The following is a 288,358-nucleotide window of genomic DNA, read 5'->3' as shown; positions in this document are numbered from 1 at the left end:
GAGATGCAGGGAGTTATGACAATGTTTGAAGAAATTTTGGTTTTGGAAAGGTAATTCAGAAACGTTTCAGAATTCACTAATAGACTGCTTCGGAGTGCATATCATGGCGTACTTGAGCCAAATGATGCAACTGGTCAGATTGAGTGCACAGTACACTGTAAATTATTTATTATTCAGCACTCTTGTCCAACGTTGATTAGCATCGATGTGGATGATTGCATTGACATTATGGCCTTGATGGAAACTTGGCTGACTGATGACACCTTCCCCCTTAATGAAGCCTCCCCACCTGGCTATAACTTCCACCACTTGCCCTGCCCAGATTGCCGCAGTGGCGGTGTGACCATTATCGGTGTCAAATTTTGTTGCATAATTGCTCATGTGAAGCACCATGGGGCATTTTACTACGTTCAAGGCGCTATATAAATGTACGTTGTTATGTGATCTAATGAAAATTGGACTGAACGGTATTAACAACAATTCCCTGGGGAATTCAAGTAGTTTTTTTTAAAGAGTTGTGTTTCAGTCAAGGACACACAGAACTGTGTGGGTTATGATGTAAAACATAAGTATTGTTTAAGAATTTCAGGTGGCAGAGAGATGGGTAACAACTGTACATTTTTGCACCAATCCTCCTACACTACCAAAAAAGTTGATCCCGATCACATGTAACTTAAATTGAGAGTGCCCAGGCTTTCAATATTTCTATGTAATATCTCTATAACACCATTAATGGTCCGTACAGAAAATGTGGTTGAACAGTTCAAGAGGACAGCGCCCTATATTTAACAACATCATCTTTTTCTCCTCCCTCCTCTCTTCTCCTTTCCTTCCCCCCCCCCACCCCCCCCCAAAATAAAAATTATAAAAGCCTGATCATGATATGCAACCCCGGGGGGAAATGGTGTGAATGTTGATTAAGGTTGAGATTTCAACTCTGTTCTCCTGTTTGAGAGTTGAGTGCTCTTGCAATATAGTTGATGAACTCCCCCCAGTAATTCTCGTTTTTAAGACTGTATTTCAACAACAGGTTGAGATCCATTAAGACGGTTACTTCGATTTAACAGAGGTGAAAGCTTTTAAATATTGCCCATACCTGCACTGCAAGCACTTGCAATTTCACCCTCTCTCACCTCCCCTAAAATCAACTCCTATGTCCGTATACTTTTCTGTTTCAGCTGCTAGATTTCAGATTCAGATGTGGTCAATATATCATTTAGAAGTTTTCTCCAGAGTTGCTCTTTAAAGGTGGGTGAACAGGTGTGAATTAAATTGGGATTACCTGTGGGAAATGCGTCACAAAGGGAACACAATTAATCAGCTGTGTGCTTCCAAATCTTGATCTTCACTACAAAAAAAATGCATCTTTTGAAGAGATTGAGGTTTTATTCTGGAGGGAATGGAGATTATTTCCCGAGGTGTCAGCCGTGGCTCAGTGGACGCACTCTTGCCTCTGAGTAAGAAGGTCTCCTTTCAAAGACTTGAGCACATAATCCAGGCAGATACTTCATTGAAGTACTGAGGGAGTGCTGCATTGTTGGTGGTACTGTCTCTCGGATGAGACGTTAGACCGAGGACCCGTCTACCCCCTCACATAGATATAAAAGATCCAGTGGCATAATGCGAAGGACAACAAGGGAGTTTTGCTGGTGCCCTGACCAACATTTATCCGATAATCAGATTATCTGGTCATTTACCTCATTGCTGGTAGTGAAACCTTGCTGTGTGCAAATGACTGCCATGTTTCGCTACATTAACAGTAACTGTATTTGAAAGGTACTTAATTTCTTTCTTTCCTTTCATCCTTTTCTTTCCTTCCTTCCATTCTTTCTTTCATAAGTGTCTAGTTAAAATAACCAGTACCCTGGGAGTGAGTGGGTTTAAAGTGTACTAGTCTCTGGATTGATGCCTTCAATTCTACTCTCAACTTGTCTTTTATATCTGCAGTAACTCGTTTTAATCAACAGAAATTTCAGCTATTTTGGCTTCAAACCAGCTTATTTTGGCATAGTTGAAGTACTGTGTGTACACACACCAGGTCTGATGATCTGGATTCTGTTCTACAGAACATCACTTAAGGTGGTTTAATAACACAAACAACTCAGGCTGATAATTTATCAACTAGGCAGTCAACTTGCATTTGGCTGAAAAGGGTAAACTAACAGCTTTGACTCTGTTCAAACTATCAGTTCGCTGTGTAAGATGTTGACTGCATTTTCAATTATATAGTGCTTTAGTGTACCATGTGGTGATCGTTTATCAAATATGGATATTCAACTGATCAGTTGCTATATAAAAATAGGAGAAATTAGTATGATTGACAAGCAAATGGTGAGGATTAGAATTGAGCTTCAAGTAGATTTCATTGAAGCTTCTTAGTTTTGGTGAAGGCCTGTGCTTCTATAGGAGTTGTTCTCTTTACTGGGCAATCACTGGTAAAATAAATATGGCGAAGTCACTTGAACAGCATTGAATCAAACGTGAGTAGCCATTTAGGGGTTACCACAATGACAGACTGTAGAAGCCACCTAATACACATTCATTTATTCATGCATGCTGATGAATATTTTTGTTACTTTATAATTTTGTGGTAAGGCCACATTTGAAATATGGGATTTTTGGCTCCTGTACAAATTATGTAGATATTCTTTCACGTTTGGCAGTACTGGTCACTCCCCTAAACAGTCCCTACGTCTTAAGCTCAGGAGTGCATCCAAACTGCCCAATATCTAATACAATAGTGTAACCTAGGAACGTAATAATAGTACCCCCTTGTGATCGGAACTGAATATCATGTCTTTCACACTTGCGTCCATGTGCTTCCCCAATCTTTCAGTAGGCTGACTTGAATCGTTTGTGAGATGAGGGCAGATATGAATCATTAAGCTGCTTTATTTTACAGACTGCACGTGAACATACAGAGTGACCATTATAATCAAAACTCACTTCATTTCAAACTCCTTTTCGTTAAGAGAGAAAATATTAAACCATGTGAGCATGTCCTAGTTAGTGAGCTAAATACACTTGCTTTTAGTCTGTTTCAGCTTGAAACAGACCATGGTTTACACAGGCTTGGTTGGCACTAGTCTTCCAATAAACTGCCTGGGTCTTCATTGCCTTTCTCTCAGAGCATGGTACATTGGCGAGACCATGCAGACGCTGCGACAACGGATGAACGGACACCGCGCAACAATCGCCAAACAGGAGGGTTCCCTCCCAGTCGGGGAACACTTCAGCAGTCATGGACATTCATCCACCGACCTTCGGGTAAGCGTACTCCAAGGCGGCCTTCGAGACACACGACAACGCAAAATCGTCGAGCAGAAATTGATAGCCAAGTTCCGCACCCATGAGGACGGCCTCAACCGGGATCTTGGGTTCATGTCACGCTACACGTTACCCCACCAGCGAACAAATGTTATCTGTTTTTAATATAATGGGTCATTTGCTGGCTCTCTCTGCCTTCCGGATGTTTCTGCCTCTCTCTGTTTTTCTTCTCTTTTTTTTCCCTGTTTGTTTTTTTGTTGAATGTGTATTCGGGGGTTCTGCAGGTGACACCTCTCTGTCTGAACACGGTGATTGCCTTGGCAACAGGCAGTTGCAGGGGCAGTCTGTAAACACCATGTATTGTTCTATATGTATAAATGCGTAGGCTTCAAGGAGATCCTGGAACATTTACCTGAGTAAGGAGGAAGTCTCCGAAAGCTTGTGAATTTAAAATAAAATTGCTGGACTATAACTTGGTGTTGTAAAATTGTTTACAATTTCTCTCAGTAGACATGCCCTCCAGACTGACCTACAACATTGAGGATTTTTTCCTTCATGTTTTGGTACCAAGATGACTTTAAGACCAATTTAGATTACAAAATGTAGACACTAGATTTCTGGTCCACATAGGTGAGTTAGGGAAATTATTTAAAAGGGGCTAGAGTCAACCTAGAAAATCAAATGCTGTGTGGCACACTGTGGGTCTAGTTTGTTGGGACATTAAGAATGGCATCTACAGGATGGCGCTGATCCGGGTTAAGTATCGATTCTGCTATTAGAATTATACTCTGACGTCCTTGCTCTTCAATGATTGAGGAGGCTTCGAAATATTATCACCTTGGAACTCTTCACCTCCCTCAGCTGAGTATAATGGGAAAATCCATTGCACGATAAATTGACTGTGGGTGATAGAGGGAGCCCCTCTGCTTGATTAGTGAAAGGGTCTTCATGTTTTCATATGTTGTACTGATATTTATTCTCCCTGAAATGTGCTGATGGCATGCCAATTTGTCCTTCATTCATCCACTTGTATTATGAAACTGATACTCCATTCCTACACACTGTAGTTAGAAGGGCAGTAAGACTTTGATCTATAAATGTGGCTTCAGTGCTTGAATGGAGTTCTAAAGTTGAAGCTTTTGTTGTGGTCACAATTCCTCTCTAGTGCCTGGAAGCAATTTATACAGTTGAGCAATATCCTGTTTTACTAAAAGCAGGAAGGAAAGAGACTGGGGCATTTTAATAACCGTTGCAACTTAAAGGTAATTGATTTAGAAAGTGGCATTTAAAATTGTGAACTGATCATTCTAAAAGCTTTATGGTATTTTAAGGATGCTGTGTGATAGCTAATAGGCCCATCTAGTGGCTAAAATAGGTACTGCCCCACCAAATTATTTTAAAAGTAGCAAAAGCTCTAAATATGCTTCACACTTTTGGTAAGAAAATACCCACAGCCAGTCACGTAACTATAGTTTGAGAGGATTACTGTAGCTGGATCTGTAACTACAAATTAAAGGACCTGAAATTGAGCAGTTCTATAAAACATTCTGCAAGAATGATACCTTGCTCTGCCTACCTCTGGTATGTTGGGATTTGTTGTTGCTGCCTGTAGTATAACTATTATAATTGATTCATTGAATTTCTGAAAAAATTGCTGTGGAAAAGAACGCTGGGCACTATGGAGCTCAGTGATAACTTGCTGTCTCTTTTTTTAAAATGTCCATCAGTCTCTTACGTTGTCATTACGTTCCTAATTTCCTCAATTTTATTTTAATAGATGCAAACTAACTGTAAACCTTTTTTACTGATTTATAAATGTGTGAGAAAGAGTTCCACAAAGTCCAATAAAAATCTGAGTTTTAACAGTGTGACTCTTCCTTTCAGCCCCGCATGGACCAGTATTTCAATCAAATGGAAAAGATTGTAAAAGAAAGGAAAACATCATCTAGAATACGTTTTATGGTACAAGATGTGATCGATGTGAGAATGGTATGTAGTCCACTTCTTTTTCAATGCCATTGCTGTTTAAAAGGGGTAAATTCCTTCTGTACCAGAATAGTGGTCTGTACAATATTGCTACCTTAAGTTGGTCAGACATTTCTAATTAAACATTACAAAAGTACCTTCTGATGCATTGAACAGCAGTTATTATTTGGTGATGATTAAGGGTGATCACCCATCTGAAGCCTGTTGAAATGCTGGTTTGTTTTTATTCATTCTCTGAATATGGACGTTGCTAGCAAGGCCAACATTTATTGCCCATCTCTAAAGTGTTCTATGGTGTTGTGAACTCCAACAAATGAAAAGGTTTTGAACAGTGCTGTTGAGCGAGAGCGACATGTATTTTCTTCATGAAGAACAAATTACTTGATGAGAGGCAAATCTGTGTGCTAATACAGTAAATTGTTATTCCTCCTCTCTTTCTTTCCCCTCAAATGCCCAGATTGGTGAGAGAGCATGCAAGAGTAGAGCTCTTTCAGAAGCATACCAACCAAACTGTGTATAATTGTGAGAGTTTTAAAAATGGCCTCTGTGGCAAGAACTCCTGCAGCTATATGTTTTAATTCCAAAAGTAGAGTTTTGAAGTTCTGCTCTGGAAGAAACGATAGATTCTGGATCTCAGACTAAAAATTAATCTTTATCCTGTCGTCATCCATAAGAAGACTTGTTTTTGTTAAAGTGTATGCTTGTCATGGTGAGGATTTGTTGAGCGATGGAAACCTTTTCTCCTTTCGATCCTGTGTCCCTTTCAAGCATTCCCCTCTTGGGTACAAGTGGATATAGAGTAAATACATGTTGGTGACTGGTGATTTATGAAAAATATTTATGCTTGTTGTGTCACAAGTGAACTTGCTATTTAGTTTTGGACTGTTGCAGCATTTAACGAATTTGATGGTATGTGTACCACATGGCACTTATGCATCACAGAAAGAGAGATCTAAAGATAGTTGGAAATCCAACCAGAAGAGATGTGGTATTGACATCAATAAATTACATCATAACATGGAAATGTCTAAATATATGGTCAAATAATGTCTGTCCATGGGTTTCTACACACACTGAATATATTACATTCATCCACAGAAAAACTGGGTGTCACGTAGGGTCGAACAGGGGCCAAAGACCATTGAACAGATTCATAAGGAAGCACAGATTGAAGAGCAGCAACAGCAGCTGAAGGTTCATCAACAACTATTGTCCAAACAAGACAAGAGGAGAACAGGTATAAACCAACTGCTTCTGGAACTGCCTTTACAGATGTAATAATTTTATATATAAGCTTGCAGTTGTAGTGCTTCATATCCTATCAGTGGTAATGAGCATATTGACTCATCTTGTCATGTCATGTCTTGCTTTGCTCAAGTAGAGTCTATCCACTTGAGTCCTCTACTTCCCTTTAGATGGGTAGCTGCCTGTTCAGGTAATAGAAAAAAATGGTTCCTTGCAACCACTGTTATCAAGATGGTCAGAAGAATCACTTTTACTGTGTTGTTACAATGAGCGATGACCAACTTGTACTGATAAATGAAACAATAGCTCACGCTGTTTACTGGTCTGTTCGTGCTTTTTGAAGCTTAGCTGCACGCTGACTTCCTTTGTACATCTGTCCGCTAAATTACACACCTGAATTACTTTTTTTAATTGTAAACAATCTTACAACACCAAGTTATAGTCCAACAATTTTATTTGAAAATCACAAGCTTTCGGAGGCTTCCTCCTTCGTCAGGTGAATGTCAGGAAATCCATCACCGGCATCTCCACATCATACTTTTTTTAAAACAGGGCTAGCTTGTTTTGTGGAGAATAGGTGCAAGATATTGAAGCACAGATCAGAAAATAACTCTTGTTTTGGGGTCAAACAAATTTTTCTGCTGTTGGGGAGTTAGTTCAGTTTTAGAAACCATTTTAGAATTTAGTTAAAATGGAGGAATTACTTACATATGTATGGTTTGATTCCAAACCATCTGAGAGAGAATTCCTGGTGTTCTGGAAGAATATTGGGTCCTGGATTCAAGACCCAAAGAAATCTCTTTGATCCATATCCCCATCCCCATTGGAGTAGGAATGTTAAACAGATGTGATCACATTACCCAAATAGTGCATGTTTTAGCAGTAACTGTTGATGTTTGCAGGTGGAGGACGACCTACAGAAGAAGCTTGGAACACCGTTCCAGTGACGAAGAGCAGCAGGACGATAGACCCCAGCAAGTTCCCGAAAATCACCAAAGTACGGATATTGTTACTGGTGCAAGTACCTGAAATTTTGTTGCTGTAATAATTTATAGACAAACTGAGATAAAGTAGTAAATCAAGGGCATGCTAGTTACCTATGCTGATTGTAAAGAACTTAAGAGCATAAGAAATAGGAGCAGGCATAGGCCATACGGCCCCTCGAGCCTGCTCTGCCATTCAATAATATCATGGCTGATCTTCGACCTCAACTCCAATTTCCCACCCTGTCCCCATATCCCTTGATTCCCTTAGTGCCCAAAAATCTATCAATCTCAATCGATAATTAACGGCTGAGCATCCACAGCCCTCTGGGGTAGAGAATTCCAAAGATTCACAACCCTCTCAGTGAAGAAATTTTTCCTCATCTCGGTCCTAAGTGGCTGACCTCTTACCTTGAGACTGACCTCTAGTTTTGGACTCTCCAGCCAGGGGAAACAGCCTCTCAGCATCTACCCTGTCAAACCCTCTCAGCATCTACCCTGTCAAACCCTCTAAGAATTTTATACATTTCAATGAGATCACATCTCATTCTTCTAAACTCCAGAGAATATAGGCCCATTTTACTCAATCTCTCCTCATAGGACAACCCTCTCATCCCAGGGATCAATCTAGTGAATCCTCGTCGGACCCCTCTAAGGCAAGTATATCCTTGCTTAGGTAAGGAGACCAAAACTGTACACAGTACTCCAGGTGTGGACTCACCAGAGCCCTATATAATTGCGGCAACACCTCCTTACTCTTATACTCCAACCCCCTTGCAATAAAGGATAATGTACCATTTGCCCTCCTAATTGCTTGCTGTACCTGCATGTTAAATTTCTGTGATCCGTGTACAAGGACACTCAAGAATAGAACAGTCATACCTTTAGCGTTATCACTGTACAGATTGGGTGATTGTTACACTATACAGGAGGTTTGGACACAAATCGGTTCTCCAGAAGTTTAGCCAAACTCGTCGTCCAGTTATTTTCACTCATCACCCCTGTGCTCGCTGACCTACCTTGGCTCCCGGTCCATCAATGCCTCAAATTTAAAATTCACATCCTTGTATTCAACTCCCTCCATTGACTCACCCCTCCCTATCTCTAACTTCCTTCAGCCCTACAACCCTCTGAGAACTCTGCGTTCCTCCAATTTTGGCTCCTTGTGCATCCCCCATTTCCTTCGCCTCACTATTGACGGTCGTGCCTTCAGGTATATAGGCCTTAAGCTCTAGAATTCTCACCCTAAACCTCTGCATCTTCACCTGCCTCGCCTCCTTTTAATACGCTCCTTAAAGCCTACCACTTTGACCAAGATTTTGGTCACTTGTCCTACAGACCCTTTGGTGTCAATTTTTGTCTGATTTTGTTCCTCTGAAGTGCTTTGGGATGTTTTACTATGTTAACGGTGCTCTATAAATGCAAGTTTATTTTTGGAAAGCACTTCAATAAGGTGTTGTGTAAAAATTAAGGCCTTCGGTATTGCAGAGAATGTAGCTAAGTGGATAAAAAGAGCTGGCACAGGGACAGAAAGTGATGAGTGGAGATTAATGGATGTTTTTTGGATTGGAGCGTTGTGGATGAGCCCCAGGGATTTGTACTGGGACCTCTTGTTCCATCCATGTATTAAAAACCATATATCTGCGCACACGTCTTATCAACTTTTGCCATTATAAATTCCAGTGTACACATTTATAAATGGAAACTGCTAACGTAAACTTGTCACCCTGTAATCACCGCCTCCCACCAGCATGATGAGTTTACACAGGCATTTTCCATTATAAATATGGAGATATGAGCCTATAATGGAAATATATAAAAATAAGGACCAAGTGTATAACATTAAAATGAGGACTAAATTATGTCTGCACACTCTGGTCCAATTATCCCCCTCCATCTAACCCCACTTCACCTGAAGATTACCCTTGACTCCCCGTATGCATAACCATAGGAGATTGACTAGTTTGTTTCAATGATTTGGAAATGGGCACAAGAGGAATGACATTGAAGTTTGCTAATGACACTAAATTAGGGGGCATGAGAAAGAATGTAGGAGTTTACAGGCGGACCTGACAGGTGCAGAGAAATGTGAAGTAGTACATTTTTGGGGGGAGGGGTGGGATTAAGAATGAAAGGAAGCATACCCTAAATGGTAAGACTCTTAACAGAGTAATGAAAAAAGGCTGTCAAGGAGTGTAGGTGCATACTGTAGGAGTACAGGTAGAAAGGGCCAGAAAAAAGGCAAATATGATTCTGTATTTCATATATTGGGCATTGAATGTAGATGTTATGAAGTAATGTTGAATTTGTACAAGATGTTGGAGTATTATGTGTGGTACTGGGCACCCCATTATAGCAAGTATGTTAGAGCTAAGAAAAGTGTATGGCAAAGATTCGGTAGAATATTACCAGGTATGAGATGTTGTAATTATTGACGAAAATTGAGTCTTTTTTTCCCCACTGGAAAAGAGAAGGTTAAGTGGGAATCTAATGGAGGTTTTTAAAATTATGAGAGGTTTTGAGCGAATAAATAGTGGAAGATTGTTTCCACTGTTCAAATCTAACAATGGAACGTAAACTGAGGATTATCATCACTAGAAGAACGAAAAGGGAAGTTAGAAGAATTTGTTTTCACCCAAAGGGTTAGTGAGGTAGAGACTACATCATTAAGAGGGAATTGGATATGTATTTGAAAAGGAAGATGATAAGGGATGGGGAAGTTGGATTAGAGCAGACATGTCCTGGTGAAGAGCTAGACTGGCACAAGCACAATGAGCTAAATGGCCTCCTTTAGCACGGTAAATTCTACAATTGTAACTGTAAAAGCTTTAAAATGCACTTTATAACTTGAATATCTTAGCCTTTTAGAAACATAATATGTCTGCGGTGCGTAGACTGATTAGATGACCCAGCTGATTACTTCTCTTTGGTCTAAAGACTTGCATGCCAGATTTGTTTTGACAGTTGAGTGAGTAAGATTAATAGTTTTTAATGCCTTGGATTATTTAATGGATTGGAGAAGAGGAAGAGAGTGAGACAACAAGTACATGATGCTTTTTGCTGGTTAACGCCTAACGCAGTACATATGAATGAAATGAGCCTGTACCTCAGCCAAAGGTATGTTTTGATCCATTCTGCAAGGCAAGGCCAGTCCTATAAAAGCATTAGTCACAACTGCAGTTATGGTGATTTAATTTGTGTTTGATGGTGAATCTTTTTGTACTGTTCAGATAAGAAATGTAAATGCTGGAAATCAACATTTTTGACGTCCATTGTCACTTTCGAGCACTACTTTATCGGGTATAGCATAAATTAAATGCAGAGGAAAAGTCCCTCTATTCTGGCCCAACAATGTGCCGTAATCCTATCCTCGAAGAGTGCCTCTGTGTGAGCGGTGTGAATTTTTCCCATGCCAGCCATTCTCAACTCCTCTTAACAGTGAGCTTGTCTGTCCTTCAAAATCACACCTCCAAGGAAACTAGGTTGAGACTACATAAACCCTTTCAGACAACAGGTAAAGCGAATTTTATTCCATTAGCCTGAGCTGGATTCAAACCCTAGTCCCAGAGGTGAGAAAATCTACCATTCTGCAACAGTTATGCTTAATTAACTGTTTAATTATGGTGCAGGTTTTAATCTTGGCATTAATTTGGAATCAGCCACAAGAGTATAGTACATTCTCCACCACCTCAGGCTTCAAGGTGTAAGATTATTTTGTCTGCTGTGATGATGGAGCAAGCTGATACAGGATGCTACAGTACAGAGAAATGCTTATCTTATGTCTCCCTCAACTTTTGATTATTTTCAAATGATCCTATTTGAAGCCTATATTGACAGACACCAGTACATTGAGACTTTGAGAGTGTAGATAACTTGCACGTTATAAATGGTACCTTCAGCAAGGCTTTGAAGGAGGGGGCAAAAAATAGTAGATGGTTGGAAGCTGAGTGATTATTTAAACGTAACATCGGGACAAATGGATCAAAATGCCATTAAGGCCATTAAGCCTGGTCCTTCCACAGGCCACATACAGCCAGCTTCATCTTGGCATCCAACCCAATTAGTCTCCTGAGAAAAGCATCTGTGAGCTTCTTCCTGCTTCCCAATAGTAAATCAACCGAAGCTTCAAAATGGCTGTCCAGCTTTGCATCTGATGCTCTGTATTCTCAAGTGGTTATCTTCCTTTGTAAAACATTTCCATGGTTCCACCAACTCAGGAACCATTATGCCACTCAGCATTCGACCATCTATTATCTATACTTAATTAACTAACCCTTGGTCCATTTCCCAACCAGATATTCACAAATTTCTTTTGAAGGATTTAATCATAGCAGCAATGAGTGCTTTAGCCAGGAGTCTATTCCATGCAGTCACTACTCTGAGGAGAAAGAGTTCTAGTCTTTCCTTGCTTCAGACTTGTTATTAGTGAACTTGTCCTCTAGTTCTGTGCTGACAATCCCCAAATTAAATAAATTACCTGGACCTACAAATTCCATTCTTGGTTAGCACATGGACTTTAAAACAGTCCACCAGTTTCTGAGATCATTTTGTGCAGTGGGCAAAATGAATTTGAAAAACACACTTGATGATCAGCTGTGCTGTTAAATTCTGTTTGTCCCAGATGCAACTAAATCTCTTGACAGATATGTCAGATTACCTTCTTACACTATAAACAAGCTGGTTTTCAGACTGTGCATTAGTTATTTTTTGTGTTGCTCAAAGCAAAGTGAGACCATATACATCACCGCAATCTGATTTTAAAATTTGAGAACTTGTAATGACTAAAATGCGATCCAGGTTGCAACAACCTATTGACATACATGTGGGCTCATGGATTGTCCATGTTAATTAATAGGGTGTTCCTCTTATGGGATCCATGTTAATTAATGGGGTGTTCCTGTTATGGGATCCATGTTAATTAATGGGGTGTTCCTGTTATGGGATCTATGTTAATTAATGGGGTGTTCCTGTTATGGGATCCATGTTAATTAATGGGGTGTTCCTGTTATGGGATCTGTGTTAATTAATGGGGTGTTCCTTTTATGGGATCTGTTTTAATTAATGGGGTGTTCCTGTTATGGGATCCATGTTAATTAATGGGGTGTTCCTGTTATGGGATCTGTGTTAATTAATGGGGTGTTCCTGTTATGGGATCTGTGTTAATTAATGGGGTGTTCCTGTTATGGGATCCGTGTTAATTAATGGGGTGTTCCTGTTACGAAGTTTGAATTAACAGAACCATAAATGCACAGTTCAGCATGAAGTTTATCGTCCCCTTTTCTCCCTATTCTCTTGGAACTGTTGATACATCCACGCATATGGTTACAAGGGTGTCAGCAGCCCAAGTGAACCTCACCCAAATGGTTGTTCATGGTTGAGCCTCGCAAGTGAGTATCGGTAAACTACTGGACCGTGGGACATTACAGCCAAGCTCCAATTTGCCCACAAGTGCGCACTTTGCAGCAGAGATCAGGAGCAGGAACTGAGGCTGTTTTTTTATATATCTTGCTGGGCACTAATAGCACTCCTGCTATCCCAGCTGATACCTAATTTAGCACTAAACCAATGATTGAGCCTGGGTCCTTCTTTGTCTGTATGACTTGGGTTACACCAAGCCAGTCCACTGAGCGGTTGGACAGCGGATATTTCCTTGTTCGAAGGAGAAACAATCTTTGATGTCGCACCTTTATCTGAGTGGCAAAATCACATCTGTCATGAGCTTGTAGCACGATGATAGGAGCTGATAACGTAAAAATGGTGGAACAATGCACAGGTTTTGGAAATGTGTCTTATAAGTATGGGTGAAAGGGAGGAGTGAGAAACTAGCAAGCATTTTGGCCTGATCAGTATAATCACCAAACAAGATCCCACTTTTCAGGATTCTGAAAGTGTTCTTTTGCTTTATTCTGTCCCATAGCCTGCCACTGATGATAAAATTCAGCTGGGTCCAGGCAGCCGATTAGGCAGCTGGGGTAAGGGCAGCAGTGGAGGAGTGAAAACTAATGAATCTGGTAAGTGAAATGGTACTCGTTTCTCCGTCTTTTCTTTGTGATAGTTTTACGCAGACGTGTTTTTTTTGCAAACCTGACTTTAAAGAACGAGATTATACATTTTCCAACACACCCCTCTAGTCTCGTAATCACAGTGCTGACAATTTATTGCTGGTTAAGAAATTATTTAAAACTGGATCTTTCCCCCTCTGGAAATGCAAATTAAACTCTATAAAAGTCTGTGTGGTTTTGTGATGCCAATCAACATTTTTTTATTGTGTTTAAAAAAATTTTTTAAAAGACAGTCACCCTCATTTGGATGAGTGGCTAGTGGCCTTAACCCAAACCTATGCTGGTGCTGCCGGTTCAGTGCCAAGTCTGTGCCCATACTGCCTGCTGTGTGAGAAATGTCCAGTTCCTGTTTGGGATGTCACTGACTTACGGCTTGGAAAATAATTTTGTGGTTAATCACAAACCACCTACTTTATCAATGCTTTGAAAAAACAAACACTACAAGGTTACAGGTTGACCTAAAATTAATTGTGCAGTTAGGAATGGAGATCTACATCAAAGTCTGTGTCATGACCTTATTTTTAAAAAAAATCTATTTTCTTATGTGTTTTATTTACAAATGTGTATCTGGAGTACACTGACATGAATTAATCTGCAAGAAATGGGTTTATTAAAACAACGGAACTGGTGGAAATTGAGTTTTTATGTATGTGTGTTCACAAATCTCTTTGCTCCTCTACCCCATTTAGTTTCTTACCTTCCAAGTAATTAGTGGCCTCTTTATTCCTCCCACCAAAATGAACCATCTCACCACTATATTGAATTTCATTTGCTATTTATCTGTCCACTCCCCAAGCCTGTTTATGTCTTTCTGTATTTTGTTACAGTCCTCCACATTATTTCCTACCCCCACCCCCCCCACCTCCAATTTGGTATCACCTTGGAGATGTTATACTGGTATCCCAGCACAACTCCTCCAATCCCACTCCAGGCCTTGAGCACATCATCTCGGCTGACACTTGAGTGATGTGCTGCATTGTTGGAGGTGCTGTCTTTCAGTTTAAATGTTAAATGTAGGTCCCACCTGCCATTCAAGTGAGCATAAAAGATCCCATGGCCCTATCTGAAGAACAACTTGATGTTTTACCGGTGTGCTGGCCAACATTTCCCCCTCAACCAATCCTATCAAAAAGAAACTGATTAACTGCTCATTCATCTCATTTGCTGTTTGTGGAATTTTGCTGTGCAAATTGCCTGCCGTGCTTGCTTCCACAAGTCAGGGCACTGGATGTGAAGCACTTTGGGATGATGCATTGAAATGTAAGTTTGTTGTTGAAAACCTAGGGACTGCCATCACTGTTCAATCTACATAGCATAAAGCTCAATGTTTTATTTCAGACTCGCCACGAACGACAAGCTTGAATAGATTCTCTGTACTACAGCAGTCCACCCCTCCCTCTGATTCAGAAACACGCAGGACAATACCTAGGTGAGTGCTGTTGAAGCTAATGAAAGCAATCTTGCATTTTTCATTGATTAGTTTCCAGTAGAATATGCCAGCACTGATGGTCACTTGATCTCCAGGGCTATTGGTTTTGTTTCTGGTTTATTTTATTCTGCAGATGGTGCCTGGTGCTGCATATTAATCTGACTTTATGTTAAATGCATGCTTCAGGAGAGCAGTAAAAACAGAAAATGCTGGAAACACTCAGCAGGGCAGGCAGCATGTGTGGAGAGAGGAAGGTAGGGTTAACGTTTAAGGTCGATGACCTTTCGTCAGAACCACACAATCTGAAATAGAAAAAGACAATGCTGGAAACACTCGGGTCAGGCAGCATGTATGGTTCTGACGAAAGGTCATCGACCTTAAACGTTAACCCTACCTTTCTCCACACATGCCTGTCCTGCTGAGCGTTTCCAGCATTTTCTGTTTCTATTTCCGATTTCCAACATCTGGAGTATTTTGCTTTTCAGGACAGCAATGCCAAAATGACTACTTTGCACCACACCCCCAGGTATATATTCTTGACCCAACTCTCGTGTAGGCCCCTTGGAAGCCAATTTATAAGACGTGCGCAGACCCTTTCCCTTTTCTGAATGGGCCTCCAATCAACCTACGGGAGAGCAGAGGCAAGATCGGAGGTTGTTCAGATGGCATGTCGGGAGCCCCACAATAAAATAGGTCTCTGCTGCAGCCGGGAGGAGGTTGTTTAGGGTCCTTTATATTTTCGAATACGGCAGGTGAACTGTGCGTTTATCATTGGCTGCACTCTTGTAACATAAATGCGTCGTTAGTCAAAACATATCAGGAAATTTGAAGTGCCATCTTCATCAGTTAACAGTAGGAGCTGTGCAGTTGGACTTTTGAGCTATCGTGACTGCAGCCAGTATAGATGCATATGCAGGCCTTTAACTACTTGTTCAATACAACTCCTCTCTGCAACAGGGCCAGATATAGTGATTGTTATTAATGAGCAAGAGACTCTTGGTCAACTTGGCAGACAGTGAAATATATAGAAAACAGATCAACACCTTCCCTTATAAGCATGCAAAATCAGATTGTATATGGTTTTGATGCTGGCTGATTGTTTGTTTGTTTGTTTGTTTGTTTTTCTTTATTTTCTTTCCCTTCTCTTCCCTAATACCAAATACCATTCCTAGGGAAGACAGATGGGCTAGTTCTAGCCTCTCAAGGAATGTAGCTCTTGTGCAGTCTGCTGGGAGGTGTGCAACATCAGCCCAAGTTGACTGTCTCTCTTGTTTTTCCCCATCACCACAGGAAAGAACCTTATCTGTAGACAATACCAACTTTCCTGACCCACAAATGATGACTCTAACTGAGATTAGTATCTTGGGTGTGAATCACAACCAATAACCCACTATTTGTCATTCTGTAATAATATAAAGAATAGTCAGCACAGATTTCAGAAGTGAAAGTCATGCTTGACCAACCTTATTGAATTCTTTGAAGAAGTAACAAAGAGTAGACAAGGGTAATGCAGTAGATGTAATATATTTGGATTTTCAAAAGGCCTTCGATAAGGTACCACATTGTAGACTAATGACTACGGTCAGAGCGTGTGGAGTCGGGACAGGTAGCAGAACGGATAGCAAGTTGGCTACAAAACAGAAAAAAGAATAGGGGGTTAAGGGTAGCTACTCAGACTGGCAAAAGGTGGAAAGTGGTGTTCCACAGGGATCAGTGCTGGGACCATTGTTGTTCACAATTTACATTAACAATTTTGACTTGGGAATCGGAAGTACAATTTCAAAATTTGCGGGTGACACCAAATTGGGGGTTGTAGTTAATACAAGAATGCGTCAAAATGCAAGCGGACATTAATAAACTTGCAGAATGGGTGGATAATTGACAAATGAATTTCAATATAGGCAAGTGTGAGTTGGTGCATTTTGGTAAGAAGAATAAGGAAGCCACATACTGCTTGGATAATAGTCTAAATGGGATAGAGGAGCAAAGGGATCTCGGGGTACAGATACACAAATTAGTAAAAGTAGCGATGCAGGATAAAAAAGCCATAAAAGAGGCAAATCCAGCAGTAGGGTTCATTTCTGGAGGGATAGAATTGAAAAGCAAGGAAGTTATGTTAAACTTGCATAGAACCTTGGTTAGATCACACCTGGAGTATTGTGCACAATTCTGGTCTCCATATTATAGAAATGATATAAAGGCACTTGAGACGGTGCAAAAAAAGATTCACAAGGATGATACCAGAACTGGGGATACTCTTATCGGGAAAGGCTGAACAGGCTGGGGCTCTTTTCTCTTTTTAAAAAAAGAGAAGGCTGAGGGGTGTCCTAATAGAGGTCTTTAAGATAATGATAGGGTAGATATAGAGAAAATGTTTCCTCTTGTGGGGGAGTGCAAAACTAGAGGTCATAAATATAATATAGTCACTAATAAATCCAATAGGGAATTCAGGAGAAATGTCTTTACCCAAAGAGCGGTAAGAATGTGGAATGCGCTACCACAAGGAGTAGTTGAGACAAATAGCATAAATGCATTTAAGGGGAAGCTAGATAAGCACACGAGGGAGAAAGGAATAGAAGGTTTTGCTGATAGGGTTAGATGAAGTAGGGAGGGAAGAGACTCGTGTGGGGCACAGACCAGCTGGGATGAATGACCTGTTTCTGTGCTGTAGTTTGGATGTAACTGTAGTACATCAACACGTTGAATTGTTCTCACCTGCCACTCTTTCAAAGTGTATTAAGCTACTGTCCATACTTTTTGTCTAGAACACATTATTTACCGTAGAATTTTGGATAAGCTGCATTATGTTTCAACAGAATCCAAATAAAAGTTGTGCTTCAGTGGCTGAAGGCCCCATGTGGGAATGTACAGTAACATCGAAGAGTTTTGTTTGGGGTGCAATATTGGTTGTTAGGCTGGATTAACTCGAGTACTGAAGAACTTGTCAAAACTGCAATTCTGTATTATCCATGTATCTTTCCATTTATTTTTAGTGGCAACTGTGAAACGTTTAATAGAAGTGCATCAAAAGCACAAACTTTATTTTTAAAAATTAATAGGTTACTTGACATTGTTTTATAGTATGGTATAGTGCAAGTAAACAGATGGTACCAGCAACTAGTGTGTAAACGATTAACTTGTTCAGTGCATCAAATTGCTTGTGATAGGAGATTGTGATAATTCTGTTTAGCGGAGTTAAATCTTGAAGATTTCCAATATTGTGTGCAGTACACTGATAAAGCCCAGATAATCTTGCCTGCTACTTAATAAACCTATATGCATCTTGAAGTTGACCATTAACAAGTAAAGTGCACCACAGAATTTATTGGACATATTCCCTGATGATGTGTGTGGTTATGGTTGGTTGCTGTCAGGCTGTAAAACTCATTGCAGGAGCAGTGAAGCCCTGATCTCAGCAACAGAAACTCCAGTGACTTCAGGTGGATTCCCACCTTAAACTGACATTCAGTTTCTGCTTTTACAATTTTGCCTAGTTTAAAAGATCACTATTCATTTTTAGAAAAAAAAGCCTTTGGATGTTAAAGGAGGATAGTGGATATGTTCAGATTGGTATTCTGGAGAATGAGATCAAACGAACTGAAGGACCTTTCTCGTGCAATCCTATCTTGTGAAGTTGTTAATTAGTTTTTTTTTGTAAACTCCCATTTACCTGGTTCTGATACTTTATGTAGTTTCCTATTGAGATGTGTTGACCAATTTCAGTATGTAGTCTAATTCTGGAATTTCTTCTTCTCTGGTGAAGTCAGAAAAAAGAAAGGTTGCTTCAAACAAAACCTATTGATTTAGGTTTACTGACTGTATCCTACAATTCATCAACGTGTCAATTCAAGCGGCCATTTATTTAAGACAATTTACAATTAATTTTAGAATTTGTAAACAATGATGAAGCTATCCTCAGCCATGGTATTGAACCTAATGGACAGCAGGCACTGCTCAACAGTTTAACATGGGGAAATAATGGGAGAACATTGGTTTCGCGAAGCATTAAACCATTAATGACGCCAGCCCAATTCATTCAGGCCTTTGGGGCTTATGAATTAGTATTGCATTATATCACTGTTATTTCCTTCCTGCTTTATAATCATCTGCTCAATCTATAATGTGTAACTTTGTAATACAAAGATTAAGTAATCTTTTTCTCCTTTTCCCCCATCGCCCAAATAGTCGAAGCAGTACTGGAAAGGAGAAGAACGATAAGCCAGCTCGGCCAGCCATCATACGGGTGAGCAGTAACAAGGAGCTGCTTGATGATCGAGCACGAGAAGAGGAGAGGAGAGAAGCCCTCGAAATCGTACAGCAAACCACAAGTACCTCCGAGGAAAAGAGTGCGGAGGGAGACAGGAATCGGACTAAGGAAACTGGTAATTTGCAATTCCTGCCTCTTTGTGTACAGCTTAATAGCACTGGCTGTTCGTTTTGAATGAGGAAAGCCATTTGGATCTTCACGTTTGATCCATTCATTAGGAAATCAGTGGCATAATTAAAAATGCATGTGCAGAACTAAACTAAACAAAGCTGCACTCTATGCACTGTTAATTTTGGCAATATTTCACATCCAGACCTACAGTATTTTACATACAAGGCATGGTTCTGCCGCAAAGCAGCATTTATCACATTTGGTCACCCTGATGAGAAAAAAATATTAACTGAACTACCTCAAATAACTTGCTGCGACACTTCTAAAAGTATTCTTTGGCATTGCTCTTTGTTTCCTCCCCCTAACGCTCCCATACTTGCAACCATAAAGGCAAGCGAGCATCCGAGTTGTGGGCCTTTGCCAATACCACTCTTAAGCCAGCTGTCAGGATGTGCCGTAGAGAATAATACAATACTTAAACATTTAGTGGTACTTGTGGACTAGAGATTCCAGCAACTGACCTAGAATTTATGTAGATTTGATTTTATGTAAATTTATATTTTTTAACAATTGTCTGTTTTACATGATCTGATTGGTCTGTGCATTCCATTGGTCAGAAGGAGTTTATTGGAGGGCCTATTGACCAATGAGGTAGGAGATGTGACGGAGCCTCCCTCAGCAATTGGGGTGGAGCGCATCATATGGAAGTTTCAGTATTTGCTGGCAGCCTCCTGGATTTGAAGCCTGGGGCTCGACTCCACGCTCCTCCAGGCCTGGTCAAGTGCTCTCTGGTCTAGTCACTCCCAAGCCCCACCATCTAGTGTTGTTTCCTGAGATTTTCTAATGAATACTCTGCTGCACCTATTCAGCAGTTCCCCTTTCCACCCTCCAATCCATGCATGCAGCTTTCCTTACTCCATTCCAGTGCCCCTATTTCTCTCAGTTGCATGTTTTGCACAGGTGTCGAGCATCCCAGTACTGGATCCGTTGCAACAACACAGGAAAGCTATATGACTTAAGATATATATCCCAGCCCTGCCTTCTCTCTCCATCCCAACACCCCCCAGGTTCCAGTTTCTAATCTTTGCATGTTGCAAAAGTTCCCAAAGGGGGCTCCGGCCCCATCCCCCTGTAGCCGTCTCTAACATGGTACATTATGGCTGCTATCTTTCTGCATACATTGAGCTTTAGAAAATGTGAGAAACAAATTGAGTAAATTAGCAAAAGAGCTTATGTGAGAGGCATAGAATCATAGAAGTTACAACATGGAAACAGGCCCTTCGGCCCAACATGTCCATGTCGCCCAGTTTATACCACTAAGCTAGTCCCAATTGCCTGCACTTGGCCCATATCCCTCGATACCCATCTTCCCATGAAGAGGAGAGAGGAGACTGTGGACAAAAACAGAACAAAATCAAGAGCATGCGAAGAGAAAGACAGAAACAATGAAAAAAAAGATGAGGCATACAGAGGGAGACAAAGTAAAAGGCTTCAGGGAAAGAAGAGAGTAACACTTTTTATATTTGTCTATTAGAAACACCACAAAAGATCATTTTATTTCATTTATAAAAAGGGCCCCAGTGACTCAGTTGGTAAAAGCTATGCCACTGAGCCACGAAGACTAGAAAGTTCCAGGTCAATTCATTGTCCGTGCTGACTTAGTTAATCTCGGGTAAGGTAACAGTAGGGTGATACAATTGGGTTCTATGCCCTTTGGCAAGGGAGGGCAAAATCAGCCAGGGTTCCTGCTCACTATCTAGTGGTGCCTTGCTGGACTGGAAGTACAGCTTGTGGCTGTCAGATGAGGGCCAGATTGGGCTTGGCAGTATCCTACCCTCTTCCCCCCCCCCCCCCCCCCCCTTCCCCCTTTTTCCACACGTATTGAACTAGGCCTCCACACTCAGTAGGTTCACACTTGAAGAATGGCCCTTGGGCAAGGTGGTAGAATGCAACAGGTGGCTGTGGAGCCATACCGAAGCATGAGTCAATAACCTCTGGAAATGAGGAGTGGGGAAAAGTAACCTGTTAGTCTTTTCATGCCTTTTTTGGCTGATGGACAGCTTTGTGTTTTTACTATTGACTAATCTGCAACTATACAAACTCCACATTCTTCACTGCCAATGAAAATAACTGATGTGTATTATTTATGTTGCAACAGCAGTTGCAACGGTAGAGGATTTATTTATCAGCCTTTAATTCCAAGGATTTATAAACATCGATAACACGGACGTATATTTGCATGATAAAATCTTCCTTCAGAGGAAATTAGAGTGTCCAGGATACTCTGCTCTTGTGCTGGGCAGGGAGGTGCCTGGTGAAGTCGTTGAGTGCAGGAAGGAGAAAATAGCTGCTCTGATGCCAGCACTAAGCTGGATCGTATGGCCTGGTGACATCTCTGTGACAAGCTGCTGATGTCATAAAGTATAATTACAACGGGAAACTGGCAATGTCTTGAGGGCTCCTCCTTTCATTATTCTGACCAGTAATGTGAGTAAGACCGAAACCAATGTACAAAGTTGTTACAATCTCTGTTACAAGAACACTATTATTTATTTTAAATTCTAAAATTTCGTGATCCATCCAGGTGGGTAAGAATTTGCAGCAGTTGTACGTCGGCTGTAGCAGACGGACTTCATTTAAAAAGAAAAGTGTAAAAATGGAGATGCATTGATATAACTTGAATTTATAGTAGCTAACCTGTTGCTTTCCTTTGAGAAACCTGTCTATGGTTAATTAGCTGCCGACAGTATGTAAAGGGCCTGTACACTGATGGAGATCTTTTTCAAATTTGATTTTTTTTCAGTGAAGCCTGAATTTCCTCCTGGTGCTTCCCCCAAACCTGCTCTGTCTGACGAGGAGATGGAGAAAAAATCAAAATCCATTATTGATGAGTTTTTGCACATTAATGATTATAAGGTGAACACTTGCAGGATTTTAATTACTATAATTCAGCAACCAACTGTTAAAAGAAGTTTACATTGTTACTGACTGTAATATTGCCCCATGGTTTCCATGAGTAGCATTGTTTCCATACATTTAAACGGTTGGCTATGGAGATTTCTGGTAGTCTGTATTCTATAGCAGATTCCACTGAAAGCTCAGCATAAAAATTGTCAAACAGTTCTGTTCATGTTTGATTCAACATAATATCTGACAACTTTCTGTATACTCAAATTTAGAAATGGGGTTAACATTTTGCAAGATGCTTTTTCAAGGAATTTACCTTTAATCCTGAACACTGAATTTTCTTGGAAATGCATATGAAAATGTATATATCGTATTCAAAATTCTGAGGCCACATTTTTTGACCATGGTTACTTTTATTTGTTGTTATTAATGCCAAAATGCTGGCAGATGTCTCCAAAGTTGTTGCACCTTAGACAGGAGCCTGCTGTTTGAGGTGTTCCCCTCGCATCTCAGTGGCCAGAGTTTCATCCTTCCTGCTGCATGTTTTGAGTTTTTGTCATTCTGAAATGTAATGAGGCAACTCCTGTCCATATTTGCTTTGTCAATGGGCGCCTCTAATCTGCCGACAGGGACAGTATACTCTGAACGTCTGATTATACAGCCTTTTATGTCTAGCACAATGGATAGGGAAGGATGGAGAGGAAAAAATTTTAAATTCCCATGACAGATTGTGAAGAATTGGGTATTTTTTTCTGCCTTACAATTCTATTGAATATCCCTCCTAATCGTAAAACCCTTACTTCACATGTTTATTTGTTCATCTCCAGTCCCATCATACTTAGTCCTCAGCAAAGCCACTTGGCCCATTCCATTCCAAGTTCTTGTCTGTCATGCCCTGCAGTAACTGTGCATCCTTTAGTTATACCACCAGATAGAATTGGCAGTTGAAGGAAAGGTTAGTCTCTCCTCCAGCCATCCTCCACTGCCCTTCCGCCCTGCAATTTTTAAATTAAAGTTAACTTAAATTTTGATGTCCACTATTATTTGAAAACTATGGTGGAGCAGATAACGAAAGGAAAGGAAGAAAATAAATACTTGCAGTGAAAATTTTAATATTCTAAATTATCACTGTTGCACGTAAACATAAGGAAGCAACTTGAGTTCACATTTTGAGAACTGGTTTCTGATGCCCCAATCTAAATTTTTGTTCAAAAACATTAATGTGCGTTTCTAAAGCAAGTCTTTGCAATGGATAAAACTGAAGGCAGATGGAGAAATGACAAAAGGAAATTCCATTTGGTTAGAATTGTTTTCTATTTCCAGGAAGCGCTCCAATGTGTGGATGAACTGAATTCGCTGAGCCTGCTCCATGTCTTTGTGAGAGTTGGTGTAGAGTCAACATTGGAGAGAAGTCAAATAACAAGAGAACACATGGGTCAGCTTTTCTTCCAGATGATACAGTCGGGAAAACTACCCAAGGATGAATTCTTCAAAGGGTGTGTGATACTTGATGAAGAAAAATAATGTGCAATGAAATCTTGCACAGATAATATTGGGAAGGGTAAAACTTTAGAAAGGAAGTGAGATCTGGTGGCAGTGTGCAAAAGCAAGCAGACAATTATATCATAACAGCTACATCTGGGGGTGGTGCCAGAGGACTGGAGGATTGCAAATGTTACACCCCAGTTCAAAAAAGGGAGAGGGATAAACCCGGTCAGCCTAACCAGTTGGTGGTGGAGAAACTTTTGGATTTAATCCCGGATAAAATGAATTGGCATTTCGAAAAGTATGGGCTAATAAATGAAAGTCAGCACTGATTTGTTAAAGGCAAATCGTGTTTGACTAACTTGTTCTTTGATGAAATAACGGAGGGGGTTGATGAGGGTAGTGCAGTTGATGTTGTGTATAAGGACTTTCAAAAGGCATTTGATAAAGTACCACAATAAACTTGTAAGAAAAATTAAAGCCTATGTGAATAAAAGGGACAGTGGCAGCATGGATACAAAATTGGCTAAGGGACAGAAAGCAGAGAGTAGTGGTGAACGGTTGTTTTTCAGACTGGTTTCCCAGGGGTCGGTATGAGGACCCTTGCTTTTTTTGATCTGTATTAACGGGTATACAGGGAATAATTTCAAAGTTTGCAGATGACACGAAACTTGGAAATGTTGTAAACAATGTGGAGGAGAGTAACAGACTTCAGGAGGTCATAGACAGACTGGTGAAATGGGCAGACTCATGACAGATGAAATTTAACACGGAGAAGTGTGAAGTGATACATTTTGGTTTGGAAAAATGAGGAGAGGCAATATAAATTAAATGGTACAATTTAATAGGGATACAGGAACAGAGAGACATGGTGTATGTACAAAAATCTTTGAAGATGGCAGGACAAGTTGAGAAGGCTGTTTTTAAAAAAAAAGCATATGGGATCCTGGGCTTTATTAATAAAGGCACAGAGTACAAAAGTAAGGAAGTTATGCTAAGCCTTTATAAAACACAGATAAGGCCTTAGCTGGAGTATTGTGTTCAATTCTGGGCACCACACTTTAGGAAGGATGTCAAGGCCTTGGAGAGGGTACAGAAGAGATCTGCTAGAATGGTACCAGGGATGAGAGACTTTGGTTATATGGAGAGACTAGACAAGCTGGGGTTGCTGTCCTCAGAGCAGAGAAGGTTAAGAGGAGAATTGATAGAGGTGTTCAAAATCATGAACAGTTTTGATAGAGTAAATAAGGAAAAACGGTTTCCAGTGGCAGAAGAGTCAGTAACCAGAGGACACAGATTTAAGGTGATTGGCAAAAGAACCAGAGGCGAGGTGAGGAAACATTTTTTTCAGAGAGTTGTTATGATCTGGAATGCTCTGCCTGAAAGGGTGGTGGAAGCAGATTCAATAACAACTTTCAAATGGGAATTGATAAAATACTTGAAGGGAAAACATTTACAGGGCTATGTGGAAAGAGCAGGGGAGTAGGACTAATTGGATAGCTCTTTCGAAGAGCTAGCACAGGCACGGTGGACTGAATGGTTTCCTTCTGTGCTGTAACAAACTATGATAGATTTGTGGAATGCCTTCCACGTTAAAATGTTACAAAGCACTTTACACGGCTAATTACATTTTGAGATACAATGATTGTTACATTGGCAAATGTGGCAACTATTCTGCGCCACCACTGAGGCACAAAGTGTGATCGAAATGACCAGTCGTTCTGAGGGGGGAGTGTTGGCCAGGACATCGAGAACTGCCCAGTCCTCTTCCATTAGCGCCACTGATCTTTTATGTTCACCTGAGCCACAACTTCAGACAGAGGCCGCATGACACCTGATTGTTTACCTGGACTCCTTACAGAGGCAAGTACTGAGCAAAGCTCTGTGTTATCACAGGACCAGGAATTTGACTGGATATTAAGTTCTTCACTAGTCAGTTACATATTAACTGTAAGGATGAACAGAGATTGAGATTTGATGGACTGAGAATTTAATTGTCGCTCCAGTCATGTTGGCAGAGTCAACATGGATTTATGAAAGGGAAATCATGTTTGACAAACCTATTGGAGTTCTTTGAGGATGTAACTCGTAGAATAGATAAGGGGGAACCAGTGGATGTGGTGTATTTGGATTTTCAGAAGGCTTTCGATAAGGTCCCACACAGGAGGTTGGTGAACAAAGTTAGAGCACGGGGAATTGGGGTAACGTACTGGCATGGATTGAGAATTGGTTAACAGCCAGAAAACAGAGAGCAGGAAAGATGGGTCTTTTTCAGGTTGGCAGACTGTGACTAATGGGGTACCGCAGGGATTGGTGCTTGGGCCCCAGCTATTCACAATCTATATCAATGATTTGGATGAGGGGACCAAATGTAATATTTCCAAGTTTGCTGATGACACAAAACTAGATGGGAATGTGAGTTGTGAGGAGGACGCAAAGAGGCTTCAAGGGATATATTCAGGCTAAGTGAGTGGGCAAGAACATGGCAGATGGAATATAATGTGGAAAGAAGTGAAGTTAACCACTTCGGTAGGAAAAGCAGAAATTCAGAGTATTTTTTAAATGGTGAGAGATTGGGAAATGTTGATGTTCAAAGGGACCTGGGTGTCCTGAAAGCTAACATGCAGGTGCAGCAAGCAATAAGGAAGGCAAATGGTATGTTGGCCTTTATTACAAGATGATTTGAGTACAGGAGTAAAGATGTCTTTCTGCAATTATATATGGCCTTGGTGAGACCACACCTGGAGTACTGTGTACAATTTTGGTCTCCTTACCCAAGAAAGGATATACTTGCCATAGAGGGAGCACAACGAAGGTTCACCATACTGATTCCTGGGATGGCGGGATTGTGGTATGAGGAGAGATTGAGTAGACTAGGCCTGTATTCTCTAGAGTTTAGAAGAATGAGAGGTGATCTTATTGAAACATACAAAATTCTTACAGGGCTCGACAATAGATGCAGGGAGGATGTTTCCCCTGGCTGGGGAGTCTAGAACCAGGGGTCACAGTCTCAGAATAAGGGGTAGGCCATTCAGGACTGAGAGGAGGAGAAATTTCTTGACTCAGAGGGTGGTGAATCTTTGGAATTCTCTACCCCAGAGGGCTGTGGAGGCTCAGTCATTGATTACATTCAAAACAGATATTGATAGATTTCTAGATATTAAAGGCATCAAGGCATATGGAGATGGTGCAGGAAAATGGCATTGAGGTAGAAGATCAGCCATGATCTTGTTGAATGGCGGAGCAAGCTCGAGGGGCCAGTTGGCCTACTTCTGCTTCTATTTCTTATGTTCTTATGTCCAGTCGTTCCCTTTGCTATACATACTGCAAAGTAATTTTCTTTATATTACCACGGTACTTCATTTGCAAAGATAATTTTTAGTAAATTACTGGTAAATTTGGAGGGGTGGGGCCGATTAGGGACCATAAAGGAGATCTACTCGTGGAGGCAGAGGGCATATCTGAGGTACTAAATGAGTACATTGCATCTGTCTTCAAGGAAGAAAACGCTGCCAGAGTCTCAGTAAAGGAAGATATAGTTGAGATACTCGATGAGCTAAAAATTGATGAAGAAATAGTACTTGAAAGGCTAGCTCTACTTAAAGCAGAAAATTCACCCGGTCCGAATGGGACGCATCCTAGGTTGCTGAGGGAGGTGAGAGGAGAAATTGCTGAGGTACTGGCCAGAATCTTCCAAACATCCGTAGATACAGGGGGTGGTGCCAGAGGATTGGAGAATTGCAAATGTTATACCCTTGATCAAAAAAGGGTGTAAGGATAAACCCAGCAACTTTAGGCCAGTCAGTTTAACCTCTGTGGTGGGGAAACTTTCAGAAACCAGGACAGAATTAACAGTCACTTGGACGTGGGTGGATTGATTAAGGAAAGCCAGCACAGATTTGTTAAAGGCAAATCGTGTTTAACTAACCTGAGAGTTTTTTTGATGAGGTAACAGAGAGGATAGATGAGGGCAATGCAGTTGATGTGATGCATATGGACTTTCAAAAGGTGTTTGATAAAGTGTCGCATGGTAGGCTTATCATCAAGATTGTGGCCCATGGCATAAAGGGGGCAGTAACAACATGGATACAGAATTGGCTAAGTGACAGGATACAGAGAGTAATGGTCAATGGCTGTTTTTCAGACTGGAGGGGGGTGTACAATGGTGTTCCCAGGGGTCGGTGCTGGGACCTATGCTTTTCTTGATATATGTTAATGACTTGGACTTGGGTGTACAGGGCACAATTTCAAAATTTGCAGCTGACACAAAACTTGGAAGGATGGTAAACAGTGAGGGGGATAGTGATGGACTTCAAGAGGATATAGACAGGCTGGTGGCATGGGTGGACACGTGACAGGTGAAATTTAACACAGAAAAATGCAAAGTGATACATTTTGGTAGGAAGAACGAGGAGAGGCAATATAAACTAGAGGGCACAACTCTGAAAGGGTACAGGAACAGAGAGATCTGGGAGTGTATGTGCACAAATCATTGAAAGTGGCAGGGCAGGTTGAGAAAGCGGTTTAAAAAAAAAGCATACAGGATCCCGGGCTTTATAAATAGAGGCATAGAGTACAAAAGCATGGAAGTCATGATGAACCTTTATAAAACACTGGTTCGTTCTTCAAAAGGGAACTGAATAAGCACTTGAAAGGAAAAAATTTGCAGGTCTACTGGGATAGGGGAGGGGGTCTAGCTGGATTGCTCTTGCATAGAGCCGGCGCGGACTCGATGGGACAAATAGCCTCTTTCCGTGCTGTAACCTTTCTATGATTCATTTTTAGGTTTAAAGTGTAATTAACGGTGCGAAACTAATTCCACTCAAGTTACAGTATATTTTAGTGTTAATTTCTCCAGTCCTCAAATCGATAATATCAGTAGTGGGTGCAAACCAGTGATCAGAATGTATCGTGCTTCATGTACACCAAGGGCTGACCATGTGTGTTCAACAGCAGTAATAACCCAAAATAGCAGAGGTCTGTGTCTAATGATGGGCACTCACTACACATGTAGGCTGAGTTTACTGTGTACCATATATGCTTGAACATTCATCTATTACCTGGGGAACCACTCATGTACCAACATGGGTTACTTTTCTTTTGGTGGGGGGGCGGGGGGTGTGCGGGGAAGAGGAGGGTAAGAAGTTAGCACATTCGAACCTGCTGTCCTTACCCGGTCTGGCCTATATGTGACTCCAGACCCACAGCAATGTAGTTAATTCTTAATCGCCCTCTGAAATGGCCTTGAAAGCCACTCAGTTGTATAATCTCACTACAGGAAGTCACAATAAGAATAAAACTGGACAGACCACCCAGCATCGGACCACTGAGCACCAGACACGACAAAGCAAACCAAGCCCAGTCGACCCTGCAAAGTCCTCCTCACTAACATCTGGGGACTTGTGCCAAAATTGGGAGAGCTGTCCCACAGACTAGTCAAGCAACTGCCTGACATAGCCGTACACACAGAATCATACCTTTCAGCCAACGTCCCAGACTCTTCCATCACCATCCCTGGGTATGTCCTGTCTCACCGGCAGGACAAGCCCACCAAAGGTACAGTGCTATCCAGCCAGGAGGGAGTGGCCCTGGAAGTCCTCAACATTGACTCCGGATCCCATGAAATCTCATGGCATCAGGTCAAACATGGGCAAGGAAATCTTCTGCTGATTACCACCTACCGCCCTCCCTCAGCTGATTAATTAATCCGCCTTCATGTTAAGCACCACTTGGAAGCACTAAGGGTACCGAGGGCACAGAATATACTCTGGGTGGGGGACTTCAATGCCCATCGCCAAGAGTGGCTGGGTAGCACCACGACTGGCCGAGACCTGAAGGACATAACTGCCAGACTGGGCCTGCGGCAGGTGGTGAGTGAACCAACACAAGGGAAAAGCCTACTTGACCTCGTCCTCACCAATCTACCTGTCACAGATGCATCTGTCCATGACAATATTGGTAGGAGTGACCACCGCACAGTCCTTGTGGAGACGAAGTCCCGTCTTCACACTGAGGACACCATCCAACGTATTGTGTGGCACTACTACACTAAATGGGAGAGATTCAGAACAGATTTAGCAGCTCAAAACTAGGCATCCATGAGGCGCTGTGGGCCATCAGCAGCAGCAGAATTGTATTCCAACACAATCTGTAACCTCATGGCCAGCCATATTCTTCACTCTACCATTACCAACAAGCCATGGAATCAACCCTGGTTCAATGAGGAGTGTAGAAGAGCATGCCAGGAGCAGCACCAGGCGTACCTAAAAATGAGGTGCCAACCTGGTGAAACTACGACTACATGCATGCTAAACAGCAGAAGCAACATGCTGCAGACAGCTAAGCGATTCCACAACCAACGGATCAGATTAAAGCTCTATAGTTTTGCCACATCCAGTCGTGAATAGTGGTGGACAATTGAACAACTAATGGGAGGAGGAGGCTTCATGAACATCCCCATCCTCAATGATGGCAGAGTCCAGCAAAAGACAAGGCTGGAGCGTTTGCAACCATCTTCAGCCAGAAGTGCCGAGTGGATGATCCATCTCGGCCTCCTCCCGATATCCCCACCATCACAGAAGCCAGTCTTCAGCCAATTCGATTCACTCCACGTGATATCAAGCAAAGGTTATGGGCCCCGACAACATCCCAGCTGTAGTGCTGAAGACTTGTGCTCCAGAACTAGCCATGCCTCTAGCCAAGCTGTTCCAGTACAGCTACAACACTGGCATCTACCCAACAATGTGGAAAATTGCCCAGGTATGTCCTGTCCACAAAAAGCAGGACAAATCCAATCCGGCCAATTACCGCCCCATCAGTCTACTCTCAATCATCAGCAAAGTGATGGAAGGTGTCGTCGACAGTGCTATCAAGCGGCACTTACTCACCAGTAACCTGCTCACCGATGCTCAGTTTGGGTTCCGCCAGGACCACTCGGCTCCAGACCTCATTACAGCCTTGGTCCAAACATGGACAAAAGAGCTGAATTCCAGAGGTGAGGTGAGAGTGACTGCCCTTGACATCAAGGCAGCATTTGACCAAATGTCGCACGAAGGAGCTCTAGTAAAATTGAAGTCAGTGGGGCTCGGGGAAAACTCTCCAGTGGCTGGAGTCATACCTGGCACAAAGGAAGATGGTAGTGGTTGTTGGAGGCCAATCATCTCAGCCCCAGGGCATTGCTGCAGGAGTTCCTCAGGGTAGTGTCCCAGGCCCAACCATCTTCAGCTGCTTCATCAATGACCTTCCCTCCATCATAAGGTCAGAAATGGGGATGTTCATTGATGATTGCACAGTGTTCAGTTCCATTTGCAACCCCCAGATAATGAAGCAGTCCGTGCCCGCATGCAGCAAGACCTGGACAACATCCAGGCTTGGGCTGATAAGTGGCAAGTAACATTCACGCCAGACAAGTGCCAGGCAATGACTCTCTCCAACAAGATAGAGTCTAACCACCTCCCCTTGACATTCAATGGCATTACCGTCACCAAAACCCCCACTATCAACATCCTGGGGGTCACCATTGACCAGAAACTTAACTTGGCCAGCCAGATAAATACTGTGGCTACGAGAGCAGGTCAGAGGCTGGGTATTCTGCGGCGAGTGACTCACCTCCTGACTCCCCAAAGCCTTTCCACCATCTAGAAAGCACAAGTCAGGAGTGTGATGGAATACTCTCCACTTGCCTGGATGAGTGCAGCTCCAACAACACTCAAGAAGCTCGACACCATCCAGGACAAAGCTTGATTGGCACCCCATCCACCACCCTAAACATTCACTCCCTTCACCACCGGCGCACCATGGCTGCATTGTGTACCATCTGCAGGATGCACTGCAGCAACTCGCCAAGCCTTCAACAGCACCTCCCAAACCCGCGACCTCTACCACTTAGAGGGGCAAGGGCAGCAGGCACGTGGGAACAACACCACCTACACGTTCCCCTCCAAGTCACACACCATCCTGACTTGGAAATATATCGGCGTTCCTTCATCGCTGGGTCAAAATCCTGGAACTCCCTACCTAACAGCACTATGGGAGAACCTTCACCAGCAGCGGTTCAAGAAGGCAGCTCACCACCACCTGATCAAGGGCAATTAAGGATGGGCAATAAATGCTGGCCTTGCCAGGGATGCCCACATCCCATGAACGAATTTTAATGAAAAATTCAAGCATAATATTACATTGTTTTGATTTTTATGCTACCGTTACATTAGTGTGATAGATTGAGGTGATCTCATCGAAACATATAAAATTCTAACAGGACTAGACAGACTAGATGCAGGGAGGATCTTCCCGATGGCTGGGGAGTCCAGAACCAGGGGTTACAGTGAACCGAGATGAGGAGAAATTTCTTCACTCAGAGGATGGTGAACCTGTGGAATTCTCTACCACAGAAGGCAGTGGAGGCCAAGTCATTAGATGTATTCAAGAAGCAGATAGATATATTTCTTAATGCTCAAGGGATTTGGGGAAAACGCGGAAACTGGGTACTGCGTTAGACGATCAGCCATGATCATTTTGAATGGCGGAGCAGGGCCGAATGGCCTACTCTTGCTCCTATTTTCTATGTTTCTATTGTATGTTATGAAATCGTGAATTATTTTTTTCTTGCTAACAAATGAATGTGTTTATTATGATGTATGAAATGTTGTGCTCAAGAGTATTTATTCTGTTTCTTCTGCTCAGGTTTTTAGAACTCTTGGAATTGGCAGAGGATATGGCCATTGATATACCACATATATGGCTGTACCTGGGTGAACTTGTGACGCCCATGTTACAAGAAGGAGGAATCTCTATGAGAGAATTATTTACGTAAGAAACCTTAAGAAAATCAAGTAGTCCATTGCACAGCAAATACGTGTACTTACATCAGTTATTCATTGATGTTAAAAATGTTTTAATTTCTGACCTCAATTGGTTTCATCGCTGATATTTTACTTTTAACAGCTATGCGTTATATTCTGTAGATGTTGAGATTCTTTTTATATATAAAAAAATCTGCTTTCAGATCAGTTCTTTGAAGATTTTCATGTAAAACACTCAATATGAATCCAAATTTGTAACGGGATCTGTAAACCTGCTACTTGAAGTATTTTGTTGATTGAATTTTGTTAACATTTGCTACATTCTTCAATTTGCAAATCTTTTCAATAATAGTAGAAATAAAAGTAGGTCATCTTGAGTCAGTGAAGATGAAGATGTTTTGCAAGACAGGAAGCAGCATCCTGTCTTGAAAGGTTGGACAAAATTGTGTTTTATTTAAGATCTTGGAGTGCAAGAACAAAAAAAACCGGTCCAGATGCCCGTTGAGGATCTGGTCCAGATGCTAATTCCTACCAAAAATCCATATCCTATGCTGAATCAAGAACTGAGTTGATATGTACAGAACTGGATGATGGCTTGTTCCATAAATCCCTGTAAACCTAAAAAAGGTTATTTGTTGTGGCTTTCTTAGTTTATAATTGTGCCTTGTGGTTTTACTTCAAATAACTCTCTACATCCACTTTATTAGTTCCCTTCATTATTTTGAGAACTTGAATCATTCCCCATTTTTTTTCTTCTAATGTGAAGCAATTTAGTTCTCTGCAGCATTTTTCACAACTCTGTGATATAAAAAGCTATGTTACCATCCTCTGAATTTCCATTGCCTTACTATCTTAAATTTGCTGCAGCAGAGCGCACAATACCCTGCGTGGTCTTACTAGTGCTTTATTGTATGTCAGTAACATTTATTTGGACTAGTATTCTATGGATCTGATTATACACCTGAACATTTTATTTACCTTTTGTAACCATCGCCATATATAGAGAATCCGTATATATCTTTGTATATTAAATTTGGCATGTGGAGCACATATTTCATTGTAAACTCATAAGTACTAACAGAATTTTATCACCCATGGGCTATATATTATTTCATAGATATTGAAGATGTCACATTTCCTGGTCACGCACAGTAGCGATTATTTTATAATGAGAATTTATATTGTGATTGTACAGTCTGGCCATTGGGTACCCATGAATTGCTCAAAATGCTTTCTGATTTTTTTTTTTGTCTCAATAACTGAAATTTCTAATGTCCAGAATAAGGGTTTAAACAAATTTTTAAAATTCAGTATTTCACGATAACATGATTAAACATGAATTGCCTTTTAGATCTTTCAATGCCTTCATTAAAGTTTTTACTTGAAGAAGTCAGCCTTTCCGAAAACCTTGGACTTGGACTTGAGTTTTTGCCCAGTGTTGTTTCTGTGAGATGGATTTGGATTGTACAATATGGCCATGTACAGTATGTCCAATTTCCCAGGATGCTCAGTACTATTCAGTCAGATGTACTAATGGAATATTCCAGTAGTTTCTGCTTAAAATGTTTTCAAAATTATTTGAGGCAAAGCCAAATCTCACTATTCTCTTATCAGTCCAAAGCATCTACAAAAGTTGCATCAATGAAACTTCACATACTCCAAGACAACATTGTCACAGCAACCCATGCCCCTTGTACACAGAAGTTAAACAGAGTTGATAATTATTTCTGAATGAGGTTTGTCCATTGATACAATTTATCAGTTCTTCTCTGCTCCCAGCATTAACTAGGATCAAGCAAGGGAGAAAGGAATAGAAGGTTATTCTGATAGGGTTAGATGAAGTAAGGTGGGAGGAGGCTCGAGTGGAGCATAAACACTGGAATGGACTATTTGGGCTGAATGGCCTGTTTCTGTGCTGTACGCTCTATGTAATTTTGCAAGAAATCTGCCCTTATTGTAGTTGTCTCTAGTTGCGAGTGTGAAGACAGAGGTCTGGTCTCTAGGCTGCTGGGCAATTAAAAAAATTTTTTTTTTCCCTCCTCTTGTAGAGAACTTAGTAAACCTTTACTTCCTGTGGAGAGAGCAGGGGTTCTGCTTGCAGAAATTTTGCACCTTCTATGCAAACAAATGGTGAGTAGAAATGGAGCCTTTCATTCGTAGACTTTGTTCACAAACTGGTATCGCGCATAACTGTAAACGGAAAGAACATCAAAGTCCTATTTGTTCTCCCAATTGAACATTTTTCAAATGGAATCTGAAGTGAGTATTTGCCTTTTATTATTAATAGAGCCATAAGAAAGTCGGGGCCTTATGGAAAGAGGCTGGCCTAAATTGGAAGGATTTCCTAACTGAAGGAGAGGATGTCCAGCACTTCATTAGTGATAAGGTGAGTCTGCATTTGATTTTGAGCCTCAACTTATTCAGTTTTTTAAAGAACAAATCTAGCGTTACTGCAGCCAAGTAGCTACTCGTCTTAATCATCACTATTTTCCTGGCTCTGTCTCCAGCACCTGCCACATGATGCAATCAGGAACCCAACTTTAACATAAGCTAACCTTTGGACATGTCCACTAGTGTCATTCTGTATTGAGAGTGGGCAGCTGTACACGCAAGCAGTTTTTAAAAATCCTTAAAACCCCAGAATGACTGACATTCAGAAAGCGAGGGATGAAGAATGCTCAAGGTTATCTCAATTTAAAAGTCAAACCATCATTGCTGCATATCTGAATCTTTTCAAAGTTCACTTTTGATCAACAAATAGAAGTGGTCCAAACTTGCAAAATTGTGTGGGTTATGAAAGCGTTTATGAACAACACAAATATTTTACTACTCATTGAGTTAATCAGATGAGGAGGTCCTGTCCGAAATCTCGGCACATTATGATGGATGTGGTTTCCTCGTTTATGTCCTTAGCAATGCTAAACACAGAGGACGGGACGCCTGTGAATTCCTGGCGTGCAACGGGGGGAGGGAAGGGGAGAGGAGAGAAAGTCCAAGGCCGGAGATCGATCGATTTGCTTTGCCCAACCTGGCAGAAAAAGCCGGGGTACTTTTAATAAATGTTTGCTGAAGGTTCTGGAGCCCTGTGGACCTGCAACATTCTTTTCTCCCCTGGCCTGTAGCACGGAAACAGTGCAGCTGCCTACCCAAGATAGTTAAACTAGCCTGACCCCGGCATTCTCAGTGAGGTCCAGGTCATTGACAGTAAGTGGGCGGAGGCACTTCTCCACCCAGGATCTGTCTCGCTGATTGCCCAGGAATTCCTGGGCAATGAAAATAATATTTTCATCATTTTGGTTATGACTGAATTAGCAATCAAAGGTACGTGCAGGAATCTTTTTAAACCAATTCTTGATATGTGCCTATAACAAGCTTTATAAGAATGTATTATTCAGCTTATGTAATGGGTCATGTTTTTTTAACCTACGGAATCCCATTTCTAACCACCTTATTGAAATTAATTAGAACTCCAGAGGACTGGAAGATTGCAAATGTTACATCCCTGTTCAAAAAAGGGCAGAGGATTAAACCTGGCAACTACAGGCCAGTCAGCCTAACGGTGGTGGGCAAACTTTTAGAGACATTAATCCGTGACAAAATGAATTGGCACTTGGAAAAATATGGGTTAATAAATGAAAGCCAGCACGGATTTATTAAAGGCAAATCGTGTTTGACTAGCTTGATTGAGTTATTTGACGAAGTAACGGAGTGGGTTGATGATATGTATATGGACTTTCAAAAGGCATTTGATAAAGTATCACTTTTTAGCAAAATTGAAGCCCATGGGAGTAAATGGACAGTGGTAGCATGGGTACCAAATTGGCTAGCGAACAGAAAGCAGAGTGTAGTGGTGAACAGTTGTTTTTATCAGACTGGAAGGAAGCGTGCAGTGGTGTTCCCCAGGGTTCGGTGTTGGGACCACTGCTCTTCTTGCTGTTTATTAATGACCTGGACTTGGGTATTATGAAGAGTTTTGGTAGAGTAAATAAGGAGAAACTGTTTCCAGTGGCAGAAGGGTCAGTAACCAGATGACACAGATTTAAAGTAACCAGAGAACCAAAAGAGGGGACATGAGGAAAAAAATTTCTGCAGCAAGTTCTGATGATCTGGAATGCACTGCCTGAAAGGGTGGTGGAAGCAGTTTCAATCATAACTTTCAAAAGGGAATTGAATAAATACTTGAAGTGGAAAAATTTACAGGGCTATGGGGAAAGAGCAGGGGATTGGGACAAATTGGATAGCTGTTTCAAAGAGTTGGCACAGGCACGATGGGCCAGATGATCTCCTGTGCTATATTATTCTATGATTCTAACTATGCTAACCAAACCGTCTGTGCATTGAGACTGGTTTAGCAGTGGGGCTACCAGTAAATTACTTAAAATACTAAATTTAACATTTTGCAGTTTCTAAGTTCGGGATGTGGAACTTTGGATACCATACTACAGGTTTCAGTATCATCCTGTAGAAGGTCTTGGAAGAGGGAGACTGTAATTTGAAATTAGTTGTGCGTTTGTTTAATCAAGAACTCACCTTTAGTTGAACATGTGCTATAATTAACCAGAAATGCCACCACTTTGTCCCATGCAGTTTAACAATTTTACACGTGGTCCAGGTTGTTTTGAGGCAGTTTGTGTGTGTCAGTAAAAGATGAGTCATTACTATGGATACGTTCTTAGTTCTGTCTGTGCAAGTGAACAAAGGATGCCTGCAGATTATTACATTCGGCACTATGTACAGTTTTTAAATCAATAAGCTTCCTTAATGGTTTTATGCATAAAGGCACCACCCAGTGTAGTAATAGCTCACATGGCAGAAGCTCTTATGTTCACTGTCTGCTGTTTTGCTGAGTTAACTCATAGCAGCCGTGGTAGCACTTAGGGCATTACAACTGGTCCCTGTACCCTGGGCTAGGGAGTGGAAAAAACCCAGGATTCCCGCTCCTGATTGCTTCCAAGTGAGTCTTGCTGGAAATGCATGTGTGTGGGGACAGGATTGGGCTTGGCTGTGGTGCCCTCCATGATTAAGTAGCTTGCTGGTATTCAATGTCTTGGCTCACTAGTGGTCGCTTGGGCAAGAGACTGTGGGCTGCTGGCCCCTGCTGAACTGAACCTCAGCACATTCAAGAGAGGAGGAGAGAAACTTGACAAAATAAAAATCAAGAAATGCAATAAAAGTACTGCAAATTAAGTTTAGTTGTTTCATTGTCGGGATGGATCATTGCACTGTTCCTACATTAATAGGTAGGTTAACAGTGGATTACTTTTACCAGACAAATCATACGTGCATTGTGTTCTGGAATATAATGATTTTAGGAGGTATTTGGCTCACTTCTGAATGTAGTTTCAAGCCCTTTCTATAACCTTATAATCCCTTTGTAAGGTGGTCTGCACCTTAGCTTTGATGGCTGTTTTTTCAGTGCTATTGCATTATTCACAGGATTACAGCAGACTCTACTACTTAAAACTAGAACAGAGATAAAAGTCTAAATTTTTCTGGAAGTAATAAAAATGGCGATCAGAGCAGTTATGAATGTGAGGATTGGCGTTTTATCATTGTACAGCTTTCGAGTATTTTTATCATTCCTGTTCTCACTTGTCATTTGTAAATATGGCAACCACTGGAACATCTGTAGACCTAAATTAGATAGTGGTCTGTATCAGATCGTAAATCTGTGCTTGACACCCTTAACCTCCAAGGTATTCTTCCTGTTCTGACTCAATAACCTTGTGCTATTTCAAATTGTGAGATTCTAGAACCCCAGGCATCTTCTGTTCAGCATTTTTTGAACTCCTTTGTTGAATCACCAACGGTTGCAGATGTACCACTGTGGCAATAAGATCAGAGAGCCGTGGCTTTTACCATCGTTTCTGTCTAAAATCTAGCTTTTAGTAAAAGTGAATCCCCAGACAGATGAAATCGTTGGTAATTATTCTGAATTTCCAAGTGCAAATCAAATAGTCGAGATAGGTAGAGATTATATTTCAGAGAATAACCAGGTTTTGCTTGACTTGTGGTGTAAATTTTGGCTGATCTTTCACCAAAGATTGTGAATATTAATACTATTATTGTGGTTCCTTTGCAGAAATTGGAGTTCACTGTATCAGATGTTTCTAGTCCTACTGAAGCACTTTCAAAAATGGAGCTTTCCGCTGAAGAACTGAACAAGTGGCTAGAAAAACTTATAATCGAAGACAAGGCTAGCAATGAGCAAATCTTTGACTGGGTAGAAGTAGGTTGAATTCTTGGTCTGTAAGATTAAACCATTCTGTGCTAACTTGTTACATTGATCATAATGCTAGATTTACAACAAGGGTAATTGTGTTCTGAACAAGACCATTAAACTAACTCACCATCACCCTGAGAAATGATATACTTGTGTCTGGTTACCTTTGTTGATCTATAATAGTTAACATGTATGCTTTGGCAGGAGCAATAGTGTAAATGCTCTTCTTTCCCACTTAATGGGTAAATATATAAGTACAGCAACTACAAGAGCACTTGCACATGCATCATATTACAAATGAAAGTTATCATTGCTATTCAAATATGTGAACAACTGTAATTGTTGTTTGTGTGAACATTATATTACAAATGAAAATGCATAAACTTGAACAATAGCCAGTCATGTTCCAGCATCTATTCAGGACTCTGAAATCGACTTTCAATTTCCTTCCCTGCACGGGTTTACGTGACTTATAATATGATGCTGTTGGCTCTTTTGTTTCACAACACTAGCATGTTGCATTAAATTTTATTGGTACGTTATAAAGGGCAGAAAGTGCACCCTGCATCAGGCAATCAGAGATTCTACATGTGTAGACTTCTCAGTAACATGATTCAGAGACGGTTAAACATGGCGTTCGGTTTCCATGCATGTCAGATACCCAGCTGACACATTCAATCACAAACACTGACTGAGGCCTTAATAAATTGAAGAGGAGTTTGAATGTCAATTATTCATAGAGGTGACTTCCTATCCTCAAACACCAGATTAGCTGAAAAAGTAACATGGTGGGAACTTATTATTATTTCCATACTCTGTTTATTGCAAAGTTGTATGGCAAGAACAACATACAGATTTCTATAATATAAAACTAAAATAGCAGAAACATATTTTGTAGCCAAAACACTAAAATACGTTTGCAGTAGTGTTTTATTTCTAAAAATCAGACCCATTTAATTTAGTGACATTTGCATCTCTGACTCTCCATGGCATTGTGACTTTTGCGTGATTTCCAAAACAACTTTTTAACTTAGTTTTTTATATAATCAATGTACACATTTGTTGGTTGTTTTTAACAATCTTGAATTTATATTCAGAGCTGTTAAAATGATAAATGATTAAAGGTGTCAGCCGTGGGTCAGTGGTAACATTTTCACCTCTGAGTCAGAAGGTTGTAGGTTCAAGTCTCACTCCAGACACTTGAGCACATAATCCAGGCTGATACTCCAGTGCAGTACTGAGGGAGTGCTGCACTGTTGAAGGTGCCATCTTTCGGATGAGGCGTTAAACCAAAGCCTTGTCTGCCCTCTCAGGTGGACGTAAATGATCCCACAGGACAGTTTCAAAGAAGCGCAGGGGAGTTCTCCCTCGGTGTCCCAGCCAATATTTATCCTTCAACCAACATCACTAAAACAGATTATCTGGTCATTATCATGTTGCTGTTCGTGGGACCTTGCTGTGCGCAAATTGGCTGCCGCATTTCCTACATTACACCAGTGACTACACTTCAAAAGTACTTCATTGGCTGTGAAGCGCTTTGGAATGTCCTGAGGTCGTGAGAGGTACCATATAATGCAGGTCTTTCTTTTTAAAGATGCAGGAACATGTCTTTGCTAGTATATTTCTCTGCATAAGCCACCTAGTCTAATCCAACACCTACTCGCGTTCCAGACCCTTTAATATTCCTCTTTTTTAAGCAACTGTCTAATTGCCCTTTTAAAGTATTTTTGGACTCCAGTATGATTTGTGGCACAGAATTCCACGTATTAACCACCTGCATACAGAAATTTTTCTAACTTCCCTTTTAATTATTAAATTTGTGCCCTGTCATGACCTAATGATTGACCAATGGAAACCATCTATCACTATTAATGTTCCATAACTGCTGCTGTAAAAGTTTTCCTTTTTTAAAAAGAAAGGAACCATCTTAAGTCACTAAGTGAAGCATTGCAACCCAAGTAAACTGAATTCTAACAAGGACCCTTAAAATGGAATTCCTTTGCATCGTAGCTGTCTGCCCTTTGATTTCAAGTGCTGTACTTTAAGCTAGGTTCTTGCATGCAGACTTCAGATATGGAAGAGGTCCTTGGTTCTTTGTGCTGTAATTAGTTTTAATACAGATGTGTTTTTTTTAATTGAGAAAGCAGGATGAAGGACCAGGTCCATAGTACAGAACAACACCAAAGTTGAAAATCAGGAAGTGAATGTTGTTCATTAATGTCCAATTCTAAAATGATTTCTTTTTCTCCCTATAGGCTAATTTAGATGAATCACAGATTGGTTCATCTACATTCCTTAGAGCTTTAATGACAACAGTATGTAGATCAGCTATTACAGGTAAAAAAAACATCAGCAGCCTCTTAATGATACCTTTCTAATTTACAGTGTACTTAAGTGCAGTTATAACTTTATTCGGTGATTCATATAATATTGCTCGAGCATTATAGATCCTTGAGGGAGGTCATATGTCCAGATTTAATTTTTAACCTTTAGGAATGGTCGATGTCTTTATTAAACACCAAGGCCCCAACAATTCTTAAGTTGTAGTTTAGATACTTGAAAATGTAAAAGCAAAACTCTGGGCTCCATGTTCATTGTAAAGCAAACTGTTTAAATGCTGGTGAGCACTGATACTGTTTGCCATAACAAGTGTGGAACCATGCTAAATTTCATTTATAAACAATTTTACAACACCAAGTTATAGTCCAGCAATTTTATTTTAAATTCACAAGCTTTCGGAGACTTCCTCCTTCCTCAGGTAAAAATTTCATTTAGACAGTTAGTAGGAGCAGTCACTAACCGCAGGAAGATTTGAGTTTACAGATTCTGTAAGGTCCTCCCTTTCGATCAATGTAACTCCTTGAACACGAGAGTCGATATTATAAGCTATCAGCATAAAGGCCTAACACCTTTAAAAAGTTGAACAAAAATTAAATGGAATTTCAGAAATGTCTTAAACCAGCTCCAAAGATTAGTTTTAACTCATTGCATGAATAAAAGAAGGATCTTGGTGCTTCAGAGAAAAGTCAGTAATGCAAGCAGCAACTGATCAACTCGGTGTAGCTAATATTTTTCAGTGAAAAGATCTCGTCAGTGGAGGCTGAGAGGCAGTTTGAAGTGGTGAAGGATCGCAGACCTGTACAGTGGGCTTCTAATCTCATCAAAGCCATCTTGTGTAGCTGTGCCACTTCCCCGTGCAAGGGGAATCTATGGGTGGTGAATCAGTGCGTCTTTCAGCAGTTAATGGGGGTGGGTTGACAACAGCCCGGGAACAAATCACCTTTCCACTTATTTTGCGATTGAACGTTGCCTATACTGTGTAAGGGAGACTGCTGTCTACTAAATGGGAACTGGCGAGGGAGGAAACAGCAGGAAGAAATGCCAGTGAAACAATCAGTCTTGAGTGGTTTGCGTTTTAGCAAATCCCAAACAAAATGAGGGGACTTCTGTGAGTTGCATGTTCGAACTGTTCCTTCATGCTGTGTGCAAGTGCAGACTCAAAAATAAAACATGAGGGTAATTTTTTTTTGTGCAACTCTTGAGTCATCCATTGAGCGTTATCAGATTTAATGTTAAGTATTTGAAGTATTTTGCTTTTTACAGAGAGATGCTTTGTGTCTCTTTGAAAATCTGGAGAATGTAGAACCCAGTGGGAAATTATTAAATGGAATGGAAAGCACACTGGAAAAACATATAAAAACATACAAATTTAGAATATATTTTATAGAATTGATGTGCAATATTAGTGTAGTCCTGGTTGGGTTTAAGTAACTTTATCTCTTAATTAGCATGAACCTCACTGGAGTTATTTGGAATAAACCTCCAGCTTATCAGATCTCCACCCCAGTGTGTGATTGTTCTTTGGGTGAAGAGACCCATATTGACAATAATAATGTTACAATTGTGATCAGAGCAAGCAAGTAATGACACAACAGCTCCTTTCAGTCTGAAGGTTCATAGAATAGTTTTTGTGTTCTTGCAACACTACATAAATTTATAAAAATTAAATTGGATCATAAATGGTCTTTGGTGCAAAGCAAAATGGGGTTGCAGATACTCATTATTTGTAGGTGCTACATGGGGAGGGGGACTGTGTGGTCTTTCTACATGAGAACAGGATTCAGCCCCTCTATTCAGTTAGATTGTGGCTGACCTGTATCTCAACCCTATTTACCCAGTGTTGCTCCATATCCTTTGATCTTTACCTGATGCAGATCTATCGATCTCAATCTTGAAGATGTGACTTGACACCCCGACCCCCCCTCCCCCCCGCATCATCCACACCCTTTTGAGGGGAGAAGAGAATTCCAGATTTCCACTACCCTATGTGTGAAAAAGTCCTGATTTAACTCCTGAATGGCCTCGCTCTCTGGATGGATGAAGTAAGATGGCCTTCCTCGTTTTTAATTATCTTGTGATCAGGACCAGAAGAGGAAGTCAGGCCAATATTTCATTTAAAACAGCCACACTATCTGTTGACAAGGGACCTGCATCTGTGAAGTGTAATTGAACAAAGATAAGCAGAGCAGTGTGGTTTATACTGCTCAGCTGAAACAGGGTTTGTGTCTTGTTGGATATCTGATATATTTTAAAACTGATGTGGAAGATGAAATAAGAATACTTGTAAAATTTACAGAGTATTTTATGTAGGCTTGCTGTAAAATCATACTACTTTAAACATTTTAAAAATGCTCATGGATATAATATATTTGAAATGTGCTGTGTATTCTGAGAAAGCTATTTTGCTTAAGTCAAGTGTTGACTGATGCTATTGCCATCTGCGGCTGTGGTGTTAGATATTTCTGGTACTTGTGTTCTTTTCCAATATTGTGTTTTTACCTCTAGGAGAAGGAGCTCCAAGTCGAGTAGATGCAAACATTATACAGCAGAGATTGCGATTATTACTCAAGTACCTTAACTCCGATACTGAAAGAGAATTACAAGCACTTTATGCACTACAAGCATTGATAGTAAAACTTGATCAACCCCCTAGTAAGTATTGTATACACTTGTATACTTTTGGTGCAGGTTAATCTAAATTTTGAATTTTATGGAATGCAATCTCGCTTTCTCTCTCTCCCCCCATCTCTCTCGCTCTTCGTCCCCGCTCGCGCGCCCTCTCCATCTCTCCCTCGGCCCCGCTCGCGCGCCCTCTCCATCTCTCCCTCTCTCCCCGCTCGCGCGCCCTCTCCATCTCTCCCTCTCTCCCCGCTCGCGCGCCCTCTCCATCTCTCCCTCGGCCCCGCTCGCGCGCCCTCTCCACCTCTCCCTCGGCCCCGCTCGCGCGCCGTGTGTTCGTTCTCTTTCTCTTGAAGAAGCATGGGTTAATAAGGGCCAGCCAGCATGGATTTATTAAAGGCAAATTGTGTCTGACTAACTTGATTGAGTTCTTCGAAGTATCAGAAAGGGTTGATGAAGGTAATGCAGTAGATGTGTATACACGTGCTTTCAAAAGGCAATTGATAAAGTACCACATAATGGACTTATTTGGAAAATAGAAGCACGTGAGATTAAAGGGACAGTGGTATCTTAGGTACGTAATTGGCTACGGGATAAGAGGCAGAGACTAGTGATGAACGGATGTTTTTCTGACTGGAGAGAAGTATGCAGTGGGGTCCCCCAGGGATTGGTATTAGAACCTTTGCTTTTCTTGTTATTTATAAATGACCTGGACTTGAGTATAGGGAGTACAATTTTGAAGTTTACAGATGATAAAAAAAACTTGGCAACGTAGCAAATAGTGAGCAGCATAGTAGCAGACTTTAGGTAGACGTAGACAGACTGGTGAAATGGGCAGACGTATGGCAGATGCAGTTTTTTGCGGATAAGTGTGAAGTGATGCACTTTGGGAGGAACAACACGGAGTGGCAGTATAATCTAAATGGTACTATTTTAAGGGGGTTGCAAGAGCAGAGGGACCTGGGGCTGCATATTCACAAATCTTTGAAGGTGGCAGGGCAAGTTGATAAGGCGATTAAGAAAAGCATGTGGGATACTTGGCTTTGTAAATAGGGGCATTGAATACAAAAGCAAGAATGTTATGCAAAACCTTTACAAATCACCTGGTTAGGCCTCCGCTGGGGTAATTTTTTATTCGTTCATGGGATGTGGGCGTCGCTGGCGAGGCCGGCATTTATTGCCCATCCCTAATTGCCCTTGAGAAGGTGGTGGTGAGCCGCCTTCTTGAACCGCTGCAGTCCGTGTGGTGACGGTTCTCCCACAATGCTGTTAGGAAGGGAGTTCCAGGATTTTGACCCAGCGACGATGAAGGAACGGTGCTATATTTCCAAGTCTGGATGGTGTGTGACTTGGAGGGGAACGTGCAGGTGGTGTTGTTCCCATGTGCCTGCTGCTCTTGTCCTTCTAGGTGGTAGAGGCCGCGAGTTTGGGAGGTGCTGTCAAAGAAGTCTTGGCGAGTTGCTGCAGTGCATCCTGTGGATGGTGCCAATTAAGCGGGCTGCTTTATCTTGGATGGTGTCGAGCTTCTTGAGTGTTGTTGGAGCTGCACTCATCCAAGCAAGTGGAGAGTATTCCATCACACCCCTGACTTATGCCTTGTTAGATGGTGGAAAGGCTTTGGGGAGTCAGGAGGTGAGTCACTCGCCGCAGAATACCCAGCCTCTGACCTGCTATCGTAGCCACAGTATTTATATGGCTGGTCCAGTTAAGTTTCTGGTCAATGGTGACCCCCAGGATGTTGATGGTGGGGGATTCGGCGATGGTAATGCCGTTGAATGTCATGGGGAGGTGGTTAGACTCTCTCTTGTTGGAGATGGTCATTGCCTGGCACTTATCTGGCGCAAATGTTACTTGCCACTTATGAGCCCAAGCCTGGATGTTGTCCAGGTCTTGTTGCATGCGGGCTCGGACCGCTTCATTATCTGAGGGGTTGCGAATGGAACTGAACCACTGTGCAATCATCAGCGAACATCCCCATTTCTGACCTTATGATAGAGGGAAGGTCATTGATGAAGCAGCTGAAGATGGTTGGGCCGAGGACACTACCCTGAGGAACTCCTGCAGCATTGTCCTGGGGCTGAAATGATTGGCCTCCAACAACCACTACCATCTTCCTTTGTGCTAGGTATGACTCCAGCCACTGGAGAGTTTTCCCCCTGATTCCCATTGACTTCAATTTTACTAGGGCTCCTTGGTGCCCTAGTAAAATTGCTGCCTTGATGTCAAGGGCAGTCACTCTCACCTCACCTTTGGAATTCAGCTCTTTTGTCCATGTTTGGACCAAGGCTGTGATGAGGTCTGGAGCCGAGTGGTCCTGGCGGAACCCAAACTGAGCATCGGTGAGCAGGTTATTGGTGAGTAAGTGCAGCTTGATAGCACTGTCGACGACACCTTCCATCACTTTGCTGATGATTGAGAGTAGACTGATGGGGCGGTAATTGGCCGGATTGGATTTGTCCTGCTTTTTGTGGACAGGACATACCTGGGCAATTTTCCACATTGTCGGGTAGATGCCAGTGTTGTAGCTGTACTGGAACAGCTTGGCTAGAGGCGCAGCTAGTTCTGGCGCACAAGTCTTCAGCACTACAGCTTGGATGTTGTCGGGGCCCATAGCCTTTGCTGTATCCAGTGCACTCAGCCGTTTCTTGATATCACGTGGAGTGAATGTGTACAATTTTGGGCACCCGTCTTTAGGAAGATAGCATGGCCTTGGAGAGGGTGCAGAGGAGGTTTACCAGGATGATGCCAGGGATGAGGGACTTCAGTTATGTGGAGAGATTGAAGAAGCTGGGATTGTTCTCCTTAAAGCAGAGAAGGTTAAGGGGAGACCAGATAGAGATATTCGAAATAATGAAGGGTTTTGATGGAGCAAATAGGGAGAAACTGTTTCCTCTGGCAAGTGGGTCGGTAACCAGAGGTCACAGATTTAAAATAATTGGCAAAAGAACTAGAGGGGAAATGAGAAGCAATGTTTTCACACAGAGGGTTGTTAAGATCTGGAATGCACTACCTGGTGGAAGCAAATTCCATAGGAACTTTCAAAAGGTAATTGCGTATGTATTTGAAGAGGATTAATTTGCAGCGTTATGGGGAAAAGACTGGGGTGTGGGACTAAATTGGACAGCTCTTTCAAAGGGCCAGCACAGGCACAACGGACCAAATTGGCTCCTTCTGTGCTGTAAGATTCTATGATTCTAATTTCCCATCCTGATTACTATGTAGTGATCCCCACTAGAAAGTGTGGGTGTCAGGTGAGCGTGGAATTGGTTAAAAGGTGTTTAATATCTTGGATCATAAAGATTTTAAATGTTTAATTACTCGATACAAAAAGAAACTATTTTGTGCTATCGTTGCATAGAAATTACAACAGATTGGCCATTCAGCCCAACTAGTCCATGCTGGTGTGTATTCTCCACACGAACAGTAGTCCCAATCTCACCCTGTTCCCATATCCCTTTATCCTCCTTTCCTTCAACCACCTAGAGTCATAGAGTTATACAGCACGGATAGAGGCCCTTCGGCCCATCGTGTCCGCGCCAGCCATCAAGCCCTGTCTAATCTAATCCCATATTCCAGCATTTGGTCCGTAGCCTTGTATGCTATGGCATTTCAAGTGCTCATCCAAATGCTTCTTGAGTGTTGAGGGTTCCTGCCTCCACAACCCTTTCAGGCAGTGAGTTCCAGACTCCAACCACCCTCTAAGTGAAAAAGTTCTTTCTCAAATCCCCTCTAAACCTCCCGCCTTTTACCTTGAATCTATGCCCCCTTGTTATAGAACCCTCAACGAAGGGAAAAAGCTCCTTAGTATCCATCCTATCTGTGCCCCTCATAATTTTGTACACCTCAATCATGTTCCCCCTCAGCCTCCTCTGCTCCAAGGAAAACAAACCCAATCTTCCCAGTCTCTCTTCATAGCTGAAGCGCTCCAGCCCTGGTAACATCCTGGTGAATCTCCTCTGCACCCTCTCCAAAGCGATCACATCCTTCCTGTAGTGTGGCGACCAGAACTGCACACAGTACTCCAGCTGTGGCCTAACCAGTGTTTTATACAGCTCCATCATAACCTCCTTGCTCTTATATTCTATGCCTCGGCTAATAAAGGCAAGTATCCCATATGCCTTCTTTATCACCTTATCTACCTGTTCCGCCGCCTTCAGGGATCTGTGAACTTGCACACCAAGATCCCTCTGACCCTCTGTCTTGCCTAGGGTCCTCCCATTCATTGTGTATTCCCTTGCCTTGTTAGTCCTTCCAAAGTGCATCACCTCGCACTTTTCCGGGTTAAATTCCATTTGCCACTGTTCCGCCCATCTGACCAACCCATCTATATCGTCCTGCAGACTGAGGCTATCCTCCTCGCTATTTACCACCCTACCAATTTTTGTATCATCAGCGAACTTACTGATCATACCAGTCTATTCTTAAAACTTGCCATGGCCTCTGTTTCAGTCACTAATTCCACTAGTACATTCCACAGTCTTACTGTGTTTTTTAAAAAAAAGTTTCTCCTGCTCTAAATCTCCTACATTTAATCTTGTACCTTTGTCCCCTTGTTCTAGACTCCTCAATCACTAGAGAGAGTCTGTTTCCATTTGCTCTGTCCCTTCTTTTCATGGTTTTAAACAATTCCTATCAAATCCCCCACAATATGGATAGATAATTGTTTTTCCCCTTGAGCTGCAAGATACTAACGTGGTGTATTTCTTCTCCATTTCTCCCCTCCAAACAGACTTGTTAAGAATGTTCTTTGACACTTTGTATGATGAGGATGTTATATCTGAAGATGCATTCTACAAATGGGAAAGTAGCAAAGACCCAGCAGAGCAGAGCGGCAAAGGGGTAGCGCTAAAATCTGTCACGGCATTTTTTACATGGCTAAGAGAAGCTGAGGAGGAGTCAGAAGATAACTAAAAAAACAAAAAAAAAGTCTTCGCCAATCAAAGTGCAAAAAGGCCAATCATCGCAACAAATATGCACGGATATACAGTCAGCGATCATGATGAAAATTATGGTACACGCACGTAACGAAAAGCCGCGGTGATGTTAAAGAACCATGGGTGGGAGCACTAAAAAAATGTATTATTTATAGAAAATATTTTTGTTTTAAATTTTAAGCTTTTTTGTTATTTTTAAAAGGACAGATGGTTCCATTTTTCTGTGCAGCAAAAAAAATAAAAAAAATTGAACACTTTAATTTATTTTTAGAACTGCAACGGTGATGTCATTTGAGTTTGCAGTTACTGTAAACAGAATGTAACATAGAGGAAAAGAGACCCGGACTCTTGCCCACAAGGCCATTTCAAACAAATATAGGGCATCAAAATTTAGTATATGGGTGGGGGGTAACAATGATGACTGAAAGTAGTAATATGTACCAGTAATTCTTCCTGCCTGCTTCAGCTTGCTCTAGAAATGTACATAACATTCAACTGGAAGATGATGCTCCCCGAATTTCCAAGCCGTACATTATGAACTGCAGAACATGGAGAACTTGTACAAAAAAAAATTCAACTTGAAGTGCTTGTAATACTTTCAAACTATAGAGCTACTCAAAAGCTTGTAAATACATAAAGAGAAATATTTAAAAAGAAATGACTCATTACTATCTTTTCACTTTCAAAACTAAATAAAAACAAACCGTGCAAGTTGAAAAATTAAATACAAACTGCTGTTTATCTGAGAATTAATGATCACGCGACCTGTTCTACATGAGTTTGAAAACTAGTTTGTCCTATTTTGTACTCAAGTTACCTCATTGTAATATACAGTGCAGTGGATGCAATGCCCAGTGTTGTGACAGAAGACATCATATCGAATAGCTGGCTGGCTGACACTAGCCGGTTGTTGGATTGTGGCAGAAGTTTTTAAAAAAAACACGTGCTGCACAAATGAGGATCCTTTCACCTTCCAGACTTGCTATCAGTGGTTTGAGACGGCTGTCAGATCTTTCTTTGTGAAAGAATTGTAAAACCCAGGAGGTTAGAATCTCTGAAATAAAGGGTTACGTTTCCCACACACATGCAACTTTTCACAGAAGCCGCTGCCTTGATGCTATGTACAGCAAATCGAGGATATTACCATGTGAAAACAGCATTTTTCTTATACTTGTGTGGTTGATCTCGAGAGTTACTGGTTTGATCTGAAAAGGCGTGTCTCAGATTAACACTGTAGATTTTACTTGTACAAGTTTGTGCATTTATTTGAAAATTGGTTTTGAAAAACCAAGTATAACGTGGATCAGCTATGATTTTAAAACTTGCTTCAGCGGCAAGATGGCTATTGGAATGCTTAATGAAGATAATGTTCCAAACTATGAGATGCCATTAAATAACTGCATAACTTGAATTAAAAACTGTTCTAGGCTGGTAATATCTGCTGGGTTGGATTTTTTTTTCCTGCTTTCGGGATCTACGCATGTCCAGTGGTCCCATTCTGGACTGCAGCTGTCGCACTTAATCACCCCATTGAGTGTTCACATGGGTTCATTGATACAAATGCCTGGGTGTAAGGGGCATGTGAATTAATCAAAGTGAGGGATGCCAATGTTGACGACTGGACTGTTTTAATTTGTTTCAATTCGGAATGAGTTCCTTGATGAGCATCAGCCTGAAGGGAGCATTACTCTCTGTGTACATCATAGATTGAAATGTGTGCAAGTCCAAAAAGCTGGAATAGACTCTGAACCAATGGGTTTTTCTTGTCCTGTGTTTTCTTCCAGAAGACATGACCTAAGGAAATGGTAAATACCAAGTTAATGTAAGAATATAATCGGTATTTTCTGTGTAAACAACATGGAGACTCAAAATGACCATCAGACATCTTGGGTACATATTTGAATTGCTAAAACAGTAGATATGAGAATTGAATAAGCATTCTTCGTTCTTTGAGGATCAGTAAAGAAATTTTGGTTCAAAAAGAGCATTAAAAAATAGCCACTGTCTGGTTTGTGTAAGACTTGTGTTTGTATGTTGAATGATTCTGTATTACAGGGGTCTTGCTAGGATTTGGTAGGGTCCAAGTCGCTCATTAGTCAAATCCGACTGTGGTATTGCGTGAAAACTTGACCTATCCAAAAGCTGAGATGCCGTTGGTTTGCTTTGTTCAGTAAGTACTTGATGGAATTAGCCTGATTCTCCATTCCTAACAACAGCTTAGATGCTGCAGTGTGAAAGTTCTGGGGTTATCTATTTTATCAGAACATATGCGGTTATTTCTCAGTTGTGCATGGGATACTTCATTACAAATCAAGAAAAAGTGAGTATTTGTGCATTTTGTGATTTACCATATTAAATAATTAAAAGTGAAGGGTAATTAATCTTATCACAAATCCTTTAAAGTCTGAAGAACCAGAAAGTACTGCTGAATGCATGAATGGTACTTCATGAATGTTCCAACTGTATAAAGCAGACTTGTATCCTATTATCTTTAGTGTCTTCAATCAATTGTAATCCTTTGCCATTATAAATGCCATTGTAATTGAGCGGCACATCAGTGATGCACTTGTGTTCTCTAATTGGATTGCAATTTTACAGTGCGAGAACAATTGGGCACAGATAACTACGCAGCTTCCTTTATTCAAAGTATATAGAGTGCTGAGGAAAAGGGTGTGAAACATTCTATTAAAACAAAATTTCATTCAGTCTCAGAATCTGAGTATTCTTCAGTAGAACATCAGCTATAAATTCAAGAATCGCAGACGGGAACCAAAAATCAAATAAAATGTGCACTTAATCTAACAGCAATTGGCTCAAAGGTGTACTTGCAGCTGCTTATTGTGAGCAGGATAATGATTGAATGTTTCATGTAATCAGAAGCTTTAATGAGACTGATTTCAGTTAATGAAGGGTTTACTGCAGCTTTTAATAAGACCAGGCTTATTAAGCAGTTTGAGATGTAGCAGCATTAAGTACATGACAAAATGTAGTTAATCACTAATGGAAGCATAAAGGCCTTTGAATTGGACAGTGGGATCCAAGTTTTCCTGTTGGATTCATTGAGTGAAGAGAGTCGCAATCATTTTTCTAAGTTGTACAGTAAAATTAAGATTTATGATTTGACTTCCTTCAACTACAAGGAAGCTGAAAACAGTTACTCACTGAATTGCCTGAATACCAGAACGTGTTCAGGTACAACCATGTGAAATAGTGTCACACCGTTATCTTTGAAGTCTAGGGTCTGCCTCATGCCAATAGTAACAGAAATTTCCACGTGCAGATTTTTCTTGAACTCTGTGTCCTATTATTCCATCTTATTATTAAATTTGACACTGTTCTCCAAAAATGGGTTTACATCCACAGTTTGTAAACTTCCTAAAATTGCTTTTACCCTACTGAATATTTATTTGACACCAGTTTTATTCTCACTCAAAATGACTTTCAGTGGTGCGGACAAAATAATTCTATCAAATCTAAATCAGCAGTGCAAGTGGCAATGTCTTTCCCACAGGCAGGATTTTAAATGTTTATAGCTACATACAAACTTGTCATGTTCAGGAGTTTTGTTGGTTAAGTGGCATCATCTTGATGGTCTGATTTTTTTTCTCTCCTTCCTTTCCGGTGACATTCAGTACTTTTGGGCAAATGTGACCTGTAACCAGGAGTCTTAATGCCATGGACTCTCTGATCTCTCTCCCTTTATAGAAGTATCTCATTTTTGCTTAGTGTCTTCTAGATGGTCCAGCTGAGTTTGAGAACTCTGGGAAAAATAACTGTAAACCTAGACCATCAAGGTTGAACACCTTGTAATACCCATTTTTAAGTTGAGTCATTAAATATACTGAGTAGAGCTGCTGAAACCCATGCTGCAAGTTCCTTCGATCTTGAAGTGGTTTAGAAACTTTCCTCCCATTTCTCTGACACTGGGGAGGACAAAAGCCCATCCTGAGAGGTTACATGAATGAAGTTAGCCAATTAATTGTGTGGTGTCTGCACCATTAGCAATTGACTGATTAAATAGAAACAAGTGATGGTCATGTTGCATTGCAATGTGATGCTGTACGTTATTGCATAACGTTATTGTACCAATAATTCACACCACTGGCCAGAATACAGTTTTAAACTAAAACTTTGAGGTGTGAACAGGTATGGTAAAAGCAGATTATAAAGCTTGAGGCAACATACCAAATTGTCACAAGTTGAAAGTGTAATGGTATATTGGTTGCTTAGCCATCTGCCCCTCTACTTGAATTGCCCCCTGAATGTGTGTGTTCAAAATCAGAACCTCTGTTTGATTTATTGTCTTTGTGGTATTTATGATATATTGAAAGTCATGTGTATAACACTTAATTACTGTCATATTTTCCCAATAACTTTCCCATTGTCATAAAGTGCCTCTTTTTACCCAGTGAACAATGCCACAGGCTGGTGTATATTTAATAATAGTATGCTTTTAAAACTTAACAGATCTAATTTCCTTATCCCTAAAGATTAATGCTATACTGCAGGCATCTTTTTGTTTCTAGTCATAACTCATTTTTACCTGTGTCATTTGTGAATTATGGGTCTTCAACTACTATGAATGAACTGTTGTACCACACTCATGAGTGGGATAACCTCTATCAAATACTGAATCTTAATTCCCCTGTAATGTACTTTTTTTATTCATTCATGGGATGTGGGCATCGCTGGCGAGGCCGGCATTTATTGCCAATCCCTAATTGCCTTTGAGAAGGTGGTGGTGAGCCGCCTTTTTGAACCGCTGCAGTCCGTGTGGTGAAGGTTCTCCCACAGTGCTGTGAGGAAGGGAGTTCCAGGATTTTGACCCAGCGACGATGAAGGAACGGCGATATATTTCCAAGTCGGGATGGTGTGTGACTTGGAGGGGAACGTGCAGGTGGTGTTGTTCCCATGTACCTGCTGCTCTTGTCCTTCTAGGTGGTAGAGGTCGCGGGTTTGGGAGGTGCTGTCGAAGAAGCCTTGGCGAGTTGCTGCAGTGCATCCTGTGGATGGTACACACTGCAGCCACTGTGTGCCAGTGGTGAAGGGAGTGAATGTTTAGGGTGGTGGATGTGGTGCCAATCAAGCGGGCTGCTTTGTCCTGGATGGTGTCGAGCTTCTTGAGTGTTGTTGGAGCTGCACTCATCCAGGCAAGTGGAGAGTATTCCATCACACTCCTGACTTGTGCCTTGTAGATGGTGGAAAGGCTTTGGGGAGTCAGGAGGTGAGTCAGAATACCCAGCCTCTGACCTGCTCTTGTCGCCACATTATTTATATGGCTGGTCCAGTTAAGTTTCTGGTCAATGGTGACCCCCAGGATGTTGATGGTGGGGGATTCGGCGATGGTAATGCCGTTGAATGTCAAAGGGATGTGGTTAGAGACTCTCTTGTTGGAGATGGTCATTGCCTGGCACTTGTCTGGCGCAAATGTTATCAGCCCAAGTCTGGATGTTGTCCAGGTCTTGCTGAATGCGGGCTCGGATTGCTTCATTATTTGAGGGGTTGCAAATGGAACTGAACACTGTGCAATCATCAGCGAACATCCCCATTTCTGACCTTATGATGGAGGGAAGGTGATTGAAGCAGCTGAAGATGGTTGGGCCAAGGACACTGCCCTGAGGAACTCCTGCAGCAATGTCCTGGGGCTGAGCTGATTGGCCTCCAAAAACCACCACCATCTTCCTTTTGTGCTAGGTATGACTCCAGCCACTGGAGAGTTTTCCCCCTGATTCCCATTGACTTCAATTTTACTAGGGCTCCTTGGTGCCACACTCGGTCAAATGCTGCCTTGATGTCAAGGGCAGTCACTCACCTCACCTCCGGAATTCAGCTCTTTTGTCCATGTTTGGACCAAGGCTGTAATGAAGTCTGGAGCAGAGTGGTCCTGGCGGAACCCAAACGGAGCATCGGTGAGCAGCTTATTGGTGAGTAAGTGCCATTTGATAGCACTATCGACGACACCTTCCTGATGATGATCGGGAGTAGACTGATGGGGCGGTAATTGGCTGGATTGGATTTGTCCTGCTTTTTGTGGACAGGACATACCTGGGCAATTTTCCACATTGTCAGGTAGATGCCAGTGTTGTAGCTGTACTGGAACAGCTTGGCTAGAGGCGCAGCTAGTTCTGGAGCACAAGTCTTCAGCACTACAGGTGGGATGTTATCGGGGCCCATAGCCTTTGGTGTATCCAGGGCACTCAGCCGTTTCTTGATATCACGTGGAGTGAATCGAATTGGCTGAAGACTGGCTTCCGTGATGGTGGGGATATCGGGAGGAGGCCAAGATGGTTCATCCACTCGGCACTTCTGGCTGAAGATGGTTGCAAACACTTCAGCCTTGTCTTTTGCACTCACGTGCTGGACTCCGCCATCATTGAGGATGGGGATGTTTGCAGAGCTCCTCCTCCCGTTAGTTGTTTAATTGTCCACCACCATTCACGACGGGATGTGGCAGGACTGCAGAGGTTTGATCTGATCCGTTGGTTGTGGAATCGCTTAGCTCTGTCTATAGCATGTTGCTTCTGCTGTTTCGCATGCATGTAGTCCTGAGTTGTAGCTTCACCAGGTTGGCACCTCATTTTTAGGTACGCCTGGTGCTGCTCCTGGCATGCTCTTCTGCATTCTTCATTGAACCAGGGTTGGTCCCCTGGCTTGTTGGTAATGGTAGAGTGAGGAATATGCTGGGCCATGAGGTTACAGATTGTGGTGGAATACAATTCTGCTGCTGCTGATGGCCCACAGTGCCTCATGGATGCCCAGTTTTGAGCTGCTAGATCTGTTCTGAATCTGTCCCATTTAGCACGTTGGTAGTATCCACACAGCACGTTGGATGGTGTCCTCAGTGCGAAGACGGGACTTCATCTCCACGAGGACTGTGCGGTGGTCACTCCTACCAATACTGTCATGGACAGATGCATTTGCAACAGGTAGATTGGTGAGGACGAGGTCAAGTAAGTTTTTCCCTCATGTTGGTTCGCTCACCACCTGCTACAGGCCCAGCCTGGCAGCTATGTCCTTCAGGACTCGGCCAGCTCGGTCAATAATGGTGCTACCGAGCCACTCTTGGTGATGGACATTGAAGTCCCCCACCCAGAGTACATTCTGTGCCCTTGCTACCCTCAGTGCTTCCTCCAAGTGGTGTTCAACATGGAGGAGGACTGATTCATTGATTTGAGGGAGGGCAGTCGGTGGTAATTAGCAGGAGGTTCCCTTGCTCATGTTTGACCTGATGCCATGAGATTTCATTGGGTCCGGAGTCAATGTTGAGGACTCCCAGGGCCACTCCATCCTGACTGTAGATCACTGTACCGCCACCTCTGGTCGGTCTGTCCTGCCAGTGGGACAGGACATATCCAGGGATGGTGATGGAAGAGTCTGGGACGTTGGCTGAAAGGTATGATTCTGTGAGTATGGCTATGTAAGGCTGTTGCTTGACTAGTCTGTGGGACAGCTCTCCCAATTTTGGCACAAGTCCCCAGATCTTAGTGAGGAGGACCTTGCAGGGTCGACTGGGCTTGGTTTGCCATTGTCGTGTCTGGTGTGTAGTGGTCCGTCCGGTTTTATTCTTATGACTTTTTTTAGCGAGATTTTACAACTGAGTGGCTTGCTAGGCCATTTCAGAGGGCAATTAAGAATCAACCACATTGCCGTGGGTCCGGAGTCACATATAGGCCAGACCGGGTAAGGGCGGCAGGTTTCCTTCCCTAAAGGGGATTAGTGAACCAGATGGGTTTTTACGACAATCCGGTAGCTTCATGGTCACCATTACTGATACTAGTATTTTAATTCCAGATTTTATTTAATTGAATTTAAATTCCCCCAGCTGCCGTGGCGGGATTTGAACTCATGACTCCAGATTATTAGTCCAGTAACATAACCACTATGCTACCGTACCCTTAGTACATAATTTCAAATATTTCTACAGTTTACTATCGTAAATGACCTCCTGCTGCAGCTCTTGCATCAGTGGACTGATGTGCATATTTTAATCTTGTAATCCGGTGATGCTATTTCCCTCCTTCCCCATCAGTTTTCTTACGCAGTCCTCTTTACCCACCCACCCCCCCCCCCCCCACCAATCTTAACTGATTGCATGGGTTTGATGTGGTTTCCAAAATAATCTAAGGCCTGGGAATCTACTACCTTCAAACATTATATATACATATATAAAACTGTTGCTCTCGTGTCATGACCTTAATACTGTTACACAACTCCTCAGCAAGAGGAAAGAAAACAGTAAACGTGAGGGTTTTAAAAAAAAAGTTACAGGGAAAATGCACTTTTTTTTGTTCGCACTTGTACTGAAGTTGATCACAAAACTAACACAGTCTCTTAAATTCAGTTGATGAATACAAACTAGATCAGATTCATCTGAACCCCTTGTTTAGATTACTATCTTGTATTTCAGTGATGTCCAGTGTTGTGTATATTTTAGCCTTGTGGAAACCAGTGACAATATTTCCTCCCTTCCCCTTGAGCTTTCTTTCCTTTCGCTCTCCTCTTTCCTCCTCCCACTGATTGGGGGGGCTCAATGTGGTTTCCAAAATAATCCAAACCCTGGGAACTTACTGCCTTGAAACATTATACATACATATAAAAAACTCTGCTTTTACTTTCAGAAGTACTCATTGTTTTTAAAAAAAATTGGCAAAGTTTGGCCGTAAGTTCCGAGGTAGTAGCCCTATTGTGCATTCGCGGTGATGGATTTTTGTTTCACTGAGTATTACAGGCAAGTAACGTACTGTGTATATAAAAGCCTCATTACTCCTAATCAACCATCATTTTATATATTGTGGGGAATGTGTAGTGGAAAAGTGCAAAATGTATTTCAGTCAAAATCAGCATTGGTTCAGAATGGAATACTATGTGAATAGTACAAAATAATACAAAAGGTCTAAGAAAAGTTTTTTGAAACTGCTGTATAGATTTGGAAAGTTTTACATCCACTGAAACTACAAACCAGTACCTGCTGTTTGATGAATGGCTGCACTGTCACAGCAGCACTAACAACTGCAGCCCCTCAACATTCTCCCCTCCTGTAAGTAATGGGCCAGATTTTGCTGAAAAAATAACGTCTGAACAACACACGCCGTTATTAATGTGCAAATCGGCCAGCAACTTGTTGTGAGGAAGAGATATCCCATGAATTGCTTCACGAGAACGGAATGTCATGCTTAACCTCCTTGTGATTTTCGTAAACTTGCTGCATTTGCACGTTGTGCCGATTTTAATGGGCAATTAAAGTTAAGTCTAGTAATTAACAGGGTAAGTACCCTTTTAACAACTTAATAATTGTTAATGACTGCCAATCAGCCTCTCTGGCACAGAAAGTGAACAATTAGAAGTGTGAAGTTTCATTCCTTTAAGTTTAAAAGAAAATTCTTACTTTTCCTTTCTGTCTTTTTTTCTCTCTCAATCCAATCTTTCCCTCTTTCTGTACCTGATTTGACATTGAATTCACCCACTCTAATTCACCCTCCTTCTCAGTCCTTCCTCTGTTTAATTCTCAATCCCTAAATCTCATTGTTTAAGGAGATACACTGTCCCGTTGTTGACCAAGGTCCCAGATGCCCTGTTTCCCTCGCCGCACCGTTATCAGCTCGCACTTCCAGCAACTTCGTCGACAAAAAATTTTAAAACCTAAACGTGCAGGAACAAGTGTAGCTAACTGGGCACGTCGCGAGATGCCCCGCTCCAGCAAAATCTGGCCTGTTGAGTCTGTACTCCCATCTTGGCCCTTATTAAAAGATATGATGCTAGACAGGCAATGGCTACCATTTAAAGAATTAAAACATAATTTGTAACAAATATATATTCCTTTAAGGCACAAAAACCCAACAGGGAAAGTGGTCCAACCGTGGCTAACAAGAGAAATTAAAAATAGTATTAAATCAAAGGGAGAGGCATATAAAGTTGCCAGAAAAAGCAGTAAGCCTGAGGATTCGGAGCATTTTAGAATTCAGCAAAGGAGGACAAGAAATTGATAGAGAGGGAAAATAGAATATGAGAGTAAACTAGCGAGAAAATGTAACCCCACTATTTAAGAACAGAGGAAGAGAGAAAACAGGGAACTACAGACCTGTTAGCCTGACATCGGTAGGAGGGAAAATGCTAGAATCTATTATAAAGGATGTGATAACAGGACACTTAGAAAATAATAATAGGATTTGGCAGAGTCAACATGGATTTATGAAAGGGAAATCATGTTTGACAAGCCTATTGGAGTTCTTGAGGATGTAACTAGTAGAATAGATAAGGAGGAACCAGTGGATGTGGTGTATTTGGATTTTCAGAAAGCTTTTGATAAGGTCCCACACAGGTTGGTGAACAAAGTTAGAGCACATGGAATTGGGGGTAATATACTGGCATGGATTGAGAATTGGTTAACAGACAGAAAACAGAGAGTAGGAATAAACGGGTCTTTTTCAAGTGTCTCGTGGGGTACTGCAGGGATCGGTGCTTGGGCCCCTGCTAGTCGCAATCTGTATCAATGATTTGGATGAGGGGACCAAATGTAATATTTCCAAGTTTACTGATGACACAAAACTAAGTGGGAATGTGAGTTGTGAGGAGGATGCAAAGAGGCTTCAAGGGGATATAGACAGGCTAAGTGAGTGGGCAAGAACATGGCAGATGGAATATAATGTGGAAAAATGTGAAGTTATCCAATTTGGTAGGAAAAACAAAAATGCAGTATATTTTTTAAATGGTAAGAGATTGGGAAATGTTGATGGGCAAAGGGACCTGGGTGTCCTTGTACACGAGTCACTGAAAGCTAACATGCAGGTGCAGCAAGCAATAAGGAAGGCAAATGGTATGTTGGCCTTACAAGAGGATTTGAGTACAGGAGTAAAGATGTCTTACTGCAATTATATAGGGCCTTGGTGAGACCGTACCTTGAATATTGTGTACAATTTTGGTCTCCTTACCTAAGAAAGGATATACTTGCTATAGAGGGAGTGCCACGTAGGTTCACCAGACTGATTCCTGGGATAGCGGGATTGTCGTATAAGGAGAGATTGAGTAGACTAAGCTTGTATTCTCTAGAGTTTAGAAGAATGAGAGGTGATCTCATAGAAACATACAGAATTCTAACGGGGCTCGACAGGGTAGATGTCAGGAGGATGTTTCCCCTGGCTGCTGAGTCTAGAACCAGGTGTCACAGTCTCAGAATAAGGGGTAGGCCATTTAGAACTGAGATGAGGAGAAATTTCTTCACTCAGAGGGTGGTGAATCTTTGGAATTCTCTACCTCAGGGCTGTGGAGGCTCAGTCATTGATTACATTCAAAACAGATATTGATAGATTTCTAGATATTAAAGGCATTAAGGGATATGGGGATGGTGCAGGAAAATGGCATTGAGGTAGAAGATCAGCCATGATCTTGTTGGATGGCGGAGCAGGCTCGAGGGGGCAGGATGGCCTACTCCTGATCCTATTTTCTACGTTTGTTTCTGCGGTACCAGCAGTGGTCATTGGATGGCGATCAGGTTTATGAAATCTGGCTCATCTTCCCCTTCCTAACCCAGGGTTGCCCAGTTGAGATTAGCTGAAGAACTGCAACTGAAGTCTCACCTCCACTTTTTAATTCAAAAATTTTACTGGTACATTGTCTCTGGAGATTCATTAACCTGGGTCTGAGTTGATGTGAAACTGAAGAAACAATTTTGCAAGTTGCTGCAACAACAGGAGATTTACATATTCTTAGCCTCAACACCTTTTTATCAACCGAGCAAGGAGTTTCTGGGTGGGCTTTGATGTCAGCATGCCGTTTCTTAATAAATCCAAAAATCAGACCACCTGTTGCTCTGTACAGTGAAGTGTTAGCCCAAGTATCCAAGAGGGTGAAAGACAACTAAATATCGTTAATTCACTGAAGGTAATTTATTTATTATGGCTCCTTGAGGAAATTTTCATAACATGAGCATTTGTTCTCTCAGCCAGACTAATGTTTTGACCATCAGATTTTATACCACATGTGGCTTTGAGGTACTTACCGAACTTGTCAGTGAAATTTGCTTGAAAGTGCCATTTTAAACGGTGTAGAATATAATCAAACATTGTCAGTAGGGAACCTTGTAAAGGACATAATACAGGATAAAATTAATATTTACTTAGAAAGACATGAGTTAATTAAGGAAAGCCAGCCTAAATTTGTAAACGGCAAGTGTGTCTGACAAATTTAATAGAATTCTTTGAGGAGATAAGAGTGTATTGACAAAGGAAATGAAATGGGTCTTATGTATATGGATTTTCGAACGATCTTTGATAAGAAAGAAGGAACTTGCATTTATATAGTACCTTTCATGTCCTTCATCTTTGGCTTATCCCAAAGCCAATGAACAACCTTTAAAGTATGGTTACAGTTGTTAAGTAAGCAGGTGCATTAGCCACTTTGACTACAGCAAGGTCCCACAAACAACAATGAGATACATGAGCAGCTGATCTGTTTTGGTGGTGTTGATTGAGGGAAGAAGGCTGGCAAGGTGCCACGTAAGAGGCACCTGGTATTAAAGGGAATGTAATGACATAGAAAGGAAGCTGGCTAAATTACAGAAAACAGCAGCTAATGGATTTTTTTGGACTAGAGGATGTGAACAGTGGTGTCTCCCGGGGGTCAGTGTCAGGGCTATTACTCTAACTCTTCTCAAATCTATAAATATTCTGGATTTGGGGATTGGGGACACTAATCAAAATCTGCAGCTGACACTGAAGAGGGCTGTAAGTGACTTCAGTGCATAGACTGGTTAGTAAATTGGACAGATAGATGTCAGATGAAAATTATGTGGAAAAATGTGAGGCGTTATATTTTGGGAGGATGAATAAAAATGAAATGTACACTAAATGTAAAGCTTTAAAAAGTAGAAGAGCAGAAAGACTTGAGATTTGTATACACAATTCTTTGAAAGTGGGAGCACATGGTGATAAAACTTTTTTAAAAAGTAATACATGGGATCCGAGGTTTTATAAATAAGGGATTTTATGTTTTACACTAGAACTCCCATAAGGACTTCACATTGCCTACCTGCCCAATACCTAAGTAAATGATGGTGAAACCTATGGATCAAATCCTTGCCACTGTGTTCTGTCTTACTGGTCTATGCTACGTGCCACCATGTAATCCTCCTGTCTTCATTAGGCGGAATGAATATACTGTATACTCCATCAGACTGAGGCTCAGGCTATATACTATTGGACAGTTTATTTAAATTCAACAGGTGAATGAATGGAATTCAGTGCAGACCAGTATGTGTTAATGATTATCCTCCTCAGTATATCAAAACAACAAAGGTTCTTCTCCCCCAAGTTACCTCACCGCATGTATTGAATCTTGAAAATTGATGTTCATTTCTTGTATGCTGAACCACTGCTAGAGTTAAACTAGGAAGGACTATGGGCTGTGGACAACTTTGCTGAGCTCGGACAACTGCAGATGAACCCCAGTTGAAGGCTTCTGGCCGCAGTGCTGTAAGTTAAGGACTCCAACCAATCACTGCCCCTGCCCCTTTCACAGACTTGAGATATAACCATCAATCAAAATCACCATCTGTCTGGTTGGCTTAGTTCTTTGAAGATTTGTCAGAACAAAAGGCATGGACAAACTAGGATTTTTGATTACTTAGAATATGACTAAACAATTAACATGTTAAATTTGCTATTGCTGATCAGGAACCAACGATAAAATTTATCAACAAAAGCAAAATACTGTGAATGCTGGAAATGTGAAATAAAAACAGAAAATGCTGGAAATACCCAGGTCAGGCAACATCTATGGGGGGAGAAACAGAGTTAGCATTTCAGGACAAAGATCATCGACCTGAAACGTTAACTCGGTTTCTCTCTCCACAGATGCTGCCTGGTCTGAGTGATTACACATTTTCTGTTTTCATTATATAAAATTATCAATATACATATGCATAGTTTAGGAAACCCATATGGACAACTCATCTGGGTTTGGACTATTGTATATCGAAAATGTCCAACCAGTTTTGTGTGAACCTAGGGTTTGTTATCCTTTGTTATCAGTAAAAAAAAGACTTAATACCGTACAGACAGAAATACATTTTTGTTGCAGGAGCATTGAGTATAAAAATAGAGGTAATGCCAAACCTATACAAATGATTGTTTAGGCTAAAGTTTGAATGTTGTGTCCCAATTGTAAAGAGTATGAAGAAAGAGCAGGGCAATGAAACTCCGGATAGTTCTTTGAGAGTCGGCACAGATATGGTGGGCTGAATGTTCTCCCTCTGCTGTAAAATTCTAATTCTGTCCTGATAAGCGATGCGATATGAAAATCTCCTCTTACAAGTTTCACCAGTATTATGTGATTCCGTTATGTTATCGGAGTTAGCCTCACTTGGGGAAATATTCATCGTATCTCACTGCCAACTGTGACATGTACTATGTAGATGTTTTACTGATATGCATCTCTTGTGATTTATAATGATGCGAATAAGAAATGATACGGTGTTTTGGAGTTCAATGATAAATGGATCATGATAAAGGAATAACTAGGCTCTGCTGTAACAGATAATGCAGGTAGCGTATAAGGAGCTCTGCTTTCTAACTGACATAACCATGAGAATATTAGATGCAGTTGAGATGAAAAATGACCATTCTCCAACACTACTACTGCTCACTTTGATTGTCCCAATATTTTTAAAGATAGTGTAGACTGACATGTCTGGGAGCACACTAAAAGGCAATAATGAGTGCATCTGACATTGTAAATTACAAGAGTAAAGCTCAGAAGATACATCATCTGGACCTCCTAACATGCTCCAATTCCTGTAATATTACATACTGTGTTTTTAATCCAGTGAACAATTTCTGACTTTCTTAACTTGCGTTTAGAATCTTCTGTTGTGATCATTGCATTGAGTGATAGAGAGGAGGTTGAGTCAATGGTCCAAATATTGCTGGAAAAATAACAGTCAACGACGCACACCGTTATTAATGCGCAAATCGGCCAGCAAATTCAGGGGATTAAGAAATACACCATGAATTGCAAATCTCCAGAACTTTCTAGTCGATTTACGCCATTCCTCCGTTTGCTTCGCACAAGCGGCGTCTCGCCCTTAGCCATCGTTATTTTTAAGAACTTGCGGGATTTGCACATTGCCCGTTAAACTCGCCGCAGAAAGTTTGGGCTGGAACTTAAAAGCATAAGTACCCTTTTAACGTTGTGATAATTGTTAATGCAATGCCAATCAACCTCTCTGGCCCAGAAAGGGAAACATTTAAACTGTTCAATCTCATTCCTGTATATTCAATTGTTAGAGATTTTAAAAATGTCAAGTTTTAAATTTTGAAATGTTTTTCTTACTGTTCCTTTCTGCCTTTTTTTTCTCTCCCTCTCAATCCAATCTTTCCCTCTTTATTTCTCTCAGTGCCTGATTTGACTAATTCACCCTATTTCCTTCCCCGTCATTCCTGTTTATTTCTAAATCCTTAAATCTCATTGGTTAAGGAGGTACACTGTTGGTTCCGTCATTCACAAAGGTCCCAGATGCCCCCTTGCCCTCGCCGTTATTAGCGCTCACTTCCAGCAAGTTACAGCACAAAAAGATTTTGAGCCGAAAGGTGCAGGAAAAAATGTAACAAATGACACACAGCACGAGATGCCTCACTCCAGCAGGATCCAGCCCAACCTTTGAATATATCTATAGTGAGGCATTGTACAACAGGAAGCAAAAGTGTGACGGGAAAGTGTTTATTGCGCCTTTTGGTGTGTATTCAAATGTGAAGAATACAATGTGAATATAACACATTATTTCAAATCAGACGGTATGGGAGTCTGTGTGAAACCTGCCCATGGTAAAAACTGCATCAGGTACCCATTATTTTTTGTAAATTTGAAACATAACTTTGACTTGCCAGTTAAACTAAAGTGTGTAAAAGATCACAGTTGGGACCCATTTGTTTTAAGAATCAGTGATGTACAATGGCAGAAAGGCAATATGGTGTTGGTTGAGTGCCTCCCTGGGTTATACCATGAAATGTGTGAATTTTACCTATGATTTCTCTACAAAGTGAATTCCTGAAACTCGAGCATGTCATCCAAGATCTAGCAGTGATTCTCAGAAAGTTACCTCTGTGCACTCAGCTGGGTAGTGATGTACAACATATATGGGAGCCTGAACAAGAATAATGAACTGGGAGAAAATGTTATTTAAAAGCCACATGTTGCACCTTTAGGAGTGAGATTGCTCACATCATGCGGTCATAAACAAATGAGACATTAGTAATCCTCTTGTATAGGAATGTGAGGTCATCCACTCCGGACCTAAGAAAAAGAAATCGGGAGTATTTCCTAAATGGTAAGAAACTAGGAACTGTAGAGGAGTGAAGAGATTTGGGAGTCCAAGTACACAAATCATTTAAACCTAGTGCACAGATACAAAAAGCAATCAAAAAGACAAAATGGAATGTTGACCTCTCAAGGGGGAGCTGGATTACAAAGGAGAGGAAGTTATGCTACAGTTGTACAGAGCCTTGGTCAGGCCTCATCTGCAGTACTGCGTTCAGTTTTGGGCACTGCACCTCGGGAAGGATATTGAGAGCAGCCTTGAAGGGGGTGCAGCGCAGATTCACCAGAATGATAACGGGGCTTAGAGGGTTAAATTATGAGGACAAGTTGCATAAGCATGGCTTGTGTGCCCTTGAGTACAGAAGATTGAGCGGTGATCTGATCGAGGTGTTTAAAATGTTAAAAGGATTTGATAAGGTAGATACAGAGAAACGATTTCCTCCATTGGGAGAATCAGGAAAGAGGGAACATATTCTTAAAATTAGAGCCAGACTATTTTAAGAGGGAAATCAGGAAGCACTTTTTCACAAAAAGGGTAGTAGAAATCGAGAATTCTTTCCCCCAAAAAGCTGTGGATGCTGGAACAATTGGAGCTTCAAGACTGCAATCAATAATTTTTTTTTTATTTGGTAAGGATATCAAGGGATATGGGGCTAAGGTGGGTAAATGGAGTTGAAGTACAGACCATGGCCTTCTCCTGTTCTTACATTGTATTGGTTTTGAAAAGAAAAATCACGAACTCCAGATTGGAATCATTAAATTTCATAATTACAAACCAGCTTGCAACATGTCCTATTTCTGTGGAAGTTAAATTTCTATCGAATTGGTAACTTAGGTCATCCTACTTTTCTTTAAGCCTTTTCATTCACTGCCAAATATTGAAGAAAATGTCTCCTTGGCAACTAATTGGTCAAAAATACCAATGTCCAATTAGTAGACTTCAAGTTATATTGCACCTCATAGAATACGATGCTGGTCAACATATCCTTCTGGTTATTTAACACTGCCATGAACAGAAACAGACATGATTCTGGTTTGACGGCATGAGGTTTTATTGAACTTTTTCAGCAACAAATAAGCAGCAAGTTTCAGTCTGAAATGCTATTTTTTTTAAATAGGAAATGAAAATGAAATTAATTTCTGCCTGAACATGTGGCATTTTGTACTTATTTCTCAATACTACATTATTGTAAATTTCGTTAACATTCGTATAATGCTTTAAATGAAGAAAAATGGCCCAAGCTGTTTCACAAAGGAGGAACTGAACAGAAGCCAAGTCTTTTTGGAAGAATTAGGAAAGGTGAGCTGAAGCTTGACTGAAGAGATGGGTTTTGAGAAGGTTTTTAAATGCTGGCAGGGAAATTTACAATTTTTGGAGTTTATTGCAATACTCAAGTTTACCGACACTGGTCACTCATGTAAGTGACCTCACATCTACGAACCAGAGTATGCCTTTCACTTTGCCACTTGTCACTGCCACGATGTGATCATCCAGTAGGTGGAAGAATATGCATTCTATTAGACTGTGGCTCTGGCTATAAACCATTAGAGAAATATATTGATCGTTATGCAGTACAAACTGTATATTTACAGTAATTATAACTATCATTACTCTCAATGTCAAAACAACAAACAGTTTACCTGCACAGACATCAACATAAAATTTAGCCTTGAATTATGGTTGCTTCTTATGTGGCTATACATTACTGCAGACCATGGAGCCCTCTGATTAGCTTTGTACCCCTGTTGGTCATTGAATTATTGTTGCAACAGCTAAAATATAGTTCTAAATTAAGATATCCAGAATAAGGGGGATTTACAAACAGGTATTTATCGTAACTACATTTAGGTGGTCAGATGTTCATAGAATCCAACTTGAGGTTTTCCCACCCAAATACAGCTGCCAAACAAACTGCCCCACAACCTGCCTGCAATTAAATGGAGTGGCTTGGCTCCTTCCTGAGAAACCCACCGATCACTTAGAATAATCTGAGAGAGGCCCCCATCCAAGCACAATGGCCCTTGCAATGTTGTAAGAGCAATTCAGTTGATGCCTATTAGTGCCTTTGGTGTATCAAATTGTATGTTCTATGCAGCTTGATGAATCAGCTATTAGTATTTAATTTTAACCTTGTGTGTAATGTGACCAGAAAGAGAGAATCCATCATAGACAAAAATTCTTAATTTTTGACACGAAGATAGCAGTATGAGGGGAGGAAGGTTAGGAAGGGAGTTCCAGAGATTAGGGCCAAAACAGCTGCAAATTCTACTACCAATGGTGGATTAGAGAGAGGGGAGAGGTGCATTGGAGGCCAAATTCAGAGGATTAGAGGGGCAGTTAGCCTGGAGTAGGGTAGGATGAGGCCATGAAATGATTTGTAGATGAGAAGGATTTTAAGTTGAATGCATTGGTGGTCATGGAGCCAATATCATAGAATCTTACAGCGCAAAAGGAGTCCATTCATCCCATCGTGCCTATGCTGGCCCTGACACATCAGTAGTAGAGAAAATGCTGGAATCTATTATTAAGTACATAGTAACAGGGCACTTAGAAAATCATAATCTGATTAGGCAGAGTCAACACGGTTTTACAAAAGCAGAGGAGAAGAGTGGGGAGATGGGGATAGGGAATGAGATAAGGACAGAGATTAATAACAAATCTATTAGTAGTAACAGGGCACTTAGAAAATCATAATGAGCAGGCATGGTTTTATGAAAGAGAAATTGTGTTTGACAAATCTATTAGAATTTTTTGAGGGTGTAATTAGTAGGGTAGATAAGGGGGAACCAGTGAATGTAGTATATTTGGATTTTCAAAAGGCACTCTTAGATGCCACACAAGATTGTTACACAAGATTAGGATTGGTTAACAGACAGAAAACAGAGAGTAGGAATAAACGAGTCATTTTTGGGTTGGCAGTTTGTAACTAGTGTAGGGTGCTGCAAGGATCAGTGCTTGGGCTTCAGCTATTTACAATACTTATCATTTACTTAGATGAGGGGACCGAGTGTAATGTATCCAAGTTTGCTGACTATACAAAGCTAGGTGGGAAAGTAAGCAGTGGGGAGGACGCAAAGAGGCTGCAAATGGATATAGACTGTTTAGGTGAGTGGGTGAGAAAGTGGCAGATGGAGTATAATGTGGGGAAATGTGAAGTTATCCACCTTGATAGGAAGAATAGAAAAGTAGAATATTTTTTAAAAGTTGAGAGACTGAGAAATGTTGGTGTTCAGAGGGATTTGGGTGTCCTTGTACATGAACTACAAAGTTGACATGCGGCTAGAGTATGTTGGCCTTTGTTGCAAGATGGTTGGAGTATAAGAGTAAGGAGGTCTTGCTGCAATTATATACAGCTCTGGTGAGACCACACCTGGAGTACTGTGTACAGTTTTAGTCTCCTTACCTGAGGAAGGAAATACTTGCCTTATAGGGGGGGGTGCAAAAAAGGTTCGCTGGATTGATTCCTGGGATGAGAGGGTTGTCCTATGAGGAGAGATTGAGTAGGATGGGCCTATACTCTCTGGAGTTTAGAAGAATGAGAGGTGATCTCATTGAAATGTCTAAGATTTTTAGAGGGCTTGATAGAGTCGATGCTGAAAGGTTGTTTCTCCTGGCTGAAGAGTCTAGAACTAGGGGTCATAGTCTGAAGATAAGGGGTTGGCCATTGAAGACTGAGATGAGGAGGAATTTCTTCGCTCAGAGGGTTGTGAATCTTTGGAATTCTCTATCACAGAGGGCTGTGGAGGGTCAGTCGTTGAGTATATTAAAGACTGAGATTGATGGCTATTTGGACACTAAGGGAATTATGGGATATGGGGGTAGGGCGGGAAAGTGGAGTTGAGGTAGATGATCAGCCATGATCTTATTGAATGACAGAACAGGCTTGGGGGGCCATATGGCCTACTCCTGCTTCCATTTCTTATGTTCTTATGAAAGAACTATCCAATTAGTCCCACTCCCCTGCTCTTTCGCCATAGCCCTGCAAATTTTTCTGTTCCAAATATTTATCTAGTTCCCTTTTGAAAGTTACCATTGAATCTGCTCCCACCGCCCATTCAGGCAGTGCATTCCAGATCATAACAACTCGCTGGGTAAAAAAAATTCTTCTCTTTTGCCTCTCGTTCTTTTGCCAATTATCTTAAATCTGTGCCCTTTGGTTACTGACCCTCCTGCCAGTGGAAACAGTTTCTCCCTCTACTCCATCAAAACCCTTCAAAATTTTGAACACCTCTATTAAATCTCCCCTTAACCTTCTCTCCTCCAAGGAGATCAACCTCAGCTTCTCTAGTGTCTCTACATAACTGAAGTCTCTCATCCCTGGTACCATTCTAGTAAATCTCCCCTGCACCCTCTCCAAAGTCTTGACACCCTTCCTATAATATGATGCCCAGAATTGGTCACAATATGCCAGATAACCAGTGATTCATAAAGGTTTAGCATAACTTCTTTCTGTTTGTACTCTCTGCCTCTATTTATAAACCCCAGGATCCTGTATGCTTTTTCAATTTGTCCTGCAACTTCAAAGATTTGTGTATGTGAACTCCCAGGTCTCTGTTTCGGCAATCTCTTTAAAATTGTACTATCTAATTTATATTGTCTCTCCTCATTCTTCCAAAATGCATCACTTCACACTTCTCTGCATTAAATTTCATCTGCCATGTATCTGCCCATTTCACCAGTCTGTGTCCTCCTGAAGTCTGCTACTATCCTGCTCACTGTTTACTACATTTCCAAGTTTTGTGTCATCTGCATACTTTGAAATTGTGCCCCATATACCCAAGTCCAGGTCATTAATACTTATCAAAAAGAGCTGTGGCCCTAATACCGACACATCGAGGACACCACTGTATACTTCGCTGTAGTGTGATAAACAACCGTTCACTACTACTCTCTGCTTTCTGTCCACTAGCCAATTTTGTATCCACGTTGCCAATGTCCCTTTAATCCCATGGGCTTCAGTTTTGCTAACAAGTCTACTATGTGGTGCCTTTTGTAAGTCCATATACATAACATCAACTGCACTACCCTCATCAACTCCATTACTTCATCGAAGAACTCAGTCAAGTTTGTCAGACATGATTTACTTTTAACAAATCTGTGCTGGCTGTTATTTATTAACCCATGTTCTTCCAAGTGACAATTAACCAATGTTAGGCTGACTGGCCTGTAGTTACCGGGTTTATCCCTCTTTTTTGAACAGGGTTGTAACATTTGCAATCTTCCAGTCCTCTGGCGCTGCTCCCATATCCAAGGAGGATTGGAAGATTGTGGCCAGAGCTTCTGCTACCTCCACCCTTCCCTTATGTATATAAGCTTTCGGAGGCTACCTCCTTCCTCAGGTGAACGATGTGGAAATCACCTGAGGAAGGAGGTAGCCTCCGAAAGCTTGTGAATTTAAAATAAAATTGCTGGACTATAACTTGGTGTTGTAAAATTGTTTACAATTGTCAACCCCAGTCCATCACCGGCATCTCCACATTATGTATATAAGTATAGAGGAGGATGATGGGCAAGAGGGGTGGCACAGTAAGTGGAGTTTTGGGTGATTTTGGATTTTATGGAGAGTGGAGGTCAGGAGGCTGGCAAGGAAGGCATTAGCTGTAAGACTATCTAAAACTACTCGGTACAGTATTAATGAGGTTAAATCCACTGTCATTAATTTTCCACAGTTTTTATATGTTTTTGTGGGCACACTAAAGATGTGAATCTATTTTTAAAAAATGAAGCTAGAAAAAATGCTTTTTGAGAATGTGATATCAGAATAGTAATACATGAACTTGGAGTGATATTTAAATTTCCTAGATACTGGTAACTAATGAATATTGTATTAAACTGAGTGTCATTTATATTGATTTATTTTTTAAATGATTTTCTCCTCTTTTTCAGGGCTTTCCAGCTCCATGTCATCAACCATCCAAACCAAGGGATCAGTAAGGTAACCTGCTCCCAGGTCAACATTTCCTGTAACTAGCTATTAAACACTTCATAAACGGGACTTCTGACTTTAACTTTGGATGCCCTCCTATTGTCTCATCTCTATTCCCTGTATATTACCAGGAAATATCTATCCCAATCTTGCTATGTAACCACACCAATGTAACTTGAGTTTCACTGTGCCCATTCGCGTGAACATTTTGGCTGCCTCTCTGGACCTGAGCCTATCACTTCTATTTCCCTTTTTTCTTCCCCATCGTACTGTCTCTGCGACCTTCCCGCCCAGCGAGCCCGCTGAGGGATAATTTTGCCAATCTCCTTCCTGTCCCACTCATCACTCCCAGCGCTGACCCTGTGGGCTCTGCTAGCAGATCAACTATCACCGCCCCTCTCCACATCTCCCTCCAGAATGTCCGTTCGTTTGTGAACAAGTCCCTTGCCGTCCATGAGCTTATTGTGGATGATTGCATCAACATCATAGCCTTGTTGGAAACTTGGCTGACTGGGTGATGATATCATCCCCCTTGATGAAGCCTCCCCCTCTGGCTATACCGTCCACCACTTGCCCCGCCCAGACTGTCGCGATGGCGGTGAGGGCCTTATCACCAAATCACACCTTGATCTGTCCCCCTACTCCTCTGGCACCTTCAACTCCTTTGAGCATCTCACCTTGTTCCACCCCTCTCACCTCTCTAAAATCCTCGTTCTCTACCTCCCACCCAAGTACCACGGCAAGTTTCTCACCGAGATACCTTCACTGCTTTACTCCCTCAGCCTCTGCACCAAGCGATTTCTCATCCTGGGTGATTTCAACCTCCATCTCAACTCATCATGCTCTTCCTCCTCTGAGTTCACTGCCCTCCTATCCTCCCTTAATTTCTCCCTCCACATATACTCCCCTACCCATATTCATGGCTGCCCCTTCGACCGTGCCATCTCACGTGGCCTCTACACCCCTTATGTCAATCACAGCTAAGGCCACCTTTGATCACTTCCTTGTATCCTCTCCACTCAGATCCCCCTTACCCCTCCCAACCCCACTTCCTTCTGTGTCCGCCCATGGAAAAAGCTCTTCCCCTCCCCAAGTCACTTACAACGGCACTTTCAAATTCCCAAATCTAGCTTTTGGCCCTCAATTCACCAAAACATTTCTGCAACTATCGATCTGCTCCATCCACCCTCACTGCCGCCTTTGATGCCCTTGTCCCCGTTAAAACTATTACTCTCTCTCGCCCCGATCATTCCCCCGATACGGCTCTCATCTATGCTCCCTTGAGGGACGCAGACTTGAATGTTTATGGCGGACAACTGGTTTAGCCATCCATTGCCACATCTGGCGGGATAATATAACTCTCAAAGTTCTGCTTTCCTCTGCCAAAACTGCTCACTATTCCAGGATCATCCTGGAATGCAAAGATAACCCCCGGCTTCTCTTCACTACAAACCGTCGTCTTAAACTCCTCTCCCCTGCCCCCTCTACCCTCACCTCTAACGAAAAGTGCCAGGTGCTCATGGACTTCTTTGTCACTAAGGTTGGGACCATCCGTTCAGCTGCCTCTGTTGCTTCCCTCCCTTCCCCTAGCCCAACAAGCCAAACTTCCCCTACGGTTTCCCCCCTGCCCTAGCCCTGAACTTGCATCTTTCTCTAGTTTCTCACCTGTCTCCCCTCATGCCCTCTCCAAGCTCATTTTGTCTGAGACCCATCTCCTGCTCTCTTGACCCTATTCCCATCAAAGTGCTGACCACTCAACTTCCCTTCCTGGCCCCCGTGTCAGCTGATATTTTTAACGGTTCCCTCTCTTCAGGTACTGTCCCCCTCCCTTCAAATCTGCCGTCATCACCCCCCCTCCTCAAAATACCCACCTTTGACCCCTCTGCCCTTGCAAACTATTGCCCCATCTCCAACCTCCCCTTCCCTCTCAAGTCCTTGAACGTGTTGTCACCTCCCAAATCCGTGCCCATCTTTCCCGCAACTTCATGTTTGAATCCCTCCAATCAGGTTTCTGCCCCTGCCACAGTACTGAAATGGTCCTTATCAAAGTCACAAATCACATCCTATGTGACTGTGACCGTGGTAAACGATCCCTCTGCATCCTTCTCAACCTGCCTGCAGCCTTTGACACAGTTGACCACACCATCCTCCTCCAACGCCTCTCCTCCGTCATCCAGCTGGGTGGGACTGCTGGTTCCATTCCAATCCATTCCATTCCAATCAGAGATTCACCTTCAATGGCTTCTCTTCCCGCTCCCGCACTGTGACCTGCGGTGTCTCCCAAGGATCTATCCTTGGCCCCCTCCTATTTCTCGTCTACATGCTGCCCCTCGGCGACATCATCCGAAAAAACATTGTACGCTGACGACACCCAACTCTACCTCACCACCACCCCTCTCTCGACCCCTCACGCTGCTTGTCCGACGTCAAGTATTGGATGAGCAGAAATTTCCTCCAGTTAAATATTGGGAAGACTGAAACCATTGTCTTCAGTCCCTGCCACTGACTCCATCGCTCACCCTGGCCACTGTCTGAGGCTGGACCAAAATGATCACAACCTTGGCATCCTATTTGACCCTGAGATGTGCTTCCGACCCCACATCCTCTCCTCCACCAAGACCACCTACTTCTACTTCCGCAACATCTCCCGTCTCCGCCCCTGCCTCAGCTCATCTGCTGCATCCATGCCTTTGTTACCTCTAGACTTGACTATTCCAATGCTCTCCTGGTTGGACTCCCACTTTGCATCCTTTTGTAAACTTGAGCTCATCCAAAATTCTGCTGCCCATATCCTAACTCGCACCAAGTCCCGTTCACCCATCACCCCTGTGCTTGCTGATCTATTTTGGCTCCCAGTCCGGCAATGCCTCAATTTTAAAATTATCATCCTTGTTTTCAAATCCCTCCATAGCCTCGCCCTTCAAATCTCTGTAACTTCCTCCAGCCCTACAACCCTCCAAGATCTCTGCGCTCCTATCCCTGATATTAATCGCTCCACCGTTGGCCGCCATTTCTACAGCTGTCCCAACCTTAAGCTCAGGAATTCCCTCCCTAAACCTCTCTGCCTCTCCACCACTCTCTCCTCCCTTAAGTCGCTCCTTAAAACCTACCTCTTTGACTAAGCTTTTGGTCACCTGTCCTAATGTGGCTCAGTGTCAGCTTTTGTTTGATAATGCTCCTGTGAAGCGCCCTGGGACATTTTACTACGTTAAGGGTGCTATATTGTTGCGGCAACTAAAGAATTACGGGCTTTGCGATATTAATGCTGATGTAAGAGGTGTGAGTGTATAATCTTTAAATGTATACTGAAGTTATGCTACGAGACAACCAGTGTGACCGCAAGGGATAATGGGAAGCTTGACCAAAAAGGACTAAAGTGTAGTGTCAGCAGTTTAACCGTAACAGTTGTCATAAACATGTTTTCACGAAACCTTGTAACGAGAACAATGGACTAAGATAATGATAATGGGAGACCTCGGACACTGGATAAGGGGAATTGTAAACCATAGAAAGGCAGGAGTAAGAGCTTAAGACAGTTGAGATAATGTGGACATCTGCTCGCGCACGTGCGAGACTCCATGATGACTATGGGCAAGGTATAGGTAGGACCTAGTTGGTCACGTGCGTGAGGCCAACAGACTGCTGCCTGTCAGTATCAACCGTACTGTGTATAAAGCCTGATGAAGTTGTTTAATCGGAGAGACCCTGTGCTCGCTAAGGCTCTCCCCTGCATATCCTTAAATAAACTCTGCTTACGAAAGGCTCTCCGGACTCACCGTGGGTGATTTGAATGGTGACTGAGACAATCACTACAACAATTGGCGTAGACGGCAGGATCTCCATTGGCCGGGTGTCGTTGTCTAGTCCATCTCGGGTGAGTAAGACCCACTTTACTGACCCTTGATAGGACAATCCACGGGTAATGCCTAGTCGGAGATCCAGATACTGAGTCGCGGCAAGAGAGCGTAAGAGGGTATTTGTGTACGGACGCGTACACCAGGGAGATAGTGTACTCGGGACGAACGCTGGTACATATTGCACTTGTTTCGAGATGTAAACTGAACATAATGTCTGATAAGGACAAGATGGGCCCTGTGGGGTCCATAACGGAAACGGTCATGGGAAAACGTAAGAAAAAGCGCGCACATATGGAAAGGGACGGATGGGATTGTACTTTGGAACCAAGTAAACAGAGGGAATGGTGGGAGGCGGGGAAGAAAGATAAAGACGAAACCGCCATTGTAGTTCTATGCCGATGTTATATACAAACAACTAAGATGTTAGATAATGCAAGACAAAATCTTTGCAAAGAGAAGGAAACAATGGAAAGAGAGATGAAGGAGCTCAGCAAACAACAACCTAAACTACTAATGAGTTATAAGAGGAATGAGGACAGAATAGATTGGGACAGTTTGGCGAGGAAGCCACAAAATACAACCGAGATGATGACTGGCCCGACCGGCCACTAGAGTACGAGCATCCGGAGCCGGCTGCTATGGCACCTATACATATCAAAAGCGTGCCCGCTGGAGGACAGAACCAAGCATATAGTACTGAAATACTCAGGCCATTTACCCCAGCCGAAAAACAATGTTACTAAAGGATTTGGGGCCCCTGAAACAGAACCACGGCAACATCGAGTTCTGGACCTGGCTGGAGGAAATGATCGACATTCACAACATGCACCCGCTTGACAGGCACACCCTGGTCCAAGCTAAATGTCCCAAGACAATTTGGCTTGGATTGGTGGCCGGGACCCGGGATGCGACCTGGGCCCAGGCAGCGGGGCCGACACAGGTACAAAAATATGCGATATTTAAGACCGAGACAAGCATTAAGGGCAGGAATTAACAATTGGAGGCCCATCGTTGGGATTGTCCAAAAACCGGGGGAAACCCCAAATGAATACTCAGAACGTAAGTTCATGGCCTATGAGAAGTTCTCGGGAGTGGCAGCTCCTACCCGAGATGATCCGGTCTTCATTAAAATGTTGAAGGAAGGTCTAAGTGTAAAACACCAGAAAATATTGGACCTGGGGCTCCCAGTGGGGAATCAATATGGCCCAGTCATGCAGTGGGCAAGCGAGGTCGAGTCCAAGCACCAAAGGGTGGCCACCATGGACGTAGCAGCTGCTTCAACCGCCGGAGCCTGTTTTACATGTGGCAAGCCAGGACACCAGTCCAAGGATTGTCGCCAGCGTAAACCCCCGTATCGGGACACCAAATGTAACAATTGCGGCAGGAAGGGACATGTGAAATCCGACTGCTGGGCGAAAGGAGGTGGGAAAGAGGGCAAAGGCCTGTGTCAATGCGATAGCCAAAGACAGATGTAGAAACATAGAAGATAGGAGCAAGAGTAGGCCATTCGGCCCTTTGGGTCTGTTCCACCATTCAAAATGATCGTGGCTGATCGTCGAACTCAGTACCCTGTTCCCATTTTTTCCCCATATCCCTTGATCCCTTTAGCATTAAGAAATATATCTATCTCTTTCTTGAATACGTCTAATGACTTGGCCTCCACTGCCCTCTGTGGTAGAGAATTCCACAGGTTCACCACCCTCTGAGTGAAGAAATTTCTCCTCATCTTGGTTCTAAATGGCATACCCCGTGTCCTGAGACTGTGACCCCTGGTTCTGGACTCCCCAGCCATCGGGAACATCCTCCCTGCATCTAGTCTGTCTAGTCCTGTTAGAATTTTATGTTTCGATGAGATCACCTCTCATTCTTCTAAACTCTAGTGAATATAGGCCTAGTCACCCAATCTCTCCTCATACGTCAGTCCTGCCATCCCAGGAATCAGTCTGGTAAATCTTCATTGCACTCCCTCCATGGCAAGGACATCCTTCCTCAGATAAGGAGACCAAAACTGCGCACAATACTCCGGATGTGGTCTCACCAAGGCCCTGTATAACTGCAGTAAGGCATCTCTGCTCCTGTACTCACATCCTCTTGCAATGAAGGCCAACATACCATTCGCCTTCCTAATTGCTTGTTGCACCTGAATGTTCGCTTTCAGCGACTGGTGTTCAAGGGCACCCAGGTCTCATTGCACCTCCCCTTTTCCCAATCTATCACCATTCAGATGATGATCTGCCTTTCTGTTTTTACAACCAAAGTGGATAACCTCACATTTATTCACGTTATACTGCATCTGCCATGTTCTTGCCCACTCACACAACTTGTCCAAATCACATTGGAGCCTCTTTGCATCCTCCTCACAGCTCACATTCCACCCCAGCTTTGTGTCATCTGCAAACTTGGAAATGTTACATTTAGTTCCCTCATCCCTCATTGATATATATTGTGAATAGCTGGGGCCCAAGCACTGATCCCTGCGGTACCCCACTAGTCACTGCCTGCCACCTGGAAAAAGGCCTGTTTATTCCTACTCTGTTTCCTGTCTGTCAACCAATTCTCAATCCATGCCAGTATATTCCCCCCAATCCCATGTGCTTTAATTTTGCACACTAACCTCTTGTGTGGGACCTTATCAAAAGCCTTCTGACAATCCATTGATGCAATTTGGAAAGGGGAAAACGAGAAGGTAGTGGCCCCACAATGTATCAGACGAAACCTCCTCCAGATTTATCTTGGCCGCACACATCAGGGTCGAGCTGCTATGATCCAACATATGCGGCAACATTGGTGGTGGCCCGGTACGGGTAGAGATGTAGCAAAGTTCTGTCAGCGATGTATCATGCACCCAACACAACCCTGGCCGTGCCGTAAAAGTGAAGATGAGGAACCAGCCCCGTCCGCGGGGCCCATGGGTAAACTTCCAGATTGATTTTACGGGGCCATTAGTTAAAAGCCAAGGGAAATCTTATTGCCTCGTTATCATGGATCATTTTACTAGATGGGTGGAGGTGTTGCCAACGCGGGATTGTACAGCCGACGCAGTCACAAAAGTCCTGGTCACAGAGGTAATCCCGAGATTGGGGATGTCACTGCAACGAGACTCAGATCAGGGCACCCACTTTACTGGGAAAGTTTTAAAATCAACCTGTAAACTATTGGGCATTAAACAGTGTTTCCATATTCCCTACCACCCTCAGAGTTCGGGAATGGTGGAACGAATGAACCAAACTCTTTAAAAACCTCAATAGCAAAAGCTATCCAAGAGACAGGGAAGGGGTGGATGGACGTCCTACCCTTCATCCTCGTGCGACGTAAGGCAATGCCAAACAAAACAATAGGCCTGACTCCATATGAGCTAATGACCGGACGAACAATGCACCTACCAGAGGATGTGATTACAGGACACACAGACATAGAGCCGTTGAAGGAAAGGATTAGACGATATGTCGAAGAGTTATGTGAACAGTTAGAGAGAGTTAGATCTGAGGCCAGAGAACAGGCTCGGGCCTCAGACTTGGAACATAGTAAGGGAGCGTGCTCACAGGAAGTACCAGAGATAGGGACTTGGGTAATGTATAGGGATGCGCCGGCCAAACCAGGATTCGCACTACGATAGCAGGGACCCTTCCAAGTCATCAGGACCAGCGACCCTTATGTATGCTGGACATGAAGGGAAAGGGAGCCAATGGAAACATTGGTCACAGGTGAAACCGCATTCAGGATCTAATAATGAAACTTCTGTTTGCTCTTACAGGAAAGCTACGAGTCGGTGCCTGAACTACCTAACGAGGCAAGGGGGTAGAGTGGATTGTAGTCATGAGCTGTTTTGGGGTAAGAATAGAGGCAAAAGACAGTGGTGTGTGGACGCAGGGAACCTATGGGGAAAATGCCACCTGGGTAGGTTACAACGGGTCGTCAGGTTACAACCCAAGTATCCCTTGGATAAATGTGAACTGTACCGAGGAAGGAATGGTTAACGTAGCAGCGGACGAGAACACGCAAGTATGTGTCTTTTGTGATGGTGACAGAGATGGAGAGGCGGAATGTACCAGTTGCTTTAGGACTGGGCGCAGTAGCCAGGCACTCCCGGGGTGCTTGGAAGGCGATGAGAAAGGACTAATAGTATGCAAAAACAGCATAAAGGCATGTGATTCCCCACTGATAAACGTAACACGTATAACATGGGTACATACTACCCAGGCACCCCCAAGCACAACATTCAGGAGGCAATGCCCAGAACTACGGCCAGTACCTACAGGAAATGTGATGTATGACAATGTACACCATGAGTTGGTACATAAGAACATAAGAACATAAGAAATTGGAGCAGGAGTCGGCCAATCGGCCCCTCGAGCCTGCTCCGCCATTCAATAAGATCATGGCTGATCTGATCCCAACCACAAATCTAAAGAACACAAGAAGTCGGAGCAGGACCCGGCCACACAGCCCCTGGGCCCTCTCCGCCACCCACAGGGCATTGACCGATCCGAACTCAGCTTCATGTCCAATTTCCTGCCCGCTCCCCATAACCCCTAATTCCCTTTACTTCTAGGAAACTGTCTATTTCTGTTTTAAATTTATCTAATGATGTAGCTTCCACAGCTTCCTGGGGCAGCAAATTCCACAGACCGACCACCCTCTGAGTGAAGAAGTTTCTCCTCATCTCAGTTTTGAAAGAGCAGCCCCTTATTCTAAGATTATGCCCCCTAGTTCTAGTTTCACCCATCTTTGGGAACATCCTTACTGCATCCACCCGATCAAGACCCTTCACAATCTTATATGTTTCAATAAGATCGCCTCTCATTCTTCTGAACTCCAATGAGTAGAGTCCCAATCCACTCAACCTCTCCTCATATGTCCGCCCCCTCATCCCCGGGATTAACCAAGTGAACCTTCTTTGTACTGCCTCGAGAACAAGTATGTCTTTTCTTAAGTATGGAGACCAAAACTGTATGCAGTATTCCAGGTGCGGTCTCACCAATACCTTATATAACTGCAGCAATACCTCCTTGTTTTTATATTCTATCCCCCTAGCAATAAAAGCCAACATTCCGTTGGCTTTCTTGATCACCTGCTGCACCTGCATACCAACTTTTTGATTTTCTTGCACTAGGACCCCCAGATCCCTTTGTACTGCAGTACTTTCCAGTCTCTCGCCATTAAGAAAATAACTTGCTCTCTGATTTTTCCTGCCAAAGTGCATAATGGTAACCATAGTCTTGAATCTAATCAATATCAGGCTCCCATACTGGTGCTCCAGCCAGACACGATGGTTATATCAAAGGCTGACGTATCAGGTTTTGAGACAGGGTATTGTCGGAACGAGTCAGTGGTCTGCGAAGAAAGATAGACTGCAGAAAAGATCAGACGTAAACGACGCAGCCACTGTCATTAATACAGGAACCTCAGTCGTAAACACCATTGATCTGGCCACCGTGGACCAGAAGGTCCGGGGTCTGGGATCCCGCATAAAAGCGATTTTTGCAGCAGCAGAACCAGAATGAGGGCAAACAATTGAGCAAGGACCAGATCCTGACTGTCCAACTGCAAGACATAGTTACCATCCGAGAAACCCACTCCCAAACGATAAATTAACTAATTGAGGAGGACAAAAATGCCTCCCAGCAGACAGCGGCAAATGATGTCTGCAGTGCATTTGGAAATTGGGTGGTGGAACAGACAAGAGAAAGCTTAGCCTGAATAAAAGAGGGCGAGGTTCCCCTGTGGATCAGTAATGAACATCTGACCAATTTAACCAGCCAGCCTGGGACTATTCCAGGGTGCCAACTCGGGTATGGTGCGAGTATATCCCACACAAATGGAACGTAAGGTGAATCGTGGAGGGTTACTAGGACTGGTATTGGCCATACCAGTTATTATCCAGGGAACCGAACCTCAGAAGGTATACCGAGTCCAGGACATGGGCTCATCAAGGACGGGATATTTATAGCCTACCACCAAGTATTGCCATATGCCGTAACCTTTGAGGAAAGCTTAGTGGGAACAAAATTAGAGGGGTGTGTGACCTGACATGCAACGATGATTTGTCCACACAAGATATATTTTGACCCTCTTGCTGGGTGCGGGTTTAATGTAACACATGAGGGGATCAATTGCACTATGGAAGCCATAGTGGGCTGACCTTAAGGCAACCCAGGCCGCCTACACAAGTAAGAGAGAATATTGTGTGACCACTAACTTGAAAACCTTCAAGTATGCAGATCTGAGATGTGAAATCCCCAGTCCAGGATTCTGCTTCACCCCAGAAGTACCAGTCCGGATTGGACGTGAGGAAATGGTAGACATACATCAGAGGAAATCAATTACAATCCTGGTGTCCAAAGCAATTAAGGAAGAATTACCGAACTATATCAACACGTTTGGGTATGAAATACCCCCGTTGCCTGAACACCTGGTGGAGCTGCGACAGGAAATCACGAAGTCACAGAAGATATACTACACGATCCAGCAACAGAACAAGCACATCAGGAAGGACGTTGAGGACAATAAGGTTACCACGTGGTGGGGTGACCTGTGGGATTGGGGACTGAACATCCAGATCCACCCGTGGATCAGACTGATATCACATGTACTAGTGGTGGTGCAACTACTAATTGTATTGATTCTCCCATAAGAACATAAGAAATAGGAGCAGGAGTAGGCCAATCGGCCCCTCGAGCCTGCTCCGCCATTCAATAAGATCATGGCTGATCTGATCCTAACCTCAAATCTAAATTCATGTCCAATTTCCTGCCCGCTCCCCGTAACCCCTAATTCCCTTTACTTCTAGGAAACTGTCGATTTCCGTTTTTAATTTATTTAATGATGTAGCTTCCTGGGGCAGCAAATTCCACAGACCTACTACCCTCTGAGTGAAGAAGTTTCTCCTCATCTCAGTTTTGAAAGAGCAGCCCCTTATTCTAAGATTATGCCCCCTAGTTTTAGTTTCACCCATCCTTGGGAACATCCTTACCGCATCCACCCGATCAAGCCCCTTCACAATCTTATATGTTTCAATAAGATCGCCTCTCATTCTTCTGAACTCCAATGAGTAGAGTCCCAATCCACTCAACCTCTCCTCATATGTCCGCCCCCTCATCCCCGGGATTAACCGAGTGAACCTTCTTTGTACTGCCTCGAGAGCAAGTATGTCTTTTCTTAAGTATGGAGACCAAAACTGTATGCAGTATTCCAGGTGCGGTCTCACCAATACCTTATATAACTGCAGCAATACCTCCCTGTTTTTATATTCTATCCCCCTAGCAATAAAAGCCAACATTCCGTTGGCCTTCTTGATCACCTGCTGCACCTGCATACTAACCTTTTGATCTTCTTGCACTAGGATCCCCAGATCCCTTTGTACTGCAGTACTTTCCAGTTTCTCGCCTTTAAGGTAATAACTTGCTCTCTGATTTTTCCTGCCAAAGTGCATAACCTCACATTTTCCAATATTGTATTGCATCTGCCAAATCTCCGCCCACTCACCCAGCCTGTCTATATCCCCCTGTAGGTTTTTTATGTCCTCCTCACTCTCCACTTTCCGTCCCATCTTTGTATCATCTGCAAACTTTGATATGTTACACTTGGTCCCCTCCTCCAAATCGTTAATATAGATTGTAAAGAGTTGGGGACCCAGCACCGACCCCTGCGGAACACCACTGGCTACTGGTTGCCAGTCTGAGAATGAACCGTTTATCCCAACTCTCTGCTTCCTGTTGGATAACCAATCCTCCACCCATGCCAGAATATTACCCCCAATCCAGTGATTCTTTATCTTGAGCAATAATCTTTTATGTGGCTCCTTGTCGAATGCCTTCTGGAAGTCTAAATACACTACGTCCACTGGTTCCCCTTTATCCACCCTGTACGTTATGTCCTCAAAGAACTCAAGCAAATTTGTCAGACGTGACTTCCCCTTCGTAAAGCCATGCTGACTTTGTCCTATTAAATTATGTTTATCCAAATGTTCCGCTACTGTCTCCTTGATAATAGATTCCAAAATTTTACCCACCACAGATGTTAGGCTAACTGGTCTATAATTTCCAGCCTCCTGCCTACTACCCTTTTTAAATAAGGGTGTTACATTAGCAGTTTTCCAATCTGCCGGGACCTTTGCCGAGTCCAGAGAATTTTGGAAAATTATTACCAAAGCATCCACAATCCCTACTGCCACTTCCCTATGTATGGCGTGCAATAGAATGCAAGAGTGCAAAAGCTGAAGGGTTAGCCAGGGCTATCAGTAAACTGGCAAAGGAAGAAAACTGCCCCTTACAGTGGAAGTTAAACCCGTACGAGGTAATTTAGGGGGAATTAGAGTAGGGCTTTATGGACCAAATCTAACTGAATCAATAGGATCCGGTGAAACCCTAAGAGTCCTAGTGTATAGGGAAGTGAACCTTATGACTACTGACTGATCACCGGTAAGGCATAGGGGGAGTATCCGGGGTCAGACCTAGGGCCAAGAGGTGGGATTGTTGCGGCAACTAAAGAATTACGGGCTTTGCGATATTAATGCAGATGTAAGAGGTGTGAGTGTATAATCTTTAAATGTATACTGAAGTTATGCTACGAGACAACCAGTGTGACCGCAAGGCATAATGGGAAGCTTGACCGAAAAGGACTAAAGCGTAGTGTCAGCAGTTTAACCGTAACAGATGTCATAAACATGTTTTCACGAAACCTTGTAACAAGAACAATGGACTAAGATAATGATAATGGGAGACCTCGGACACTGGATAAGGGGAATTGTAAACCATAGAAAGGCAGAAGTAAGAGCTTAAGACAGTTGAGATAATGTGGACATCTGCTCGCGCACGTGCGAGACTCCATGATGACTATGGGCAAGGTATAGGTAGGACCTAGTTGGTCACATGTGTGAGGCCAACAGACTGCTGCCTGTCAGTATCAACCGTACTGTGTATAAAGCCTGATGAAGTTGTTTAATCGGAGAGACCCTGTGCTCGCTAAGGCTCTCCCCTGCATATGCTTGAATAAACTCTGCTTACGAAAGGCTCTCCGTGGGTGATTTGAATGACGACCAAGACAGTTGCTACAACATATATAAATGCAAATTGTTTTCTAGAAATGTGTGAGTGGGTATTATCATGCCACAATACTCCAGCAGTCTATGGAGTACATAAGCACAGATTGGCATCAGCAATTCCCAATACAATAAGCTTTCAATTTCTGACTGGCAACAGGTACTGAATGGAAACTTAAGGCCTAGATTTTATGACCGATGTTATTTTAGCCCCCGTGTTAACCCATTTAAAAGGAATGGGTTAATGATTGTGTAAAAGTAATGCCAATTGTAAAAACTAAGCTCAAGAATTGCCCCACAGTGAAGGAGGATAATTAACCCCATGACATTCTCCAGGTGCTTGGTGTCACAGCAGCACCACCAAAGAGCAGGCCCATCTTTGGCCATGATGTGGAGATGCCGGTGATGGACTGGGGTGGACAAATGTAAGGAATCTTACTCACCTGACGAAGGAGGTAAGCTCCGAAAGCTTGTGATTTTCAAATAAAACTGTTGGATTATAACCTGGTGTTGTAAGATTCCTTACATTCATCTTTGGCCAGGGATTGGAGTGACCCGAAGAGCAGGGGACACAGTAAAGTGGACCCAAATGAGCAGAAATCAGCCTTTTGAAATGTAACTGGAAGAAAGTATAAGTTAAACTGAATAGGATGTACTAATATGTGACAGTTTTCAGATGTTCACTTTGGTTTTGACAGTATAATTTGGCTCTTTGTGGTGTCACCGTAGAGAGTTAATTATCTCCATTTCCTTGGGCCAGGTATGGACCTCGTGCCTCTTCTCATCTCGGTGCTACTCATTTTACCAATCTCAATGGATTGGAAGGTTGAAATCTCAAAACAAAGTAGGCACGATGTAAACTGAGACAGGCACTAGATTATAATTAAAATGGCCTGACTACCTTAATAAATAGAAAAAAATGTTTCCGATGTATGATTTACCATCAGCAGCTGTACAAATGAGTTAATGAATCACGTCTGAGAACGTGCTGGGGAGCTGCTGGTCGGGTTATAACCCTTGTCTGTGGTTGTGATTTAGGTCCAACATCACTAGTATATTTTATACATAGTAGAATCCAGTGCTTGTCCATATTTTTTTCAGGGTGAAGAATTGTCCAAGTTGAAAGGATATTGTGGACGTAGATTATACTTTGTCCCACTACTCCCGTCCATTAGAATTAACTATTTTAATTTGGATCTAAGATTTGGGGAAGGTATGTACAAACAGCTATCTGGTGTCCCACATTGGTAGTCTGTGCAGACAGGTTGAGCGATTAACCCATCTTCAGCCAGAAAATTAGGGGGCACAATTTAATATAGCGTTCATAATAGCACCGTTACATACCATGGTAAATGTCCTATGGTGCTTCATGTCGGGGAAAATGAAATCAGCGGTCCAAGAATTAGAAGGGATGATGTAAACAATCATCACAGTTAGGTTTTGAGAAAGTTTTTAAAGGTGGAGAGGGTAGTAAAAAGGCAAAGCAGTTTAAGGAGGGAGTTAGAGAGAATCTTGATTCTATTCATAAGATATGAACATTATAGGGTGAATTTTCCGTGACTCCAAAGTAATGGCAATCTAATCAAATAGAGATGATTTCATGCTGGGCTGACTTCTCAGGATTTCCCAGGGTTGGTACTAACTAAATATTCAAGCGAGCTCCAGGCCCATATTGGGATATTGCGAAGTGGAGGACTGATCATGTGAGCCGCCCTTATAGGAAAAGTTAAAGTGATGCAGCCGCTCAAAGGCCACATATGAAAGAAAACTGTGTATTTGTGGCACTGTTTGAGGTAAATACATAAAAGAGAAGAAAGAAGTTCAATGGAAGAGCAGCTTGGGGTCACTCCAAAGCAAGTTTTTGAGCAGCAAATGTTCTGGTAAAGTAGTATTTAGTTATTTTGTGAGGTCTAGAATGTTGCTGGAAGTTTTAGTAGGAATAAGAATGTTCTCCCAGCCCAAGTGTTGTCCATCCCACTCCCTCTTAATACAAAACTTTTCAACATGGAAGACCACCAATTTTAAACCCAAATACAGCACTATTTTTAGTATTTCCAGAGCAATGTTGTTATGCTTGCATGAATTGTGCAGAACCTTGGTTTAATGTCTCATCTGAAAGACAGCATCTCCAACAGTGCAGCACTCCCTCAGTACTGTACTGAAGTGTCAGCCTGGATCATGTGCTCAAGTCTCTGGAGTGGGATTTGAACCCACAACCTCTGACTCAGAGGCAAGAGTGCTACCCACTGAGCCATGGCTGACACTTCTTCACATTAATACTGCTCTCCTTGGTAGGGAACATGAGACGTGCCAACCAGTGGGAAGGTTGATAAAACCTTTTAGCTGGACTGAAATTTGAATAATGTATCTCCCTCTACACCCCAAGTGACCTGATTGAGATTGATTTTACAATTCATGCTTCTTTGAATACTTTTTTACTCATCATCGTTGAAGTACATGCGACAGTGTGTCATAGGACAGACCGTATAGCTCAGCCTAAGAACCAAAATCAAGTTTATTGTTAGAAATAAATTTATACAGAAGCAAGAATAAATCAGATAACATAACATAAATATGGAATTTCGCTTAACGCCATCTGTTCCGAAACAATAAAGGTTCTGACGTTTTAACAGTTTCATGAAGTATCTTTTGAACATAGGTCTACAAAGAAGAGCTTTACTTGAGAAATGAATCTCATGGAGTCCTGCTTACCCCACGACCTATAAGACAGCACAGCTAAATAGAGAAACTGAAGAACATGGGCCACCAGCCTGGTTATATGTGTCTCTTTGATGTCCAAACTGGCGTGATGGAAGGTAAAAAGGTATTCTTCACAATTATTCTTGTGAATTATTTCTTGCAGCGATAGACATGAAATGAAAGCAACTTCAGATGTAAAGAACTTCAACAAATACAGCCTAGCTAAACAGGATTTGACTTTACTAAATGCATAGAAACATAGAAAATAGGAGCAGGAGTTGGCCATTTGGCCCTTCGAGCCTGCTCCGCCATTCAATATGATCATGGCTGATCCTTTATCTCAATACCATATTCCCACTCTCTCCCCATACTCCTTGATGCCTTTTGTGTCTAGAAATCTATCTAGTTCCTTAAATATATTCAGTGACTTGGCCTCCACAGCCTTCTGTGGTAGAGGATTCCACAGGCTCACCACCCTCTGAGTGAAGAAATTTCTTCTCATCTCAGTCCTAAATGTCCTACCCCGTATCCTGAGACTGTGACCCCTCGTTCTGGACCCCCCTAGCCAGGGGAAACCTCCTCCCTGCATCCAGTCTGTCTAGCCCAGTCAGAATTTTATGTTTCAATGAGATCCCCTCTCATTCTTCTAAACTCGAGTGAATACAGGCCGAGTCGACCCAATCTCGCTTCATACAACAGTCCTGCCATCCTCGGAATCAGTCTGGTGAACCTTCGCTGCACTCCCTCTATGGCAAGTATATCCTTTCTTAGGTAAGGAGACCAAAACTGCACACAATACTCCAAGTGTGGTCTCACCAAGGCCCTGTATAACTGCAGTAAGACATCCTTGCTCCTGTATTCAAATCCTCTCGCAATGAAGGCCAACATACCATTTGCCTTCCTAACTGCTTGCTGCACCTGCATGTTAGCTTTCAGTGACTGGTGTGCAAGGACACCCAGGTCTCTTTGTACATCACCATTTAAATAATACTCTGCCTTTCTGTTTTTCCTTCTGAAGTGGATAACTTCACATTTATCCATATTATACTGCATCTGCCATATATTTGCCCACTCACTCAACTTGTCTAAATCGCCTTGAAGCCTCTTTGCATCCTCCTCACATCTCACAATCTCATCTAGTTTTGTGTCGTCAGCAAACTTGGAAATATTACATTTGGTTCCCTCATCCAAATCATTGATATATATTGTGAATAGCTGGGGCCCAAGCACTGATCCCTGCGGTACCTCACAAGTCACTGCCTGCCACCCTGAAAAAGACCCATTTATTCCTACTCTCTGTTTACCAATTTTCAATCCATGCCAGTCTGTTCCCCCCCAATCCCATGTGCTTTAATGTTGCACACTAACCTCTTAACTTTATCAAAGGCCTTTTGAAAATCCAAATAAACCACATCCACTGGTTCTCCCTTATCTATTCTACCATTATATCCTCAAAAAACTCCAGTAGGTTTGTCAAACATGATTTTCCTTTCATAAATCCATGTTGACTTTGTCTAATCCCATTGATGTTTATAATAGACTCTAGCATTTTCCCTACTGCTGATGTTAGGCTAACTGGTCTGCAGTTCCCTGTTTTCTCTCTCCCTCCTCTTTTAAATAGTGGGATTATATTTGCCACCCTCCAATCTTCAGGAACTGTTCCATAATCTATAGAATTTTGGAAGATGACAACCAATGCATCCACTATTTCCATGGCTACCTCTTTTAGTACTCTGGGATGCAGATTATCAGGCCCTGGGGATTTATCGGCTTTCAGTCCCATTAATTTCTCCAGCACTTTTTTTACCAATACTAATTTCCTTTAATTCCTCCTTCTCACTAGTCCCTTGGTTCCCTAGCATTTCTGGGAAGTTATTTGTGTCCTCTTCCGTGAAGACAGAACCAAAGTATTTGTTTAATTTCTCTGCCATTTCCTTGTTCCCCATTATAAATTCTCCCGTTTCTGACTGTAAGGGACCTACATTTGTCTTCACTAATGCTTGTGTAGAGTTTACACACTGGCACAGACGGTGTGCCCATGGGAGCCTTCTCCTCTTTGCCAGATTTTCCATACTTCTCTCCCCCTCTGCTATTCTGCTGTAACCATTTACACCTCCCCTGGACCCACCTCTTGTCTCTTGTTTCCCCCCCCCCCCGACCCCTTTTGCCTTACACCATCATCTCTCTTGACAATTAACCACTCCTGCCCTCCACCCTATCATAGACTTTCCCCTTTTGTTCTTTCCTCCTCCACGCCCCCCCCAACCCACCCCGGCTGTTGCTTAAAAACTGTTCATCTCTAACACCTTCCAGTTCCGATGAAAGGTCATCGACCTATCGACCTGGAACGTTAACTCTGTTTCTCTCTCCACAGATGCTGCCTGGCCTGCTGAGTGTTTTCCAGCATCTTCTGTTTTTATTCTAGATTTCCAGCATCTGCAGTATTTTGCTTTTGTTTTACTGACATGGACAGGTTGGGCCCGTTTCTGTGTTATAACTTCTACCCATTGACGTGGGCTCAACTTTAACATGTACGACCAAAGCACCCGGCACTCCTCCTCCACCATCTCTCTTGAACCCCTCCACCACCCATGTGCTGGCAGATTTCTTGCCTGATATCCAATCCCGGATGGATCATAACATCTTCGTGTTCAACACTGGGAAGGCTGAAACTAACAGCTTCAGCCTTGCCACAAACTCTATCTTTGCCACTGGCTCCATCACCCTTTTCAGCCAGTGTCTCAGGCTGAACCAGGCTGCTCGCAACCTAAGTATCCTGTTCCACCTTAGCTGAGTTTCCAATCCCATATCCTCTCCATCACAAAGACAGTCTACTTCCACCCTTCCTTAATCCATCTGCAACTAAAACCCTTATATGTGCCTTCATCTCCAGACTTGATTGATGCCCTTGTCAGTGTCCTATCCGCCACCCTCCACATACACCAGCTTGTCCAAAACCAGAGTGCACGTAGCTATTTAAGTCCCACTAGTCCATCACCTAGTCCTTCCTGCTCCACACCAGCCCCATCCTCCAACCCCTCAGATTTAAAATTCTCATCCTTGTCTTAAACCCCCTCCATGGTCTCACCCCATCCTATCTCTCTAACATCCTCCAGCCCCATTTCCCTCCCCTGAAAACTCAATTTCTCTGACTTTAGCCTCTTGTGCCTCTGCCCTTCCTTCACCCCAGCAGAACCTTCAGCTGCCTGTCAAAGCCCATTTCTTTGACCAAGCCTTTGGTCACGCTTCCTAATCTCTCCCTTCATGGTTCAGTGTCCATTTTCCATTCGCCTCTTTCTAAGAGCTAAAGGAGCTGTATACAAGCAATTTGTTGTTTTTTAATGTCATTCTTCGTATCTGGATATTGACCCTTGTAAAAGTGGTGCTGTGGTTCTGACAACATCCAGTTGTGACTTCTGACCAACCTGATTGGGTTCATTTGACAACCACCAATCTGAATGAAAATAACTGATTTCTCTTGTGAAACAGGAGCTGACGCGTGGATTGAAACACTGGCGGTTGCCACGTGTACATTGCAGCACGATGGAAAGATGGAAGACCTCAGTGAACCAGATCGAGGAGAGTGTTCAGCGCACTTCACCTAGCTAATAGACTGGTGGTACGGAGGAAGTTCATGCTGAAATGCTAAAAACTGCTCTCATCAAGGTGAGGGAAGATAGCAATGGTTTTGGAGAACAACAACAACTTGCATTTATATAGTGCCTTTAATGTAGTAAAACGTCCCAAGGCACTTCACAGGAGCGTTATCAAACAAAATTTGACACAGGGTCACATAGGAGATATCAGGACAAGCGACCAAAAGCTTGGTCGCTTAAGGAACGCCTTAAAGGTGGAGATATTTAGGGAGGGAATTCCAGAGCTTAGGGCCGAGGCAGCTGAAGGCATGGCTGCCAGAAGTGGAGCGATTAAAATCGGGGATGAATAGTGGCAAGAACCATTGGGTCGTCATGGAGCTGCCCTTCTGAGGCTGCTTAACAGGATTCTGTGATGTGGAGATGCCGGTGATGGACTGGGGTTGACAATTGTAAACAATTTTACAACACCAAGTTATAGTCCAACAAATTTATTTTAAATTCCACAAGCTTTCGGAGGCTTCCTCCTTCCTCAGGTGAACTAGGTGAACACACCGTTCACCTGAGGAAGGAGGAAGCCTCCGAAAGCTTGTGGAATTTAAAATAAATTTGTTGGACTATAACTTGGTGTTGTAAAATTGTTTACAATTAACAGGATTCTGTTTGAGATTTGGAAAATCCATGATGGAGGAGAACCTGAAAATTATCGAGAAATTTTGCTGATATGTGACTTTTAAGGTGGTTCTTCATAGCCAATACTCAGGAGGGCTGTGGAGTAATCATAAAGGAACAGGTTGGCTTTTGTTCTCCTGAGCAATATGTTGGACCGTTGCAGCTTTATACAAAACCACAGAGTATCTTAAGGCCATTTAACTGTTTTCAATTATTTTGGTAAGGCTTTTGACCAGGTTTTTCATGCAACCTTCATGAGGAAGCTAATGAAGTTATAGAATGGCCAATTCTTGGATGTTACCTGGGATCTGGACTCCAGCTCTGAGTTCTGTGTAAGGGTAGATGAGAGACTCACTGAACCAATTTGTCTTCAAAGAGGAGTAAGGTAAGCTTGTCTTCAGTGATATACTAGATGTCATTATAGGGGACAAAGTTAGAATATCTGTTCCAGGCATTTCTAAAAATATCGTGGCACTTCCTTTTGTAATGCTGGGGTGTTGTTGCTAGACTCACCTGTCGATGTATTGTGCTGTATAATGTATGTCTTGAATGCTGGACTAACCACTAGAATATGATGTTGGTGACCCAAGTGCAGTGTTAAGGATTGGCATGACTCCCTTTGGTTGGGACTTTGACATCCCTTAGTCATTGGTGAATGAAGCACGTGGGAACATCAAACCCCAGAAAGATGATACCCCATGGACTTTGAACACCAGACACACACATCTTTATTATATTGCTAATAGAGACACAGTTAGAAACAAGAATTCTTTGAGCGATGGTCCTAATGTCATGACATTGTAACATTTGGAGAGGAAATTGCTCAGTATTTATCCCTATTGGTAGGCTCTTTACTAACAATTAGTTTGTAAAGGATCATAATGTTCAAAGATTGAATAAAGACCCTACAAGATAAGCAATTTGACTTCATGGTGTCATCATCAAAGTCTACCAAAATGTGGTGATGCTGGTTCCAGTTTGGTTTGATCATTACCTCTTTCCATTTAAAAAAAAAATTCCAATTCCAAAACCCTGTAATGACATGTGGAGTTTTTTTCCCAACTTTGGGAGAAAATAACAGACCATTCTGAGCTACATTTATATTTGCTTAGTTCAATCAAGCAATTCTGGGTTTGTGTTCTTAGAACAAAGGCACATTATTCTATACATTCGTCCATAAGATGACCCCTCTGCTTTCTAGCCAAACAAAAATGACATTGGATAAAGTGGAGCAGTAGATGACTACTGCAGATAATGGAAGTTGAGTACTATACTTGGCAGATGTACTCACATTGCTGTGAGCCACATCATGCTCCACTTTATCCAGTGGGAACCCAACTATAGCAGTTTACAGCCCACCCGGCCTCCAACCTCATAGTCCCCCAACCACGCTCAGCCCGCTTCTACTCCTTCCCAAGATCCACAAACAGGACTGCCGCATTGTTTCAGTCTGTTCTTGCCCCACGGAACTTATTTCTTCCCATCTCTACTCCTTTTTTTTTCTACCCTAGTCCAGTCTCTTCCGACCTACATCTGCGACTTTTCCGACGCCCTCCGCCACGTGAACGGTTTCCAGTTCCCCGGCCCTAACTCTCTCCTTTTCACCATGGACGTCCAGTCCCTCTACACCTCCATCCTTCACCAGGACGGCCTGCACTCCTTCTTTGAACGGAGACCCAACCAGGCCCCATCCACCATCACCCTCCTCCACCTGGCTGAACTTGTTCTTACGTTGAACGACTTCTCCTTTGACTCCATTCACTTCTTCCTCCAAATAAAAAGTGTCACTATGAGAACCCATATGGGTCCTAGCTATGCCTGCCTTTTTAGGCATAGCTAGGAGCCATGTGGAACATTCTTTGTTCCATTCCTACTCAGGTCCTCTCCCTCACCTCTTTTTCGAGTAGATTTTTGACTATATCAGTGCTCTCTCCCCGAACTGGAAAATTTCATCAACTTTGCTCCCAATTTCCACCCTTCCCTCGCTTTCACATGATCCATTTCCGCGGAACTCTTCCCTTCCCTTCCTCGACTTCTCTATCTCCATTTTTGGGGATAGGCTGTCAACCAATGTCTATTATAAGCCCATCGACTCCCACACCTACCTTGATTACACTTCCTCCCACCCTGCTTCCTGTAAGGACTCTATTCCCTTCTCCCAGTTTCTCCGTCTATGTCGCATCTGTTCTGACGATGTCATCTTCCACACCAGTGCTTCCGATATGTCGTCCTTTTTCCTCAACCGAGGATTCCCCTCCACTGTAGTTCACAGGGCCCTGCACTTCTGCCCTCACCCCTTCCCCTCTCTCCCAAAACCACAATAAGGGTCCTGTTTGTCCTCACCTTCCACCCCACCAGCCTCTACATTCAACGTATCATCCTCCGCCATTTCCGCCACCTCCAATGTGATCCCACCGTCAAACACATCTTCCCCTCCTCTCAGCATTCCAAAGGGTCCACGACCGCTCCCTCCGTGACACCCTGGTCCACTCTTCCATCACCCCCAAAACCCGCTCTCCTCCCCATAGCACCTTCCCGTGCAGGAGCTACAACACCTGCCCATCACCTCCTCCCTTTCCACCGGCCAGGGCCCCAAACATTCCTTCCAGGTGAAACAGCGATTTACTTGTACTACTTCCAATTTACTATACTATATTCGTTGCTCACGATGGGGTCTCCTCTACACTGGGGAGACCAAATGCAGATTGGGTGATTGCTTTGCTGAACACCTCTACTCTGTCCGCAAGCGTGACCCTGAACTGCTGGTCACTTGGCATTTTAATTGCCTGTCCCACTCCCACTCTGACCTCTCTGTCCTCCTACACTGTTCCAATGAAGCTCAACGTAAGCTTGAGGAACAGCACCTCATCTTTCGATTAGGCAATTTACAACCTTCCGGACATAACATTGATTTTAATAACTTCAGATCATAACCACTGCTCCCATTTTTTTGTAAGGAATCTTACAACACCAGGTTATAGTCCAACAATTTTATTTTAAAATCACAAGCTTTCGGAGATTATCCCCTTCGTCAGGCGAATGAGTGTCCTCACAGCAGGTGATGGTAATGGTTCTGATGTTGCCATTTTCAGCACCTCTAGACCAATCTTTTGTGTCTTTACTTGTCCCATTACCACCCTCCTTGCCTTGCCCCATCATCCCTTTTGTCATTTAATCACTCCTGCCCTCCAGCCCATCAGAGACCTTCCCTTTTGTTCTCCCCCCCCCCCCCCTGTACTTGCTTAAAAACTGTTTAATCTTCAACTTCTCCCAATTCTGACGACGGGTCATCGACCTGAAACGTTGTTTGTTTCTTTCTCCACGGATGCTGCCTGACTTGCTGCGTATTTACGACATTTTCTGGTTTTCTTATAGCAGTTTAAGTATCGTCAGCATGTACAACACACAACTTCCACTCCAGCAGCACCCGTCTTTTCTCCACTTTATCCATCCTCGGCCGCTATATACTTGCATGCAAGGTAACTTTCCTCTACTTTAACCACAAACAGTAGCATAAAATTCTTATTTTATAAATGAATATATTGTTTAGAACCCACCCTGATCTTTTATAAATGTCCATAGTTTTCAGTGGAGCTGATTTAGCTAACGTTGAATGGAAAAACAGTTCAAGTTGTAGATCAATATTGGGTAAACCCTGCACTTCAGTATTTTGCATATTTCTGTTCTCTAACTTATTAATGGTGTAACATCTCACAAACATAAGGTCATTTCCCACCAAATATTTTTCACATTTCATGGAGATTAAATTTCATTTTCGCTTTGAAAAGAACATGTCTTAAAACCACAAAAGCCCGTTTGGCGCACACATTAAAACCAAACCCCCCCCCCAGAGGCATCCAAAACACCATTCAGTCAGTTTTATTGATGTAATTAAATTCTCCCCTTCACCAGATTGATTTTAAAATCTGTACAGGTATAAACAACATAGATTAAGAACACCTGGATGACTTGCTTTACATCCTACTTAATAATGCTGACCATAATTTGCCAGCCCAGCCCCAGCCCAGCCCACTCTTGTTGTAAATCACATCCCGAGAGTGGATCCACCACATTATCTGGAACATGTTGACGTGGTGGTCATTTCATTGGACGTTTCAAATCTAAACAGTGTAACCTGATAGGTGGCGGTTGCTTGCTTGGTTTACACGGCGGTTAGAGATACCACAGGGGGCCTTGTTTATAATGAAGAAACCGCACCTCTTGGCCCAGATTGCTCATTTAAATTAAAATCAGAACAAAGAAACAAAACTATTTTAATGAAGTTTGTATTTTTCCGTTAGAACCCCTTGATAAAAAAATTAAACAGCAGGCTGTTTGCAGCAGACTCTGTGCTCTAATCAGGCTCCTTAAAAATTACTGGAGTCTATTTGACCGTTTCCCTCCGGGGCAGCCGCTGTCATCTTCACGATCCGGCTCTTTTTCCTTTCCTTCCTGTTCTTAAATAATTGTAAACAATTTTACAACACCAAGTTATAGTCCAGCAATTTTATTTTAAATTCACAAGCTTTCGGAGGCTTCCTCCTTCGTCAGGTGAACGATGTGAAAATTAAATAAGATCTCAGGAGCTCTAATACACCTTTTCGCTGTTTACCCAACTGGTTGAGCTTTAAATATCTACCACACCAAAAAAAAACCACAGACGCCATTTTTCGTGTGGCCAAAAAAAAATTAGTAAAATCTAATGGGACGGGAAGCGTTTGAAATTGGCGCGCCATCTTTGTGAGGGGCAAAAATCCACCGGCCGTCATCTTTGAGAGGGGCCAAAAAAAGCCCTCGGCCGCCATCTTTGTGAGGGGGCAAAAAATCCCTCTGCCACCAGCTTTCTGAGGGGCAAAGCCCTCCGCCGCCATCTTTGAGAGGGGTAAAACGGGGAGGAAAATAAACGGTCACTGGGAAAAGCACGCGGAATTTTAAAAATTATAATAATTCCGGACGGGCTAATCTCAAATCCCCGCGTGTTGATTTTTGCGCCAGGGGCCTGGTTTGTAATTTAGAGCTGGGTTTACGTTTTTGTTTTTGTTTGAATCTCTCGCACGCACCGTCAGTTGGGTGACGGTGTTTCCGGCCGGAGGCAGGTAGGGTGAAGAGGCGCCAGAGCTGGAGCGGGGAGCGGAGGTGAACGGCGATAAAGGTAAGGAGAGAGAGCCTGCAATAATAGGCGCGCCAATCCCTCATCGCCGCGGAGACGTCCGGCGGCTGGTGTGCGTGCAAATAAATAGGCCGGGACTCGGAGCGGCGAGCGGGCGGCCGGCCGGCCGGCCGGAGTCGGAGGCTGTAAATGTTTATTATTTTTTTTTTGGAGCGCCATTTTGAGGTTCGGGTTTTAATCTGGAAGGGGGTTGGGTGCATTTCTCCATCAACCCCAACCCCACCCCCTCTCCAAACCCTTTTAAATTAAAAAAAAAGTGCAAATACATCCCGTTTGTTGCTTGTCCTGCGTTTCTGTTGCGAAGCGTGGCGCTGTGTGCGGCTGGGAGGGAGTTTTGGGGGCGTGTGTGTGAGGTTTGATGAGTTGGTTATTTGAGGAGTTTGTGCGGGGTTTATTTTTTGCATTGAATGAACGCACTTGTTTGCTTTTGCCGAGGTGCTGCACGGTGGGATTGCACTGAGCATGCGCCACTGGCAGCAACTGGGGTCTCTTTCCCCCCCCCCCCCCCTCTCCGGATGAAGCTTCCCGCCTCCCCAAGGCGCAGGGGCACTTCAGGCTCCTCTTTTTCCAGTGTTTTGAAGCATTAATCCGGACAGTCAGAGCTCTTGAGCTGCAGGCTTTGTGGAAACTCCATTTTATGTTTCTTGCACCACAAGGAGCTTTAGGGTAAGGAAGCGAGAATATGCATCGTTGTGCATTGTTATACCTGTCATCTCAGTCACATGCACTGTGCCATTCCGGTTTTTTCATCCAATTTGACATCTGATTTCCTTTGAAACTTTAGATTTCTTTGGCATAATGTAAATCAAATGAAGCCTTAAGCAACGTTTATTTGTGTCAAGTTCCTTCAGCTTAATATAACTTAAGGGGCTCAAGTTGCAATTTTTTTTCATTCTCGAGATGTGCCATTTATTGTCCATCCTTACTTGCCTTGATTTAATGCAATTGTGTGGCTTGCTAGGACGCTTCAGGGCATGATGGGCCGAATGGCCTCTTTCTGTACTCTATGATTGAAGAGTCACATATAGGCCAGACTGGGTAAATTCGGCAGGTTTCCTTCTCTAAATAACATTGGTGAATCATTTTGGGTTTTCACAGCAATCTCCAGGGGTTACTGGATAGCAATCAGGCACAGGAATCCTGCTAGATGTTTCTCTCCTTCCACCCCAAGGACTACTAAGACCAATTTCACTTGCTGTACCAACAGAGCATAGGCCATGGAATCCACCCCAAGAGCTATTTTACTGCTAACCCGCTGAAGTTGGGGGAGGAGACAGCTATAAAGTTGATAGTGCTCACGTTAGGCAACTAATACCTCTCCTGTATCTGAATCAGAAACATGCAGATGTTGGAAACTGACACTTCCTGCGCACTTAATAGTTTTTTCTAATTCTGTGCAAATTCCTAAGGACTGTCATGCCAAGCTTCCTTTGTTCATGTATATTTATTTAGACTCTTTAATAGCACTATATTTTGGGGATAATAAGCCCTGTACCAAAAATATCAATAAAATTGTCCCTGCTCTCCCCATTTTTGAACATATTCTGGATTGTGTGAATGTGGCTAAGGCAGGATTATTGAAGCTTCCGTTCTGGCCAACAAATGTTGAAACTGTGTTCAATCAACTTTGTGAAACCTGTATGGTGTCACCTGCATGTCAGGTAAATGTCTACTCCTGTTTGCCTACACTGAATATCAGTGTTTCATGTGAAAGTATTTTGGTGATGGCAGAACTTGTTTGCATGACTGCATGCACTTTGAACTAACAAAAGATTTTTAAAAAATTAATTCTTGGGATATGGACATCGCTGTCGAGGCTGGTGTTCATTGCCCATCCCTTGCCCTGTGAAGATGGTGGTGGGCCATCATCTTGAATCACTGCAGTCCACGTTTGTGGCAGTTTGATCTAACTGGGTGGCTTGCTTGGCCACTTCAGAGGGCAGTTAAGAGTCAACCACATTGGTGTGGGACTGGAGTCACGTATAGGCCACACCGGGTAAGGACGGCAGGTTTCCTGCCCTGAAGGACATTAATGAACCAGTTAGGTTTTTACAACAATCCGACAGCTTCATGGTCACTTTTACTGATAACAGCTTTTTATTTCCAGATTTAAAAAAAAACTAAATTCAAATTCTCAGTCTGCCTGGTGGGATTTGAGCTCACATTATCTGGAATGTTAGTCCAGGCCTCTGGATTACTAGTTCATTAACATAAGCACTATGCTACACTATCCTCAATAATTCAGAGAGGGTGGAGGAAAATGAACAGTTATTTGGGGAGTTTCTGCAGGGTTTTTTTGTGCCTTTGAATGGATGCGTTTGTTTGCTTTTGTTGAGGTGCTTGGCGGTGAGGTTGTACTGAGCATGCACCACTTGCAGCAACTGGGACTCCCTCCCCTGGATGTCAACTGAAGTCTCTTTCCTCCCACCCCACCCCCCCGACCCAAGGCACAGGGGCATTTAGGCTTCTCTTTACAATTAAACAGGGTAGTCTCAACTATTTAAGGGGTAAAAATCGGACGTCTCAATTCTTTCACCTTTGCAGTAATATGAATGTTCTAATTGATACTTAGACTTTTACTGAGGAAGGAGGAAGCCTCCGAAAGCTTGTAGATTTCAAATAAAATCGTTGGACTATAACTTGGTGTTGTAAAATTGTTTACAATTGTCAACCCCAGTCCATCACCGGCGTCTCCACATCATACTTAGACTTTACTTTGTTTGTTGGGACTCAGCTGTGTGCAGTGACATCGAAGAAATATGTCACGGTGTTATTGTTTGTCATTGTTATCTCAGTAACAGATGGGAAGATTTCATCCAATTTCAGTAAATTTTCTCAAATTTGTTTCATCAGAGTTTGCATCTAAAAGGATTGAATACTAACCTCTAATCGCAGAAATGGTCAGTTTGAGAAACTTGGCAAACCTGTCATTTAATTTTACTCTTACAAATCCAGGGTTTGTAGGTTTTTTTAAAAGGTTACCCTAAACCCTATTGAATTGATCACTCCATCTAATTATCATAACAAAAGATATGACTATCATCTAACAGCTCAATCTGACAAGTGAGTCTTCAGATTTAAAGTTTGATCCACTTTTGTTAATCAGAGTCGATGCAACAAGGAAGTGCATTTTATATTAGCTGATTTTTCAGTTAGGGTTATTTGAATTATCTACTTTTTTTTTGTTTTAAATCGTTTTATTCAATCATAAAACCCCAGTTAAACTACTCTATACAGTGCGCTGAAAGAGTCACTGGAAGTGTTGGACTTACTGCACAACAATAGTTGATGTTCACTGACTCACTAAACTGGGCAGCTGCGGGGTCAAAGTGTTCCAGCCCTTCTGTTACGTTATCTGTTCCCTGTCCGTTATTGTTACTGAATTTTATTTTGCCAGCTTTGCAGAATTTTGTGTTCACAATAGTGTTTTGGCTGAACCTATATTCTATAGTCTCTTTAACAGGTCGTTGAGAATAACTTTGCAGACATGCCTATTCGACGGAATGCTAGTCCCTCTGCACAGGAGACTCCTGCAAGAAACAAGCCTACTGCAGGTACAGGTCATGTTAAACCTTGCTTCTGATATAGTGAGTGCTGGTCTTAGTGGTAGAGGTCGCAAGTGAGGAAGTTGCTGTTAAAGTAACTTTGACGAGTTGCTGAAGTGCATTCTGTTTGTATATACTGAGGGCACAGATAGACACGTGGCAGTACAATACCTTAGCTGTTACAGAAACATGGCTTAAAGAGGGGCAGGAATGGCAGCTCAACGTTCCTAGTTACAGGATTTTCAGATGAGATAGAGAAGGGGATAAAAAAGAAGGGGGGGTGGCAGTTTTGGTTAAATAAACAATTACAGCTGTGAAGAGGGATGATATGTTAGGTTCATTAAATGAGGCCATATGGGTTGAGCTAAGGAACAAAAAAGGGGCAGTCACACTACTGGAAGTGTACTATAGACCCCCCCCCCCCCCCCCGCCCAAAAACAGTCAAAGGGAGATAGAAGAGCAAATATGTAGGCAAATTTCTGAGAAGTGCCAAAACAGTAGGGGAGTAATAGGGGATTTCAACTACCCTAATATTAACTAGGACGCACACAGTGTGAAGGGTATATAGGGTGCAAAATTATTCAATTGCATTCAGGAGAACTTTTTTAGCCAGCGATCTCAGGGGCATTCCACTTCTACCATTCAAGCCCAACAAGAGAGGGGGCAGTTCTGGATTTAGTTTTAGGAAATGAGGCTGGGCAGGTGGAAGGAATATCTGTGGGAGAGCATTTTGGTGGTAGTGATCATAATTCAGTTAGTTTTAGCATAGTTATGGAAAAGGACAGAGAATAGAACAGGAGTTAAAGTTCTCAATTGGGGAAAAATCACTTCTAAGCTGAGAAGTGATTTAGCAAAAGTGGACTGGAAACAGCTACTTGAAGGTAAATCAATGTCAGAGGCATTCAAGGGGAAGATTCAAGGGGTGCAGAGCAAACATGTTCTCACAAAGAAAAAGGCTGGGGCTGCCAAATGTAGAGCCCCTTGGATGTCAAGGAGCATACACGGTAAGATAAGGCAGAAAAGGAAAGCTTATGTCAGACACTGAGAACTCAATACTGCAGAAAGCCTATAGGAGCCTAGGGGTTCCGCAGGGCTCAGTACTAGGTCCCTTGCTTTTTGTGATATATATTAATGATTTGGACTTAAATGTAGGGGGCATGATTAAGAAGTTTGCGGATGATACAAAAATTGGCCATGTGGCTAATAGTGAGGAGGAAAGCTGTAGACTGCAGGAAGATATCAATGGACTGGTGAGGTGGGCAGAAAAGTGGCAAATGGAATTCAATTCGGAGAAGTATGAGGTAATGCATTTGGGGAGGGCAAACAAGGCAAGGGAGTACACAATAAAAAGGAGAATGCTGAAAGGTGTAGAGGAAGTGAGGGACCTTGGAGTGCATGTCCACAGATCCCTGAAGGCAGCAGGACGGGTAGATAAGGTGGTTAAGAAGGCATATGGAATACTTTCCTTTATTAGCCGAGGCATTGAATATAAGAGCAGGGAAGTTATGCTGGAACTGTATAAAACATTGGTTGGGCCACAGCTTGAATACTGTGTACAGTTCTGGTCACCACATTTCAGGAAGGATGTAATTGCACTAGAGAGGGTACAGAGGTGATTTACGAGGATGTTGCCAGGACTGGAGGATTTTAGCTATGAGGAAAGATTGGATAGACTGGGGTTGTTCTCTTTGAGACAGAGGAGGCTGAGGGGAGATTTAATTGAGGTGTACAAAATTATGACGGGCCTAGATAGAGTGGATGGGAAGGTCCTATTTCCCTTAGCAGAGAGGTCAATAACCAGGGGGCATAGATATAAAGTGATTGGTCGAAGGATTAGAGGGGAGCTGAGGAAAAAAATTTTCACCCAGAGGGTGGTCGGGGTCTGGAACTCACTGCCTGAAAGGGTGGTAGAGGCAGAAACTGTCGACTCATTTAAAAAGTACCTGGATGTGCACCTGAAGTTCCGTGACCTACAGGGCTACGAACCAAGTGCTGGAAAGTGGGATTAGGCTGGGTGGCTCATTTTTGGCCAGCGTGGCCACGATGGGCTAAATGGCCTCCTGTGCTGTAAATTTTCTATGATTCTATACTGCAGCCACATTGCTCCAGTGGTGGAGGGGTTGGTATTTTGTGGCAAGAGGGTTGATCAGGCAAACTGCTCTGTCCTGGATGGTATCGAGCTTCTTGAGTATTGTTAATGTTTGCACCCATCTTAGTGAGTGGTGAATATTCCATTGCACTTTTTAACTTGAACCCGGTAGATAGTGGAGAGGCTTGTGTTGGGGGGTCAGGAGGTGAACCACTTGTCACAAAGTACCTAACCTCTGCCCTACTGTTGTAGCTATGGTGCTAATGTGGGCTGTCCAATTAAGCTTCTGGTCAATGGTGATCTCCAATATATTAATGGTAATGGTGGTGCTGTCTAAAGTCAGAGGGATATACCTGGGCTTCCTCTTGTTCATGATGGCCATCACTTGGATGGTTATGTGGTACGAATGTTGGCTGCTCCATTATTGGAGGAGTTGTGAATGGTGCTAGGCATTGGAATTGTTGGCAAATGGCCTCGGCATGGGATCATCGATGTAGCAATTGAAGATAGTTGGGCCTAGGATGCTGCCCCAAGGAACTCGGCAGCGATGTCCTGAAGCTGTGATGTTTGGCCTCTGACAACCATGACAGTCTTCCTTTTGCATCAGATATGACTTCAGTCACTGGAGTTTTCCCTTTGACCCCCATTGACCTCGGTTTTGCTCGGGCTCCCTGATGCCATACTCAGTTGAATGGTGCCTTGATGTCGAGGGCAGCGGTTCTCGCTGTCCTGGCATTCAACTCTTGCATCCATGTCTCGATTTAAGGCTGAGGTTTGGAGCACTGGTGAGTAGGTAGCACTTGATAGGACTGTTGATTACTCCATCTATTACTGTATTGATGATTAGGAGGAGACCGAAACGGTGGTAATCCAATTGGATTGGCTAGGTTTCTACATTCTGTCAAAAAGCCAGGATCGAACATTCAGATTTCCTAAAAGGAAACTGTTCTAGGGTAAACTAATTTAATAATGGATTAGTTTAGTTGCAAATAGTGGAAAATCCATCAAATTCTACTCTTCAGGCACGTACCTTATCCCATGTTGCACTGCAGAGTGTATGTTGAGGCGTGTTGCAGTATAATTCAGGTATGAAGTCACTTAGGTAAGAGATGTGAGACTCTCCAGGTGGACCACTTGGGATTGTTTTAACCTTCATTTCTAGTTTAGAAATGTTGACAATCAGAGAGAATCTACTCTCCCAACCTGTCTTTGGGCTCGAGAGACTCTGGTTTCCTTGGCCAGACAGCGATGTGGAGTTCTGCTTTGCTGCGTTTTAAGTGAGTACCAGAGCATTGGCTCTGCTAAACTGCTCCTAAGTGCACTGGACTTGAATAAGTGGGGTGTGTCCCTGTGATATTCTGGATTGGGGAAACATAATTTCTTGGCTTATTCCAGAGACATAATTACTATGATTGGTATCTACATTTCATAGAATAGAATCATAGAATGGTTACAGCACAGAAGAGGTCATTCGGCCTTTCGAGCCTGTGCCGGCTCTTTGTAAGAGCAATCCAGTTAGTCCCATTGCCCTGCTCTTTCCCTGTAGCCCTTCAATTTTTTTCCCCTTCAAATATTTGTCCAATTTCTTTTTGAAAGCAATGATTGAATCTGCATCCACCACCCTTTCAGACAATGCATTCCAGATCACAACTACTCGCTGCGTAAAAAAAAGTTTTTCCTCACGTCGCCTTTGGTTCTTTTGCCAATTGCCTTAAATCTGTGTCCTTTCAGCCAATGGGAACAGTTTCTCTTTTATTTACTTTATCTAAACCAGTCATGATTTTGAACATTTCTATCAGATCTCCTCTCAACCTTCTCTGCTGTAAGGAGAACAACCCCAGCTTCTCCAGTCTATGCATGAAACTGAAGTCCCTCATCCCTGGAACCATTCTAGTAAATCTTTTCTGCACCTTTTCTAAGGCCTTCACATCCTTCATAAAGTGCGATGCCCAGAATTGGACACAATACTCCAGTTGTGGCTGAACCAGTGTTTTATAAAGGTTCAACATAACCGCCTTGCTTTTGTACTCCATGCCTCTATAAAGCCCAGGATCCCTTATGCATTTTTAACCGCTTTCTCAACCTGTCCTGCCACCTTCAAAGATTTGTGCACGCATATCCCAGGTCTCTCTGTTCCTGCACCCCCTTTAAAATTGTACCATTTTGTTTATATTGCTTCTTCTCATTCTTCCTGCCAAAATGTATCACTTCGCACTTCTCTGCACTAAATTTCATCTGCCATGTGTCCGCCCATTCCACCAGCCTGACTATGTCCTCTTGAAGACTATCACTATCCTCACTGTTCACTACACTTCCAAGTTTTGTGTCATATGCACATTTTGAAATTGTGTCCTGTACACCCAAGTCCAAATCATTAATATATATAAAAAAAGCAGACACCTGGCCGACAAAAAAGACTTGCTCAGATTTCAGGTTTAGAATAATTACCCTTTTTCTTCACATTAAGATGCTGATGTGACTTCTGAAGAATCTGTGTCAGCAGAGGAGGAACCAGAAAATGACACTTCAGCCCAAGAGGAGGAAAAGAAAGAAGCAGAAAAAAGTGGTGATGAAGAGAAAGAAACCAAATCTTCAGAGGAGCCTAAAAAGGAGTACGTGTGACCATGTCAATTCAAAAATGTTGTACACATTTAAATTGTAATGGTAACATGCTAGGGAATCTGAATGATTTGTTTTCACAGTATAGACTCTGGTTGTTATTGTTGCCATGGCATACTTCAGACAGAACAGAAGTGTCTTTATTGTTCAAAGTCTTCAGCTTTGTTTTTCCTCAGTCTTAACATTTTAGCAGAACGAGAGTTTATTATTTGTTTCTGCTCATGTAGTTTTCCCCACCCCTAAGGTTCCCCCCTAAACTTGCATCTTTCTCTAGTTTCTCTCTTATCTCCCCTCATGCCCTCTCAGCTCATCTTGACCATGAGACCCACCTCCTGCTCCTTCGACCGTTTTCCCCAAACTGCTGACTACCCAACTTCCCTTCTTGGCCTCCATGTTAGCTGATATTGTTAACTGTTCCCTCTCCTCAGGAACTGTCCCCTTCCTCTTCAAATCTGCCATCATCAGTCCCCTCCTCAAAAAACCCACCCTTGGCCCCTCTGTCCTTGCAAACTAACGCCCCTCTCCAGCCTCCCTTTCCTCTCACGTCCTTGAACGTGGTGTTGTCTCCCAAATCCGTGCCCAGCTTTCCTGCAACTCCATGTTTGAATCCCGCCAATCAGGTTACCGCCCCTGCCGCAATACTGAAACGGCCCCTATCAAAGTCATGTGACTATGGTAAACTATCCCTTCTCATCCTTCTTGACCTGTCTGCAGCCTTTAACACGGTTGACCACACCATCCTCCTCCAACGCCTCTCCTCCGTCTTCCAGCTGGGTGAGACTGCGCTCGCCTATTTCCATTCTTATCTATCCAGTTGTAGCCAGAGAATCACCTGCAATGGCTTCTCTTCGTGCTCCCGCACCATTACTTCTGGAGTCCCCCAAGAATCTATCCTTGGCCCGATCCTATTCTCATCTACATGCTGTCCCTTGGCGACATCATCAGGTTCCACATATTCGCAGTGACACCCAGCTGTATCTCACCATCACCTCTCTCAATCCTTCTACTGTCTCTCATTTTTCGCACTGCTTGTCCGACATCCAGCACCAGAGGAGAAAAAATTGCCTCCAACTAAATACTGGGAAGACCGAAGCCATCATCTTTGGTCGCTGCTGCAAACTCTGTTCCCCAGCCACTGACTCCATCCCTCTCCCTGGGCCACTGTCTGAGGCTGACCCAGACCGTTCGCAACCTTGGCATCCTATTTAATGCTGAGATCAGCTTCCGACCGCATATCCTCTTCATTACCAAGATCGCCTACTTCCAGTTCCGTAACGTCGCCCGTTTCCGCCCCTGCCTCAGCTCATCCACGCCTTTGTTACCTCTAGAGTCAACTATTCCAATACTCTCCTGGCTGGCCTCCCATCTTCCACCCTCAATAAACTTGGGCTCATCCAAAACTCTGCTGCCTGTATCCTAACTCACACCAAATCGCATTCACCCATCACCCCAGTGCTCGCTGACCTACATTGGCTTCCGGTCCGGGAACACCTCAGTTTTAAAATTCTCATCCTTGTTTTCAAATCCCTCCGTTGCCTCGCCCCTCCCTATCTCTGTAACTACCCCCAGCCTTACAACCCTCCAAGATCTCTGCACTCCAATTCTTACCTCTTGCGCATCTCCGATTTTAATTGCTCCATCATTGGCGGCCGTGCCTTCTGCTCCCTAGGCCCTGAACTCTGGAATTCACTCCTTAAACCCTTCTGCCTTTCTCCATCTCTCTCCTCTAAGACGCTCCTTAAAACCTACCTCTTTGACCAAGCCTTTGGTCACCTGCCCTAATATCTCATGTGGCTCAGTGTCAAATTTTGTTTGATAACACTCGAGTGAAGCGCCTTGTGACGTTTTACTATGTTAAAGGCACTACATAAATGCAAGTTGTTGTAAATGGGTACGTTGAGGTGAATGCAAGAGAGTAGTGGGAAACTTAAGCGTGGAGAAAAAATAGAATGGAGCCAATAAGAACCAGCTGAGCGCGAAGAATGGAAGTGTAGAGGGAGATGGCATGAAAATGGGACTGTAAAATCAGCCACTAGAGGCTGATTTTATACAGGCAACAAGGGCTGTATAGCCTGTCTGTATGCTAAAGCAGCCAAGGAAAGAATGGAGTACCCAAAATGCAACATTTATAGGTTGGACACTGAACAGAAGCATTCAGGACACCTTGAAAAGAACATAATGTTGGTTTGGAGGAAGAGATGGGAATATCAAGTTCAGGGACAGCACATCTATGTTGCCACTGCTCTGCTCTTTCTTCACTCCTCCCAGCCCCTGGCAATCATGTACGAAACAGTTAATGTGCATCAGTTGAACAAGGTTATTTGGGCTTAGCATGAAAACTCAGTTTCAGTCCAACTCAGATGATGGATCTGATGACCAATTTAAAATGTTAATGATGTGGACTTCAGTTCTGTAAAAGCTGGAGCTGTTAAGATTCTGCAGATTCCCGTCCTCAGCAGCAGGCCATAGGGGTAACTTGGTTAAATTCATAGTTGTAATCATTGTGCTGATCTACAGTGAAACTTGTGTCTGCCAAGCCGAGTTATAACACTGTCACCTCTTGGTCAGAAGATTGTCCATGTGAGCACCTGACAGCCCAGTGCAGTTTGGGGGAAGGTCTGCACTATTGGTCTTTCCAATGAGATGTTGAATCAAGGTCCCATCTGCCTGTTCCCTTGGTTCTGGTGGACATTGAAGATCCCATGGCACTATCTGAAGGAGAGCAACGAGTTCTGGCGACATTGATCCCTCAACCAAAAACAGATCGTGGTCATTTCTTTCAATGAAGTTTGTAATTTGGTGAATATGAAGTGCTTTGCGGCATTCAAGAGGTCCAATAAGATGTTGTATAAAGGAGAAATTAAAATCTTTCCTAGAGAATGTTACATAGTGAATAGCACTAAAGTGTTGTGATTTGTGATCTGTTGCAGGGAAAAAGAACCAACCAAGGATAAGAAGATTAAAAAGACCATTCCATCCTGGGCTACGTTGTCCGCTAGTCAACTGGCTCGAGTGCAGAAAAATTCTCAGATGACTGCTACTGCACGACCAAAAATGGATGCCATTGTCATAGAAGCTATCAAGGTAGATGATGGAAAATCTCTTGTAGCTGTAGTTCAAGTAATCTTTCATTTAAGTTTTCTCAAATCACCCTTTACTTTTTTTTACTTGAACATTTAGATCATAAGGATAGGCATTTACGCTCCTTTTTAAGAAAAGGAAACTAACTTTTGTGTTTTTTTTAAGAAAAGGAAGTATGATTAAAGCCCATATTCTGTTGATGGCAATTTCCATAACACTGTTAACCTGCAAGTTTCTGTGTTGGCTCAGTGGTAGCCTTCTAATCTCTGAGTCAGAAGGTCGTGGGTTGAAACCCTGGAGGCTTGAGCACATGTTCCAAGGTGGAGAGGCGGAGGGAATTTCAGAGCATAGGGCCTAGGTGGCTGAAGGCACTGCCAGCAATAGTGCAGCAAGTGGGATATACCAAAGGCCAGAGTTAGAATAGCGGAGAGTTCGATTGGGATTATAGGGATAGAGGAGGTTATAGATCCGGGTGGGGGTGCTGCCATGAAGGGATTTAAACACGAGTGAGAATTTTGACTTTGAGGCATTGAGGTACCGGGAGCCAATGTAGGTCATCGAGAATAGGGTGATGGGTGAGCGGGATAAGATACATGCAGCAGAGTTTTGAAGGGTAGAGGATGGGAGGCAACTCAGGAGAGCGTTGGAATAGTCAAGTCTAGAGGTTTTAAAGACCTGAATTAAGGGTTTTCAGCAGCAGGTAACAGGGGTGACGGTGGCCAATGTTATGACGGTCTTTGTGATAGAGAATATATGGGGTTGGAAGCTCAGCTTGATGTTGAACACGCCGCTGAGGTTGCAAACAGTCTGGTTGAGCCTAGAACAGTGACTAGGGAGGGGACTGATTTGGTGGCATGGGTACAGCGTTTGTGACTGGGCTGAAGACGTTGGTTTCAGTCTTGTCAATGTTTAAAACTTCTTGTCAAAAATGTACATTGAAGTTGATGCTGATTGAAAATGTGCTTGCTTCCATTATATGACTTGGAGGATATAGTGTTCCTTAAGTACTGGGCTATACTATGACTGTAGACAACTGAGACTAACTCTTCTGTTATTTTCAACTTTTTCTCCATTGAAAGAAAGAGAACTTGCATTTATATAGTGTCTTTAACATCCTCAGTAAGTCCCAAAGCGCTTTACAGCCAATGACCTATGTTTAAAGTATTGTCACTGTTGTAATGAAGGCAAATGCTGCACCCAATTTGTGCACAGCAAAGTTCCACAAACAGCAGAGAGATAAATGTCCAGATAAACTGTTCTAGTGGTGGTGCTGGAGGAGAAATATTGACCAGGATACTGGAAGATATCCCCAGCGATTCTTCGGAGTACCTCTGACAGTGCAGCACTCTCTCAGTACTGCACTGAAGTGTCCACCTAGATTTTGAGCTCAAGCCTTTGGATTGGGGCTTAAACCCATGGCCCTCTGACTCGGGTGAGTGTTAACACTGAGCCAAGACTGAGACGTTACCATTAAGAATAAAACTCAAGGCCAAGCAACTGTTGTTGGATAAAAATTAGGAGTGGTGTCCTTTGCTGATTTCACCCCGGCTGAAGTCTGTGAGCTCAGCATAGAGTTGAAATCAAACCGTGGACTTTCTAGTCTGTGTAACAGTTACAGATAATCTTTCCCAACTTGTAAGCAGGAACGATGCATCTGAATGTTGGCACAGGTTTTAAAAATCCCAAATGAAATGTTCAAATAGTCTGGCTTGGTGGCCCACTGCTGTATGCTGATTATCAGCCATGTACGGTATATTGCAACATTTACACATGCTGTTCAATCAAGTTAGTAATTTGGTTAAAACAAAATATCCTCCGTGTAAGGTGACTATTGTAGTGAGAATAGTTTCAAACTTGCAAATGGGAACATTTAAAACTTACTCAGTCTCTCTCTTCAGGCTTGTTTTCAGAAGTCTGGTGCTTCCGTTGTCGCCATACGGAAATATATCATCAACAAGTATCCATCACTAGAACTGGAGCGCAGGGGATATATACTAAAGCAAGCCTTAAAACGGGAGCTACAACGGGGTGCTATCAAACAGGTAATCATTAGTAGGTTATTTTATGGAACTGATAAGTGATTTTTTTTCCTCCCAACAATATCAATGAAAATGAAGTGAAATATCGAGGCTACTAGATAAGTAGGAGTGGATTCCAATCTGGTAATGTAATTACTGGATGGTGAAGTTTCAACACCACAGAAAGATGGAATCTCTTTTTTCCCTCTCTTTTTCTAACTTTTTCTCTTTTCTCTATCTTTCTTTCTCTCTGTTTCTCTTTTTTTATTCACTCCCCTTTTCTATCTTTCTCTCTATTTCCCTTTCTGTCTTTCCAAAATAGTGAGGCAATTCTGCCACCTTATAAAGCATTGGTGCGACCGGACCTAGAATACTGTGTACAGTTCTGGTCGTCACAGTACAAAAAGGATATTGCAGCTATTGAAAGGGTACACAAGAGAGCAACTGGAATGATTGGAGGGATTGTATTATGAGGAGCGATTATGTATATTGGGATGTGCTCACTGCACAAGAGAAGGTTGAGAGGTGATATGATTTCTGTTTTTAGGATTCTAAAGGAACTAGATAATGTAAACCATGAGAAGCTATTTCACCTTGTTCAAACCAGTAGAACTGGAAGACTCAGCCTACACTTGAAGCAGGGTAAATTCAAAACTAATCTGCAGAAATATTATTTCAATGAGAGAGGTCAATCTATGGAACAGACTTCCAAGGGAGACAGTGGAAGCGGTTCGTATTGATTCAAATGCAAATTAGATTGATTTCTTTCAGAAAATAACATTTTGGGATACAGTACATGAGTAATTTGAGACATGTTAAATGTAGCATGTTGGGAAGAACAGGTGACTTTGGACTTAAGGTTCCCAAAGCTTGCCACCACTGGAGGTTTTCCTCATGTCATGTCTGGGTCTGTTGTGGACTAATTGATGGAGATTGATTACTATGATTAGTCAGCAACTCCATTATCATTGTATCATGCAACTACCAGGATGGTAGAAGGCGAACTAGATGGACCTTGGTCTTTTTTCGTCTGTCTCTCTTTTTTTCCTCTCTTCTTCCCCTCTCCCAGTTTCAATGGTGCTATGTACTGAGTCTCAACCCATTCCCTACTAGGCAGTGGTTCAAAGCACTAAACTGCCCACATTAGGCACTTGAGAGTCTTAAGATGTCATGAGAATCAGCAGTCCGTATTGGAATGATACAATGTAGATTAGCATGGCCTCTGCTCAAGGATGACAGACAAAAGAATGGCAGAGGTCAATGGAATCTCACTGATACAGAGGGGGTGATGTTTGAAGGTTGATACATTGAGGCTTTGCTCTGCATCCAGCCAATGCTGTGCCTGACCTAGGTATGTTTGGTAGTACACGGTGTGAATGGTGGTCTATTCGGTCAGCAATGCTTTCCTTCATATTGATAAGTGCAATAGAAGTCTGAATTTCAGTGAAATTTTACTCCACTATGCTGAGATAGTGACTGTAAGAGATTTTACTTTGTGAAGAGTCTACCTTTGTGGGAGATTTTGCACTTTGGTGCATGGAGTGCCGAGCAAAAATATATTTGATGCCAGGCACTTGGATAAATCACTTCCTTGCAAGTGCATAACGGTATCACTGTTGAGCTTTGTTTGAACTTATTCACAACTTGATGCCTGTATGTAATGTAGAGTAATCTTGTATGTGTCCTTTTCTTCAGGTGAAGGGCAAAGGTGCTTCTGGAAGTTTTGTGGTTGTGTCAAATGCAGGAAAACACTCTCATAAATCCAAACAGGACAAAAAGGTAAAGAAATGGTTGTAACTGGTGTAAAAGTGGAATTAAAACTCTCTTCCGTGCTCTATGCGCATTTTTCTATCTCAGTAGCTGATGCCTTTAGCATTGTTCGTAGTCGGGTCGGGAGTGCAGTTGTGTTGTTTAGCCGGTGAGATACAGCTGTGCTTAGCCTGGCCTATCTCTTTAAGGTCACTGCTCCAGTCATTCCTGTGGGAAAGTAGTGTAACTAGGCAAATCCAAGTACTTGTAACTGTTCTAAATTCCTGATCCTTTATCTACTTGTAACATGCTGGCTCCAGGTCAGAAGAAGCCAGCATTAAATAACTGGCTTTCTTTCTCTTTTTAAGTTTTTTTGCATCTATAACATATTGGAAGCCTGGAGTGTGACGGGCGTGATAGAATTGTTGGGGTTCAATGGACACTGACAGGCCTACAGTACTTGCTTCATATTTCAGTCTATAGGACTGTCCATAATTTATGGTAAGGGCAGAGAGATTGAAAATGCATACCAAGCGTCCAAGAATGAGGCTCTTTTTGCTGAAGCATGTGTAAGTTACTTTCTAATCCTCTGGTCTGTTAAGTTAATTTCTTTGTTTCTAATATTGGGCTGGATATATTTTCACTGAGGAGGCATGTACTGGCCCATAATGCAGGCATTCATTTCACAACATTGTGTCTCTACATGGCATGCTTTTTAAATATTACATTATTCTGATCTCGCACGTGTTCTTTACATTCGTGCATTCATGTAGATGCCCAAGATTTTGTTGCCTTTATTAACCCACCATGTGGGTGAGGGTTTGCCATCACTTCAATATCCCAAACTATTTAAGGAAAGATGTGGAATTTTATTCTGAGCAGAATCAACTGTTAATGGTTCCATTGCTGTATAGTGTCAGCCCTGCTAAAATTCAGACCCTAATCTAACTGAAGATTTCAACATGTATGTCGAGCTTTAAACAACAACAGCTTGAATTTGTAAAGCACCTTTTAACATAAACAAAAGGGCACTTCACAGAAGACCACTGAAAACAGTTACTGAGGCATTTCTGCTGTAACCAAATTACCAAATGCATTTTGGTATATATTCAGAGGCAGCTATTGGCAGTAACTATTTGAATGGTACTTCAGTTATTACTATTATATTTTCCAGCTATTTTTGGCTCCATGTACAGTAGGATTCCTGCCATCAGAATTGGAGAATTTTAATCGGTAAGGTCCAGGTGATCTTTCATACTGTAAATGGACTTTTCTCCTTGGCATTAGCAGAAGTATTCAGAACTTTTTTGCTCTTTTTTTTCCATAAGTTTCTTGGCCAGGGTCCTTCCTCCATGATTCAGCTAATAGCCATATTGAAAACGTATTTCAGTACATCAGTATGCTTTTCCAGTTGGAGTAGGATCTTGATTGCCTCAAAATTTGCATATGGTACCACTGCACAGACAACTTAATATGGACTTTTTTTTCAAACAAAAGTTCTTCTTTTTGATCAAGCCTAGTATTCTTTTTTTAATAGAAAACCACTTCATCTGGACCGCCGGAGCAGCCAGTAAAACTGGAGGATGCTCTACCACTGGCCTTCACAAAGCTGTGTGAACCTAAAGAGGCATCATACAGTCTTATCAAGAAGTATCTTCTTCAATATTACCCCAAACTGAATGCTGAGAGCAGGTATGAAACTGCCGCATTGGTCTTTGCACAGTCAATAAAGGTTCATGTTAGCGTACTTCCCCAAGGCCACAACCAATGTGAAGCATCCTAAATCCCTGCTTCAAGATTCAGCCTGTAGACTGACTATTCTCTATCGTGATCTGCTTTTCATTCTCAAAGATCAGCTACTAAAGAAGAGAGGCAAAGCAGCAGTGTTGTGCATTATCAATATTTTAAAAATTCTTTTGGCCCACAGCATACAAGTTGGGCACTGATCAAATGGTGAGGTTTCACTTGTTTCCCAGAGGGAGATTTCTCTCTTTTTCTCTATCTCTTTCTCTTTGTTTCTCTCGTTCTTTCTTTGCTTCTCTCTTTGTTTCTGTTTTTTCTTTCTCTCCTTTCTTTCTTCTCTCTTTCTGTCCTTTCTTTTCCCTCCCTCTCCCTTTCAGCTGGAGCGCCATGAGAAGAACGCAAATAGAAATCAAACGACTTATGATCAAGAGCGGTACTTGTATATGTTACTTTGTATTAAATTTTGGCAGGAGCTTTTCCTCAGAAATCTGCCATCTTCTGAATATGCATTGGGCTGTTCAGTGAATTCAATTTCACTGCATGGCCTTAATGCTTTTAGATGTGGCTGCGGTGTCTCTTATCGAGTCACCTTTTTTGAGAACTTGACTTATTGTATTTGTATATAACTTTTTTCCCACACCAAAGGTTATCTTATTGTGTGTGCTTGATTTGCAGGCCCTATTTACTCAAACAGGCTTTGCAAAGAGCCGTAGATAAGGGTCAGCTGGAGCAGATCACTGGCAAGGGAGCATCGGGCACGTTCCAGGTAAGTACTGTGGATGCCAGACATGTGTAATAGGCAGCTCTTTAGGGCAGGGCAGGACTGTTGCCAGTTTGGGGTATATACATGATCCTGCTGCATTTAAATGGATTTTTTTCCCCACCATCCTTTGGCAAGTGTTTGGCAATCACTTAGTATTTTGCCCCTTGGGTCAGAATTCTATTAATTAGTTGGAATAAGTTACTGTAGACCGACATCCTGGATGCATTTGTTTAGTTGTAAATCTCGTCTGGCAATTCTCAGCTTGAACACGAGATGGAGCACTTCATGATAGTGGTCCACCTGAGGGAAAGGAAAATTGACATGGATCTGTAAAAGTGCATAAACTCCATGTCTGAGCAGCAAGGAGAATTCTGCACCCTGGCTCTACTTGCAGTACAGCGTGGAAGCTCGATGGCTGCAGATTATTTATTTGTAAAAGAAAAAAATGGACCCCAGAGACTAAGATCAAATTTACTGTTTAAATCTCCTCCCGTTGCAGCTCAAAAAGTCTGGAGACAAGCCGTTGTTAAGTGGGGGTCCATTTGAGGATGCAATTCTTAGTGCCATAACTGCTATGAATGAACCCAAAACCTGTTCAACCACAGCTCTTAAAAAATATGTCTCGGAGAAAGTCCCTGCAACAAATTCTAATTTTCAGAGTAAGTCACATGCCATCTTTTACATCTTTAATTTGTGTATTGTTTCATTGAAAAATTTTTAAAAATTGTCTTCTATGAGATGCCTGTTTTCTGGAAAACTGATAGCTTAATTATGAAAGCAACGTGAGCTTTTTGTGGGTTGTGGCTGCTGTATAGAGAGTTGGTACTCGTTTTTGCAGTTTTAACCAGGATATTTTTTGTTGCATCATATTGTAAATTATCTAGTGTTTTAATTAGTAAGTTAAATACCGCTAACTTGCAAAATGTTTGTTTTTCTGGTTTGTAACTAACTTTCAAACTGCTGTTGATCTGATATCTCTATTTAGTATAGAATTTTTATTATCCTGAAAGGTTTGCTTTTAATTCTGATTCATTTTAATAGCAAAGGACATGTTAGTCACAAGTAATATCTAGTAATGAATAAATTTAATTTTACATGGTACTTTATAATGCCATTAAACATCCGATGATGCTGGATCCTGCCAAACCAGTCCTGGATAAAATTCTAACCAGAGATGAAATGTTAACTTATGGGACAACCCACTATGTAACTTGTTGCAATGAAAGAATTGCAGTCTGCTTATTTGTGCATCTGGTTGAAAGTACAGCCCTGAAGAAATATGAAATTACAACAATTTTCACTTAGCTAGCTTCTTCAATGTAAAGAAACATCCCAAGATGTTTTACTAATGGGTGTAAGGAAATGAACACTGAGCCAGGAAGGGAGAGATTAGCAGAGGTGATTGAAAGCTCGGTGAGAGAGATAGTTTTGAGAAGGTTTTAAAGGTTAAAACGAAGACAGAGCATTCCAGAGAGTAGGATTGAGGCTGCTGATCGCTTTGCCACCGCTGGTGAGGTGGGGGGTGGAGAGAAATGTAAGAGGTCAGAGTCAGGGGGACAATGTCTTTGGGCAGGGAAAAAGACGGTGGGGCCGGGAGAAATTGCGTATATAGAGTGGGGCGGGGCCATGGAGCGATTTAAAAGTGATGAGAGAAACTTATGTAACTGGTCATTGTTTATAAATCTCATAACCATAACATTTTTCCTGAACTTTTTGCTTTGCTCTCTCACCCTGGTCGTTGCCTCTGGTATGGTCCTCATCTCCACTCCCTTAAGTCCAAGGGACGCAGACTTGAACATTTGTGGCGGACAACTGGTTTACCCATTCATTGCCAGATCTGGCTGGATCACATAAAGCACTATCGGGTCCTGCTCTCCGCTGCCAAAACTGCTCACTATTCCAGGATCATCCTTGAATGCAAAGTTAACCCCCGGTTTCTCTTCATTACAAACAGTTGTCTTAAACCCCTTTCCCCTACCCCCTCCACCTTCACCTTCAACGAAAAATGCGAGGAGCTCATGGACTTCTTTGTCACTAAGATTGACACCATCCGTTCAGCTGCCTCTGCTGCTTCCCTCCCTTCCCCTAGCCCACCAAGCCAAATTTCCCCGACCGTTCCCCCCTGCCCTAGCCCTGAACTCGCATCTTTCTCTAGTTTCTCTCCCATTTCCCCATATGCCCTCTCCGAGCTCATCCTGGTCATCAGACCCACCTCACAACCATCTCCCTTGACCCCTCCACTGTCTCTCATTTGTCACATTGCTTGTCCGACTGGATGAGCTAAAATTTCCTCCAACTAAATATTGGGCAGACTGAAGCCGTTGTTGTCGGTCCCCGCCGCAAACGCCGTTCCCTAGCCACCGACTCCATCCCTCTCCCTGACCACTGTCTGAAGCTGAATCAGACCATTCGCAACCTTGGCATCCTATTTGACCCTGAAATGAGCTTCCGACCACATATCTGCTCCATCACCAAGACCACTTCTACCTCCGTACCATCGCCCGTCTCTACCCCTGCCTCAGCTCATCTGCTGCTGAAACCCTCATTCACGCCTTTGTTCGCTCTAGACTGGACTATTCCAATGCCCTCCTGGCCGGCCTCCCATCTTCCACCATCCATAAACTTGAGCTCATCCAAAACTCTGCAGTCTGTATCCTAACTCGCACCAAGTCCTGTTCACCCCTCACCCCTGTGCTCGCTGATCTACATTGGCTCCCGGTCTGGGAATGCCTCGATTTTAAAAATTCTCATCCTTGTTTTCAAATTCCTCCATGGCCTCGCCCCTCCATATCTCTGTAACCTCCTCCAGCCCTACAACCCTCTGAGATCTCTGTTCCTCCAATTCTTGTCTCTTGCCCATCCCTGATTTTAATCGTTGCACCATTGGCGGCTGTGCCTTCAGCTGTCTAGGCCCTAAGCTCTGGAATTCCCACCCTACACCTCTCCGCCTCTCTACCTTTCTCTCCTCCTTTAACACACTGGTTAAAACCTTCCTCTTTGACTGTCCTAATACCTCCTTATGTGGCTCGGTGTCAAGTTTTGTTTGATAACGTTCCTGTGAAGCACCTTGTGTCATTTTACTATGTTAAAGACGCTATATTAATGCAAGTTGTTGTTGGAATAAATACAAGCCTTGGGGAAAGTTGCTTTATGCTAGCTGTAGCAAAAAGTGCAGTTTGGGATTTTGTTAAACCCATCACATGGTAAATCTTCCCCCTCTAGGTGTGAAGAATTTTAAATTGAGATATTCTTTCCAATTTCATTGAATTTTTTGTTTTTTACATGCTTCCCCCATTATTACTGCACTCATGCCTTTTCCCTCCCTCCCACATCCACTTGGGAGAGAGAGGGAAAAAAGAGACCCATAGCCAATTCAAGGCACCTTGGTCAGAAACTCTTCTCCAACTCCTGAAAAGCAATTCAGGCGAGCACCAGGAAGGTCCCAACCCACTGTTATCTGAAATCTTATCTTACCTTCCTTCTGCTGTGATCTCATTTTCCAAAATGTGTACAATGATGCCTTGAGTACAATAACGGCAAGGAGCTGGTCCTCACTACCACCTTCTGCATATACAACTCCACCCCCTGCCTACGTCTATCAGGCCCCATCGCCTCAAATCCACCTGCATGTTATCAATGTCTTAATAATTTTGAAGACCTGAATCAGATCTCCTCCAAGTCTTTGTCTCTTGAGCAAATCCAAACCCACAGCATGAACTCTTATCTCCATAATGCAATACACTTAGGCCAGGGATTATCCCTGTTGCCCTTCTCTGTACCTTCTCTAGAGTCACAATGTCCTTGAGGTAGGAGTATCAGAAAGTTGCACAATACTCCATATGATATCTCACCAGATAGTGAGATTTGGAATTCAATTTTTGAAATGAATGGAGGTGATTTTACATCTTGGGATTTTAAAATCGTGCTGGGTGAGGACGAGAAGGAGGGATGGAGATTAAAATGGTTTCCTTCTCCACAGAGTAGCAAGTGTTCAGAATAAAATCTCTGCAAAAGTGAATTCCATGCTGATTAATTCTTTAAAGAATATATGGTCATGAAAGGGTGTCAGCTTTTGTGGTCAAATTCTGTTATGTTATGGCTTTCATCTTGTTGCAACTCTATCATTTTTGGGATGCAGAAGCTAAAGTTGAAAAATGTTTGATATCCTGGAGCTTGAGGCTGGAGTGACATTTCTTTTGGAAGTAATTGTGATTCTCACCTTGAGAGCAAACAATTTGTAGAGTCCGTGATTATATAAACTAAGCATTCCTCTGAGAGGAATAGATTTGGTTGAGAGACCTTTTCTCATTCTGTACTTCCCCCCCCCCCCCCCCTCACACTATCGTAATGGAAATGCATGTAGAAATGTTAACTTTTAACATTACTATTTTGAGTGTCCTGTTTGCTGTTGTTTCCAGTGCATATGCTGAAGAGAACTCTGCAGAAATGTGAAAAAAATGGATGGATTGAACAGATTTCTGGGAAAGGATTCAGTGGCTCCTTCCAACTTTGTTTCCCGTTCTACCCCAGGCAAGGAAGCTTTTAATTAACAAAACATTTATCTAGAATTCATCCTATATTCTACTGGCCTTTACAGTTTTGATCATAGGGCTTGTATTGGCTGTTATCACCTCTGATATTTATTTGACCATTTTCTGTAGACATTCTGTTTCTCTTAAGTGAACATATGATTTCCATGGTTGACTTCATATTCAAAAACACCACTTCCTTATTCATTGAACCTTCACATACAAATAATGATAGTCATCTAAAGGGGGAAGGAAGGGTGGGGGAATCACATTGTCTTTAGGAGGTTTGTGTTATTTTGGCATGTCCAAAACCCAAGTTCATTTATTCCCATTGACTGTTGACCATCCAAAGGAAGTTTTTAATGTTACACTGAAAACAATGTAATTTGTAGTGTGCACTTCTTAGTTGTGTAAATGCTGTTTTTGATTTGACTATTTTGGTCTTGAACCCTACCAGTGTCACCACCTTGGCCAATATTTGCTCTTTTTGACACGTTAGTGTAATTGTTATAATTTGGGCTTTTAGAAGTTCAGTTTTCCTTCACTGGGTTCACAGCAGTCACTATAAGTGGACCATGTCGCTTACACTTTGTAAATTTTGCGTGATTTTCCCTGGCAGAGGTTGTGACCAGAGCTGCTAAATCCTGATGCACCCGAGTGTCAGAGTTAAGTTACTGACAGACGACAGCCCCTACCTTGAGATATTCTGAGGGATTCCTTCTGCACCATTTGTTCCACCGCAGTGAATTTCTTTACATATGGTAGGCCTTATTACAGATGGCTACACTAGTGTCTCCAGTTTTGGTGTGACTTGAGACATTTACAACTGTAGAAACCAGGTTTGTACCAGTTCTGCCTGATGTTAACCCTGTGCAGTAACTGACTTTCAGCAACATCTCAAGGTAGGGGCTGTCGTCTGTCAGTGACTTAATTCTGACACTCTTGGTGCATCAGGATTTATCAGCTCTGGGCACAACCTCTGCCAGAGAAAATCACGCAAAATTTACAAAGTGTAAGCGACATGGTCCACTTATAGTGACTGCTGGTAGTTAGTAAGTTATATAGTAGAAAGTATGTCCTTGTGGTGGTCACTCATAGCAGGATTCATCAAGGGAGGTTAGATTGTTCCACCCATGTCATGGCCACCTCTTGGGCCAACATGCAGAGGGTTTGTTCAGTATTTGCAAGGAGCTACCTGAAGTAATTGGCATGCTTTGACCAAGCAATGTTGTCTCAATTGGACAGCTCCGGACAAGTGCTTCAGTGATGTCACGTTCCATTCTTGTCTTTTTAGTGTTGCCAGTTCCTGTATTACTTTAGTATACTCCTATTTGTGGAGGTTGAACAAAATGTGAAATTATCTACAGTAGATAGGGTATTTCTCATCCTTTGAATTCTCACCTGCATGTAACTGTTCATTCCCATCTTACCCCATCATTCTTTCTGGTGTGCTGCTTGGAGCTGTTCACTTTTTGACATTTGTGTTCTCTGTTTTGGGATTTTTGTGAAGGGAAAATCTTATGATTACAGCCTTAAGTACTCTGAACCTTTTGATCATCCCTATTTGTGATAGTTGGCTGTCTAACTGCACAGTAACAGGATCGCCCAAGTCACTACAGGTTTTTCCCATATAGAACACTGGGAAAAATGTTGGCACTCAGCTTTCTTGGTGTTAAGCAAGTTGCCTTAATTGTGACTAAATATTGCCACCATTTTTCTTTAGTCCCAGTGTCCTTTTCCCAGAAAAACAGCATCAGAAAGAAGAGGAAGAATCTGAGGAAGAGGAGGAGGAAGAGGATGATGATGACGAAGAACAGTCCGAGTCAGAAGAGGAAGATTCTGACGATGATGAGCCACCATCTAAAAAAAGGTATACAAGTTTTGTTTACCACTGAAACAATTTTAATTTTGAGGAAGTAACTTTCTGCAAAAGTAAGGACTGTAAGTATAATCAACAAACCCCCATGTACAAGGCAGTGTACTCAGCTCATCGATTGTGATGTTAGATGTTGTAGAGTGCATCAGCGTTTGAAAGGGGCAAAGCCTCGGGTAAGAAGAAAAAAGTGGAAACGTTGGAGATCGGCAATAAAAAGAGGAAATACTAGAAATACACAGCAGGCCCCATCAGCACCTGAAAAGAGAAAGAAAGATATTAAAGTTTTGGGTATCAAACGTTTGTCGGAACGGTTCTGACAAAGGACCTCTACCTGAAACTTTAAATGTTTCTTTCCTTAACAGGTGCTGAAACTTTCTGAGGTTGTGCTGTAACCACGGACAGTCATTTAAACGATTCTTATGGCAGACAAGCGTTTTTTAAACGTTCTCTTCCGGATAAACTTTTGGTACAATTACATGAAATTGTTAGCTGCTTGGCAATACACTAGCAATAAAGGTATTGATAAATTTACAGATTTTCGCCATTTGACTTCAATTTATAGGTTGCTTCTATTAAATCTTATCTTGTTTACAATCTGAAACAGGCACAAGGCAGTTCCACGAGCCAAGGCCAAGCTGCAGAAACGAAAAGCTGCCAAGCCGAAGAAATCAGTCGCTGCTAAGAGGCGCACGCCTTCAAAGAAAGTGACAGCAAAAAAAACAGCTAAAAAGTCCAGGCCCTTGCCCGTGAAGTTGGCCAAAAAGCCAGCAACGCCTAAAAATCCTCGGCGTGGGTCTCCTAAAAAGTCTCCGGCAACCTCAAAAAAGGTGAAAGGACCTGCCAAGACCACCACAAGGCATTCACAGAGGCAGAGAAAGTAGCAACGGCAAAGCTGGAATGCGTTTCTTCGGTGGTGCATGTTTTTGTCATTTGAAACACGCCACGTGACACAATACTTTTCTGCAGCTAACCTAGAAAAAGTAGAAACTTATTTTTAGATAATTATGTAGAATGCTATTTTAGATAAGCTGTTGGACATCAGCAACTTGTTTTAAGAATGTTTTTTTTTAGTTTAATGGGTTTTAACACTTTATACTTAAGTGTGTGACCTTATGACAAAATTGTAGGCAACACACTCTGTTTTTACCTTTTAAGTGGGGAGCAAACGAAAATGCTGGTTGACTTAAATGGAAATCATGATTTTGGAAAATTCATTAGTTGCTGTAGTCTTTTTGAAAAGGTAACATCTGATCTCCATAGTTGATACAAACGTTTTGGCGGTGGGGAGATGGGGAATACATCCCCCTCCCCCCACCCACCCGAAACTACTTGGGAAAGGTTTATTTGTGCCATGGTGTAATGAGCTTTGACATTACTACCCAGCATTGGGTCATGAAAACTGAAGGAGAGAACTCTTAAAAATGAAGATTCAAAACAAAGCATTTTGGCATGTCTTGAGGTCAGGTATTACCTTAAGTTCATTAACATTGTTCAAAATCCCTGTATGATTTGTATTGGAGATCAGTGTAATGAAATTACCCTGTACACACTATGTGTATTGATGAATGTTGCTACTCTGTTTTACTTTTTGATAATTGCATTAATGTCAGATTTGTTGAAGTACAGTACTTGCATGCAGCACCATTTTGTTAAGCTTTTTTCTGTAATCTTGTCTCACTTAGTAAAAATACTGTACATTGTATATTGTTGTCAACAATCATTTACAGCTGGTCTTGTCCACAAGTTCACATGAATTGTTCCACCAAAGTTAGTTTTGGTTCTCCATCATTCCTGAAGTGATTTTACTGTTTATTTCTAATTTCATTAAAATGAACATCTTTTTTATGTGTTGAAGATGTAGGTAGATTTGTAAGCCCTTAATTTTGAGAAGCCTGTGCAGTGACATGGTTATATGTTTATAGCTTCAGAAAATAATTCCTGCTTTATGCAAGATTCTGGTTTGCATCACACAGTAAATGGATAAACAAATAATAATGATGACACATTAAAATTACAGCAGCTATAAGGTTAACGATCCCTCCTCCGGAGATGGAAAATAACAGCCACGTTGGCTGCGCTGAACTGCTGTGTAAAGAGGAGTGGACACCTGGGATCCCTGGGTAGCCTTTCCGTGTGATTTTGTTACTGATTGGCCACAGGATGTACTATTTTTAAAGGCTTCAGCCAGATTACAAGACTGGATGAGAGATACTTTTCAAAAATGACTGGGACAAAGTGAATTTAAATGTATTTAAAGCTTTCAAGCGTTGCCAAAGATATATACACAAACAAAGCCCTCAAGAAGCTGTATTTAGACTGAATGGTTTGACCTCCCTCCTTTGGATACGTGACCTAAATAATGTCTGGTCACATTTCGAAATAAACTAGACCAATATCTGAAAATATTTTTTTAACCTCATACATGTACTGTGATGGAAAGAAACCATTCACATGTTAATTAAGGATGGCATGAGTATAATAGAGAGAAATGACCTTCGTTCTAAAGACCAAGATGTTGAATCAGTTTGGGTAGAGATAAGAAATAGTAATGGCAAGAAGTCACTTGGGGAGTAGTTTATAGGCCCCCTAAGAGTAACCACACTGTAGGACAAGGTATAGAGGAAGAAATAATGGGGGCTTGTGAGAAAGGAACAGCAATAATCATGGGTGATTTTAATCTACATATAGATCGGAAGAATCTGATTGGCAAAGGTAACCTGGAAGATGAGTTCATAGAGTGCTTTCGAGACTGTTTCTTAGAGCAGCACGTTCTAGAGCCAACCAGAGAGCAGGCTATTCTAGATCTGGTAATGTGTAATGAGACAGGATTAATTAATGACCTCATTGTAAAGGAGCCTCTAGGTAGCAGTGATCACAATATGATTGAATTATGCATTCAGTTTGAGGGAGAGAAGAGTAAGTCCAAGACTAGTGTTTTAAACTTAAATAAGGGCATGAAGACAGCTGGCAAGTGAACTGGGAAATTAGGTTGAGAGATAGATCAATAGAGATGCAGTGGCGGACATTTAATATCTTTCATAACACTCAGCAAAGATACATTCCAGTGAGAGACTCTAGGAGAAGAACGTACCATCCATGGCTAAGGAAGTTAAAGATAGAATCAAATTGAAAGAAAAAGCATACAATTCCATGAAGATTAGTGGCAGGTCAGAAAGTTGGTCAGAATATAAAAAACAGCAAAGAATGTCAAAGAATAATGAGGGAGAAATTAGAGTATGAGAAAGCTAGCTAGAAATATAAAAACAGTAAGAGTTTCTACAAGTATTTAAAAAGGAAAAGAGTAAGTAAAGTGAGCGTTGGTCCTCTAGAGAGTGAGTCTGGGTAATTAATAATGAAGAACAAGGAAATGGCAGATGAACCGATATTTTGCGTCTGTCTTCACTGTAGAGGATACAAATAACATGCCAGAAATAAATGTGAATCGAGGTGAAAGGGAGGGAGGAACTTAAAACATTTACAATCAGGGAAAGGGTTCTGAAAAAATTATTAGAACTAAAAGCTGACAAGTCCCCAGGTCCTGACGGACTTCATCCTAGGGTCTTAAAAGAAGTGGCTGCAGAGATAGTAGATGCATTCGTATTAATTTTCCAAAATTCCCTAGATTCTGGAAGGGTCCCATCAGATTGCAAAATAGCGAATGTAACTCCTCTATTCAAGAAAGGAGGGAGACTGAAAGCAGGAAACTACAGGCCAGTTAGCTTAACAACTGTCATAGGGAAAATGATAGAATCTATTATTAAGGAGGTTGTCGCAGGACACTTAGAAAATCTCAATGCAATCAGGCAAGGGAATTTGTGTTTGACTAATTTATTAGAGTTCTTTGAGGAAGTAACAAGCAATGTGGATAAAGGGGATCCTGTGGATATGGTGTACTTGGATTTCCAGAAGGCTTTTGATGAGATGCCACGTCAAAGGCTTCTACACAAAAGAGCTCATGGTGTAGGGGGTAACATATTAGCATGGATAAAGGATTGGTTAGCTAACAGGAAACAGAGTGTAGGCATAAATGGGTCATTGTCAGGTTGGCAAGATGTATCGAGTGGAGTGCCACAGGGATCGGTGCTGGGGCCTCAACTATTTACAATCTATATCAATGACTTGGATGAAGGGACCGCATGTATCAAACGTAGGTAGGAAAGTAAGTTGTGAAGAGGACATAAGGAGTCTGCAAAAGGATATAGATAGGGTAAGTGAGTGGGCAAAAATTTGGCAGATGGAGTATAATGTGGGGAAAATGTGAACTTGTTCACTTTGGCAGGAGGAATAGAAAAGCAGTATATTAAATGGAGAGAGATTGCAGAACTCTGAGGTACAGAGGGATCTGGGTGTCCTAGTACATGAATCACAAAAAGTTAATATGCAGGCACAGCAAGTGATCAGGAAGGCAAATGGAATGTTGTCATTTATTGCAAGCGGAATGGAATATAAAAGTAGAGATGTATTGCTACAGTTATATAGGGCATTGGTGAGACCACATCTAGAATATTGTATGCAGTTTTGGTTTCCTTGTTTAAGAAAGGATATAGTTGCTTTACAGACAGTTCAGAGAAGGTTCACTCGACTGATTCCTGGGATGAGGGGGTTACCTTATGCAGAAAGTTTGGACAAGTTGGGCTTGTATATATTGGAGTTTAGAAGAATGAGAGGTGATCTTATTGAAACATAAGATGCTGAGGGGACTTGAAGGGGTAGATGCTGAGAGGATGTTTCCCCTTGTGGGAGAGACTATAACTAGGGGCCACCATTTAAAAATAAGGGGTCTCCCATTTAAGACAGAGATGAGGAGAAATTTTTTCTCTGAGGGTCATGAGTCTGTGGAACTCCCTTCCCCAGAGAGCAGTGGAGGCAGGGTCATTGAATATTTCTAAGGCTGAGTTAGATAGATTCCTGATTAACAAGGGAGTCAAAGGTTACAGTAGGTAGATGGGAAAGTAGGGTTGAGGTCACAATCAGATCAGCCATGATCTTATCAAATGGCACAGCAGGCTCGAGGGGCCGAATGGCCTACTCCTACTCTTAATTCATATGTATGAGACAAAATGAGTTCATACCTGGATTCTGCCCTTGTTTAAGGTACTGGTTTCAGGTGCAGTGCTGTTGGAAACCAGGGCATTTCCCACTGTAAAGGGGGGGAAAAATTGGAACAGTGGTTTCAGTCCATTGTGTATCTACTATCACCCTACATAAAGACTAATGACAGCAGATTGGCTGCAGCTAAGGGGTGGACCATCCCCTTCAAAAAAAAGTCGTTGAAAAATGGGTTTTCTGTTTCCAATATTTAATTAAAACTAGTTGACCATCTGTGGTGTTGCATATGGGAGGTTGAGATTAAGTCTGGCCTAAAAGGGTTGCAGGGTGGCTAGGACATCCAACTTATTTTAAAATATATTCTGCCCTTATTTTTATAAAATACTTTCTTGTCATAGCTAAATAGTCAAACTTACTACAATTTGGGAAGTAGAGTTGAATTGGTTGGTACAAGGCAATCTCTCTATGCTGAGGTACTACATCACTACCACTGGTAGGAGGGTGTAATTACGGCAGGACCAGTTTACATAGACAGTGATCATTATAAATAGACAAGAATTTGTGATGGAAGTGAATGTAGACTTAAGATTTAAAAAATAAGAGATGAAGATTTTACATGTTGAGGTACATCACTGCTTAACCAGTTGCATATTAAGATGACCAATTTTAATGCAATGGGACACAATTCACAAGCCTTATTGGCCTAAGCCTAAAGTCGGTTTCTGTCAAGAATTAGGCTGCTCTTTTAACTATGGTGGTGCTGAGTACCAGCTTGCAGTACTCAAATGATGGAACATAGATTTACCTTCATTTTGCATTGCTGCATGGAATTCCCTCCCAATGAGGGAAGCCTGGAGTTGTTCTCAGGTTGCTGAGGTATGTGACCCACCAAGACCTAAATAGGTAGAAAAAAAACTTTATCCTATATTTTTTTTTGCTTAATACCTTTATGTTTAAGTCAGTATAGAAAAAGGTGCATGGACTTAGCACTTCTAATAAACTGGGATTGTTTCTGTTGCTGTTATTTTTTTCCCCCAGATGGGGTATAATCAGTTATCAAAACCAATGCTAGCATAAATGCCACAAGACTCTGCTATCATGCTTTGCAAGCATCTGCTGCTGCCTGCCCAATGTTGCCCTTCTGTTCAGGTTTTCCTGTAAACATCTCCTCTCTCAGCCTTCCAGTTGGTCTTCTCCCAGCTTGTACCCGTTCCATCGTCTTTTATGGGTACAAGTCACCCATGCCTCCTTCATGTCACAATGTGCTTCTTTACTGCATGTTGGCCACTCTGGTTCAGGTTTTGTCACGGACACCCCAGATGAAACCCTACTTATAGTGCCTTCTGAAAAAAAGCCTTTGGTGGGGTCCAATTTCAACTGGACTGTACACTAACCTCAACACTCCTTTTCCCATCCCATGATCTGTGTCCTCGAGTGCTTTGCACAGTCAAAAACACTTCCTGCCCAAGCAAAATGCTTTACTTGCATCTCCCTTTGTCAAGATCAAAGTTAACAGGTATCTAAACTTCAGGAATGAGCACACTGAGCTTATATTGTAGTGTGGTGATATATAACGATGTAAAAGTACTTTGATTGTATTACCACTTTAATTGAGCTCAAGCCCAATTTGGAAAAGATGTAAAAACTGTTTAAAAACACTTTGCTGAAGTTCTTTGGATCAACAAAAGGTAAACAAATAAAACAGCAAAAGTAATCAACCCAAAGGTAACATATGTTCTTAGAGCAGGACTGACTGAAAAATAATGGTAAATGCATAAACAATTACTTAGGTTGCTGGAACAACATAAGGTGAGTTGCTCCTGACACTTTGAGGAACATGGGACTTAACAGAATCCATGGTACAAACAATGGAACTTAGGCAGAACAAAATGTCTTCCAGCACATAGTCTAACAGCTTAATTATATCAGCCACTGCAATTGAATTCATACTGTTCCAACAAAGAGGGTTATTCGACAGAATAAATCAGGGATATTTCATCTGCTCCTGAGCTGCTGCAGAATTCTGCTGTGCTTGTTTTAATCTTAAAAAAGAATGTACTCATTATTGGCTCCATATTTCTAATGTAAGAGAATCCCTTCACCGCTTGGTACTTATTAACACCCTGTATTTGTTGATGGGTTACTATGTAAACTCCATTGTATGCTTTTCAAAGGTGATTGATACTGTTCCAACAAGAATATCAATCAGCTGTTTTATACAACACTCTCAATCTGTCCACATAATTGTATGGTGTTCTGTATGCCTTAGAAGTGTGTTGCAGAAATGTTTGTCCAAAAACTAAATATGCTATTGGACGTTTTCTTTGCTGGGGATTATCAAGTAGTTCACAGAGCAAAGAAAAAATTAAATACAATGGCTACGGTTATCCACTCACCAGCCAGCCTTCCCTCTTCCCGTTCATTTTAATGGACAGGAAATCACAGGTTGGCAAGCATAGGAGCAGAAACCCTGGCCATTGACCTAAGGTTTAAGGTCATAGCACTTTGAAAAACTTTCAATAATGCAACAATGAAGTCGAGATCGCTATATGTGAATTAGTTCCTTGTACTATTGGTGGCTTTTCTGTTTGCTTTCTAAATCATTGCTGCAATTGAACTAAATTATATCTTTAATGGAACAATTTGGCAAGAGATCCTCCAATGGTCGTGCTTAAATACACTTTCAGGTATGGTACTGAGCCAATAGTACAGGAGGTTACTAGTTTCAACCCTGCTTGGTGCTGAATTAGGTGTTTTTAGCCAGAGAGGCAGTGGGAAAGTTCACTCATGTAATGGCCGCTTCTTGAACCAATCTGTGGAGGGTTTTTGTTGAAGGCGTTAGAAAGGCGCTACCTGAAACATACTGGCCCAGAATTTACTGTAGCCAATCAACAAACGGCACCCGCTGTTAGACTTGCTCTTGCCCGTTTAATTTCCATGAGATTTTGCACTGGAAATTGCTGGAAGTGGGAGATGGAAATGGCACGATGCCCTCTACAGGGCATCTGGGATCTGTGTGAACAGGGCAAGCAACTGTGTATCTCCTTAACCAATCAGATTGAAGAGTTTGTTAAATGAACAGTGCAGAGTCTGAACAAGTTAAAAGATGAATTCAATGTCAAATCAGGTACAGAAAGAGAAATAAAGAGGGAAAAGAATTGGATTGAGAGGAAAATGCAAAAAAACATTTAATTTACTTTTTTAAAAAAATCTCCTACAACAATTAAAACCTCAAGGAATGAGACTCCACACTTGTAATAGCTAATTTTCAGTGCCAGAGAGGTTGACTGGCAGTAATTAAGACTTATCACGATGTTAAAAGGGTACTTAGAATGAAGTGGACACGCCCTAACTTTCTGTGGCAGGTTAGTTCGTATCTACTGTGCAAATACAGGAACTTCATGCCGTTCAACGCATTTGTACTCCTTTGGTATGTTTATATTTTTTTGTAGCAGCTGAACAAATGAAAATGGTAGAATAATACTGCATGCTACTTGTTAATCTCCAACTGATTGATACTGTTCTAACAAGCATATTAATCACCTTTTGAAATGCATACAATGGCGTTCACGTTGTAAACTAGCTTTTCAGAAAAGTCTAACTTATGTATACCAAGCTCCCCCCATCCCACCCCTCCTTTTCTTTGACTTGGTACGACTGTGAGTTGTGTATTACTGTAAATAAATTTGCATTGCGTTCACCAATACTGCTGGCCTCTTAAGTCCTGCTCCTGACTTTTCTGGGCAAAGAACTGAAGCCTGCCTCTGGTGGGAACTGTGGTATGCAGATTTTCTGAAATGTTCCCAGTGATTCCCACACCCATGGGATCCCTGAAATTCTTATTTTCCAAAGAATGATGAATGCTCAACGTGAGGGAGGATAAGTAACTACCATTTACATTGAAAAGCAAAATACTGCAGATGCTGGAAATCTGAAATAAAAACAGAAAATGTTGGAGAAGCTCAGCAAGTCAGGCAACATCTGTGGAAAAAGAAACCAAGTTAACATTTTCAGGTCGAAGACCTTTCGTCAGATCTGAAAGATGTTAAAAGAGTTTTTAAGAGTTTTTTTTGTGTGTTCATGCTCCACACAAGCATCCTCCCACCCTACTTCATCTAACCCTATCAGGGTATCCTTCTAATCCTTTCTCCCTCAAGTATTTATCTAGCTTCTCCTTAAATGCATCTATGCTATTTGCCTCACCTATTCCTTGTGGTAGTGAGTTCCACATTCTTACCAATCTTTGGGTAAAGAAGTTTCTCCTGAATTCCCTATTGGATTTATTAGTGACTATTTTATATTGATGACCTCTACTCTTGGACTCCCCCACAAGTGGAAACATCTTCTCTACGTCTACCCTATCAAACCCTTTCATAATCTTAAAGACCTATCAGGTCACCCCTCAGCCTTCTCTTTTCTGGAGAAAAGAGGCCCAGCCTGTTTAGTCTTTCCTGATATATATCCCCTCTCAGTTCTGGTAGACTAGTTTTGGCAGGATTGTCGTATGAGGAGAGATTGAGTAGACTAGGCCTGTATTCTCTAGAGTTTAGAAGAATGAGAGGTGATCTAATTGAAACATATAAAATTCTTACAGGGCTTGACAGGATTGATGCAAGGAGGATGTTTCCCCTGGCTGGGGAATCTAGAACCAGGAGTCACAGTCTCAGGATAAAGGGTCGGCCATTTAGGACTGAGATGAGGAGAAATTTCTTCGCTCAGAGGATGGTGAATCTTTGGAATTCTCTATCCCAGAGGGCTGTGGAGTCTCAGTCATTGAGTACATTCAAAACAGAGTTTGATAGATTTCTGGATAATAAAGGCATCAAGGGATATGGGGATGGTGCAGGAAAATGACGTTGAGGTAGAAGACTGGCCATGATCTTGTTGAATCGTGGAGCAGGCTTGAGGGGCTGTATGGCCTAATCCTGCTCCTATTTCTTCTGTTTTATGTATGTTCTTATCATTGTTGTGAATCTTCTTTGCACCTTCTCCAATGCCTCTATATCCAAATATATTACATCTACTACATTTCCCTTGTCTACCCCCTCTGTTACTTCTTCAAAAAATTCAATAAGATTGGTCAAACATAACTCTCCCTTCTGTAGAACATTGAAAAAAGTCTATAAATGTGAGCCAATCCATATATTTTAGCTTTTCATAACATTATGGTTATTGGTATTACTTTATTCTTCACATAATTCTTTGGTGCTGTACTAGGCAGAATGTTCTGATCACCTCGTTTCAATAATAGCTTCCCTGGCATATCTGATTCTACTGTTAAACGGGATTTAAATTATTTGTTCCTGTGGCATATAGCACTGATTAGCTGAAATCCAATTTGTAAAAGCTCAAATTTATGTTCACTGATAATATAATATAATTCAGTTTATCGCTAATAATACCTACCATACCAAACACACTTTAGTCACTCTAATTTCTAATAAATCAGTCTGAGCACAGCCTTATTTTTGTTCTCCTGAAATATAAAATCAAATTTCCTCAAAGGTCCAAAATAATTGAACACGCATGAACTGAATAGATTGGAACTTACTTGACGTTTTGTTAACATCGATTTCAACGTGGAGAAATTTGGATCTGCTTTTCTTAATACACAAAGGACGAACTGCACTACCGTATAAACTGAATGGCTTTCTTTTGCTATGAATGTCCAATTACATCTTGGCTCAAATTGTCAGTCTTATTTATTTAACAAATTGCTCGAAATGAAATATTTTTGAACTTTGGGGACCTTAAGAAAATTATATAGTCTCTTCAAAATATTTAGAATCACATTTTTGGCCTGTCAACATTTTATAGCTGGGTCTTAAAGACCATTTACCTGTTCAGATTAAAGCTGTATGACTTCAGGCTGTAGAACTATACCCTCCTTGAATAAGCTTCTTCAGAAGAACAAGGGACAAATGAGGGGGAGAAAATCTGTTCATTTTCAAGAATTGTTCTTAATTACTCAAATCCAGTTGATCTGTCCACACCACATCACTTATCTGTTACTGGTTCTGTGCCTATTTCTTATAGGCTGCAGGATAAAGCAACAAATGGCAATACCTAAAACAACAGAGGAGGGAGAATGCCTTTAGTGTCTGGAGTGTGATATGAAGCTAGAAGATTGAAATACAAAAACCAGAAAAACAATACTAGATTGATACCCATATGAGGATATGTTCAGGATACTGGGACTTTTTTCACTAGAGGAACTGATTTTGATATGATTGTGGTCTTTGAAAAGATGAAGGGAACATTTTCTATTAGGGTGGACAGGTTATTTGAGCTAGGTACAAAGGGAAGGACATTAGTACAAAGTAAGAAAACATAGAGTTAGGTTAGATGCCAGGCAGTACCTCTTTTTTGGAGATATTCATTGACTTCTGGAACAGATTGCCAGGATGTGGTGTGAGCATGGATTTACTACAGGCCTTCAAAAAGTAGAAGACATCTTGAATTATAGAAGATAGGTGGGACTAGCAGTGATTAGTACATCAATACAGTAGTCTTCTGGAGCTTGCTTGATTGACTTCAGGAGTTGGTTAGGAATTTACCAGAGTTTCTTCTTAAAATGGTCTAAGATTTTTTCCCTCTGTTTCTTGCCTCTCCCAGGAGAATGCATGACTGGGGTTAGGGGGATAGGCTGCACCATGTCTAGATGGACCAGTCATCTCTTTATGTTCTTATGTTCAAGTTTCCATAGTCCACCTCCATTATCTCCTTTTTTAGCCCCTTGCTTGTTTCCTTGAGCTTTCAGAGTGTTCCAAATAAAAACTGATTTTCATTTATTTTCTCTGAATTTACAATTGTTTTTTGGGATCCCTGATTTTCTCCCATTTTTTGATGCTAAAAATAGAAACTGGCAAGGCCCCGGGTTTTTTAATTGGCAATAAAAAAAACAACTTTAATAATCATTATGAATCAGGTAATACATTTAACCCATTTAAGATAATGCTGAGATCAGACTAAGATGTGGGTAAAATATTGAGCTCAATTGCTTAGGATTAAATTTTGTTTAGGATATCTTTCAATTACACCATCATTTTAAAATTTACTGCTTTTATTTCCCAAACTACAATAATTTAATAAAATGTATGATTAGGATAGGCAGCTATAATGCTTAATATTGAACATTTTATGACAAAGAAACAAAACTGCTGGCTGTTGTTTTAAGGTTATGGTGATTCTGATCGCAGTAAAGTTCAATTTCACTTCAAACTATAAGATTCCTGAATTATATCTTTTTCATAAGAAAATTTTAGCAACCAAGTTCTGGATCATCAAAGAAGGACATTGGTTATTTTATTTATTTATTTCAATCAGAAATGTGCCAAAGAATGTGAGTTTACAGATGAACGCTTTTTCAAATGACTGACCCATCAGAAACAAGATTTGTCTGTAGGAAACAGACCAGATGGTTTTGGTTTGTAAATCGACAGGATGCAGAGAGCTCATCCCAGGGCTAATCTGATTTTACCTCATCAAAGCATTCATTGGGAATCTGAGGTCTGGACGAGTTGTGAATCAGTACTTGTCAAGTGGTTCTCCATTATGTCTTTGATCTGGCTTCATTGACAACTCTGTGCTTAGAGACCTCTTAATCTGTATATATTCTACAGGCCACTTTTTCAGTTCAGTATTGGTTGTATGCCAGGTAACACTGGGCTCCGTGGGATGACAGGATCATATTCTGCTCCTATGTACAAATAACACAACTGGAAGTCTTGCTGTTTATTTGACTATATAAGGACTATGTAAGAACTATCCTCTGCAGAAGACATTTTCAATTCTTGTAGACTGAAGAAAATTTTTGCTGTTTTTATGTATGTACATTTGCTAACCCCTTTACTGCTTTCTTTTACTTCTGTGCAACTTTAATTCATACAAAAAAAATCACACTTGTACTTTTAACCTGAACGAAACAAACTAACTTTTTCCACCTATCAGAGAGAATAGGAGCGAATGATGGAAAATAGGATCCTGAGGCAAGTTCCTTCTGTTTACGGCATGCCTAAAACTGTAGGTTTCAGATCATAGGGGATGCGGGTCCACTTCATGGAACTCCAGATCTCTGTGAATACAAACAAAGCCAAATTGTAAATGAATCTCCTCTTCATGTTTTGGGTGCATCTTCCCATTGGTGGAAGGGTCAAGAACCAGAGGACATTGATTTAAGGTGATTGGCAAAAGAACCAAAGGTAACATGAGGAAAAACTTTTTCACACAGCGAGTGGTTAGGATCTGAATGCACTGCCTGAGGGGGTGGTGGAGGCAGATTCAATCCTGGCTTTCCAAAGGGAACTGGATAAGTACTTGAAAGTAAAAAAATTGCAGGGCTACAGGGATAGTGCGGGGGAGTGGGACTAGCTGGATTGCTCTTGCATAGAGCCAGCGCGGACTCGCTGGGCCTAATGGCCTCCTTCCATGCTGTAACCTTTCTATGATTCTATGTAGCACCAACAGGTAAGCTGGGTGATAGCTCCTTGTTGAGTAGGTTTATTACTTGTTTACTTTTTGCAGTTGGCATTATCATCCAACTACCAATGGCTACTACCAAAGTTATTAGGACCATATAAACAAATTAAAGGGCAGAACGTCTTGCACAGTGCAGAATTTACAGCACAGAGTCAAGTGTTAACTGCAGGGGTAATGGAGGTATTTCTGCAATAAGGATTAATACTGCTGCACCATTATAAAAGTGCGAGAGACAAATGTAGGGAATAGGGTTTACGAACTCTTAGGGAGCCCCTGCTCCGCTATTTACTTCCTAGATACGAAAGATTCGAGTTCACACCATTGGTTACAGTGGAAAGTACTTTATTGCAAAGAACAGTTTAATACACTTAGTATTTAAGCAGCAGTTTACAGAATGGAAACTGGAGCCATATTACCCACTTCCACACTGGGTAGAGCTTGTGCCTTGGCCTCTCGCCTCTCACGGTCCTCTCGGCCCCCACCCCTTGGATCCCGCGGATCCTACTTTCTGCAGACTTCTTCAGACCACACAGGCATTAGACTCCTGCCAGCATTTATGTCCACCCGGACAAATCTAGTCTGCATCCTCGGGGGTTCCTCTACCTGGAACCTTTGTCAGCATTGTATATTTATTCACTGTAGCTGAGGATCATGTGACATGCTGACTTAACCTCATCAACTGTTGAAAAGATCACAGCCGAAGATGCCGACTTAACATTATCAACTTGCTGAGGAGGCCAGACTTAATCTCATCAACTTGTTGAAAAGATTAGGCTGATAACAGTAACGTATTCTAGACAATGTCAAGTGACTTGGGGGGTGATTTTAGGAGGCAATATTGGGGGCGGAGGGGCTCCAAAAATTGCGGAAATCCCGTTCAAGTTCGGAAGCCGGCTCCAACCCGCCGACTTCCGAGTTTCCCAGGGACCCACCTGTGTGCGTGCGGGCGACCCGGAAATGAAAATGACAGTTGAAGAGCCAAATGTACCTCATTGAGATACTCAAGGCACTTCACCTGTGACAGATTAAATACTTCGAACGATTTTTAACTTACCTGGGCGGCTTGCCCACCGCTTCTGATTCACACCTGGTGAAACGTGGATCAGTGAACAAGAAATTAAATAAATTAAATAAAAAACCATGGAAGGAAGTGAAAACAGTAAACAAACCTACCTTTGCAACCTGCTCCGATGTCTCCCACTCCGATCTCCCCCTCTTCACCCCCCATGTCTCCCCGATGTCCCCCTCTTCACCCCCCCGATGTCCCCCCTTCGCCCCCCCCCCGATGTCCCCCTCTTCACCCCTCTGATCTTCCCCCGATTGCCTCCTGATCTTCCCCCGATGGCCTCCCGATCTTCCCCTCTCCCCCCTGATCTTCCCCTCTCCCTCCCCCCCACCTGGTCTTTCAGTCCAGCACCGGATCTTCCACTCTCCCCTCCCCCCGATCTTCCACTCTCCCCTCCCCCGATCTTCCACTCTCCCCTCCCCCCGATCTTCCACTCTCCCCTCCCCCCGATCTTCCACTCTCCCCTCCCCCCCGATCTTCCACTCTCCCCCCACCGATCTTCCGTTCCAGCGCTGGATGACGTCTCGCTCTCTCCCTTTCTCACCCCTCCCCTCATGTTGCAGCTCCTGACGGCAGCCAGCCTGTCAATCAGGCTGGCTGCAGGGAGCGAAACCCGGAGAGGACGTTAACCACTATGAATCAACATGCAATTGCATTGGAAACGGTAAGTTTTGTTCATGTGGGTTTGCCACGCGCATCTTCACACACAGCCCCCGCCCCCCGCTGCCAGCCCGTCACCATTGCAAAATCGAGCCCTTGGTGTTCCCCTTACCTCTTTTGGGGAATGTAGTTGCTTTTTCCAGACATGCTAGATTCTTTTATATTTATGAAACTTAAATAAAGGATTAACTGTGGGGTTTAAACACACATTGTCCACTCTAACTACTATACAACTGCCTTGGTTAATATACTGAATAAATGTGTTTACATAAAATAAATGTGGTTAATACAAACAATACAATACGTGTGGTTACATATCAAATACATTTCATGATTACATACATTGCATTAAACAATTCTTTTATCTGTTACATTTTTAATATGCAATGGCAGAGTTTAACAGTCCCCACCTTGAGGCAGTGAAACCATAGTCTTGAGAACTCACTTATTGATTAATGCTGCTACTTCATGATTATATATGTGCCAACCGTCGCATTACACTCTTAAGTCAACATACCATTATAACTAAAACAATTAATACAACTATTTAAGCCTCAAGAAAATGCGTGGAATTGAATGGGCAAAATTTACGACTGCTTATAAGGCTTCTGTCTGGAGGGTAAAGTTTTTTATCGTAACATTGTGGGGCCTAATAGGCACTAACATTTTATCCCCAATTTAGTCATTTTTGGTTGGTGTGAGGCAAAATGTTAATTGACAAATCAGATATAGTGTAATGCCATATCCTTCTCTCTTTGAATATGCCATGTTAGTTCTCTGAGTTCCATCGATCGACCTGTTAGGGATTCTTCATCCAGGTTGAAGCCACCTGCTAATGATGAGCTCGGCAGCACATCACAGCTGAATAGCCATTCCTGAATCAACAAAATGTATCTGGGGCTTTCTAGACGCCCTAATTCCCACTAACCAATATCCTTAGATAGTTCACAAACTCCTCATGTATATCATCCTACAAAAAGTCTATCAAGTCCATTTTAAATATTTTGATCAGCCTTTCACCAACAGATGACACTGTTGTAGGAATCCACCTTGAAATAATGTCATTTTGCTTGCGTCTTCCTGGCATAACACACTTATTGGAGCCTTCGCACCTTACACCAAACCATATGCCCTTGTGATTTCCAGATTTTAAAAAAAATAAAATTTGGGATCCAATTGTTTACTAATACCATTTAACCCCTTTTTGGATCTAATTTAAGTAACAAAAAAAAACCTTCGTACATAATTGCCTTTGAGAGCAGTTGTTGCTTTCTACAAATGGTTAACCATTACGGACCGCATCTGCTAGTAAAAAAACCATTGGGTAAATGTATCATTGAAAGATCAAGAATGTAACACATCATTATACAATCGTTCGCAAGTTTCACAAGTCTCGGGACCGTTTACAGGTCCTGGGTTTAGGGTTAGGCATAACGGCAGTGTGCTGTCACCACGAGCCATGGGACCATCTTCATTCTTAGTTTTTAAAAAATAAATAAAAGAATCAAGGTTGTTTCTGCTCTTATTCTTTATCTGATGATTGACCTGAGTGCCATTAAAATGTTAAAGTTTTAAATATGCCAATTCAATTATTCTGTTTTTACTCGTTACTCTGTAACTCTGCTTCCCTGCCTTCTGCACTCAGGATATCAAAATTCCCTTGTTTAAAGACCTATATAATTGATCTGGAGGGAGGTCCACATTGGGGGAGGGCCAGACGTGGGCCGAATAATATTAGGCTGAAACCTTAATTTTTGGTCTTGGGACATACCGAGCACAGGCAAGGCAGTGATTGGTTATGTGCGTGATATCATCAGCCATCTTTGGCCACCATACGTGGGCCTCTAGGTGAGACTGTAGACTGCCTGCCTTTTGGTGTTCGCTGAACATGTGAGGACTTTGGGCACAACCCATTGGTCTTTAAACCGAAAGGCACCTGCTGGCCAGGCACCTTCTCCCCTTAAAGCTTAAAGCGCAGCTTTGACAAGTCCAGGACTTGCCAATGTTAAATTTTATATCCAGGGAAAAACAGCATTGTACAGAAACCACCTGGACTGAATGGTTTTTTAAATACAATTTGATTATCGTCAATAAAATCTTTCAGGTAAAAATGTTATCCTTTGAGTGCTTGAACAGCAACTCAAACCAATGTAGCTTATCAATTTAAATTTCAGAAACCAATGATGACCAGGCTTGGTGGTTTTATAGCAGAGACAAAAGTGCTTGCAATTACATTTGGGGTTAATTCCATCTCTCCCCATCTCGAGCACTTTGTCTCTGAAGATAACAAAGGATTAAAGGGTTAACGGCGAGTCTTGAGAGGGAAAGTTCTTAGTTCATCTTGTCACTATGCTGTGACCTTTAATATTTTCTGCAGATCTGAATTTAAATTCTTAACACCCGTTGATCTTCTTGTACCAACACCTTTCCAGTGAAAGCTGAACTGTTACTCTCTGGAGCTACTTTCATAGAAAAGAAATATCGCACCATTACCACTGAAGTGGTCCCAAAATCCATGGTCATCTGTTAAAAAAACAAAGAAAATCCACCGTGACCTTTTTTGAGAGTCTCGGATGGGTTAAAGAAATGCATTTGTAAATATCCTCTCAAATTAAACCTGACCCTTAAAAAACCAATACTGCAATGCTACAGCATTGAATGGGTAATCACCTTTTGGTTCCTCGAACTCTGAAAGACCTTGAGGAAGATAAGGGAGTAATTAACTTTAAACACAATCTTGGGAAAGACAGAATTTAAGCTTGCTCATTTTAATTCAATAGAGTGGTTTTCTCCTGGACTTGTGTAATTTAGATTAAAAACCCAAATTTCATTAAATCATTTTTATTTTGGACTCTGGTCATTTTTATTTTCCACCAGTCAACCACAAAATCAAAGAGTGCAGGCAATCTCCTGACCGCTATTGCATTTTATTAATTTTAAACAAACAGAATCACCTCAAAGGTTTTGAAGGCAATAAATCAAGTCAAAATTAACATACTCTTGACAACTATATTCACAGTCTTATACACCTTATTGATTCCTTGAATTGGTTATGAACTCGGAAAATGATTCCAATTCAGTTCAAAACCAAAAACAGAAGGACTCGATATCTCAAAAACAACTCTACCCTGCACACACACACACACAAAACAAACGTAAGACAGCACGTGTTTATATTACACCTAATATCAAAGACATGAACTACAGAAAGTTAAACTGCTTTAGCTCTGTGTAAGGGCGGAGCTTAAGCAAACACCACAGAGACACACTTAACAGTAGAAAAGGAACAGAATATTTCCCTCTCTCCTGTATTCCATCAAAACTAATTCATCCTTTTTATCCCAGACCAATTTTAAATTTTTGAAGTTTGCTACTTAAGCCAAATTTGTTCTAGTTTAAAATCTCGTGTAGGGAAGACCCTTCCTTAAATGTGTATGTTTCCTTCATTTGTTGTGTTCCTAATTCCTGGGCAGCGGCAGTAGCCGCTCCTGCCTGTAATTGGGTGACTAAACAGGGCAGGCACGTTATCTTATGTTGAGCCTCCTCCTTACCCTTGGCTTCCTCCTGATCTATTTTCTTAAGGTTCTCCTGAAGTTTGTCGCCTTTCTGGGCACAGAAATGTGAGGCGTAGATTAACAGGTGTTTCCCCTCATTTTTGTTACATTTCTTCTCATCTACTTGTTTCTGTTTCCACTTAATGGCCTGCCCATACGATCACCCATCAGGGCCTGCCAGGAATACCACAAGCTACTGCTACAACTTGAATTTTCCCTGATCCAACAAATTCTCAAGGCGCATCACTTCTTCTAGCATGGCGTCTGCCATTTTGGCACTAATACTACTGGTGAGTAACAGCTATCGTTCACACACCCTTTCGGTTTCCTACTTAGATCCTGCACTAGCTAGGTGAAAGAGTCCTTAGCCTGTCATTAACAACAAAGAACTACAAACCACCATTTGTCAACTCCTGCCTGACTCGCCAATTTGTAGGGAATAGGGTTTACGACCTCTTAGGGAACACCTGCTCAGCTACTTACTTCCCTGAAAGATTCGCGTTGACACCAATTGGTTATAGTGGAAAGTACTTTATTGCAAAGAACAGTTTAATACACTTAGTATTTAAGCAGCAGTTTACAGAATGGAAACTGGAGCCATATTACCCACTTCCACGCTGGGTAGAGCTTGTGCCTTGGCCTCGCGCGGTCCTCTCGGCCCCCATCCCTTGGATCCCATGGATTCCACTTTCTGTAGACTTCTTCAGACTACACAGACTACACAGACTGCCAGCATTTACGTCCACTCAGACAAATCTAGTCTGCACCCTTGGGGGTTCCTCTACCTGGAACCTTTGTTCGAGCTGTATATTTATACACTGTAGCTGAGGATCATGTGGCATGCTGACTTAACCTTATTAACATACTGAGGAGGCCAGATTTAACCTCGTCAACTTGTTGAAAAGATTAGGCTGATATCAGTAACGTGTTCTAGACAATGTCAAGACACTTGGTGTTTCCCTTATCTTTTTTGGGGAATGTAGCTTGCCTTTTTCCAGACATGCTAGATTCTTTTATTTTTATGAAACTTAAACAAAGTATTAACTGTGGGGTTTAAACACACAGTGTCCACTCTAACTACAATATAACTGCCTTGGTTAATATACTGAATAAATGTGTTTACATAAAATAAATGTGGTTAATACAAATGTTTGATTAATACAATACGTGTGGTTACATATCAAATGCATTTCATGATTACATACATTGCATTAAACAATTCTTTTATCTGTTACATTTTTAATACACAACGGCATAATCTAACACAAATTTCTCCTGTAGGCAGGAGCTGCACGTAATTGAGTCGGATTATTCTTGAACTGCAGTTAATTGTTTTCTCTAATTGACAGGCAAAGCCTAAAGCTTTGTAGTGTCTCAACAAAACTAATATGTTGAACGAGAAAACAGCATTCAAAGAATTTATAAACTATAGTCAGGTCCGGGGTGTGTTGGGTTTATCAATGTAAGAAATTGTGTTGTGGAATTGCCAACATGCTTTTAACCTAAGTGATTACATTTCTTTCACCTCCCAAATGTGAAGCCATTTTCCCTGTTCTGTGCCCAGTTAACAACTCTCAGCCAAGACAGTAGTTGGAGCACTAAACCTGGCTTCAGTATCCCTGGCTGCTGTCCAGTGACCACTTCTGAAATGTGGGCATGTGTGGATGTCAGATGAGTACGGGAATGGGCCTGGCTGTACAGCCCTCCATGTTTGAATAGACTGGCCACACTCACTGCCTAGGCTTGTCTATGGAGAATAGCCATTTGGAAGAGATACCTTATCAGGACCAGCATCTCCAGCAAAAAGGGAAAAGGGGCAAAAGGTGAAACTGAGAAAATGGTGCATTTCTCTAACAAACCCAGTAACACAAGCCACACCTCCCTTGTACTTCACTGAATGCTCCACTCTTGTTGATTTGAATTTCTATCTCACTGGTAGCTCCCCTTTTGAAAATAAAACCATTCCAAAGAATCATCATTGACAATCTTTGATTTGGTCCATTTCTATTGATTTTTAACATATATTTGCATTAAATATCGTGCCGAAGGCATTATTTAAGGTACAGGCTTGGGAGAGTTACTGAGACAGAGGGTAGGAGGTGAATTACTGTATACAGCTGGTAGTAAATCATCCCTGACTTTATGATCATATCACGGACCAGTAAGAACATCATAAGCATTCATTGTTTAAACAAACATATTCAGATATTTCCAGGCAAGAGTGGTAATTAAGGATTTAAAGGAAGTAGGTGAGCACATTGCGGAAGCCCTAACTATAATCTTTCAAAGTTCTCTAGATTCAGGAACTGTCCCTCTAGATTGGAAAATTGCACATGTCACTCCACTTTTTAAGAAAGGAGAGAGAGGGAATCTGGGGAATTATAGACCAGTTAGCCTAACATCTGTTGTGGGGAAAATGCTGGAGTCCATAATTAAGGATAGGGTGACTGAGCACCTCGAGAATTTTCAATTAATCAGAGAGAGCCAGCATGGATTTTTGAAAGGTAGGTCGTGCCTAGACAAACCTGATTGAATTTTTTGAAGAGGTGACTAAAGTAGTGGACAGGGGAATGTCAATGGATGCTATTTATATGGACTTCCAGAAGGCATTTGATAAGGTCCCACATAAGAGACTGTTAGCTAAGATAGAAGCCCATGGAATCGAGGGAAAAGTACGGACTTGGTTAGGAAGTTGGCTGAGTGAAAGGCGACAGAGAGTAGGGATAATGGGTAGGTACTCACATTGGCAGGATGTGACTAGTGGAGTCCCGCAGGGATCTGTCTTGGGGCCTCAATTATTCACAATATTTATTAACGACTTTAGATGAAGGCATAGAAAGTCTCATATCTAAGTTTGCTGATGACACAAAGATTGGTGGCATTGTAAGCAGTGTAGATGAAAACATAAAATTACAAAGCGATATTGATAGATTAGGTGAATGGGCAAAATTGTGGCAAATGGAATTCAATGTAGACAAATGTGAGGTCATCCACTTTGGATCAAAAAAGGATAGAACAGGGTACTTTCTAAATGGTAAAAAGTTAAAAACAGCGGATGTCCGAAGGGACCTAGGGGTTCAGGTACATAGATCATTGAAGTGTCATGAACAAGTGCAGAAAATAATCAAGAAGGCTAATGGAATGCTGGCCTTTATATCTAGAGGACTAGAGTACAAGGGGGCAGAAGTTATGCTGCAGCTATACAAAACCCTGGTTAGACCGCACCTGGAGTACTGTGAGCAGTTCTGGGCACTGCACTTCGGAAGGACATATTGGCCTTGGAGGGAGCGCAGCGTAGGTTTACTGGAATGATACCCGGACTTCAAGGGTTAAGTTACGAGGAGAGATTACACAAATTGGGGTTGTATTCTCTAGAGTTTCGAAGGTTAAGGGGTGATCTGATCGAAGTTTATAAGATATTAAGGGGAACAGATAGGGTGGATAGAGAGAAACTATTTCCGCTGGTTGGGGATTTTAGGAGCGGGGGGCACAGTCTAAAAATTAGAGCCAGACCTTTCAGGAGCGAGATTAGAAAACATTTCTACACACAAAGGGTGGTAGAAGTTTGGAACTCTCTTCCGCAAATGGCAATTGATACTAGCTCAATTGCTAAATTTAAATCTGAGATAGATAGCTTTTTGGCAACCAAAGGTATTAAGGGATATGGGCCAAAGGCAGGTATATGGAGTTAGATCACAGATCAGCCATGATCTTATCAAATGGCGGAGCAGGCATGAGGGGCTGAATGGCCTACTCCTGTTCCTATGTTCCTATGTCATGCTTTGTACATACCGATAGATCTCCCCTGGCATTGTTCATGGTAAATACTCCTTAGGGAGAAATGAGCCCCCAATTTTATGGTCCCCCCAAAATGAGGGCTGGTGTCGGTGCACGGTGAGCAGCACCACTGAAGGTCTGCTAATATATTATATACACATACAGCAGGGGTCCCAGGACTGATCCTTGGGGGATATCAATGGTCATAGCTTCCCAATTAGGACATTTACCTTTGATAATTGCCATTACTTTTTATTGTCGAGCTAATTAATAAACCAATTTACATAAATTCTTAGATCCCACAATTCTTCACTCTGCTCAAAAGTTTCGTCAGAGATATCAAGTGTTTTCTCAAAATCAAGAAATATTTTAACTGCTTCCTTACCTTCATCCACAAATCTGGCACATCCTCAAGGAATTCTGGTAAATGTGCCAGATATGATTCTTTCAAAAAAACTCTAAGATTTACTCTCCTTTGTGGCTCTTGAATTAATTTGTAGATAACAGACTGGTATTTTTCCCACACCAATGTTAAACTGATAGGTTTGTAATCATGCTTCTGACCATCAGAGACTCATCACACTAAAAGTCCTCCGGACCTCTGTGTCCATTGAAGTAGGAAAGATTTCCACCACCACACTCCCTACTTGTACCCACTTTTCTTTTAGTACTTTCAATTTCCTTCCACCTGGTTTGGTGTTTTATGAACCGACAGGCGTTAGCTTCTTGGTGCCTTTTCATTGTACTTTCTTGATTAATTTGGATGCATCCGTCACCACTTTATAATTGTGCTTTGTTGGGTACACATTACTTGCAGATATATACAAATTAGGTTATCATTGCTTGTCATATAAAAGTACATAACAGATACAGATAACTGACTGGAAGCAATAACTTTGTCTCTCAGCATTTAATAGACCTGGCCCTCTGTCTGGACTGGCCCTTGTTTCCAGAGAATATCATTGAGAAGTTTTTGGTGACTACCAGCATCCCTTTTGATTGCAAAAATTTTGCTAATTAATTTTCAAAGCATCACAGTGCTCCCTTGATGTAGAAATACAGCATCTGGATCCAAGATTGGCATCTTGCCATTGTAGGAATTGCCTGACTAGGTCATGGTTTGTGTGTTGATGCAGACTTGCCTGTCACCTTCGAAGTTTGACAGCTGGCAGATATAATGCCTGAGTTGGTGATTGTGGATCATTCCCAATTACTAAGCTAATTAATTTCTGTGATTTTAATTTGGCTTAACTTACTGTGGTATTAATACCCTTATAAAACTGTTCTTCAGCAGTGTTACCACTGGTTTACATATAAAGATTCTTATCATCTGCACACTATTAGTTATACAGTGGTTGAAAAGAATTTAAAATTAAACTCGGCTTTGGATTAATCAGTCAGCTTGTGACATTCTCAATCTCTTGGCCCAAAGCACAAAGTTAGAGCAGAGTTGTTTGAGCCTTTGGAAAGGTGTGGCATCCTGATTTCATTCAGAAGCTGGCCTTTTGTTGTATTTCCAGTGAGCTGTTCAGCTGGACATCAGTCCTTCCCAGAAGAGGCAAACATCTGGTCATGATTAATGGATGTTATCACAACATCTCCACAGGGGACCCTCATGAAACTAAAACTTGGCTACACCATGTTTCCCATCTCCATCAACACCTAGTTTATGTCATCAAAAGTGACAATTAATGAAATATTGTATCTTTGTTTCCACAGGGAACCCTGTGACAAAATGGAGTACTTTGTCTATGCCTTGTTATTTTTCTTTCTTTTCTTTACAGTATTTCTGGGGTTAAAGCAGATTGTTTTGAAAATAATTCAGCTTGTGGACTGCAATATTTTGGTAGACTGTGAGACTTTTTCTCCTTTACTGGGAGTGGTCCAGGGTCCTCAACATTAGCTCCGAACCCCATGAACTCATGGGCAAGGAAACATCCTGCTAATTACCACCTACTACTCTCCCTCAACTGATGAATCCATACTCCTCCATGCTGAACACCACTTGGAGAAATCACTGAGGGTAGCAAGGGATGTTTATTCAATGAAACATAGGTATCCGGTTTATGTGGATACGGGCAGAGTGGAACCCTCTTACTGCCTGCGTTATTGTGTAATCTCTGTTTGAAATTTTATAATGAAAATCATACAATGGCACAGATGTGCACAGGTGGTGGGGCACTCAAACCATACACTGATTTAAACAGGATTTGTTCCTATGCAAAAGAAAAAATCCAGAGCACGTCAGCCAGCTTCTGAAAGAGAAAGATACATTACATCCAAAAGATGAACTGACTTTGTCAGGTATATGCAAGATTTAAAATCTGATGAGACCATTTTAGGAGGCATCTTAACTTGTTACTAGTATTTTTCTAAGTATGTAATAAACAATGTAATGTGGGTAGAACTAGGGGGAGGGATTTTGGTTACGTCGAGCCTCCACCCTTTTGTCCGCCCATCAGAGATTCCCCCAGCAGTGGGGCGGGTATGTAATAGGCCCGCCATAAATGGGCAAATGGGTTATGACACTAAGCAAATGAGGGCGTACATCATATGAAATATATCCTCCCATTTGTACCCTGCCAACGTTGGATGCAAAGAGCACCTGTATGTCTGAGGGGTCCAGCGTTGCTAAGGGCCAGGGGACAGTATGTAAAAGACTTTGTCATCGATTACTTTCAGGAAACCAGTTCTAGTGAAAGCAGCAGCATTTTAATCTTTTTTAATGTAGCTCTCTCCAGTCCCCAGGCCTGCTAGCACTGTGCCAATTTTTTTGATGAACAAGCACGTCAGGATCTTGTTACTTTTAATCACGGGATGGATGGAGTTTACTTTCATTAATGGGCTACTTATGTGATTTTTTTTTCAAAGTAAATCCTGTCAGGAATCACATTGCAATTGCACGGTTTCCCTCTTACCTTTCTGACTGGCATCAAAAGGTTGTTTTTTCTGGACTTGGTTGAGTTTGGGTTGGAGTCCTGCAAGGTGTAATTCTCAGACTTTTACTGTACTCTTTACATTCTATAACTTTATAAAAATAACATGCAGGCTAATGGTTAACAAAAAAATTACAGATGCAGTGATGGTTATGGCTGTGGGAAGATCGTGTGTGTGGAGGGGAAGGGTGTATTTACAATGTATAATCCATTCCAATTTCCTTTCAATCAACTTCTTCATGTGAAAATGGAGGCAAGTGAGATGGTGTCTGAACAGTTAAAGAGAAAGGAGCGTTTAAGGGGAGAGCTTTTTATTTAAAGTATTACCCCATTTGTTTTGGAAAAAATATATCTTGATGAAATTATTTGTTGGCTTTTTAAAAAAAAAACATGCTATTCAGCTCCCTCATATGTGTAACATTATTTGACTCTGCAGATCAGACCTGCACTCTCTATTTTTGGTGAATTCTGTGCATATTGGAATGAGGAATGTTAGTGTGGGTGATTAGAACATTTTTCCGCTGAGCATCGATTGTAAGTAACAAGCAGTCCCGGATTAGCTACATGATGGGATTGATGCATAGTAAACTCCCTCATTCACCACCCCAACTTTAAAAGAGTAACCCACACCTGTCATTCTTGTAGCCACTCTGAGTGATGGTCAGTGCCAGATCTCTACCAGCGTTACAACAACTTGCATTATATAGCACCTTTAATGTAGGAAAAAGTCCCAAGGTGCTTCGCAGGAATGTGATCAGAGAAATGTTGACACCACTGTGAACCTGAACCAAGTTCAATTGCCAAAACAGATTTTTTCAGTCCCTATATGCTTCAGAAGCAGAGACTTTATTCCATTAGAGTCTAGGCTGCACTCAGAATCAGGTCCCTCAGGTGTTTATTTTAGAATCAGCAGATTGGAAACTAACTGTAGTGGCGATTGTATCCCTGGGTACTGGCATTTGGCAGTAGATCAGCAACTGGGCACTGATAGTTTATTTACATTCTTGGATTTAAAGTGTCTCTTGAATCACAATACTAGAAATTTGAATGGTTTTAAAAATGACTAATTTACAAAGCTGATGGGGCTGCACTATCCCATAATTTCTAAATGTAATCAACACAGCGAAGATGTAAAAGAATTTTTAATACTAAAATATAATCGACACAGAACTAAAACCAAATAATGTCCTTACATTCTGGAGTGCTGCACTCTGTATTAGCAGGCGTAATTTCTCAGTGCAACCCCTTCTTCTTGTCAGTGAACCAAATTATACCCCTGAACTAATGTCATTGTGCAGTGACCACACGCCCCCAATCCCATTACGTGATTAAGGTCAGCAGTTAGATACTGAGAAGGAAGACATGTGCTCTGGTGAAATTCAAGTAAGAAAACTCCATAAAAGTAAGGGGCACCAAATGACACTGTAAAAGTAAGCCATGGTTTGGAATGTATCCAAGGCTTTCAAGGCTTTTGGCGACTGTAAAATGTTCAAGTTTTTCTCTTGTAGTTTGTGACATTATCTGATCTCCTCAACCATTGTGGTGTGCAACCAGCCAACAATTATTTTCCATTTAACATTAAACTTTATATCACAGCTGTACCAAACATGTGTTTAAACTTTATTGCAAGCTATTAGATATAACATTTATATCATATATGAGTGGGATGTACAAAACTTGCTGCTCATCATTTATCCCCTACTCCTGCTAGTGGAATTAATTTTCCACATGCAACAACTAAGCATTGAGTATCGAATATTTATACCGTCAACATCTTTTTCAGCTCATGAAATAGCATCCATAAAATATGATTTTCATAACTATGTTTCCATATATATGATATATCCACCAATTTGAATTTGTTTCCAAAGCATTCACATGCTGTCTACAATGTTTTGCTAAGATGTTAGCCTTGGCTCAGTTGGTGGCACTCTCATCTCAGAAGACTGTGGGTTCAAGACCCACGTCAGAACCTTGAGCACATATTTGAGGCTGACACTTTCATGCAGTACTGAGGGAGTGCTGTACTGTCAGAGGTGCCGTCATTCAGATAAGATGTTAAACTGAGGCCCTATCTGCCTGCTCAAGTGGATGTAAACAATCCTATTGCTCTATTTGAAGAGAGCAGTGGAGTTCTCCCATTTTGAGGAAGTGTCATCCTACATGGACTATGGAAAGCCCTATAATATGGTCTATCTTGACTATTAAAATACATTTTGATTTCCAAACAAAGTTCCACATAAAAGGCTACTATTTATGATTAAAGTGGTGGGGATTCAGGGTAAAACTTATGAATGGATAAGAAATTAGTTGAACACAAGAAGCAATTAGTACTAATATGGATGAGGACAAATGCTGAGTGTGTGCTTCAGAGACCAGTGTTTGGATGCCTACTGTTTTTAATTTGCATTAACCAACTTGGATTCAGACACTTAGTGCAAACTGGCTAAAGTTGCAGACGATACCAAAATAGGAGGTGTAGTTCCATTTCAGGAAACAGCTCAGGAAATATAAAATGACAAAATATGTAAATAGGGAGGTCAATTGTAGATGAAAATTAATATGGACAAGTATAAAATATGACACGTAGGAGGAAAAAATGGATGAAATACATATTCTATAAATGGTGTCGCGAGAATCAATGGTCCAATCACTGCAAAGCAAATAGAATTATGACTTATAAAAGCAAAAGAATAAAGTATAAGTTGATGGAAGTCATACTCAATCTGTACACTGATTTGGTCAGACTGCACCTGTGTCCAGTTCTGGTCACTGAGATACAAGGGAGACAATGATGCTCTGAAGGCAATTCAGAGAAGTGCCTCAAGACTGATTCCTAGCCATAAAAGAGTACGTTTTGAGGGTCAGTGGAGTGTTTGGGGGCATATAGCTGGAGCGAGGCCATGGAAAGATTTGAACATAAGAACATAAGAAACAGGAGCAGGAGTAGGCCATACGGCCCCTCGAGCCTGCTCCGCCATTCAATCAGATCATGGCTGGTCTTCAACCTCAAATCCACTTTCCTGCCCGATCCCAAATTTCTTGATTCCCCTAGAGTCCAAAAATTTATCTGTCTCAGCCTTGAATACACTCAACTACTCAGCATTCACAGCCCTCTGGAGTAGAGAATTCCAAAGATTCACAACCCTCTGAGTGAAGAAATGTCTTGTTATCTCAGTCTTAAATAAGTGACCCCTTATCCTGCGACTATGCCCTCTAGTTCTAGACTCTCCAGCCAGGGGAAACAACCTCTCAGCCTCTACCCTATCAAGCTCCGTCAGAATCTTATATGTTTCAATGAGATCCCCTCTCATTCTTCTAAAGTCCAGAGAGTATAGGCCCATTCTACTCAACCTCTACTCATAGGACAACCCTCCCATCCCAGGAATTAATCTAGTGAACCTTAGTTGCACTGCCTCTAAGGCAAGTATACCCTTCCTTAAATGAAAGTGCTGAAGTCAATTCATTGGAATACAATGAACCAATGGAGCTTGGAAAGCATAGAGACAATGGACTGCATCAACTTTTTTGGTGTCTGCACCTTATTTAAACAAAAAAAAGCAAAAAATACACACAATTAGTCAGTCAGCATCTGTAAGGAGAAAAGACAGATGAATGTTTCAGCTGTAAGACCCTTCCTCAGAATCTCCATTTTTTTTACTTACACTAGTTGTATTCCTTAGAAAAAACTCTGTTGACCTGATCTCTCCCTACCATTCCCAGGGCCACCATTTTGGATTCAGGTAAATGGAGATAGGATACAGATCAGCCATGATCTAATTGAATGGCAGAACGGGCTTGAGGGGCTGAATGGCCTACTCCTGTTATCCACAACACATTTATGGTACCACCAGAGATTGTGGTTTACTGAGAAACCAAGGTGAAGGGCCAAGGACAATAGTTCAGGACACTATAAAGGTTGAAAGAAGCAGGCGAGATTAGGTACATGCAGAGGCAGTGTTTACGAGATGCAAAGTCTGGGTTTTAAAGAATGTAAACTGTGAGGAAATCAGAGGGAAGTAGAAATATTCACAATTTTGAGGCGTTTGCAAAGAATGAGTTAGGCGAATGTGTGGCGAGTCTTGATTTCAACACAAGAATGCAGGATGGAGGAAGAGTGGGTATGAGGTATATTAGCGCTGGAGACACACGAGAGGACAACGCAGAGTAGCGGTGACCATTGTAGTATTCATTCAAAAAAAGACAAGATAGTTTGCAAAGACGAGAGAGATATAGCAACTATCAGAACACTTTCCTTGCATCCTGCTCAGGAGTGTGAAGGAGCTGGTAGAAAGTAATAATTCTTTTAAAAGTAAAAGAAATCATAAAATTGCTGAAATGCTAAGGATAAGTACTCCAGCCGTACCTCGAGTTTAAAAAAAGCTTTGGTTAGGCTGGACCGAATTCCTCTAAGGGAATTCTTTAAGGGAATCCTGGTAATGTTACCTTGTTGCTGACAGACATTTCACAGGGTGTGTGAACTGATACTTTTGTTTTTTTTATATGTGTGGAGTAACAATCCTCGGGCATTTGAAATGATCGAATCCCTTAGAACAGAAAATGAAACTTGATGTACAATGTAAGCGTTTAAAGGGGGGGTGGAGAGAGAGTGGCGGCGATGGGTGACGCCCCCTTAACCCTGCCACAACCCCCCGACTCTGTAATACCGGGTCCGCACATTGGGAGCTGTGCAAATAACACCGTCATAAAAGAGAACGATTTCCGGCACTGTACGCACGCCTTGGTGAGCACTGATGTCAAGTGAGCCCAGGCACGATGAGGGGAGGACCAGGTGAGGGTTTGCCCGTGGAACTCCACCCAGTGCTGGGCTCAGGCTGCCCGCCCTCGGCGGCTTCACAGCCCTAACTCCTCGGGAGCCCGGCGCTCCTCACCCCCACCCCGGCACCCCAAACTTGCTCCAAGTTTAGCCCGCAGTTTTTCCGCACCATCACCTACCGACTCTTTGGCCGAGTCTCTGCCGAGATGGCGAAGACCCGCTCTCCGGACAAGAAACCCAGAATCAGGACCAAGTTCGCCGAGGTATGTATAGGACACTCATATCGGATCCTACCTTAGCCTTACATGGTTCATCCGCCTTCTGCATTACATTGGTGGCGGTGCATTGGGCTATCCAGTGCGGAATGCAATAAGAAATATTGGTATGGGGGTTCTACATTTCCCATGTTTAATTTGTAATATGCTCTATTTTAGCGCAGCGGCTAGAATCTTGATAAATGTAATCTTTTATTTTAATAACTAAACCATTGTCGAAAAATAATATCCGTGTAATAGGCAAAGCCGGGAGGTGACATTCCCCTTTGGATTTGGTGTGGGGTTTGTGGATGTGGCTGTGCCCCTTCTCCCTGGGTCTGTTAGCCAGTGTTCTGGCGCATTGTGTTTTTTTTTTGCTGACTGCTTCTTTAAGTCGCGACATGTTCTGAATGTTTCATGCGATACTCTCCCTGTCTTACAACACACGCTCCCCACTGCACGTTACTCACATCCTGCGACTAAAAGGATCAGCATGAACAATTTTCCAGCACCGAGCATCCAAAAGAAAGAATGACGTGTTTGTAATGGAAAACTATGAAGTTACCAAGAAAAATAGAAATTTGTTACTGGAAACTGTCCGAAAGGCTCTTCAGCACTGATTACATTTCCACAGTTCAATGCCAGTTTACATACAATACCTTGAGGCGGGATTACAACGCAACTTACACGGGAGCCTTCCCTACACTTAATTAAAATACATTTTCAGCAGTTCCTTCACCTATGATACCAACTGTACTAGAATCGGACGGGCACTGGTGATATTTTGACTGTATCGGGAATAAATAGAATCAGAATTTTACAGCATAGAAGCAGGCCATTGAGCCCATTACATCTATGCCAGCTCTCTGGAAAGAGCTTATGCACCAAGTCTCATTCCCATGCTCTTTCCCCATAGCCTTTTAAATCTTAATTTTAAATATTTATCAACTTCCTTTTTTTTTAAAGCTGTTATGGAGTCTGCTTCCATCACTATTTCTGATGAGACAATCACTGTTGTCCAAAAAAATCTAACCTCTCCCTTTGTTCTTTTGTTGGTCTTAAATTTATGCCCTCCAGTTACCAACTCACCGCCAGTAGAAATAGTTTTCCCAATTTGCCTTATCAAAACCCCTCATCATTTTGAGTCCTCTATCAGATCTCCTCTTAATCGTCTACTGAAAGGAACCCCAGACCCCAGTTTCTCTAGTATCTCCTGGAAACTAATTAAGTTTGATTAGGTCTAAGAGAAATAGGTAGAAATTTAAGGTGTGTATTAAAATGTTCAATTCTATTCCCAAACCTTGTTACATCCCTGCCCACCTTCAAATGCCTCCTCGAAACCTACCTCCAAGTTATCTTCAGTTACCTCACTTAACTCTTCCTCCAACTCCTGCTGCACACAAAAGTGAGACCCCCCCCCCCAATACTGTTGTACATCTTTCCCTGCCCTCCTCACCAGTCTCCTCCCCTTGACCCAACCATCCTCCCCCTTTCCCAAAACTTGAAAGCTTCAGCTCTTTAAAGCTCCTGGGCCTGGGAGACTAGTAAAGATTGGGGAAAAAAGGCCAAACCCTCAGGGAGCAGCTCTTTCCAATCCTCCAAGCTCAGGAAGTTTGAAGAGCAGAAGTTGAAATCGGCTTTGTGCGTAAGCATGCAAAGAAGAAAGGAACTGCGATCCACATCAAGGGACAGCATTTGACCCATAGATTGCATCTTGGACACCCCTGTGTTATGGCGCTTGCCTTTCTTTCGAGAGATGCTGCTCAGGTTCAATTCCAAATCTGTGCTGATCTTAGCCAGAACAACAGTAGGGGTGGGTGTTACAATTGATCTCAGTGCCCCTGGGTTAAGGAAAGGAAAAATCAGCCAGGGTTCCCCCTCCTGATTGCTATGGAGTGACTCCAGTTAGAAAGTACGGATATCTGGTGAAAACAGGGTCAGGCTTGGTTGTGATGGCCTCTGTGGTCAAATAGCCTGCCAATAGTCACTGTCTGGGCTCACACATGAAAAATGGCCATTTGGGCAAAGTAATGGAGGTTGGCTGGTATCTGCGAAACTGTATCCCAACGTGAGTCCGTGCCTTCAAGAAGAAAGGAAATTTGGGAAAAAAATGTAAAACTTGGTCCTCGGTGTACTGACCAGTTATTTAACTTTCTCTCCTAGTCCACAGTATCAGTATTTCAATGGACTGAAATTACTGATGAGAGGCTCCCTGTCAATCCCCATATGAGGAAAAAACATGACCTACCTTTTACTTTACCATCTGAATATTGAAATGGACGATCAGATAAATGAAACCTGTCCCAGTGAAACAGACCAATAATTCTCCAGTATTTATGGGAACCATCACTGCAGACTATTTGCAGTGGGGAGTCTTAATTCAGCTATGAGGGAGGTGTGTAAAAATCATGGTTTTTAACTTTGACGTTCTGTGTGAAGAATAATGACTCAGTATCCTCTATTTGCTGATTCCCAAGAACTTAATCCACTGTTTGTGTACTTTATCCAAACAAAAAAATTACCCTGTGTGCTTGGCTGAAGTGCATTTAGGTGGGTTGAGATGTTCCAATTCTAGTATTGCTCTTATGAAGGGGCACTGGGGGACATGTGAGTTTTATCCAAAGAGTAATACAATGAGAAAGAAGTTTGGAGCACCAGTGCACTCTATCCATGGAATGATGGAATGTGGGGTTGCATCTGTGATTCCCAGGTGGTGAGCTCCTAATCTCAGCTGGATTGCTGAGGAAAGGTCAGAGTGGAGGTTTGGTGGTTTTTCCATAGGAGGGTGCGTGTCCCAGGCCATTCCTCAGCACGTTCCCTGAGCACTGGTTACACACCAGAATTATCAGAGGCCTGGGAGTAGGTAAATACCTGTCCTTTCAGCTAGGGAATTGTTCATGGTACACGGCAAAGCTGCACATAATCTGAAAATTGGTTACTAATCACTGGATCCAATTACTGTTTTGCTAGTAATAAATGCTGAGTGGTATTTCAAGCCTATGTTGTGAAAGCTGTGGTTTATCTTTGGAATTATTCACACAGTATGTAGGTTCCTTTACTGTGGAGGATCAAGATCTCGATGAGAAGACATGGCGGATCCATCAACAGCTTCATATTCTGAAGGTAAACATTATATGTTGTAGCTAAGATTCATCACAATGTGGGAGTGGGATTGTAGTACTACTCATTTACTGACCCATTAACAGGTGGACAATTCCTAATAATTAAACCATGACAGTAGGACAAGGGGGCATAGGTTCAAACTAGGAAAGGAAAAATTTAGGACTGATGTCCGGAACCTCTTCACGTAAAGGGTAATCAACACATAGACTTCTGGTTACGATGGTGGAGGTAAAATCCTACAAAGTCATTTAACAAACAGCTGGATGCTGTGATGGGGAGGGGGAGAAGAGACGGTAGGTACTTTATGGATGCATGATCTTGGAAGGGTTGAATAGTCTTAAATAGTGAAATATGGGAAGCTAAGGGTGAATAACACAGACGGACTTATTCCACTGCTATGAGGGGAGAACTCGGAAATCTGAAATGGGAAATTAGAAAATAAAAAGAGCTACAGAAAATGACAGACATCAAAATAGATTCAGTTGAGAAACTTACTGCTGAGAACTAAATTTGACAACACCTGGAGCTGGCAGAAGTGGCTGAATGGAAATCTAAAGAAACCACAAAACAGTAAGAGTTTCAAAGCAGAATAAGACTTGGAAAAAGTGGGGATAAAGTTGAAGCCAAGCTTAGCAGCTTCAAAGTTGTATCATAGATTTGTTCGATAAACATTGTGTTTTCTAATTTGCACTGTTTTGATTCTTTTTTCTTTAAAACTTGATATTTTGAAGGGGGGGGGGGGAAAGAATAAAATAGTAACATCAATTGACCACGACACCACAACTATGCCTTAATTTAAAAACCCCCAGTGATGGACATTAAGTGAATGCTCATAACTTGGTATCTAATATCATTCATGAAATAGACTGAAATTCTACTGGAAAATAGATCAATTACCCTTGAAAACTGAAGTAGAATTTCAGCACCAAATATTTTGAGATTCATTATCTAGAGTATTAAGTCATAAGAAAGCAACCCTGTAGGATCATGGAGACACTATTTTGCAAACAATGTGTGCCACCTGGAATCATTTTACTGGGAATCTTGGCCACAATGAAATCAGCAGATATTCAAAAAAAAGAGGCAAAATGTGTGTATTTTTCTGCAGCACAACTATGGCTCCTGTAATGATTAAACCCACAGACCACAACAAAATAGAGAAAACCCAGATTAGTTTAAAGAATACTTGGGGGTCAGCTCCAAAAGGCTGAAACCTTGAATTATCATAATATTAATCTCATCCCATGTTTAGATTGTGACATTTTTCTTTTAATCTACAAAATGGAATGAGTTTGGGTCAAATGGCTTTTCTCCTTCCACAGATCCTAATGGTATCATAAAGTAAAATAGAATCAAAAAAGGTCATTTAATTTTTTTTAGTGTCTGCTTAAAAACTGGCAAAAAGATACAAGATAAACAATTGCTTCATAATAAATTATATTTTAAAGTAGTTTAACACATTTTTAATAAAATAATGTATGATAGTAATAACTTCCACTAATCTGGGTTTCTCTATTTTGTTGTGGCCTGTGGGTTTAATCATTACAGGAGCCATAGTTGTGCTGCAGAAAAATACACACATTTTGCCTCTTTTTTTGAATATCTGCTGATTTAATAATGGCCAAAATTCCCAGTAAAATGATTCCAGGTGGCACTCATTGTTTGCAAAATAGTGTCTCCATGATCCTACACGGTTGCTTTCTTATGACTTAATACTCTAGATAATGGATCTCAAGATATTTGGTGCTGAAATTCTACTTCAGTTTTCAAGACAAATTGATCTATTTTCTAGTAGAATTTCAGTCTGTTTCATTTTTTAAAAGGCACTTGTGTTGCATCTCACTTTGTCTGACATGTGCTTTTATTTTCTTGTAGAATTTTCCTCGAAAAATGGCAGTAATACTGAAATTCTCATCACAAGGAATAAAGATGTATAATGAAAATAAAGAGGTAGAGTGCACAGAACATTCATAATACAGACTATGCCACTCATTCCCTTTGTTCATGACTTGAAAGCTTGAAGTTGAAATGACTACTTGGAGTTGAACATAAAGGAATGCTGAATGCCATGACAAGTACTTGGTATCTTACACTGTTTATGACACTCTTAATAACTTCGAACTTCTATATTCTATCCTCTTCCTCAGTCCATTTCCCTCCCCGACCCTCAATTTTCTTGTCTTCTCTTCTGAAGGCAATAACTCATGCTGGGGTATGGTTACACGTGACTATCTCATAAACAAAAAGGTTTCTCGAGAAGAAAGGTCAAAATGGTCACTTGCAGACATGGAAACTGTCTCGCAGCCATGAATGTCAACATGTATCAGAGACTGCCACTAAACATTTCAGCACATTCAAGACACATGCAAATACTACCAATCTTTGACCTTGCCTCTTTGACTATGCCTATCTATGATAGCAGAATACTTACAGCTCCAGGAATTACTTATGGCTTCCTGGCTCAGGTAAACATCCTCAACTCTAGGATCAAGTACAAGCAGCTTATGGACTGTTTCTTCTCAAATGTTGAAACTATTGGACTTAAGCCTCCACCTCCTCCTCTGCACTCCCTTACATCTTCCTCAGTCCAGCTCTGACCCATTATGACTTTATAATTTGTTCCCCTATTTCCCCTCCTCCTCCAGCTCTCACAAGATTCATATCCTCTCAGACCCATCTCTGGTTCTCCTGATCCCTTCCCCACGCAACTCCTGATCACTCAACTACCTTTCCCGGTCCAAATGTTTGCTGATATTGTTAATAGTTCCTTTTGCACAGTAACCATTCCCCCCCTCCCCTTCAAAACTGCCATTGTCATCTCTCTCTGCAAAAGGCCCACCCATTATCCTACCATCCTCCAATTTTTGGCTCATACCTAATCTCCATTTCTTCTCTCAAATCTTTGAACACATTGGTGCCACTTAGCTTTGTACTCACCTCTCCCACAATTCCCTATAGCCTAGTTTCTGCCCTGCCCACCTTGGTTGAAATCACCAATAACACTCTCTGTGACTGCGTCTGTGTACCGTTATCCCTTGGTGTCCTCTGTCTCCCACATTTGACATGATCAACCACTCCATCCTCCTCCACTGTCTGACCTCCGTTGGACTGCCCCCAATGTGTTGAATTCAGATTTCTCACTCGCATTTATAGATCTCACCACTGTCCCACTCCGTGCCCTTCAGTCTTCCAACTCTGGCCTCCCATGCATCCCACCCTTCCACCATCAGTTGCTGTGTTTTCAGGCATCTTGGCCCTACTCTCTGGAATTTCTTCCCTCTGGTACAGGAGTAAGGATGTCTTACTGCAGTTATACAGGGCCTTGGTGAGGCCACACCTGATGTATTGTGTGCAGTTTTGGTCTCCTTACGTAAGAAAGGATATACTTGCCATGGAGGGAGTGTAGCTAAGGTTCACCAGACTCATTCCTGGGATGGCAGGACTGTCGTATGAGGAGAGATTGGGTCGACTAGGCCTGTATTCACTAGAGTTTAGAAGAATGAGAGGGGATCTCATTGAAACGTATGATATTCTGACAGGGCTAGACAGACTGGATGCAGGAAGGAAGTTTTCCCTGGCTGGGGGGTCTAGAACGAGGGGTCACAGTCTCAGGATACGGGGTAGGACATTTAGGACTGAGATGAGGAGAAATTTCTTCACACAGAGGGTGGTGAACCTGTGGAATTCTCTACCACAGAAGGCTGTGGAGGCCAAGTCACTGAATATATTTAAGAAGGAGATAGATAGATTTCTAGACACAAAAGGCATCAAGGGGTATGGGGAGAGAGCGGGAATATGGTATTGAGATAGAGGATCAGCCATGATCATTTGAATGGCCGAGCAGGCTCGAGGGGCCGAATGGCCTACTCCTGTTCCTATTTTCTATGTTTCTATATTTCTGTTCTTCTGCCTTTCTACTTCTCTCACTGCCTTTAAAAGCCTCCTCAAAACCTATCTTTCTAATCACGTTTTTAATGATCTCTGCTAGCTCTTCTATTACTACTCAGCGTCACAAATTGACTTGGGTTGCTTACTTTGTTAAAGGTGCCAATTAACAATGTGTTGTTTTTGTATCTGAATATCTTCATAAAAGGCAGATAATAAGCTGAAGTCTCATACAGTGTTACTGTTAACCTATCTGGGTTATTTATGTAAAAAAAAACTTGAAGATTTCCAATTTCATTCTTCCTAGGTTGTGGAGCCAAGCCAATGCTACTGATTTTGATGATCACATTAAATTGTTCTGAGTTTAATGGACCATGTCAGTCTTAGCCAAGTTGAACTGAATATCTGCTGATTAGGTTGTCATGGTTAGCAAACCTGTCTTTCTGCAATGGGATTGCTCTAATACAAATTAGATAAGTATTGAACCTAAATTAATGTATTATATTGACTGTAACAATTGAGGTAACGATATATTGATACTTTTCTAGTCTTAAACCACAGGAATGTGATTATGTATATGTCACAAAACAAACTTCTGTGGAAGTAGCTGTTTGTGTTGTCTATGTAAATTTATAGCACATTTTCTTCTTGAATTATGCTGGTTTCCTGGCGTAACTATGGTAGGCGGGTGCAGAAAATTGGGTGGGAAGTCATTGTGCTGGCTCTTCGCAGCCCACCACTATTTTCTGCTTCAGCGAATATGACCATTGTCCCGTTTTGGGATTTTTGGTTCCTTTTTTTGCTCCACTGAAAGGATTTGGAAAAAACAGTTACATTTATGGGTTGTGTTTTAAAGTAAAGTGTATTCACAGAAGAATTTAAAAATGCACCGATGAGAGGTGGTTAAAATGCTAATAAGCGTGGCTTCACAGTTGTTTTCCTAAAGACTGTAAACCATAAGCAAATTGTTAGCCTGTCTCGGTAATCAATAAACACCTCACAACCATTGCGTTGGTAGGTCCCTGGTCCAGGGTACTTTGCAGGGACTGTCTGGCATAGGCCACTCCCTTCAAGTTGTGAAAACTGAGATATAAACACAGACAGGAACTCTCACGTACATTCAAGTTTTTAAACAGAAAGCTACGAGGGCAGGCAATCACCAAGCTTAGAAATTTAGAATGTAGTAGGGTAGTTAGAAGCTATTTTGATTAAGCCAAGCAATGTGGCCCACTGATGTGGGGAAGTCTGGAGTATTCATTATTTTATATTATCACATGAAGACAAATTGTCTGACTGAACTAAGTGAGTCTGGTCATAACTGTTGCTCTTTATGGTCATTTCCCATGAAATAAAGTGGCTTAATAATTTGTAGATGGCCTCATCTTACCAAATGCTCTCTCTGTCTGCATCTGAAAAGATTGGAGAAGCACAAGCGAAAGGCACGAACATCCAGGGGATACTGTTGTCACACCTCTGGGTTACGCATACCCCCAATCGTAAGACATTCAAACTGTTTACAGGAGCGAATAACGCCGCTGTACTTGACAGACTTTCTAATCAAGATCCAAATTCGTAACATCCACCCAAATATAGGCGCATGTATTCAATTTACGATATATTTTCCATCGTTATTGCCATAGCATTGCTGTTTGTTAGGAACACTCTATGTTCCTGGCATACAACGCTGCTATGGCAGGCAGAGGAGAGATTTAAAATTTAAATCCTCCCACCCAAGGTGGCGTAATTGATTTTAGAGTAATCGATTACACTCCTGAAGCCTTCTGCCTCAGAGATAGCTGGCCATGTTCTGCTGCTTGAAAGATTTCACATTCTTCCCCCGGCAGGATTGTTGACATAGATGGGAATCCCGCCAGGAGCTTGCCAAAAACATACCAATGAAGTTGACCACGTACAATTTGGTGGAGTCAACGGGGCATTCTTTGGGTAGAGGGAAGTCCTGTCCCGCCACACTTAAGACAGCATAGCCAACTCTGAGGAGAATCTTGCCATCCGTGTATCTGCAAGGTTAGGTTATGAATTTTTATTAGGTCCATGGGAATGATTTGTAAACGGAGCTAGGGAGAGGGGGAAGGGGAGAATGATTGGTACAGTGGGTTAGAATGCTGTCCTTTCGTTATTGAGATCTGCGTTTGAATCCCGAGCAGCCTGACGGGATAAACGTCTTCTGTGCTGAACGTTAGAGTAAATTTAATCAGTTTTGGTAATCTTATCCCAACTACTAGCAGGAGTGTGTTCACAACATAAACTACCTCACTTCAACATTAATTAGCAGTATCTCATTCAGTGGCCACAAAAATGACTGGTGTGTAAAATGGAAAATTCATACTGGTGCAAATAACAGTGTTTTTCAGAGTTTCAGAAACATTATAGTGGCAGGATAGAAGCTGCTTTATTACTTGGACTCTGTATTACTTGGACTCTGTATTACTTGGACACTATTACTTGGACTCCCTATTACTTGGACTCTATTATTGGACTCTATTACTTGGACTCCATATTACTTGGACTCCATATTACTTGGACTCTGTGTTACTTGGACTCCATATTACTTGGACTCTGTATTACTTGGACTCTGTGTTACTTAGACTCCCTATTACTTGGACTCTGTGTTACTTGGACTCTGTATTACTTGGACTCTGTCCTTGGATTCCATATTACTTGGACTCTGTATTACTTGGACTCCGTACTACTTGGACTGGTGGTGCTTAATACTGACACAGTGCCAAAAGTGGAAAAATGGTCAATTGTATCCAGCAATGGCATTCCTTCCTCCAGTTGAAGTCATAAATAAATTTGAATATCATTCATTTAATGAAATACACTAAATATGAAGTCTAGACAACCAAGTAATGCATTAATGGACCAATATGCTGCATGTCGAATGGTAGAACTGTGATTAGAATCATAGAACGGTTACAGCACGGAAGGAGGCCATTCGGCCCATCGAGTCTGTGCCGGCTTTCTGCAAGAGCATTCATTAGTCCCACTCCCCCGCCCTATCCCCGTAGCCCTGCAAATTTTTTCCCTTTAAGTACTTATCCAATTCCCTTTTGAAAGCCATGATTTAATCTGCCTCCACCAGCCCCTCAAGCAGTGCATTCCAGATCATAACCACTCGCTGTGTAAAAAAGTTATTCCTCATGTCGCCTTTGGTTCTTTTGCCAATCACCTTAAACCTATATCCTCTGGCTCTTAACCCTTCTGCCAAAGGGAACAGTTTCTCTCTATCTGCTCTGTTTAGACCGTTCATAATTTTGAATACCTCTATCAAATCTCCTCTCAACCTTTATTGCTCTAAGGAGAACAATCCCAGCTTCTCCAGTCTATCCACGTAACTGAAGTCTCTCATCCCTGGAATCATTCTAGTAAATCTTTTCTGCACCCTCTCTAAGGCCTTCACATCATTCCTGAAGTGCGATGCCCAGAACTGGACACAATACTCCAGTTGTGGCCGAACCAGTGTTTCATAACCTCCTTGCTTTAGTACTCTACACCTCTATTTATAAAGCCCAGGATCCCGTATGCTTTCTTAACTGCTGTCTCAACCTGCCCTGTAATGCGGAGTCCGAGTAATGCGGAGTCCGAGTAATGCGGAGTCCGAGTAATGCGGAGTCCGAGTAATGCGGAGTCCGAGTAATGCGGAGTCCGAGTAATTCGGAGTCCAAGTAATACAGTGCCCTTCAACGATTTATACACATATGCCCCCAGATCTCTCTGTTCCTGCACCCCTTTTAGAATTGTACCCTTTAGTTTATATTGCCTCTCCTTGTTGTTCCTACCAAAATGTATCACTTCACACTTCTCTGCATTAAATTTCACCTGCCTTGTGTCCGTCCATTCCACCAGCCCGTCTATGTCCTCTTGAAGTCTATCACTATCCTCCTCACTGTTCACTATCCTTCCAAGTTTTGTGTCAAGTCAGGACCTTTTCCAACTCTATTTTATCAATACTTTCAGGGTCACTGTTTTACTCTGGATTCCAATAAAACTCATAATACCCCATCCCGTACGCTCTACCTCCTCTCTGCAGCTCCATTCATCAATAGGTTACAATCAAGACTCAACTGCACCATCTCCTACTCACTCTGTCCCAGTGTTTCAGAACTCCCGCCTTCCCCTAAACCCCGCCCCGCCGGCCACAAACATGTCCACCCTCTAAACCCCGCCCATATCTTCCACAAACCCCACCCACAACTCCTCAAACCCCACCCCCACCGTCTGCAAACCCAGCTATTGCTCAACAACCAGACTGTAGGCTGGTGCAACTCTCTTGCTCCCGGCATAGCCAACGGTTCGAGGTAACGCCAAGTTCCCGGAGCCGGTGTGTGATAGAAAGCTCTCAGTCGTAGCTGGGACATTGGGGTCATTTGGGGGACTGTTTGGACTGAGTTTGACACAAAGGGATGTGAGAGAACCAAATGACAAGTCAGCCCGTGCCCCTCTTTTGCACCTTGTGCCAGCTGCCTCGAGTGGCACTGGCAGATGATAGGAATGTGTTACTTGCCTGGCTGTAGAGGAGTAGAAAGAATTTGCATTTATATAACGTCTTTCACGACTTCAGGACATCCCAAAGTGCTTTACAGCCAATTAAGTACTTTCGAAGTTTAGTCACTGTCGTAATGTAGGAAATGAGCCAGCCAATTTGCGCACAGCAAGGTCCCACAAACATCAATGTAATAATGACCAGACCATCTGTTTTGAGGTGTTGGTTGAGGGATAAATATTGGCCAGAACACCGGGGAGAACTCCCCTGCTCTTCTTCGAAATAGAGCCTTAGCATCTTCTACATCCATCTGAGAGGGCAGACGGGCCGTCGGTTTAACATCTCATCCGAAAGATGGCACCTCTGACAGTGCAGCACTCCCTCAGTACTGCACTGGAGTGTCAGCCTAAATTTTGTGCTCAAGTCCCTGAAGTGGGCTGCAGGTGAACCTAAAGAAGTGGCAAATAGAACCAAGGGGTTGGAACAAGAGGAATAATTTCACATTTATAGTTTCCTCTGGGCCCAATATTCCCACATGTGCTCCTGGCATGCGATGCTCTGTGAAGGGAGTGCAAAAGTAGAAAATGTACCCTCTATTCTTTCTCCTTTTTGTATTCCACTACTGTACAGAAGTCTGGGTTGTACTTTAATTCTTGTTGGTAGAGTTGTAGGGTGGTGCATTCAGACAGTGATTGCTTCAGTGCTCGTTCTGTATTTGAGTGGTAGACACGTAGAACATCAGTAGCAGTTCGGCTGCCGTGTGACTAACTGTGGACCGTTGTCCTCCCAGCATGATGGCTGTTATTAATAAAGTTTGTGTTTGTGGTATGTGTTCAAATTATATTAATTAAGCACTTCCTCCATGTGTAGATGGCTCACAGTAAGCAAAGTGAATGTGGAAAATAGCTTGTCATGGAAATGGAACTAGAGACAAACTAAGTCTTTGTGTAAATTGCAATACCATAAGAAACCACTGATTAAATGCTCCACAGGATGAGGGGACATTTCTTTCTTTCCACCCATCAAATCTGTGCTGCTGAATTTGCCTTCCCCTCCTGGAGATCATTGGCAAGTTTCCATTTTCTAGCTGGAAGAAAGTCTGAACCCCACCCTAGCACAACTCAGTTCTGCTGAACTGGCCAAGTGCAGAATTTGTTGCTGCCTGTATGCTCATTTCTGGCTGGGAAAACTCCCTTGTACTGCTGCAGACATCTGCCATTAATTTGATTCTGGTACCAGATTGATTTGCTGCAGTAAGGATACATCTTTATCTCTCTGTGGCCGTCAGTCACGCCAGCATTGGGTAAATTCACGTCTAACGTTTTGAGTTCGAAGTTACGGAAGGAGTGAAAGGAATAAAAATGAGCACTTGGCATGTTACAGTTCTCCAGTATACTTCCAACTGCTTTAAATCAAGAACTGTCACGAAACAGTTCTCAAAACAGTCTTTATAATACTGTAGTGTCACGTGGATCACGCGCAGTCAAAAGCACTCCCCATTGTAAATCATCTGAACTGCCTAGTCCCCCTTTTTTGAGGAAATGCCTTTGGAATAACCTCCTTTGTGGATTCAGTCAGCCTGCAGGAGACTGGTGGCAGATTTCTAATGTAAAAATGGGACAGTGATGCAGGGAGCTTCCATTGGGGGCACGCTCCCAGGAGCCCAGACTACTCCAAGCACTATGTAAGAGTGGCTTCGAGCTTTGCTTCCTTACCTGTGTTACCAGCTAGAATTGCTGGATGAAAGGGAAGACTCTTTTCAAAAGGGAGCTGGGAAGCAAAAAAAAAGACATAGGCATGATTCCAAGGGTTGAACGTCTCCTTTCTTTGATTAATGTTAAGGAAATGCAATCATAAGTATAGAAAATAAAATGTGAAGGGTTTTACTCACAAATGCAGCTCTCACCAGATTCTGCTTTGCTTTGGAGAAAATCAGCTTGTTACACACAAAACTATGGATGTTTGAGAGTGAGTAATACAGCTGTGATTTAATTAAGGAGTTTAGATAATATCACAAAACAGGAGTGAAGTTATACAGGCTTATGGACATAATCTGATAACACCATTATATCACAGTCCTGATTTTTAAAATCTATTTCTTAAAAATGGTTATGATGCCAAGGGTATTGGGTCTGCCCCAAGACATTTTGGCATTCCACTTATTGTTGGCTCAAATAAAAAATAACAAATCAGAATTCCAACAATGAAAAGTATTGAATACCTACCAGTAAAAAAGCAGAAAGTGAACTGATCAAATTGCCCTTTGTTTTTTCAAAAACCTTTTGTCTATCATTTTCCTTTCCCTCAATCTCAAATATCCAGGGCTCAAAATAAAAATAAACGAGGGACTCAAGCTTGAGTAGACAGCAAAATCTTCCAAGAAGAGAAAGGAGGAGAGGAGCCAATAAATACGCTTTTGAAAAACCTTTTGCAGCCAGATTTGTTTCTCGGTAACTGAAGTATGTAGTGCTGAAAATAACGTTTCCAATTTAAATAGCACATAAATTACATATTTCAAAAAGAAATTACTAAACTTACCTAGTATAGTTAACATTTTCTAATTTCAACGTAATTTAAAAGGGGTAACTAAGCTAAGGCAAGTCATGGCAGCAGACCTCGCACCCGTGATATGCCCCTCCTGCAAGATGTGGGAAGTCATGGAGACTACCAGTGTCCCTGCCGACCATGTGTGCAGGAAGTGTGTCCACCTGCAGCTACTGACCGATCGTATCTCGGAGCTGGAGCTGCGGGTGGATTCACTGTGGAGCATCCGCGATGCAGAGAAACTCGTGGATAGCACGTTTAGCGAGTTGGTCACACCGCAGGTAAAGGGTGTACAGGCAGGAAGTGAATGGGTGACCACCAGGCAGAGTAAGAGGTGCAGGCAGGTAGTGCAGGGGTCCCCTGTGGCCATCCCCCTCTCAAACAGGTATACCGTTTTAGATACTGTTGGGGGAAATAGCTCACCAGGGGAAGGTGACAGCGGCCAGGTTCATGGCACCGTGGCTGGCTCTGCTGCACAGGAGGGCAGGAAAAAGAGTGGCAGAGCTATAGTGATAGGGGACTCGATTGTAAGGGGAATAGACAGGCGTTTCTGCGGACGCAACCGAGACTCCAGGATGGTATGTTGCCTCCCTGGTGCAAGGGTCAGGGATGTCTCGGAGCGGCTGCAGGACATTCTGAAGGGGGAGGGTGAACAGCCAGTTGTCGTGGTGCATACAGGTACCAACGATATAGGTAAAAAACGGGATGAGGTCCTACAAGCTGAATTTAGGGAGTTAGGAGTTAAACTAAAAAGTAGGACCTCAAAGGTAGTAATCTCAGGATTGCCACCAGTGCCACGGGCTAGTCAGAGTAGGAATGACAGGATAGCTAGGATGAATACGTGGCTTGAGAGATGTTGCAAGAGGGAGGGATTCAAATTCCTGGGCCATTGGAACCGGTTCTGGGGGAGGTGGGACCAGTACAAATTGGACGGTCTGCATCTGGGCAGGACTGGAACCAATGTCCTAGGGGGAGTGTTTGCTAGTGCTGTTGGGGAGGGTTTAAACTAATGTGGCAGGGGGATGGGAACCGATGCAGGAAGTCAGTGGGAAGTAAAGTGGTGACAGAAACAAAAGGCAGTAAGGGAGAGTGTACAAAACATGACCAGACAGATGGTCTGAGAAAGCAGGGCAAAGACCAAGGGAAGTCTAGATTAAACTGCATTTATTTCAATGCAAGGAGTCTGATGGGCAAGGTAGATGAACTCAGGGCATGGATGGGTACATGGGACTGGGATATTATAGCTATTACTGAAACATGGCTAAGGGAGGGGCAGGACTGGCAGCTCAATGTTCCAGGGTACAGATGCTATAGGAAAGATAGAGCAGGAGGTAAGAGAGGAGGGGGAGTTGCGTTCTTGATTAGGGAGAACATCACGGCAGTAGTGAGAGGGGATATATCCGAGGGTTCGCCCACTGAGTCTATATGGGTAGAACTGAAAAATAAGAAGGGAGAGATCACTTTGATAGGATTGTACTACAGACCCCCAAATAGTCAACGGGAAATTGAGGAGCAAATATGTAAGGAGATTACAGACAGCTGAAAGAAAAATAGGGTGGTAATAGCAGGGGACTTTAACTTTCCCAACATTGACTGGGACAGCCATAGCATGAGGGGCTTGGATGGAGAGAAATTTGTTGAGTGTATTCAGGAGGAATTTCTCATTCAGTATGTGGATGGCCCGACTAGAGAGGGGGCAAAACTTGACCTCCTCTTGGGAAATAAGGAAGGGCAGGTGACAGAAGTGTTAGTGAGGGATCACTTTGGGACCAGTGATCATAATTCCATTAGTTTTAAGATAGCTATGGAGAATGATAGGTCTGGCCCAAAAGTTAAAATTCTAAATTGGGGAAAGGCCAATTTTGATGGTATTAGACAGGAACTTTCAGAAGTTGATTGGAAGAGTCTGTTGGCAGGCAAAGGGACGTCTGGTAAGTGGGGGGCTTTCAAAAGTGTGTTAACCAGGGTTCAGGGTAAGCACATTCCTTATAAAGTGAAGGGCAAGGCTGGTAGAAGTAGGGAACCTTGGATGACTCGGGGGATTGTGGCCCTAGTCAAAAAGAAGAAGGAGGCATATGACATGCATAGGCAGCTGGGATCAAGTGGATCCCTTGAAGAGTATAGAGATTGCCGGAGTAGAGTTAAGAGAGAAATCAGGAGGGCAAAAAGGGGACATGAGATTGCTTTGGCAGATAAGGCAAAGGAGAATCCAAAGAGCTTCTACAAGTACATAAAGGGCAAAAGAGTAACTAGGGAGAGAGTAGGGCCTCTTAAGGATCAACAAGGTCATCTATGTGCGGAACCACAAGAGATGGGTGAGATCCTAAATGAATATTTCACATCGGTATTTACGGTTGAGAAAGGCATGGATGTTAGGGAACTTGGGGAAATAAATAGTGATGTCTTGAGGAGTGTACATATTACAGAGAGGGAGGTGCTGGAAGTCTTAATGCGCATCAAGGTAGATAAATCTCCGGGACCTGATGAAATTATCCCAGGACGTTATGGGAGGTTAGGGAGGAAATTGCGGGTCCCCTAGCAGAGATATTTAAATCATCGACAGCTACAGGTGAGGTGCCTGAAGATTGGAGGGTAGCAAATGTTGTGCCTTTGTTTAAGAAGGGCGACAGGGAAAAGCCTGGGAACTACAGACCGGTGAGCCTGACATCTGTAGTGGGTAAGTTGTTAGAGGGTATTCTGAGAGACAGGATCTACAGGCATTTGGAGAGGCAGGGACTGATTAGGAACAGTCAGCATGGTTTTGTGAGAGGAAAATCATGTCTCACGAATTTGATTGAGTTTTTTGAAGGGGTAACCAAGAAGATAGATGAGGGCTGTGCAGTAGACGTGGTCTACATGGACTTCAGCAAAGCCTTTGACAAGGTACCGCATGGTAGGTTGTTACATAAGGTTAAATCTCACGGCATCCAAGGTGAGGTAGCCAATTGGATACAAAATTGGATTGACAGAAGACAGAGGGTGGTTGTAGAGGGTTGTTTTTCAAACTGGAGGCCTGTGACCAGTGAGGTGCCTCAGGGATCGGTGCTGGGTCCGCTGTTATTTGTTATTTATATTAATGATTTGGATGAGAATTTAGGAGGCATGGTTAGTAAGTTTGCAGCTGACACCAAGATTGGTGGCATTGTGGACAGTGAAGAAGGTTATCTAGGATTGCAATGGGATCTTGATAAATTGGGCCAGTGGGCCGATGAATGGCAGATGGAGTTTAATTTAGATAAATGTGAGGTGATGCATTTTGGTAGATCGAATCGGGCCAGGACCTACTCCGTTAATGGTAGGGCGTTGGGGAGAGTTATAGAACAAAGAGATCTAGGAGTACAGGTTCATAGCTCCTTGAAAGTGGAGTCACAGGTGGATAGGGTGGTGAAGAAGGCATTCAGCATGCTTGGTTTCATTGGTCAGAACATTGAATACAGGAGTTGGGATGTCTTGTTGAAGTTGTACAAGACATTAGTAAGGCCACACTTGGAATACTGTGTACAGTTCTGGTCACCCTATTATGGAAAGGATATTATTAAACTAGAAAGAGTGCAGAAAAGATTTACTAGGATGCTACCGGGACTTGATGGTTTGACTTATAGGGAGAGGTTGGATAGACTGAGACTTTTTTCCCTGGAGAGTAGGAGGTTTAGGGGTGATCTTATAGAAGTCTATAAAATAATGAGGGGCATAGATAAGGTAGATAGTCAAAATCTTTTCCCAAAGGTAGGGGAGTCTATAACGAGGGGGCATAGATTTAAGGTGAGAGGGGAGAGATACAAAAGGGTCCAGAGGGGCAATTTTTTCACTCAAAGGGTGGTGAGTGTCTGGAATGAGCTGCCAGAGGCAGTAGTAGAGGCGGGTACAATTTTGTCTTTTAAAAAGCATTTGGACAGTTACATGGGTAAGATGGGTATAGAGGGATATGGGCCAAGTGCAGGCAATTGGGACTAGCTTAGTGGTATAAACTGGGCGACATGGACATGGGCCTTTTTCCATGTTGTAAACTTCTATGATTCTATGATTCTATGAAAAGAATTGACTTTATGTCTTTATTGATGTCTTCAGTTAGAGTCTGTTGGTGTCCGAGAAGCCTGAGTCTATAGTTGGGGTTTAATGTTGTCAATTAGGTCGTTTTCCTTGGATTTTATTTGTGATTTGTTTGAACTTAGTTGTTTGCGCTTTTGAGACAGCCCTGATTTTAAACCTCCCCCTACTCCCGTGCCTGCCGAAAATGGGGTGGGTAAAGGGTTAAAATCGGGAACTTACCTCCACGTTTGCAATGCGCTCCTGCCCGCCTCCATATTAACTCCTGGGTTTCAGGAGGCATCAGAGGCCATAGCCTCCGGCAGCCGAGGGCCTCGTGAATATGCAAAAGTCGGGTTCTTATGACATAATTTGGACCACAATTCTATTTTTACTCAGGATCGCACAAGTTGCACACAGTGCCAGACCAGCCATTGAAACCTGCCACAGGCAGGGTCGGGGCCAGAGGAAGTCCAGGCTAGTTTTAATTTTGAATTATTTGGAGGTTTCCTTGTGGGCCAGGAGGAGCAGGAGTGGACCTCCCTTCCCTGGGCTTCCCTCCCCTGACTGCTATTTCCTCCAGAACCTCCCCCCCCAACCAAACACAACCATTCCCTTGGATTCCCAGTGGCAGTCTCCTGCTGCCTGAAGTCCCACTTCTGCTCACCAGCCTGGTGTCGATTCCTACCAGATTTGGGCGAGAATCCTTGCTGCAACATGGCAACGAGGCACGGCGAGTTAAAAATGGCCGAGACTCATGCTGACACAGTTATGGGTGCTTCCTCCCTGCCCCGGGCCCTGCCCTCGCACTCGCATCGGGCAGCTGCCGTCCCTGACCTGTACACTCCCAATCACCCTGCTTTTAATTGTAGCCATTTTCGTTTTCTGTTTCGTTTTGGTGCATTGGTTTTTTTTTGCTTTTTGTATGGGCTTCGATATTATTGTTTATTTCCTCCAGCTCTTGAGTGTGCACGTATCATTGTCGCAATAATTCACACATTGATCGACTTCACATTTATAATTACTGAATTACCCTGTGAGATACTAACATACGAATGCTTATTGTTCGTTCCTCTGATATTTTAAAATATAGCAAAGCATATTACAATTGAATGCATTAAACATTTGTATACTAATGTCTCATAGGATAATTTCAATGCCAACAACTTTTTTTCTATTTACTTATCTAACACTTGGTATAAACAGAATACATGATGAGGAGGTGTGGGATGTGTATTAAAACCATTATGCTAATCGTAGTTCAATCTTTTTGTAGCTTGGTGATCAGAATTGAACAGAGTAAAGAAACATGTCCTCAGGATGTTCCAAAGTGCTTCCTAGCCAATGAATTACTTTTGTACAATTGTTTTGTAGGCAAGCCCAGCAGTTAATTTGTTTGCAGTAAACAGCAATGAGTTGAATGACCAGTTAATCTTTTTGGTGTTGGTTGGGGAATGAATGTTGGCCAGGACATTCAGTCTGCCTAATGCTATCTGACCAGTGCGCTGTAAAGCCTTAGAATAACTTATGTGGACTCATACTCTACTAATCTAGATGTAGCCCAGCGATCTGTTTACTTTTTTAATTGCTCCACCACATTGTCTAGACATTGAAAGTGATGAGTCTACAGCTCCCAGGTCCGTTTCCAAATTTCTCTGCCCTAAATTCCTTTTTCATTCATTGTCATCCAATGTACCATACTTTAAATTATACCTCACAGATTCTAATGTATTCCTGGTCATCACTGCAGATTATTGTCTTATACGATGATGCAGTGAAATAATTATTTTACAGTTAGAAAACATAATGCAATGCAAATTATATTATACGGTAATTAGCCGTATGTGATTAGAGACAGGTTAAGAATTTCAAATGAGCTCGCTGTGATGGCTCAGTGAGTTTAACCAGTGAATTGCTGAGCCATACAGACTTGAAAGGTCCCATTTTCGATCATTGGTCTGTGCTGTGTTGATCTCTATATGGATGTTAGCAGGAGTGCTACAATTAGCCTTGGCACTCCTGGATTGGCAAGGGAAAAATGAGCCAGCCTATCACTATCCATTAAAACCCCGTTGAAAGTACGCTTGTGTGGTTGTTGGCTCAGTTGTGATGCTTCCAATGGTCAAATAGCTCCTGTCAAGGCACAAAGGCAAACAATAGCAACTTGGGCAAGGTAACCGAATCTGCACAATGCTTTTGAAACTTTGCCCGAGTAAAGAGTCGATGTTCAGGAAGGAAACAATTGGTGAGAGAGAAAAAGAATCCAAGTGGATGCATTATTCAAAGTGGTGGTTTCTCTTGGGGGATGGGCTTTGTAAGTAAAATTAGTTTTCAGTGCAAGTCCAAAAGGACGGCAGACCACTGCTCAAGTTATGTTTTTAATCAACTTGCAGTAATTCGACATTTAATCTTACTAGAGGTGACGCTACTTATTATGGGGTGTCACACAAATGCAGTAGGAGTACCCTTCCAAATCATACTGCTTGGGCAATGTCCATGAGTGTGGGAGGAAAGCACTACATCTAATTCTTGTCGATACCATATTTTAAAATTGAGAAGTCTAGGTGGAGGACCAGGACACCATCAAGGTTGAAAAGAGTAGCAGCAAAGATGAGTTAAATTAAGAAATAGTGGTTGGGGGGACAAGCTCAGGGTTTTAAAAGCCTGCACGCTGGAGGAGGAAGAGAAACTGAGAGAGGTAGAGGGTTCCACAGTTGGGAAAGAATGAGTTAGGGAAGACTATTACCTAACGGACTGCTCTATGGTTTCTCCTGCCCAGCACTGCCATCAACCAATTTGGAGAGTACTTGTAATAAGATGTGGTGGGACCGATGCTGCCTTGCAGATTGTTGGTCAGCTTGGTTGAAGTCTAAATTGCTTCTAATTTATACCACTAAGCTAGTCCCAATTGCCTGGCTGAATGAAGAAATATGCAATCATGGTTGAGAAATTGAAATATTTGGTGCAATTTTTTTTAAAGTGAAGCTCTTAAAGCTGATTTAAAAAAAATATTACATGAAATACTGTACGAACACTGGTTTGCGCAGCTGTAAATAATTGCCGTGCTGTGTTTTGACTAGACGCTGTTGATGGCTCATGGCCTGAGAAGAATCTTGTACACAACGTGTCAGCCGTCGGACTGTCAGTTTGCATTTGTCACACGTAACCCCTACAGACCACCAAGTGAGCTCTTCTGCCATCTGTTTGTCACAACGCAGCCAAATGAGGTGGGTAACGAATATTAAAAAGTCATTGTGAATCAGATGGTGAAAATCATTCATTTGTCCAATTAGGCAGAACTGTCTGCTTTTAAAAAGAAAATAAGAATCATGCTTTGATTTCTGTACTAAAAATCCCTAAAAAGGGTTTTTTTTAACAAGAAATAAAGCTCCTCAATAGCTCAGTATTAAAAGCCTACGGACAGGAGAGTATTGGGCTCAACCCCTGAAATTAACTTCCCCCCCCCTGCCTAATCCAGGGGTCCTGAGATCAATTTTACCCTCCCCCCCCCCATACCACTGTTGTGGCTGAGATCAGGTAACTCAGCACAGAGCAGGAATTGAATTTGGAACCTTCTTGCTGTGAATAGTTCACATTGTCTTAACCAGCTGAGTGAATGGATGAGGTTGGCTGCTGTGTTTATAACATCCTGCCCTTTTTTGTCATAAAATGTAACATTTTCTGCTTGGGAAAGAGTCAGAGAAACAACAGAACCACTTTCTCTTCCATGATTAGGTCAGAACTCAATCATCATAAATTGTGTCAATGTATCGGTGGGCGTCCTGGAGCTTGGGGAGGGGAGAGGGGTTTAAGACAGGTGCTTCTCATTTTATATGACTCAGTTGAGTTACAGCAGCAGGAAGATTTATAGAAATGGAAGTTTTTAGCTGATTGGGGTTCTTCAGAGTGAAACGGTACTTAAAACAGACTCACTGAGAGAAGTGCACAGGAGCAAGGTGTCTCAGTAAGACTGGCTGATGTAGTAATGCTGAAAATATGCTTTCTATTTCCATGATTGACAGCTGCTTAGTTATGTCTTGTGAATGTATTAGCCCAGTGAAGTGGGATTACAATATTTAATCTGTGAAAGGACTGGGTTAATTTACAAGGTTTCTGGATCATTGCATTACATATGCATCACTAAACTCGTACTATATAGAAATCGTTTGCAAGTGCTGTGAATCACCAGAATTATTCTTCTTGCTGTTGGTGTTAAGCAGCTGATTTGGAAAATTAACATTCTTTCTCATTTCATGTATCTTCCTGAGAGGCCTATAGTAAGTTCAAAAATCAATGAGCAAATACCACTTTATTGTCTCAAGTTGTGTGATATTCCCCATTCCCCATTCCTTTACAGACCACTTCTCATCAGTTGTCAACTGTGATCTTGCAGTAGGAGGAAAAGTTGTTCTTCATGACTAGGAAGGTGCAATTAGACAAGCCAGGCACCAGAGGACAGCAGTGAGCTCCATTATACCAGCAGCAAATGACCATTTAACTTGGAAAAAGTGTAAGGATAATTGCAGGAAGCTGCACTGGATCCTCAGGAAAACTCTCAGCTCAGAAGCACAGCCCCTGGACAACGACATGGATCTCTAATTCTTAACGTTTGTCTGAGGGGAGTTTTATTTTCTTGGCAGGTAGGCATACACTGCTTCTCTGGCAGCAGGTGGCAGCAGCTTTAATTAGTTTTTGGGAGGTGGGCAGTACTGACAAGGCAGTATATTTATTGCCCATCCCTAGTTGTCTTGTGCATTGAGTTAACCACACAGTGTAGACCAGGTAGGGGGTGGCAGATTCCCTTCCCTGAAGAACATTAGTGAACCAGTTGTGTTTACATGACAATTCGACACCTTTTATGGTTATTTTCCTGGTGCCAGCACACTAATTATTGCATTAATTTTCAGAACTTGTTATAATGGAATATGAACTTAAATGTAAACCGGTGCTAAGTTGGAGTCTGTATTGTGTTTGAGGAGATTGGTCATTTTAGGAGCCTGTGGACAAACGTCCCTAAACAAAATTCAGGAGGATCCTGTAGCTAGCCAACAGGTCTTTATACTTTGAGCCTTGAATAACCGATTCTTGGGTACGTCATTAGATCTGTGATAGCTCCTGAGGTTTTCAGTCCACATTCAGAAAACTTTTGTTAATACTCTGCCATTTTTTAAAGCCCTTCAATTCTGATTATGATTTGGTGGTGCTGTTCCTCACTAAAGAAAGAAAAAAAAACTTTCATTTATATAGCGCATTTCACAATCTCAGGACATCCCAAACGCTTTACAGTTAATTAAGTTCTTTTTAAGTGTAGTTACTGTAGTAATCTAGGGAAATAAGGCAGCCAATTTGCACACAGCAATGAGAGAAATGACCTGATAATTTGAAAACAATTTTACAACACCAAGTTATAGTCCAGCAATTTTATTTTAAATTCACAAGCTTTCGGAGACTTCCTCCTTCCTCAGGTAAATTTACCTGAGGAAGGAGGAAGTCTCCGAAAGCTTGTGAATTTAAAATAAAATTGCTGGACTATAACTTGGTGTTGTAAAATTGTTTACAATTGTCAACCCCAGTCCATCACCGGCATCTCCACATCCTGATAATTTGTTTTAGTGATGTTGGTCGAGGGATAAATATTGGCCATGATCCGGAGAGAACTCCACTGCTCGTCTTTGAATAGTGCCATGGGATCTAGCACATCCACCTGAGAGGACAGGCGAGACCTTGTTGAGACCGAAAGACAGCACCTCAGACAGTGCAGCACTCCCTCAGTACTATATTGGAGTGTCAGCCTAGATTATGTGCTCAAGCGTCACAACCTTCTGACTCAAGAGTTGAGAGTGCTACCACTGAGCCAAGGCTGGCACTCATTGTGACCTTGGATTGAGAGGTTTCAACTTCCCAAACTGACGGTTGACACTAATAATATTTATACCCCAGTAACCTACTGTTTGATACTTGGTGACATTCAAGCACCTGACACTAGATTACTCCTTGAAGTGTCCAACATTGTTTTGCATTCCGAAAGGTAAATCTGGTGACTCTCTCCCCTCATTACCCTTATAGTGCCAATGGAGGATGGCATCAAGCTGGCTTGAAGGCATTTTCTCTCATCTGTATCACACGAGTGCACATAAAAGATGTTAACTATTAAACTGTATTATAATTTTAAAAGTTCTTATTTGAAGGAATTAAAAATAAGATGTCAGATCCCAGCACTTTAGGGAACAGGGCCCTCATCCTGTTCATTCACGGTATGGTTATTCTCCTGGGTTGCTTGAAGCAATGTCCAGGAGATTAATCATTAATTCCTGGAGACTCCAGGACAAGCCTGGAGGATTTGCAACCCGACTGTAGCCTGTGGCTTTTTATACTTGTGCAAATTCCCTTTGTGTTTATTAAAATGCAACATTAATATATAACTCAATCCTAAATTCTTTATTTGAAGATAGAAAATTATCAAAAATTCCAAAACATGACAGCCCTCCACCTACAAAGTAATAGCTATGTGGAATAGACTGCCATCCAAAATGGTCGGATTAAAAGGAAATATTTGGTTAAGAATGAGATTGAAGGTTCTGGAGAGAAGTATTAACATAAATGACCAAGTGCTCTACAGAACAGTAGGTCTCGCTAGATGTCATAGGAGTGATGGGTTGAAGAATGTAGATTATAATATTGGGTGGATATCATGAAATCTTTGCCTGATTTAACTTTGGGAATCAGAAGTTTATCTTCTTGGAAGTTTTGTTTGTTGCTGTCCAGCTCTCTGGAGATTAAATTGAGAAGAGTCCATGGCAGTGCGAATAGGCACATGAACTGTATTTTGAGAGTTGTGGTTTGAATCTCCTCTGCAGTGCAAGCTTATATTCATTATGTAACTCTTACGTTTAACATTGTGAGGATCTGAATAGTGTCTGCGTACTGTTAATGTCCAAGTTTACTGTTGCAGCTAATGCATTTTAAAAGAGGCTGGAAACAGAACATTTATAACTTGAGAGCTTGCTGTCTATAACAAAAAGGCTGACTTCAGCTAATGACAGAACTAAAATGAATGGGAATATTAATAGAAGACATATTCTTTCTCCCTCGGTGACTACTCTTTAGTCATTGATTAGATATTTTATAACAGAGTACTTCACCGACATAATTCATAACTAGGAACATGACAACGTGATATTATCAGATCGTTAGGAGCCTGCCAAGTTCTACCACTGAATTATTAAACTGAGATTACTGACAACAGATCAAGTAGTTTGAAAGTGGCCACTTTTATATTTTAATGGAAAATTACTAAAAATGAATGTTAGGTGAACAGAAGAAGATTGATGTTCAGTAGGTTAATGTTCAATAGTGTCTTAGCTTTTCAAAAATTTAACACTTTAAGATATGTTTTAGCAGAGCTCTCCCAATAACTGAGCACAGCGTTGTGTGACACTAAACCAGACACACACGAGGTTCCAGATTCTATCACTGGTCTGTGCTCAGTTAGCCAATCTCAGCAGGGGCAGTAATGGGTTTCAACTTCCCATGCCTGGTCACTGTATAGTGACCCGTGCTAGAGTTATAATTGTAGGGACGTCTGGTAACAGGATTGGGCTGAGTTTTGATAGCCCATGCTTGACGAGTTTGACAGCACTGACTGTCTAGGTTCATGAATGAAGAATGGCCACTTCGATGACCAGTAATTAAAGCGAAATTATGTTCAGAAAGGGTACCCCTTTCTCCCAGCCTAACTTTCAAACAGCCCTGCCCCACAACCTTGGTCATATTTACCTAATAAGGTGGGAGCGCACCTTTGGCTTAGCGGTAGCATTCCTGCCTCTGGTGCAGGGTTCAAACCCCACTCCAGACAGTCCTGGTGAGTGGAGACCAGGGGCTCAATTTTGAAATGGTGGCGAGTTGGCAGCGGGGGGGGGGGGGTGAAGGTACACGTGGCAAACCCGAATAAAAAAAACTTACCGTTTCTGACGCGATCACAATGTAATTGATGGTGATTAAAGTTCTTTCTGGGTTTCCCGCTCGGCAGCCAGCCTGATTGATAGAATGGAAGATCGGGGTGGGGGGGGAAGAGAGTGGAAGATTGAGGGGGAGAGTGGAAGATCGGGGGGAGGGGGAAGATCGGGGGAAGAGGGGAAGATCGGAGGGGGAGAAGGGAACATCAGGGGGACATCGGGGGGGGAAGAGGAGGATATCAGGGAGACATCGGGGGGAAAGAGGGGGAGATAGGGGGGACATTAGGGGGGAAGAGGGAGAGATCGGGGGTGAAATTGGGGGGGGGAAGAGGGGGACATCAAGGGCTGAGGGACATCGGAGAGGGAGACATCGGACATCGGAGCAGGGTGGAAAGGTGGGTTGATTTTGTGTTTTAACTTTGTGCAATGGTTTTTTACTAAATTTATTTAGTTTATTTTTGTCTGATCCGCCCTTCATGCCTGATTTCACCAGGCATGAATCAGAAGTCGTGGGAAAGTCGCCCAGGTAAGTTAAAAATGGTACTAACTACCTAATATTCACAAGTAAAGTGCCTTAAGTACCTCAATGAGTTACATTTGGTTCTTTAACTATAATCCTGCCGGCTTTAATTGTCAGCGGGAGTTCCACAGGATGCACTGCAGCAACTCGCCAAGGCTTCTTCAACAGCACCTCCCAAATCCGCGACCTCTACCACCTAGAAGGACAAGGGCAGCGGGCACATGGGAACAACACCACCTGCACGTTCCCCTCCAAGTCACACACCATCCCGACTTGGAAATATATCGCCGTTCCTTCATTGTCGCTGGGTCAAAATCCTGGAACTCCCTTCCTAACAGCACTGTGGGAGAACCTTCACCGCACGGACTGCAGCGGTTCAAGAAGGCGGCTCACCACCACCTTCTCGAGGGCAATTAGGGATGGGCAACAAATGCTGGCCTCGCCAGCGACGCCCACATCCCGTGAACGAATAAAAAAAAAAGATTCGGGATGCCCGTGCGCACACAAGTGCGTCTGTGGGAATCTCGGAAGTCGGCGAGTTGGAGCCGGCTTCCGAACCTGCTCTGCATTTTTGCAAGTTTCGCAGCTCCCCTGCCCCCAACACACCCGCAATTTAAGTTTAAAATTAAGCCCCAGAACTCCGGCTCTGAATTTGGGGTTGACATCCAGTGGGGTACTCACATTCGGTGGGTGTGGTTGGACCCCCATCACCTTATGGATTACAGGAGCCCATAAAACCCTCCTGCTGTGTAGGTCTAACTATCCTATCGGCTGGTATAAAGATGGTTACGGCCACAGGAGGAGCATTCACGTCATGACCTGTCAGACTTTTTCCACTATTTCATGCTAATCTCCAAGGGAAGAGTGTGAAGATACGAAAAACAAACCTAATAAGGTCAAAGAGCAATTTATTAATTTTTCAGAAACTATCATCAGCTTCAGTAGAAGTCGGAATGCATTAAAAAAAACCTTTGAGTCCTTTCCAGCCCCAGCTTTCATTCCTTCCCTACCTGGCTGGATCCTCACTGCCAGCAACCTCCCCATTTGTACAGGGTACTGAACACAACCTTCCCTGCCTAGCACGATGCTAACATTAGATGCAAAACCAGAAAATTGTTCCATTTCCTGGCACTAACCACTCTCATCACATTGGCCATGAAAAGCACCAAAAATTTTTTTGGAATTATTGTGTTAATCTGGCACTTTTTTTTTGTTCTTATTTTGATGTTTATTTCAAGTTTTTATTTTTTTACCAAATGATTTCTTAGGGTATTATTAATTGACAGTCTCAGTCGGAGTTCCTGGGAGTGAATGCACCATGCAGCTTTTAATAAATAACAGATTTCCAGAGTTCCTCCCCATGGCTAGGACCTTTTGAGGAGATATTGAGCCACAGAAATCAGGAAATCCCAGCTTCAAGCCCTGGTCAGTGCTGAATTAATTAATCTCAGCCTGGATGGCAGTAAGGAGATGAAAATCAGCTCAGGTTCTCTGCTTATGATTGCTGTTCAGTGCGTGTGTGTGGATACCAGGTAAAGACACAATGGGGTCGATTTTAGGAAGGCCGAGAGGGTGCGTTCGTGGTGGGGGGGCTCCGAAAATTCCCGGGGTGGGTCCGGAGCACAGCTCCAACCCGCCCACTTCCGGGTTCCCCAATGACACGCGCAGCCCCCGCATGCGGGATTCCCACCGGCAATTAAAGCCGGCGGGATCCCACTTAAGGCAATTATTTTGATACTTCAGGTCGTTTAGCAGACCTGATTTGGAGGATATTTTAGGAGGGGTGGGATTTTCATCCAAACTGAGCGTTTTTCCCGTACTGTGGGAAACACTCCCAGCTGAAATGGACGTGTTGCAGTTACCAGCCTATGGGAACTGCAAAGGTCCATTTGACAGGTGTGGGGGGGGGGGGGGAGACCTTCACTCATTGCAGGAGGCCACTTTGTCACTTTGGACAAAGTTTGGCCTCCACCATCCTCCTCCTAACATAAAAAATCACCAACTTGCAACCTCAACCCCGGTGTGCAGACACATTTACTTACCTTGCGGACCCCCTCAAACGTACATCTTCCAGATGGGGGCCGCCATATCTGCAGTCATGACCTCTTCGGAGGACGAACAACATCACCAGACTCGCTGTCCACGCTGTCCACCTCTGACACGTGGAGCTCCACAACACAGTGCTGTCACACATCCACCTGCACAGCAGGAGGGAGGGCAACCACAGAGAGAGATGTGTCACAGAAGGCACTACCCTCGCCACAGGGTCTACAGACCGAGGCTCAGCTTCCTGGACCTCTCTGAGCAGCAGTGCACACGGAGGCTCAGAGTCACTCGACATGTAGTCGTGGACATCTGCAGCCTCCTTGATGCCGAGCTGCTCCCGGCTGGTCCGAGCACCATCTTCTTACCTGTCGCTGTCAAAGTCACCACTGCCCTCAACAACTTCTCCTCCGCATCCTTCCAGGGTGCCACCGGGGACATCGCCGACGTCTCTCAGTCGTCTGCACAAAAGAGCCCTGCAATTACACCTACACCCAGTCTGCAGTGACACATGGGTGGCATAAGGTGTGGGTCTTCATGGTGATCCTCAGGAAAGGGAATTATTGCACAAATCAGACAAGATTTGCAAAGACGTGGCAGTAGTGGTGATAACAAATTTTAATGTGCTTTGCAAAACAAACGAAAGTAAATCAAAAACATGACATTTTGTCTAACACCTTTGTGCATCCCCTTTGTGATCACAAAACCTTCACCTTATGTTTATGGGAACCCCTACGTGGTGCTACCCGTGTGGCTTCAGCAGAGGAGTGGCAGGTTGCTCTTGAGCTTGCCCTGACCGATGAGATGCTTTGCGTGGACGCCCTGTGGGTTTCGGTGCCCATGAGGGCCCCTCCAAAGACTGCTCCACCTGCACCTGTGCAGGGGCAGACTCAGCCACCTGGAGAGGAGGCAGCATTGTGGGTACTGGTTTAGAGGGGGGCAACGGGTGAGAAGTGGAGAGCTTTGAGTGGCGTCCCCACTTCCATGTCCCCTTTCACCATCATCCCTCCCCTGGCCCAGGCCCACATCACTCCTTCCACCCTGCTGGACGACAGTTTGGAGGACATGTGTGAAGCCTTGAAAGGCCAGTTGTAATGTATCTGTCAGCCTGTTTAAGGCGGCAGAATGTTGCTCACCCTGAATCTGAACGGCCGTTGTCAGGGCCTGAATGGACTCATTGTTGAGCCGTGCTTGACGCTCGAGGGAGGCTAGCCTTTCCTCCATCGCAGACATTCCCGTAACTATCTCAGAGTTGCCTTCACGTCCCTGTGACAGTATTCCGCTCAGGCAGGAGTTGGACTCCTCCATCCTCTGTGTGATTGTGGAGAGTGCGCATGGCAACTGTTCCAGTACCTCGGCAATGTGTTGCTGGCCCTCGATGACTCTCCTTTTCACGGTTGGCCCCCAGGGTTCAGCATCTGGGTCCAGCTGAGCAGAGCCTGGAGAAGAGTGCTCCCACCGACGTGGACTCTCCACGGCTGCCCCTGCCACCAGGGTCTGCTCCTGCTCACATGTGCATGGTGACTCATCATGTGCAAGCCCAACTAACTGAAGACGGGGACCCACCGAGGTGTGTGTATCTGCGCTGGTGGATGGCTGGCTCAGATGTGACGATGCACCCTCAGAGGCCGGCAGGTTCTCTGAGGAATCGCCCTCTGCAGTCACGGTGGTTGCAGATGGCCCTGCAAGAGAACAGAAAGCAATATTAAGCATGTGGACAGATGTTGAGGTGCTGCAGATGCCAAGTGATGCTAAGATCATTCGCTATCATGAGTGCTGAGTGTTAGATTTCTGTCACCAGCCACTTGTGCGCTCCCAGTCTCGGCGTCCGCCACGGACAGGCACTCCAGCGTCCGGCTTACTTCCAATGCCTGCTGCTCCACGTCCGTTAAGACCACCTGGTGTGGCGGGCCCCCTCCGGTCCTTGCCCTCTCGCGGGCATTTTGGCATCTCTTCTCCTAACAAGGCAAAACACAGAGAGGCGTGATTGAGTGATGGTTGCATAGTGACCCGCTGCATGCATTGGTCTGGGTGGGGGTGAGCGTGAGGGAGATGCATGGGAGGGTTCGTTTGAGGCATAGCCATGAGATTGTATGAGGATTGGATTGCGTGGTAGTGTTCGAATGGGAATTGAGTCGGTGAGTAAGTGCAGGCAAGGTGAGGATGATGGTTGAGTGGATGTGAGGAGTGATGCGAGAGCGTTGTGGTGGCAGTGCAGAAGGAGTTGTGTGGTGGTGGAGGTGATGTGGAAGATGGAGTGTGGGAGAATGCGTAAGTATACTCACTTTGGCTGACCTGGTTAGGTCATTAAAGCGTTTCCTGCACTGAACCCAGGTTTGGCACACATTGCTGCTGCAGCTGACTTCCTCGGCTACCTCCAGCCAGGCCTTCTTGGTGGCAGAGGAAGGCCACCTCCTCCCATCAGATGGGAAAAAAAATTCCCACCTCCTCCTCACCCCATTGAGCAGCATCTGGAGTGAGGAGTCAGAGAACCTTTGGAGCAGCCTTGCCTTTGGCCTGCTCCATGCTCCAAAAATGGTTCTTTGCTGCAGGAGGAGCATTGGAGCACTGCCCCTTTAAATAGGGCTCCTCCTGCTGACAGCCTGTGATGCGGGTGTGCAGTGCGCCCATTGCGCAGGTCTGGAACGGGAAACCCGGAAGCACGCGTAAGTACCTTCAATTAGGCTGCGATCACGTGCGGAGCACCCTGATTTTGCTGGGCGCGTTACCTACGCACCCAACCGACCCCCCCCCCCCCCCCCACTGCCAACCCGCCTCCCTCCTAATATCGGGCCCAATCAGTTTTAAATCTGATGCCCCACACAGCTGAATATCCTACACATTGTCCAGACCGACTTGGTACTTGAAGGTGACAGGTGCACATCGAACTGTTCTTTAGAATAAGTCAGTGCCTTCAGGAGCGGGGTGGAGTGGAGAAAAGATTTCCCCCTCAATGATGATGAATAATAAGGTGCTTAAAATATTGATTACTGCTTTAAAAAATAGTTTATCTTTAGAACTGGATAATAAAAAATTACAAACAACTAATTAAATCTTTTTAGGGATTTTCTTTCTTTTGGGCTTTTCTTTATTTTATTTCATATCCAGAATTTGTTACCATACCTGTTTTTTTGTGAACTGGGTCTATGATATAGGTTTAGCACGGCATACATTAGAAATATGTTAGTTTGTTGGTCTTTTGAAGAAGGAAAATCTGTTTTGTGAGGAGACAGTGTGACGTGTGCAGACATGGAATCTGAGGAGGAAATGGGTAATTCGAGGGACACTGTGTCGAATTCCGCATTCCTGGGCTGGAGTTTCAGTTCGAATTCTGAAAGAATTCAGTGGTGCCAAAGGACAGAAACAACCAGGAGGGCTAACTCGCAGCATGTATAAATGGCTCTGGATATTAAATTGTACTGCGTGGGAAAGAAAGAAAAAACTTGCATTCATGTATTGCCTTTCATATCCTGAAATGCTTCACAGTCAGTGAAGTACTACTGAAGTGTTGTAATGTAGCAGCCAATTTGCACACAGCAAGGTCCCACAAACAGCAGTGAGATAAATGACTGGATAATCTGTTTTCGTGATGTTGGTTGAGGGATAAAGGTCGGCCAGGACATCGAAAGAGCTTCCCTCAGTCTTCTTTGAATGGTGCCATGGATTTTTTTAATGTCCAGCTGAGAGAGCAGGTGGGACCTTGGTTTATACTTCTCACCTGAAAGACGGAGAAATAACCATGCAGAATTGGGGAGGGGGCAGGGAAGCAAAACAAAAACAAATAGCTGATTATAAAGAAACAGTAATTCTGGTTTGAAAGGGGATCCACTGATTTTCTGTTGAAAGAGTTGTGATTAAATTCTTCTTTGACATATGTTCAATTGCACTGACTGGCAATATCTGAAAATTTCAGTGCTTTGTAATGTAGTGAATACAGAATATTTCACATTTAAACTGAAAAAAAATGTTTAGTTGCATTAGATATACCGACAGCTGACCAGGATGGGATTTTCCATTCTTCAGTGACAAGTTGGCAGTTGAATGACGTGAACAAGTTTGGTTTTTTACTAATCTATATTTTGATTAAAAATTGTGATGGTCAAGTGGGTTGATCCCACAGGTCATAAGGAAACAGACCAAAAAAAAAGTTCACCATCACTATCTTTTTCACTGCATCTCTAAAAAGTGTGGAAAAAATTCTAATATCTATGCATACATAGAAATATATGTACAGCACGGATAGGTACCAAACTAGTTGAAGGTAGGGCACCTGTACTGAAAGGAAGATCTGCATTTACACAGCACCCTTCGTGTTCTCAGGACAATCCAAAGTGCTTCACAACCATTAAGTGGAGTCACTGTTGTTATGTAGAAACATGACAGCCAATTTGCACACAGCAAGGTCCCACAAATAGAAAATGAGATAGATGACTAGTTAATCTGTAAATTGTGGTGTTGGACGAGGGTTGGATGTTGGCTAGGTCACCAGGAGAACTCCCCTACTCTTCTTTGAATAGTGCCATGTGATCTTTTATGTCCACCTCAGATGACCCCGGTTTAATATCTCATACCGAGGTTTGAAGCATAGACTTCGGAGTCCAGTTGCATTAGTTTGAGGTGCAGGTCGCTGGAGGTTCTATGGGGCTGCAGTACTGCACCACCAACAACTTCAGCGACAAATACATATCCATTGTGGGAATTAAGGAGTTAAAAAACACTCATCATCTAAATAACTAAGAAAAAGGAAAAGTTTTGGGGTGCAAAGAATAAACAATAGAACTTGCATCTGAAGCAAATACTGTAAATAATGTAAATAACTGCGAATGAGGTTTTGGGGTCAGATCAATCTTAAGCATCTTTTGTAAAGTGCTGGATAAATAATATTACAAATATTATATCAGTTCTGTTCTTTTCAGTATCAGTAACGTGTGTAATATTTTTATCTTTTTTCAGTTATGATATATTGCTTCAGTAAAGTTGTTTGATTACAGCAAAAAATTGCAGGGCTATAGGGAAAGAGCAGGAGAGTGGGACTAATTGGATGGCTCTTTCAAAGAGCTGGCACAGGCTCGATGGGCCGAATGGCCTTCTTCTGTGCTGTATGATTCTATGATACAGTGTAAGGCAAACTGCTGTTGTTGGAGGACCATAGTAAACCTCAGAAACAGTGCTTTGGGGAACTGGGTGGTGCAGTGTGTTAGACACTGGTCCTTTGCCCCTGGGACCTGGGTTCAAATCAGATCAGACTGATTGGATGAAAGTCCCCTGCATCTGCTGGCTGTACAGGTCCTATGTAAAATGAATTTCAGAAGTCTTCATCCAGTTTGGATGGACATAGGCCTACAGAGCAAAACTGTCTCTGATTTGTCACTAATTGAAGTCTCACTTAAACAGGCCACAGGATGTCTGGAGTAGGAAATGGGGGGGGGAATGTCATGGTACAGTACCTCACTCAGGTCTGCTTCTCATACAGATGCTACATTTACTTTAAATTTGGTTTAAATGAGTTCAAATTCAGTCAATTGATCTGCCGTTGGTATATAATACCTGTGACCAGCATTCAATTGAAACCACTGATTGGCCTGTTTGTTCAGCTGCAGCAATTATTTGAACAAATTTTCAGCTTAAATTTGTTTAATTCAGTAATCTTGAGGCCCTATTGGCCACGTTCCAGTCAATAATCGATTACAATCGATAACACTACTTGATTGTGCTGATTCATGGGAGATTTTACGTTCGGGCTTATGGAAATGAATTTTTGCGGAAACTTGGGTGTAACTTCACATCGACAAAAATGGTGCAATTTCCAGCGCATTTTCCTGATTGCGCCCCTAACAGAAACTCCAGGCCATTACAAAGCTCCACTGATCAGTTAGTTAAGTCGGCGTATAATTGAGCCGTACAGTCCAGAAGATCCCTGCTGAGTTAGTTGATCTCCGCTGTAGTGGCAGAACTGCTACAATTGGCCTCGGTCTCCCTGGGCTATGGAAGGAAAAACCTGCTATCTGGTGGCCACTGTTGGAACATGTTGACATTGGATGAGAACAGAATTGTCTTGGATGTGATGTTTTCCATGGTTGAATAGCATGCCGTCACTCTATGCTCATACATACAGAGTGGCCATCGAAACCTATGTCTTGGCACCTGTGACTATGTGAATTCAGAAGAGAAAGTTAAGAAGGGAGAAGTAAATCCAATATAATTCAAGTCGCTTAATTCAGGTGGATGTAAAAAACTGCATGATGCTATTCAGAGCAGCGGAGTTCTCCTGGTGTCCAGGGCAATATTTATCTCTCAATCAACAAACGGTTTAACCGGTCACTTACGTCATTGTTGTTTGTTGCTGTGCACAAATTGGCTGCTGTGTTTGCCTACATAACAGTGGCTACTCTTCCAAAATAATTAATTATTAAAAAGGGCTTTGTGACATTCTGAGGACATGAAAGGCTATATATAAATGCAACTTCTTTCTTTCTTAAACACATGGCATAAATCGCCAATAATATATTGTTTATATGTATTTTATTATACATCGATAATGTATAAAAATGAATTGTCTATAGAGAATCTTGTCTGTTATTTTTATTAAAAAGGTTTAAAGTGCCTGGACCCAAGTCTGGGGGCAGTTTTATACCGGTCCAAGTGTAACTCAGTGCAAATGGCTGAGCAGTTGACTGGATTGGTGCTTTGAGTTTGTGTATTTGTCTCCAACCTTCTGTCTAAACTCTTGGATCTTCTTTCTGCTGTAGGCAACCATTTTGAATTTGCAGCTGTGCCGGTTGTTCCAGGTTGCTTCCTGCATGAAATACAGGAGGGAACAGCAGAGCAATGTATCTGCCACTCACCACCCTAACCAGGAAACTCACCTGGAACCAAGCTCCCCAGTACAAACCGTTTCTACAAGACATGTGAGAGAGTGCTATGGAGAGTTGGAGGTTTCCTTGAATGTCAATGCCCTGGTATCCTTCAGGAGACTTTCACGACAAGAGGAAATCAGACCGTCAGAAGAAATAGTAAGGCAAAGTGACCGGGCATTGTGCTTATGGATGAGTAAAAGATTGATATTTTCACAGAGCTGCAGATGTCACTAATTTATCACAAAAAACTGCAAAATCTACGATAACACTAATGAAAGTAATAATGAGCAAACGGCCAATATTACCTCTTTCAAAGATAGTGAAAATACATTTTTTTGCTAATATTTACTTTGTAGTGTGTTCAACTGGCATTATAGCGTGTAAGACGTGTTTAGAATGCATGATTCATTCCCAATTGCTCTCAGGCACTCCTAGTTCCTGATATACAAAAAGACTGACTAGGCACAGCGACACAGTTTCGCTGCTCCTGTATGGTGAGATAACTGCTTTACAGGAGCACAACCCCATAAACAACAAGGTACCAGCCAGCTCACCTCCTGCGCAGTCATTGAATAACAATTTAAGTTTTCTGGTAAACATCTGAACTCTCCAAAATCATGTGTATATGTAATATACTACTTGCAGGACACTGAGGAAACCATTAAAAGTGCAAACTATGGGTGTTGTACCAGTAAAACAGCTGCACATGGTTCCACAAGTGATTCTAAGGTATGTGCCATAAAAGATTGTGAACATTTTCACCTGAAGCCTGCCTTTTCCATATGTCCCACTTGAAGGAAATTATGAAAGTATGAGGTGCGAGTTGGCTATGATAGATTGGGGAACTTTACTAAAAGGGATGACAGCGGATAGGCAATGGCTAATATTTAAAGAACGTGTGCAGGAATTACAACAATTATTCATTCCTGTTTGGCGCAAAAATAAAACAGGAAAGGTGGCTCAACCGTGGCTTACAAAAGAAATTAGGGATAGTATTAGATCCAAAGAGGAGGCATATAAAATTGCCAGAAAAAGCGGTAAGCCTGAGGATTGGGAGCAGTTCAGAATTCAGCAAAGGAGGACAAAGAGATTGATTAAGAGGGGAAAAATAGAGTATGAGAGTAAACTAGTGGGGAACATAAAAACTGACTGTAAAAGCTTCTATAAATATGTCAAGAGAAAAAGATTAGTGAAGACAAATGTAGGTCCCTTACAGTCAGAAATGGGGGAAATTATAATGGGGAAGAAAGAAATGGCAGAACATTTAAACACATACTTTGGTTCTGTCTTCACAAAGGAGGACACAAATAACCTGCCTAGAAATGTTAGGGAACCAAGGGTCTAGTGAGAGGGAGGAACTGAAGGAAACTAGTATTAGTAAAAAAAAACAGTGCTAGGGAAATTAATGGGGCTAAAGGCTGACAAATCCCCAGGGCCTGAAAATCTACATCCCAGAGTACTAAAGGAAGTGGCCCTGGAAATAATGGATGCAAGAGGATTTGAGTACAGGAGCAGGGATGTTTTACTGCAGTTATACAGGGTCGTGGTGAGACCACATCTGGAGCATTGTGTGCAGTTTTGGTCTCCTTATCTGAGGAAGGATGTCCTTGCCATGGAGGGAGTGCAACGAAGGTTTACCAGACTGATTCCTGGGATGGCAGGACTGACGTACGAGGAGAGATTGGGTCGACTAAGCCTATATTCACTAGAGTTTAGAAGAATGAGAGGTGATCTCATCGAAACATATAAAATTCTAACAGGACTAGACAGACTAGATGCAGAGAGGATCTTCCTGATGGCTGGGGAGTCCAGAACCAGGGGTCACAGTCTCAGGATACGGGGTATGCCATTTGGAACCAAGATGAGGAGAAATGTTTTCACTCAGAGGGTGGTGAACCTGTGGAATTCTCTACCACAGAAGGCAGTGGAGGCCAAGTCATTAGATGTATTCAAGAAGGCGATAGATAAAGGGATCAAGGGATATGGGGAAAAAGTGGGAACAGGGTACTGAGTTAGATGATCAGCCATGATCATTTTGAATCGCGGAGCAGGCCCGAAGGGCCGAATGGCCTACTCTTGCTCTTATTTTCTATGTTTCTATGAAAGAGGCATGAGGAACAAGACATTGGTTTCAGTCCATACTTTTTTCTCAACGCTCATACTAACATGAAATTTGCATTTGATATTTCTGCTGCTTCAGTAGACTAGTAGCTACTAATCCCCTCAGCAGCTCTCACAAATAGCTAATTAATGCAATTAAACATAGACAAGATTAGCATGTGCTGAATATTGTAAGTATGTAGTGGAAGAGAGAGTGAGTGTGGTGATTAAAGAAGTATGTTCCTAATTAACATTGGCTTGATAGCAACAATCCACTGTTAAATAATTCAAAAAAAATTTCATGGGTAAATATGGGTAAATTACATTTTCTTATTCTGGTCCCTCCAACTGACCTGGGAGGTGGCAGAATCTAGCTGGGCTACAGCAACACCGTTTAAAGTAACTTCCAGAGGAACGAGTCTACAATGTGTTCTAATTTTTAAAATGTAAAGCACACTGCTCTTTATGATCATGGGGCATGTATAGCTCCTAAATAAAGGACTCTCCTGATTCCTCTCACATCCCAGCTGCAAAAGCATATTCTCTTGGAACAAAACATGTTGTTCTCAAGGTAATTTCAGCCATATCTCATGTAAACTCCTGGAGAATAATTTGCTGTCTTACAGAAAGAAAATCCTGCTCTCAATGCCAGTCTCTCTTCTCTTTCTCCCTTTCTCTTCACCATGCCCCCCACCTTTCCACGGATGCTTTTGAAGAGGTTTGTCATCTTAACATGTTGAGAAATGACTGGGAGTTACAGAAAGAAAATGGGTGTTCATGTGAGCTTTTCCCCTATTTACCATATAGGGCTCAAACATGTACCTGACTGAAAATATTTTGGAGTCACAGCTTCCATAGGAATAATTTTAGAAAACCTAAAAGTCACTAATACCATTCAGTACAATAGTTTAAACAGCCATTTTGTATTTGATGCTTTGTGGTGTTACAAGTCTTTTGAAAACTGGTTTCTGATTTCCAGCACTGTCTTCATACAAAGTTGGATCAAGTCTGAGTGGTTGGAGACAATCAAATATTACGTAGAGTCCAGACCCTCTTCCCAATAAATACAGTTTAACAATCTATGATTTTCATCTGCATACACAGAATTAATTCTGATTTTAACAACCCCCTGTAGAAATACCAGAAGTTGGAGATAAAGATGTTTATTGCCAATAACTTCTGGATTCCCAGAAGTGAATCCAAGTACCTTGACCAGGTTAAAAATGTCACTGTAAAGTTCTTCCACATATTCATTCTTGCTGTAATCTACTAATTATCCTCTCAAAACGTAGCAAGTAGGGGTTGGTGGAATGACCCTCACCCAATAAAAGGTAAATTGAACAAATGCCTACTTGCTTATATTTTTAGACTCAACCAAAAGAATTGGATCCATTTGAAAAATCACTAGAAGGCTGTCATTTCTCTTCACTAACGTTAGTACGAAAGAAAGCCATTCGCAACAAAGGGATCAGGTCAGGAGCTTACAGGAGTCCTACCTTCAAGAGACAATTTCAACAAGCACTAGCAGATGGCTGTGAGTATTAAGCATTTGCATTTTAGAAGAACTGGGTATTGGAAAGTTAAAACTGGTAGCATCCAGAGGATTTTCATTATTTCTTTAGTATCTGTTATGTACATTATAATTTGATTTATGTCCAGTTAATGTCTACCCTGAAGCTACATTGTTAGCTTAGACAGCATTTTACAGACCATTGTTATTTCTACAATCTAATTAGAATATAGAGAACATCACCCTTATAATTGTTTAAACAGATCTTTTTTTTTTGGTGCTCAGACATGTTCCTCTTCACAACCTAGCTGTAGGTAAGAAAGGCTATTCGGTCCATCTTAGCTCATTCACACAGAAAGACCCTACAGTACCCATCATAGAATCCAACTGTTTCTTATTTAACCTGCAAGTCCATCCCATATGTTGCTAATTCTTCATGTGAAGAGGAACTTCCTGTTTTCAATCACTTTATTAGTTTGAACCTTTGTCTCCTTGTACTACTGTTGTGGTTTAGTTTGAAGTAATGTTCTGGATTTACCTTTTCTATATCTGCTACTATATTATATCTACCACTTTAAGGTCCCTGTGACTGTTCAGGCATCTATCCTTCTTAATATCATAAGAATCCCTATTTTTTTGGTAGGTGAGAGAGTTGTAGCTGTGTCATGATTATGGTTACATTATATTGGTTATTGCTGGGAGTAGGATGTCTAGGTTGATTATATATACTCATCGGGATCAAGACACCAGCATCAATGGCTCATAGCTATTTAAATAATGTCATTTTGGATTCCTGTTCTTCTTTGATGTCTTTTAATTACATTTAAGAGACTATCTCGGACTGTAGCCAATTATGTGGAAAAGAAGTTCATTTGCCCTATTCAATAAAAGAAAGAATACTTACAACCCACCCAAGTGTTAGAAATAATTAATATTGATCATCGGGCTGTGTTCTTCCCATATTTACAAGTTATTTTATTTGCTATTGTACCAAGCCTTAGGAAGCGTGTTACTTCTGATGTCTAACTCAACAAGTAGTCCTGTTCACCAGACTTGTAGCTCTGCTTTGTCCTAAAAGTGGGTGAACAGTTTGAGTCAGGTTTTTGAGAAGGGTGCCTTGGTATCTTTTGAAGTCTATTTTAATTGACAAGCTTGTTTATGGATGATATTTTGCTAGCTTCCTGCACCACTATATGGGCAAAGGTTTGCAAAGGACTCTGTAATTGTTCAGTTTTGCAAAACTGCTCATCACGGATTCCTGGTCCAAACAAAAAGTCCTGCTAGAGCTTTGGGGTTTTTTTTTGTTTTGACAGAGCTACTTTAAGTTAAGTGAAGTACTGTAAACTAGCCAATCAGCTGTTTTCTTTTTTGTTTGCTTCTGTTAATCTTGTTTCTTAATAAACTTGATTAGGAATTGTTAACCTGAGATATGTGATCTGTTAGTGTGCGTGCTAATCCTGGCAGATCTTTTTGGGTCAGGTTCATTTACATAATTGTGGCAAGCTCTGGGCAGTATTTACACTGTTGCCAAGTCACCCATCTCAGATGAGAGGAAGAGAAATGACTGTGGCAACTGCTGCAACATAACATGGCCTGCAGTGACAACAGAACAATAAAAAATATATACTTTTAGAAAAAAAATTCAAATCTCCTGCCTTGCCTAGTTGCTAAGGAATTAATGATGGGAAAGAAGTCCTATTATATATTCCTGTTATTAACATATGATTTGAATATTCCCACCCATATATGGGTAGACATATTTGACATCTATTATCACCTCTGGTGGGAAATTCTGGAGGGGGAGAAGGGGTGGCAGTGGAATGGCTCCCCAGGAGGGTAAGGTGATATTTTGCACCGTTTCCAGTACGTATTGTCAGCAAATGACTTAATTGTTCACCTAGGACATGCTGGATCCCAGTTTACTTTATGTATAAAGCTGTGGCGGGGAGGAGACTGTCGTTCACTTCCTGATGGACTGCCCCTTTGCACAAAGGGTGTGGAGAGAGATGCATTGGTATCTGTCCCGGTTCATCCCAAACAGTTTGGTAACACAGGACGCGATGCTCTATGATCTGTTCCCCTGGACGCACACCAAGACAGATATCACTTGCGACTGGAAGACCATCAGCTCGGTGAAGGAGGCCCTTTGGTCCGCCTGAAACATGCTGGTCTTCCAGCTGAAGGAGCTGTCCATGACTGAGTGTTACCGACTGGCACACTCCAAGTTTCGGGAGTATGTGCTATGCGACCTGCGCAAAGGCTGTACGAGGAAAGGCCACCGTGTAAGGCCATCCCACCTTGTATTGTACACCATGAGTCATAAGAAATACTGTGTATGAATTATAATAATGAGATTGCTTGTGTACGATCTATAGTGATTTGGGTTGACCTCCGGATTAATAATCCGGAGTCATGAGTTCAAATCCCGCCACAGCAGCTGGGGAATTTAAATTCAATTAAATAAAATCTGGAATTTAAAAAAAACTGGTATCAGTAATGGTGGCCATGAAACGACCGGATTGTTGTAAAAACCCATCCGGTTCACTAATGTCCTTTAGGAAAGGAAACCTGCTGTCCTTACCCGGTCTGGCCTATATGTGACTCCAGACCCACAGCAATGTGGTTGATTCTTAAGTGCCCTCTGAAATGGCCTAGCAAGCCACTCAGTTGTAAAATCTCGCTAAAAAATGTCACAATAAGAACAAAACCGGACGGACCACTAGGCACCGGACACGACAAAGGCAAACCAAGCCCAGTCGACCCTGCAAAGTCCTCCTCACTGACATCTGGGGACTTGTGCCAAAATTGGGAGAGCTGTCCCACAGAATAGTCAAGCAACAGCCTGACATAGCCATACTCACAGAATCATACCTTTCAGCCAACGTCCCAGACTCTTCCACTACCATCCCTGGGTATGTCCAGTCCCACTGGCAGGACAGACCGACCAGAGGTGGTGGTACAGTGATATACAGTCAGGATGGAGTGGCCCTGGGAGTCCTCAACATTGACTCCGGACCCAATGAAATCTCATGGCATCAGGTCAAACATGAGCAAGGAAACCTCCTGCTGATTACCACCGACCGCCCTCCCTCAGCTGATGAATCAGTCCTCCTCCATGTTGAGCACCACTTGGAGGAAGCACTGAGGGTAGCAAGGGCATAGAATGTACTCTGGGTGGGGGACTTCAATGTCCATCACCAAAAGTGGCTTGGTAGCACCACTACTGACCGAGCTGGCCGAGTCCTGAAGGACATAGGTGCCAGACTGGGCCTGCGGCAGGTGGTGAGCGAACCAACACGAGGGAAAAACCTACTTGACCTCGTCCTCACCAATCTACCTGTCGCAAATGCATCTGTTCATGACAATATTGGTAGGAGTGACCATCGCACAGTCCTTGTGGAGACGAAGTCCGGTCTTCGCACTGAGGACAACATCCAACGTGTTGTGTGGCACTATCACCGTGCTAAATAGGATAGATTCAGAACGGATCTAGAGCTCAAAACTGGGCATCCATGAGGCGCGGTGGGCCATCAGCAGCAGCAGAATTGTATTCCAGCACAATGTGTAACCTCATGGCTCGGCATATTCCTCATTCTACCATTACCAACAAGCCAGGGGATCCACACTGGTTCAATGAAGAGTGTAGAAGAGCATGCCAGGAGCAGCACCAGGCGTACCTAAAAATGAGGTGCCAAACTGGTGAAGCTACAATTCAGGACTACATGCATGCTAAACAGCTGAAGCAACATGCTATAGACAGAGCGAAGCGATTCCACAACCAACGGATGAGATCAAAGCTCTACAGTCCTGCCACCATTTGTGGTGGACAATTAAAAAACTAACGGGAGGAGGAGGCTCTGTAAACATCCCAATCCTCAATGATGGCGGAGTCCAGCACGTGAGTGCAAAAGACAAGGTGGAAGCGTTTGCAACCATCTTCAGCCAGAATTGCCGAGTGGATGATCCATCTCGGCCTGCACCCACCATCACAGAAGCCAGTCTTCAGCCAATTCGATTCACTCCACGTGATATCAAGAAACAGCTGAGTGCACTTGATACAGCAAAAGCTATGGGCCCCGACAACATCCCGGCTGTAGTGCTGAAGACTTGTGCTCCAGAACTAGCCACGCTTCTAGCCAAACTGTTCCAGTGCAGCTACAACACTGGCATCTACCCGACAATGTGGAAAATTGCCCAGGTATGTCCTGTCTACAAAAAGCAGGACAAATCCAATCCGGCCAATTACCGCCCCATCAGTCTACTCTCAATCATCAGCAAAGTGATGGAAGGTGTCGTCGACAGTGCTATCAAGTGGCACTTACTCACCAATAACCTGCTCACCGATGCTCAGTTTGGGTTCCGCCAGGACCACTCGGCTCCAGACCTCATTACAGCCTTGGTCCAAACGTGGACAAAAGAGCGGAATTCCAGAGGTGAGGTGAGATTGACTGCCCTTGACATCAAGGCAGCATTTGACCGAGTGTGGCACCAAGGAGCCTAGTAAAATTGAAGTCAATGGGAATCAGAGCGCAAACTCTCCAGTGGCTGGAGTCATACCTAGCAGAAAGGAAGATGGTGGTGGTTGTTGGAGGCCAATCATCTCAGCCCCAGGACATTGCTGCAAGAGTTCCTCAGGGCAGTGTCCTAAGCCCAACCATCTTCAGCTGCTTCATCAATGACCTTCCCTCCATCATAAGGTCAGAAATGGGGATGTTCGCTGATGATTGCACAGTGTTCAGTTCCATTCGCAACCCCTCAGATAATGAAGCAGTCCAAGCCCGCATGCAGCAAGTCCTGGACAACATCCAGGCTTGGGCTGATAAGTAGCAAGTAACATTCACGCCAGACAAGTGCCAGGCAATGACCATCTCCAACAAGAGGGAGTCTAACCACCTCCCCTTGACATTCAACGGCATTACCATCGCCGAATCCCCCACCATCAACATCCTGGGGGTCACCATTGACCAGAAACTTAACTGGACCAGCCATATAAATACTGTGGCTACAAGAGCAGGTCAGAGGCTGGGTATTCTGCGACGAGTGACTCACCTCCTGACTCCCCAAAGCCTTTCCACCATCTACAAGGCACAAGTCAGGAGTGTGAGGGAATACTCTCCACTTGCCTGGATGAGTGCAGCTCCAACAACACTCAAGAAGCTCGACACCATCCAGGACAAAACAACCCGCTTGATTGGCACTCCATCCACCACCCTAAACATTTACTTCCTTCACCACCGGCGCATTGTGGCTGCAGTGTGTACCATCCACAGGATGCACTGCAGCAACTCGCCAAGGTTTCTTCGACAGCACCTCCCAAACCCGCGACCTCTACCACCTAGAAGGACAAGGGCAGCAGGCACATGGGAACAACACCACCTGCACGTTCCCCTCCAAGTCACACACCATCCCGACTTGGAAATATATCGCCGTTCCTTCATCGTCGCTGGGTCAAAATCCTGGAACTCCCTTCCTAACAGCACTGTGGAAGAAACTTCACCACACGGACTGCAGCGGTTCAAGAAGGCGGCTCACCACCAACTTCTCAAGGGCAATTAGGGATGGGCAATAAATGCTGGCCTTGCCAGCGACGCCCACATCCCATGAACGAATTAAAAAAAAGAATTGTACTGGTTTTGAATTGTAATATTTACATTGAACGGTGTGTATCCTTAAATTCTATGAAATAAAGTATATTTTGAAATTGTAAAAAAAATTAGGTATAAGGTCACATTTCAGCTCATCGGGAACAAGGGCTTGTCTATGGAAGTGCACTTTTGTGTTGGGCATGAGGAAAGTATCTGGGGAATGCCCGAGTCACAGCAGTTGCCTCCTTTCAAGGTTGAAAAGCCATCAATTTTCCTCACACCACAGTTGTCTGATAAGAGAGATCAGTCTCTACGTTCTCCCCTCATCCAGCTCCATTGCTCAAATTTCTCCCTTGTGTCTCAATGAACAAAACCGCACCTAGTGCTCAAGGCGTGGTCTAACCTCTGCACCTTAAGCATGACTTTCTCTGACTTACTCTACTGTTTTGGCTATATAAATCAGCATTCCATTTGCTTTGTTGATTTGCTACTCTGCAGTGATTAACCAGTTGACAATGAAGTCTACTGAAACCCATCGATCTCTTTCAATTTCTTCCTTAGCTATTTTGACATCATTTTCTCCCATTGTGTGAAAAAATCAAGTTATAAGGCTTTCCATAGATTTGCAAGGGATTTCACTTCCTCATACGGGAGATTGGTCAGGCAGGATCTTACCCTTCTGGATTAATATTGGTTTACTAGGTTGTTATCATACAGGCAATTCACAAGTTTCTGATGATCAATTTTATTATTTTACTTGGTATTTTTGTTAGACAAATGGCCCTATAGTTGCCAGGGTCTGTCCTTTCAACCTTTTTTGAAGATGGGCATCATGTTGGCCTGTTTCAAATCTACCAGTTTACCTCTCTAACATTTGTCAACTCCTTCATAATTACTGTCAACACCTCACATCTCTCATCCCTTGTCTCTTAGTTCTGGGGAGAAAATTGCAATTCATCCTTGAGGATTTATTTGTTTTAAGCCCTTTCACCCTGTCTAGGATTTCCATCTAACCCAAGTCAAAGTCGTTAGTTCCATTACTGCTATTTCGAGAGGGCACGTTGCTCACTTCTTTCTTGGTGGATATTTGATGGAATTAATTAATTAATATATTAACTGTCCTATCCTCATTTGCCATTTTAGTCCCGTTAGCATTTTTTATGGTTCTCATCTCTTCTCTGATCTGGTTACTTTTATAATACTGAAAGAATGTTTCACTGTTGTGTTTTGTGTCTGTAGTTATGCTTTTATTCCAGGCTCTCTTTGCCCCTTTGACCACCTTTAACATAATTCCGTTTGTTCCTATATTCACCCCAGTAGACCTCCCTATGAATTCAAAAGGTGACTTCAGTTAGCTGTGTTCATAAGCGTTCTTTTAACTTTGTAGGGGAAAAGACAACACACAACTACTGTCTAGAGATACCGACATTTCTGCAGGGATTATCTGCCCCAGACATTTTCCTGCAATAATGATGTCAGATTTATTCATGTCAGTTGAATCAGAAATCCCTCGTGTTTTTGAGATGTTAATGCAGAATAGCTTGCAGTCTCAAATCTGTGCCAAGCCGACTGCAAGAAAGCAGGCAAGCTGTTTCATATGAAAGTCAGGTATCAAAAGCAAACAAAACTACCAGAAAGGCAAGAAAACTACTATTCATATGCTAAATGGTAAACATACCTAATTCTAGTTCAGTTTCGTGCTCTTCCAATTTGTGCTTTGTTGAATAACTGATAAAAAGGATGGTTGAAACCTGTTCTTGTTTTGGTTATCAAGATTAGACTTGAAAAAAGGCACAGATAGCCCCAAACAATGTCAGTGCTATGTGTATCTGAAATATTATTCATTTATTATATTTTCTACAGACAGTTGCAGTTGGGGGGATGAACTCCTGGAATCCTGGAGAGCACTAGCTCCACTACAGCATGAAGAAGTCCTAATGGACACAGTCTGGGCCAGTGCTGGGATCCCCAGGTTAGTATATCAGTAACAGTACAATAAAAAAAGAAAAACTTTCACAACCTCAGGACATCCCATCCAAAAGACAGCATCTCTGACAATGCAGCACTCCCTCAATACTGCACGGGAATGTCAGCCTAGATTTTGTATACAAGTCTCTGGAGTGGGACTTGAACCCACAACCTTCTGACTCAGAGGTGAGAATGCCACCCACTGAGCCACAGCTGACAATGATAATTCTTCTAAAAATGAACCTTTAATTTAGAAAGTTGTGTTGTTTCTTCCTGAGATGGTGAGGTGGTTATAACATCCATGCACTCACTGTAAAAAAAATTTCAGGAATGTTCTCAATGGACTAGCTGGTGTAATAAAAATTCCAGCACAACACCTCTGTGATTATATCAATAATGCAAACATGCTTACATTAGTCATGTCTTCTGCTAAGGCAATCAAGAATGCCATGGGGTGAATTAAAATGTAGCTAGGTGAGGGAGCAGAAGCTTTTCTAATTGGGGCCAGTGGTCTAGTTTTACACCAGTTATTCTATTAGAAAGGCACAACCTTCCTGGCTGGGGAGGGCAATGTTACTGACATTTTCAACTGAGTTGCAGTTTGATGTTACATTGATATAATTCAATATGACTTTTTTCTTGTAACACTAGTCGATCTCCTGTGGCATTGAACATGGTAAGTTGGAGGATATGGGCCTAGAAATTTGAACACATTAATTTGTGGGCGGGGGGTTGCAGGGATCGATCCCCATGCCTGAATGGGTAGGTCCGGTTTGCACCCAATATTGGGCCTTGGGCTTCATTATCATCAAGCCAGCGAGCTGCGGACACCTAATAGGCATCCCCTAGCAGCTCACCGGCGATGAGGAATCGAAGATCGGGCCACTGTGACACCAGCAGTGGCCCTCAGGTAAGTACCGAAATAGGACCGGGAAGGTGGGGGTGACTGGGTCGGGAGGGAGGGCAATTAGGTCGGGAGGGGGTGGATAGGTGTGATCGGGAAGGGTGGGTAGCGGGCAGAGGCCAGGATCGGTCGGAGAGGGCAGAGACCGGGATCGGTCGGAGAGGGCAGGGGCTGGGATCGGTCGGAGAGGGCAGGGGCCAGGATCGGTCGGAGAGGGCAGAAGCCCTGGACACCGATTTTTTGCCTATGGCGGGCAGCACATTTTGGGTTCGTAATGAGTGTGCGCTTCCTGCCCGCCATGTTGGAGGCTTAGGAGGCCATTTAGCCTGATAAACGGGCACTGCTCGGTCAATTTTTAGACCTGGGTCTCTCTATTCGTTATCGTCTTGCTGTTTCTCCCTCTTTCTCTTCTCTTCTGCTCTTATATCCTTAACTCTCATTTTCACTTTTCTCTGTGCTTTTTCTGCTTCTCTTTTTTTCTTCTTTCCTTTCAGGTGGAAGGTGGTGGGTGGCATGGCATGGCGTGGCAGGGTGTGGTGGGGAAAGGATCCATTAACAGTTGCAGGCTGCATTTGGGGTAGGATTTACAGGGAAATGGAAACCTCAGCAGTTTCCCTTCCATCCCTTCCCCAATCACTCGTGCTACACCCCCCCCCCCCCCGACTCATTTGCTCCTATTACATTCCCTAGCCCTTCACCTTCCCACGACTCACTCCCCTTCCTACCACCCCTCACTCGTATCACTACCCCTACATCTTCCCCTTAAAATTATCCACTCAGACTCTGTATCCTTACCTCCCCTGCGCTCCACTCCACTCACTGTCACTCATCTCCCCCTTAATCCTCCACTCTCTCCCCTTAAACTGCTTCCCTCCAACCTTCCCTTCCTATGTTTTCTTCAAAGAGGCTTTGTTTGCCTTGAAAATGCAAATTGTTTTTTTAAAATTAGAATGAAAAAAGACACTCTGCCTGCCTCTCTTTCTATCTGTGTTTCACTCTGTGTCTCATCGGTGTTAGCAATTAGAATCTGTCTCATGTTTGTAAGTATTTACTTTTTCTAACTGTCAATAACACAGGTCAGATAATTGAACTTTTTGAAAATAGAACATTAGTATGAAGAAATACTAATGTTTAATTATGCTTTATGATGTTTATAGAATACAAAACAAAAGCTAAAACAGGTGTGTAATTAGTAGTTATTTTCTCTCTCGTTTTAATGAAGGCATTAACTGACACAAAAGGCAATTTAGTGAATTAATGTAATCATATTATTGTAAAATGTTTAATTTTTTTGGTATTTTGTTTAAATCTTTACTTTGGATATTAGGAATTCAGTTACTGAGGAAAAATTGGCAGCTGAGAAATTTTCAGAAAGCATTTTGAGCTATTTGTGGGATAAGATAATATAATACAACCCAGTGATCACATTGTACAATGTGACAAGTTTACATGAGGTTTTTCCATTATAAATGTGGACATAAACATTTCTAAATGGGGAAAACATTGATGCAAAAGTGTGATGAAAAGAACGATAATAGGAAGTAAGGTTTTATAGACAGAAAGTGAGAACAGACATAAGAATTTTAATAAGATATATGGATAGATTATTATAAAGAAGAGAAATCAAAAATGCCTATTACAATATGACTGATCACTGCTACAATGATTCATTCCTGTAGTAGAATAGACAGGTTTTATCTTGCAAAAGAGACTGGAATAATCCATCCCCTAAACATATTGAAGAGGAGGGACCAGCCATTTTAATATGGGGCTATATCAGAAGGCAGGACTTAGAGTCAATGAAAGAAAACATCAATTTAAATTTGATATTTATTAAATGTTTTAGCACACTTATTAGACTTCACTGCTAAATCATTTTCATTTACATTTTCAGCCTTTCTGTGACTGTTTTACTTTATAAGCAGTCCTGCAAAATGCAATGAATCCCAGTGCTTCAGCCTGGGTGCATCTCAACATCATATTGGGCTAGAATTTGCTGTAAAAATAACAGTGAGGCTAACAGCGCTCACCGTTATTTCTGTGCAAATCAGACAGCAACTTCCAGTGACTGCACATGCGCAGTTAATCGCTGAAATGCGGGAAGTTGCTGTCTGAGTTGTCCTGCTCCTCCAAAAGCTGCGCGAATACGGCATCTCGCCATCTCACTCACCATTCAAATATATTAAAAGTAAGTTCCTGTACTTACTTCATAGATACGGACTAAACGCGCCAAAAAAAGCTAGGACTTGTCCATTCAGTGTAAGTACCCTTTTAACGGCGTGGTAAGTCTTAATTACTGCCAAACCACCTCTCTGGCACTGAAAATTAACTTTTACAGGTGTGGAGTCTCATTCCTTCAGCATTTAATTATTATTGGACATTTTTTTTAAATTTAAATAACATTGTTTTTTTTACTTTTTCTTTCTGTCTCTTTTATCTCTGTCTCTTAATCCAATTACAGTCCCTTTTGCCCTGTACAGCTGAGCCTCTGACAGGAAATCCATAAGGATAAAGTGAAGCCACTGCTTTTAATGTTCTTCAACTGTGACAAAAGTTGTTTTTCTCTGTTTAACACTGCAGTATTACTTTACTGTTCGTCTGCTTGTCAATTTGATTTCAGTTTAACAAACTTGTCTTTAGAATAGGACTATCAATAATTATTGTGATAAAATACAAATCTGTGTTGGAAAAGGGAAGTAATATGGTGCTATGGTGCATTGGTGCTCTGGTCACTGCCAGGCAGCAGCAGAGATTTACAAAGTGCTTTAATTTTTCATGGATGTTAACATAGATCTGTGAAAAGTACAAGAAGGTTCAGTAACCAATTTAAGTTAATAATTTAATAAAAAGTAATTGTGGATTATTTTCTGTGGCTATAAAAAGGATTATCCTTTTCAATAGAAAAGTTAAAACTGCAGGAGGTATAGTGTAGTGATTTTAGCAACTTATGAGAAACTAGATCATTTTCCGTGGCTGTACATCTGACCTTAGGATTTGAAGTAGAGCTCACATATTTAAGATCCTGATGTGATTTTTCAGTTAGAATTATATTCTTTCTTTATATATCTTAGTTTTCAAAAATTTAAGTGCCCAAGCGTCCCAACTGTTCAGTGTGTAAGTGTACTTCATGCTTTGGCACTGAATCATATAAACAAGGAATGTGAAGACAGGATTGCACTCTGTTGTTATGCCCTTTGTGGTGGAATAGTCTGCTAACACTCACTGTCTGTGGTCCCACATAAAGAACTGACACATGGCTCAGTTGCTGGGGGGCTGTTGACCTATGGGGTGCGCCACAACAACAGGCACTGCCTTTAGGATTGGAAAGGAGAAAAACATAGGGGGAGGGTGTAACAGTAAGGGTCCATTTGATATTATTTGGGTGGGATTGCCTTGTGATCTGTAGAGCAGCCTGAGGTAATTCCTGATGCCATTTCTGATTTAGGATTACTCGGTGCCAGTGAACGGGGACAAAAAACCCTTATGAACTTGGTTCAGCCAGGCTAGTTCACCACTGCGCTGTAGTCTGATCTGTTTGTACTTTTTGGAAAAACATCAAAGTTGACTGTTTTGTAAAAAATATAAATTAATGCAGCACAATGTATGGAAAAAACACTGTAACAGAGTTTTGGGCCATTCATTTATCTGCATGATTTACCAATCTTGACTTAGCACTTTTCCACTGGGTGAGGAAATAAATGAGAAGATGAAGGACTACAGTCTCACTGTACACACCTTCCAGTGTCCAGTTCAAGATTAGGTTTGGTAAAGCCCTGAGAGTATCTCAGCTGCCTTCTGTCTCAGCTGGTGAATGAGGTATAGTGAGCAAGAGAGGAATAAAACTCAATGGGCGTCATTTTAGCACCCGCTATCAGGTGCGTTCCTGGCGGGGGGGCTCCGAAAATCGGAGAATTCCGGAGTGGGTCGGGAGCCCGACTCCAACCCGCCCACTTCCGGGTTCCCCACTGACGCGCCGGCGTGCGCGCGCAGCCCCCGCTGGTGGGAATCCTGCAGGCAATTAAAGCCAGCGGAATGCCACTTGACGCTATTTACTTTGCTTGTTCAGGTCATTAATTGACCTGATTAGGCGATTATGTGAGGAAGGGTGGGATTTTAAAGCAAACTGGGACTGTTTCACACTGGGGGAAACACTCCCAGTTCAAATGGACCTGTTGCAGCTGTCAGCCTGTGGCAGCTGCAAAGGTCCATTTGACAGGTGTGGGGGGGGGGGACCCTCACTCATTGCAGGAGGCCACTTTGTCACTTGGGACAAAGTTTGGCCTCCACCACCCTCCTCCTGACAATCAAAGTCACCAACTTGCACACTTACCCCGGGGTCCAGAGACATGTACCTACCTTGTGGACCCCCTCAGATGTACATCTTCCGGATGGGGGCCGCCGTAGCTGCAGTCATGACCTCCTCGGAGGGCGCACAGCGTCACCAGCCTCGCCATCCACGCCGTCCACCTCTGACACGTGGAGCTCCACAACAGAACGCTGTGACACATCCACCTGTACAGCGGGAGGGAGGGCTACCGCAGAGAGAGATGCATCGCAGAGGGCACTACCCTCGCCACAGGGTCCACAGACCGAGGCTCAGCTTCCTGGACCTCTCTGAGCAGCAGTGCACACGGAGGCTCAGAGTCACTCGACATGTAGTCGTGGACATCTGCAGCCTCCTTCATGCCAAGCTGCTCCCGGCTGGCACGAGCACCATCTTCTTACCTGTCGCTGTCAAAGTCACCACTGCCCTCAACAACTTCTCCTCCGCATCCTTCCAGGGTGCAACTGGGGACATTGCCGACGTCTCTCAGCCGTCTGCACAAAAGAGCCCTGCAAATACACCTACACCCACTCTGCAGTGACACAATGGGTGGCATCAGTTGTGGGTCTTCATAGTGATCCTCAGGAAAGGGCATTATTGCACAAACCAGACAAGATTCGCGAAGACATGGCAGTAGTGGTGCCAATATAATATGTGATGTGAGTTGCTCAGAAATTAAATATACGTAACAACCATGACAAACCCTCAAACACCCTTGTGCATCCCCTTCATGCTCACGACACGTTTGCCTTATGCTGCCTACTGCACATATGTGATGCATGCCCTGTGGCTGCAGCACAGGTAGTGGCAGGTTGAGTGAGTCTGGCCGTGAAAGAGATGCACAAGAGGGTGAGTATGAGATAGAGCCATGAGAGTGTATGAGGATTGGGTTGAGTGGTAGTGGCGGGATTAGTACTGGCAAGGTGAGTAGGTGCAGGTAAGATGAGGATAAGGTTTGAGTGGGTATGAGGGGTGATGTGACAGAGTAGTGTTGGCAGTGCAGAAGGAGATGTGGGGTGTGGGCGGTGATGTGGCAGACGGAGTGTAGGGGAAAGAGTAAGTGTACTCACTTCGGCTGACCTACTGAGGTCATTGGAGCGCCTCCTGCATTGTATGCAGGTGGGCGATATGTTGGTGGTGCAGGTGACCTCCTCTGCCATCTCAAACCAGGCCTTCCTGGTGGCAGAGGCAGGCCGCTTCCTCCCGCCCGCCGGGGGGAAGATCTCTGTCCTCCCCCACCTCCTCACCCCGTGTATTGATACCTGGAGTGAGGCATCATTAAACTGGGAGCAGCCTTCCCCCTGGGCTGCTCCATGCTGTAATTTTTTCTATTTGTTGCAGCATCTGTCAGTGGAGGACTGCCCCTTTAAATAGAGCTCCTCCAGCTGACAGATCTTACTGCGCATGCGCAGCCCGCCCGACGCGCAAATCAGCACTGGGGAACCCGGAGGACCAAGTAAGTGGATCCAATTGGGCTACGATCGCGCGGGGAGCTGACTGATTTCGCTGTGCGCGTTACCCACGCGCCCGATAGCCCCCCCGCCGAGAACCCGCAGCCCTGGTAACATCGAGCCCAATATACTTGTGACTGAAAATAGAATAATTTGGTTTAACACTGAAGTTTTAATCTTTGAACCAATGGGTGGAACATTCTCACTAATACAATCCAGCTGTTTTCCTTCACTTAGGGTTGCCATTTGACCAGTAGCCAGTTGTGTACATAAGCTTTGATGGAATGAATTTCCTTTAGATTTTAAGCACACAAAATACAAATTGAATTTTATTCCCATTCTCTGATTGTGGACCACTTTCAATTTTGTTACCTAAGATAATAAAGTAGGAACACAAACAGGCTATTCTGCCCATTAACCCCATTCCAACCACAGCCTGTGTACACTTTTCTTCATCATGGACTCTATTCCCTGACCCACCAGTCACGTGAACTCCCCAGAAGATACAGCCCTGTAGAATTTCTCCCTGACCCCAAGGTCATTCAACAAAGCTCCAAAATAATGTGACATTACAGCTCACATTTATGATGTAATGCATGAAATTGAACAGAAACTTATTTTTGTCAGTGAAATGAATTGTGGGTTTATATTGAATGTTGTAAATGGAATTTTGTACTTGATTGAGACAAAACCACAAAGAGGAAAATGTTACCATTGTAAGTGTAGTGACCCTATCCATAAGGCATTCATAAAAATGCTTAAAAGAATTTAATTAGAATTGGGAGTAGGCTGTTCAGTGATGGAGAGTTCTATACGATTCCCTTGTAGTTCAGGGAGCCATGAACGGTCCTCCTTGTGATGAGAAGCCATTGTATGAACAGAATAACATTTGATCCCTGCCACAAAGGTGAAAAGGGGAAGTGGAGCACAGCAGAGATTTATTTATTTTGTTAAGGACTAAACATACATCAGTTACCTGTTCAACCCGAGAGAAATGGACAAAAACATCAAAAACAAAGCAGAATAAAAGTTGCTCGCAGTAATGGAGTGCAAGCTTCAAAGTTCCTAAATGTTTAGCAGCTGAATACATTAAAATTAGACCAAAAACAAATTGTGAAATTATTGTTTGTGTAGCTGAAACGCTGTGGGTACTTAGCAGAAGAATGATTCTAGGCAATTTTTCAGGACATCTGTAATCTTTAGAGATTCTCCAACTCTCTGGACAATTAATACTGACTGCTTGAAAAGCATAATTTCTTTCAATGCTAAGGAAAAATAAGCATCAAGTTACCTGTTAAAAAGAGCTTTTATCTTTACAAGTCTCTGATCTTCTGCAAACCCTTATAAATGACTTTGTTTTTCACATATCTTTTACTACTTTTTGTAAAGGGATTATGCCACAGCACTCTTAAAACATGATGTTCTGGGAGCTTTTTTACTGTGGGTGAATCCTGGCCCCCTGCAGTGCTGGACTCTGATGGTGCGGACCCCATTTGGCGTGATAAACTATCTGATCTGTAAAAATGAGGACGGCAAATATTATCTGCAGGTAGGAGTATAAAAATGTTTAAAATTCTGAAATGTTCTTTTTTCCACGGTAGCTTTTAACATTCATACTGTATATTTATTCCCTTCCAGCATCTGAACACAATAATGTTTCCCAGCATAAAAGCCTTGATAGAACATTACACAACAATTGAAGATGGTCTCTTTTGTTGCCTAAGTACTTCAAGGGTAAATCACTGCTATGAAGAACAAGATTCTACAGAATGCTATGGCTTGAATCCAGCCCAAACCAAACCTGAGGACAGACAGATTGCTTCAGATTAGTGAAGTAAAATTTCCAAGAACTGAAAAGTTTGTTTCCTGTCATAACAAGAGACTAGTTGGAAGTTGTGATGTGCAAGGTGGTTTAGGAAAATCAACTGCAACAAATTTGAATCTACCATAGGTACCTTCTCGGGTTCAGTGGTGTCAGCCACTCCTGCAGCGGTATGGAAGTTGACTCACATTATACAATAGCATGACTTGGGTATTATAATAATAATACTCCCTTGTGACCTGAACCGGATATCTGTGTTATTCGCATGTGTGTTTCTTCAATCTCTCCAAAGGCAGACTGAGCAAACACTTGATGAGGTGAGGTTTGATACAAATCATTAAGCTGCTTTATTTCACAGCAAATGAACATACCGACCAACAGTTATGATCAGATTAACATAGTTCAATTAGTATGACCTATCTTTGCACAATGATACAAAATAGAAAACACACTTCCCCCACATCAGTGAGTTGTTTTTACTTGCCTTAAGCAAAATGCTTCTATCCTCCAGCATTTTTAACCTCTTTGCCTCAGTGAAAGGTCGCTCAGCTTTCCCTTTAACAAACCTGACTGCCTTTCTATTTAAAAAAGCCCATCTTTCTGTGTCCCTGTATCTCTCTTTGTCTGTTTGTGAAGAGGCAGCTGAAAAAAAGAGATCGAAGGACTTTCCAACACAGGTTGAGATGTCCTTTGATTAGCTAGACAAGCTAAAAAATTGCTTACTGTTTAGTTTCCATTTAGCATATGGACTACCTTTCATCTAGTGCCTTTTTTAAAAGTGCGTGAAAATGCACATTGCTTTTAAAAAACATTATGAAAGGTAACTCTTATTTTCAAATCCTTTCTGTGGAAAAATAGTCAAAAAATCCTAAAATGTGACAGCAACCTTTGCAAGCCTTGCAAGATTAATGGTTAAATGATAAGATAGACCCCAAGCAAGGGGTCTTGGTCTGCTTTAACAAGCATAGGGTACATCAACAAGGGCCAGGGATGTCCTTAACAAAGAATGTATACACTTGCGGACTTTGAAAAACTACTGATCCCTACCTTGGAGGTAGAGGTGCCCCTCAGCAGTTCGATGCAGATTATAGCGCCAACCATTAGTTTTTCTGGTTCTGTCTGTGTGAAACAAGTTCCAAGTAATTTCTGTATTAGAAATGTCCTTGTTTGATTGAATATGATCATATTGAAATCATACCATAATGCAGTGAAAATCTTTTATTTCACTATAGGATGATGGTAATGTAAGGTTTTTTTTAAAAGTGATATAAACAATTTGTTTAGATTGTGTACATTTGTATTATACATAATTCCTGATCTGAATATAATTTTGAATACATATTAAGTATAAAACTGTCATAGATATACATTTTTTAAAGATGTGGTCTTAAAGATCCAGGGTCTCGTGGACTAAGTGATTTTCACTATTTTGGGCTGTCCTCGTGGTCTCACAGAAAACAAAACAAATCTGACTAGTATATCTAAATCCCTATATTGTGCTTTTTGACTTTGAATGTACAATCATGATATAACTATGCATGTTCTATTTTTTTTTAAGTTGCTGAATTTTTTTACACCATTTATTGCAGAAATTCCACAATAAAGCATGTGAACCGTGACTTTTAGCACCTAACATTTTTTTCTGTAAGTGGGTGATGAGAGTATTGAGATTGGTGCACCTTAGTCAGTCTAATCCACTTTGATCTTGCTTGGCCATGCAAACCACTGCAATTGAGTCAGTGGGAATGAGACCACTGCTAGGCTCCTAGGCCTTTCCAGTGACCTCGTAAACTTGATAGCGACACTGATTTTCTTTATTTACACCTCCCTCCCCATGGGGAGCTGCCTGGCCTATGCTCAAAATGCCTTACAATTGTTCAGTTCAGATCATGAACTCAAAATGAAGTGCTGAACGTCCATTCCTCCACTCTGTGGTGCTGCATGAACGTCAGCACTGCACTCTAGGTCTATCAAAAGATAATGAGCAGCATTTGCTTTGGGGAATGTAACTTTTAACATTTGCATAGATTCCAGCTTTAAACCAAAAATTATAATAGGATACATTTGGCTTGAGTGTGATGATGGCTTTAAATACAACAACCCACCCAACCTGTGATACAAGGGAGACTTACAGAATCATAGAATCGTTACAGCACAGAAGGAGGCCATTCAGCCCATTGTGCTTGTGCCAGCTCTTTATAAGAGCAATCCAGTTAGTCCCATTCCCCTGCTCTTTCCCCATAGCCCTGCAAATTTTTCCCTTCAAATATTTATCCAATTCCTTTTTGAAAGTCACGATTGGATCTGCATCCACCACCCTTCCAGGCAGCGCATTCCAGATCATAACTATTCGCTGCGTAAGAAAGTTTTTCCTCATGCCGCCTTTGGTTCTTTTGCCAATCACCTTAAATCTGTGTCCTCTGGTTCTCGACCCTACCGCCAATGGGAACAGTTTCTCTTTATTTACTTTACTTTACCTAAACCCATCATGAAGCTCACTGAAGTGCCTATTTCATTTTACAAATTGCTGAAAGAATTTAATTTGAATTTATATTTTATGTTTTTAAAACATGTTAGAAAAATGCTCAAATAAAATAAAATATTAGGGCCCCAAAATTAAACAGTAGGATACAAGAATGCAAATGCTTAGTGCATTCATCTCAAGTTCTTCTCTCTGTTATTTTGTATGGGTTAATTCTTCTGCTAAAATGGCAGTGACAGGAAGCTCAGACACTACTATTCCACGGCATAATTTCGAGAGCTATATCTTTTGAATACCCATACATCAGTGTGATGAATTTTTTGAAATGAATTTGCTGCCTCTTGTCTTTTCTGATATATAGTCCTTTGTGGTTATTTGAACTACTTGTTTATGTCTAGACAAAAAAAACCCAGAAATGTTGGAAATCTGAAATGATAAAATAGAAAATGCTAGCAGTGCACAGCAGATGGCTCAGTATCTGAAAGAGCAAGAATAGGTTAATGTTGATTTATCTTTTCCTTTCAGATTCTGAATCATCTGTGTTTTTCCAGCACTTTCTGTTTTTCATTTGCCTCACTGTAGTGACCGCATTAGGTCATAACTGCAACATAATTCCACTGTTTTATGCTATTTATGACATGTCTGTTTTTAATGGTACTGAATTGTCTGATATGATTGTGCATTTCTTGCCAGCCAATGGTAGTTGCCATGGCAATGCTCGGAGGAGTAGCTCCTTTAGGGACACAGTTTGCTTGGTGTCTGGTTGTTTTAATATATTTTGGGATACAATTTTACTACAAAAAAAACTCTCTTCCAACAAGTGTTTTTACAACATCCAGAGGCAAGCATAATGCTATAAAATGAAAGCTGTTGTTTGAGTTCAACTAGCAAGAACATCTAAGCATTATTTCCTTTTGTTGCTTTCAGTTCCGAACACCACATCATACAATTTATCACTGCAGCTCATGAACAGCACATCATGCTGAACCTTAAGTATTTTTTTCTCCCTCCCTTCCTTCCTTCCTTCCTGAAGGTGCTGACTCATGCTCTAGTATGGTTCCACAAGTGCCAGCAGCTCTCCTGTACCTCACCCAAGTGGCTAGTCTTCCTGTGTGACCTTAGAGACCGGAGTGTTGGCAGGGGATTCAATCATAAGCAGCATCACAGCTGAACCCAATCCTATCCTCACCTGCATTTACTCTTTGCTATCCAAAGACCATTTATGGAAAGTGTGCAATTAGGAGTGGGAACCTTGGATGATTCTCTTTTCTTCTAACCCAGGGACTGAGGAAAATTGTAGCCTCTAATTACAGTGAGCACATGGAATTAGGGAGACTGCTTGTATGGAAGATAAACAGCAGCACGAACTATTTGGGCCAAACGGCCTGTTTGCCGTGTTGTGATTTCTATGTAATCTGATTGCAGTGATAAGATTTCTGGGTACAGGCTGTATCTGCACAGAGTCCCAATGCTAATTTAAAGCAGTTGAAATAAATTCATACAGATTCATAACTCCTGCCCCTTTTATCTTTTCTTAATTTCTTATAACTTACTAGAAAAAAATGGCACAAACCAATCCTTACCACTGACAAATATGAAGCTATGGTATTGTTGCTTTAACAAATTAATTCTAATTTTATGCATGTGTCTAGAGTGCAATGAAGGATGGAAATATAACGCCACTTAGGAATTTATTAGCAACTCTTTCTGCTCAAAATGGTACTGATGCAAAACAGCATTGCGATCTGACATTCAACCACTATGCAGAATATTAATGATCAGCACAAGATCATTCTGAAATAACATCAGGGCAGTGGAACAGACAAAACTAGTTTCAAATCCAGTTCAAACTGATGGGATGAAGGTTTCTTTTGTTGGCTGTAATGGTTTTATAGGAATTGAGTTTGGATAGTCCCAATCTAGTTTCTAGTGGGAATGGGATCACAGCATCAAAACTAAACTGATAGTCTCACTTAGAAAGATCATAAGATGGCTGGTGTGGGAAATTAAGAAGTTCACTAGGGTATACTCTTCTAAAGTAGGATTGATCATCCATGATCTTGTTGAATGGCGGAGCATGCTTGAGGGGCCGGACAGCCTACTCCTGCTCCTACTTCTTATGTAAGTTATGACTGAGGACATTGTTGAGGCAGAGTTGAAGGAGCTACAATCTTCAGTTAATCTGACCTGGGAGTGTTTGATGCTGGCACAGTGTGCTTGAAATGGAATGTGTTCCATTTTGCTATACCAATATGAACTCAAAAATAATAATTTTTAAAATATATATTTTACCTCTTTAGGAAAAAGAGCCCTTGCACGGGACAGTGTTTAGAACTGATTAGCCCATCTGGTCCATAGACAGAAACCTAGCATAGGTGCAAGTTCATTATCTCATAAGTTCAAGTCACACTCCAGGGACTTGAGCACAAAATCTAGGCTGACAGTCACACTGAGGGAGTGCTGCACTGTCAGAGGTGCCGTCTTTCGGATGAGATGTTAAAAATCGAGGACTCGCCTGCCTTCTCAGGTGGACGTAAAAGATCCCAGGGCACTATTCGAAGAGGAGCAGGGGAGTTCTCCTCGGTGTCCTGGCCAATATTTATCCCTCAACCAACATCTAAAAAAAGATTATCTGGTCATTATCATATTGCTGTTTGTGGGTTCTTGCTGTGTGTAAGTTGGCTGCCGCATTTCCTAGATTGCAACAGTGATTGCATTTTTAAAAGTACTCCATTGGCTGTGAAACGCTTTGGGACGTCCTGAGAGTGTGAAAAGCGCTATATAAATGCACGTCTTTCTTTTTACAATCACTGCTCTTATTGCATCAAACTGCTGCTGTTCCCTCTACCACTGCATAACTGCAGACCCAGCAACAGCCACGAGAAGGACCTGAGCTGTAAGGTGGTGGTCACCATGGACAGTGTCCGCGGCCAGTGCTTCATCCAGAAACCCGGGGTCATCGGAGAGCCGCCCAAACAGTTCACTTTCGACGGTGTCTATTACATAGAGAGCACCACGGAGCAGCTGTACAACGAGACTGCCTATCCGCTGGTGGAGGTAAAGCAGGAGCCAGAGTAACATGACCGGGAGGCGGTGGCATCATTGGGCTGAGCAGTGCCATTGGGGGAACAATTTACACCAAATTTAAATTTAAACCAGAAATATAGTCAAAATGGTGACAGCCATAAATATGAATGCTGGTGTTATTTTTTGTTACTTGCATTAAAAAACTTCAAATCCAATTTTCATAGATTTTTTTAATATGCAAGTTATTTGACACTATCATAGACTAGGGGCAGGATTTTAAATGGAAAAACAGGAGGGTTGGGGGCGGCGGAGCATTGAAAATTGCAACAATTTCAGACCTGCCCCCAACCTGCCCATTTCCGGTTTTTATGGGGGCGGGCGACCAACCCGCTCTTAGGAGGTGGGTTGGTCACTAAAACTTTTCAAGGATCCTGAGCTCAGCTTTCAACTCCATATCCTCTCCATCACAATGACTGCCTACTTACATCTCTGTAATATCGCCCATCTCCGCCCCTGCCTCAGCTCATCTGCTGCTGAAGTGCTCATCCATGCCTTTGTTATCTCTAATCTCGACTATTCCAATGCTCTTCTGGTTGGCCTTCCACCTTGCACCCTCCGTAAACTTGAGCTCATCCAAAACTCTGCTGCCCGTATCCTAACTCGCACCAAGTCCCTGTGCTCGCTGACCTACATTGGCTCCCGGATCGGCAACGCCTCAATTTTAAAATTCTCATCCTTGTTTTCGAATCCCTCCATGGCCTCGTCCCCTTCCTATCTCTGTAACCTCCTCCAGCCCTACAACCTTCCGAGATCTCTGCGCTCCTCCAATTCTGGCCTCTTGCGCATCCCCGATTTTAATTGCTCTACCATTGGCAGCCGTGCCTTCAGCTGCCTAGGCCCTAAGCTCTGGAATTCCCTCCCTAAACCTCTCTACCTCTCTCTCCTCCTTTAAGACGCTCCTTAAAACCTACCTATTTGACCAGGGCTTTTGGTCATCTGTCCTAGTATCTCTTTATGTAGCTCGGTGTCAAATTTTGTTTTATAATGTTCCTGTGAAGCGCCTTGGGATGATTTACTACATTAAAGGCACTATATAAATGCAAGTTGTTGTTGCTGTTGTATATAAAAGTATTTTTTTAAAAAGTGACCAAAAATGCATCCACAAGCAGCCTGGCTGCCTACCAGTCTGGGTGGGGTCGATGGCTGATGAATTACTGAAAGTCTCACATTTAGGATTTGCGCAGTGTTGGCACTGTGTATGATGTCGTGACATTGGATAAGCTACTCACATTTTGTTCTGATCTGTAAAAGACTTAAAGCTAAACTCGCGTATCTATGAAAAAAGAAGCATCACTGGACTCTGCGTGATGCTCCTATTGCTCCGTTTCTATGGCGACTGTTGGCAAGCAACGCAACCGGAAGTGACACGGGGGGGCCCGGCGGAAGCTGGAACCTTCAGGCGGACCCGCTTGTTGCCGGGCAACGGACGCTCGGCTCCAGGATCGCGGTCCCGGGAATAGTCGAGAATCGGGGGGGGGGATGGATGGGGGGGCAAAGGACCGCGGAGATGGGCGTTGATAAATAAACTCGGCACCGGGCGAGGAGTGGGGGAATGGCCTTGGAGACGGTGAGGGTGGTGGTTCGCTGCAGACCCAGCAACAGCCGCGAGAAGGACCTGAGCTGTAAGGTGGTGGTCTCCATGGACAGTGCCCGCGGCCAGTGCTTCATCCAGAAACCCGGGGTCCTCGGAGAGCCGCCCAAACAGTTCACTTTCGACGGTGTCTATTACATAGAGAGCACCACGGAGCAGCTGTACAACGAGATCGCCTATCCGCTGGTGGAGGTAAAGCAGGAGCCAGAGTAACACAACCGGGAGGCGGTGGCATCATTTGGCCGAGCAGTGCCATTGGGGGAACAATTTACACACAGTAACGTGCAGATTGTTGAATCCTGTAGGATGCTTAACACTAAAAGTGAACAACAGGCCAGTGGGCTTGGTTTAATGGACCAATAGGGGTGCCCCAGTGTCACCCGACAGGAGTCAGCACGACAGAAGGGCACCACAAATATAATAAACAAGTGGCTTCATTTTTTTTTATTCGTTCATGGGATGTGGACGTCGCCGGCAAGGCCAGCATTGATTGCCCATCCCTAATTGCCCTCGAGAAGGTGGTGGTGAGACGCCTTCTTGAACCACTGCAATCCGTGTGGTGAAAGTTCTCCCACAGTGCTGTTATGATGTGGAGATGCCGGTGATGGACTGGGGTGGACAAATGTAAGGAGTCGCACAACACCAGGTTATAGTCCAACAGCTTTATTTGAAATCACAAGCTTTTGGAGCTTTGCTCCTTTGTCAGGTGAAGTTAGATAGGGAGTTCCAGGATTTTGACCCAGTGACGATGAGGGAACGGCGATATATTTCCCAGTCGGGATGGTGTGTGACTTGGAGGGGAACGTGCAGGTGGTGTTGTTCCCATGTGCCTGCTGCCCTTGTCCTTCTAGGTGGTAGAGGTCGCGGGTTTGGAAGGTGCTGTCAATTTGGCGAGTTGCTGCAGTGCATCCTGTGGATGGTACGCAGTGCATCCTGTGGATGGTACACACTGCAGCCACTGTGCGCCGGTGGTGAAGGGAGTGAATGTTTAGAGTGGTGGATGGGGTGCCAATCAAACGGGCTGCTTTGTCCTGGATGGTGTCGAGCTTCTTGAGTGTTGTTGGAGCTGCACTCATCCAGCGCAGTGGAGAGTATTCCATCACACTCCTGACTTGTGCCTTGTAGATGGTGGAAAGGCTTTGGGGAGTCAGGAGGTGAGTCACTCTCCACAGAATACCCAGCCTCTGACCTGCTCTTGTAGCCACAGTATTTCTGTGGCTGGTCCAGTTAAGTTTCTGGTCAATGGTGACCCCCATGATGCTGATTGTGGGGGATTCGGCGATGGTAATGCCATTGAATGTCAAGGGGAGGTGGTTAGACTCTCTCTTGCTGGAGATGGTCGTTGCCTGGCACTTGACTGGCGCGAATGTTACTTGCCACTTATCAGCCCAAGCCTGAATGTTGTCCTGGTCTTGCTGCATGTGGGCACGGACTGCTTCATTATCTGAGGAGTTGCGAATCGAACTGGACACTGTGCAATCATCAGCGAACATCCCCATTTCTGACCTTATGATGGAGGGAAGGTCATTGATGAAGCAGCTGAAGATGGTTGGGCCTAGGACATTGCCCTGCGGGCCTCCTGCAGCAATGTCCTGGGGCTGAGATGATTGGCTTCCAACAACCACTGCTACCTTCCTTTTGTACTAGGTATGACTCCAGCCACTGGAGAGTTTTCCCTCTGATACCTATTGACTTCAGTTTTACTAAGGCTTCTTGGTGCCACCCTCAGTCAAACACTACCTTGATATCAAGCGCAGTCACTTACACCTCACCTCTGGAATTCAGCTCTTTTGTCCATGTTTGAACCTAGGCTGTAACGAGGTCTGGAGTCCTGTGGTCCTGGCAGAACCAAACTGAGCATCAGTGAGCAGGTAAGTAAGTGCATCTTGATAGCACTGTTGATGACTCCTTCCATCACTTTGCTGATGATTGAGAGTAGGCTGATAGGACGGGAATTGGACGATTTGGATTTGCCCTGCTTTTTGTGGACCGAACGTACCGTGGCAATTTTCCACATTGTCAGGTAGATGCCAGTGTTGCAGCTGTGCTGGAACTGCGTGGCCAGAGGTGCAGCTAGTTCTGGAGCACAGGTCTTCAGCACCCAAAGTCAGGATTTTTTCGGGACCCGTAGCTTTTGCTGTGTCCAGTACACTCACTTGGACTGAATTGAATTGGCTGAAGACTGGCATCTGTGACGGTGGGGACCTCAGGAGGAGGCTGAGAAGGATCATCCACTCAGCTGGATGAAGATGTTTGCGAACGCTTCAGCCTTTTCTTTTGCACTCATGTGCTGGGCTCCACCATCGTTGAGGGTCGGGATGTTCATGTAGCCGCTTCCTTCCGTTAGATGCTTAATTGTCCACCACTATTTGCGACTGGATGTGTCAGGACTGCAGAGATTTGACCTGATCCGTTGGTTGTGGGATGGTTTGGTGCTATCTATAGCATACTGCTTCCGCTGTTTAGCATCGCATGTAGTCCTGTATTGTAGCTTCATCTGGTGCTGCTCCCAGCATGCTCTTCTACACTCCTCATTGAACCAGGGTTGGTCATCTGATTTGATGGTGATGGAGAAGTGAGGGATATGCCGGACCATGAGGTCACAGATTGTGATGAATACAATTCTGCTGCTGGTGGTAGCCCTCAGCACCTCATGGATGCCAAATTTTGAGCTGCTAGATCTGTTTTTCTACTATCTCAGTTAGCACGATAGTATTTTAACATGATACGGTGGAGGTTTTCACAACGTGAAGATGGGACTTGGTCTCCACAAGGACTGTGCAGTGTTCACTCCTACCAATACTGTCATGGACAGATACATCTGCAACAGATAGATTGGTGAGGACGAGGTCAAGTAGGTTATTCCCTCAAGTTGATTCTCTCACCACCTGCCGCAAGCAATGGTGGAATGTGGAAGGATCTGGCAGCCACCTTAAAAAAATATGTAACTTTGCAAAATCCTTCAGGGTTATTTATAAATGGGTTACAGCACAGTGACCGATTCCAGTAGCTATACCCTCTCTCACTAAAGCTCCGTTGTACTGAGCATTCTGTAGCATCTGTTGAAGATTTATCTTTGTTTTGGGTCCATTGTAGCACTACACCTAAACACTTATACAGAAACCTTATGGGTAATGGTGATAACTGTGAATGTGGTTAGTTATTTCTTCACTAAGCAGAACAATCCATACCTCATTTGATATTCCCTTTAGTTTTTCAGACAAAACCTGTAAAAGTTTCTCTTCCCACTGGATCTGCAGCATTGATTTGTCCGAATTCTTCCATGGATGATGAACTGAAATTGGAAGTTCCTTTTCCCATACTTTCACTGCTACTGGGAGGTGATAATACGCAGGTCAAAACAGGAGCACCTCTTGTCCTTTCCCTGATACAGAGAAGAAGACACATTCAGCAGTACATAAGGCTTAGGAAAATTTGAATGCTCCTTATAACTAAGAACAAATTCTGCCACCCCATCTTTCTGTTTCTTTGTCCCAAGGTACACCAAAGTACTACAAATTCTCTTGCTCTCATGTTTGTTAACAAGGGTAGGTGTGAGTTGCTCAATAACGCTGATCAGATGAGGGACAGCACAGATGGTTATTGTACTTACCAGCAGCATAATGTCTTCATGGTGCTTTGCTGGACTCCTGATCAGATCACAAACTCCCTCTTTTTTATGTTTACATCATCACCCTTTCCCTGGGTCAGGACAGCTTGAAGTATCTCAAAGATAATTGCAAGCATCAATGAGGTGAGCTGAAGGTTTTATTATCGTTTGGAATCATAAGAAAATTCCTGGTGAACCAGACCTGGAGCTGAGATGAATCAGAAAAGTGTTGAATAATTGGGAGCCAAGAATATTTATTACGGTTTCTGGTGCAGGGTTACATACCATTCCATGAAGAGCACAGGTAATCTCTAAAGGCTTCTGAATTTGTTGTAACTTTGCAATGGATTCTTTGTTGACATCATACAGCAACTGTAAGTTAATCCAGTAAGTATTTAATTGAGGTTGTGGCTGGTACATTATCTCTCATCAGTGATTTCCACATGTCCCTAATGTACCAGTCAAATGGAATAGGAGGAGACAGGACAAAATCACTGGCACATTATGTGAAATAAGGACATGGAATGTGTCATTCCAAGCGTCTCACTGCTCTGTTGCTCAGTAATTGATTAAACTTGATTGTACTGTACTTCAGTCATTCCAGGGACATATGCAAGCCCAACTCCATATTTTCCAATGAGGATGTTCCTGATAGTAGAAGTATAGCAGGAACTGTTAAACTGTTTATCAGTAAGTTCTTCATAAATCATGATGAGTAGAGTGTTCAACTGGTCATGCATTTTGACAGAACTTTGTCAATATTGGTGCAGTCGAACGTGGGCTTGCCTGTTAAGGTGATTTAACCCAAATTTGATGGCTTTCAGATGCTCTACCACTGTATCTTTAAGATCCATAGGAAACCCTTCAATAATATCTGCATATAAAATAGTATGTACAGCTTTCAGTGGTTGTGTCCCTTATGAGTGATATATCTGCACATCAAAGCACCAGACATCCAATAACAGCTGCCAAATTATGGGATGGAACCTTATTGTTAATGCAATATTTTTTTCTAAGTAAAGTGTCAGCAGTTATAAAGTAGTCTCTGTTGCTTTTTGTCTTTTGTAGCTTTTTGTGGATTATATCCAAATCTCCATGTTCTTAAATATAGACTGAAGCCCATTAGTTGACAAATCCAAAAGCAAAGATTGCTTCAGAGGAACCATTGCCTCAATGTAAAGCATTGTTTCTGTGCCGTATATGAATGTGGTTTCAAATGTGTCATGTGATGACACTATTCAGACAGATTTTAATGAATTCACTGTTATCATTTAATAAAAATTCCAGTTTAATAAGGGATACACAAGTATCCATGGTAGCCTTTCAAGCGGTTGTTATTGTCTGAGCCTTGAGCTCCTATACTTACGGCAATTCACCCTTTCTGGTGAATTTATACATGGGCTGTTCTTCATTGGATTGGATTGCTCTGTCTAACAAGATTATTGCGTTTATCAAACTTAACTTCAGTGAAAAGCCTTCATTCCGAAAAGCTTCATATTGAAATGATTCAGCACATTAAGTAAAATGTTATTCTCTATTCTGGGCGGAACATAAGAAATAGGAGCAAGAGTAGGTCATCCGGCCCCTCGAGCCTTCTCCGCCATTTAGCAAGATCATGGCTGATCTTCTACCTCAACGCCATTTTCCTGCACTATCTCCATATCCCTTGATGCCTTTAATATTTAGAAATTATCGATCTCTGTTTTGAATGTAATCAATGACTGAGTCTCCACAGCCCTCTGGATAGAGAATTCCAAAGATTCACCACGCTCTGAGTGAAAAAATTTCTCGTCATCTCAGTCCTAAATGGCCTACTCCTTATTCTGAGACTATGACCCCGAGTTCTAGACTCCCCAGCCAGGGGAAACATCCTCCCTGCATCTACCCAATCGAGCCCTGTAAGAATTCTGTATGTTTCAATGAGATCACCTACTCAATCTCTCCTCGTACGACAATCCCGCCATCCCAGGAATCAGTCAGGTGACCCTTCGTTGCACTCCCTCTATAGCAAGTATATCCTTTCTTAGGTAAGGAGACCAAAATTGTACACAGTTCTCCAGGTGCACTCTCACCAAGGCCATATATAATTGCAGTAAAACATCTTCGCTCCTGTACTCAAATCCTCTTGTAACAAAGGCCAACATGCCATTTGCCTTCCTAATTGCTTGCTGCACCTGCATGTTAGCTTTCAGTGACTCATGTACAAGGACACCCAGATCCCTTTGAACATCAACATTTCCCAATCTCTCACCATTTAAAAAGTACTCTGCATTTCTGTTTTTCCAATCAAAGTGGATAACTTCACATTTTTCCACATTATATCCCATCTGCCATGTTCTTGCCCACTCACTTAGCCTGTCTATATCCCCTTGAAGCCTCTTTGCATCCACCTCACAACTCACAGTCCCACCTAGTTTTATGTCATCAGCAAACTTGGAAATATTACATTTGGTCCCCTCATCCAAATCATTGATATAGATTGTGAATAACTGGGGCCCAAGCACCGATCCCTGCGGTACCCCATTAGTCACAGTCTGCCAACCTGAAAAAGACCCGTTTATTCCTTCTCTCTGTTTTCTATCTGTTAACCAGTTCTCAATCCATGCCAGTATATTACCCCCAGTTCCATGTGCTCTAACTTTGTTCACCAACCTCCTGTGTGGGACCTTATCGAAAGCGTTCTGAAAATCCAAATACACCATATCCACTGGTTCCCCCTTATCTATTCTACTAGTTACATCCTCAAAGGTTTGTCAAACATGATTTCCCTTTCATAAATCCATGTTGACTCTGCTAAATCCTGTTAATATTTTCTAAGTGTCCTGTTATCATATCCTTTATATAATAGGTTCTAGCATTTTCCCTATTACTGATGTCAGGCTGACAGGTCTGTAGTTCCCTGTTTTCTCTCTCCCTCCTTTCTTAAATAGTGGGGTTACATTTACTATCCTTCAATCTGCAGGAACTGTTCCAGAATCTATAGAATTTTGGAAGATGACAACCAATGCATCCACTGTCTCTATAGCCACCTCTTTCAAAACCCTGGGATGTAGATCATCAGGTCCTTGGGATTTATCGACTTTCAGTCCCGTTAATTTCTCTAGTACTATTTTTTTTTTACTAATACTAAATTTCTTTCAGTTCCTCATTCTCGCCAGACCCTTGGTTCTCTCGTATTTCTGGGAGGCTTTTTGTGTCTTCTTTCATGAAGACAGTCACAAAGGGCCCGATATTAGAAGGGAGGCGGGTTGGCAGTGGGGGGGTCGGCATGCGCCCATTGAAATCGGTGGATTTGGCACGCAATCGTAAGTAAATTGAAGCCTCTTACTTTGGCTTCCGAGTTTCGCGCTGGAAAGCTCCTTAGCGGGCGGACTGCGCACCCGCATCATAGGCTGTCAGCTGGAGGAGCCCTATTTAAAGGGGCAGTCCTCCACTGACTGATGCTGCAGAAAATAGGCAAAATTACAGCATGGAGCAGCCCAGGAGGTAGGCTGCTCCCAGTTTTAATGATGCCTTACTCCAGGTCTTACTGGATGGGGTGACGAGGAGGAGGAGGAGGAGGGAGATCTTCCACCCAGCGGATGGGAGGAAGTGGCCTGCCTCTGCTACCATGAAGGCCTGGCTCAAGGTGGCAGAGGAGGTCATCAGCACCACCAACATATCACGCACCTGCATACAGTGCAGGAGGCGCTTCAATGACCTAACCAGGTCAGCCGAAGTGAGTACTCTTACTCATTCCCCTGCACTCCGTCTGCCACACACCGCCCCCACCCCACATCTCCTTTTGCACTGCCAACACTACTCTATCACATCACTCCTCACACCCACTGAACCCTCATCCTCATCTTGCCTGCACTTTCTCACCTCCCCAGTACTCATCCCGCCACTACCACTCAATCCAATCCTCATACAATCTCATGGCTCTGTCTCATAGTCACCCTCTCACGCATCTCTTTCACGGTCAGCCTCACCCCACCTGCCACTACCTGTGCTGCAGCTACAGGGCATGCATCACAACTGTGTAGTAGGAAGCGTAAGGCAAATGTGTCGTGAGCATGAAGGGGATGCACAAGGGTGTTTGAGGGTTTGTCATGGTTTTTACTTATATTTGATTTCTGATCAACTCACATTACATATATTGTCACCACTACTGCCACGTCTTGGCCATTCTTGACTGGCTTGTGCAATAAGGCCCTTTCATGAGGTTCTCCATGAACACCCTTGATGTCACCCATTGGGTCACCCTACAGTGGGGTGTATGTGTAGTTGCACGACTACTTTGTGCAGGTGCCTGTGCGCAGCACTGTGTTGTGTAGCTCCACGCAGTGGAGGTGGACGGCGTGCCTGGCGAGGCTGGTGATGTTGTTCGTCCTCCAATGGAGTGATGAATGCAGCTATGGAACCCCCCCTATCCTAATGGTGTGAGTGTGAGGGGGTCCACAAGCAGAGTTTAGGGTATGATGTAATAATTTTGAGTGTGGAGACAACGGTGTGGCAGGGAAAACTTTGTCTAAGGTGACAGAGGGCCCTGCTGCAATGAATGAGGTATTCCCCCCAACTGTTCAGGAGTCCTCTCCCAATGGCTGCTGACTGAAACACATCTGCAACAACAGGGAGTGTTTCCCACAGCATGGGAAACACGCTGAGGAGAGTCCAAAATCACATCCCTGCTAAAATCTCTTCCTAATGAGGTCTGTCAACGACCTCAAGTACCTCCCTATCTAAACTATCATCCCGCCGGCTTTAATTGCCGGTGGGAGTCCCGTATACGGGGGCTGCGCGCGCACCGATTCACGTCATTGGGGAATCCGGAAATGGGCAGGTTGGAGCCGGGCTCCGGACCCGCCCCGGGATTCCCCACTTTTAGGAACCCTCCCTGCCACGAGCGCACCCGCTCAGCCATCCTAATGTTGACCCCAAAGTATTAGTTTAATTTCTCTGCTATTTCCTTATTCCCCATTATAAATTCTCCCATCTCTGTCTGTAAGGGACCCACATTTGCCTTCGCCAGTCTTTTCCTTTTTACATACCTATAGAAGCTTTTACAGTCCGTTTTTATGTTTCTCGCTAGTTTACTCTCCTATTCTATTTTCCCTTTCTTTATCAATTTCTTGGTCCTCCTTTGCTGAATTCTAAAATGCTCCCAATCCTCAGGCCTACTGCTTTTTCTGGCAACTTCATATGCCTCTTCCTTTGACTTAATACTATCTTTAATTTCACTTGTTAGCCACGGTTGGACCACTTTTCCTATTGGGTTTTTGTGCCTTAAAGGAATATATATTTGTTGCAAATTATCTATTAATTCTTTAAATGCTAGCCATTTCCTGTCTACCATCATACCTTTTAATGTAGTTCCCCAATCAACCACAGCCAACTTGTGCCTCATACCTTCGTAGCTTCCTTTGTTTAGATTTAAGACCCTAGTTTTGGATTGAACTACATCACTTCAAACTTAATGAAGAATTCTATCATATTATGGTCACTCTTCCCTAAGGGCTCCTTTAAAACAAGATTATTAATTAACCCTTTCTCATTGCAAAATACTAGATCTAAAATAGCCTGTTCCCTAGTTGGTTCCTCAACATACTGATCTAGAAAACCATCTCGTATACATTCCACGAATTCGTCCTCCACAGTATTAGTGCTAATTTGGTTTGCCCAATCTGTATGTAGATTAAAGTCCCCCATGATTACTGTATTACCCTTGTTACACTTACTTCTAATTTCCTGCTTTATACCGTGCCCTACATTACCACTACTGTTTGGTGGCCTATAAACAACTCCCACCAATGTTTTCTGCCCCTTGCTGTTTCTTAGCTGCACCCAAACTGATTCTATACCTTGATCTTCTGAGCGGAAATGAATGAGGCCCTTCGGAGAGTGTGATACATTCATAGCATAAAATGAATGCTCTTTTAACCCTTATTATTTCAACATCAGTCAAGGTTGTTTATAAGTGGGTTACAGTACAGTAACCGATTCCAGTAGCTAGACTCTCTCTCAATAAAGCTGCGAGCACTGAACCAGCGCTCAGAGGCAGCTTTCTGGTTGGGGATGGGAATTCTAGCTACTCCAACATGAAGCCAAGCTGGAAGTTTTATTTTGGGGCTGGGGAGGAGGTAATTGAGGTAAGGGGAGGAGGTAGATGGGTTGGCAGTGCCCGGAAGATTTTTGTGGCAACAGGAACAGCATTCATACTCCCTTTGGTCCAACAAAAATCTTTTATATATAAAAAATCAGAAACTTACCTGGTTTTGGAGCGGCCTTCCATGGTCTCTTTGATGTTCGCTGGTTGGACCACTCAATGCCTGGTACTAATGGGCAGTATGTGGTACCTAAAAATTGTGTTGGGTTCTTATGTACATAATAGGGCCTTGATTAGCATATTATAAGTAATCTACTGCCCGAAATAGGTAGGCACCTGGACCGCCCATGCGGAGGCTCCAACGAAAATGCTGGTGGGCAGAACCAGAGCGGGAGCGGGGAAGTGTTAATTGCTTTGCAGTGATTTTCGGGGGGCTACCGTCCTGTTCCCACCAGGCGGAGGACCTCCGAATTAGAGGGGGCCGTTGTGTCAGAACTTCCCATTTTAGTACAGACACGAATGTCATTGTGATATCTTGTGGCTCGAGCTGTCATATGACTTGCCAGGTGATGATCTCACTGGTAAAGAGGAACCTATAATTGATTCAGTCATGCATTTGTGAGTTGATTTTTAAACTGTCTTTTAAGATTGTTTTTCAAAAAGCTACTGATGAATATTAGCAATATAAGGGTAGATTTTATAAATTGGTGTTCTCAGTGGAAAGTTCTCCAACCGCCATTTTCTGAATTCCAAATATGCGCTCCCAGTGGGTGAAGCTGTGCATCGGAGTTGAAATTTGTAAAATATACCCTATTCGGTATCATTATATGGGTTCAGGTCTAAAATACGACCAATTTAATCAGTGAATTGTAGCCAGGCATATTAGTTTTACAGCTTTAACTTTTTTTTAAGTGTGTTGAAAGGTACGGGGGATTAGTTCTACTGAATTGCCCCATTATCTTCCTTTGTGTTGATTTTCCCCCCTTAATTTGTCTCTATACCAGTAGCATAAAACATCGGTGAACGTAAATGTTTTATGTCTAGCATGAGTTTGTCTTTCTACTTTCTGCATCACATTTAAAAAAAAGCCACGATTGCCTTAAATTTTTCAGGAAACAATCAAAAATGCAATTAACACTTACTTCACTGTATGTCACCACTTCTCAAAGTTCTTTTCACATCTTTTAAGCAGCCACATTGCTTTCTTGCCTATCCCTAACTTATGGAACAGCATGTTCTCGGACTCCTCGTGAGCAGCTACATGGGAGATCCACTAGTTAATTACTAAATGTTAGAAAAAGAGATATCTGGGTCTATTTGTGTTGAACTCCTCCCCAGTTTAACATTGGCAAGACTGAAGCCATCGTATTTGGCACTCAGCAGAAACTCTGCACCTTGCCTTCAAATCCATCCCCCCTCCTGGCTGCTCGTTCAACAGCTTGGATTTATATATTGCCTTTAATGTAGAAAAAAAATCCCAAGACATTTAACAGAGTTGTGGTGAGAAACAGATGTCAAGCCCAGGATAGAGAGATTAGGAGGAGAGCAAAGAGGTGGGTTCTAAGAAAGGAGGGATGTGGAGAGGCAAACATTTTTAAATTACAGTTGAAAAACAAATTTATTTTTGTAAACATCTTCTAAAAAGCATATGGATATAAAAATCTTCTTTGTTTCCATCATGTGATAATCATCAGTCTGATTGAGGTGTTTTAGACATTGTTTTATGCCTTTTTAATTATGAATAATTCCATTCTTTCCTAGGGTGTCACTGAAGGCTACAATGGAACGATATTTGCCTATGGACAGACAGGAAGTGGGAAGTCATTCACCATGCAAGGCATTCCTTATCCAACAACACAACGAGGAGTTATTCCCAGGGCTTTTGAACATATATTTGAGAGTATCCAGGTAGTTAAACTATAGCTCAGAGTTTACAAGATCTGGATTCCTGTGGTTGACCATTGAATTGTTGTGGGGCTCAAAACTGCAAAGGAGACCATGGTATAATGGGGCATACTTACCAACAGCCTAATGTTTCCCGTAACAGTCCTGGTTTTGTGGATTTTATCTGGCTTTGTCAAAATTGCAGAAAAATGAATTCCATCCTGCATTTATATCAAAATGTTTGGTGCGGTACATGTCCTCTTGAAGCACAAGTAATGGCACAGTCTGTTGTGTTCAACGAGTTGTGAATGGAGCAGAACACGGGTTTGCATTTGGGATTCACCATGTGGTGAGTTCCTGATCTCAGCCATCCTTTCAGAATGTCTAATCAGAGGTGAGGCAGCTCTCCACGGGGCAGGAGATAGAACTGGGTGATAAATCACTCCTGCCCAGTCCTAGAGGTTGGATTGAGGAGCTAGTTGCTTACTTGTGCTCTTAACTAAGGAATGTTGTTGAACTCAAAAGACAACAGTGGGAGGAAGTAAAGAATGGAGACCTCAAAAAGTATATTTTATGTTGCTATTTATACTTATTTTCTCCTCTCTTTTTGTTTTTGTGTTCCTCCTTAGCTATTCATACAATGAAATAATCAGCTATTATTCAACATTATTACATTTAGATTTGATATCATTCAGTACTTTGATTACTTTGCAGCAAAATGTAAGCAGTTTAAGAGGTTTCACTGCCACTGTGTGTTCACCCACAGTGTACAGAAAATACAAAGTTCCTGGTGAGGGCTTCATATTTGGAAATTTACAATGAAGAGATCCGAGACCTTCTGGGGAAAGACACCAAACAGAAACTCGAGGTAAAGTGAAAATTTGTATGAGCATTGTCTTGATAAGTTGTCTTATATTATTAAAAATCTGTCTTGCAATGAATGTATACATTAAATTTTTTTTTTAAATTGTGAATATGGTTCCAGTACAAAAGGCTGCAGTTTACCATCGTTGGCTAGCCAGGTTTGTTAATTTAACTTTCAGACACAATTCACATATTGCCTGAACAATTATAGCCATAACCTTTGGGAACACCAGTCCAAACCAGCAGCATGTTCTGGCTGGTGGCATCATTCAATTGGGGGCAATTGCAGCAAAGTGGCCTCAACTGGGGGCGAGTGCAGAATAGTGGCCTGAAGTGGGGGCGAGTGCAGAATAGTGGCCTGAAGTGGGGGCGAGTGCAGCGAAGTGGCCTCAACTGGGGGCGAGTGCAGAATAGTGGCCTGAAGTGGGAGCGAGTGCAGCGAAATGGCCTCAAGTGGGGGCGAGTGCAGCGAAGTGTCCTCAAGTGGGGGCGAGTGCAGCGAAGTGGCCTCAAGTGGGGGCGAGTGCAGCGAAGTGGCCTCAAGTGGGGGCGAGTGCAGCGAAGTGGCCTGAAGTGGGGGCGAGTGCAGCGAAGTGGCCTGAAGTGGGGGCGAGTGCAGCGAAGTGGCCTGAAGTGGGGGCGAGTGCAGCGAAGTGGCCTGAAGTGGGAGCGAGTGCAGCAAAGTGGCCTGAAGTGGGGGCGAGTGCAGCGAAGTGGCCTGAAGTGGGGGCGAGTGCAGCGAAGTGGCCTGAAGTGGGGGCGAGTGCAGCGAAGTGGCCTGAAGTGGGGGCGAATGCAGCGAAGTGGCCTGAAGTGGGGGCGAGTGCAGCGAAGTGGCCTGAAGTGGGGGCGAATGCAGCGAAGTGGCCTGAAGTGGGGGCGAGTGCAGCGAAGTGGCCTGAAGTGGGGGCGAGTGCAGCGAAGTGGCCTGAAGTGAGAGCGAGTGCAGCAAAGTGGCCTGAAGTGGGGGTGAGTGCAGCGAAGTGGCCTGAAGTGGGGGCGAGTGCAGCGAAGTGGCCTGAAGTGGGGGCGAATGCAGCGAAGTGGCCTGAAGTGGGAGCGAGTGCAGCGAAGTGGCCTGAAGTGGGAGCGAGTGCAGCAAAGTGGCCTGAAGTGGGAGCGAGTGCAGCGAAGTGGCCTGAAGTGGGAGCGAGTGCAGCAAAGTGGCCTGAAGTGGGGGTGAGTGCAGCGAAGTGGCCTGAAGTGGGGGCGAGTGCAGCGAAGTGGCCTGAAGTGGGGGCGAATGCAGCGAAGTGGCCTGAAGTGGGAGCGAGTGCAGCGAAGTGGCCTGAAGTGGGAGCGAGTGCAGCGAAGTGGCCTGAAGTGGGGGCGAGTGCAGCGAAGTGGCCTGAAGTGGGAGCGAGTGCAGCGAAGTGGCCTGAAGTGGGGGCGAGTGCAGCGAAATGGCCTCAAGTGGATGCGAGTGCAGCGAAGTGGCCTGAAGTGAGGGCGAATGCAGCGAAGTGGCCTGAAGTGGGGGCGAGTGCAGCGAAGTGGCCTGAAGTGGGGGCGAGTGCAGCGAAGTGGCCTGAAGTGGGGGCGAGTGCAGCGAAGTGGCCTGAAGTGGGAGCGAGTGCAGCGAAATGGCCTGAAGTGGGAGCGAGTGCAGCGAAATGGCCTCAAGTGGGGGCGAGTGCAGCGAAGTGGCCTGAAGTGAGGGCGAATGCAGCGAAGTGGCCTGAAGTGGGAGCGAGTGCAGCGAAATGGCCTCAAGTGGGGGCGAGTGCAGCGAAGTGTCCTCAAGTGGGGGTGAGTGCAGCGAAGTGGCCTGAAGTGGGGGCGAGTGCAGCGAAGTGGCCTGAAGTGGGGGCGAGTGCAGCGAAGTGGCCTGAAGTGGGGGCGAGTGCAGCGAAATGGCCTCAAGTGGGGGTGAGTGAAGCAATGTTTCTATGTGCACAGGTCCCTGAAGGTGGCAGTACAGGTAGATAAGGTTGTGAAGAAGGCATACGGAATGCTCTCCATTATTAGCCGAGGTATAGAATACGAAAGCAGGGATGTAATGATGGAACTATGCAAAACGCTGGTAAGGCCACAGCTGGCGTATTGTGCGCAGTTCTGGTCACCACATTATAGGAAGGACGTAATTGCTCTGGAAAGAGTGCAGAGAAGATTTACAAGAATGTTGCCAGGGCTTGAAAATTGCAGTTACGAGGAGAGATTGGATAGGTTGGAGTTGTTTTCCTTGGAGCAGAGGAGGCTGAGGGGTGACTTGATTGAGGTGTACAAAATTATGAGGACCCCAGATAGAGTAGACAGGTAGTACCTGTTTCCCCAACGGAGAGTTCAAGAACTGGAGGACATAGATTTAAGCTGATTGGCAGAAGGATTAGAGGGGACATGAGGAAAAACTTTTTTACCCAGAGGGTGGTGGGTGTATGGAATTTGCTGCCTGAATTGGTGGTAGAGGCAGGGACCCTCAACTCTTTTAAGAAGTACCTGGAGCTGCACCTAAAGTGCTGTAAACTGCAGGGCTACGGACCGGGTGCTGGAAGGTGGGATTAGAATGGGTACCTGGTTGTTCTTCGAGCCAGCGCGGACACGATGGGCCAAATGGCCCCCTTCTGTGTTCTATCTTTTCTATGGTTCTATGGTTCTAGCTTAACTTGATACAGTTGTGGAACAATTTGTTGGTTTACTTGAGATTGCTGTACATGGCAGTAGTGTGATCATTCATGGGAGATATTACCACTGTACGTAGGCTTTGCTGTTGATGCCTCCTGGAGTTACCGTGTGCTTCATGACGGAATGCAGTTCAGAAAAGCAGTCATGCACAACTTCACAGATGCAGGTTGCAGACTACTCCACAGTCACCACCAGGCCTTGCATACTCTCAAATTACGGCCTAAAATGTCCTTGATCAGATAGCAACCACCGTTTAAATGCAAGCCCAGTGAAGTCTGAATCCCAGGGCTCTGCAACTTAGGAAGGACATTTGTTGGTCCCCCATCTCCTCCACTGCCACCACCGCTTGCTCCTGTTGATTTGTGCTCTGTGCGTCCTCCTCAAACTGACTATCTAAATCCCCTGGGGTGGATGTTCCTGTGCTGGTGCTTGCAAGGGTGGAAGACGTGACTCAGGCTGCTATGATGTGCGGGCTTCTTGCGCAGCACTGTGACCTGTGGAAGGCTCTTGGGGAAAACCTATAGAAAGAGAAGTGGAACATATATCAGAATGCTGGCTGCAAGACATCACTTTAAGCAGTGCTTACTTGGCTCTATGTCGTGTGTCACGGTGGTGTGCTGGAGAGTATGCTTGTCATTGAGCAAGTAAAGGGAGAAAGGATAACCGAAAAGGGTTGGCTATATCTCTGAGCTTGGGGGAAGCCTCTAGCTTCACCTTACTCCATTACCTCTACGTTTTAGGATTTGCAGAATGACTTCTTCAAAAGCATTTATGGCTTTTAAAGTTCTGAAGCTGTCTTCCTGCAGGGATTTTCTCTCTCCTGTTATGCGCTGTTTTGTCCTGTAAGCAGAGAAGTAGGCCCTGATATTTACGGGGAAGGAGCACGAGGGTGGGGGCGAACCTGGAAATCCTGGCGATGCGGAGGTCCTGCTGAATTTAATGGCAGGACCTCATTATTATTCTTAAATTCCGTTTCACACCCCGCAGCCAGCCAGATTGACCGTTGGGGACGGTCCCTGGCAATTGGAGCTTGGGATCAGGGTTTGGTGTGGATTTATGGATCAGAAACTGGACTGGAATAACGAGATTTGTCTGCTGTACATAATTTGAAGACATTCTTTGCATTTTTTAATTTGCACTATGGGTATGTACAGGTTTTAATCACCATAATCATTGAAGATTTTTTAAATTATAATTTACCTATTACCTACAAATAAAATAAGTTAGCAGAATATACATTTTAATACAAATGGGTGTATTTTTTAAAAATTCAGATTCCAGGGGGAGAGCCCGGCAATCGGGACGGAGGAAGGGTGAGTTCAGGGGTTGGAGGGGGGAGGTGGAGAGATCGCAGGGCAGGCCAGAGATCGAGGGTTGCGAGGGTGGGGGTGGCTGATCGCACCAGCGAGGAGAGGCCGCGATCGGCAGAAGATTTGCTCCTCCTGGCCCACAAGATAACTCTAAAAAGCACTTGCCTTCTGGAGCCGGCTGCTCCCGTCCTCATTTCGCTGCTGGGTTACCCGAGCCCTGGGAAACCCAGCCGGCAGAAGTTAAATTTAAATCAGGCTCCCAACTGCATTGTGGGAGCATGATTTAAATATTATAAAAAATGAAGTGTCGCGCCTCTCCAAGATGGGACAGACGCAACCTCACAAACCACCGTCATAAAAATGGTGCCGAATTGGGGACGTGTTCCCTGATTTTTAATTTTAACCCTCTCCGTCTTTTGGGGGGTAAATGTCAACCCCGTAGTGTTTGAGATGTTGCATGCCAGGAGGTGTGAGTGCCAGATCAATCAAAAAAATCTCCTGTTTCATATAAGAATGTACACTCTTTAAACTTGACAAATGGGTACCAATTTCATGTACTGGTGTCCAAAATGGTGATGTGAAAATAGCACCCAATTTTAATTGGTGGGCCTACTTTCATAATTGCTCACAACTACAGATGCAGATTTGGACACATGCACGGAGCCCGCTGGTGTTACGCAGGCTGAAAGGAGAGAGGGCTAAGATGTGACAGGCAAAAGTGAAGGAAAAGGAGACCTAGGACTAAATGTTAACCCCAATAGTGAATGGGTGGGTTGGGGGTGGGTGGGAAGGGAAAAATCGTAAAAAAAAGTAAAACCCGACCTCAACCCGCCCACTTCCGGTTTTAACGGAGGAGGGGTCGAGGGACGGGTGATCAACCAGCTCTCAGGAGGCGGGTCAGTCAGTGAAATCTTTTAAGGATGCTGTAGGCCTCCATTTCAATAGGTTTTTTATTTTTAACTCTTGGGGGCCGGGATTCCCAGGCCTTCTGCTTCAGAGGAGGCGAGAAGGCCCGGATCAACAGGTAAGTGCCTTTATTGCACTGCTTGTGGGCCAGGAGGAGCAGGAGTGTTGCCTCCAGGCCCAACAAGCTTACCTGCCATGACCCTACACATGTGATCGGCAGACCCCCACCCCATGTCCAACCCCTCCCCCACGATCTCCAACCCCTCCCCCACAATCTCTGACCCCCCCCGCCTACGATCTCCGACCCCCTCCCCACGATCTATGACCCTCCCCCCCCCCCCCCCCCCCCAGTTAAAATAGCACTGGGGTCCCAGTGACATTAAGTGGGATTTATTTACGAGAGGCCCACCTATTTCCGGCAGGTGCTTTTTGCGCATGTTTCAGTTGGACAGTTGAAATGGTGGAGACAGGGTGGTAAGTCGATTTTTAATAGTTTTACTGCTTACCTACCCTGTTCCTGCTGGGCTGGTTGGGGTAAAATCAGGATCAGTGTCTTTTGTCATCCTATTCCTCTTTTTTTAAACAAATATACTAGTTGAATCTTGAATGCAAACAAAACTCATGGGCTTAAAGGGGCAGTGGCAGCATGGATACAAAATTGGCTAACAAACAGAAAGCAGAGAGTAGAGGTGAATGGTTGTTCTTCAGACTGGAGGGAAGTATACAGGGGTGTTCCCCAGGGGTCAGTATTGGGACCACTGATCTTTTTGATATATATTAATGACCAGGGCTTGGGTATACAGGGTATAATTTCAAAGTTTGCAGATGACACGAAACTCAGAAATGTAGTAAACAGTGAGGAGGACAGTAACAGACTTCAGGAGGACATACACAGACTGGTGAAATGGGCAGACACATGACAGGTCCAATTTAACGCAGAGAAGTGTGGTGATGCATTTTGAATGAGGAGAGGCAATGTAAACTAAATGGTACAATTTTAGCGGAGGTGCAGAAACAAAGAGACCTGGGGGTGTATGTAAATACGTCTTTGAAGGTAGCCAAACAAGTTGAGAAGGCTGTTAAAAAAAGCATAAGGGATCCTGGGCTTTATAAACAGGGACGTAGGCCCTGATATTTATGAGGAGGTGGGGAGGGAACGGGGGGTGACTGTCAGTGGTCAGGAAACCTGGAAATACGGGAAACATGGAGGTCCTGTTGTTAAATTCGGCAGGACCTCCACGTTTGAATTTTTTTCCTCTGTTTTCCACCCAGCAGCTGGCCAGGTTGAGAGGCCGGCTGTCGGCCGTGAAGGCCTGTGGTAGAAGGCCGCAGCCGGGGACCGGAGAAGAGGGAGGGAAGGCGGGAGACGTCAGGATGGGGAGACACCGGATCGTGAGGGGGGTCGGCCGATCGCGTTGGGGAGACATCAGACTGGCGGGGGGGGAGGGGAGGTCGGCTGATTGCGGGAGGAGACATCGGATCACGGCGGGGGGATCGGCCGATCGCGGGGGGGAGGACATCAGATCAGATCACGGGGGGGGGGGCGATCGCGGGGAGGATGACATCGGATCACAATGGGGGGGACAGCCGATCGCAGCGGGAGGAAGACATCGGATCACAGGGGAGGTCAGCCGATCGGGGAGGGGAGTCGGCAGATCGCGGGGGGGCCAGGTTGGCTTGGGATGGCCGGGGGGGGAAACACTCCTGCTCCCCCTGGCCCACAAGCAATGTTGGAAGACCACTTACTTGCTCGATCCGGCACTTCTCATTTCCCTTTAGCTGCCTGGTTTCGCGGCCCACAGCCATTAAATCCAAATGGCTGCTAAAATCTGAGGCACGCAGCCTCATTTAAATATTATAACGACCAACCCGCCTCTCAAGAGGGGGTTACTCACCCATCGCCCCAACCCAACCTGGTTAAACCGGAAGTTGGTGCGTTCATGACAGGTTGGGGTCAGATTTCCCATTCTTAAGAATTTAACCTGGCCCTCTCCCGCCTGTCCTGGGGTGGGTTAAAATTCCTCCCATACAAAAGCAAGAAAGTTATGCTAAACCTTTATAAATCACTGGTTAGGCCTCAGCTGGAGTATTGTGTTCAATTGTGGACACCGCACTTTAGGGAGGATGTCAAGGCCTTAGAGAGGGTGCAGAGGAGATTTACTAGAATGGTACCAGGGATGCAGGCCCTCAGTTATTCGGAGAAGCTGGGATTATTCTCCTTTTGAGCAGAAAAGGTTAAGAGGCGATTTGATAGAAGTGTTCAAAATCATGAACGGTTTTGACAGAGTAAATAGGAGAAAGTGTTGCTATTGCAGGAGGACCAGAGGACGCAGGTTACAATTAAGGTAATTGCCAAAAGAACCAGAGGGGAGATAAGGAGAATTTTTTTCACGCAGCAAGTTGTTATGATCTGGAATGCACTGCCTGAAAGGGTGGTGGAAGCAGATTCAGTAGTAACTTTCAAAAGGGAATTGGAGGGGAAAAAATTTGCACAGCTATGAGGAAAGAGCAGGGGAGTGGGACTATTTGGATAGCTCTTTCAAAGAGCCAGCACAGGCACGGTGGGCTGAATGGCCTCCTCTGTGCTGTATCATTCTATGATTCTATGAAAGACCCTGATTTTAAAGGGGGAGAGTGGGTACAGTGCACGCAAACCCTGAAGTGGCCGGGGTATCTGGGGATGTGGAGGCCTGGCCAATCTTAACAGCCGCACCACCTTATCATAACTTTCATCGAAGTCCCGACCCAGCCAAATGCACTACCTGGCCAGCGGGCAGGAGCAGAAGATCTCAGACAGGAGGCCACAGCCACAGACCTGTGGGATCGGTCCCCAGCATTCAGTTAAGTGGGAGGGGGGGAGAGGGGAGGGGGAGGGGTGAAGGTGATTGGGGCTGGGGGGAAGCCTGGGATAAGGGATGCACAAAGGATTGTCCCTATATTAAAAAAAAATTAACAGCTTACCTGCCTGGGCCTCTTCTGGCCCACGGTTCCCCTCCCAGCAGGTTTGGCCTGATTGGAAAGCCGTCACTACTCGCCCGCTCAGGCCTTGGACTCGAATAGCAGATTGGGTCCCGATGACGTCATTGGAACCCGATCTGCATATTTAAAGAGGATGGCACTCAGCTTAGGACAGGAGTCCTGCTCACCTGCTGATGAGAGCAGGAACACAGTGGGAAGGCAGCGAAATCGGAGGTGGTAAGTCGTTCCCCTCATTTTAACTGCACCCCCCCAGCCAGTTTCTACCAGGCGGGAGAGGGGAGTTAAAATCAGGGCCAAACCCTCGAATTGTCACCTGTATTTTTAGTTGGAAAATGCGAACATTCTAATTACTGACACCTGTGAGACATGAAGAGAGTGCTGTCAGCCCTATGCCCTTCTTTTCCCATCACTGTTGGCGAACAATCAAAACCCATAGTGAGATACCATCACAATTCAGACCCCTTCCCCAGTTTTGCTAAAACCCAGGACCATCCCTCAGTACTACCACATCCTGGGACTGTCTCCAGTTCTACAAAAGTGCAAGCTAAACTCCATTTTCTCTATCAGCACTGCTAAATATCAGAACCTAGAAATTGCAGTGGAACCATTGCATCACTGGAAGTACGGGACTTCCACCTACCATGTTGTTGCAGCGCTGATCCTAAGGAAATCGTGTCATCTCGTTTGAATATTCTGAGGTGTGCAGGCTGTGTAACTTCAGCCTGCAAAGCCATAGTTACGCTGTGAGGTGGGGGGCAGAAAATACATGGGGAAGTGAGAGTTAAGTTTGAGATGCACTCTGAATTGTTGAAATACTGAGAGAAGGCGTGAAAATCAGTTTGGGAGAGGTAGAGACCTGATGCAGCAACTTGCTGCTGCTTAGTTAAAGGGACAGTGGCAGCACTGGAGGAAAGAACACAAGTGGGAACAGCAGCCATGGCAAACGGAGGAAAGAGGAGAGCTTTGAACTTCAGGATGTCTGAAGTTGATACTGGAAATTAAATGAAGAAGCGACTGGCTATTTGTTGGTCCGAGATGGGGAGACCCCTACAACAGAAATCCAAGGGAATGTGGAGGGTGATTGCACAACAGAAATCCAAGGGAATGTGGAGGGTGATTGCACAACAGAAATCCAAGGGAATGTGGAGGGTGATTGCAGCGGCACTCAGTGCCTCATCAATCATACCCAGGACTCCTCTCCATTGACATCATTCTTCAGAATCTAAATGCCACCATCAGGTCTGCCCTCCCAGATCAATGGGCAGGCAGATCTAGGTCCCAACATAAGTGGCGTGGCAAGAATCCGCCCTTCATGATGCTGTCCTCACTCTGATGACAACTCATGTGAACTTTCCAGTCAGCCCCTCCCCCAGATGCCCATGGCAGGATACAGGACCAAGCTGCCCATGCACCTACAGTGGTGGCACAGCCTGCTGAAGAGTCCTCCTGGGACCTTGAAGCCCTGAGACGAGGACCATCTTGGTCCCAAGAGGCTCATGATACCACAGTGCAGCCAAGCACCTCTGGCATCCCAGACCCTCAGGTTGCACCAGGACAGTTGTAAGAACACCACAGAGAGGCACTAGGGAAAAACATGGCAATAAAAGGAAGCATTTGTCATGAATATTAATGTGCACATGTAAAAAAGAATTACTTATTGTAAATATTAATGTGCATAGTAAAAGTACTAAATGAAGTCCAGTATTTAGAAGTGTGACTACTTGTTTCGAGCTTGAGAAGATGTTTGCAGATCTGGTTGCAATAGGACACAGAGTTCCTGCAGTGCCCCCTTACTGAACCGTAGCCTCCTCAAAGGAGTAGTGTGGTCTATATACTCTGATGAAAGGGTTGCCGTGTTTCTCCTACTTACATCCCAGCAGCATTTTGATGGTGTTTCTGGAGGGGTTCTCAGGATACCTGATGTCGCTTCCATTGTGGACCTACAAAAGGCTCCAAGATATAAGTCCCTGTGGGGCCTAAGACTTTTTCTCTTCTCTCCGCTTCAGTCTGATAAGGGTCTAGGAATCCCCCTCCAGAGTGACTGGATACTACTCTAAAGTTCCACCAGCAATGTGGGCAGGCACTTCTATATCGTTGGGTCCCACCCACCCTGATTATTCATAGACCCTGTCCCAGCGATTTGGGCTGCTCTGTATATATAATTTAATCATAGCATCAAATTGATGTATGTGAGACCTGTGATTAAACCCCTGTCATATCAGTTTAGTATTCTGTATATTAAAGTCTTTTGTAAATTTCTTTGACGTACAAGATGGAAAACATTGTCCTTGTTCAAAAAGTCAAAGTCTTTGCTCTAGAGGCCGAGAACTGTCAATCTGGAATATTAATGTAAAAGATGCAACTCGAGAGCTTCAAACTAACACCTGCGTAGTAGAGAACAAAGCAGCAACGTGAATTCAACTTATTTATTATTTATTAATCCTGGTCCTGTTTGCTTCTTGGGTGTGTTGTTAATTGAGCATTCTGCACTTCCTATGCTGTGCTCAGTGTAAATGGAGTGCAGTTTCCACCTTAATTAGGATCTGTGCTTGCCGAATCAGCACAGGTATAATTAGTTTCTAAGGTACACTGTGGGAACGTCGTAAGTGCTTAGAAAAGCACATGATGTGGAGATGCCGGTGATGGACTGGGGTTGACAATTGTAAACAATTTTACAACACCAAGTTATAGTCCAGCAATTTAAAATAAAATTGCTGGACTATAACTTGGTGTTGTAAAATTGTTTAGAAAAGCACAAGCAGAGGTCAACAAGTATTGCTATGACACAAAGGGAGAATGGTTGTAATAAATTCTTTTCAACTTCCAGGAAAGAACAAAGCAAATGCTAGTTCAATTTAAGATGATCTTCATACTGGAACAGTTAGGGTACATGTTATAATTCTAAACATTGAAACATTTGAGATTAAAAAAACAGAATATTCAGGAAGTACACTACATCTCAAAGAGGTTAACATTTGAGACAATATTCTTCATCATTCAGTTGCCTCCAAAATGTTTACCTTTCTTTTTCAGGTGCTGACTGACCTGACGTGATTTCCAGCATTTTTTGTTTTTACTTCAGATTTCCACAATTCCCAATCTTTTCATATCTGTCAAATTTTAAGTTAATATATTTAGACTCAGCAACCCTAGATTTAGGAGGAGGAAAAAAATAAACCCGGGTTCCTACTACTGATCATTATCCAGTGACCCCTGCTGGAAAATAAGTACATATGCATGTTGGGTGAAGACAGGTGTGTGCTCCGTGGTGAGGGCCCCCACAGTGGAATAGCCTGCCAACACTCGCTGTCTAGGCTCACGCATAAAGAACAATCACTTGGGTGAAGTACTGGAGGGATGTCTGCACCGCCTATGGAACCTCCAGAAACTTGAGCACATAATCTAAAGTAACACTTCAGTGCAGTACTGAGGAAGTGCTGCATTGTTGGAGTTGCTGCTTTTCAGATGCCATTTGCACCATGGCACTATTCAAAGAGAGCAGGGGAGTTCTCCCAGATCCTGGCCATCAATTATCCCTGAACCAACATCACTTAAAAGAGAAACAGATTATCTGTTGTGCTGTTTGTGGGATCTTGCTGTATGCAAATTGGCTGCCGCGTTTCCCTACATTACAACAGTTTAACACTTTAAAAGTAATTAATTTGCTGACAAGCGCTTTGGAATGTCCTGAAGTTGTGCAAAGCAAGTTCTTTCTTTCTTCATGCCTTCAAATGAGGAAGGGAGAAAATTGAAAAATAAAAATTGAGTTCTTAGTACTGTTGTAGAATTAAAAGCAAAAAAAAAGTTTAACCCTTTGACACTGCAAATAATCTCTACAATGAAAGGGTTTTATAGTTGAGTCCTAGACAGATGATACCCAGTTTCTAACTTGTTTGTCTCGTACCTCTGATTGTAGCTCAAGGAGCATCCAGAGAAGGGCATTTATGTGAAGGACCTCTCCATGCACACTGTGCACAGTGTCTCAGAGTGCGAGAAAATCATGGACATTGGCTGGGGCAATCGAGCTGTGGGATACACCCTCATGAACAAAGACTCATCACGCTCACATTCTATATTCACCATTCACTTGGAGATGTGCTCAGTAGGTCAGTTATGTAAATACCTCAGACGGACTGAATATTAATGTTTTATTTGCGATAGATTATTTCTGAAATATAAGTTTACTAAGATTCATACGTTACAATCTTCAGAATGTCTTCTCCCAAAATAAATAAAATTAAAGCAAACAACACCACATTTTCTCTCTTTTTTGTAAATTAAATCTTTTTCCCCTCTGTCCTGTCCTTTTCTCTTTGTGCCTGAGGTTTACTATTTTTCCTTGTATCCTTTCTCTTTCTGTTCTTTGTCCATCACTTTCCCATCTGTTATCATCCTTTTTTACCGCAGCTTCTCTTGTTCTTCCTCCTACTCTCATTCTTTCCACCGTTTCTGTCTCCTGTATGAAGGAGCATCGAGAAATGTACAGCATCAAAACAAGTACTTCCCTTCACGGTATTATGAGAATTAACTAAAAGTATTTTTAAGTCGTGCTTATTTTTGAATTTGGTGTTGAAATGCAGTTCTCAAGGGGTTAAAGTAAATGAATGTGAAGGATGGGCTATTAGAAAAATTAACAACACCGGGTTATAGTCCAACAAATTTATTTTAAAATCACAAGCTTTCGGAGATTATCCCCTTCGTCAGATGAATGAGTGAAAAGGTTCTCAAATCGCATATCTTATACTATGCTGGGACAGCATCACACCAATCAAAAGGTGTCGTTGTTATTCAAACAGGCCAGTCACAGAGAACAGCACGTCCCAGTACACTGGATATACATTGTGTCAATTACACAGACAGGCAGAAAGAAACCCAAAATGGCAGAGAGAGAGAGAGAGAGAATATATTAAAAAACATAATTTTTTTCCCCCTTTTTGCTGGTGGGGTTACGTGTAGCGTGACATGAACCCAAGATCCCGGTTGAGGCCGTCCTCATGGGTGCGGAACTTGGCTATCAACTTCTGCTCGACGATTTTGCGTTGTCGTGTGTCTCGAAGGCCGCCTTGGAGAACGCTTACCCGAAGATCGGTGGCTGAATGTCCTTGACTGCTAAAGTGTTCCCCGACTGGAAAGGATGCCCCGGAGCATGGTACATTGGCGAGACCATGCAGACACTGCGACAACGGATGAACGGACACCGCGCAACAACCGCCAGACAGGAGGGTTCCCTCCCAGTCGGGGAACACTTTAGCAGTCAAGGACATTCAGCCACCGATCTTCGGGTAAGCGTTCTCCAAGGCGGCCTTCGAGACGCACGACAACGCAAAATCGTCGAGCAGAAGTTGATAGCCAAGTTCCGCACCCATGAGGACGGCCTCAACCGGGATCTTGGGTTCATGTCACACTACACGTAACCCCACCAGCAAAAAGGGGGAAAAAATTATGTTTTTTAATATATTCTCTCTCTCTCTGCCATTTTGGGTTTCTTTCTGCCTGTCTGTGTAATTGACACAATGTATATCCAGTGTACTGGGACGTGCTGTTCTCCGTGACTGGCCTGTTTGAATAACAACGACACCTTTTGGTTGGTGTGATGCTGTCCCAGCATAGTATAAGATATGCGATTTGAGAACCTTTTCACTCATTCATCTGACGAAGGGGATAATCTCCGAAAGCTTGTGATTTTAAAATAAATTTGTTGGACTATAACCTGGTGTTGTAAGATTCCTTACATTTGTCCACCCCAGTCCATCACCGGCATCTCCACATCAGAAAAATTAACAGCACAGCTGCTGCAATTCAAGACAAAATCTAAAAGAAAATGATCATCCAATAAAATGAACCTGAAGACTTGTATAAACACAGATAAATAAAAACCTTTAAACAAAGTTAGTTATTTTTTATGTAACATCCTACATATGGTTTGCTATCTGTGTTTGTGATAGATTTAGTAAATAGTTTGTGTTTGGGCGGAGGTAGTTACTGGTAGAATGTTAATTTTTTTCTCTGTATGTTCCTAGTGCTGAAATACCAAATAGTGTCACTTAAGTTCGAGCCCAGCCTGCCCCTTATTTTCTTGTCAAGTGGGGTTGTTTTGGGTTGTGCCCTTGGTTAAGATTGCATATGTATAATACACTTTAACCTTTTATAGCTCCCAGTATCTTTTCTGTGCACTGGGTTCAGTTGGTGAGGGACAGTTCTTGGTTTGCTGTTTTAGTTACCAACAGGTTTATCATTTTGATTAGTGGGTTTAATTTTTAACCTGGTTTCCATTGGCTACGTTACTCACTGTAACCTGTGACACTTTATGTGACTTGACTCCAAAACATATAAATTGGCTCAGGAGTTGATTCCAAACAAATTTCTGAGTTGTAACTATCCCCTCTCAAAAGCAGTTTAAAATAACTTTTATAAATATCTGCTGGTGTAACATATTGATGAAGTAACATACTTTGCTAGTGAGTGGTAGCATGTAGATTTCTCCTTGGGAACATTATGATGCCAGTTAAGCTATTTAGTGAAGGAGGCAAGACGCTTCTCACATACAGGGCAAATTGGAGGCCGAGTCAATTAGAATGATGTTGCACAACTCCTGATGCCTGATTCGAAACCAGCATTGGAAGGGACTGTGGTGGGTTAGACATTGACTAACCTCTCACGTCTGGGATTTGGGTTTGAATCCAGGCCAAACTGGTTGGGTGAATGTCTGCTGAATGTAATGATCCTGTGTAAAATGTGTTTGGGCAGTCTCACTCTAGTGGACATGGACCCACAACACAAAACAGCTCTTAACTTGGCACTAAAATAGCAATATTGTTGAAAGGCCACAGAATGACTGGGGTGACAAATGGAAAAATATCATATAGCGTTACTTTGTATTTAACCAGGCTATGCCTGTCCTAGGAATGTTTGATGCTGACACTGAGTACTTGAAATGGATTTTGCAACACTGAAATCCTTCAAACTGATGAATTCCAAAGGTACAGTAATGTAGTGATTATGTTACTGGACTGGTGATTCAGAGTTCAAATCCCACCATGGCATAGGGTTGCCAACTCTGGTTGAACGTATTTCTGGAGGTTTCATCACAAGACCTCCCACGTCCAATGTCCCTGCATAGTCAAACATCCTTTTTTCCCCATTTACAATATTTCTATAACTAATAAACAAAAGCTTTCAAAGAAAATGAAAAAAACATCATTTTTTAATGCCCCTATGATTTTTCTCCTGGGTTGGTTGTAGCAATGTTCATTAATCTTCAATTCCTGGAGACTCCTGGACAACCCTGGAGGGTTGGCAACCCTACCATGACAAGTTGAGAATTTGAATTCAGTTTAAAAAAAATAGACAAATCTGGAAAAAAAACGTGACTATGAACCTGACGGACAGTCATTTAAAAACCCAACTGATTCACTAATGTCCCTTAGGGATGGAAACCTGCCGTACCCAGGTCTGGCCTATATGTGACTCCAGTGACCAACGTGGTTGACTGTTAACAGCCCTCTGAAGTGGCCTAGCAAGCCCCTCAGTTGTTTCTCAGGATAACCAGGGATGGACAATTAATTCCAGCCTTGCCAGCAATATACACGTCCCGAGAAAGAAAGAAAAACTTTCTCTTTAGAATTGTCAGAGACCAAGGGACTGGTTACCTGCCTTCCCTCTCAGTCAGGAAATGACACAAGGCAAATGGATATCTTGATGAAAGAGAAAAAGTGGGGGGAAGTAAATGTCTGTATGTGTCTTGCAGATGATAATGGGAAAGACCACATCCGTGTAGGAAAGCTAAACCTGGTGGATTTGGCAGGCAGTGAGAGACAGGCAAAAACTGGAGCAACTGGAGATCGACTAAAAGAGGCCACTAAAATCAACCTGTCGCTTTCAGCACTTGGGAATGTAATTTCTGCACTGGTGGACGGCAAATCAAAGCACATTCCGTACCGTGACTCCAAACTGACACGAATGTTACAGGATTCCCTCGGAGGCAACACCAAAACTCTGATGGTGGCATGTCTATCTCCTGCGGACAATAACTATGATGAAAGTCTCAGCACTTTACGGTACGCCAACAGGGCAAAGAACATCAAAAACAAGCCGAGAATTAATGAAGATCCAAAGGATGCTTTGCTCAGAGAATATCAGGAGGAGATTAAACAGCTGAAGGCACTCCTAGCTGGACAACTCGGGACTGATAATTTATCTAGTAAGTATATTTCTCTTTGCCCGTTCATTGAAAACTCTTTATTCAATAGTGATGTGAACTGGTGGAATCCAAAATCCAGCTTGCCTGTTAATCAACCAACAGAAGGCTCTTCCATGGGTGTAGAATGTGTGCCACTTCCAATAGTAGGTTTTCCCAGCAGGAAGCTCATATCTATCACCAAAGTTCACTAACCCTTCCAGGTACTAACTTAACCAGATAAATGAGCCAGCATTGTCAATTTTTTCAGATGAATCAGCTTTTTTACGTCTGATCAGTTTGTGTGATCATGGCATAACTGCTTCAGATACCAAGGTTGTCATTATGTCAATATTCAGTCATTTATTACTTGAATGATTCCTATAACTTATCCATGGCATAACTGAGCAAGCATTAGTGTCCCTAATTGTTTACAATATTAATAAATGGAGTAGATTGTTAATCACTGCTAGGATCTGAACTTCTGATCAGCTCATATTATGTGTTCTACCAACGCCATGAACAGGACTTGTATTAATGCTGACTGACTTCTTTGTGACTTTTGCGTTTTTTTCCTGGTTTCAGATAAATCTGCTGAAATACCTTCCTTGTCTCTACATTTTATTAATGTTACCATGGTCACTGCTGCTATGAACTTTTCTCTCTCTGTTGTTCCTTCTAAGATACAAATATATTGGGGTTGATTTTAGGATGGCCGAGCGGGTGCGTTGGGGGCGGAGGGGCTCGTAAAATCGGGGAATCCCGGAGCGGGTCCGGAGCCCCGGCTCCAACCCGCCCGCTTCCGGGTTCCCCAGTGACGCGTTCGGGTGCACGGGCAGGTCCCGCTCCCACTGGCAATTAAAGCCGGCGGGATGACAATTTACATACTTATTTAGATAGTTGAGGTCCTTGACAGACCTCATTGACAGGAGATTTTGGCAGGGGTGGAATTTTCAAGTATTCTCAGCGTGTTTCCCCTGCTGTGGAAAACACTCCCTGTTGAAGCAGATGTGTTTCAGCCAGCAGCCAGTGGGAGATGCAAAGGTTTATTTGACAGGTGGGGGGAATACCTCATTTATTGTAGCAGGGCACTCTGTCACTTCAGACAAAGTTTTGGCTGCAACACCTTTGCCTTTCCACTCAAAATTATTAATTTATACCCTAAACTCTGCTATGCAAACACAGTTACCTACTTTGCGGACCCCCTCAAACTCACACCGTCAGGATGGGGGTGCCATAGCTGCATTCATCACTTCATCCGAGGACGAGCAACATCACCAGCTTTGCCAGGCACGCCGTCCATCTCTGCCACGTGGAGCTCCACAACACAGTGCTGCACCACAGGCACCTGCGCAACAGCACGGAGGGCAACAACAGAGAGAGCAGCATCGCAGGAGGTACTACCCTCGCCACAGGGTCTACAGACCAAGGCTCAGCTTCCTGGACCTCTCTGAGGAGCAATGCATAGGGAGGCTCAAACTCAGTCGCTAGGTAGTCGCGGTCATCTACAGCCTCCTTCATGCCGAGCTGCTCCCGGCTGGCCCGAGCAGCATCTTCTTACCTGTCGCTGTCAAAGTCACCACTGCCCTCAACTTCTTCGCCTCCGGATCCTTCCAGGGTGCCACTGGAGACTTCGCCGGGGTCGCTCAGTTGTCTGCACACAAGTGCATAAGGCAGGTCACCGATGGCTTGTTTTGCAGGGCCTCGCACTACATCAACTTCTCCATGGACGACCTCAGCCAGACGGAGAGGGCAGTCGGATTCCACCCTGTGGCTGTCTTCCCACGGGTGCAGGGTGTAATCAATTGCACCCATATAGCAATACAAGCACCTCCACACGAGCCAGGACTGTTCATCAACAGGAAGGGCTATCACTCCATCAACACTCAGCTCATCTGTGACCACCGCAACAGATTCCTTCACGTGTGCACCAGATACCCCGGCAGGTTCCACGATTCCTTCATCCTCCGGGAATCCAACATCCCCCCTCTTTTACCCACAAGGGCTGGCTCCTCGGGGACAAGGGATATCCCCTGCACACGTGGCTCATGACACCTCTGAGGAATCACACCACCAAGCAACAGCGTCGCTATAATGACAGCCACATCGCTATCAGGTCTATAATTGAGCATGCTATAGGGCTGCTCAAGTTGCGTTTCAGGTGTCTTGATCGTTCTGGGGGAGTGCTTCAATACGCGCCAGACAGATTGGGATGCATTATAGTCGTCTGTTGTGCCCTGCACAACATGGCACAACAGAGAGGAGCCCACATCCACATCTGCCACCCATATTGAGGAGGAGGAGGAGGACGAGGAGGAGGAGCAACCCATGGGCAGAACAGCGGCTCACCTGGCTGCTCGTGAGGCCAGGGAGTCACTGATATGTGAACGGTTCTCCTAACATCAGACAGTGTGAAGAGTCCAGTCCTCACCACCTGGACAGAGGAGCAGCCCTGCACAAAACAGTCCTGCAACTACACCTAAACCCACTGTAGACTGACCCAATGGGTGGCATCAAGTGTGGGTGTTCATGATGAACCTCATGAAAGGGAGTTATTGCACAAGCCAGTCAAGAATGGGCAAGACGTGGCAGTAGTGGTGATAATAATAAGATTTATTGTGAGTGGAAAACAAAACAAATATAACTAAAAAACATGACAAAGCATCAAACACCCTTGTGCATCCCCTTTGTGCTCACAAAACCTTTGGCTTACGCTTCCTACTACTCCTACGTGGTGCTTCCCCTGTGGCTGCAGCAGAGGTAGTGGCAGGTTGCTCTTGTTCATGCCCTGACCGATTAGATGCTTTGGGCCGACGCCCTCTGGTTTCGGTGCCCGTGAGGGCCCCTCCAAAGACTGCTCTACCTGCACCTGTGCAGGGGCAGACTCGATCACCTGGAGAGGAGGCAGCATTGCGGGTATTGGTTGAGAAGGGGGCAACGGGTGAGACGTGGAAGCGCTTTGAGTGGGGTCCCCACTTCCATGTTCCCTTTCGCCATCATCCTTCTCCTGGGCCAAGCCCACATCACTCCTACCACTCTGCTGGATGACAGTTTGGAGGACATGTGTGAAGCCTTGTAAGGCCAGTGCTACTGTATCTGCCTGCCTGTTTAAGCCAGCAGAAAGTTGCTCACCCTGAGTCCAAACGGCCGTTGTCAGGGCCTCAATGGCCTCATTGTTGAGCCATGCTTGAAGCTCGATGGAGGCTAGCCTTCCCTCCATCGCAGACATTCCCGCACATACCCGCGACACTATCTCAGAGATGCCGTCATGTCCCTGTGACAGTATTCCACTCATGCAGGAGTTGGACTCCTCCATCCTTTGCGCTACTGTGGAGAGCACGCGTGGCACCTGTTCCAGTACCTCGCAAATGTGCTGCTGCCCCTCGATCATTCTCCTTTTCATGGATGGCCCCCAGGGTTCAGCATCTGTGTCCAGCTGAGCAGAGCCTGGAGAAGAATGCTCCCACCGATGCGGATTCTCCACAGCTGCCCCTGCCACCAGTGTCTGCTCATGCTCACGTGTGTGGTGACTCACCATGTGCAACCCCAACTAAGTGAGGACAGGGACCCACCGAGGTGTGTGTATCTGCGCTGGTGGATGGCTCGCTCAGATGTGACGGTGCCCCCTCAGAGGCCGGCAGGTCCTCTGAGGAATCGCCCCCCGCTGTCACAGCAGTCGCTGATGGCCCTGTAAGAGAACAGAAGGCAAAATTAAGCATGATGACAGATGTTGAGGTGCTGAAGAGGGCAAGGCATATTAACATCATTTGTTATTGTGAGTGCTGAATGTTAAAGTTCCGTCACCAGCCGTTTGTCGGGTGCCAGTCTTGGCGTCCCCCACGGACAGGCACTCGAGGGTACGGCTCAATTCGAGAGCCTCCTGCTCCGCGTCAGTGAGGACCACCAGATGTGGCGGCCCCCCTCCGGTCTTTGCCCTCTCCTGTGCATTCTGGGCTCTCTTCTCCTATGAGGGGAGAAAGTAGAGAGGCGTGAGTGAATGATGGTGACATGGCAAACCGCTGAATGCATTGGTTTGGGTGAGGGTGACCGTGAAAGAGATGCATCAGAGGGTGAATATGAGACAGAGCCATAAGATTGTATGAGGATTGGGTTGAGTGGTAGTGGTGGGATGAGTACTGGGGAGGTGAGTAAGTGCAGGTAAGTTGAGGATGAGGTTTGAGTGGGTGTGAGGAGTGATGTGATAGAGTCTTGTTGGCAGTGCTGAAGGAGCTTGTGGGGTGGGGGCGGTGATGTGGAAGACGGAGTGTAGGAGAATGAGTAAGTGTACTCACTTTGGCTGAACTAGTTAGGTCATTGAAGCGCTTCCTGCACTGAATCCAGGTGCGTGAGATATTGCTGCTGCTGACCTCCTCTGCCACCTCGAGCCATGCCTTCTTGGGCTCCTCCACCTGACAGCCTGTGATGCGGGTGCACAGTCCGCCCGCTGCGCAGGTTTCCAAACCCGGAAGCCAAGGTAAGTGACTTCAATTTACTTGCGATCACGTAGGGAACCCACCGATTTTACTGGGCTTCTCTCTGCATCTTCAGTGTTTTGAAATCAATTCATCACACTGTCCCCCACTCCAACATATGCTTTCCCAAGGCCTCAAAACCCCATGGAAATCCTCACCTCTCTTCTACTACAACCTACAAACTTTTAAAACCCAACCTTGGCATTACCTCGTCACGGCTTTTTAATTCACTATTAATCCTAGTCATCTCATCCATTTGGTGGTATCCCAATATTCATTTTTGATTTTGTCAATTCTGGAAAGACCCCTCATTTGAACACAGACACTAATATTATTGGATAAGATTTTCCCACATTATGGTCAAGTTCCTGACTGGAATACTTTGAGAAACATGCTATCTTGGGGAATGCAAAGGGAAGGAGGAAGAAAGTAGAAATAGAACTGAAACTGATGGGACCAGCTCCCCATCAGAGTTAAATAGGTAAAAGAACACCTGCTGTGGTATTTAGCCCAGCAAGGTCCCAGGTTCGATGTGTGCTAAGTTAACTGATTTCAGCTGGAATAGCAATGGGGTATCTTAGAACCCCTGGATAAAGGAAGGCAAAATTGGGCAGTGATCCTGCTGCTGATCACTGTCAACAATCCCTGCTAGAAAATACACATATATCAGCATTGGAGGATAGGATGACACTCAACTGTGACGCCCCCATGACTGAATTGCTTGCCAAGATTCGAGGTCAAGGCATGAAGATTAGGTGAGGAGCCAGAGAGAGCTCTGATCCCTGAGGAACCCTGCCCTAGCTTGAGTCAGCATCTTCAGTAATGGAGAAAAGAAAAAGGTGAGATGTTTTTTCTTTTAAAAAAAATGACAGAAATGGAACAATATTGATGACATCTGAAGGTATTCCAAGTTTGGGGACAAGAAACAGCATTGAAAGACTAAATGAGCAGGGCAGGACCTGTATGTCTGTGTGCCTGTCCATTGTTTTACAATATGAAGTACTACAGGTTATCAGTTAAACTAACTTTGCTTTTTCTTTTGCAGATTTTCTAAATAAAGTACAAATGGGTAGTAGTCAAATGACCATTCAGTCCCCTCAGAATACCAGTGTCCATGCTGAGATAGAAGTTGAAAAAGAAAATATGAGACAGGTTTGTATACATCAAAGCAAAATCTGAAATACATTCTCAATCTTTACCTGCTCTGTTTAGAGACATGGGCTAAGCAGTATTGCTGGCTTTGATACTACTGCTTGTTATTGTATTGTCTCCAGGCACAAAGGACATTTGTATTCATCCCAGGGAAATAACAAGGTCCTAAACTGACTCGGTTACAGGTCTGACACAGAGGTTGTGATGGGAGCAAGTTGAAGTGATGAATTAAGAATATCACACAAGAAACATTTTGGCACAACATTAGAGGGTATTAAAAGTGCAGTTTTTTTTCCATCTAGAATATAATGTTGTATGGATATACTAAAGCTTAGTGACACTACTGTATCAGTCTCAGTTACACAGCGGGTTCAGTGGGTTCAGTGAAATCAGCTACATTTAGTACACCAGTTTGTGTCTAATTCCTGTGTACACTACTTTAGTGGAGTCATTAACTGTGCAAATAAAAATACTGCATAGAGGAATTTCAATTGTGTCAAACTGGAGCAAATGGTTCTCTTCCCTTCTGCTGCACCCAAGTTTCTTTTCACTTTGCTAATTACATTCCCACATCTCTGCAGCTGGAAGAGCAAGAGATTCAGAATGGAGATTTATTTGCAACTGCCATTAGTAATGTCAGTGAATAGCTGACAGGCGACAAGCTACCAGTGGGAGCGAGATGAACAGTGTCAGGTTTCCCCTTGACTAAGAGGGGGCGGAACAAAAAGAACAGTTAGACGCCCCATGGCTAACAGGCAATATGAGTAGAATGGGAGCCAGGTGGACAGTCTCATGTCTCCCAGGGGCTTGTACCTAATTGTCATGTAAATATTCCCATTTTTACTGCTTATGTTGATGCTAAATTGGTAGATTGGCAGACCTTCATCATCAAATGTTTCATTTTGTATTTTTCCTCAGGAATACGAGCAGAGATTATCAAAGATCAAAGCAGATTATGAAGCAGAGCAAAAGTCCAATGTCAAGTTGCAAGAAGATATTGAAAAACTAAGAAGTTCTTACGAAATAAAGTTGGCACACATTGAGGCTTCTGATAAGGCCACAGGTACGCTGCATGAAATTTAGGGAGGGAGGAACTTAAAACATTTACAAACACCAGGGAAAGAGTTTTGAAAAAAATATTAGAACTAAAAGCTGACAAGTCCCCATGTCCTGACGGACTTCATCCTAGGGTCTTAAAAGAAGTGGCTGCAGAGATAGTAGATGCATTCGTATTAATTTTCCAAAATTCCCTAGATTCTGGAAGGGTCCCATCAGATTGGAAAATAGCGAATATAACTCCTCTATTCAAGAAAGGAGGGAGACAGAAAGCAGGAAACTACAGGCCAGTTAGCTTAACATCTGTCATAGGGAAAATGCTAGAATCTATTATTAAGAAGGTTGTAGCAGGTCACTTAGAAAATCTCAATGTAATCAGGCAGAGTCAACACGGCTTTGTGAAAGGGAAGTTGTGTTTGACTAATTTATTAGAGTTTTTTGAGGAAGTAACAAGCAACATGGATAAAGGGTATCCTGTGGATGTGGTGTACTTGGATTTCCAGAAGGCATTTGACAAGGTGCCACATCAAAGGCTACTACACAAAATAAGAGCTCATGGTGTAGGGGGTAACATATTAGCATGGATGAAGGATTGGTTAGCTAACAGGAAACAGAGTGTAGGCATAAATGGGTCATTTTCAGGTTGGTAAGATGTAACGAGTGGAGTGCCACAGGAATCAGTGCTTGAGCCTCTACTATTTACAATCTATATCAATGACTTGGATGAAGAGACCGAATGTATGGTTGTTAAATTTGCTGATGACATAAAGGTAGGTAGGAAAGTAAGTTGTGAAGAGGTCTTAAGGAGTCTGCAAAGGGATATAGATAGGTTAAGTGAGTGGGCAAAAATTTGGCAGATGGAGTATAATGTGGGGAAAATGTGAACTTGTCCACTATGGCAGGAGGAATAGAAAAGCAGTATATTATTTAAATGGAGAGAGATTGCAGAACTCTGAGGTACAGAGGGATTTGGGTGTCCAAGAAAATGAATCACAAAAAGTTAATATGCAGGTACAGCAAGAGATTAGGAAGGCAAATGGAATGTTGTCATTTATTGCAAGGGGAATGGAATATAAAAGTAGAGATGTTTTGCTACAGTTGAACAGGGCATTGGTGAGACCACATCTCGAATATTGTGTGCAGTTTTGGTCTCCTTATTTAAGACATAATTGCTTTGGAGGCGGTTCAGAGAAGGTTCACTCGACTGATTCTTGGGATGAGGGGGTTATCTTATGAGGAAAGGTTGGACAAGTTGGGCCTGTATACATTGGAGTTTAGAAGAATGAGAGGTGATCTTACTGAAACATATAAGATCCTGAGGGGACTAGAAGGGGTAGATGCTGAGAGGATGTTTCCCCTTGTGGGGGAGACTATAAGAAGGGGCCACAGTTTAAAAATAAGGGGTCTCCCATTTAAGACAGAGATGAGGAGAAATTTTTTCTCTGAGGGTCGTGAGTCTGTGGAACTTACTTTCCCAGAGAGCGGTGGAGGCAGGGTCATTGAATATTTTTAAGACTGAGTTAGATAGATTCCTGATTAACAAAGGAGTCAAAGGTTATAGTAGGTAGACGGGAAAGTAGGGTTGAAGTCACAATCAGATCAGCCATGATTTAATCAAATGGCAGAGCAGGCTTGAGGGGCCGAATGGCCTACTTCTGCTCTTAATTCATAAGTAGGTTTTATTGGTGTCCACTACCCCAGCGGTGGTTGGCTTGTTATAACTGAATATGGCTGCAAGAAGTAGGGATATTGGATGTGGAGTTGAGTGCATGTTGGCTCTGAGATGGCTTGTGAGTCCAACACGTGACAGACATGCATAGCCACACTCTATTTTCAATAGCTTGATTGGAGATTGGTCTTGGTGATTAATTTGTGCTTTTCTTTCTGTCCTATTTTCCTGCTAGGTCAGGTAGACCCTTACTTTAAAATATTTTGAGGATCCTCCAGCAGGTTGTGCATCATTCCACATGTTTTTTTTTAATGAGGTCTCCCTAGGTCTTGATGGAATTGTAGCAGCACCTTAGATTGCCTTTCAGGATATTCTTTGTATGTTTTTGCTGGCCATCCTGTAAGTACTTGCCTTATTTTGTTTGACTGTAAGAGACCGTTCTAGGCAGTATGTCATTGGAAATTTTGACCACATGACCAGTCCTTGATTGTTGAACTTTCAAGGTCATGGACTTCACTTTTTGCTATCCTAACTAACCAGTGGATTCTCAGGACAATGCAAAGGCGCATCAAGTTGTGAAATCTGTCGAAAGGTTTGATGTGCTTGCAATAAATTCCCTCGTTTCACAGCTGTGCAGAAGTGATCATGACTGCACAGTAAGCTTTGATCTTCACCTTTAGATGTTACTTCCTGCTGCTGAAAGCAGAATTAGCCTTTTTGATACAAAGTGATACCTTTGGGGCAATCATTGTCATTGGGAAGTATGCTACTGAGGTATGTAAAATACTGGACTGAATTAAACTGTGTTCCATTCATTGTAATTTTACAGTACAGATGGTAAGGTGGTGGTTGGTACAGAATCTCGATTTTGATCAAGCTAGTAAGTCGGTATTGTTTCACTGAGGCTGCAAAGGAGTATATGATTACATGGAGATCCTGCTGTCCCTGGGCAAAAAAAGGGCATTCACCTGCAAAAAACCGTTTATAGACAAGTTCTTCTCTGATTTAGATTTTTAGAATCTTGACGAGCCATATTAACTCAGATGTAAACTTCAGGGGCTAGATTAACAGGCACAGGGGGGAAAATTGGATAAGGGTCCGTTTTGGGCAGGGGTAGCGCGATGCGCTAGTACCCTGCGCCCGATGGACCCTACGCAGGCAGGACGCAAGTTTGGACCCACCTGAGGACTTACCTACAATCAGCCTTTCCAGGCCTTGCACATGAAATCAATGCAATTCGCACTTTCCACCACCAGAGGGAGCTCAATCTCTTAAAGGGAGGATGTTGCTAAGAAATCTCTTAAAGGTAGCTGGTACCTGTTATTTGATGAAAATAACAGTCTACTGTCTGCACGGAGTCTGAACGGAGATCAGACATTGCACACATAAAACACAGATGCAGGTCCCATCCCTATGTTTACACACCGATGAGTTTATGTTAAAACATTGAATAAAGATTGCGCACTACTAAATCCCACATCCTCCAATCTGCATGCCAGACCTTACCAATCTGCCGATCTGAGTTGGTACCAGGCCTGCGAGAGTGCATGCACCAAGGTTCTCTGCTGATGCACGAGAGGCCTTGGTGCAAGAGGTGGACAGAAGGAGGGACATCCTATATCTGCAGGGGGTGGGGTAAGAGGCCCTCCAGACATATACTTAAAAGGCAGTGGGAGGCAGCGGGGGACGAAGTCAATGCCAAGTGCACAACACCACGAACATGGATGCAGTGCAGGAAGAAGTTCAGTGCTTTGACATGAGTGGTCGAGGTGAGTGAGGTCAACTGTCAAGTGGCATCTCCTACCAACTGCACCACGCACTACACCCCCCATCACCCACATACCAATAAATTCTTTCCATCAGTACTCAACTCTTCCAATCAGATGCTTCCTCTCACCCTTACACATTACCACTATTTCAAGCCGCCCATCCACAACTCACAGGCCACACGCATTGGCAGCCAATCAACTATGACAGGCACATCACCCAGACACGTCCCGCTTTCTTGCAGGAGAAGGTGGCACATATCAAAAGGCACCAAGCGGCAGTGGCATTTAGCCCCTTGAGCCTGTTCCGCCATTCAATGAGATCATGGTGGACCTGTGACCTAACTCCATATACCCGTCTTAGCCCTTTTTTCCTTAATACCCTTGGTTCACAGAAATCTATCAATCTCAGATTTAACATTCACAATTGAGCTAGCATCAACTGCCATCTGCAGAAGAGCGTTCCAAATGTCTCCCACCCTTTGTGTGTAGAAGCATTTCCTAACTTCACTCTTGCACGTCCTGGCTCTAAATGTTAGACTATGTCCCCGTGTCCTAGTATTGAAGTCTAGTAGACCTCCAAAAACAGTTACAAATGTCTTCCCAGCCAAAAGCAATAATCCAGCCACTAACCTGTAAATCCTGTATGGTCCCTTTAAATAACGCTGGTGGGGGGTCCTCCAGGCACTCTAAAACACGTTCAGATGGTGGGGGTTAAGACTGTGCGTTGAGTTGAGCGTTAGGTCCCAAAATGGTGTCCATCACTTTAAATCAGCGTGGCACACTGATTGAAGTCATTTTCTCCCGACTTTACATGATTCTAGCGTTCGTTATCTGCGCCTGCGCTAACTCCTATACCTGGTGCAAGTCATGCTGGAAACATGGGTGCGCATCCCAGACGCCATCTTGGATGTGGAGAGGCTGTGTAGCGCCGAAACAATGGGCGCTATACGGCCCAATTTAGCGCCCACATTGTTAAACATGGCTGCAAAGGATAGTCCAAAGAAGCTGGATGCTAAAACACAGACTTGACTCACACTATTCAGAATTGAGAATAGGTCAGAGACTTACTTGTTGGCAGTTAATCTGCCTGTTATTTAATCATGCAGTTGGAGTACAATTTGATTAACTTGTCTGACTAACCAAACTTGGCTAGAATATGCCAGAGACCCTTTTGCCTCACACTTTCAAAGAACTTGTGTTTGTCTTGCATCTTAGCACATCCTCATGATGTCCTAAAGCACTTTACAGCCAATTAATTATCGTTGAAGTGTAGTTATTGTTGTTCTGTAGCAATTTGCACACAGTACGGTCCCACAAACAGCAAGTGAATGAATGACCATATAATCTTCAAACAGTGCCATGGGATCTTCTGTGTTCACCTGAGCAGGCAGGTGGAGCCTTGGTTGAACTCACATCTGAAAGATGGCACCGCTGACAATGCAGCATTCCCTCAGTGCTGCACTGAAGTGCCAGTCTAGATTATGTGCTTGATTTTCCTTCACAAAGAGCAGGAATATGCCACAGTCGCCCCAAACTGATGCTTTGTACTTTCTCTTTTCGAATGTTACAATGGAGCCATCTTTCAATTGTCATGGACCATGTTCTTTCTCCCAGATAACATTTGTGGCCAGTTCCACGGTGCTTTGTCCAAGTGGTAATTTTTTATTTGTGAGTTTATATAGTAAGTTCTAGTAGGCTATTGGCCCATGGGGTCTATAATGGTCCGATCCTGCCCTTACCTCCTATTCACACTTGCACACCTTCAAGCAGAGGTGACTAAATACCAATCAGGAATGGGAGCCCTGGCTGAGCTTTTCTCCTTCTTAGCCCAAGAGCACTATGGCCAATTGTAGTATCTAAATTGTGGTGCCTCAAATGAGATCCTCCAACACCACAGACTGAGAATTGACCCTGCAACCTACCTGGCTTGCAAGGCTCAGTACCACAATAGACAGTGCATTTACCCACAGAGGCATAGGGAAAGCTCAATAACTAAATGGGTAATTCTATGTTCCAGCACTCCTAGCAAGGACTGGCACCTGCAAGGAATGTATTTCCTAAGATGCACTCTCTGTTGGGAGCACAAAGAGCAAATTACACCTTGTATTTCTATTTTAAAAGTTACTGAAAACTTTGGACCATGCTGCTGGAAAATGTTAAAAGTAAGCAGTCCAATTAAATATTTTAATTTAAAAAGTTTTAGTTTTGAAATGAAGCACGCTTCTTCTTTAAGTAACCTAGGGTCTGGATGACCTGGGAATTCAAAACTTTGGCATGCCCAGAAAGATTTAGGTTTGACCAGGAGAATATATATGGGAGAATACATTGGGATTGTTATCATGTCTGTGCATATGTTGGGGCTATGTGCCTTTAAGGGTTGAGACAGTTTATTTGGTTATGGTCCTAAGGTACAGCTGGGCTGAGGCATAACAGGATTCTTTTTTTTTAGATGGGGAATATAAATGATCTTAACTCACTTTTAAAGTAACAACACACATGATTGTACTACCATTACAAAACACAAATGTATCTCTGTCTCCTCAGATGCACCTGAGTTTGAAGAAAGCACCTGTGTCCTTGAGGTAACTCCGCCACTTAGTGTTGCACTAGCTGATGTGAGTGAAATAGAACAGAAGCTAGATCATGCCAAGGTAGATATTATTATAATAATACTGCCATTGAACATGTATGCACATTTCATTGGGTTCCTTTTATAGTATTGTGAGTTAAGGTAAAATTCAGGGTTTAAACCTGAATACACTAACAGCCAGTTTAGAGTGTGATATGGTAGTAATATAATTGGGCATTTCTCATCACTTAAAGCACAGATAAGATTGTATTATGGCTCTTAATTAACTCTAACCCAACCATTGGGTTATGTATGATATGAAACATTCTTTATTTTTAAATTTCCAAGTGTTTGCTGGTGTCCAATTTTAGGTCTTTGAAACAATGGCAGTTTTTAGGTCAAATGATAGAAAGTAGGGCTATAATGGAGCTTGTGAAGAAAGTACTCAGCTATTTCCCTTCACGTGACATAAAAGACTAATAACATAGGAAGTATTTTAATAGTGTGACACTGGAAAGCGATAATGCTGTATGTACATTAAAAAGCAGATCAGCATCTCCTGGTCTCTGGTAAGTGTATATAATCAACTATTTATGACTTCTGAAACTGCACAGATAGGACCAGTGATGGATGACTGAGATTAGAACCTCTAGCTACAGTGCAGTGCTGCAGTGCCATGGAGCAATAACGTGTTGTATCACAGAACAGTAGAAGATGGATTTGTGTCAGGGATTCCCCACGTGGTGATCTCCCACCCTCCGCCCAGTCTGCAATGCTCAGTGGAGGCACAAAGCTTCCAAGAGGGAGGGAAGATTGGCAAGAGAGAGTCAACCTGGGTTGCTCTCATACACAAAGCAGCCAGTTTCAGAGCAGCACTGAAGGTAGGGTAGACATTTTTTGCCAAGTCCAGAACCAAGCAAGAGAGAGGATAGCAGCAGAGCAGAGCAGGGATTACGATCACGGCTTGCGTTCTAATGATGATGAAAATTCATTGAAAATGGTTCATTGAAGACCTTAATAATCAATAAGCAAGTTCACAGATCCCTGAAGGCGGCGGAACAGGTAGATAAGGTGGTAAAGAAGGCATATGGGATACTTGCCTTTATTAGCTGAGGCATAGAATATAAGAGCAAGGAGGTTATGATGGAGCTGTATAAAACACTGGTTAGGCCACAGCTGGAGTACTGTGTGCAGTTCTGGTCGCCACACTACAGGAAGGATGTGATCGCTTTGGAGAGGGTGCAGAGGAGATTCACCAGGATGTTACCAGGGCTGGAGCGCTTCAGCTATGAAGAGAGACTGGGAAGATTGGGTTTGTTTTCCTTGGAGCAGAGGAGGCTGAGGGGGGACATGATTGAGGTGTACAAAATTATCAGGGGCACAGATAGGATGGATACTAAGGAGCTTTTTCCCTTCGTTGAGGGTTCTATAACAAGGGGACATAGATTCAAGGTAAAAGGCGGGAGGTTTAGAGGGGATTTGAGAAAGAACTTTTTCACCCAGAGGGTGGTTGGAGTCTGGAACTCACTGCCTGAAAGGGTTGTGGAGGCAGGAACCCTCACAACATTCAAGAAGCATTTGGATGAGCACTTGAAATGCCATAGCATACAAGGCTACGGACCAAATGCTGGAATATGGGATTAGAGTAGACAGGGCTTGATGGCCGGCGCGGACACGATGGGCCAAAGGGCCTCTATCCGTGCTGTATAACTCTATGACTCTATGTCTCTAATACCTCCACATTGTGAGATGGAGGAGTAAGTGGAAAAAACTAGCTGTTATTTTAAAAATTGGACTGTTGCAGTTTGGTTTGTCTGGTTCAAAACCAAATGGGTGGCAATCCCAATTGAATAAGGTATGAGGAGAGGTTGTCCAGCCACCATCTTTGATACAAAAAGAGAAAATGGGAAACAAAAAACACAAAAAGAAATCACAGTAAGATTTTACGCTATCATAGGGTGTCATAGAGAGTGCAATGTGTATTGCCAATCCATCTGAACAAATATCAATATTTCATAGCTTAAAGGAGTATGCCATGTTTGTTTTATCAATTGGTTTTAGAGAGGTTTTTGCATATCTGCTGTTGCAAAATACATAATCCACAGAGGAGCCCTGTAAGTAAGGATGTAGCTGACTTTCTGCAGGCCCAGTGGCACAGTGCCAGTGTAAGTCAGCTGGGAATGTAGTGGAGGAGGCGAAAAATTATCCAGGACCCAGATACGCTAGGTCCCGGCCCAAGCTGCTACTTTCCATTTGACCTGTTTGGGACAATCTCTCTGACCAGCCCAAACGTGGCCCATGACATTGGAACCATGCCAGAGCCTCTTTTCCTGCATCCCCTCCTCTGCAGTTGCCCGAGATGCAACCACAGTAGTGCAGGTACCTTCCACTGTTAATTAAATGAGGAGAGTTCCTTACCTAAGAAAGGATATACTTGCTATGGAGGGAGTGCAACGAAGGTTCACCAGACTTATTCCTGGGATGGTGGGATTGTTGTATGAGGAGAAATTGAGTAGACTAGGCCTGTATTCTCTAGAGTTTAGAAGAATGAGAGGTGATCTCATTGAAACATACAAAATTCTTACAGGGCTCGACTGGGTAGATGCAAGGAGGATGTTTCCCCTGGCTGGGGAGTCTAGAACCAGGGGTCACAGTCTCAGAATAAAGGGTAGACCATTAAGGACTGGGATGAGGAGAAACTTCTTGACTCAGAGGGTGGTGAGTCTTTGGAATTCTCTACCCCAGAGGGCTGTGGAGGCTCAGTTTTTGAGTACATTCAAAACAGAGATCGATAGATTTCTAGATAGTAAAGGCATCAAGGGATATGGGGATGATGCAGGAAAATGGCGTTGAGGTAGAAGATCAGCCATGATCTTGTTGAATGGCGGAGCAGGCTTGAGGGGCCGGATGGCCTACTCCTGTTCTTATTTCTTATGTTCTTATCGTTCCCCCAACCCGAGATAATCTGGCAGAGTCAGGAGCAGATCACTGGCACCCTCTCCTCCGCACTTCCACCACGGAACGGGCCTACAGTTATCGGAGTCAATAAGCCTATTACCAATTAATCATAAAGGAAACCAAAGAAGAAATTGGTAATCATTTATCCCTAGCTGTCCATAATCCTTTAGTATTTATAGTTACATTGTGGAAATTGCTGAAACAGGCTACCTGACAAATGCAAAATGTCTGTTTAATGATTTGGTTTTCTTGTCAAATTTTTCAAGTTGGATGAAGCAGAGCCTGAAATAGCCATACAGGACAGCAGCAGTAAGAAAGTTACACCAACCAATGAAGAGCAAAGCTCTCCATTAGATCTGCAACTGCCCAAGGAAGAAATCACAGCTGAATGTTCTCCAGTTGGTTCGTCACCTGCCACCTTAGATCAGGAGGAAGTACTTGCAAGGTCTGTGCCATAAGTGTGCCTTTATTACCATAGATAATAACACGGCTTTTGGTAAATATTACACATGTAGTGCAAACATGTAGTATTTCCAATTCCTTGTATGTGGCCAGGTGCCTCATCCGCTGTCAGCATGCATCAGAAAATTGCGGGTGTCATGCCTGCAATAAAGTGCATATGTGTACCTCTTAAATCTCACTAAAAAGTTAATTACTGTTCAAGCTGAAAATCAGAACTCTGGCTTTGTTCATGGGAAAGTCAATTAAGAACTTGGCTCCAGTATTTCTGTTCCTGGAGAGTTTTTTTTATATATTGTAAACAACAGCCTTTGTTTTTCTAATATTTTTTAAAGTGTAGCAGGAATTCGCATTAGCAGTGTGACACATGTTATGCTATTCTCTGGGGTTTCTGCCAGTCTCGTGCTAAAATTACAGCAGGAGACCGGTAATAGCCCAGTGGAATTTCAGGGCCCACATCCCCAGGACATTCCAAAGCATTTTACAGCCAATTAATTACTTTTGAAGTAGTCACAGTTGTTATGTAGTCAAAAGTGGCAACCAAATTGCACTCACTAAGATCCTATAAGCAGCAAAGGATATAAATCAGTTAATCTGTTTTTAGTGGTGTTTCTTGAGTCACGAATGTTGCCCATGACACTGAGAATGCCCTACTTTTCTTGAAATAGTGTTAATGAGATCTTTTACATCCATCTGGACAGACAGATGGTTAAACATATACATCCGAAAGATGATACTTCCAAAGATATAGCACTCCCTCAGTACCGCAGTGAAGTGTCAGCCTAAATTATGTGCTCAAGTCCTTGAGTGGGGCTTCAACCCATGACCTTGTGAGGCGAGAGTGCTACCAACTAAACCACACTGACACCTTATCTACAAAGTATTCTCAACAAAGCGCGACAGGGAAGCTGTTACAGGAATTACATGTGACATTTACAGGGCGTTTGATAAAGATCTATCTAGACACAATGAAGCAAGTGTTTTTTGATTGGTTCCTGGAAAATAAGTTAGCAGAGGCCCCAAATGTCTGCATTTACATATTGAGTTTAGAAGGTTGCGGGGTGATCTAATTGAGATGTTTCAAATCATAAAGGGATTTGACAGGGTAGATACAGAGAAATTATTTACTTTGGTGGGGGAATCCAGAACAAGAGGCCATTCAGGAGGAATCACTTTTTCACACAAAGGGTAGTGAAAATCTGGAATTCTCTTCCCCCAAAAGGCTGTGGATGCTGGGGGTTAATTGAAATTTTTCAAGACTGAGATCGCTCGATTTGTGTTGGGTAAGGGTACCCAGGGATACGGAGCAAATGGAATTGAGGTGCAGATCAGCCATGATCTAATTGAATGGCGGAACATGCTTAAGGGGCTGAATGGCCTACACCTGTTCTGATGTAAAAAAAGGTCAGCCAAATTGAACTGAATAAATCATGCTCTAGCAAAGTATTCCAAATTAAGCCTCAGACCCGGAACAGCGAAGTAGTTGTTTCTGAGAAAATGTGTTATAACATCATACACAGAACTCTAGGAGTAATAATGAGTATTTTATGCAGAATTATTCAGTTTATTATTGATTTGTTATGTTATAAATGTTACTTTACCAGTCAAATTTTCAGCTAGGGAATATTCAAAATGGCAACTCATATCAATGTCACAAAATTTAACTGGCTGAGCTTTGTGTTATTGGTAGCTTTTGACACCTGCCTTTGATTAATTTATTGTTTTCATGTCTTCAGTAGTTCCTCATTGGTAGCTTCTTACCCACTTTTTTTGCTTTTCATTCTTCCTTTTATTACCCCGAGTTCTGATTGGCTCATTGTTCCTGTTTAACAAATATGAAATATCAGCTATAAGTAATTTGCATAGAAGAAGGCGTGAACTCTGAGGTGTGACCCAGAAAGTGTGATGGAAAGCACACACTAGATACAAGACATTCAATATATATAAAACACACAAACACTAGCCCCAAAATTCTGGAGTTTTATGGGGAATAACATTTGGAGTGGAGCAGAAAGGCTGGTATTTTCAGCCTGAGGATTGGAAGAGTTTTAGAAACCAGCAAAGGATGACCAAAAAAATGACAAAGAGGGAGAACGTAGAATATGAGAGTAAAGCAAGAACTATAAAAACAGATTGTAAGAGCTTCTACAAAGGAAGAGAATAACGAAAGTAAATATGGGTCCCTTAGAGGCTGAGACAGGTGAAATTGTAATGGGGAATAAGGAAATGGCAGAGACGTTAAACAAATATTTTGTATCCGTCTTCACAGTAGAAGACACAAAAAACATACCAGAAATAATGGAGAACTAAGGGTCTAATGAGAGTGAGTAACTTAAAGTAATTAATATTAGTAAAAAAAAAGTGCTGGAGAAATTAACGGGACTAAAAGTCGACACATCCCCTGGACCTGATGGCATACATCCTAGGATTCTAAAAGAGGTGGCTGCAGAGATAGTGGATGCATTGGTTGTGGTCTTCCAGAATTCCCTAGATTCTAGAACGGTCCCAGTGGATTGGAAGGTAGCAAATATAACACCGCTATTCAAGAAAGGAGGGAGAGAGAAAACAGGGAACTACAGGCCAGTTAGTCTGACATCGGTTGTCAGGAAAATGCTGGAATCCATTATTAAGGAAGTAGTAACACGGCACTTAGAAAATCATAATATGATTAGGCAGAGTCAACATGGTTTTATGAAAGGGAAATCGTGTTTGACAAATTTATTAGAGTTTTTTGAAGATGTAACTAACAGGGTAGATAAAGGGGAAGCAATGGATGTAGTATATTTGGATTTGCAAAAGGCATTTGGTAAGGTGCCATACATAAGGTTGTTACACAAGATAAGGGATCATGGGGTTGGGGGTAATATTAGTGGATTGAGGATTGGTTAAAGGACATAAAACGGAGAGTAGGAATAAACGGGTCATTTTCAGGTTGGCAGACTGTAACTAGTGGGGTGCTGCAAGGATCAGTGCTTGGGCCTCAGCTATTTACAATCTATATTAATGACTTGGATGAGGGGACCGAATGTAATGTCTCCAAGTTTGCTGACGATACAAAGCTAGGTGGGAAAGTAAGCTGTGAGAAGGACACAAAGGGGGTAAATTGGATAAGACCAATTATCTGGCGTGGGTAGCGCAATCCACCACTAAACCGCACCCGATGCTTCCTGCACAGGCAGCACGTGAACTTCATGCTGCCTGCTAATTAGAATGATAGCTCCGTGCAGCCAGCGCTACCCACGCTGCTGAGAGGCTGCACATAGAGTCAGGAAGCCCGAAATGAGGCATGGCCAGCGCATGTCATCGAAAATGTAATCAGTTCTTGGGCAACCACCAGTTCAGATTATATTATGTATATTTCATTTGTTTCTCATTCAAAGTTAATAAGCCTTATAAAATCACTATTTGTTTTATCAGTAATAAATTAAAAATCTCATATCTGCGCACATTTCCTTCTGCTCTATTTGCATCGCTACCACTGGCAAGAGGGTGTAACTACAGTGTGACAAGTTTACATAGGCAGTTTCCATCATAAATATGAACACAGGAATTTATAATGGCAATGTATAAAATAAGAACTTAAAAATGGGGAATGAATTATGTCTACACTCCCTGATCCAATTGTCCCCTACCCTCTTACCCCACTTCACCCAAAGACTACACTTGGTCTTGACTTCCCGTGTGCTATAACTAGTGCAGTAGTGAATTGTGACAAAAATTGTAAGCAGGTTTCTGGTTAATTTGTGTTCTAAACTGTTGGGAAATATTGCAGTTCACAATGTTAAGAGCATAAGAAATTATATGATGAGAAAAGGCCAAATCATCGAACTGGACACTCCTTTCACAGACTATTTACAGTACACCCTACCCCGAACTCTTCCCGACATAGTAATCTTCTAAAGGTAAGTTCTGCATAAATGCTCCCAAATCCCCAAAGGTAATCAAGCAAAAATACAGAATGTCTATCCAGTTTCACTATTGGAACCTAGCCAGATGATCCCCACTGATGACCACACACGAGTGTGTATGTATATATATATATATAAAATTCCCTGCTTCCCAGCAATGCTGGAACTATCATGTGTAGCTGATCATCTTAGTTTATTTTTATCCTTTTAGCCTTCAATCCCATTTCCAACCTGATATTTAACTGGCTCTTTTTTTTGGCTCCCCACAGCTCACCGGCCCGATGTAAATGAGACCGGTGTCTCAAAATCACGGTCGCCGCTTCATCGTGGGTACGGGCAATTGACTGGCGCGCTCCACCGGTTGGTCACCCAAAATCAACTCCAATGTTCGAGATCCATTAATGAAACTATCTACTGTTTACTGTAGGCTGAAGATGTTGGAGAATGAGGTTGTAGGTGGAGAACAGGCCAAAAACACAGAGCTGAAGGAGAAACGGAAACGACGGAAGAAGTATGCAGATGAGCGAAAGAATCAACTTGCTGAAGCACTGAAGCACACTGACAGGGACGATCCTACTGTCTTGATCAATGTGTACGAATCTATTCAGGATGAAGTTCGAGCAAAAAGCAAAAATATAGAAAACTTGCAGAGAAAGGTACTGCTTTTTCTTTGTAGTTACCTCTTACTCTCTCAACTTTCATGGTCACTTGCACTTTCATAGTCACTTGCATATATTCTCCCTGCACATGAGAGGGCAAAATGACATATGAAGTTGCGCAGTTTCTAGTAGTAGTGTAGCCCAGTGATGCACTTGACAAATTGTACAGTTATCACTGACCAAGAGCAGTGGAATGTCCATTTTGCTTACTGATGAGGCATTTACAGGTATGTTCATAGACTATTAATTTGAAATGATTTAAATAATTGATTAATTGATGAGTTGACCATTATAGGCATAATGCAGTGATCACACTAGGGTGGACTGACCATTAGGCTCATTCTTCACTTGTGAGCCTGAATGGTAAGTATCAGTATCATCACAACCTACCCTGATCCTCTCATCTGTGGATGTGCCACTTTACACAAAGGGTAGCTGGATAGTAATTAATAGTGGGAATCCTCCCTGAATTTTCCATAGGCACTATGTCTAATAGAAGCGCCCTTATTGCTGAACCAAGGATTGAACCTCTGACCTTCCAAGTCCACACCAGGCAAAATATCTATCCATTAAGTCATTGGAGGAACTACAGAGTATGAATGAGTAATGAACTTGTATTTATATAGCACCGTATCACGTTCTCAGGACATCCCAAAGTGCTTTACAAGCAATGGATTACTTTTGAAGTCCAATGCCTATTATTATATGGGTAAACCCAGCCATTTTGCATACAGCAAGATCCCATAAGTAGCAAATAAATGAAAGACCAGACGATCTGTTTTTGGTGATGTTGGTTGAGGGAGGAATGTTTTTTTATTATTCGTTCATGGGATGTGGGCGTCGCTGGCAAGGCCAGCATTTATTGCCCATCCCTAATTGCCCTCGAGAAGGTGGTGGTGAGCCGCCTTCTTGAACCGCTGCAGTCCGTGAGGTGAAGGTTCTCCCACAGTGCTGTTAGGTAGGGAGTTCCAGGATTTTGACCCAGCGACGATGAAGAAACGGTCATATATTTCCAAGTCAGGATAGTGTATGACTTGGAGGGGAATGTGCAGGTGGTGTTGTTCCCATGTGCCTGCTGCCCTTGTCCTTCTAGGTGGTAGAGGTCGTGGGTTTGGGAGGTGCTGTCGAGGAAGTCTTGGCGAGTTGCTGCAGTGCATCCTGTGGATGGTACACACTACAGCCACGGTGCGCCGGTGGTGAAGGGAGTGAATATTTAGGGTGGTGGATGGGGTGCCAATCAAGCAGGCTGCTTTGTCCAGGATGGTGTCGAGCTTTTTGAGTGTTGTTGGAGGTGCACTCATCCAGGCAAGTGGAGAGTATTCCATCACACTCCTGACTTGTGCCTTGTAGATGGTGGAAAGGCTCTGGGGAGTCGGGAGGTGAGTCACTTGACGCAGAATACCCAGCCTCTGACCTGCTCTTGTAGCCACAGTATTTATATGGCTGGTCCAGTTAAGTTTCTGGTCAATGGTGATCCCCAGGATGTTGATGGTGGGGGATTCAGCGATGGTAATGCCATTGAATGTCAAGGGAAGGTGGTTAGTCTCTCTCTCGTTGGAGATGGTCATTGGCTGGCACTTATCTGGCGCGAATGTTACTTGCCACTTATCAGCCCAAGCCTGGCTGTTGTCCAGGTCTTGCTGCATACGGGCATGGACTGCTTCATTATCTGAGGATCTGAGGGGTTGACTGGGAGAATTTCCTGCTTTTCTTCAAATAGTGCTTTGGAATCTTTTCTGTCAACATGAGCAGCCAGAAAGGGCTTCGGTTTAACGTATCATCTGAAAGATGGCTTTTGAAGTAATAGACTGAAGTAATTCCATAGCAATAAATATCCTCATATTACTTTGAAAGACCTGTTGCTGAGCTATCGCTCCCTTTCTCATTTCGTAATCTATTTTACCCACCCACATATCTCTTGATTACTCTGTTTCTGCTGAATTGTGGGGTTAATCTGAGCTCGGTGTTAAACTCTGCAACGTTGGATTTAGTAAATGTGCTCCTTTCTGTCTATTCAAGGAGCATAGGATGGATAAGGTGGGATTGTGGTGGAAAAAGAGAATAAATTACAGAAATAAAGTAAATCTTCAGAGTATCAGAATTCAGAGTAAACCCCACCATGTTACATTGAATTACATAGCATTTACAGCACAAAAACAAACCGGTGTTTATACTCCATGTGAACCTCCTCCCACCTTACCCCATCTCACCCTATCAACATATCCTTCTATTCCTTCCTCATGTACTTATCTAGCTTCCCTTGAAATGCATCTGTGCTATTCACCTCAACTACTACATATGATAGTGAGTTCCACATTCTCACCTCTCTCCAAGTAAAGAAATTCCTTTTGGATTTATTAGTGATTATCTTATATTTATGGCCCCCAAACAGATTTGTTTGTTAATCTGTTTATTGTTTATCTCGTTTAAGCTGAAAGTTGCAGAGATAGAAATCTCTGATCTCCAATCTGAGTTTGAATTTGAGCGCATTGACTACCTGTCCACCATAAGGAAGCAAGAACGGGAAAACATTCTGCTGCAGCAAGTCCTGGAAAGGATCCAGCCATTGGTCCGGCGTGAGTGTAACTACAGTAATATTGACAAAATAAAGCGGGAAAGTGTTTGGGATGAAGAAAGTGGTTGCTGGAAACTACCAGAAACAGTTCTTCAAAAGATCACTCTTCCGTCTGGTAAGTGATAGTGGACATCTTTTGTTAGAAAGGTTTTCTTTTTCATCAGAAAGCTCTCTCAGAAACATGCAAATATTTCCAGAGAAAAAGCTGTGCAGCACCTTTCAAAGTTTTCATGTATGTGTATGTTGCTAATACAATGCCAGCTGAAGTGCACACCATTGTGCATAGCAAACAGGACATCTTTAGATTAAATTAGATAAGAGTATCTCTATCACTAAACTAAACGGGATTAGGAGCTCTATGTTTTAGACTAGTACAGAGACCTCCACAGATTAAATAAAGTAATTTTTGGGACTTTCAAAGACTCAACAATTGTTGGAACATCTATAGTTGGATGAGCCAACTAAGGAGGATCACTATAGGCAAGGTACCTATGGAGATTTTTATAAACTAGACACCTATTTACAACCTCTATAAACAAATTTCGCTAAGACAACGATAGGAATCTCAATAGACTAGACTAACCAAAAATAAAGGCCACAATATACTAGTTGGACAAAAGTAGGAATATCTACAGATCAGACTGTACAAGAGTGGATTTTTCTGTAGGTTAAAAATGGCAATTGATATACATGCGCTGAATGACTGACAAAAACTCTTTTAACTCAGTAGGTACTTTCCAGTCTTGGTAAGCTCACCAGTTTGCAAGTAGACATGTACCTTTCCCCTTCCTTTCTCTTCCATTATTGCTTATTTCTGCTTTGTTGCTATATTTGATCTTTTCTAGCCTGTGGCATCTTTTCGCTATCTCTCTCGAACTCACTCTTTGTCTAAGAAGTGTGTTTTGTTCTTATTTGGAATTTACCTACCATCCTGTTTTTTGTCAGAGTGAAGAACCAATTCAAATACTTCAAAAACAAGTTCCAATTGACAGTCAGTGACTGTAGGCAAACAACCAGAATAAACAGTTCAAAGAGTACATTAATAAACGGTAGATGTAATCCTCTAGCAACCTGGGAATTTTTTAAAAAATCTAGCAATGTTTTAAATACATAATCAACACTTCTAAATCCCCACAAGCAATCCCTTCCTCCCTGTTTATTGTTTCATTATTGGTGACATCAATCAGCTAGGTCAAACAGGAGTCTTGTTCTGTTTTCCTTTCTCTCCCTCTCACTCGCTCTTTGCTCACACAAATTAAAAATATCACTCACATAAACAATCTTTTAATCATGCTAGGAAATATTTTATAAACTCTGCCCAGAGTTTTTACTATTTATTTTAATGTTTCTTATTTCAAACGCCTCTAGCCAAACTGTTTCAGTACAGCTACAACACTGGCATCTACCTGACAATGTGGAAAATTGCCCAGGTATGTCCTGTCCACAAAAAGCAGGACAAATCCAATCCAGCCAATTACCGCCCCAACAGTCTACTCTCAATTATCAGCAAAGTGATGGAAGGTGTCGTCGACAGTGCTATCAAGCTGCACTTACTCACCATTAACCTGTTCACCAATGCTCAGTTTGGGTTCCGCCAGGACCACTCGGCTCCAGACCTCATTACAGCCTTGGTCCAAACATGGACAAAAGTGCTGAATTCCAGAGGTGAGGTGAGAGTGACTGCTCTTGACATCAAGGCAGCATTTGACAGAGTATGGCACCAAGGAGCCCTAGTAAAATTGAAGTCAATGGGAATCGGGGGAAAACTCTCCAGTGGCTGGAGTCACACCTAGCGCAAAGGAAGATGGTAGTGGTTGTTGGAGGCCAATCATCTCAGCCCCAGGGCATTGCTGCAGGAGTTTCTCAGGGTAGTGTCCTAGGCCCAACCATCTTCAGCTGCTTCATCAATGACCTTCCCTCCATCATAAGGTCAGAAATAGGGATGTTCGCTGATGATTGCACAGTGTTCAGTTCCATTCGCAACCCCTCAGATAATGAAGCAGTCCGTGCCCACATGCAACAAGACCTGGACAACATCCAGGCTTTGGCTGATAGTGGCAAGTAACATTCGTGCTAGACAAGTGCCAGGCAATGACCATCTCCAACAAGAGAGTGTCTAACCACCTCCAGTTATCATTGCCGAATTCCCCACCATCAACATCCTGGGGGTCACCATTGACCAGAAACTTAACTGGACCAGCCACATAAATACTGTGGCTACAAGAGCAGGTCAGAGGCTGGGTATTCTGCGGCGAGTGATTCACCTCCTGACTCCCCAAAGCCTTTTCACCATCTACAAGGCACAAGTCAGGAGTGTGATGGAATACTCTCCACTTGCCTGGATGAGTGCACCTCCAACAACACTCAAGAAGCTCGACACCACCCAGGACAAAGCAGCCCGCTTGATTGGCACTCTATCCACCACCCTAAACATTCGCTCCCTTCACCACCGGTGCACTGTGGCTGCAGTGTGTACCATCCACAGGATGCACTGCAGCAACTGGCCAAGGCTTCTTCGACAGCACCTCCCAAACCCGTGACCTCTACCACCTAAAAGGACAAGGGCAGCAGGCACATGGGAATAACACCACCTCCACGTTCCCCTCCATGTCACACACCATCCAAACTTGGAAATATATCGCCGTTCCTTCATCGTTGCTGGGTCAAAATCCTGGAACTCCATACCTAACAGCACTGTGGGAGAACCTTCACCACACGGACTGCAGCGGTTCAAGAAGGCGGCTCACCACCACCTTCTCGAGGGCAATTAGGGATGGGCAATAAATGCTGGCTTTGCCAGCGACGCCCACATCCCATGAACAAATAAAAAAAAAATCACTAATAAGAGAAGCATGATACATTTGTGATACTAATCAGTCAAGTATGATACTTTGGTAAAAGGATTGGAATTTCCACAAAATATTTTTCAACATTGCTACACTACATACTAAGGCCTCAAGGAGTTCAAGTGTCAAAAAATAGATTAGTGGTCTAAAATAATCATCAAAATCAATTTGGATTAAATCCAAACACACTCTTAATTTTTATTATGGAGCAGATAAAGTATAATTTGGTTTAATCTCAGTTCACAATGGCAAAAAATGTCCTTGTTATATTTTCCTGTAAGACATGCAACAATATTATTCTAATGTGACATTGCAATTCCTCAGTCATTATTTCATGCAATTTCAGTTCTACTTTTAATTGTCCTTGGCCTGGTTCTCGGACTATAACACATTTTGAAAAAAAACTAAAAATGGTAGAGAGAAAGTTGAGTTATAATTGAATTTTGGTGTTTAGGTAACTTCCATAAACCACTTCAGTCTTGCTCTAATGGCTTAGAATGACATCTGAATGCATAGTGAGTATATTGTCAGCAAAGGTTAAATAGGACCAGGTTTCCTGACCTTTGCACCCGGGGACATCCGTTTTGATGCTCCTTTTACATAGCCACAGGATTTTTGGGCTTCTCCTTGAAAGGGTCGTTCCCAACCTCCCGCCTCTTTTTCCATTAGGAACGCTCCCTGGGCATCCCAGTGCTGGAGTGCCCAGTGAAAGATGGTGCTATGGCCTGCCCCCAGATTCTGCTGACCGGAGGGGATCTCCATCAGCAGGTAGGCCGGATCTCCGAGACCTGATAGGTCTCAGAGGCCTGTGGCGACAATTACATTTTCTGCCCTTTCTGCTGGTTGGGCCCTGCCAAGCTGCTTGCCTATACAGGGGTGCCCTGGGACCATGTTGTGACACTATCACTGACATGTGCTCCCTTTGAGTGTAGCTTCCCTACTGGAAGTGCAGGATCATACAATTATCCTTATAGTCACAAGTCAATTCCTTCATGTCTTTGAAATGTTAAATACATGCAAAACTTGCAGACACCCTAGGGTTTTTCTTGGAACTAAACTCTTTGATATACAAGTCAGATTTCAAAAGAAGGTGAAACCAGCGGACAGCAAAGGGACCACCGTTCACACTCTATCTCAATGGCAAAATTAATTACTAAAATGTTGCACACCAGTGGAAAAGGACCCTGATTTGGGATGTTCCTCAAAGAAGCCAATGTCTACTTGAAAAAAAAAGTCATGACTATATCAGATAGTAGTTTTAGGATGTTCAGGCTTCTGTTTGTCTGCCAGTTCCCATGTTGGAGCAGTGGGAGGAGCTCCATGGAGCTGAAGTGCCCATAATACTTTCATTCAAAAACTCAATTAAAAGGTTCTGAAAACGACACTAAGATTTTGAACTTTTTATGGTCTTTGGGACAGTTTAAAGTATTGCATAATTGCTGATTATTTGCTGCGTTCTTTTGCTTATGTGTAATTATAATTCTTATAAGGAGAATTAACTACTAATTTTACCCTGAATGATACAATTTGGCAGTGTGGTGGCCTCCACCTGGAGTGGAAAATAGAATGTTGGGCAGCCCATGCAATCTCCAGTGCTAATGGTCACAGTAAAAAGGGTGATTATCAGTCCTGTAGCCTGCTATTCCCACCACATCACGCATAAAGTTGCAAGTTCGCTGGAGATCCTGATCTGCTTGGAAATGGTAATCTTGCAATAGAGAAAGTTGGGAAAGAACCCAATTGTAACAAGGTGCATAAAAGCCACTGCCAAATGTGTTAAGTGGATCAGAAGTTGAAGTGAAATAAGTTTGGACTAGGTTAAGGTGCAGCCCTTTGTGCTGTACAAGTTATATCTTTTAACAATTTGATTTTTTTTTTCAGCTGGCTCCAGTCTAACACCGAATAAGCAAGGGATGAGAGTCTCTACTAATGAAATTGGAGATTGCTCAATGGTAAGTGTCACATACAAATTCATCCAAACTCTATACAGACTACCAGAATTACAAATACTTCAACTCAATTGAGGTTAACTTTTCTTGAACATTTAAAATGCTAAAGCAAAGGTATGAGTTTTGATCAATACAAACTATTTTGAGGACTAGGCTGCAGAATATTGTGTATAAATTATTTAATAAGAAGGGGTCTTAGAAGGGGAAAATTCTGCCTGACAAACTTTCTGGACTTCTTTCAGGAAATATAGATAAAGTAGATAAAATGATGTTGGAGAGAAAGGAGAATGCAAGGACTGAGCAGTGCTTGCTTCACTGGTTCAGTATCTCCTGGCTATTCAGCAGTAGAAACGAGGATCAGCAGTTCACTCAATAGGCATTTTATGCCAAATGCATTGTCAGAATTGCTTAGGTGGGGTACCACGCCCACCTCCGAGTCAGAAGATTCTGGATTTAAGGCCCACCCCTGGACTTGAACACATAATCTATGCTGAGGCTTCAGTCTAATACTGAGGGGGTGCTGCACTGTTGGAGGTGGCGAGTTTTGGATGAGATGTTAAACCGAGGTCCTGTGTACCTGTTCTATTGATTAAGGTCAGAAATGGGGATGATTACACAGTGTTCAGTTCCATTCGCAACCCCTCAGATAATGAAGCAGTCCGTGCCCGCATGCAGCAAGACCTGGACAACTTCCAGGCTTGGGCTGAGAAGTGGCAAGTAACATTCGTGCCAGACAAGTGCCAAGCAATGACCAACTCCAACAAGAGAGAGTCTAACCACCTCCCCTTGACAGTCAACGGCATTACCATCGCCAAATTCCCCACCATCAATATCCTGGGGTTCACCATTGACCAGAAGCTTAACTGGACCAACCGCATAAATACTGTGGCTACAAGAGCAAGTCAGAGGCTGGGTATTCTGCGGCAAGTGACTCACCTCCTGACTACCCAAAGCCTTTCCACCAGCTACAAGGCACATATCAGGAGTATGATGGAATACTCTCCACTTGCCTGGATGAGTGCACCTCCAACAACACTCAAGAAGCTCAACACCATCCAGGTGAAAGCAGCCCGCTTGATTGGCACCCCATCCACCACCCTAAACATTCACTCCCTTCACCACCGGCGCACCGTGGCTGCAGTGTGTACCATCCACAGGATGCACTGCAGCAACTCGCCAAGGCTTCTTTGCCAGCACCTCCCAAACCCGCGACCTCTACCACCTAGAAGGACAAGGGCAGCAGGCACATGGGATCAACACCACCTACACATTCCCCTCCAAGTCACACACCATCCCAACTTGGAAATATATCACCGTTCCTTTATCGTCGCTGGGTCAAAATCCTGGAACTCCCTACTTAACAGCACTGTGGGAGAACCTTCATCACACGGACTGCAGCGGTTCAAGAGGCAGCTCACCACCACCTTCTCAAGGGCAATTAGGGATGGGCAATAAATGCTGGCCTTGCTAGCGATGTCCACATCCCCATGAACAAAAAAAAAAGGTGAGCGTAAAAGATCCCATGGCACTAATTGAAGAAAAGCAGGTGATCTCCTGGTGTCTGGCCCACATTTCTCCCTCAACCAACACCACCAAAAAGAAATTAACATTATTCATTTCATTTACCATTTTTGGGATCTTGTACTAAAAAACAATTAATGAAGCACCTTGGGAAGGTCCTGAGGACATAATAAGGTACTACATAAATGCAAATAAATGAAGAGCGACCTCTGCAGGCAATTTTCCTCCATTCCTCTCTCGCTCTATGATATTGTTTATTTCCACTTTCATATGAAATTCTTCTAATTAAACTACAAGCCACAGGAATCAAGAGTAGAATGAAGAGATGTTAAAACATAGAGAGCAGAGACTACTCATGAGAGCTTTAATGTCAGAAGTGTTAAGTGGAGTTCAGTAGGAGTTTTTAATCTATAAGAATAACCTGGATATCAAAATCAAATGTTAGCTTGTCAAATTTACAACAGTAAAATAAAGCAAACACCTAAAACAAAAATGATCGGGCCATGTATGTCATTGCTGTTTGTGGGACTTTGCTGAGTGCAAATTGATACCACGTTTCCCTACATTACAACAATGACTTCACTTCAAAAGTACTTCATTGGCTGTAAAGCACATCGGGATGTCCTAAGGTCATGATGTATATGTGAATATAAGTTTGTTCTTTCTTTCTATAATAGTCTGAAAATTAATTGAATCTAATGAGCTGTTTTCTGCATTCAGATGAAAAATTTAAATATTAACAAAACCATTGATCTTGGAGTTTGTTGGTTATGTTAAATTAATTTTCACTAGTTATCTTTGTATCAATCAAATTGCTTCAGCATTGCATACTCTCCATGAGGGGAAGAACCTTTCATCCTATCGCTATGTTATACTAGGATGCTGTACCACCAGGCACAGATCATTGGTGTGTTACTTGCATGAGGCACTTTTACCTAAGCTGCCTGAGATGACGAGTGAAGATCAGATGGCAAGACAAGATCCCTGACACCGAAGTTGTTTTAAAAAAAACGCTGACATGCCAAGCATAGATGCTCTGATAAGGAAGGCACGGCTACGACGGTCAGGTCATGTGGTGCGAATGTCTGATGAGCAAATCCCGAAGAAGATCTCTTGTGGCGCATTAACAACTGGGAAGCAATTTTGTGGTGGTCAGCAAAAGAGATATAAGCCCCGATTTTCAAAGGATAATTAAAGAACCAAATGTACCTCATTGAGGTACTTAAGGTACTTTATTTGTGACATAGTAAATAGTTAAAATGATTTTAAACTTACCTGGGCGGCTGTCCCACGGCTTCCGATTCACACCTGGTTTCACCTACCTTTCCACTGATGTCACCTGCATCCCCCATGCTCCGATATCCGATGTCCCTTTCAGCCCCCGATGTCGCCCTCTCCAATGTCTCCTTCAGCCCCCGATGTCGCTCCGATATCCCCCTCAGCCCCCGATGTCTCCCTCTCCGATCTCCCCCCTCTCTCTCCCCCCGATCTCCCCCTTCCCCTCCTTCCCCTCTCTCTTCCCTCCGCCGATCTCCCCCCCGGATCTTCAGCGCCCTCCACTCTCTGTTCCAGCACTGGATGATGTCTCTTTCTCTGTTCCCCCCCCCACCCCGCACCCCCCGGCGTTGCAGCACAATCAGACGTGGAACCCGGAAACAACTTTAATCACCATCAGTTACATTGCGTCGGAAAAGCTAAGTTCTTTTTTATTCGGGTTTGCCACGCGCACCTTCACCTCCACCCCCCCCCCCACCAGCCCTGCTGCCATCCCGCCACCATCTCAAAATTGAGCCCATAAAGACTGCTAATAAGCAACTCTGAAGCAGCGCCAAATTGACGTCCATAAGTGGGAACAACTTGCTCAAGATTCGAAAGCATGGCACAAAAACATCCATGAAGGCACCTCCTACTATGAGGCCCATCGCATTGCTGATGCTGAATGTAAACGCCAGCTGAGGAAGTCTCACTTGAAAAATCAAGATTCCCAATCTGGTGTATCTGGGAACCACTGTTCCATCTGCAGACGCTCATTCCCAACAAAAATAGGTCTCATCAGTCATCAAAGAACTCATTGCAGAAAATGAAACGATATCTCGGCTGTCTTATTCGATATCAAAGGAACGACGACGCAATAGATACATGAAGAAATTTGTACCGACCTGTTAAACAGTTGTTAGGGTTTTATTTTGTTTACTGCTCTTGCTGATGTTCATGTAATTCCACTACTTAGCAGTGAGTAGACTAAAGATTGGAGCTTCAATTTACTATAAAAGATAATTTTGGTACAAGGCTATATTTACACTGATATGATATTCTCTACGGGGCTGTCTATTACATCTATATGTTAAACATATCTAATAGGCTTCAAAAATATAGTCTGTGGGTCTGGTACCTGAAATATTGCTATTGAAGACCACCCTTTCAGTGCTGGCTCCTACTCAAAAAAAATTGTATTTCATGTTCTGAACACTTGGCTGAATCCTGATCAATTGATTTAAATGCTGTTATTCCACAGAGAATGTATTGTTTTTGCTGTGATAAGGAAGAGATGTGTGTTCAAATATTGTCACTGATTTATAGGAGGAAGACCGTTACAGGCAAATGCTGAACCGCAGCGACAGTGAAAATATTGCCAACAACTACTTCAGATCAAAGCGTGCCAGTCAGATCCTGAACACAGACCCTGCACGGAGTCTCTGTAAGTATCATCACAGTCCATAATGAAAGCAATTAAACCAAGGATACGAGTGGGAACCATTTCAAACATCATTCCATACGAAAGGAAATATCAGAACTCAAGTCAGGAGTGAGCTGTGCAGGTCTTCCTTATAAATTGTAGAAACTAGGTAGTCCACTGTGCTTTCTGTCTTTACAACAGCAAGGATTTTTTTGGTTTAGATTTAATGTTACAAGTGCAGAATTTGTTTTAATATTCCCCATTACTTTGCACTGCTGCCATCTTAAAAAGCTCCTTGGTGGGGATGCTGTTTAAAGTCGCAGAGAATTTTGGCCCTAAATGTTATTGAGTATTTCAGGGAGCTGGTCTCACCTTTCAGTCCTGTTGTAACTCACAGTGCATCGCTTTCACACCAGACCCTGTCACTGTGGTACCACTAATATAAGGAACCTGAGTCCAAAAGATGTTAGTCAGAGGTTGATAAGTTTCAGTCTTGATATGGTGAATTTCATATGCAACTGGGGTGTACTAACTTTCTTAAACTCCCTTTTTTTCTGAGCTGTATACCAACCAATTTTCTCCCTCCTTGTGAGGAATCATTTGTCCTCTACGGTAGCACACTGTTAGTTCTAATTAGGAACTCAGTGATGGAAGAATTGAATCACCGTCAAATCACTCCATGATGCTGAAATACATTACATCATTTCATCACCCACATTATAACACTTTTTTTTAGCTAACTAGGATTATTTCCAATGACCTACCTCACAGTGAGTTCAAGATTTTATAAGAATAGGGACGTTGTGCCAAGTAATATTACCAAAGACATTGATTTATCAACCTTTATAGATTTATAGACCTTTGGGGTGAGCCCTAGAACCTGGGAAGGAAGCCTTGGATCTGCCAGTTAAGCGATGGGGTCTCAGGGTCTCGCAGAATTTTGGGGGAGTGCCAGGCTTTTGGGAACACTGGAGAAGGGTAAGTCCTGGGATTGCTGGGGAAGGGGCCCTGGAATTTGCAAGCACTGAAGAGGAAGCTTGCAAGCCATGGCAACAATGGGGGTGGACCTGGAATCAGGGAGCACTAGGAATGCAGTCTAGGGTTTGTGAGCACTGAGAGAGGTCCCAGGATCAGGGAGTAGTGGAGGGGGTTCTGGGGAGAGAGTTCCCAGGGTCCAGAAAACTAGGAAGGGGGTTTTGGAACATTGGGGTAGACAAAATCTGACAGTATTCAGGGGTTGCAAGGATCTGCGCTGTTGGGGGAGAGCAGGACTTAGCAGCCTTGTGAGGGTGGGGAACCCAAACTGCCCCTGGCTCCTTTAGACTATCAGGTACCATAACCTTCCCCACCCCACTCCCCCACCATCCCACTTCATTCCTGCTCATCAGCCTCCATCACCAACCTGTCCACATCCTCTTTTGCAACCTCGGGTTCCTCTCCCCCACCACATTCCCTGTCTTCAGTGGTTCCTGTCTTTAAATTCCTGCCTTAAAGCATTTAAGGGTAAATTTTCTGTGTGTGCACTCTTGGCATATGCTAGGAGCACATATCACAGGTGCTGCTAATCACAGGTTATTTGGTTGTGAGGAGTTCAAAACAGAAAACCAATAATGGTTAATAAATTTATATCAATGACATCAATTCAAATGAATTCAATGCCCAGTTTGTTTGAAAGACTCTGAGAAAAAGCAAAGAAATGTTGAATTCGCACAAGACGAGGGGACACATGCTGATGTACAGATTGCATGCTGTGAAATTCTGCAAACTGCACGTGTTCAGAATGTGGAGATATTATTCTGAGGTAAAAATATCCAGTCAAAGCTTTTTGAGAGCGACTGAGGCCTTGAAGTAAAAACTTTAAGGAAGGCATTAAGACATCAAAGACAATTCAACGGGTAAATGTAATTTTGTTATTGTGAAATAGATTTTTTCCAATTTTTTATTTTCTTTAAAATCTTATTTTGAACATTAGAAATTCAGTTACTGACAAAAAAGAATGCGGGCAAAAATGTTTTCTAAAAGCATTTTGAATGATTTGATCGGTCCATCAATAAACCATGACAGTGAAATGTTGACATACGGTTCTCCCTTTACGAAATGTTTTTTTTTTATTTGTTCATGGGATGTGGGCGTCACTGGCAAGGCCAGCATTTATTGCCCATCCCTAATTGCCCTTGAGAAGGTGGTGGTGAGCTGCCTTCTTGAACCGCTGCAGTCCGTGTGGCGAAGGTTCTCCCACAATGCTGTTAGGTAGGGAGTTCCAGGATTTTGACTCAGTGATATAGTTCCAAGTCGGGATGGTGTGTGACTTGGAGGGGAATGCGCAGGTGGTGGTGTTCCCATGTGCCTGCTGCCCTTGTCATTCTAGGTGGTAGAGGTTGCCGGTTTGGGAGGAGCTGTCAAAGAAGCCTTGCAGAATTGCTGCAGTGCATCCTGTAGATGGTACACACTACAGGCCGTTTCAAGGATAAATGTTGACATAAAAGAGTTACCAATAAAAATCCTGACAACAGAAAGTAAGGTTTGTGGACAGGAAATGCATGCCCTCGGCAAGATTTTTTAAGTATATGGATATCAAAACACCTGTCACATAAAGAAAAGGAGAAACTGCAGCCTATTTTTAAAATATTACAAATAGAACCTTTTCCCACGCCTGTTGTTGTGTAGCAAAACATCTGTTCATCTTCATGGTCTGACTTATTCCTTCTCAGCAGAAATCTGCTTAGGTATTTATTCAACTGCTTTATTGGCTAATGCGTTCCATCTGAGAATATGTGACTGGGAATCCTCTTTGTGAAACTCATTAGTTACTAAATTAAGTTCAGATCCCCTTTTAAGGCAGTTTTGAAATGTAAAGAAAATGTTTTGAATGGTGAATTGTCAGATATAAGACCATGGCCTCGATTTTAACCCTGGCGAGAATGGTGCGAGGGAGGGTTACGATTAGGCTGAGTCAACGTACCGGCCTGAGGTTGCTCCGTTCCCGGCTGGCGCCATTTCATCTTCACCAACTTTCAAGTTGGCCGAAGCTCCTGCCACAGGCAGGCTGGGGCCTACTTCGGGACTCTAGGAACATTTATGTAAAAAGGCCTGGCCGTTAAGACCGTCCCCAGGCTCTCCGGGTGCACCACCCGCATGGGGGCTTGTGCGCAGAGTTCCCGCCCCCCTTTTAAAATCGGGTCCCATTTGCCAATAGTGTTTCTGACTATTCTATCACTGGAAACTGGCAGTAGATTCTGTTCATATGGAACGGGTTGGGATGGACAATAAAGTTACTTCCAACAGGATACGCTATACCATTTCTGTCAGTACTTGGAGCTTGGTAAATATTAAACTTGTCTGAACAGGCCTCATTAGGGTAGAGCAATAAATGCTGGCCTCGCCAGCGATGCCCACATTCCATGAACGAATAAAAAAAAATTTAGAACATTTGCATCTATTTGGTTTAAGTTGGCCTCAGCAAATCTAACTCACAGTGAGATGCTGAAATTGCCACCAGTACAGTTGAGAACATTGAAGTAATTTTGCGAGTTTGCGCAGTCTGCCGTGAGTCTTGCTCGCCGGCTCCACATATAGAGAAATCGCAGCATGCTGTCCACAATTTTGCATCCATTAAGACAGAAAATCCAGGACAGCACTCCCATGATTTCCTGATATACAGGGGTGAGTTGGCAGCACAAACTCGGAAAATTGGCCTTGACACCACTATACCATTTCAGCTTGTTGGAACAGAGAATTGTTTTCTCACAAGAATTACAGTTGGAGGCATTTCAAGCCCTAGCTGATACACCCACCTGATCAAACTCTGCAAATTCAACTGAGTTTGACTTTCTGACCTAGTAATCACACTGACCCAAAAAAAATGTGCTTTTATCTGGAGAATTTGCTTATAACTGATTTACCTGTAAGAGAATTGACTGCAGTTACTAGTGTAATGGAGCCCTTTTTGCTACATACATTAATCATAAGGCACTGATTAATGTGCTGCCATTGCTAGTACTGGTCCTATCACACACCCTTGGGCAGCATCTTAAATACACAAGTATTGATAGAGGGATTAGACTGAGCTCCCCTAGTGGCTCAGTTGGTAACAACATTGCATTGTATGGACTCGGAAAGTCCCAGGTGCAATACTGGTCTGGGTTGAGTTAGCTGATCTCTTCCTGTGTCAGCAGGCTATTTGACTGCGGGGAACAATAGGAGCCCTACAATTGGCTTCAGTGCTCTCGGGCTAGAGACTCAATGTCCCACTCCTGGTCCTTCCCCAGTGATTCCTGCTGGCAGGTTCATGAGTCTGGATGTCAGGTGTTGACAGGATTGGGTTCAATCGTGATGTTCTTCATGTTCAAATAGCCCGCTGACATTCTAGACTCACGATTGAAAAACATTCACTTAATTGAAATACTGGAGGCAGTGCCTTTAGGAGAGGATGTTGGGGGAAATAAGAAAATATGTAGTATCAAAGAGCTACGTTCGGATGTGTTTACATTCCTGGCTCCTTGCACAATGAATACCCAATCTTATCTGTGCCATTAGGGAGAAACACAGACCAGGAATGTCCCTTCACTACAGGGACGGACGGACTGAGGGAGGGAGTGAGGGAGGGGAAAATTGTCCTGGGCTGCTTTGTCGTATCTGAAGACTGGCTACACAACAATATTGGCAGGGGCTGGGTGTATGGTGCATGGAGCAAGAAACCTCAAGAGGGGAAAAGAGAAGAAATTATAAATAACTTGCAAAAGTAAAGAGCCAAAAGATTAGGCCATGGCCCAATCTTTAGGCAACGAATATAAATTTAAGGGCATTTCTTGTTTGACTTGGCTGTTTGTCTTCTCAAAACTCATTTTTAATTAGTACAATAAGACAGAATATAAGGAGCACAGGAATAGAAACAGAAGTAGAGGAGAAGGCTGAGAAATGAAAAGAAAGGGATAAAAGGACGAAACAAAATAGTTGTCACAAATAATAAGCACTTCCCTCAGGAATGACTAACCGTGCACGTTGTTTTAAAACGAGGAGTAATATTTCAAGAAGACCAAGTAAAAATGAGCAACACAGTCACTGCATTTAATCGCCAAATTGTTTTCAACTGCCTTAAATCAGTATTTTGGCAATTTTTAAAAGGAAAATTATCACATTAGGGCTGACCAATTAAAACAAAACCGTTTTCTGTATTAGGTCAAGTCCATACTGATTGATATTCACCATTGGAATGAGTAAAGCAGATATAAATTATTTCAGAGCTTAACTCAAAGTACTCACAACTGATCAGGCAAAAAAAAATTCAGTGTAATTAGAAGGTTCCTTTAATGAGCAGCCTTTGTACTTGAGGTTTTTAAAATCGGTCTGTGTATAAAACTCATGAAGAGTATTGTGGCATCAAGCAAATTCTCCTTACTTTGTTCTTTTGTTCTCTCCTGTAACAGTACACAACCCTACCTCTGTGCATAATGTATCTCTTAACAATGGATCCGCTTCCCATGCCGTCTCCAACCTAAACACAGTGTCTCCAACTCAGCCTCCTGATATGCCCACACCAAGGCCATTCCGCTTGGAATCACTGGAACTCCGTGCGCCCTCTGCCAAAACCAAACGCAAGAAAAGCAAAAGCAATTCTTTCATGGACATTGCCTGATGTGTGACTGTTACAATAAATTCTTGTTTTTAAGGTATTTGTTATATTCTTCGCTGCCCCTCATGGTCTTACTGCTCAAAACACCAACCCTGGCCAAGGGTGACCCAGCCCTAGGCATCTGCCAATGCTGCTGTATCACCAGCTCCTCAGAGGTGTTCAGGAAAGAAGTAGAGCTACTCAACCAAAGGCGTTCTCTTCTCATGAGAAAGTGCCTTGAGTCCACTTGACACCTCCCTGAGATTGAGAAGTCATAATGTGGGAAGCTCTGATTGAGACCTGCATCCTACTGCTCTGTGGTTCAATGTATTGATGCTCCAATGCAACACACCACTATGCCATCTACTGCTATTGTACAGTAATTTAAATATATATAAAGTTAAATTACAAAAGATAATCTTCCCATCAAAAGCACAATTCATCAATTCTAAATGTCACCAAACTTTTACTACAGCTTGCTTTGTTCTCTCTTTCACTCTGCTCTTTCTTCATTTCAATCCATTCATCATCCATCCCTATCCACCATATTCTTTCTTTATCAAGTTTCTTCAAACCAGATACCCTCACAACTTCCATTCCCCTCGCAATGATTCATGACTGAACTACTGCATCTTGATCTCTTCCATGCCCTTCTGGTTAAAATTTTGTTTCTTTCAATTCTGCAAATAATTTATTTATATCGCTCATAAGTCTAACAAACAGCTACCATCTCTTACCTGTCAAGGCTCCGGCCTAGTTTTTTCTTTATGTATTGACATTCTTAGCCTCACTTTCTCCTCTAATATCAAATTCAATTCTCATACCTCATCCATTCCTAAAGTTGCATTCAAGAAGCTTGGCTTCCCCTTTCATGCTAAACATTTCTTTTTTCCTCAACAATTCTGTTTCGTGCCCAAGACTGTCCAGCACTTTAATATTACTCCCATATCTGGAAAGGTTCTTACAGCATCTCTCTAACATCCTTGGCTAGGATACAAGAAAAAGCTGGTCATCTGATGCAACAATGACTTACATTTCTATGTTACTCATCACATGCAGAGAGATGTCTCAGACACTTTACAAATGGAGAAAAAACAATGGACGGTGAGCGGGAAGGAAAAGGGGGATAACAGAAAGGGCAAGGAAGTAACCTTTACACTCACAACTTTTCTTCCATCTCTATATTAGGATCACTACTATAACCAGTACTCCTCCTGTACTTTCCTCTCTTGTTCCTCCTTAACTCTTTCTCCGCCCTACATTTTCACTGTGTTGAAATTGAGACTCATTGCAGTATCCTACTCTAAGTTATCCTTTCTCAGGAGCTCCCTCAGTCTTTCCTTTCAACTACCATCTTCAGGCTTTGCTTGGCATTACCCAATCTCGATATCCTGATTTATTGTGCCTTCTCTTTTATTGTTGTTAACCTTGCTGATATGCCGCCCTACGTCAGATAAAATTGTGCGACCACTCTCTAGATGTCCTAAAGCTGTCGCGGTCATTGTAAGCAATTCCAGTTCACACACGTTCCTCACACCAAGATGCTACTGCTGACTTTGTCATTTTAACAATATCAAAAATGGTGATTGCAACTAGTCCACTTTTTAAAAACTTGTACAGCCTTAAGAGCAGAATTGTCAAATAGACAGTAGTTGAGAGACTAGCAATTATAAGACTTGCCAATGTTTTCATGCTGCCTGCTGGGTATTATGAGCTCATTCAGAAGGTTTGGCTGTATATTTGCTGCCTTTAGCAATGTTACGTATATACTGCCGCCACTGTAAGGTCATTACAAATATCATTCATTGTTGAAATTATTGTCACTGTGTTCTTGTACTGTCTGTGGAGGCTAAACAGAACCAAGCACTTTGGATTCAGAATTAACCAGTCAGCCACTGTCTGGGATCTTTTTTCACTCCAATAATTGGGGCTGTCTCATAAATCCCCTAATGGTTTTGTAGGTAAATGTACTGTATGGTATAATACTGAACCCTACAGACGACAGGGTCTTAAGTTTGATTCTCGGCCTGAGTCACTGAATATCAGCTAGGGTACATTAGGGGTGCTATAATTGGTTTTAGTGGCTCTAGGTCAGGGGGTGGAATAAATTGACCAGGGTTCCTGCTCCTGTTTGCTATCTCGTGACCCCTGTTAGAAATTGCTGATGTGGATGTCAGGTGAGAATATGGGTTGAGCTTGGCCGTGATGTTCCCCACCATCAAACAGCCCGCGGACGCATGAAGAATGGCCACTTAGGTGAGGTACTGTTGGCGAGCTGGCACCCATGGAACTGTACCCAGAACCAGAGAGGAGAGTCAGATTGAGGAGCTTGGCTCCAGATTGTACTTACTGGCTGGAGGATCCTTATGGTTTCAACACCTCAAGCTCAGGTGGAAAAAGAAAGCAACCCCCCGCCCCTTATTTGTACAGAATTTGATTGAACTGTTTAGACATACAATTGTTATAGAAGCTCCCCCAGTGGCTTAATAAGAAAACGCACTGCCCAAAGTGATACTGAACCACACTGACCAGGAAGTTCCCCGTCTGTGTTGAGTTAGCGAATCTGAACTGAGTCAGAAGTTAGGCTGCTATAATTGGCCACAGTACTCTGGGCGAAGGAGGGGGCAAATCAGCCAAGGTTCTCACTCTTGGGTTGTTACCCAGTGACCCTTGCTGCAAAGTGCACGCGTGCGGAAGCTGAATGGAGACTGGATCGTGCTCTGCTGTGTTTTCCCTCTGTGCTCACACTTGCCACTTGGGCAAGTCCTGGAAAGTTGCTGACACCTTTGGAACTGTCCTCTAGCCATGAGTTAGATCCATGAAGTAAGGAGGGAGGAAATTGGCTCGGGGGGGGGGGGGTGGGTGGTGGGATATGAGAAGTACATGTGCATATTCAGCTTGGAACAAATTATATTTTTATTACTTCCATTAAAAACTGACCAGAGCAAGAAATGCAGTCAAACTCTATTATGACCAGCTATTGGGGGATATGCAAAGTTGGGTTCATTTTAGGAATTTTAATTTTTTTTGTGAGTTTTTATAATTTTAACAATCCTTCAACTGGGACTGAGGTTTTTTTTAAATAATGACATGTGTAATAAGTTTTGTTGTAATGAGATTTGACTGCAGTCATTTTGAATGATACATTAAAATGAGGTTAGGAGGAAATGGGCATAATTGTTCTTATACATTCATACAAATATCTTTAAACTATGTAGTCACAACAGAACTAATTTATGTATTAAGTATGTTACTTAAACTGAATTATTTGTTTTGTTTATAATATCTTAGCTCATGTCTGTGCTGTTCTGTAAATATCCACAATAAAGTTTAAAAAGAATCTGAGTTTTGAGTCTTTTGTAATAAAAAGTATGACAGGTTTGAAGAATTTTGTCACTGTGGACCTCATAACCTTCACAAATCTAAACAGACTCTCCTCTTAGCTCTGTGGGTAAATGTATTACCCAGTTTGGGACTGAGCCACACAGACAGGAAGGTCGTACACTCATTGTCTGGCCTGAGCTGAATTAGTTAATCTCATTCTCTGGGGCGGTGAGTACAAAAACAAAATCAGGCAGAGCTCCTGCTTCTGTCTCTTTCCAGTGACCCCTACTGGCAAGTTTGCAACTGTGGACCTTGCATGAGAGCAGTATTGGCATTGGCTGTGATACCTAGGCTCAGGTACAATATAAATAATGGTTACTTGGGCAAGGTACCAGAGGACTGCATACATTAGCATAAGTCATTACCTTCATGACTGCAGAGGCATAAAAAATGTTTTAAATAATTGATTAAATTGGATCAAAACAACTCCAAAACCAATTGCTATCATCATCAGATTATAATGTAACAAGAGCCTACAAATTGCAAAATTATAGTAATTTTAATAATGAGAAAACATGTAGGATAATATTTGGGTGCTATAACTGTTGACAAAAAGTTGGGATTTGCATAGTGTTACTGCATTTTCGGAGCGAGCCTTTGGTTTAGTGATAGTAGTCCCACCTCTGAGTCAGGTGAAGGGTTTGAGTCCCATTGCAGACAGTGAGTGAAGACTAGAATATGGGTCTCTAAATATTGGGTTGACATCCAGCCCCCAAACCCCCTCCCCCATCATAAAGGGTAGGTGGGCTTTTCAGCCTTGGTTGCAGCCCACCTAGGAGAATTGTAAACAATTTTACAACACCAAGTTATAGTCCAGCAATTTTATTTGAAATTCACAAGCTTTCGGAGGCTTCCTCCTTCCTCAGGTGAATGTTGTGGAAACATTGTTGTTTCCACAACATTCACCTGAGGAAGGAGGAAGCCTCTGAAAGCTTGTGAATTTCAAATAAAATTGCTGGACTATAACTTGGTGTTGTAAAATTGTTTACAATTGTCAACCCCAGTCGATCACCGGCATCTCCACATCACACCTAGGAGAAGGTAGTCCAAAGATCTGTGAGGAAGACAACGGGAAACCACCTCAGCTACTCTGCCCTAGTAAGTGACTCAAGAATCTCATGTGTGAGACTTGAGTTTGGATCTGCCCTGGGGCAGAGCACAAAGGACTGTATATTCACAATTTGTCTGTCACACTCACACAAAAGCAGAAGAAGCCCCTTCCAGAAAGCAGGTAAGCAGTTTAAATTTGCCAACCTTGGCCTAGCTAACATTCATTTATATGGAGATATGCTTATGATTTGAAACAGGATGGGACCCTGTTTGGTCACAGACAGTTTAATGTTTTGGGTGTAGCCCCTTCATCTGTATCCATAATAATCCTGCTCTCATACTGCCCAAGTAGCTGAATTGTTGCTCAATAGGTGTAACTGATGAAACTTTTGATAATCCAGCTGTGGATTCTACAAAACCTGCACATAAATGGCAACCTTTTAAATATAGAAAATACCGATTAATCCCACTAAGCTCAAAAGTGAAGTTTCAGATTAAAGAGATGCCGCTGCCCAGATGACACTTTCAATCGTAGCATACTCAACTAACCCAGTGATGCCCAGTTGCTTTATCAATTCAAAATTATGGTAAATGTTTTGAGTTTACTATTAAATGATTAAAGCCATTGAGCTCCTTGTGCTGATAAAGATGATCTTGGGAGATCGATTACAACAGTAAGATGAAATACTACAAGGTATCAGAAATTTTATCTTTCAATTTAAATTAGATTGAACTACACATTAGACTTCACAAAATAGTAATATTAACAAATTATATTTTTATTGTACTTCAGTATATAATAATTGAGTGCTGGCATGACCTATGCTTTTACAGTCATTATAACTGAGAATGAAACTACAAGTTTTAGAAACAGAAATGATGGTATGCAATACTTTGCAGCTGGGTGTATCTTTCTATCTTCTATTTTGCCGAATACTGTTCTCCCAGTAATGTGCATAAATGGTAAGTAATAGAGTCTAATGTAAGAATGTTTCCAATATGGGAAGAAAATTCTTGCAAGATTAAAATAGCACGTAAAATCTGAATATTTAAACAATGTTGCAGGCACTGCCCAATAAATCAGTAATGATAAATAATATATTTGTGCCACCACATTTTATAAAAGATGTTTACATATACTTTGTTTCAACATCAATTTGCCTTAAATAATTAATCGTGTTATTTAATTAATGTTCTGGGTATGTGATTTGAGAATCAAAAGCAAACATATCTTAAGTATTATTGCTTCTATTGCAAAATAATTATAATTCAAGGGAATAGTGTTTACAGTAAATGATAATATAGATGCAAAATGCATATTGTGCCTATATTTGCATCGTTCTACATGTAGAAAAGAAAAATAACACAATTTGTTGAAATTATTGAATTACATTTTCAATTGATTATAAAAATCCATACTTTGGTAGAACTCTATCTCAATTTGATCTTTGTGTGAAGTTATGATTATGTACAATCACTCGGTTATAAATAATGTTGACCCTTAATGGAAGCAGAAGGACTGAATTGCACAGGACTCTGATCCTTTGCTAGTGGAGAGTCATCTATTTGCAAAGAATAATTAACCTCTAGTAAAAGACATCAATTGTATAAAGGGTATCAGGAAGTTCCCATTATTCTGCACAGGACCAACCCTTATGACATGCAACACTCAACTTCTTTGAAATGACACAATCCTTTTGCATGAAGTCTCCATCATGTCCTGACGGACATTTATCCTATATGATAGGACACTGAAACTGTGATACCCAACAATCACCCTATTGCCCCTTAAACCAATTATATGACAAAAAGCAGTTGATTGTGTTCCATACAGTGGGTTTTAGATTATTATTGATCCTCTGTCTGTCATTGTTTTGCAACACACAGCATTAAAACACTTAGGCTGGGAATTTCCTTGGAGCTGCTCCTGCTCCACTGCCAGAAACACACAATTTCCCTTCCTTCCCACTACCACCAGTAATTTCTTTACTCCTATTTTAGGCTGTGAACTGGAGTCATAGTCATGCTATTAACGACTGGAAAAATCCATTAACGCTTTCCATCAGTCTTGTTCACCTATTCACTTGCATCTACTTTTTAATTTAAATTAACAATTTAAGTTTGCCTCACTGTTGATTGTGGGATCTTGCTGAGCACAAAATGGATGCTGCGTTTGTCTATATAACGGTGACTACACTTCATTGTATGTGAAGCATTTTGGGATGTTTTGGAGATGTGATAAGGCACCACACAAGTGCAAGTCTTTAACATCCAACAGAAAAAAGGTTCATATTTTAAATTAAGTTCTGTCCTTTCAAAGCTGAATTCAAGTCAAATCTCTTTTCCCTCCCCCTCTGTCAAAAAAACTGTGGTGTAAAAAAAAATCATTATATCTCACAAAATAGAGATAAAATAGAGATAATTTGTTCTTGACCCAGCCATTGCAAAATAGCACATAAATAATAAAATAGTAGCAATTTGTATGGTACTAATTCAGAATACTGAAGGCAAATATTATTTCTTGAATACAAGTAACCCACAGGGGGCGCTCTTGCTGTGCAAATGAAGTGAAGGGTGTTCATCAAATCAAGTGCAATTCATAGAACCTAAGGTTCTGAAAAACTTTTGACACCTTTTTAATATATAGTTTATAAATACAATTGGCAGCGCAAAAAGGAAATATTTTCAGGGCTATGGGGAAAGAAGGGGAGTGGGAATAATTTGATTGCTCTTTCAAAGCCGGCAGTGGCACGATGGGCTGAATGGCCTCCTTCTACGCTGCATAATTCTATGATCTGTTGCCACTGTCTGCCAAAGATGTTGGAGGCACCCCGGGGGAAGGGATCCCAAGTTTCCCGCTCCCCCCAAAAAGCCGCAGATCCTGCCCCCCCCCCCCCGGCGGTTCCCTGTGTGAGGGAGCTGCTTTAAAACTAAAAAGATAATGTTGTCCCCTGACCTTCGGAGGTCTAGGCCCCAATCCCTGCCTGGGACCTGCAGATGGGCCCCATTTCCTCCTGGTTTTGGCTATGCTGGGTCCCATCTGAGAGCTAGGTAGGGTTGCCAAGCCTCCAGGATTGTCCTGGAGTCTCCAGGAATTAAGTGTCAAAAATCATCCAATCAGGTAACAAAGAGTCTGTTCGCTTTCCAATTGGTGTGGGAAGACGGTGTGTCATAAGGAGGAACATGTCGGGCAACCAATGGCGGGAGGGTGAGGGCTAGGTGGTTGGAGGTGGGAGGTCATGTGATGAATCCTCCTGGAATACGTCCAACCAGAGTTGGCAACCCTAGGGCCGGAGAACAGGGACTCCCAATTTAAGGAGTCACTGCCCCCGCCTCCTTACGTTGTTGGCCTTGTAGGGGCTGGCAAAGGCACTTTATGCCAGCCTTAGAGTTGATCTAGGCCCACCTGGATACAGAAAAATACACTGGCAGCTGAGCAGTGCTAAAGCCTCAATACCAGTTCATATTAGCTTATTGTTCTTATTTAATTCAAACTTTACGGGTCCTAACTCTCTCTCTCTTCTGGTGCTATGACTGGGTGAGGCGCTCTGAAAGGCTTTCATGGCACTTTGACCAAAGCTGCACACAAAAATTACTTAGCGCTGTATCTGCACAGTCAACAGCCTGCTCCGACGTCAGCCTTCCAATATTGAGTGAGGTAAAATTATACTAACGTACACTGTAGTAATAACTGACTAATCCTCTGTTAAGGAGGCTGCTTGTCTCTCCTGGTAATCAAAGGGTGAAAAATGGAGCACATAATAAAACAAACCAGGAAGCCACACTCGTTTTAGTGAAAGAATTTACCCTCCCCACCCCCAATTTCTCCTCCTTTCCCAAAGGTAATGATTATCATTGGCTAGTGAGAAATTGCCCTTGAAAACAGGGAAGCTGGGTAAGTACATGAGGGAGAAAGGAATAGAAGGATATGTTGATAGGGTTAGATGAAGTAAGGTGGGAGAAGGCTGGTGTGGAGCATAAACACCGGCATAGACCTGCTGGGCCGAGTGGCCCGTTTCTGTGCTGCAAATTCTATGTAAAATCTTTTGTAGTGATAAGATCTTGTGATTGCTCCTCATGAGATAAGCTTCTATGGAGCTGTGGTTTATACAGTAGCAATTCTTGCAGTGTTAACTGACTCCCGGTCAGTTCCCAGTCTGCCCTACAGCCAACCTCTCAGTATTAACTGGCACTGTGCACTGAACACAGCTACAAATCAGCATCTTGACTACTCAGACTCTGATTTAAAGGGTGCGGTCTGTACGTTAGACCTTTCTTTTAAAGTTTGTTCTCTACCTTGAGGTCTCCTCAAGTCAGGTGCCTTTGTCTGCCCAATAGGGAGTGCAAACTACTTGCTCCTTGGCTTCCATCAATATTGGTCTCAAGTTGGCCATTATTAGGTTTGTGGGAATGGCCAATGGTGACCCACCTCTGATCTTTTCCTCTATCCTTATAGTGCTTAATGAATAATCCACTGGTACCTCATCGATCACACTCCAACAGATGGAGCGGAGTTCGAATTGACTTTTGCTTCCAGTTATCAAGTAAACAGCCTCAAAACCCTATAAAATTATTAGTACATAATAGAAAAGGTACTCTGGAGTGATAGGCAGCAATCAGATGATGATTATAAGCCAAATTCAGATGAAGATTATAAGCAGTTTATGCGTTGTTTTCTCAATTTATAATGCTCGGGCATAGAAGTAGGCCATTCAGCCCCTCCAGCCCGCTCTGCCATTCATGAAGGAGAAAGCCTCCGAAAGCTTGTGATTTTTAGATAAAACAGTTGGACTATAACCTGGTGGTGTAAGATTCCTTACATTTGTCAACCCCAGTTCATCACCGGCATCTCCACATTCATTTAGATC

At 42.8% G+C, this 288,358-nt stretch overlaps 4 protein-coding genes and 1 non-coding gene across 17 annotated transcripts in view; all 5 read left to right on the top strand.

Annotated features, from left to right (window-relative positions):
• LOC137301207 (eukaryotic translation initiation factor 4 gamma 3-like) overlaps positions 1 to 49,317 on the top strand; it is a 284,740-nt gene extending 235,423 nt beyond the window's left edge. For 9 of the 11 annotated variants that reach the window (XM_067970666.1, XM_067970674.1, XM_067970671.1 and 6 more), the window contains 15 exons: positions 5,134 to 5,256; positions 6,352 to 6,490; positions 7,401 to 7,495; positions 13,399 to 13,492; positions 14,882 to 14,972; positions 19,158 to 19,354; positions 22,154 to 22,266; positions 23,581 to 23,753; positions 32,425 to 32,550; positions 34,592 to 34,673; positions 34,831 to 34,929; positions 38,626 to 38,772; positions 41,022 to 41,103; positions 43,612 to 43,758; positions 48,455 to 49,317. In XM_067970666.1, coding sequence (XP_067826767.1) covers positions 5,134 to 5,256; positions 6,352 to 6,490; positions 7,401 to 7,495; positions 13,399 to 13,492; positions 14,882 to 14,972; positions 19,158 to 19,354; positions 22,154 to 22,266; positions 23,581 to 23,753; positions 32,425 to 32,550; positions 34,592 to 34,673; positions 34,831 to 34,929; positions 38,626 to 38,772; positions 41,022 to 41,103; positions 43,612 to 43,758; positions 48,455 to 48,636 — 1,890 coding nt within the window. In that variant the 3' untranslated portion in view covers positions 48,637 to 49,317. The remainder of the gene's footprint in view (positions 1 to 5,133; positions 5,257 to 6,351; positions 6,491 to 7,400; positions 7,496 to 13,398; positions 13,493 to 14,881; positions 14,973 to 19,157; positions 19,355 to 22,153; positions 22,267 to 23,580; positions 23,754 to 32,424; positions 32,551 to 34,591; positions 34,674 to 34,830; positions 34,930 to 38,625; positions 38,773 to 41,021; positions 41,104 to 43,611; positions 43,759 to 48,454) is intronic. The other 2 variants (XM_067970676.1, XM_067970669.1) reach the window with 1 other exon arrangement.
• A 46,317-nt stretch (positions 49,318 to 95,634) lies between these two features.
• On the top strand, positions 95,635 to 121,783 carry hp1bp3 (heterochromatin protein 1, binding protein 3). Of its 2 annotated transcripts, none has more exons than XM_067970665.1 (12): positions 95,635 to 95,908; positions 99,390 to 99,480; positions 104,028 to 104,172; positions 107,110 to 107,263; positions 109,159 to 109,302; positions 110,974 to 111,057; positions 112,565 to 112,719; positions 113,446 to 113,536; positions 114,033 to 114,192; positions 117,952 to 118,063; positions 119,786 to 119,932; positions 120,543 to 121,783. In XM_067970665.1, exons 2-12 carry the CDS (start codon positions 99,414 to 99,416, stop codon positions 120,817 to 120,819), a joined length of 1,536 nt encoding a protein of 511 aa, XP_067826766.1. In that variant the 5' UTR covers positions 95,635 to 95,908; positions 99,390 to 99,413; the 3' UTR covers positions 120,820 to 121,783. The 2 variants fall into 2 exon arrangements, with proteins under 2 accessions (XP_067826766.1, XP_067826765.1); XM_067970664.1 differs by having other exon boundaries at positions 99,378 to 99,480.
• LOC137301225 (U6 spliceosomal RNA) lies at positions 110,443 to 110,545 on the top strand. The gene has a single exon (XR_010958248.1). It is a non-coding gene; the product is annotated as a U6 spliceosomal RNA (small nuclear RNA).
• Positions 121,784 to 150,154: 28,371 nt separating the features above from the next.
• Positions 150,155 to 207,229, top strand: sh2d5 (SH2 domain containing 5). 2 transcript variants are annotated; one of them, XM_067970115.1, is made up of 10 exons: positions 150,155 to 150,498; positions 153,532 to 153,612; positions 155,488 to 155,562; positions 171,652 to 171,798; positions 185,839 to 186,102; positions 186,592 to 186,675; positions 189,415 to 189,580; positions 197,005 to 197,113; positions 205,178 to 205,337; positions 205,427 to 207,229. In XM_067970115.1, the coding sequence occupies exons 1-10, from the start codon at positions 150,442 to 150,444 to the stop codon at positions 205,616 to 205,618; spliced, it is 1,335 nt and encodes a 444-aa protein (XP_067826216.1). In that variant the 5' UTR covers positions 150,155 to 150,441; the 3' UTR covers positions 205,619 to 207,229. The 2 variants fall into 2 exon arrangements, with proteins under 2 accessions (XP_067826216.1, XP_067826217.1); XM_067970116.1 differs by lacking the exon at positions 186,592 to 186,675.
• A 5,500-nt stretch (positions 207,230 to 212,729) lies between these two features.
• kif17 (kinesin family member 17) lies at positions 212,730 to 281,900 on the top strand. The gene is made up of 14 exons (XM_067970663.1): positions 212,730 to 212,962; positions 224,227 to 224,373; positions 225,116 to 225,217; positions 236,947 to 237,136; positions 240,778 to 241,230; positions 246,724 to 246,830; positions 247,749 to 247,893; positions 253,869 to 253,975; positions 257,118 to 257,296; positions 261,646 to 261,874; positions 264,309 to 264,567; positions 269,180 to 269,250; positions 273,349 to 273,466; positions 278,872 to 281,900. Exons 1-14 carry the CDS (start codon positions 212,732 to 212,734, stop codon positions 279,078 to 279,080), a joined length of 2,547 nt encoding a protein of 848 aa, XP_067826764.1. The 5' UTR covers positions 212,730 to 212,731; the 3' UTR covers positions 279,081 to 281,900.
• The last annotated feature ends 6,458 nt before the right edge of the window (positions 281,901 to 288,358 follow it).

The sequence above is a fragment of the Heptranchias perlo genome, chromosome 32 (assembly GCF_035084215.1).
Source record: "Heptranchias perlo isolate sHepPer1 chromosome 32, sHepPer1.hap1, whole genome shotgun sequence".
NCBI classification, from domain to species: Eukaryota; Metazoa; Chordata; class Chondrichthyes; order Hexanchiformes; family Hexanchidae; genus Heptranchias; species Heptranchias perlo.
This window is presented reverse-complemented; position numbering and strand designations above follow the sequence as displayed.

What these genes read in the sequence shown, in the direction of transcription:
- hp1bp3 (XM_067970665.1), top strand. Translation starts at nt 99,414, where the DNA reads ATGCCTATTCGACGGAATGCTAGTCCCTCTGCACAGGAGACTCCTGCA. An exon ending in AAGAAACAAGCCTACTGCAG is followed by an intron (nt 99,481 to 104,027) that starts GTACAGGTCATG and finishes CTTCACATTAAG; the next exon opens with ATGCTGATGTGACTTCTGAA. An exon ending in AACAAATTCTAATTTTCAGA is followed by an intron (nt 114,193 to 117,951) that starts GTAAGTCACATG and finishes TGTTGTTTCCAG; the next exon opens with TGCATATGCTGAAGAGAACT.
- sh2d5 (XM_067970115.1), top strand. Translation starts at nt 150,442, where the DNA reads ATGGCGAAGACCCGCTCTCCGGACAAGAAACCCAGAATCAGGACCAAG. An exon ending in AACAGCTTCATATTCTGAAG is followed by an intron (nt 153,613 to 155,487) that starts GTAAACATTATA and finishes ATTTTCTTGTAG; the next exon opens with AATTTTCCTCGAAAAATGGC. An exon ending in TGTATAATGAAAATAAAGAG is followed by an intron (nt 155,563 to 171,651) that starts GTAGAGTGCACA and finishes TGTTTTGACTAG; the next exon opens with ACGCTGTTGATGGCTCATGG.
- kif17 (XM_067970663.1), top strand. Translation starts at nt 212,732, where the DNA reads ATGGCCTTGGAGACGGTGAGGGTGGTGGTTCGCTGCAGACCCAGCAAC. An exon ending in CTTGGAGATGTGCTCAGTAG is followed by an intron (nt 237,137 to 240,777) that starts GTCAGTTATGTA and finishes TGTGTCTTGCAG; the next exon opens with ATGATAATGGGAAAGACCAC. An exon ending in AGAAGCTAGATCATGCCAAG is followed by an intron (nt 253,976 to 257,117) that starts GTAGATATTATT and finishes AAATTTTTCAAG; the next exon opens with TTGGATGAAGCAGAGCCTGA.